The following is a 288358-nucleotide window of genomic DNA, read 5'->3' as shown; positions in this document are numbered from 1 at the left end:
TTATTATTAATTATGAAGGCTACTCCATTTCTTCTGTGGTCCTCTTGTCCACAGTAGTAGATCTGGTGGTCATCTGATATGAAGTGGCCCATTCCAGTCCTTTTCAGTTCACTGACACCCAGAATGTCTATATTTAATCTTGACATCTCCCCAGTAACCACATCCAATTTGCCCTGGCTCATAGATCTTACATTCCAGGTTCCTATGATGTGTTGATCTTTAGAACATCGGATTCATCGTTCACCACCAGCACCGTCAGCTGCTAGCCGTCCTTTCGGCTTTGAGCTAGCTGCGTCATCACATCTGGGGCTAGTTGAACTTATCCTCTGTTCCTCCCCAGTAGCATTTTGACCAACTTCCAACCTGGGAGTCCCATCTTCCGATGGTATACCGACATATCTGTGGTTGTACTGATCCATTAAGTTTTCATGGCAAGAATACTGGGATGGGTTGCCGTTACCTTCCCCAGGGATTGTATTTAGTCTGACCTCTCTGCCATGGCCTTCCCATCTTGGGTGTCCCTTCACGGTTTAGCTTATGGCGTCATTGAGGTGCTCAAGCTCCAGCACCACGACAAGGTAACAATTTCCTTTCCTGGAGGAGATTAGGGATAGTGATCTCCTAATGGCCACCTTAAACACCTTCTGATTAGGATCTGTAATCACCTGTGTGGCTTGACAGTTTTTACTTTTTGTTTTAGTCTTTGAGAAAAGGATAGTTTACACACGGCTAGCACAAAAACCACCAGACCTAACTGCTTGAAATTTAGCAGGTTCCATCAGCTCTGTGGGGGCTGTCAAGTTCCCAAATTCCATGTAATTATGTGGAAGAACAAAAAAAATATAGCTCTTTTCTTTGACACATTTTCTTGAAAAAAGTAAATTTTACCTGTGGCTAGCACTAAAGGCACTAGGCCTAACTGTCTGAAATTTGGCAGACTCAGTCAGCTCTATAGGGGCTTCGAGATCCACAAACTCTATGCAGTTATGTGGAAGCACAAAAAAATTACAGCTCTTTGCTTTGACAGATTTTCTTGAAAATAGCAAATTATACCTATAACTAGCACAAAAACCACTGGACCTAATTGTCTGAAATTGGGCACATTCAATCAGATCCATGGGGGCTACCAGGTCTCCAAATTTCATGTATTTGTCATGCAAACTAAAAAAGTTATGGCTGTTTCTGTTTTCCAATGCAAGTCAATGGGAAAATGTAAAAAAAATGGCAATTAGGACAGCTCAAAAGATCGGGGGCACAGCTCAAAAAAGACCCGGGGCCTGTGCCCAGGTGGCCTTTCCTAATGACACCCCTGGCCTCCAGCATTTCTGACCTGACTTAGGGGAGGAAAGCAATGGGCAGCCTCCCAGCCGCCATCTTCATTTCCCCAGAATGCCTCTGTGCTCCATATGGGCCCAGAGGCTTTTCAGAAAGGAGGATGGTGGCTGGAGGATGATGCTTTGCTTTGACGCGTGCCCTGACTGCATGTTAAAGCTAAAAGAAAGACAATTCCCTCATTCCAGACTGTAGCACAATTCAACGGTGTGTGACGTGAACTAGACAAATCACAATTAAGCAGGCTTCAGATCTCGTGAATTTCATTTCTAAGGGCCAGGGAAAGAAAAGAAAAGAAAGTTCTTGATTGGCAGAACATGGCTGTGAGGAACAAGTAACTGTGTGTGTGTGTTTCCTTTTTAAAGAACTTGGGATTTAATCCAAGAACCAGTGGGACTCTGCTTTTAACCTCTAGTGAGTAGAGGAGCAGGCACAGGCTAGTCTAGAACAATCAGAAAGCTAGACACAAAAAGGGAAAAGAGGCTATGGAAGGACAAGACTCTCCAGTGGTGGTGACCTGCAAGGTGTGTGCAATGTTTGTTTTCTTGCCTGAGAACAACATGGCCTACACCTGCAACAAGTGCAAGTTGATCACGCTGCTGGAAGAAAAAGTAAGAGGACCGGAGCGGCGACTGTCGATCCTCCGGGGAATAAGAGAACATGAAGAGTTCTTGGACAGAATGGTGGAGCTACAGCAGCAAAGTGAAGACCAGAAGCTTGAAGAGCAACAGCAAGCTGAGGCAGAAGTGGGAAATGCTGAGGTGAGGAAAAATGCAGTAGAGGATACTCCTTGGAAAAGGCTGACAGTTAGGAGAAGAAGAACTAGACGCCACTCTGCACCAGTGGAATCAGTGGAGCTGTGGAACCAATTCCAGGTACTTGAGGATGAGACTGGAGGACAGCCTGCAGAGGAAGAATTACAGGGGAACCTGCATGAGAGTGAGCAAGAGGCTGAAGGTCAGACAAGCAGAGGCGATGAAACCCAGACCTACAACAAGAAGAGAAGAGTAGTAGTAGTGGGAGACTCCTTGCTGCGTGGGATCAAGACCCAAGTATGTCGCGAAGACCCGTGGACTCGCCAGGTATGTTGTCTCCCGGGAGGATGGATTAGAGATGTGACTGAAAGGTTGCCTGCACTCATAAAGCCCACTAACAGGTATCCCTTTCTTCTCATCCATGTGGGAACAAATGATACCGCCAAGCGGAGCTACGAAGAAATCATATCAGACTTTGAAGCTTTGGGAAGGAAACTCAAGAACTTTGGGGCCCAGGTAGTTTTCTCATCCATCCTTCCAGTAGTTAGAAGAGGGATAGAAAGGGAACGAAAAATACTCCGGGTAAATGACTGGCTACGAATGTGGTGCCGGCACGAGAGATTTGGATTCTGGGACCATGGGCTATACTTCCTGGAAGATGGGCTGTTGGCAAGGGATGGGTTTCACCTCACAAAGGCTGGGAAGAATGTGTTTGGCCACAGCATGAAGAACTTCAACAGGAGGGCTTTAAACTGAATCCTGTTTATGAGGAAGGGAGATGTAAAGCTGGGGGTAATAATGGACGAAGGCTCATGCACCACAACGGAGAGAACAGCTCTAATAGCATCCAATAATAGTCTTCAGACACATGTAGGAAGAAAGCCAGACTATGAAGCACATGGTCTTCGATGTCTATATACTAATGCCCAGTGTATGGGAAACAAATAGAACGAACTTGAACTGTTAATACAGGAGGGAAATTATGACTTGATAGGTGTAACTGAGACTGATGTTGTTGTTGTTCAGTCGTGTCCGACTCTTCGTGACCCCATGGACCATAGCACACCAGGTCTTCCTGTCCTGCGCTCTCTCCCGGAGCGTGCTCTAGTCCATATTCATTGCATCGGTGATGCTATCTAGCCATCTCATCCTCTGCCGTCCCCTTCTCCTTTTGCCTCCAGTCTTTTCCAGCATCAGGGTCTTTTCCAGAGAGTTTTCTCTTCACATTAGGTGGCCAAAATATTTGAGCTTCAGCTTCAGTATCTGTCCTTCCAATGAGCACTCAGGGTTGATTTCCTTTAGGATGGACTGATATGACCTCCTTGCAGTCCAGGGGACTCGTAAGAGTCTTCTCCAGCACCACAGTTCGAAAGCATCAATTCTTCAGCGCTCAGCCTTCCTTATAGTCCAGCTCTCACAGCCATACGTTACTACTGGGAAAACCATAGCTTTGATTAGACGGACCTTTGTTGGCAAGGTGATGTCTCTGCTTCTTACTATGCTGTCTAGGTTTACCATAGCTTTCCTCCAAAGGAGCAAGCGTCTTTTGATTTCATGGCTACAGTCACCGTCTGCGGTGATCTTGGAGCCCAAGAAAGTAAAATCTGTCACTGCTTCCATTTCTTCCCCTTCCATATGCCAGGAAGTGATGGGGCCAGATGCCATGATCTTCATTTTTTTAATGTTGAGTTTCAAACCAGCTTTTGCACTCTCCTCTTTCACCCTCAACAAGAGGCTCTTTAGAACCTCTTCGCTTTCTGCCATTAGGGTGGTATCATCTGCGAATCTGAGGTTGTTGATAATTCTCCCAGCAATCTTAATTCCGACCTGTGATTCATCCAACCCAGCGTTTCTCATGATGTACTCTGCATATAAGTTAAATAAGCAGCGCGACAATATGCAGCCTTGTCGTACTCCTTTCCCAATTTTAAACCAATCAGTTGTTCCATGTCTGGTTCTTACCGTTGCTTCTTCTTGACCCTCGTACAGGTTTCTCAGGAGACAGGTAAGGTGGTCTGGTACCCCCATCTCTTTCAGAATTTGCCACAGTTTGTTGTGATCCACACAATCAAAGGCTTTAGTGTAGTCAATGAAGCAGAAATAGACGTTTTTCTGGAATTCTCTTGCTTTCTCCATGATCCAGCGAATGTTGGCGATTTGATCTCTAGTTCCTCTGCCTCTTCGAAACCCAGCTTGTACTTTCAGTAGTTCTCAGTTATGCTGCTGAAGCCTAGCTTGTAGGATTTTGAGCATAACCTTGCTGGCATGTGAAATGAGCGCAATTGTATGGTAGTTTGAACACTCTTTGGCGTTGCCCTTCTTTGGAATTGGAATGTAAACTGACCTTTTAAATTGTTTTAAATTGTTTTATGGTGTGTTGTACATCACCCAGAGTGGCTGGGTGACCGGCCAGATGGGCGATTAATAAATTTAATAAATAAATAAACTGAATGCAGAGTTCCAGAGAATAGCAAGGAGAGACAAGAAGGCCTTCTTAAATGAACAATGCAAAGAAATCGAGGAAAACAACAGAATGGGAAAGACTAGAGATCCCTTCAAGAAAATCGGAGATCTCAAGGGAACGTTTTGTGCAAAGACGGGCATGATAAAGGACAAAGAAGGCAGATGAGAAGCAGATGAGATTAAGAAGAGGTGGAAAGAATACACAGAAGAACTATACAGGAAAGATCTGAATGTCCCTGATAGCCATGATAGTGCGGTCATTATCACTGACCGCACTATCACTTGTGGCCACTGTTGAGTGTTCCAAATTTGTTGGCATATTGAGTGCAGCACTTTAACAGCATGATCTTTTAGGATTTTAAATAGCTCAGCTGGAATACTGTCATCTCCGCTAGCTTTGTTGTTAGTAATGCTTCCTAAGGCCCACTTGACTTCACTCTCTAGGAGGTCAGGCTCCAGTTCAGTGACCGCACTATCATGGCTATCAGGGACATTCAGATCTTTCCTGTATAGTTCTTCTGTGTATTCTTTCCACCTCTTCTTAATCTCATCTGCTTCTCATCTGCCTTCTTTGTCCTTTATCATGCCCGTCTTTGCACAAAACGTTCCCTTGAGATCTCCGATTTTCTTGAAGGGATCTCTAGTCTTTCCCATTCTGTTGTTTTCCTCGATTTCTTTGCATTGTTCATTTAAGAAGGCCTTCTTGTCTCTCCTTGCTATTCTCTGGAACTCTGCATTCAGTTTATTTATTTATTTATTTATTAAATTTATTAATCGCCCATCTGGCCGGTCACCCAGCCACTCTGGGTGATGTACAACACACCATAAAACAATTTAAAACAATAAAATTCTACCATAAATTTTTTTTTAAATACCCTAACCCACCCCAAATGCCTGCCTGAACAACCACGTTTTTAATGCACGACGGAAGCTAATTAAAGAGGGGGCATGACGGAGTTCCCTAGGGAGGGAGTTCCACAGAGTGGGGGCCACCACAGAAAAGGCCCTCTCCCTCGTCCCCACCAGTCTAGCTGTCCTGGCTGATGGGACAGAGAGAAGGCCATCCGAGGCTGATCTTGTTAAGCAGCCTGTCTGGTGTTGCTGGAGGCGCTCCTTAAGATAGGCTGGGCCGGAACCATATAGGGTTTTAAAGGTCAAACCCAACACCTTGAATTTGGCCCGGAAAACAACTGGTAACCAGTGCAACTCCTTCAGCACTGGAGTGATGTGATCTCGCCAGCGGCTGCCTTTAATCAGGCGAGCCGCCGCGTTCTGTACCAGCTGCAGCTTCCGAACCGTCTTCAAGGGTAACCCCACGTAGAGCGCATTACAGTAGTCTAAACGAGAGGAGACCAGGGCATGTACTACCGATGGGAGCAGATGGTCGGGAAGGAAGGGGCGCAGCCGCCGTATCAGATGGAGTTGATACAGCGCTGTCCGGCTCACAGCTGACACCTGAGCCTCCATGGACAGCTGGGAGTCCAAAATGACCCCCAGGCTGCGGACCTGGTCTTTCAAGGGTAGCCGTACCCCATTCAACACCAGGTCAACATCCCCCAGCCTCCTCTTGTCTCCCACCAAAAGTACCTCGGTCTTGTCAGGGTTCAGCTTCAGCGTATTCCTCCCCATCCAGCCACTCACCGTCTCCAGACATTTGGACAGGGATTCTACGGCCAACCCTGGTGAAGATTTGAATGAGAGGTAGAGCTGCGTGTCATCCGCATATTGATGACACTGCACCCCAAACCTCCTGATGATAGCCCCCAGAGGCTTCACATAGATATTAAATAGCATCGGGGAGAGGATGGAACCCTGTGGCACCCCACAAGTAAGTGGCCACGGGTCCGAAACCTCCTCTCCCAGTGCTACCCTCTGGTACCTGCCGGGAGGAAGGACCGGAACCACCGCAATACGGTATCTCCAATGCCCAACCCCTCCAGGCGGTCCAGGAGGATACCGTGGTCAATGGTATCAAAAGCCGCTGAGAGGTCGAGGAGAACAAGGAAGGAGCATTCACCCCTATCCAGAGCCCTCCTCATATCATCCACCAAGGCGACCAAGGCCGTTTCTGTCCCATGCCCAGGCCTGAAGCCCGACTGAAATGGGTCTAGATAATCAGTTTCTTCCAAGTGTGCCTTCAACTGCACCACCACCACCCACTCAATCACCTTGCCCAAAAATGGCAGATTTGAGACTGGGTGAAAGTTGTTCAGAACTTGAGGATCCAAGGAGGGCTTCTTTAAGAGCGGTCTTATCACTGCCTCCTTGAGGGCTGATGGCATCACTCCTCAAGGGAGGCGTTCACCACCGCCTTGATCCCCCCACCCAGTCTCTCTCTGCAGCTCATAATGAGCCAAGATGGGCAAGGATCAAGTAAGCAGGTGGTCGGCCTTACAGATGAAAGCACCTTGTCCACTTCATCAGGAGGAAGAAGCTGGAACCGATCCCACAATTGGATATATCTTCCCCTTTCTCCCTTGCTTTTCGCTTCCCTTCTTTCCTCAGCTACTTGTAAAGCCTCCTCAGACAGCCACTTGGCTTTCTTGCATTTCTTTTTCTTTGGGATGGATTGAGTTGCTGCCTCCTGAACAATGTTACGGACATCCGTCCATAGTTCCTCAAGCACTCTGTCTATCAGGTCTAATCCCTTAAATATATTCCTCACCTGCTCCACTGTATATTCATAAGGGATATGATTTAGGTCATACCTGAATGGTTTAGTGGTTCTCCCTACATTCTTCAATTTAAGCCGAAATTTTGCAAGAAGCAGCTCATGATCTGAGCCACAGTCAGCTCCAGGTCTTGTTTTTACTGACTGTATAGAGCTTCTCCATCTTTGGCTGCAAAGGACATAATTTCGATATTGACCATCTGGTGATGTCCATGTGTAGAGTCACCTCTTGTGCTGTTGGAAAAGAGTGTTTGCTATGATCAAGCGTGTTCTCTTGGCAAAACTCTATTAGCCTTTGTCCTGCTTCATTTTGTACACCAAGGCCATGCTTGCCTGTTATCCCGGTGTTATCCTTGACTTGATCCTAACCAACAAAGATGACTTAGTGGATAAAGTAGCAGTTACAGGAACTCTCGGGGAAAGCGACCATGTTATACTTGAGTTCTTGGTTCTAAGGGAAGCAAAAGCCGAGTGTAGTCAAACGCGTAACCTGGATTTGAGGAAAGCTGATTTTAATAAACTCAAAACAATGAGTTCTGTTCTGGGGAGAGGTAACGAGCAGGGTACCGCAGGGCTCAGTCCTGGGCCCAGTGCTCTTCAACATTTTTATTAATGACTTGGAGGAGGAGGTGCAGGGAATGCTGATTTGCAGATGACACAGAATTGGGCAGGATAGCTAATACTTTGGAAGACAGAAACATTGATAGACTGGAGCGCTTGGCAGAAAACAACAGAATGACATTTAATAGGGATAAATGCCAAGTTCTGCACCTAGGAAAAAGAAACCAAATGCACAGTTACAAGATGGGGGATACGTGGCTCAACAACACTCCCTTCTCCAGTGGACCACATTTTGTCAGAACTCTCTGCCATGACCTGTCCGTCTTGGGTGGCCCTGCACGGGATAGCTTATGGCTTCACTGAGTTACGCAAGCCCCTCCGCCACAACAAGGCAGTGATCCATGAAGGGGCCTTCCAACCCTACTATTCTATGAACCTATTCTAAGTATCCATGTTAGCAATAAAGAGAGTATCTGAGCATATGCAGAGTGCATTTCCTCCACATGGAGGAAGCACAACTGTACCCTACAACTTTTGGATGATAAGACAGGGCCGGATCCTCCTAGATAGCCCATTTTACTGCCTTGCCTGGCTAAGAAACCAATGCCTTTAGTCCAGATCTTGGTCTGTTCCCAGGAAACAGCTCGACTTGGGTAGGCCTCTGCCTCCCTTCCAGGGTCCCTTTAAAACATATGTCATACCAGCAGCTGCCAATGTTCATGGGGCACACCACGGGGTTGTGAGCGGGGGTGACTGCTCCACTCACTGCACTGATGCAGGGCTACCATGGCCTAGCCACCATGATGGTGGCATGCAAATAATTCTGTTCATGCACCAGACTCCAGGGGCATGAACTAGGCTAGGCCTCTTTATTCAAGAAGGTCTTTGGCCTGTAAGTGGGTCTGTTGTGTTGGTGTTTTGTTTTGTTTTTAAATTCTGTAATTATTATATTATTATTGTATTTTATTGTTTTAATTAGTTTTAATTATGCCTGTAAGCTGCCTTGGGTGCCATTTTTTTGGTAGAAGGCAGGGTACAAATCAAATAAATAAATAAAAATGGGGAGGATTAGGGGGATTTGCAGACATCACATTGGAGATCCTGAGCTATACTATAGGAAGGGCCATTTTCTTGTCTAGCAAGTTCCCCCAGTCCTGGTGATCATGTATCTACAGTTGTCAAGCTACTGGAGGACTTGTGCCAGAGTAGAGCTCCGGGAGAAGTTGCTGCCATTTGCCCTACAGAAAAGATAATTTCTACCTTGCAAGAAGCTGAAAGTGCTCAACTGACAAATCAACGTCAATACAACTTTTAGATCGGGATTTTCCAAAGTATTGATGGACCTTGTGCTGTTTATTTTTGAAGTCATTTGGCTTGTGTGTTATTGCAGTAGGGAAATACGGAATCTTTTTGAAGCTTAAAATCCGAGAGGATAGCTTTTGCTTTGAACACCAAGTGGCAACTTTTGTGTAATATTATACATCATTCCATGCATAAGAACGACTGTCCTCTCCTTCTAGAATCCTCAACTAGCATTTTCACTCAGTTGTTTGTTTCTAAGTATGTGAATGTGTTTAAATGCAATCAATTAACTCATCAATTCTCTCATCAATTAATCAATTAAAAAGCCATGTTGAATATCCATTTAAAAACATTAATTGGTCCATGGTGTCAATCCATGGCTCTGTAGTATCAATGTGTTTGCTAGTTTGACAACACCTTGGTTTGCTAGTAGTTCCAGTGAAACCAAATGGGCTACTCGAGCTGAAATACCCATTTTATGGATATCCATTCCCAGACCTGGGTCTTCCATCAAATGTGCAATTCTGACCTCAGAATAAAGAACTAGTTAAAGCAGCCTTCCCCAAACTGGAGCTCTCCAGATGTTTTGGACTAAAACTTCCAGCAGCCACAGACAGCATAGCCAATGGTCAGGGAAGATGGGAATTGTAGTTCAAAACATAAGGAGAGAAGCTTGGGAAAGGTGTTAAGGCTGGCCAAATGGTTCCCATCATCTTATGCTCGAGACATTAGCATGCATGGGTGGGTGGAACTGAAACCAGCCCTTCTAGAGCTTTCTAGGAAGTCCTGCTTATGGCCTGCACAGGACCCACACAGAAATTATCTGATGAGGAGTTGAGAGCAGCATCTCAGAAAAGGGCCACAATTCATGGGTGGTCCTTCCAAGGGAGGCACTGAAAGACTGTGTCCAGTTCTGGGCACTGTACTTCAAGAAGGATAGAGACAAAATGGAATTGATTCAAAGGAGAGCAACAAACATGGTCAGGGGTACAGAAAAGAAGTCCTTTGAAGAAAGGTGGAAGGAAGTAGGTATGTTTAGCCTGAAGAAGAGACAACCGAGGAGGGACATGATAACACAACTCAAATCCCTGAAGTACAGTCAAATAGGAGGGCGCACATACTTGTTCTCTGCTGCCCCAGGGGACAAGACTAGATCTAATGGACTTAAGTTAAAGGAGGGCTGATTTTGGTTAAACATTAGGAGAAACGTCTTGATGGTAAGAGCAGTTAGTCAATGGAATCTATTACCTAGAGGAGTGCTGGGCTCACCCTTGCTGGAGGACTTCAAGCAGCAGTTGGACAGCCATCTGTTGGGGATGTTCTATCTCTAGATTTCCTGGATCAAGCAGAGGGTTGGACTAGATGGCCTCCAAGATCCCCTGCAACTCTATGGGTTGGATCCAGATTTAGTCATCATGCTTATATTAGAACCAATGAAATCAATGGGACATGTCAGTCAAGCCTAAATTAAGTCCTTTTGATTTCAGTGGGTCTACTCTAAGCATGCACCATACAACCCCATGATCCTTTGAAGTAGTCCCAAGACAGTCCCTTGCTTGTTATTGAAAGCTGTGTCAACCCCACTACAGAAATAGAAGCTGGCATCATTACATGCCGAAGGCAGAGAGAAATCTCTGCAAAAGGTATGACACAAACAAACCACATCTATGGTTCACATGGGTTGGACTTTCCTTATAATCTGATGAAGTATGAAGGTGTTAAAGTCTTGTGAGGTAAGAGTAGTGGAGACAGCATGAAAGAGTTCTCCCTCTAGCTCAGCATGGAGTTGAAGCTTCAGAGAGGGAAGTATTCTCGGGCCTTTCATTATTAGTACAAACTGGTATGAAACAGAGCACAGACATCTTAAAAGAGAAACACCACCCCTCTGATTAGCCATTTGCTTCTTCTGTTACACCCTTTGACAGCATGAGAATGTACTGGATTATTTAATGCCCGTGTAGGCAATTGATGCAGTAGGTTGGAGCTGCTGCATTTGCTAGAAAGAGGAAGTAGACAAACTAACCCTTCACACACTGATTATGAAGAAGAGAAACAATTTTACAGACCCACATCAACGGGCAGCATGAAGATGCTTAAGGTTGTTCCTCTCATCTTTCTGCTGATTTATACTGCCACCACCATCACCGGATGGCCTGCACACACCATCTGCAAGAACAGTCGGTTGGAAATAAAGTACCGAAGCTGTGGTGAGATCTTATCATTCCATTTGACTTCTCCCTATTTTGGTGTTGTTCTTGTAACAGCAGAAAACAGGCACTTGCAGCGTAGTAGATTGCTTGCTGGGTTTGAATGCGGGAGGCCCATTTTAGATTCCATGTTCAGCTGGAAAACTTACTGGATGGCTTTGGGGGAGTCACACACCCCAATCCAAAGATCTGAGTCTGTGTGTGTGTGTGTGTGTGTGTCTGAACGTGTGTATTGGTCTTTTCTATGTGCAAGGGTCTCCATCCTTTTCAGTGGAGGCGCCCAATCTACATAAACAAATGGCTATGTATGTGGATTGCTTTCCTCCATTGAAATAAATGAAGAGACCATTCTGTACAGGGAATCTTCCTACATGCATCAAAATTCCTGTGCTCAGAACGTATCAATGGATTGGGGCATTTCTTTTTCAACATAACCAGCTTCCAATTGGCTAGGAAGTTGTAAATCAAGATAAACAGAAAATATTTAGTATGCTCTAAAGTTCTACAGACGTGATTAAATATAATGATAATAACAGGAAAGAGATAAAATAACAAAAATCCTCAGTTTATGCCTTTTCCCAATTTACCATGAGCTTGGGCTTTCAAGCATGGCCATTTTTAATAAAGATCAAGTAAACTGTAATGTGGTGAAAATCAACAAAGAAATGAGGACAGGGCGAATGCAAATTCATCTAACACTAATCATCAACTGCTCAAAATAATGATAGCTTGGAACAACAAGATTTTATAAAAGTAATTCTTTAAAAAAAAACTTTGATGACTCTAAACAAACAAAAACATCTTTCTTCCTGCAGCACATGTAATAAATAAGACAGGGAGAAATTTGATTCTCTTTTTCCCACCCAAGAACACATTTTGGCCATAGTAGTATAAATTCCGTATTTCTCCCCAGCTCCCTGTTACTCAACCTGACACGAGGTTTAATGTGCTACTCAGAAGGAACCACGTTGTCAAAAGCTGTCACTGTGCTCAGCCATGCATTGGACATGCACAGTGGCGGCATTTCCCATGGACTGTGGGCTTGTTTGTGCTTCCAATCTGCTGAAGAAGAAAAGGAACAAACAGGCCTGAAATGAATGAACAACGAATCCGCCCGGCAGTGCTTCCTTTTCAGCTCCACAGCTCTGCTGGCCTTGTGCCCCCACTGAGGCACTGATGCGCTTTACAACGGGGACAAAGGGAATTAGCTTCATAGACATCTCATTCATACGAGGCACGTGACATGAAAAGTGATGAATGGTAAACGAAAACCCGAGCGTTTGTTTTCCCAATCCATCCAAACACAAAGGCTGCACCCGTGGGACTTTATTTTTCCCCTCCCCTGAAGCTCAGCCATAGCTTTACACATCCATTGAAATAAAACCAGTGAAGGCCACAAGGAGTAAATAAATATTTGGAATGAAATCTTTTACCAGCCCATTCCTGGGAGACCAAGTCCGCTTTCAGATATTATAAGCAGATCCCCGGTATTAGGAAAATATAATTGAAGCTATGAGGATGGCTTGTTTTTTCTCCCTATGCTCAGGAGGAAAAACACACACAAAGCTGCCATTTTATGAGTCAGACTAGCCCACAGCAATCTACTCTGACCAGCGGTCTCTCTCCCAAGGCCTCAGGCAGAGGTCTTTCCCAGCCATGCAAACTGCAGTCCTTTTAGCTGGAGATACCAGGATTGGATGCAGACCTCCTACACCATCTTTCCCCAACCTAGCACTCTCCAGATGTGTTGGACTGCAACTCCCATCATTCTCAGCTGGCATGACCATTGGCTATGCTAGCTGGGAATGACTGGACTTGCAGTCCAACATATCTGGAGGGCACCAGATTGGGGAAGGCATGTGCTTCTCTACACTTAGCTATGGTCCCAACTCTAAACAAGACACTCCCCATCAGGGAATTGAGCCCTTATCTCCCACATGATGGGCAGTAATATTGGCTGCTATACCACTGAGTGTTCTAATACAGACTCCTCTAATAATAAACACAGTGTTAAGGAATGGCTGGAACAATTTATTTGAATATAAAGTACAATGGAGGCCTGGAGCCGCAAACTGCAGCCAGCCATCTTACAACAGCTATCTAATGACAACCAGAGTTCTTCTTCCCATACAGCCTCTGGGGGGTTAATGGGCCTCCCAGCACTATTAACACTTCATTCACCACATTCATGCACAGTACGACATCCTCACTGTCACCACACAGCAGATGCAATATGCTAAGCTCACACTTGGTGGAAGTCCACCGTCACCAGCATGAGATGCTTTTTACAACCCAGCCACTGTATCTGCTATACAACACACACACACACACACACACACACACACACAGAGACAGAGACAGAGACAGAGAGAGGCAGGCAGGCAGAACAACAACAACAACAAGGTCTCTATATACCACCAACGCTGTCCTTTGGTTGTTATGTCCTCTAATTCATGGTAAAAACAACAACTTTTGAAGACAACCCTAAGCCTATTTACTCTGAAGTAAGTCCCACTGAAACCCACTGGGTTTGCTTTTGGGTAAACGTGGTTAAGCTCAAGCTGCATGTTTTTTAAAAAGGGTTAACTAGCCCCACTTCCCTGGTTTGTTTTCATTAAAAACTGATGAATGATTCAATGACTCTAGCCTAGTTGGTTACCAACTGGAGACCTCTTGACCACATCTTTTGCCCCGAAGAAGTTCTGCATTGCCCCTTTGCCAATCTAGGTCTATTTTGTGGTGATGCCAAAAATAGTTTCTCAAATTGTCAGAGGTACGCACAGCTCGAAAAGGTTGCAGAAGGTGAAGTGCTGACCCATCATCACTACTCCCATTTCAAAATGGCCCGCCAGGAAAATTTGTTGCTGACCAGGCCTCTTGCCCTTTTATCTACAGATATGTAAGGAAATGTAAGCCCTGACTGTGACAGCCATATTTTCTGCCAAAATGTGGCTTCAGGGGAGTCCCATTTTAAGTAGAGAAGTGGCATGTAGGGGGTGGGGTACTTAAAAACTTCCCCCACCAGCAAAGTATTCTCCCCAGCTGTTTGTCTCCTTGTGTGGTTCCAAACACTTGCAGGTGGAATCCTGTGGGAGGAAAAGCAGTTTGGGGAGGCCAATTTGAAGCATAAAACTTGTCTGTGGGAAAAGGGTTAAATATTGACCAACACACACCATTCTACTAAAAATGGGACCCTCTTCCTGTGGTGCCTTCAGGGCAGGATTCCAGAGCCACACTCAGCAGAAGGGCCCCCAAACACAGCAGCAGTGCGACTCCAGGTTTTGGAGGGCCTTTGGGCAAGACATCCTCAATGGAGTGCCCCTTCCTTAGGGGGTCTACCTTCACACCACCATGGTGACCAGCTGCTCTTGCTTGTCCTCCTCTTTCTCATGATTGCTACCCTTTGGGGGCTCGTTGAACTTCCACAGCATGTCCAATTCGCCTTGCTTTTCCGGTGACTTTTAATGCATTTTTTGTTGTCTCTGCCACAGTTTGCGCAGATAAAAATTTGTACAGATTTTGGCAGTAAAGTATGCAAATTATGGCTGTAATTTGCACAAATTATGCAAATTTGCACAAATGCTTTTTATGCAAAACAAAATTATGGAAAGTACGCCAGCTGGCTTGTTGCAAACTGAGTTAGGCCAGCTGGTGGAAGATGGAATGGAGTTGGGGGGCCGAGCTGATGAAAGCTGGTTGAGCTCCACCCCCCAACCAGATTCCTCTGACATCCCTGTTGCTACCACTTGTTTGCTTAGCAGGCTGAGAGCCAGAGAGCCAGTCAGCAAGTAGGGAGGGCCATCTCTGTTCTCCTTCTCACTATTACCATTGCCTGGGCCAAAGCGCGAGGCAGGTGAACAAGCAGTTGCAACGGTGAAGGGGAGGAGCAAGTCTTGTCAGCAGGCCCCTGCTGGGGTGTGGGCCCTCAACACGTGGCCAACCATGCCTGCCTGTGACACTGGCCCTGCAGAGCTGGGCTGGCATACCACATGTTGAAGTAAACAAAGTAATACACATTATTATCTAAAATCATTGCCCACCCTCCATAAGACCATGAAGTCCAGACTCTAAAATTACCTAGCTCCTGAAGCTGGAGTTCTTCAGTAAACCTTGAGCAGGTTCCATCACCTTCAACAGTGATCAGTTCAAGATCACTGAGTGAGCTTCAGGGCTGAATAGGGGCTTGAGCTCACATCTCCCTAGCCCACATCCAGTTGCCACTGCACCACACTCTCATCAGTGGTCTCTAAAAATAGTTATAGAAACAGTTAATCATAAAGCTTGCAATTCAGAAGATTTGGGCTTTCTCTGCTTCCCTTATATCAAATTAGCAGGCAGAAGGACAAAGAGCTTTTCTTTTTAAGGAAGTTTATTCCTGGAGAGGGAAAATGGCACACACATACATATACTCTCTCTCTCTTTTCTCTCTACATAGAAAAAATGGGCTCCATCTCCCTTCCACCCACCATCTCTCTCAAGATCTCTGTGACAGATTAAATCTAGGCTCATCTACCATGGTGACACAGATCAAGAAAAAACAAACCCAGGAGCCAGTCCATTTCAGATTTGTCTTTCCCAGAGGTTGCAGGCTTAGATTAAACTCTGTCATTTAACATGAAGCATAACCCTGTCCTCTTTCCAGAAATCGACACCACAGCAGCAAGAAGAAAAATATCCATAAGCTTCAAGGTACAAAAATGGCTCCCCAATGCATGCTTAAGAAGAGTCAGCAATAAAGACAGATTAGGCGCCAGATGGTTTTACAGATCATGCGAGACACAAATCAGAGTGTGTCAATACAGGACAACTTAAAGCACTCAGATACCTGACACACAGGAGGGCAGGGGTTTAAGGTGTCTGTGTGTCCTACTTTACAGAGGACAGTCCTCTATTTGAAGGGACTTCAGAGGATAGATAAGTGGCCACCCTACATGGGTTGGGCCCGTCCAGAGCCTGGTCCCTGGGCAAACAAGTACTGCAATATTTATTTATTATTTCATTTATTTAGAATTCTTATACCCTGCCCTTCCTCCACAATGAGCACAGAGCAGCTTAGGATATTAATGAAGCAAGTACCAATAAAACAATCATAAAACCATATGATCACACAAAACAATTAAAATACATCCATAATAATCTAACTGAAAAACACCCAAAGCAACCAGTCAGGCGCTAACTCCTTGTTTAAATAAAAAGGACTTTCATTTACATTTAAAAATAGTCACGGTGCAGGCTAATCACATCTCTCCTGGGAGGGTGTTCACAAACTGGGGGCCGCCACTGACAAAGCCCTCTCTCAAGTTCCCACCCTCCTCACCTGATTTATAGAGGGGGAGGGACCGTGAGCAGGTCATCTGCAGGTCAGAGAGCCCTAGGGCAGCCTGCTTCCCTTTGGGGCCAAACGGAGGCCCTCCCCACTCACCCAAATGGCTCAAGTTCTACTGCTTTAAGTAAGCTCAAGGGAGCTATTGTGGATTTCGGCAGGTGGGACGGGGAGGAAAAATTATCATCCAGGACTTAAAGGCCCACTCTTGACTATGTTCAAGATTAAACTGGGAAAGGGGGGAAAGAAGGAAAAAGCAGCATGTATTAAAAGCATTTCTTGCAGTTACTTTTTGTGTACTTACAATGGTATCCATGCAGGTCAGCTTGTAGTAATTTCTTTCCTTTTTTATTTTAAGCAGAAGGATTTATGTGTTTGGCAGGCATATCTAGGCGTACATGGGTCCATTTAGCGGTTTGTCACTATTGTCACACTGGCCTGGTTGGTGTGGCTGTCATGAATGGGCTTGCAAGCCATGTGTTCCCCCCTCCTGCCACATGTGACATCCGAACCAAGAGTCAGTGTGTAGAATTAGAAAGAAAGGTGCTCCTAAACCTAATTTGGTTTGCTCTGTTGGGCAGCAGGTCTCCAAGGACCCAGGCAGAGCTCTCTGACATCACCTGCTACTGGATCCTTTTAACTGGAGCTGCCTGGCGCTGAACCTGGGACCTACTGCATGCAAAATCAGTGCTCTAACAAGTGCCCTTCCATCTCAGGCACATGGTTGCTGTTAGGGGGGGGGGGAATGCCCCATAGCCAAGTGCCTGATGTGGTGCAACCTCGTCCCATCCGAGGTGACCAGATGCAGGTGCTTCATTCCCCAACAGGAAATGGAGGAAGAGGAGGATCAGTAGTGCAGTCAGGAAATGTTCTACTCTGGACTTAATGGTCTTACGGGGAGGCCCTCTTTAGATGGTCATGTGTATTGTTTCACTTGCTTCAAAATATGGTAAGCCAGCCCTGCTGCATTTGGTGCCCAACTTTACAGAGGACAGTCTCCTATTTTGGAGAGGACAGTCCTCTGTTTGAAGGCATCCTCTGTTTGAAGGGCTGCCCTGTCCAAGTCTGGTTTAAAGTCAAAGAACCATAAGGAGAGAGAGCAGAAGTGGCCTTGAAGTTGCCCAACAACAGTTAGCACTGAGACAGCAGACGGAGCAGCCACACAGGTCACCTCATCAGTCTTCTCGACTATGGTGAGATGTATTGCATTTCTATTTAAGTTATAGTTATTATTTCTAAATTACACTTATAAATATAAAATCACATATATGCAAATGTCGTGCAAATTGATCTCCTCTGCTGGCGGGGGTTTTTTGGTAACGCAATTCCTCTTTTTTGACAATGCATAAGTGGGCACCCTACTCTTGCTCATTCTGCTGAGTGGGGCTCAGGACCTCTGCCCCAAAGTCCTACTTTGAGGCACCACTGAGGTCAATGCAATGGCGTGATCAGCCAGTGGCTGCAGGATAAACCAACATCCCATTTGCCAATACGTGCACATTAAAAAGAGCCCAAAATGCGTTCACAATGCTGTGAACCTCTTTTTAATGTATTTCTGTAACTATGCACCCTACTATAAATACTATAAGTACTGCAAATGTAAGACTCAAATGTGACTTCAGTTTTACATTTCCAAAGTGTGGTAGGGTGGCCACGTGTCCTCTTTTACAGAGGACAATCCTCTGGTTGAAGGTGTCTTTCTATTTGAAGGCCTGTGTAGGCCAAGGCCTGTTCAAAGCTATAGAATCATAAAAAGGGAGGGAACACAGGAGACATGACGCTGCCCATCAACAGTTGGAGCCTGGGCAGCAGATTGAACAGGCAGGCACACATGTCACCTGGTCATAGTCTTCTCCACTACGGTCAGATGTATTGTATTTCTATTCAAAGGCTCAATCCTATACATTGAGCAGGGGTTTGGACTCGATAGTCTTGTAGGCCCTTTCCAACCCTACTGTTCTATGATTCTATGCATGTTGAGACAGGAAAAATGGCTGTTGGGGGGATGCTGGGATTTGTAGGACCTTTTCTGTCTAAACATGTATAGGATTGTGCCCTAAATTGTAGTAATTATTGCTAAATCTGCATCTATACATAAAAACGAGCATGTGCAAATGTTATGCAATTCTATGTCCTCTTTTGGGGTGATGCGTAACTGACCACCCTAGAGGGAAGTGTGCTTTTGGCTGTCCAATGTTCTGTTTCAGGACAACATTTCCTATGCAGAAATGACAGTTATGAGAGCATGCTTTAACTGAGGAATTAAACATAATTCTGTAATCATTTCTTCACCAGAGCTGTTGTGAGGATTAATTAGAGGGTGTCTTATTAAGGGCTTTGGAGGTGGAAAGCACTAAGTAAGTGCTAAGAATGATTCCTTTGTGTTCATTTCCAGTTTCCTTTCTGCTCTGCTATTTTAGTGTGAAGCTGGGGGGAAAAATGAGCTCAAATAATTCACTGGCCTGCCATTGTCTGACTGCTCCCAGAAGTGTAATATGGAAAGGCCAAAGGTATCGATGTTTCTGTGGAGAAGTGGGATTTCTCCCCCACTCCCTCTAGACCTGCATGAACTCAGCCAGATCAACGCCTGGAAACCCATGCTATTAATCTGCTAGATTCTGTTTCCACAAAAAAATAATTTAAAGCCATCATCTGTTAGAAAACTATCAACTAGCTGTCTGGAATTATTGAACCAAAATGTGCATGGACATTAAGAAGGAACTGGGGGAGGGGAAATGGAACAGTTCTCATGCATCATGTTTTCATTAGTCATTCCAAAATGTCTGTGATAGGGTCAATCCCTATTGGAAACAAAATTTCACCCTCAGAAGATGGCCACCAATTTGCATGGCTTTAAAAGGGGATTAGACAAATTCAAGGAGGATAACACAAGTGGGAAGTGCTATTGCACTTGTGTCCTATTCATGGGTTTCCCACTGGCAGCTGGTTGGCCACTGTGTTAACAGAATGCTGGACCCAATGGACCCTTGGCATAATCTTGCATGGCTCTTATGATGCTTCCAGGCCCAGCACTGTTGTTAAAATTCAATCCAGTTTTGTCCCTCACTGCCCGATACACCGTCCATTTGTCATTTATTCATCTAATTTATCTCCTGCCTTTCAGATCTAAGGCTATCCCAAGGGAGCTCTTTCACTCTGTGGGGCATTCTCCATGTGGGAAAATCATGCTTATTCTTCACTCTATTGGCTGAAAGGGGATCAAGTATGACAAGTAAAATGTGAATTCTGCAAGAGAGAACAGATTGAAGACGGTGGGCGGAGAGAAGCCTGGGGAATCAACAGTGCTGTCTATGCTTGAATGTGGTGTGAAGTGAAAGGTTGAAGTATGGTGTCATTTTCTCTTGGGAAAGAAGGGTAAACATTTTGACTCTGTGAGAATTCAGGATGTGTACATTTACAGCCCGCAGATGAATGGGTGAATGGCTAGATATAACTCCATAAGGAAAGTACAATGAAGGCCAGGTCTCCAAACAGGAAGCTCCGGTTCTTTTTTAGTCTGTGCACTTTCCTGCACAGATTAATTTGGGCCAGGGCTGGCTGGAGTTAATCCTAGACTCTGCTTTCAAAAGCATTGCTCAGCATCAAAACTTGGGAGGTCATAAGGAAGAGAGTGCCTTAGGGCATACATAGAGCACCTTTATCAGTAGAATAACCACCAGCAGCTTGCCCACTATACAACTGGGGAAAACAGGAAGAAAACAGGCATACAAGTTAGACCACATGACATCAGGGATATCTCTGCTACAAGCCAATTTGGATGGCTTTAAAAGGGGATTAGACAAATTCATGGAGGAGAAGGCTATCAAAGTTTACTAGTCATAATGGCTTTACGCTACCTCCAGTATCAAAGGCAGTATGTCTAAGTATACCAGCAGCTGCTGGGGAACATGGGAGGGAGGGTGCTGTTGCACTCATGTCCTGCTGATGGGTTTATCATGGGCAGCTGGTTGGCCACTGTGTGAACAGAATGCTGGACTAGATGGACCCTTGGTCCAGTTCAGCAGGGCTCTTCTTATGTTCTTATCTAGAGCACCAACATCTATTATTTTAGAATGCCAACAAAATGCATGATGATGACAAAATGGTTGTGTGACTCAGCTGCCCCAAGCAAAACCCACCAGTATGCATACAAACAGTTTTCTCAAATGGTCCAAGGCACCCAAACCAACATCAATCTGTGCAGGGAAGAAAACAGCTGTTCAGAATGAAATAAGCCCAGTTCACCAGACTGTGCATTGCCTCTTCCCCAGCATGCCCAATTTTCATGATATTCGATACAAAGCACAAAATACCAGCTGCTGTACATCTGTACCCACTGCAGGTGGGAAACTATTCCACACTTGAAAGCACAAGGCACAGGTAGAACAAGCACAAGTGTTTGCAAGTCTGTGGCACATACAGCACACAAGTCACATTTGTAAAAGGAGAACATGTTCTGTTTCTGACCTTCCTCATGCAATGCATGAAAATAAAAGGAAGTGAAACATTCTCGTGCAGAAGTCGAAGAATTATCGTTATCCAGAGCAGGCTGGGGAGGAAAAGGGTGACACCGAAAAGAGAAGTCAAAATCAACGTGGTTCCTGTCAGTGGAGGAAAATGGTCTCACAGCCTATTTGCAATACTTTATGAAAATAGGATTACAAAATAACAGAATTGTTTAAGGAGCAAAACCATTCAATGAGTCTCTCTTGCTAAATGATGTGTTAAAAATTGCTCCCAAGACCCAAATAATAGAATCATAGGGTTGGAAGGGGCCTACAAGACAATCGAGTCCAACCCCCGCTCAGTGCAGGAAGCCTGATTCCCAGGCGGTCTCTCATCCAAGTACTAACCAGGGCTGACCCTGCTTAGTTTTCAAGATCAGACGAGATCAGGCGCATCCATCACACACTATAGGAAGACACAGGGGTGCTTCCAACCCCTGTCTCCTTGCGCATCTCAGTGGTAAGGCATCGTTGTGACAAGCCCTCACCATATTAGCATTCCTCCCACCCCAACCAAACAGCGGGCCATGAGGTGGAATGGGGGAAAACACTAAGACAGTGATGTCACATCACACATCTCTGATAGACAGACAGACAGACAGACAGACAGACAGTTTGCAGGGGTAGCTGTGTTAGGCTGCAATCCTAACCACAGTTACCTGGGAGTAAGGTCCATTTAACTCAATGAAGCTTACTTATGAGTTGAGATGTATGGGATTGCACTGGTAGCCCATAGTCACAAAAACAAGAAACAGCCTTGTGGCACCTTAAAGATTAACAAATAAGCTAATGTATTTGTTAGTCTTTAAGGCGCCACAAAATTCTTTGTTGTTTTACAAGAACAAAGGTTACTCTTGCTTGTTTCCAGCGCATCCCAGGGAAAAGGTTCTGAAGTCTAGCTGACTTTGACATGCATTCATTGCAAACACACATGCAAGAAATGGTGACAGACAAACGTAGGGCTCCAGTACCATGATATCTCATCCCATAAGGAAGGCCTGCTCTTTCGTACCATTGCTTCATATTGGAGAACAATGGAAAATGCAGTCTTTTATTTTTCTGTAGTATTGGCTCCTGGACTGTGGTCCAGGGACCACGAGTGGCCCTTGGCACTCTTTCTGACACTACAGTGAAAGTGAGGAAAATGCTTGAAGGTTGGCTATTTCTTCGAAGGACTCACCACATGCTGAAGAAACAAGCCACTTTCCGGTTTACATTTCAGCACTGGCATTGCAAAAGCACTGTAAGAGAAACCCACAGACAAAGCCTATCTCTGGACATGTGTCTCCCTGAAGAGCAGCTTTTCCCAACCTGGCACCTTCCAGATGTGTTGGACCTCAATGACCATCATCTCCATCCAATGGCCATGCTGGCTTGGGCTGAGGGGAATTGTGGTCCAACACATCTGGAGGGCACCAGGTTGGGGAAGGGTGCTTAAAAGTCTATGTTGCTTAGTCAGATCCTGGCCACACGAGGTCAAATGCAGTAGCTTTTGGAGCTTCCTTCCACATTGGGTCCATACAGTAAGGAAGGATGGTAGTTCACAGGGAACAAGCAAACCAGAATAGTAGCATTCAGTGCAACCAAGTTAAAGAACGGCTCTTCTATAGGATGTTCAGTCCATCCTATAGTTCTTTCTGGTTAAGTTCTACCTGACCTGCCATTGGGAGGGAGAAGGGTTTCCAGTTATTTCTAAACCAAGTCTCCTCTGCACTATAAACAGAAGTGCTCACCTATGGCTTGCAATATGCTTTTCTTCACAGATCCACTGCAAGACTTTGCTTTTAGCTTTGACAGTTGTTCCAGTACAGGGGCCCAAACAGTTAACATCAGACTAGCAACTGTTTTAAGTAAGTATAACATGTCATATTTCACTGCGCCAAACTATGAAGTTCCTTTAGAAAGGGGTGGGTGTTAAGCAATTAATAAAATACATGCATTCTAAATTAGGAATCTCCACTATGGATACTTGACATCAGCGAGCAAGCTTGTCTCTGGAAAGCCCTTAGACTGGAACTTGGCCCTAATTTTATATTATTTTTTTGTGCCAAATGTGCACTTCTAGTTAGCTTGTCTATGCTGGATGCTTATAACTGGTTCACTTATGATGTTCATCGCCTGCTGATTGAAGTATCAATAAAGGACTGGCAATCATCAGAGGAGGTCTAATATTAGGGACATTTCTGCTAGGGAGGTTCCTAGGAAAGTGCAATAAAAAGGAAGTGTGGAAAGCAGTTGTTAAAGGCAAAGCTGAAATTTGCACAGAGTATTGTGTAAACATTGCCTGTGGTGCCCCGTGGGCTACGGGTACGCCCACACCGATCTTGCAGTGACTTCGGTCTTCTAATAGCTGCCATGTTCCCTTGCTCCCCCCCCCACTTCCTCATGCACACACACAAGAAGAGAGGCTTCATTCTCACCCCTTTAACTCGCTATCAACAGGTTCATTACAGATGCAAATCCTCAAAGGCTCTCAGGCTACAAAGGAATAACAGCAGGGAATCCAAATGGGAGCTACGATGTTGCCAGCAGTTTGAACAGGGACTTGCTGGCTAGAATAATTTAGGGAGGGAAACCCCTCCCTTCCAGTGATGCTCCCCTACGTCGACCCTCACGCATGGCCAACCGGGTCGACCCTCTAACTTTTCCCACTTCGCTCTGCGCCGCAGTCTAGCATCCCTCAGGTCACGCCCCATGCTGTCCTTCTTCTCCTCCTCCTCTACCTCCTGGATTCTCACAGAAGAGGGATGGGGGGACTTTAGGCCCAGCCATCTGGGTGCTAGCTTCTTGAGAAGCACGCCTATCTATATCTGAACTCGCTGGGGAAGATGCCTCCCCCAGTTCTGGCTGTTCCCCTTCTAAATCTGAACTACTAACTATCTCCATACGCTCAAAATCAATCTTGACAATAACAAGGTTGAGAGAGAGGTGGGATCAAGCACAATCAGTGATGCAGTTAGGCCTGGACCCTGGGCTGAGGTTTAGGGCCCTGCAGCCCAAGGGCCCCCTTAAATGGCCAGCCAGGGAGTGGCAAGTGATGAGGGCAGCAGAAGCAAACTCCATTTCATTCCTGCAGTCATGATGATGCGATGATTGAAGCGAGTCTAACAGCACAATCCTATGCATGTTTAGACAGAGAAAAGTCCTACAACTCCCAGCATTCCCCAGCCAGCCTTGCACTCTAAATTGCAAAACTGAATGTGCTCAGAGGTAGTGGTCATTTTTTTAATCGGGATTGAAAAACTGTTTTGTTGTTGTTCAAACATATCAGGAATGTAGAAGCAGTTTCAAAGCATGGAATGGTGGTTGGGGAGGGAGGAGAAATGTGAGCCGTGCGCTTAGCAACCAAAGTCATACACGTGGCTATATAAAGGGGCCCCCTTATAAGACTCTTAAGTCCAGGGTCGAAAGACTCTTAAGGCCTCATAAGACTCTTAAGTCCCCTCATAAGTCCCCTCATAAGACATGGCCATCTAAAGGCGGCCCCTCATAAGACTCTTAAGTCCAGGATCTAAAATTACCTAGCTGCAACACTGAGTACATTTGCAACTTAAGTTGGGAAGAGGGGCCCAGTTGTAAGACCACATGTGAACATGGCATCCAGGCCACCCAACACTGTGCTGTGTAATGAACGGATGGCCACAGCTACCCCCATCTATTGAAATCTGAAATAAATCCCCATCCATTTTTACCCATCCCATCAGTTAAACCACATTTTGGAATGTAACCAGAACTTGTCCAGGACCCTAACCCACCCCACACCCTGTCAGTCAGAGGAGAACTCCAAGGATGGGGATGATGAGGTCCCAGAAGCTCCCAGGAGGCCATCTCCAAAGCAGTGTTGCCCAGTAGACACTTCTGCAGATGGGGACCCTAGCAGGTAGTGAGGCCTTCCAAACAAAGCCCTCACCCATCCTCAGGTAACTCCTTCTGTGAACTACCGGCAGCCAAGAACCTCCTCCTCCACAGCCCAGGGACTTCAGAGTATCTTTCATCCTCACCAGAATACAAACCTATGTAATTTCCAAGCAGGCTCCCTCCATGGAGGTGGGGCTTCACCCAGACTTCTCTCTGACAGACTATGTATAGCAGGAGTGCACAACCATTTTGGCCCCGAGGGCCACATGCAATACTGGCTTGGGGGTCAGAGGCTGCATGCACACACCCACATGCACACATCCTTACAATCCAGATCACTCTTTCTTCACTGCTAGCAGCAACGGGAGAAGAGAAGATCTATGTCAGGATCACTGCAGGGTGGAGAGAAGGCATGATGCCATCTGTGGGAAATCAGCATGGGGAAATTTAGAGATGGCAGGAGAGTTCAGGGCTGTCTTAAACTGGCTTGGGAGACCACATGTGGTCCCCACTATGCAGATTGTGTAGACCTGATGTAAAGCATCCATCAGCTCCAGATCACTGTTGGAACAATACTCCTTGAGTCTGGTCTGATCCTGAAGCTTGCTGTCCATGATTCTGACTCTCAGCTGTGCATGGTTTTGACTCACACCTGGTCACACCTGATCAGAATATCCCCTTGGTTGCCATCCTAGAACAGGAGAAGTTCCGTGAAGCCAAGAAAAAGGCTGGACAAAAAAAAACGTAATGATCTGGAACCCTGGAACCACCAGGTTTCCAACCAAACCTCTGCCTGAATCTGACAGGCGCCATCCATGACTCATCAGATTCAGCCCGAGCTCCTCTCTGGACTCACCAGATTTCAACGTTGCTCTGCCCTGGGGCTGCCTGTTTCTGCTCCTGGCCTGGCATGTATTTTTGAGATAAAAAATGAGCAGCCGCCTTACAGGTTTGCAGGAATCGGATTAATTTAATCAGCCAATCTGAGCCCTGCCGACAATCCCCTTGCCAAACACACAGCGCCAAATGGAGCAATCCTGCCCATGCTTACTCAGAATGAAAGTCCTCCTGTGTTCAGTGGGGCTCAGTCCTCAAGTAAGTGTGCATCAGACTGTAGCCTAAATTTGGGACCATCGCTTGTTCTTTGCATTCAGGAGGTAAAGCATGTTATGTAAACAAAAAACAGGGTTTTGCTTTCCCCCTCTCTCTCTTCCTCCCTCACTTTCTTTCTTTTAAAGAAAACTAGTATAATGGGAATGCCTTATTTTCCATGCTCATTAGATTCATATTATGTCTACTCTACAGGGTACAGCATCAATGAACTGACTGTGGATGTAAGTCTTGGCGTTAATGGGAGGAGTGTCCCAATTTACTCCAAGAAAATTTGTGAGCGAGATCACCCACAGTTTAGTTTCTGTGGAAAGAAGAGAGGAGGTAATTAATGTTTCATATATAATTTGCTAAAGATGCAGTGGCAAAAAGGGGTAACAAGCAGGGAAAACATGCCCTTCCAAATGAATGCACCAGGTTGGGCCTATCCTAACATTCTGTTTATTTTAGCCCAGACTTCTTTGCATTTCAGAGTCACTGTTTTTCACAAAGCATTGCACTAGCATTCCCTGGTAAGAGGATTCTCTGGGTAGAGGGGTGTCAAACCTCAGCCCCGTGGACCCAGTCTGCCCCACCTGGAGCTCCAGTCTGGTGCTCTTGGGTACCTGAGAGAGCCACACCCCTTTCCTCAGGGCCCATCACCTCTGCCCCAACTGCCAGTTGTCCAGTGGTTTCCCAGCTTTTCCATGGGCTTTTTCCCATTAGGAACATAGGAAGCTGCCTTCTACTGAGTCAGACCCTGGGTCCATCTAGCCCAGTACTGTCAACACTGACTGGCAGCGGCTCTGCAGGATTTTAGGTAGGAATCTTTCCAGCCCTACCTGGAGATGCCAGGGATCGAACCCGAGACCTTCGGCATGCAAAGCAGGTGCTCTGCCACTGAGCTATAGCTCCCTAGCTGTTCTGAAAGGTTGAAATCAGGCTTCATTACCAGCAGTGAGAGCTTTAATATGCTGGCAATTTAGGCCCTACTCCTTTTCCCTTTGGCCCAGCACTTTCTTGCCTGCAGCCCCACCTACCACCGGCATAAGGCCCCCAAGAACTTCTCCAAAATGGAATTTGGCCACTGGGCCAAAAGAGGCGCAACACCCCTGTTTTAATTAAATCTAAATTGATTGTACATATTTTGTTGGTTTGCTCATTTTATGGTTTTCATGGGTCTGTTTAATTTTACTGTTATATTATATTGATTTTATACTTATGTACACTGCCCTGGGATCGCCTTTGGTGATGAAGATATAGAAAATATTTAAATAAATACCTTCAAAATCAATAATCTAGCTATCAGTCTCTAGGACATGGTAAATCTCAAGTGGACACACATTGTGAAGAAATATTCACTAGGCAAAGATGATGGGTAAAATATCAACTATAGTGACTTTATGTCAAACATGAGCATGACCAGCGGTGTGGCTAAGTAATTTTAGACCCAGGACATATTGGCTTTGGTGCGGGGGGGGGGGCTTTAGATGCCCATAGGTATTATTTTAGCTGTGAAGCACAGAACTATCATTTCTCTTTCCCACCCCTCAACTGCCATTCTGTGTTGTGAAACTGTTTCTACAATCCTGTTACAGAATTCTCTACCACAACACGTAGTGATGGCCACCAATCTGGATGGCTTTAAAAGGGGATTAGATAAATTCCTGGAGGAGAAGGCTATCAACAGCTTCTAGTGCTGATGGCTATATGCTACCTCCAGTATTAGAGGCAGTGAGCCTATGTGCACAAGTTGCTGGGGAATATGGGTGGGAGGGTGCTGCTGCGCTCATTGTGGGTTCCCAGCCGACAGCTGGTTGGCCACTGTGCAAACAGAATGCTGGACTAGATGGACCCTTGGTCTGATCCAGCATGGCTCTTCTTATGTTGTTAAGTTCTTAACAAGGAGACTGTTTGCCAACCCTAATAAAAAGCAAACGAACTTTGAGCATGTGCAGTTTTGCATTTTAAAGGGTCCAATCCTATCCGTGTTCAGACAGAAAAAAGTGCTACAACTCCCAGCATTCCTCAGCCAGCCAGGACACTTCCCTGGCTAAACATGCATAAGATTGTGCCCAAACTCACTTAAACCGTAGCACCATCATGACCACAGGAATAAAATAGAGTTTGCTGCTACATCTGCTGCTCTCTGGGTGACCATTCTGGGGGCAGCGCAATTTTGGCTCCAAAGTCCAGCCCTAGCAGCACCACTGAGCGTGACAATGCAGTCTGGTATCTTAGTTTGGTCTTGGGCATACCTAGAGAAAGCGATAAATCCTGCTAAGAAAAAAGAGAAAAAAGCCATCCCATTTTATGATCCAGATGGATGTAACAAAAATGAGAGAAGACCATGGTGGCTGACCATCCTCTATGCCAGTCGCAAACCCATTCTCCAATGAAGCCAAAATGGCACCATCTACTCACAAGAAGGAAGGATCAGGGGGCTCAGGGGGCTTGCAAAAAAATCTTTAGGGGGGAAAAAACCCTGTAGTGGAGGGACCCCCAAAACAGCCCAATAAGGGTGAGGCATGCTCACTGGCCATGGAAGGCTGTCTGGCTGGAGGGGAAAACAATGAAAACTGGGGTGGGGGGAGGCACGGATTGGAGTATCCTGGAAAAGGGCATGACTGGCTTTTTGTTGCACCCCCTCCCCGCGTTATCTGTACTAGCAGTGGTAGCTCTTGTCCTCTTTAGCACCAACAGCATTCTCAGCCTTGTACAGGACACAGGTGTGAGTTCCCTTCCCCAGAGATGTCTTGCAGTCAAGATAGAAATGTGAAAAACAGAACAGCCCTTGAGAAAGGAGGTCGGGTGGATTAGGTGGGAGCAATTTGAGCATAAAGCTACAGCAGCCAAGGAAAGGCTTTGCAGAAGTAGCTTTTTAAGGGCTGACAATCAGGACACTCTGAACATGTTACTGCTCGGTGAAGCAGTCGATTGCTGTGCCATCATCTGCTATCGGTGCATCCTTCCTTTTCTCACACACATCGGCACACACAGCATGCATGCAACAAATGAGAAACAAACGTGCGCTGGTAGCACAATAAGCCAATCATGCACAGCTCTTTCCCTGCTGCAGTTGCAGTTGATGCATAATAAATACTAGGCTGTGAGTTTCATGACCATGCAACCATTCATCTACTAAGGTGGCCCCTGAGGAATTGCTCGCCCTTTTCTTTTCTTTCTTTTGTTAACATGGCACAGAGATATCTCACGAAATAAGAGGCCAATACTACATGAGCAAGCAATCATGCAAATTATGGAAACCAGACTGATGGGAAAATGTAATTCTGTGGCACTCACAGATCTCTTGGAAAGGCATCTCTTAATAAGAACCAGTAGAAAATGCATTAGAGAGAACTGAAGTCCATCGCAGGCAAAATGCATACTGCTGCTTACATATTAAATCAGAAAGCCCAGTCCTTCTGCAGGCTTGCAGGTCTTTAATCTTGGTAAGGCAGGAAAATTGTTTTCTCTAACTGAAGTATATTATGACATAAAGCCGTAGCTGATTGCATTAGATAATACCATATATCTTCATCTATAGACACTGCTTCCAAATGCCAATAAGCACTTATTGCAATGCCTTAAATAGCCGCCTTCCCTTTAGGGACATGGGATTTAGCCTAGGGCGTGAGGTTATAGAATGGTGTCTGAATGTTAATATTTCTGCTTATATGTTTATTAGCTGTGTCTGATGTTTTGTATTGATGTTTTGTATTGCTCCTGTGTTTGTTTATTCAGTATTTCTATCCCATCTTTTTACCAAGACAGCTAATGAGAAGGGTTATCATACCTAAAAAAGAAAACAACCTAGAATAATAAGCAGTAGTCTTTAAAATGTTATCTAAAATGGCAACAGAAAAAAAGGATGCTATAACAGCAGCAAGAAGTGGGCAAGCAGTAAGTATCATTCAAACAAAGAACGAGCAAAGAAATACTAGAGTTTTATATATATATATATATATATATATATATATGCGCAAAAGTCATGTTTCGAAAGGAAGGTCTTTGTGCAGCCATCGATGAGGGAATGAATCACACCTCCCTTGGAAGAGTATTCCACATCCTGGGGGCAGCCACTGAGAAGGTCCTCTCTCATTTCCCCACCAGACAATCTTCTGAAAGAGCTGGGATACACAAGAGAGCATCTCCAGAAACTCTTGGCATCTGGGCAGGCTCATATGGGAGCAGGTAGCCCCTCAGGTAGCCTTGGTTGCAACTATATTTATTTACGATGGGAATTTCCTTCAGTAAAGAGTGTCATTAATCAGGCTCTATCAGTTTGAGGCATCTATAGGAATGTGAAAATGTAATATAAATATTTATAAATCCATTTAAATCCATACTTAAAAATAGATATCAGTATTTTAAACGAATAATAAAATCTAAACAAAGAGCCATTTACATAGTCCATAGTCTAACAGGGGCCAACCACTGTCTGCGGGGCACTCACAAAGGACATAAAGAGGTTAGCTGTCTCCTCTTGCTTGCTCCCAGCTTCAGTATTCAGAAGTATAACTAGGACTTGCAACAAAATGGTGGAGTGCTCCTATTCAAGCATTGCAATCCCTCCTCCCATATGGGGTTTCCGGTTTTCTGTGGCTACTGGACTTGTTCAATCCTTCTTGGGCTGTTGAAGGGGTGGGGAGAGAAGTTTCAACACATTTTTGTATTTCTGCAATACTCAAGGTTTCCCAGAGCATGCTGGATAGCTCCCTCTTGTTTCTCAGTGGTCCTGTTTTGGCTGTAATCCTCTTGGCACTCACCATGTGAATTTGCCACGTAGAGGAAGCTATGCTGCCTGTGCTCTGTTGTTTGAGCTGACGCTAGATACCAAATGTCCTGGCCACTGAGATACATGCCTAGGTAACCTCTAGGCTGGATTATTGCAACACTCTCTAGGAGCCTTTCTACACAAGGCATTTATTGTGCGCTTGTGATTTCTCACTCACGGTAGTTTCCACGTGCTTTACATGACACTGTCATCCTCCAGGGCCTCTCCCATTCTTTGCAACCATTATAGTAATTTTTTTTCTAACAAGGAAAGCCTGGTATTTCCTTGAATGGCAGCATGAAACCCTGATGTATTTGAGCAAATCTGCTATACCTAGTGGTTATGTAATGGAACATATAGAAAGGCAGAGAAAGAAAAAACCCAGAAAAAAATGTGTAAAGAAGCCAAATTTAATCCCACAAAGAATCCAGAAGCAGAAGCCGCGATAAAGTAATGGGTTAAAAGCCTCATGTAGAAAAGCCCTACCTCAGAAAAAGCCCTACCTCAGCTTTCCCCAAGCTCCAGACATTTGGGGCTTTAATTCCCATCAGCCCAAGCCAGCATGACCAATGGTCTGGAATGATGGGAGTTGTAGTCCAAAACATCTGGAGGGCACCAAGCTGGGGAAGACTGTTCCATGTGGAGGCTGCCTTTCAAGACTGTCTGACACTGTCACTTATTCACCATGTGCATTTATTTATTAATATATTGAATGCCATGCATTGTGTTCAAACTGCAGCAGCTATTTGAATTCTGGAAGAGAGCTGAAGAAAACATGTTTGGCCTGTGCTGGAACAACAACAATTTGTTTCTGGTCAGGGATCTAAGTCTTGGGTTCTGTTCAGTATATCAGATGTGTCCATTTCAGCCCTGGGTGCTAGGCTGTTATCTAGATATAAAAAAGTTTCTGCCATGTCTGACTCTCTCACTCCCCACTGGATCTATTTGTGTTGCAGAACAAATCTACTATGAAGGGCCAGTTTCCGTGGGATCCCATGACCTTCCCCAGGTATGTTCTTTCTAGTTTGTTCTCTGAAATACAAGAAGGGTGGCCTGTGCCCTACTTTACAGAGGAGACCTCTATTTGAAGGACCATCAGAAGCCGGTCCTCTGTTTGGATGTGTCCTCTGTTTAAAGGGCTGTCCAGCTGAAGTTCAGTTTAAAGATAAAGAACAATTAGAAGGGAGAGCAGCAAGCCCTTGAAATTGCCCATCCACAGTTAGCACCTGGATTCCAGACTGAGCAGGCACTCAGATCACCTGGCCACAGTCTTCTCCACTATTGTGGGATGTATTATATTTCCATTTACATTCTAGTAATTATTTCCAAATCTGCATCTATACATATAAATTAGCTGGTGCAAATGTTATGCAATCTGTGCCCTATTTTCCCTCTTTACTGATGATGGAATTCCTCTCTTTTTGGAGATGTATTAGCAGTAGGGATGTACAGATTTTGTTAAATCTGTTCCGTCTGTGTTTCATGGATTGTCAGTCATTTTTCATTCTGTCATCCGCTCATTGATAGAACCCAGGCCTGTTTTTTTTTAGAGATGTCCAAGAATTGCATTCCACTTGCACAAACACACTCTTGTGCTAATGCAGATCAGCACTAGCTAATGCACATTAGCGCAAGTGTGAATTTGCACAAATCCCCCCAGTAAAAAAAAACAGTCAGCAAGTCCATGGAATCTGCACAACTTGGAATAAGCCAGTCTGCTTTAGAATCCCCAGGTTGGAGTCACAGAAATCCAAACTCATCTGAATCTATTGCAGATAACTCCGACATCCCTAGCAAGCAGCCACCCTAAACGCAAGTACTGCCTGAGTAGCAAAGCCATGAGCAGCAGTGGTGCCATTATAACTGAATGCACCCAAAATGCAGGGCACATCAAAGAGGGCTGGGGTTGTTGTAACATTATCTAGTAAAATGTACTACCGTAGACATAGTCATTGGTAATATCTGGTGCTTCTGAAGAAGGGGTGCTTCACCTTGTCACTGCCCGTGATGTAACCCACAGTTATATCCATGTCTGAAGTGGTAACTCTGGGTGGCACCAACAGGATTAAGGCCCGAACAGGAGCATCGAGCAACAAAGGGTTGGAGATTTTTTCCTAATGCCAATGGCCACATGAGCGGAGCATTAATTTTTACTGAGTTCAAGATGGGGAGGGAAGGTTTAAACCCTCCCTCCCTGTGATTCTGCTTATTATCCCCCACCCTGGTGTGCATCTGGTGTTTGATTTCTAAAAGGCAATGATATGGTTGCTAATCACATTGTTCGCATTGCCTGTAGTTAGGCCCTCAAATGATATGAGAGTTCTGGCTGTGGACAAGAAGTCCCACTGCATGAGCAGAAGTCCCATTAAGTGAGTGACATCTACGCAGGCAACTGTTGGATCTAACCCATTGGAAATTACCAGTGATGTTAGCACGTTATGGTATCACCACAGTCCAGAGATCCAGATGCAGATAGATCTGTTGTGCTAACAGGGATTTCCATTCATCTCAATGGGTGGTTCTGACCCACATGTGCTCCCTCCTTTGAAATTAATGTTGAAGCTGTTCTAGGCTAGTTTTCCAGCTAGTTTTCCATCTTCATAGTATTTTTTTTTTAATTCAGTTAACACTGAATTCTGTTCAATATGTGCAAAACTATACCCATCTAATTTAGAAAAGATCAGGGAGGAAAAGGATAATGTCAGTCAAAAGGATAACCATCTCATTCTAATTAAGCAGCTGCACTAAAAGTAATTGCTGCTCATGTAATTGAGATAATCAAAGGAACCAATCTACGTACCTTTTACTCCAGTGCTATCACTTGAAATCCATATTTCAGAGTAATTGGGTTGGAGCCAATAGATTTACTTCCATGCATACATGTGTAACAACCACTGCGGGTCCAAGGGGGCCTTTAACCAGAGGTGCAGTGCTCACGCTTCACCTTTATGCCAAATGCTCCTCCTAAAATGGGGAATCGCTACTTCTAAAAGGGGGAAATTCGTTCAAGCACTCATTCAAAGATCTAAGTAGTCTGGAGTGGTACACAGAGTGTCTTGCCTTGACTAAGCAACTGTACCATCCTGGGAAAGACAAGGGGGGAAGATTTTTCCCTTAACACTATCTGTCTGTTGAAATTCCCACGAAAGGCTATTGCCACCACAACTCAGCTTTACAGGCAAGTGTTACAGCAGCAACACTGCGCCATCCTGGATCCCACTCATGTCGCACCTCGTGTCTGCTTATGTTCAGCTCTCCCAAGGCCTTGCGCACAGCCACCATAGGGTTCTGTCCAATTGTGGTGTTGTGCTGGTACAGGGGTAGGCAACTTCTGCATTGCCTCCCCCAGACCTCCCTGTGTTGCCAAATTCAGCAGTGTAGCAGGGGCCAAAAATCCATGGTTTTTCTCAAAAACACAGCATTCAGGAAGCTCCCACCTTGTTTAGAAGCAAAAGCACACTCCAGGAAGGCTTCTGACAGCACAATTCTGCTTCCAGACAAAGTGAGTACTCCCCACATGCTGTGTTTTCAAGACAAATTGCTTCCTTTTTTGCCACCGCCACCACAGCAAATTTAGCAGCAGCAGTGAGGACTGCAAAAAAGGCCCCCCCGGGGGGGGCATGAGGCCCACAGGACAAATGATGCCTACTCCTGTGCTAGTGGGAAGTCCTTCGCTTGTGCAAGGCAGGGCATTTGATTTTTGCCAATACCCTCCTACCTACTGCATCCATCCATGTCATGTCCTATACTGTTTCAGTGGGTCCCTCAACCCTAAGGTGCTTGTTTTCAGACAGCATGAGGGGCTACAGGATTGTTTTTGACCATTACCATACATTTGGATTTTCTGAGTGGACAAAAGCAGAAGAATAACTGTCAGGGCAACATTCAATAGTGACTTGTAAAGGGAGAGAGCCAGTCATTGGACTGTTATTCTGATCTAATACTTTGCTCTTGGTTTGTTTTTTTACAGGGAGACTTTAATGTAACAGTGCAGCTATTCAATGAAGACCATAGCACTATTATTTGTTCGGATTTTACAATCAAGAACCAATGATAGGATGTTGGTGTTTTTAACACCGTCATTAAAAGATGCAGCTAAAAGCAGCATGAGCTAGAGAAAGTTAAAAACACACACACACACCATACAATCTGCAATCCAACAGGTGTGTTGCAGTGAAGTAATGGAAAATGGGTGTCGAGCTGAAAATGCCTCATGTTCTGTTCCTTTTAAGGAAGTTGCAAAATCCTGATGTGTCAGTTTATTCCACCGGATTCACTGCAGTATATTTAACTTTCCACCCCATCACACTCTGCTCCTTTTTATTAGACGCTGCCTGATGATGTGAATGAACTACTTATTAATAAAGTATATCAGTTGAAAACAACTACTGGACACACGAGAAGGGACCCTGCATTCAGGAAGTTCATTAACAGAGTTACAACAACCAAGATGTAAATGTAGCTAAGGTCAAATAAAACTTAAGCTAAATCCAGTGGAATGGTCAGAACAGTGAAAGGCTTTCATGTTTGCATGACAGAGCTATTCATCCTGAGACCATGTTTGCCAGTGGCAAGGGTCTCACTCCATTGCCCCATGAAAACTAAAATCTCCCTGCTAATTTCAAATCCTACGGAAAACACCAAACAAGGGTTTGGCTTGCAGACAGGACACACAACGCACACCCTAATCCATTATGCTGATGCTATTTCTCCATCAATATTGTGTTGTTTCTCAAATGGGCTGCAGCACAAGTGGGCAACCTGCAGGCTTTGGCACAATTTCATGCAGCCCTCGGCACAATTTCATGCAGCCCTCTGCATGTGATCACTTCAGAGCTCTCCTAAGAGTGATCTGCCCCTTCCCAACAGCCCACTGGGTGAAAAGAGAGAGACAGAGAAAGAAAGGCAGGTGGTAGAAAGAGTAAACGAGTGACACGTCAACATTTGGCCTTGGGCATGCCCAAGCTGGCTTCAGCCCCACCCACTGCCAACATGCGACACACACACCCCTCCCACAACAGATTATCCACAAGGGAATGTAGTCCTTGACAAAAAAAGACTTCCCCCTCACTCCTCACCCCTTTGGCTACAGTCTAGAGGCATAGCAGTGTCTGGATGGGGGACTGTCCTGTTTCCAGGGCGCAGATAGTCCCAGGAGCAACAGCAAGAGAGCAACCAGTTCAGGCCAAGGTAATACACTTGAGAAAACCATGTTGCACCACCTTTAGTTCTCTTGAAGCAAAATATAAATGTAATAGGTGGAAACTGGAAGTAAGCCCAGATAAGGGGAAATTAGGCTGGAGGAGGGGGGAGGAATATTTGCAGAGGGATATCAGCAGGCACAGGTGGGCTTAAGCCAAAGATAGGGAAACCTCTCCACATCTCACCTGCAAGCTCCTTAGGCTCCACCCCTCCTCCCTTCAGCCTGGAGATAAGAGCAGGGATTTCCCTGCTGAGCACAGAAGAGGCAGTTGTTCTTCAGCACAGGGCAGGGAAACCCCCTCTTATCTTCAATTACTCATCAGAGATGCAAGAGGATTTAAAGATGTTTACACTTTAAATACCCTGCTCTTTAAATACCTTTACATTTTAAGAACATACATAAGAACATTAGAAGACCTATGCTGGATCAGACCAAGGGTCCATCTAGTCCAGCATTGTGTTCACACGGTAGCCAACCAGCTGCCCACGGGAAACCCACAAGCAGGACGTGAGTGCAACAGCAGCCTCCCGCCCATGTTCCCCAGCAGCTGGTGCACATAGGCATATTGCCTCCAATACTGGAGGTAGCATATAGCCAACAGGACTAGTAGCCATTCATAGCCTTCTCTTCCAGGACCTTTAAAGGCCTTTTTAAGGAGCATTTTAAAGGCCTTTTTAAGGAGCATTTTAAAGGCCTGAAAGAGTCTTTAAAAACCATTTTAAAAGCCAGGACCATTTTAAAATACCTTTAAAATGTAATTTAAAAAGCAAGGTCTATCAATCGGTCCTGTAAGGATAAGGTGCAGGAATTGGAGGCCGGGGGGGGGGGGGCGGGTGTTAAAGTCTATTTCTGTGGCTTACCTCTGAGTAGACATGCATAGAACTGAGTTATGCATTGCATGCTTGAAAGCTGTTGCACCAGGCCTTACTCCTAAGTAGACATGGATAGAAATGAGTTGTGCCATTAAGCTCTCCTCACTTCTGCCAATTCTCCCCTAAAAATTCACCCCGCCCTTGCATTAGCATGATCTTGGCACACATGTGGGTGTGTGAGCCCACACTTGCCAAGGTAACACGGTGTTCCATCCTAATTTAGATCTCACTTAATAATGACTGCATCCGTTGGCCTAAAATAGCCTTGCAATACCAAACAAAGCTACGCTTAGCAACTTAACAGATCCTGAGTGTAAGAACACTCTCCAGTGACACACACCTCCCGAGGGGAGGGAAGACACCTTCGCATAAACGAAGGCCCATGATCCTTCCCCTCAGGCCTTCCCAAAAACTGAGAAATGGAGGCAGGAGAGGTGTTACTGATGGCTTGCATGCTTTGCTCAAAAGCTTTCTTGGAGGATTTGTGTGGGTTGGAAAGAACTTCTGAGTTTTTTTTTAAAGAGTAAGTTTGGCTGGGTTCAGAAGGAGCTGTGAAAGAAAGAAAGAAAGAAAGAAAGAAAGAAAGAAAGGCTTTTATTTTTAACACCCTTGTGTTGGAGTTATCACTGAATTTTGAAGCAGACTCTCTGAGGCCGCTGTGTTCCATTCCCTCAGTGGGGACACAGTAGCGGGGCAATTCCCAGTAAAGGCTTTAATCAGCAATGGCACCGCTTTTGCATAGTCAGTGCAATGGAAAATTCAAACAAAGGAAAATTATGCCTCCTTCATCAGAACAGCCCTGATGGATCAATTGTTCGGTTTCCAGCAGTGACCAATCAGAAACTCCTGGGAGGAGGAATCTCACATCCTACTTCTCCCCAGTATTCAGTGGAGAAGACTGGCACTTCCCTATTTGGATGGTTGCTATTCTGAAGAGACTAAACCATTGGTTGTCAGCAGTCACTCCGAAATTAGAAAAGTGACATCATGGAAGGCAATGAGGGACAACAGTATAATGCTGTTGGTGGGGGTGGGGGGAGATAAATGCACTCAAACCTTGCAATGAGGCATAACATGATTATGGCCGGTTCACATCGGCTAATGGCCCTACGGACAGCAATAGCTTTGAAGGAATTCTTGTGAACCGCCTAATTTTTGTGAACCACCCAGAGAGCTTTGGCTATCGGGCGGAATAGAAATGAAATGAAATGAAATGAATAAGGAACCCCCTCCACTATACCTGACAGCGGCAGGACGCAGTACTCCAAGCAACACAGCTTGGAGTGCTGGGCAACAGGACCCACCTGCCATTTTAATCTCCCATAATGCCCCTGACCTAGTGGGGTCATTGTGGGAGATTTAAATGGTGGCTAGACCAAGCGGCTGGTGCTACTGTTGACCCAGAAAAAGAGTTAAACAGAGCTGGGGTGCAGCAGCCATCCACAAAGGCCCTATCAGGTTAGTTGTGTCCCAGCAGCTGCACATCATATCAAACTAAGGTTCAGACATAGCATCACACTGTGTTTGGAACTACATGATCCAGCCCTGTGTTCATATGCTCTCCCTCCCCTCCCCCCTCAAGTGCTCTGATTTTCCTCTCTCACTTCCAATTTAGCAGCAAATCGTGCTCTGTTCCATCTGAACCAAGTAAACCGGCTCATGCAAACCACGAGCACTATTTGGGCATTCAAAGAACACATGGATGGGGGCCTGCAGGAACACATGTGGCAGCCCCACCCACAATGTCCCCACATAGCTGCTGCCTTTTACCAGCTTCGGCTGGTTCGCCAGCTACGCCTGGACAGGGATAGCTTGACCACGGTGGTACAGGCACTAGAAACCTCAAGGCTGGATTACTGCAATGCACTCTATGTCGGGCTGCCCTTGAGGCTGGTCCAGAAGCTGGAGCTAGTGCAGAATGCAGCAGCTCAGCTGTTGTCGGGAGCTGCCCCTTTTCAGCGTGCAACTCCTTTGCTGAGGGAACTGCACTGGCTGCCTATCTGCCACCGGGCCAGGTTTAAGGTATTAGTGCAAGTGTACAAAGCCTTAAACGACTTGGGACCAGGATACCTGAGAGCGCGCCTCCTTCTTTACCAACCTGCCTGGTCACTGAGGTCATCAGAGGGCATGCCCTTAGTGGTTCCACATGGACCTATGGCCCGGCTGGAGTCCACCAGGAAAAGAGCCTTCAGTGTGGGGGCCCCCTTCCTGTGGAACTCCCTGCCTTTGGAGGTCAGGCAGGCGCCAACATTGTGTTGCTTCTGGCACCTCCTGAAGACGTTGTTGTTTCGGGAAGCCTGCCTTGAGTGACCAGCTGCGGTTTATTAAGTTCAGTCTTATCAGAACTTGTTTCTTTTTAAAATGTTTTAATTGTTTTAACATGGTGTTTTATTCGTTTATCTTTGCTGTTCACCATTCCAAAATCTTTTGATGTGGAGCAGTATATAAATATTGTAAATAAAATAATAAATAAATATGCCAGACCTACCCCCAGTCATGGGGAGGATTCTAACTCTGTTCGGCCAAACATGCTTCAACTCCCCCTTCGGACCTTTCCGCTCAATGGCAGGTGGTCAAGGGTGGAGTGGGTGCTGCTGGGGGTGGCATGCACAGTCCCTGCATGCTTTATCTTGCCCACCATGTGTTCTTCAAATGCCTGAATAAGGCTGTAAGAGAAACCTGGATTTATGATATCTCTCTTTTTCTTCACATTTGTCCTGAACAGCTGGCGAAGAATACGCAATGCAGAAGAAACTGCGTTCCAATATTTTCAAGGATTAGTTGCTCCCGCTCAGCCTTCCCCAACCTGTATTTTCCATCTTCCCTAGCCACTAATCTATTGATGCTGGCTGGGGATGATGGGTGTTGCAGTCAAACACATCTGGAGGGCACCAGGTTGGGCAAGGCTGCGCTAGTTTAAAAGGCATCATCTCCAGGACTTCATGTTCCACGTTCACTTGTTCCTTTGCCCGAACAGCTATTCTTAAAACCACCCAGTAGGTGGCAGTGTTAACCTGCCAAAAGTCACATGGCCGGGAGGCGGCCATAACCTTTTGGCATGAAGCCAAGTTCTGTCTGGCTAGAAGTCAGTTGAAAGGGTGTACTTAAAATATTTTTCCCCTTCAGTGAACGAAACAGGAATTTTATAAACACAGAGCAGTATTATGGCACTAAAAACACACACACCATGAGAGTTTCTTAGTTGAGGCTACAAGGGCGGCAATCCTGAGCACTGTTCAGCTGCCTAAATCCTATTTCCGGAACGGGAACAAACAGAGGTGAGGACATTCGCCTCAGTTGCTACATTCCCGCAGCAAAGGGAATGAGCAAGTGAGGTACACCAGGTGGAAGCGGTGCATACCTGTTGCTGTTCATAGTGGTTACGGTGGCCACTGACGAATCTCCAGAAAAGAGGACATGCATCATCAAAAAAGGGGGCAAAGGAGGGTCACTGTTTGCATAAAATTTAGCAGTAATTATTCTAATTTAAATAAAAATACAGCATATATGACCACAGTGGAGAAGACTATGACCAGGTGACCTGTGTGCATACCTACTGTCCAGGTGCTAACTTCAACTTCATGGGCAACTTCAAGGCCCCTTCAAGGTTCTGATGTGCCTTCTCATGGCTCTTTAAGCCAGGAGTGAGCAACATGCGGCCTGGGCAGCCTCCTGCCACCGCCACTGAAATTGGCCACTGCAGCAAAACATTTTAAAAAATGAATTTATTTATCTATTATTGGTATATACAAGTGAGACCCCACAACACTATTGCAGTGTATACATGATGTGTGTGTGTCTTACCTGAGCTCAGGTAACACACACACACACCATGGATACACTGCAGCAGTTTGTTGTGGGGTCTCACTTGTACAGTCAGGGCCAGAAATATTGGAACAAGGATAACTGTTTTGGCACTTGGCCTCTGTACACCACCACAGTGAAGTTGAAAGGAAACACACCCAGATGGGAGCGAAGTCAGGACTTTCACCTGAATTCAAGGGGTTGGACAAAAGTGGGGCACTAACTATTCAGGAAGGACAGCCAGTGGCATACACACACACCCATCGTTGGGGGCTCATAAGTAATGGAACGAATGGCTGACAAGCAGCTGCATGGCCAGCTGTGGCCTGTTTCCTGGGTACCCCATGACCAGTCAAGCAGAGAAAAGGCCTGGAGGCGGTTCTGAGTGTGACATTTGCATTTGGTAGCTGTTCACTGGAACTCCCAGCATGAGGTCCAAAGAGGTGTCCATGACAGTGAAGGAGGCCATCATTAGGCTGAGGAAACAAAATGAACCCATCAGAGAAATAACAAAAACAGTGGGAGTGGCCAGTACAACAGTTTGGAACATCCTGAAAAAGAAGGAATTAATGGGCAAGCTCAGCAACAGCAAAAGGCCTGGCAAACCACGGAAGACAGCTAAAGTGGATGACCGCAGAATTCTGCTCATGGTGAAGAGGAACCCTTTCACAACATCTAGCCAGGTCAAGAATGTTCTTGAGGAGGTAGACATGTCATTATCAGCATCTACAGTCAAGAGACGGCTTTATGAATGTAAGTACAGAGGCTTCACAACAAGGTGCAAACCCCTGGTAACGCTCAAGAACCAAAAGGCCAGATTAGCCTTTGCCAGCAAACACCTAAAAATGCCTGCCCAGTTCTGGAATAAGATTTTTTTGGACTGATGAAACCAAGATTAACTTGTACCAGAATGATGGGAAGAGAAAAGTATGGAGAAGGAAAGGAACAGCTCATGATCCAAAGCGTACCACATCATCTGTCAAACATGGTGGAGGCAGTGTTATGGCATGGGCATGAATGGCTGCCAGTGGAGCCAGGTCACTGGTGTTTATTGATGACTTGACTGCTGATAAAAGCAGCAGGATGAATTCTGAAGTTTATGGGGCTATACTTTCTGCTCAGATTCAGCTGAATGCTGCCAAACTGATAGGATGCCGCTTCATATTGCAGATGGATAATGACTCAAAACATACAGCAAACGCTACCCAAGAGTTTCTCAAGGCAAAGAAGTGGGATGTTCTTCAATGGCCAAGTCAGTCACCTGATCTCAACCCAATACAGCATGCTTCTCACTTACTGAAGACAAGTCTGAAGGCAGAAAGACCCACAAAACAAGCAGCAGCTGAAGGCAGCTGCAGTAAAGGCCTGGCAAAGCATCTCGAGGGAGGAAACTGAGCATTTGGTCATGTCCATGGGTTCCAGACTTCAGGCAGTCATTGACTGCAAAGGATTTTCATCCAGGTATTAAAGGCGATCCTTAAGTCTGAAATGATGATGGTTTGTTCCATTACTTATGAGCCACCAATGATGGGTGTGTGTGTATGCCACTGGTTGTCCTTCCTGAATGGTTAGTGCCCAACTTTTGTCAGCCCCCTTGAATTACAGCTGAAAGTCCTGACTTCGCTCCCATCTGGGTGTGTTTCCTTTCAGCTTCAATGTGGTGGTGTACAGAGGCCAACTGCCAAAACAGTTATCCTTGTTCCAATATTCTGGCCCTGACTGTATATACTAATAATAAAATTCCCTGAATGTCAATGCTTATATAGCCAAAACTATGCCAGCTGTGCACAAGATGGAGGTATCAGCAGGCTTGGGGAAACCCTAACATTTCCAGAAGTACCACCACCACAAAAAAAAAAACAACCCTTTAGGGAAAAAGGCCTAAGGGCAGCCCAATGAATACTGAGCATGTTCTGTTGCCACAAAATGATGAATGTCTGTTGAGGGGGGCAAGGATGGAAAACTGAGGAGGAGGAAAGGAATGGAATATCCTAGAAAAGAGCATGGCTGTCTCAAACACTTAACAAGAGCTCTCCATGACTTCCAGCTGGGACCGATGTCGCTCTGGCAGCTTCCCACGGGTCTCTGTGGGAGCTTTCTCAAACAGCTTTTTAAAAGGTTGAGAAACCTGTTCATCTCCCCCCTGGAATTGAAGGGGGGGGCAAGGTAGTAGCCCTGGACAACATCTTGGAGAAAAGTAACCCCCACGAGATAGTGGGGGGGCTGGATTCCAGGATTATCTTTCCAGAGCTTTACCAACGCAAAAAGCTGTATTGAGACTCCTATTTTATAGGAGAAAACAGGGCTGACGTGTTCGATAATAATATATGCTTTAAGAAATATCAACAACCTCTGAGGGATGATTTAAGAAACGTTAACAATATTTGAGAACATCTGAGGACCTGTAAGATCTGTTTGAGAGAAACATGTCTGCGCCGAGGAGAAGAAAGGAGCTGGCATCTACTCCCCCGACATCCTCTGTGTCAAAAGTGTTGAAAACAGAAGATATAGGGGAATTATTTACGCTGATAAGGACTTTATCTTCGCAATTTATGGAACAAGTCAAAAGGCTGGATTTAATCCAAAATTCCATCACCACCCTGCAAGGAGCTGTAGATTTAATTAATGCGTCACGGCAAAAAATGGATACGAAAATTAATGAGCTTGAAGACTGAGTGGCAGGAAATGAAACTACGACACAAATTTGTTTTAAAAATGCCCCTGACAGAATTTCTCAACTGGAGGCCTTCACAAGGAGATCCAATGTACGTGTTATTGGGATTAAAAATCTGTCTAATGATGTAAAATTGCCTATTTTTGTGGATAAACTTTTGCATGAGATACTCCCTATTCCATCTGATTATTTACTTGATATTGAGCAGGCATTTCGTGTGCCACATACTAAAGGGACTGATTACACAATCATAGCTCAATTTGCAAAAGTCTCCACAAAGAATTATATCCTGCGTTTGGCAAGGGAGGCTGGAAGCCTTTCCTGGAAACAAGATAAAGTTATGTTATTTTCAGACTACATCAAAGAGGTGGCGAATACAAGAAGGCAATTTATCAAAGCAAAGAATATGGCAAAACAAATGAACTTACAATATTACTTAAAATATCCTGCTACACTTTGTATTGTGTCTGAAGGTCAGATGAAGAAGTTTCTAAATCATGAAATGGCAGAGGCATGGCTTAACGTAAAAATGCGTGAGAATTCTGTTACAACCCCATGAACTGAAATCTTTAAACAAGCTTTGTTAACTGTTTGTGTTTAGTCTACATGATCCAGGCTAATTCAAAAGATAAATGATTATATTTATATTGGTTTACTCTCTTTCATCTTTTATTTTTTCTTGTTTTTCTTTATATTTTTTACTTTAAAATAGATAATATATCTAGTATAAAATATATTACTGATGGTTGAAGGTTTATATTAAGTTTTATTATATTTATATATATATATATATAATTACTAATAATAATATAGGCTTTTGGGAATTAATTGTAGACCTGTTTCTTTGATATAAGATTGATATGATATAGAAATGTAAGTTTGTTTATTAAACTGTAAGATTGTTAAGGTTATAGATATAGTTTTTAAAATAGAATGGCATCGGAGGCTGGGGGGTGTTGGAGTTTAAACTCAATTCTTTAAGGGGGAGGGAGAGGGAGAGGGGGAGGGAAGGGATTTTTATTTTTTCTTCACTTCCTTTCCTCCTCCCTTTTCCCTTTTTTTTCTTTTTTTTCCTCTCTTTTTTCTTCTCTCTTTGTTATTGTGGTGTCCTCATCAGAATATTGTACTGTTGGGAAATTGACATATTGATTAGGTTGTTGGTAATTTTGGTATTGTTTATTTCATTTATAAAAATAAAATAAATAAAAATATATTCAAACCCCCCCCCCCCAAGAGCTCTCCACATTTTACTTGTCCTCTCTAATAGCATCCTCAACACCCTGTGCAGGAGAGATCAGCAGGTTTGGGTGAATCCCAGGGTACGCAGAAGTATAAGATAACTTTTAAAAAACATCAGAAGAAGGAAGCTACACACACACCAGCCAAAACAGGACAATGGATCCCACAGGCCATGAGATATTGAGTGTTCTAGGTGGGAAAAGGAAAGCCAGGGCGGGAGTGGGGGAGTGAATGGCCTCTGATCGCTGAGAGTGTCTTGGAGGAAACCATGGCTGACTGGCTGGAAACCTGAACTGGAACACTCCTGTGAGGTGCAGAGGACATACAACTTTTTGTTGCAGATCCCACTTGTCAACTTTGGGTTGTACCCAATGGTTTCATTCCACTAGCACAAAGCTTCTTCTGCTTGGAGAAACTCTTGTCTTTATCCTTGTACAAGGGTCAAACCCAGTGCTCTGATTCAATTTGCACAAGCTGTTAAGCCGTTGCACAGCTCGTTTTGACTTCATTAAGCTAAGTGTTGCTTCTGCTGGTTGCGCTAGCTGTTCCACCAACGCTTGCATGACTGTTATGGGAAGAATGCCACCTTTTGTATGTACTTTTCCCACTAGGCTAGTGTTGGATACAACCCATTATTTGCAGATTCTTAAGGAGAGATAGGGAACCTCCATCTGGCCCGCAGAGACTTGGGCTCCCATCCCAAGCCATACACCCCTCCACAAGACTCCAGCCCCTGGAAGCTGGGGGAAGAAGAGAGGAACCCCTGCGATTATCTCTGATGAGTGATCGGAGATAACAGCGGGAATTCCCCTTAGCGCACTGCTCCCCCTCCCAATGGGCCCGCTTAGTGGCACACTACTGCTTTACCCATTGCACATCCTCCCCAATGGGGGAAGGTGTGGGGCACATGAAGTACCTCAGATGGGGCAGCTTTGGAGCATGCTGACTTTCCCCATGCACACCGAAGCCGGGGCTGGATGATGTCAGGGGATGGGGAGAGGTAATCTGGACTCTGCTCTTGAAGAAGTTTGACACCCCTGTTCTAAAAGTTTTCTGTAGAGTCTCAGAACCAGTAATACCTGCTTGATTAGAGACTGCAGTGGGTCAAAAGAAACGGGTGCATACATCAGGGGAGCTGGAAGATGATGCCTGTATCAAACCACTTTTCATTCTCTTTAAATAAAAGTATGGTCGCTCTTCCCAGTGTTTGCAGTGACATGCAAAAAGCTGATTCCTAAGCCAGACTGCACAATCCATTTACCACACTGGGGTGGGGAGTGGCTTGTCCCCACAACAAGCATGCATTCACATGGTTGTGCGAGCAGGCCCTGTCCCCTCTGTGAGCAGGCATCAGGTTTTGACACCCCAGAAGGACAGCTGCTCCACCATTTGCCCTTTAACTCGAATGCCAAAATGCTCAAGATTTTGCCAGCGGTGGGCTTCAACTGGGAACCAAGCGTCAAGCAATCTGCAGTGAAACTGAACAAGTTTATAAGCCTGAGGAACCAAATCAGACCCTTGACCTTGGGGTCCCTCTATACCATTTGGGTAGAGGTGGGGGAAAAGTCACGCTCTCCCCAGTGGTGCAGTCAGATTTTGAAGTGGAGGTGCCATGCCCGCAAGGAGATGTATACTGTGTATAGTTCTGGTCACCACACCTGAAAAGGGATATTGTAGAGCTGGAAAAAGTGCAGAAAAGGGCAACTGAAATGATCGAGGGGTTAGAGGGGTTAGAGCACCTCCCCTATGAGAGAAGGTTACAACAGCTGGGATTGTTTAGCCTGGAAAAAAGGAGGGTAAGGGGAGACATGATAGAGGTCTACAAAATGATGCGCGGTGTGGAGAATGTGGATAGGGAGACATTTGTCTCCCTCTCTCAAAATATTAGAACCCGGGGTCATCCCATTAAGCTGACTGGTGGGAGATTCAGGACAGATAAAAGGAAGAGCTTCTTCACACAGCAGGTAGTTGAACAGTGGAATTTGCTACCATAGCATATCGTGATGGCCACTAATTTGGATGTCTTTAAAGTGGGGGTTGGACAAATTCCTGGAGGACAAGGCTATCAATGGCTACTAGTCTTGATGGCTATGTGCTACCTCCAGTACCAGAGGCAGTGAGCCTATGTACAGCTGTTGCTGGGGAACATGGGTGCGAGGGTGCTGTTGCACTCATGCCCTGCTTGTGGGTTCCTGGTTGACAGCTGGTTGGTCACTGTGTGAACAGTGGACTGGATCGACCCCTGGTCTGATCTAGTATGGCTCTTACATTCTTATGAGAGTCCCGAAATTCAGGCAGTATCTGAATATCTGCAAACCAGTTCTATCCACCAGAAGCAGGTCTTTTGTAAAGCGAATGGGTCTTAATTGTCCATTCAAGACCAAACCACCCTAAAATAATTTGCATCACAACAGGGAACAACATATCTTTGCTGGGAAAATTAATTTGTCCCCAGCTAATGTGAGGATTGCCGCTAAGGTTGGAGGGAATAAGGAAGTCTGAGGGGGTGGCAGATGCTGTCAGGGTTCCTGCTAATAAAAAGCTGATGGTGCTGCATCTCTGAGCTCCGTCACCACCACGCTGCTGGTTCTCCTGCATGGGCAACAAAACAGTTACATGGGAACTAAGCTGAGACGATAATGTGCTCACTACATCTGCACATCTCGTCTGAACATGGCAAAAATAGCCACTGAGCTCAGTCCAAGTTGTTCCTTTACTAAGGGTCTGCCAAGTTATTTGCTACTTCAGCTAATCTGAATTGCTGCTGGGCCTGAATGCTAAATAAGCACTTTCCTCTCTTAATTATAGTCTTTACAGCTGTGGTTTAGGCTGTGCTGGCCTTTGTTTGCCATGCCCGTGGAGCTCGCATAACAGCACGTAACACAATATGGCCAGAGGAGAGGAGGGGAGGGCTACACAAGCGTGTGCAGGGGCAAGCAGAAAACAGTTCATCTGGAAAGGAACAGCACAGCAGCACAGCAGCAAAGAAGCGGACTCAGCCACTCCTCCCTTGCCACTCAGGCAAGGCTGCCCAGGACAAGTGGCAGGAGGCCACTGGGTTCACCCCTGCGCACTGTTTGCATACAGCTAATTACTGCCACCAGTCTTCTTGGCAAGATAGGACAGCATTCCTTCTGGGTGCCTTGAGAGAAACAGGCCAATTATGTTCTGTGAGCTGTCCCGGATGTGTGCACTGTGTTGTGAGTGACTTCCCCCCCTCCTTTTTTTGCCCCTCCAAGAAGAGGGAGTGAGAATCCTTCCTTTGTCAGCAGTCTTCTGGGTGGTGGTTGTTATTTTTTAATTCACCAAGTGCCAAGTCTTGTCACAGCCCCCACAGACAAAACTCCTTCTGGTCTCAAATGAGAGATCCACTCGAATAAAAATGAACACGGGCTTAAGCACAGGGCCTGTCTCATAACCCTGTTGTGACCAGCAACGTAGGCATGGGCTCTGCACTCCTCAGCATTTTACAGGAAACTTTGAAGAGATTTTAAGGGATTTGAAAAAATAACATCTTCAAGTGAAGCGTGCAAGTCAGGGGTGGGCTGCATGCACCCCCCTGGCCTTTCTTATGGTCCCCACTGCCAGGCAGCAGCCCCCTTTTCTCCCAGCTACTGATAATTTGATGGTTTCCTGGCTTTTATGCAGTTTTTTTTCTCCAACATAAACGGTTGAAATGCCTCTCCTAAGTCCTAGCTGCTGGCAGTAAGAGCTAGAAGCTACAACATGCTGCCGTTTTTGATATTTTGCCCTGCCCCTTTTGCCTTTGCCCCGCCCACCACTGGAATGTAAACACCCCCCCATCCAAAAAAAGCATCTTTTACATGGAATTCGGCTTCAGGCTGAAAGAGGTTCTGCACCCCTGCTTTAAAATGAGGCACATGGGGAGTGTGCACCTTGCTGGGAAACAGAATCGCCCTCCCGGAAGCCTGCCAGGAGTGCTATTCTGCTATAAAACAAGGTGTGCGCTCCCCACGTGCCTCGTTTTAAAGCAAAATTGCTACTTTTTTGCTGCCGCCACAAACACAAAGATTTCAGCAACAAATGTGGTGATGGGAGGGGTCAGCCCCCAGTGGATTCTGGGGTGACAATGTGGTCTTCCAAGCCCTGGAAGCGATCCACCCCGATGTAAGCAGTGCGTGTGATAAACAATGCAGACTGAGCACATTATATATTAACTTTTGGACTATATGTGGAATAGCGAGTGGGGAGGCGGGGATGGGACTTAGAAGATACTGGTCTAGACTGCAGCCAAATAGGGAAAATGCTTTCACCAACTTACAGTGCAATCCTATGCATGTTCACCCAGAAGTCAGCTTTTGGTGCAGAGCTAGTATAGTGTAGAGGGCCTTCTCAACTGTGCCACCCCACTTATGGAAGGAACTCCCCAAAGAGGATTGCCTGGCAACTGCACTGTTATCTTTTCAGTGCCGGGCAAAGACCTTCCTTTTCTCCCAGGCATTTTAGAGACTTGATTCTATATTTCTATGGCTGTTTTATCGATTCCTGTGCTGCTGCTTGCTTTGCATTGTCTTGTATTTTATTCTTTTAAAGGTTTATATTGTATTTTATATTTTTAACTGTTCCATGGCATTTCAGTCTTTTAGCTGTTTGTGATCTGCCCAGAGAACATTAGTTATTGGGCGGATTAGAAATGAAATGAAATGAAAAAGAAAGAAAGAAAGAAAGAAAGATTGTGTTCGATGGGGCTTGCTCCCCAGGAGGCATATTGAGGTTTGCAACCTTCAGAAACCAAATCGGCAGGATTGACCCATGAGCTGATATAATTGAAAGTGGATTTACCTGATCTAGCCTTTCAGTCTTTACAACATCTAGAAAAAATGTATTAAAACCTGAGTAACTCTTTTGAAATGAATGGCTTTCAACCTTTGTAAAATTACATCAACATAATTTACTACAAAAATTTTAGGAGACTGTCTTTCCTCTGAACAGAAACAGGTAGGCTGAGAGATGGTAGCTTGCCCAAGGCTGCTCAGTAAGCTTCACAGCTGAGCACAGCAATGAACCCGGGCCATCCTGGTCCAAGTCAAATGCTCTCTGACAACCTTCTCCAACCTGGTGCCCTCTAGATGTTTTGGACTACAGCTCCCATCATCCCTGATCATTGACTAGGCTTACTTGGGCTGATGAGGGGTTGTAGTCCCAGAAATCTGAAGCGCACCAGGTTGAGGAGGCTGTTCTATGACCTACACCCCACCAGCCTTCTAGGAACACAGGAAGCTGCCTTGTACCGAGTCAGAGCATTGGTCCATCTAGTCCAGTATTGTCAATACTGATTGGCAGCAGCTTTCCAGGGTTTCAGGCAGGAGATTTTCCAGCCTTACCTGGATGCCAGGGATCGAATCTGGGACCTCCTGCATGCAAAGAATATGCTCTACCACTGAACCATGGCCCTATCCCTGTACCTGGAGATGCCGGGTATTTAACCTGGGACCTTTTGCAAGCAAAGCATACACTTTACCACTTAGCCACAACCCCACCCTCTAATCATGCCCTTCCTCCCTTTATAGTCATAATCTTTCCTCTTGCCATGAACTTTTGTCCTAAGCAATATACTGGGTTCCCTGCCAAAGATGACTGGTGATTGTTCTCTCCGTTTCATTAGTCATTAACCCAACACTGGTCTTTCTAGATTTTCTTCCCCCTCACTCTACATTGAGCCCTAAAATCACCTTGACATCATTAAAGTCTTCTCCACTTGCCAAGAAAAAAATGCTGAGGAGGGCACTCCCTTCCGCCACAAAACAGATGCTTCTCATTGTTGCACCGTGTACCTTACGCCAACAGCAGCGTATTCTTTCGCCTGCAATCCTGCTTGCACAAGTCAGATGGGGCACAGAAAGCTTACTGTGAACAGACCAGGAGTTGTAACAAGCCCGATTGTAAACTAAACAGAAGTTGGCTCATTCTGACTATAAAGTTAGTTGGTAAAGTAAACCACCTGTTAAATATTGTTCAAGTAGGAAACTACAGATCTGGAGGTTATTGTATTAACTCCAGACAACAAGAAATTCAAAATAGAAAACATACATTTTTATTGGGTACATAGTAGTGGGTAGCGTCAATTAATCTCACACAGATAAATGAATTAAGAGGATAGCGAGCCTGGCCTTAATCCTAACTAGAGTCCAGGACCTAATGCAAGATATGTTGTTAAACTGATTGGGAACTGACTGACCACAGTGCTATCAAATTTGTTTGACTGATTAATTGATTGACTGGCTGACTGTATTTGTATACTGCTTTCTGGGATCCACCATGGCAGTTTACAAAAAGTTCAAAATGTAAAAACCATAATGAAATAGAAACATAGGAAAACACTGAAAACAATATTAAAAACCATAGCAATGCTTTTAAAAGCCAAATTAAGAAGATGCGTCTTGACCCCCTTTCTGAACGTTGAGAGAGTGGGGACCAGTTGTAGCTCCGGAGGGAGGGCATTCCAAAGCTTGGGAGCAACACAGGGGAAGAAAGCCCTTTCCAGGGTGCCTGACACACACGCCTCTGCAAGTGCGGGTGTCTTTTAAAAAGGGCCTCTCTTGCTGATCTTAGTAACCAAGCAGGTTCATACTGAGATAGGCGACCTCAGTGGGGATGAACTTGGAAAAAAGCCACCACAGTGTATGCATCCATCATCCCAGAGGTGTAAGAAAAATGCCTTCTTATTCTTTTATGCATAGAGTAACTATGCACTGATGCTATCTTTCTGAGCGTAACAGTAAAGTGTGCCTCCTCTTTCAATCCAGAAAAAAAGTGCCACTGAAAATCATTTGGGATACGAATGGTGTATATTATGACAACATCAGGAAATGAGCCATTAGAGGGCAGCATGTACTTAATGTAGCTATATAACACATTGAAACTGTGTCTCCGTTTGCAATGCCCTTAGCTATAGAGCTGGGATGGGGAACATTCGGCCTGCCAGGCCGGCCCATCTGGCCTGCAGAGCCTCAGGTCAGGCCTCATCTCCTCCATAAAGCTCCACCCCCTGGCTATCGGGGGCTCGCGGAAGGAGACAGGAGAGGAATCCCCACCGTAATCTCCAATCTGTGATTGAAGATGAGGGTGGGGATTTGCTTTACTTAGCGCAACCCACATCTTCCCTAATGGGGGAAAGGACAGGGCAGGCAAGGCCCCAGGGAAATCCAGCATGCAGCAAAGCAGGCCAACTGCATTTCACTTATACTTTGCCTTCCCTGCATGGGGACGATGGAGAAGGCAAAGGACAAGCGAAACAGGCCTCCCGGCTGATGAACCAAGTGGAAGAGCTCCACCTGGCACTTTGGCCAGTGAGCCTGCGATGTCGGGGGGTGGGGGCCTGCCCCTGTTGTCACTGGCAGGGCCCCGCCCCCTGATGTCATCTGGCCCATGGGGGGGAGGTTCACAAAGACTATCTAGCCCCCAGACCCAATATAGTTCTCCATATTATCAGGAACAGGTGTAATTTTGGAACAGAAAAACAATAAGCTCCCAGAACCAAAAGCACCTGGTGCAGCTCCAGACAAAGGAGTGCTAAGGGTAAGACTCCAAAGGCACTGGGAAGCTATTCCATCTTTTTTGCCTTCACAGATTTAAAAGACAGAAGTAGTGGCGGAAAGCACAGGATGGTTACAGGCAGGAGATGCCACTGAGCATCTCTACACCAGCCTAAAACCCAGCATTTAAAACAGGGCTTTCTACTCCTGTTTTGAATGCAGGATCACAACGGACTCCTTTTAAATGTGCATCCTTTTCCCGCTCCCCTTTCCCCCTCTCTTCCCCCATTATCTGAGTCTTCCATAAGTTTCATTGGTTTCACTCCTCTTCTTGCGGATTTTCCTTTTTCACGGAGGGAACTCAAGTGAAACACAAGCAGGGTATTTGATACCTCATTATCTCTGATCTTTTACAAAATGGAATAAAGGTCATTTAGTGCAGGAAACGCCCTGGAGGTTAATGGCGTCATCTAAAGGGCCCACAGACTTCCTTGAATAAGCAATCTCAATAGCAGGATAAAAGCTCCATGTGAAGAAGCCCGTTGTCTAGATCGCCCTCCTCCCCTGTAAAAGTCTGTGAATGAGGCAGGGTAATGGCACAATAAAAGCCTCATACAGAAACACCCCTGGTCCCAGATAACAGGCATTGTTATTAGGCTGCCTTTAATAAGTTTAACTAATCTGTTGATCAGGCAACTACAGCTTTAGTTGATCTGTCAGTCAAGGACAGGCTTGTTTAATTTGGGGGCCATTTCTGTTCTAGTATCTCATTGTATGAGGGAATTGAAGGGAAAATAGGAAACGATGGTCTGTTTGTAACAACCAGTGATCACTTTATTTATTAAGCTGTAGGTTACTTCACTCGTCCTTCAAAACTCAAAAAGGTCTTTGCACTCAGGGTTTGGTAATACATACATTTATTAGCCAAAATTCATTAGTTAAAAGGCAGAGGATTAATCAGTAAACTTTCTTACAATGTAATCATTTGTGTGTCTACTCAGGAGTAAGTCTCACTGAGCTAAACAGGGCTTGCTGCCAAATAATGATTTAGGATTGAGGCCTTAATTAATTGGCAGCTCTGCTTTTCAGCCATCCTAACCCAGGAATCTTGTATTGGCTGTGAAGACTTGCCACACTCAATGCATGTATTGAGAAGGGAGAGAGATGGAGGACAAGAAAAGGAGGACCAGGTAGACAAGCAAGAGAAGGGGAAAGGAAAGTAGCCTCATAGAAGAATGTGTAGAAATGTTGACTAGGAGGGAGGAGCAGTGTTGTTCCACCAGGTCAGGAGTTTGGAGCCGATGTCCAGGGCCCCCACTCAGCAGAATGAGCAGAAGGATCCCCAGTGATCTGGTTCACACATAACAAACAGCCCACAATTAACAAACCATGGGTTGTTCAGGAGCACATGGGAGCAAGCAAGCAAGCTAGCTTCTGACTGCTCTTCTGCTTCCACTAACCCAGGGATGCCCTGTCTGTTGTCTGTGATGTGCAAACCCAGAACTATAGGTTGTTGAGGGAGAAACAACCCAGAGGTTTAACCCAAGAGCAAACCATAGGTTAAAACTCCAGATTGTATCTCCCTCAACATCCCAGAGTTCTGGTTTTGAACATCACAAACAGCAACCAAGGGACAGGGCATTCCTGGGTTGTTTAGCACAGGGGTGGGTAGAAAGTAATTCTCCAGATGTTTTCAACTTCATCTCCCAGAAGCCCCTGCTGGTATGGCCAATGATCAGGAATGCTGAGAACTGACGTTCAACACCTCTGGAGATCTACTTTCTGCCCACACTTGGTTTAGTGCACTGGAAGCAGACAACTGGACAGGAGCCAGCATGCTCTCGCTCACTGCCAAATAACCCATGGTTAACAAACTATGTGTTGTTTGTTGCATGTGAACCCATTCTGATAGGACCATTAAGTCCAGAGTCTAGCAGTACTTGTAGGAGAAAAGAGAGGAGTTGTGGGTTAAAGTTGTGTTGAGGATTGGGATCTGGGATTAAGAAGGAGGGGAAGGGTTGATAGAGGGTTGATCTAGTGAGAGAGAGATAAAGCAACAGTGACTGCATGTGTTTATTGTAGAATTGTATGTATAGGTAGTTATCAGACAAAACATTGGCTGCAGACCAATATGCGGTTATTTCTCTCTCCCCAACAATCAGCCCTGGAGAACATAAGATGGGTCTTTGGAAAGTATCCCGTTTTCACTGTTGATTGAATGGAGAGAAGGGATTGTCCTCCTGTAAAATTCCCCATTCCAAAACACCCCTGGGAAAGAAAAACAGAAACATCTCAATGTGCAGATGTTTTGTGGCCATGACATTATGCTGGCACGGAGGGAGCTATGAAACCCGATCTCACCACCTGGATGCAATCTTCAGTTCTGTGGGTGATCCGACTCTGAAAACGTTAGCTTGGCTGCTGCTGAAGATGTGCGTCACGCTTCAAGGAGTGTAACAACAAACTGCCAGGATGATAAGAAGTGGCATTCTCCCCCCGCCCCCCGGGAAACCAAAGCACAACACCCCTCCTGCTTGGAAGAGATAATTCATGTCAGGCTGCCTGTTCACTCTTCTTTCTCCTCACAGAAGGAGGAGTTTCTCCTATGATATAAAATCTAAGCACACAGAATGACTATAAAACGCTGGAGTATTATAGTCAGTGACTTGCATTGCCTACACAAGATGGCAATGTTTTACTGCAGATCAATTATCCTAGTATATCTACCTACTAAGCTTACATACAGGAACCACCCAATCCCATGCTTATGTTTATTAACATAGATTAGAAGCCTTAGGGCCAAAACAGACATTATTACTTTAAATCCATATCTAGCAGCCACATCTTCTTTCTTTCTTTCTTTCTTTCTTTCTTTGTACTCTAGAGTAGGTGCTGTGGGCCCCATCCAGATCTTAAAAGCCCCCAATCCAGAGCAAGGGGAGCCCTGTGCCTACTCTAGAGTAGAAATGAAAAAAAGGCATAGCTGGCAGATACTGATTTAAAGTAATGCCTGTTTTGCCCCTTACTCTGCTTGTACCCAAGCATTGAAAGCTCGGGGACAGACCCAGTATTTTGCTCTCCCTGACTGTGTGTATAAAGGGGTGGTTAATATGTATTAAAAGATAGATAATCCTCATTAAGAGATCTTAAATATAACTCTGTTAGTTCTACTGTTGTTCATCCACCCATGTTGTTCTCATTCTAAGTTGCAGCATAGGGTCTGAGACAACTTGTTGTTGTTAAAGGCACATTAACATGGCCAATATCAGCTAGACACACAGAAATCAAGCAGGTGAAGCTTTTTCCATTACTTTGTCCCCATGCCAGGAAAAGCTTCCCCTGATAAATTTCTGCATGTCAGATTTCTCTTAAAGGCACAGGAAAAGAAGGGCCAGGCGAAAAAAAGGTGGCAGTCCTAGAGAGATTTGCTGCAGAAAATAAGACCTGAATCATACCACTGAAAGCTATACCCTGATGGAACTTTTCATTCAAGGGTGCAATCAAGAGATTTATGAATGCTATGAGCCAGAAAAGCAATGTACAATCAAAGCCAGATCGACAAAGGGAGGCAGACACTTCTCATGTGATTCTTGGAGCCAAACTGGTTCTGATAAGTCTAGAAAGGACCATCAGTATTCTCCAACCTGGTGCCCTCCAGTTGTTTTGGACATCACTCCCATCTCCCAATGGTCAGGAATGCTGAGAGATGTAGTCCAAAACACTGGAGGGCATCAAGCTGGGGAAGGCTGGACTATGAGCTTTTCTACACAAGGCTGTTAATCCACTGTATCTGCTTCTGGTTTCATCGCAGAATTGAGATCCAATCACTACATGAGGAATGCTTCCTTTGCTGCTTTCCCACCACATAACCTCTAGGTGGCACTGTGGTGTAGCAGAATAGCACAAATACACAGGAGGAAATATAGCTTTCTTTTGCTTTCACAATTAAATACTGCATGTTCCCCGCTCTAAAAGAACTCGCCAAAAGTGCTGGCTAGACACAGAAGCGAAACTGGAGGGTCAGAACATTGTCTAAAGAACGTGTAAACAACCATGAGTAGAGAATGACAAGAGCACAATAAATGCCTCATGTAGAAAAGCCCTATATAGTCAAAGAGTTGAGAATATAAGAAGAACTCTGCTGGATTAGATTAAAGGGCAAAGGCCTACCTAGTCTAGCATGCTCTTTCCTACAGTGGCAAACCAGTAGCCTATGAGAATGCTGTTGTTCCCCCCGAATACTACTTGCTGGAGAACATGAGTGGGAAGGTGCTATTGCACTCAGGTCCTGCTTGTGGGCTTCCCATATGCATCTCACTCTGAGAATAAAATGTGGGACTAGAAAGGCCTTTGGTCTGATCCAGCACAGCTGCTCTTATGCTTCTCACTCTGACTGTATAGCCACTTTCCTCACTGTACCACTTCAGAATGTAGGTGGCGGATAGCATGTTTGAATGATCTTCCACATCAAAAATTCCCTCCCCAAGATAAAGTAGCATATCAGAGCAAATGAAAAGCTGACACATCAGGGACATGTGAGCTCACATTTGAATTCCAAACTGGTATAGTCTGGGGGGGCTGTACCACATAATATTTTTAAATGTGAAGCCAGGCTGTTAGTTATCCTAAGATAATAAGCCCTCAACTTGCTTTACACTCTGATTTGTATATAGAACAGGCTTGTCATTTCGCAATAATCTCTGAAACCTCTGTGTGTGAACACTAGTTTACATGGCCACTTTTCTCAACAGTCTTCAACTACATTTGGTGAGAAGACATTAAGAGCACAATCCTATGGATTTTTCAGTTCCCAGTAACCCAACTCCCTCCCCCCTCCCCCACCACCTCGTAGGCAGCGCAGCTTGGCCCTGGCTCCACGCTCGTAAGAGCAGTGTGGAATGGGAGAAAAGGGGGCATTCCTGGGGGCAGGGAGGGGAGGAGACTGTGGAAGCGCTGTTACGCTTCCTATGCGCCGTCCGGCCTCCCCCCCACACTCCGATGTGCCCTGGCTAGGCAGCTGAAATTGGCCGTCTAGCCGCAAATGCAGAGCAGCTAGAGTGCAGAGGAGGGGATCCCATCCGTGCTCCGCCCGCCCTGCATTGGATAGTCAGCCGCCTCTGAGTTCGAAGGTGGCCAACTATCCCCATAGGATTGCGCCCTAATACTATTTATCCAGTGTGGACCAGCTTGAGTATCATTCATGCTTTCTTATCCTCAAACTACATTACAGTAATATGATCCATGGGGCTTCCCTTGATGACTTCTTGGAAGCTGCAGATGGTGCTGAAGAAAGCAAGGATCATATATTGCACCAGGGGTGAGGAACAGTTTCAGAATGGGGGGGCCAAATGATCCGCCACCCAGCCTTTCATGTGCCCAATGATGTCAGGGGGCATGACAACACCAGTGGGCACTTTGCCCAGGGCCCAGCTTCACTGCACGTGGGCATTCCTTAGCTATGGAAAGCTCATGCACAGAGAATCTGCTCCATTCAAGGCAGCAGCTGGATGAACATCCCAGCTGCATATCAGAGCCGCTTTGCCCATGCCGGGTCTTACCCAATGGGGGAAGGCACAGCATGGACAAAGTTGCCCCAACCAAGGTGGCAGCTGGAACGCTCCAGCCACCACCTCAGCCAGGGAGGCTTCACTGCTTCACCCACTTCTTAACCACCCCAATGGGGAGGACATGGGTTGTGTGAAGCATTAGTGTGTCATTCCACCTTCCAACTGGGAGAACGAACAGTGTGCTAAGCAAGGGGATTCCCCATGTTATCTATGATTGACGACTGGAGATAACAAGGGAATGCCCTGCCCCTTCCCCAAGCCCCCAGTAGCCTGCACAGGGTGGTTAGGAGCAGATGGGGCCCACGGAGGGAGCCAAAGCCTCCATGGGCTGGATGGGGAACCACTGTGGGCAAGATTAGGCCATTGGGCTGGAGGATCCCCATCCATGTATCTTGCAGAGCTGTGTCTTGCCGAGCAAAAGTCAGCTAATTGTGCAGCCTGGCTCCAAAGACGAGTCCACGAAACCCATCATTATGGCTTTTCTTTTGAGCATTTTTCCGCTCTGATTTTTTACTCATTGTAAACAGGGTTTTGGAGAAGGGGTCCATAGTGTTCCCATTCAGTCTGACTTCTGTGCTATCTGACATTGATCTCCAATCCTACCCTCAGAAATGCCCTAACCAGAGAGGGAATGCAACAGTCGTTAACCACCACTTTAGAAGGGTGTTTGAACAAAATATCTTATGATTCTAGATTATCCCCATGTTTTGATTTACTGTAAAACAAATACTTCATTATTTGTTTTACTATTCTATTTTCTGTACAGTTTGAACAAAGTTTTTAGATTCTGTCCTCACGGGGGGGACTACCTGGTATTACACCAATGTTCCAGTACTTGCATAAGTGTCCATATTGGCATCCGGATACCAATTTTGAAAATGTCCCTCCCTCCAAGGGCAAGATCCTTTTATTTAAATCACTGGTAGGCAACCTGTGGCCTTCAGCCGACTTTCAAAAGCCCTCTGCATGCAATCAGTTCAGACCTCTGCAAGAGTCATCTGTCCCTTCCCTGCTGGCCCACTGCACGCGAAGGAAGAGGGAGAGAGAGGAAAGGGGGTGTCAGAAAGAGAGAAAACAGAGAGTGGCAGAAAGAGAAAAGGGGTGACCCACAACTTTCGGCCCTGGGCCTGCCCACAGCTGGCTTCAGCCCTGCTCACTGACAGCCTCCAACAAAATACCCAAAGGAATACCCAGCAGAGAAAAGTTGCCCACATCTGATTTAAACCAAGAGAAGCACAGAAGCTGCTAAACAATGCAATTAGGCCAAAAGATCCTTGATCCCTAATATTCCCAATTATTTCCCATTATCACATTCACGCTCCATCCCGAATCAAGTTAGCATAGCAGAAAATATGCTGGCAACAGATAGTAATTATTCATAACAAATAAAGGCAGAGTCGACCCAACTGTAATTTTGTGCAGCTTTCTGTGACCATCAGCAGTGTTGCCTTTTTCTTGCCATGGCCTCCTCTTCCATTCCAGTATAACTGTGATGCCAAGGCTTTCCCCCAGATTGGCCACCAAAGAGCTACTTTTGCCTGTATAATTCCACCCACCCGCCAAGGATGCAGCGTGCAGATGTAATCACAGAAAATGGTTGCGATTATCAGATTTTTATTTATTTTTTTGCCAACTCCTCCAACAGGTTTTCAAGCACTACCAATGATATCCCATTTTTTTCCAATATACAGTGCTGGTTCATTAGACACAACTTTGAATGTGCTGGGAAAAACAATAAAAGTAAATAATATTTACAAATGAATGATAATGCTCAGGGCCCACTTTTAATTGCCAACTGCAATATGGAAACAACTTTTATTTGGTTAATTGTATATTCCTGCTTCTCTCTTTCAGGTCATCAGATACAAAAGACAAGAGAGCTCCTGAACCTTGAATGGTTGCAGAGAGGGAATTTTCGTACATGCACCTTGTCATGCAGAGATGAGAAACACAATGCCAGCGGACACCCCCTCTTCTGGGAGGATGGCCATTCACACCTCGCCAGAAAAGAGGAAACGGGTCATCAAAACAGAGGATCAAGAGAGGGTACAGATTTACATAACATTTGCATAGGCTAATTTATATGTACAGATGCAAATTTGGAAATAATTACTGCAATTTGAATAGATATACAATGTGTCTCATGATAGTGGGGAAGACAGTGGCCAGGTAATCTGTTTGCCTGCTCAGGCTCATTGTCGCTGAGCATCTCCAGGGCCCCTAGATGGCTCTCTCTCCTTATGGTCCGTCATCTTTAAACTGGACTTGGACCGGACTCAGCCCTTCAAATAGAGGACTGCCCTTGTACGGTCGGACACATGTTCACCCTGTCTTCTGCACAACTATTAAAAGGTACAGGAGGCCTCCTTTAAATTTGGTCACACACACACACACACACACACACACAGCTCTTCCTGTCTGGTTCTTAAATAAAACCCTTCTTATTCAGGTGCCGTCTCCTATCGGAGGTTAGCTATCATTACAGCTATTTTTGTTTTTGACGCCGCTGCTCTGAATAGTTGTATAGAACTCCAGCTGAACCATTCCCTCAGATTCTTTAACTGTGATGTTTGTCTTCTTCCTAATGAACTTTTTCCTTCCATTTTCCCTTGTATAATGAGTTGGAGTATGGCATATTTTTCGCCTTGGATAATGTGACCAAGGTATTGTAACTTTGTTCTTTTGATGGTCTTTAAAAAATTAAAACCCTAAACAATAACAAAAAGATGGTGGGGATGCCACTGCTACAGTCCACCTTTGGCCAGGAGACAATCCATTTGTCAGCTGAAGACCAAGAAGTTCACCAGTACAAAGTACTTTACGGGACATGTGTGTGTGAACATGTGCATGCGTGAAAAAATTCTGATCCTCTGTACAATGGGTAGGATCTGGATTGGCCATTACATGAATAGAAGGGCTCCCTCCATTCACAGAAGGCACTGGGATCCAGCAGAGGCTTCCACTTGGATCCAGTGAGCCCTCTGCATCACATGCTGTTCTGGAGGATCCCCCCTTCTTCCAGAGGGAGCAGAATTCCATTAGGTGCTTCACTAAGTATAGAACCCATTGTCTCTTTCAATCCAATGCCCACTTACCTAGGAGTAAGTCCTGTTGATTTCACTAGGCCATACCATCTTGGGAGCATGCCAAGTAAGAAATAAGCATCAGATGCAATAACATACTTTTATACCCCTCGCACCAACACAACATTGTGTTAATTTAATTGAACTGAAACGCAATACGGTGATAAATTCAAGCTTGCATAATCTAATCCAATGGCACAAATTAAGATTAACAGACATCCTGATGTCCACCACAGCTGCACAAATGACCAGTTCAGCACAAAGGGGAGCGGTTTTCAAATCACTCTGCATAAAAGACCAGATGTTGGATGAATGCAGCCTACGATAATATATCATTTTTCCGTAAAAAGAAAAGAACACTGTACTCCCTCAATGTCCTTCCCACCACCATTTCATCACAAGTAATCAGGTGGCCACAGCAAAAGCTCTCATGTCCCAGTCTCTGCACTGTGACTTGCATATTTCCGAAGTGCAGAAGGGTTATACTGGGAAGCACAAAAGCAAAGAGGGGTGTTTAAAGATGCAACGACAACAATTGCAACAAACACAACAACAACAACAACAGAATATGCAATAGAAGTCCCGTTTTTGCTCAATAACAGCATATTTACATCGCCATTTAAATTGATTTAGGAACATAGGAAGCTGCCCTGCATTGAGTCAGACCATGGTTCCATCTAGCCTGGTATTGTCGACACTGACTGGCAGCAGCTCCCCAGGGTTTCAGGCAGGAGTTTCTCCGGCCCTACCTGGAGATGCTAGGGACTGAACCTGGGACATTCTGCATGCTACCATTTAAACTGCAGTTATTTCCCCAAGGAACCATGGGAATGCTAACGTAGTGAGGAAATTCTATTAGAAAGCTCTAGATCTATGACAGAACCAACTTGCCTGAAGGGAACGCACCGCAATTAAACCAGTTCATGCTTCTAGTGCACAAATGTCTTAAAGCAGCAATGAACCATTTTGGTCAGATTCTCCCCAAACAAGCTGCTCAAAAGGCTGAAGAGGCAACCAAGCACTGGCATCATAGTGAATCAAGGGAAGTCCAGCATTCAGGTTGAAGAGGCTGGCAGGCGCCATTACCAGCGTGAAATAAGAGCGCTCTGTGTCAGTGTAGACCAGGGGTGCTGAACCTCTTTCAGCCTGAGGGCCAAATTCAATAAGTGGGGTGGGGGCACTTTCCAGTGGTGGGCGGGGAACTGGCATTTCAACCATTTAGCATGGGAAAACCCTGTACAAAACCCAGGGAAGCAACCAAGGATCAGGATTTGTGGGGGAAGGGTGGGGTCAGGGGAAGGGGGCATGATCATTTGGGGAATCCCAGAGGGCCGGATTTGGCCCACAGACCTGAGGTTCGATACCCCTGTTGTAGAGGATGGCAGCCAGCCTCTCCGGAAATCTGGGCATTGCCACAATTCCAGGGCCCGGATTTCTAAGTTTCATCTTACAAAAGGAAGGAAGGAAGGAAGGAAGGAAGGAAGGAAGGAAGGAAGGAGAGAAGAAAGGAAGGATGTTTCTAGCCCTCCAATACAAAGAAGTAAAAGGAAATGTGTACTAGGAAGGATACCTGGCAGGTTACAAATGGCTCCTTTTTCACCTGTCACAGGGAGGGGCCAGACAGGCACTAGTTGGCCAACCTTGCCCCAAGAAACTGTTTTTAGGGTACTCCGGTTGGGAAAAAGCAGAGAGGGGAACTGGGAAAAATCACACTAATGGCCAAACTACATATGATATTAAACACATCACTTGGAGTGGTGTGAATCTTTTATAACTCTAAATGACAAGCACAGAGCTGCCTGATGAGCACCAGGACTATAGCATTCAGGGAGGCAGGATTTAACCTTTTTCTCCTTTGCCATTGCCCCAGTGAAAATTCCCTCCACCCCTGAAGCTGCTATTAGTCCTGACAGGGAAGCTCTCATAAAGTGCCACTTGAGTGTAGGGCAGGGGTGATGGGGGGGTGGACTGTGACATGTAAGGAAAGTGTTTTTAAAAAACCCATCCCCACACCATCATCCCAATGTAGATCAGCAGCACCCCTCATCCTTGCCTTTTATTTAGGGCCGAATACTCCTAAGGGCACACACCAGTTTCCTGATGAAAATCACACACACACACCCCGCGCCCCCTGGCTATTTGCCAGCAAAGGCGCACTTTGCAGAAAACACAGCTTTTGGAACAAAAAGCAACACCAGAGTTCACAACCCAACAACAAACCATGGGTTCTCCTCACGGGTTGTTTGCAGTTAACAAACCATGGATTGTTAACCCAGCTAGGTTCATACAACATAACAATCTACAGTTCAACAACCACCCCCCGGCTCAAAACAACCCACATTCAACTCATACGCAACCTTGAGTATGGGTTGTCATGTTGTGTGAAGCCAGAGAGAAAGAGATGAATCAACACAGCTGTCTGTATTTTTGGACTCTTTGTGGGCATGTAGACTATCATGATGAGCAGCTGCACTTCTGAATTTACCACTACGCCACTGATAACCACTCCAAACCATGGAGTGGACATCTTAACATAGCACTTCCCACATATTAGTGATCTGCTTCCCCTACCAACTATTCAGCAAGGGGAGAACCATATCCAGGGGTTTCCCTGTCTGAACCCCTTCTTTCCTCCACTTCCACACAGCCCAGTACTGCCCATGAACCCAAAACCCTTCTTTCCCATGTCTCTCAAAGAATGGAGACTGAGCAAGGTTTCCAACTGAACAGCCCAGGCTGTCATAGAATCACAGAATAGTCATAGAATAGTAGGGTTGGAAGGGGCCTACAAGGCCATCAAGTCCAACCCCCTGCCCAATGCAGGAATCCAAGTCAGAGCATCCCTGACAGATGGCTGTCCAGCCTCGCCTTGAACACCTCCAGTGTGGGAGAGCCCACCACCTCCCTAGGTAATTGGTTCCATTGTCGTATTGCTCTAACAGTCAGGACGTTTTTCCCGATGTTCAGCCGGAATCTGGCTTCCTGTAACTTGAGCCCATTATTCCGTGTCCTGCACTCTGGGATGATCAAGAAGAGATCCTGGCCTTCTTCTCTGTGACAACCTTTCAAGTACTTGAAGAGTGCTATCATATCTCCCCTCAGTCTTCTCTTCTCAAGGCTAAACATGCCCAGTTCTTTCAGTCTCTCTTCATAGGACTTTGTTTCCAGTCCTCTGATCATCTCTATTTCCCTCCTCTGAACCCTCTCCAGTTTGTCTGCATCCTTCTTAAAGTGTGGTGCCCAGAACTGGACACAGTACTCCAGATGAGGCCTAACCAGTGCTGAGTAGAGGGGAACTAGTACTTCCCGGGATTTGGAAGCTATGCTTCTATGAATGCAGCCCAAAATAGCATTTGCCTTTTTTGCAGCCACATCACATTGTTGGCTCATATTCAGCTTGTGATCGACAACAATTCCAAGATCTTTCTCATTTGTAGTGTTGTTGAGCCACGTATCCCCCATCTTGTAACTGTGCATTTGGTTGCTTTTTCCTAGGTGCAGAACTTGGCATTTATCCCTATTAAATGTCATTCTGTTGTTTTCTGCCCAGCGCTCTAGTCTATCCAGATCACTTTGAATTTTGTTTCTGTCTTCCAAAGTATTAGCTATTCTGCCCAATTTTGTGTCATCTGCAAATCAGCATTCCCTGCACCTCCTCCTCCAAGTCATTAATCAAAATGTTGAAGAGCACTGGGCCCAGGACTGAGCCCTGCAGTACCCCACTCGTTACCTCTCCCCAGTTTGAGAAGGTCCCATTGATAAGCACTCTTTGAGTCCGATTCTGTAGCCAACTGTGGATCCACCAGATCTTTGTTTCATCTAGCCCACTTTGAGCTAGTTTGCTCATCAGGAGATCATGGGGCACTTTGTTGAAAGCTTTGCTGAAGTCAAGGTATATGATGTCTACAGCATTCCCACGGTCTACAAGGGAGGTTATTTGATAAAAAAATGAGATCAGATTTGTCTGGCAGGACTTGTTTTTGACAAATCCATGTTGGCTTCGAGTAATCACGGCATTGTTTTCAAGGTACTTACAAATGGATTGCTTTATCATCTGCTCCAGAATTTTCCCTGAGGTTGATGTCAGACTGACTGGTCTGTAGTTCCCAGGTTCCTCCTTTTTACCCTTTTTGAAGATAGGGACAACATTAGCCCTCCTCCAGTCATCTGGCACTTCCCCCGTCCTCCATGATTTCTCAGAGAATAGACAGCGGTTCTGAGAGTTCTTCTGCCAGTTCCTTTATTACTCTAGGATGCAGTTCATCTGGCCCTGGAGATTTGAACTCATTCAAAGTATTTAGGTGTTCCTTGACCGTATGCCTATCGATCTCAAGCTGCAATCCTGCCCCTTCAGCCTGCACTTCACCTTTGCCAGGGGGGGGTCATAGACCCTCTTTTGGGAGAAGACTGAGCCAAAGTAGGAATTGAGCACCTCTGCCTTTTCTTTGTCATCTGTTATTGTTTTGCCATCCTTATTTAATAGCGGAACAACCATTTCTTTCCTCTGTCTTTTACTATGCACGTAGCTGAAGAAAGCCTTTTTGTTGTTTTTAGCATCCCTCGCTAACCTCAGCTCGTTCTCAGCTTTAGCCTTCCTGACGCCATCCCTGCAATTCTGTGCTACCTGCCTGTACTCTTCCTTTGTTACTTGACCTTCTTTCCACTTCCCATATGTGTCCTTTTTTGTTTTCAGGTCATCTCTAAGCTTTTTGTGAAGCCACACTGGCTTCTTCTGTTGTCTTCCACCTTTTCTTCTTGTTGGAATTATTTGTGATTGTGCCTTGAGGATTTCCTCTTTTAAAAGTTCCCACCCATCTTGGACTCCTTTTCTCGTTAGCGTCGCTTGCCATGGGATCTTACTGATCATTGTTCTGAGTTTATTAAAATCAGCTTTCCTCAAATCCAGGGTACGCATTTGACTACACTCAGCTTTTGCTTCCCTTAGAACCAAGAACTCAAGTACAACATGGTCGCTTTCCCGCAGAGTTCCAGTAACTGCTACTTTATCCACTAAGTCAACTCTGTTGGTTAGGATCAAGTCAAGGATAGCCAATCCTCTAGTTCCTTCCTCTACTTTCTGTAGGAGGAAGTTATCCGCCACACAAGTCAGGAATTTCCTGGAGGGGCCATGTTTTGCAGAATTTGTCTCCCAACAAATATCGGGGAAATTGAAGTCCCCCATTACTACATCATGCTTCCTTAAAACATTGGCTATTTGCTTTTCAAAAGTTTCATCCTCATCTTCTCCTTGGTTGGGTGGCCGGTAGTAGACTCCGACCACCAGGTTCCTTTTATTCTTTGCTCCATTTATTTTGATCCAGATGCTCTCGATGGGGCTACCAAGCTCATCCTCCTGTATTTCTGTGCAGAGATATGTATTTTTCACATACAGTGCAACCCCACCTCCCTTTCTGTTCCTCCTGTTCTTTTTGAACAAGTTATATCCTTCAATTGCTGTTTTCCAGTCATGAGAGTCATCAGTTATACCTATCAAGTCATAATTTCCCTCCTGTATTAAGAGTTCAAGTTCATTCTGTTTGTTTCCTGTACTCTGGGGCATTAGTATATAGACATCAAAGACCATGTGCTTCATAGTCTGGCTTTCTTCCTACATGTGTCTGAAGACTATTATTGGGCGCTATCAGAGCTGTTCTCTCCGTTGCAGTGCATGCGCCTACGTCCATTGTTACCCCCAACATTAAATCTCCCTTACCCGTAGGATTCAGTTTAAAGCCCTCCTGATGAAGTTCTTCATGCTATGGCCAAACACATTCTTCCCATCCTTTGTGAGGTGCAACCCATCCCTTGCCAACAGCCCATCTTCCAGGAAGTATAGCCTGTGGTCCCAGAATCCAAATCTCTCTCGTCGGCACCACCTTCGTAGCCAGTCATTCACCTGGAGTATTTTTCGTTCCCTTTCTATCCCTCTTCTAACTACTGGAAGGATGGATGAGAAAACTACCTGGGCCCCAAAGTTCTTGAGTTTCCTTCCCAGTGCTTCAAAGTCTGACATGATTTCTTTGTAGCTCCACTTGGCGGTATCATTTGTTCCAACATGGATGAGAAGAAAGGGATACCTGTCAGTGGGCTTTATGAGTGCAGGCAACCTTTCAGTCGCGTCTCTAATTCGTCCTCCCCTGAGACAACATACCTGGCGAGTCCATGGGTCTTCGCGACATACTTGGGTCTCGATCCCACACAGCAAGGAGTCTCCCACTAGTACTACTCTTCTCTTCTTGTTGTAGGCCTGGGTTTCATCGCCTCCGTTTGACTGACCTTCAGCCTCTTGCTCACTCTCATGTAGGTTCCCCTGTGATTCTTCCTCTGCAGGCTGTCCTCCAGTCTCATCCGCAAGTACCTGGAATCGGTTCCACAGCTCCACTGCTTCCACTGGTGCAGAGTGGCGTCTAGTTCTTCTTCTCCTAACTGTCAGCCTTTTCCAAGGAGTATCCTCTACTCCATTTTTCTTCACCCCAGCATTTCCCACTGCCTCATCTTGCTGTTGCTCTTCAAGCTTCTGGTCTGCCCTTTGCTGCTGTAGTTCCCCCATTCTGTCCAAGAACTCTTCGTGTTCTCTTATTCCCCGGAGGGTCGACAGTCGCCGCTCCAATCCACTTACTTTTTCCTCCAGCAGCGTGATCAACTTGCACTTGTTGTAGGTGTAGGCCATGTTGTTCTCAGGCAAGAAAATGTTGTCTGAAGCCGGATCCCTGGGCACTGCTATGGGGTTGTTGTTTTTTTTTTTTGGGGGGGGGGAGCTTAGCACTAAGCTATGGTCATTTTTAAATGGATACATTTTAAATTGCACAAATTGGCTCAAATGATGCAATGGACTTTACCTCCATGGGAGGATGTAGATGTAATACCCCCCCCCCCCGCTGGGCTGTTAAGACTGGATTGCATCCCTCTGTATTCTGACTATAAAAGCTTTAGAGCCACTCTCTTAATTCATCTCAACATGGAAATCCTCTTGGTGGTTTTACTTCTGTGTCTGTCCATATATCTGAGTCCTTTTCAGACCAAATCTCCAACTACACTAATCACCATCAATCCTGTTCATTGGCTGAATTCCCAAAGAAGTTATAGATTAAGTTGATCCCATTAAAATAATACAATATGTGGATTACCTTTAACATTCAAGGCCTTTTCTGCTCCAGTTTCCAAATAGATTACATGTATATATGACCATAACTGCGTACGCACGCACGCACACACACACACACACACCACATTATCAGAATGAAATTTAGCAGAATAAAAAGGGAATTTATAATGTTGGTTTTTACAGTGGCATTCTGAAGCTTGAAGATCAAGGGGTGTGACATTTTAATAGTCTCTTCCATCCCCTGCCCCCAGTCCCCAACATAACTATGAGGCAACTGTAAAGGAAAACATCTGATTTCACTTTAATTTTCTCCACCACTGTTCCCATCTGACAAAACTGTAATGCCTGCCAGTTTTTTCTAGCAAAATTAGCTGCTTGTGCCAATTCTCTTCCAGGGCCCACACACACACACACACTCTGTCTGTGGGCTTCTCCACATCTGGTTTTTTATCCCACAACTTTGCCAGGGCTTCTGCTTCTGGATTCTTTGTAGGATTAAGATGGGCTCCTTCACACACACACTTCCTGGTTTTGGTGGGGAGGATTGGCTTTATCTGCAGGTTTCAGATGTTTCATTATACGGCCACTAGATGGTGCTGTTATTATAGCACCACTTCCTCTTTACATGGCCAAATTCAAACTGCTTCTTTTTATTAACTCATTATTTCCATTCCAAAAAAGCTGTGGAAATGGTCAGAAAGCACAGGAGAGGTACTGGAGGTTGATGACATCATGTAAAGGACACGCAAGCTTCCATGAGTAACCAATCTCAATTGCAGAATAAAAGCCCCATGTGGAGAAGCCCTGTGTCATCATTGTGAGGTGAAAGGGCTCTCATTTTTGCTACAGTGATCTCAGGCTCCCATGTTTTGACCACTTGAGAAGCCACATTGGCAGCCTACCAGTAATCCGTGGGCTTAAGCTTTGTAATTTAAGCAAAATTACAAAACATACATCTCCCTCAGTCTTGATGCAGAGACACCCTTGGCTAGGGTCTTTCTCAGCACACAGTGGTCCTCTTTGAAGCCAAAACTGCCCTCCACGTTGTGGGCCAAAGCTGCCCTCCATGTTGTGGTTTCTAACAGCAAGACAGCCACATTCTACACCTCTAGAAGCCAGACTACTAGTTATGGTATTAGGAAAACAAGCAATTAAATTTAAATTTGGGCTGTAGAGTGCTGCCTTCACCTCAAGATTATTTTTGACAGTTCAGAATAGAGCCCCATCTCTCCTTCAGAGCACCTTTGATGAGGAAGCCAAATACCCAGGGAAACTTACTTCAGACCTCCCCTATTAAGAGGCCCTACAGTGACCTCCAGGCCCCATCCACGCCCATTTTGTATTATGAAGAAATGTCTCCTCAGTTAAACTTTGCTGCAGAAGAGGGGAAGAGGCAGCAGCTGCACTGGCACCTCTTCCCATAGGCAACCCACACTGTCAATCTATTCAAAAGATCTCTTTTAATTTGTATTGTGCAACCTGCTCCCCAGCTCATTCTTGCATTATATAGAACCTTGCATGGGGACAGGTTACAGGATTTTTAATTGGTTGAATGTATACAGGGGAAAATCTCCCCTAAGCAGGCACAACTTTTGGCTTAGCTTCCCCATCCCTGTTCCTTGAATAGGGAAAGGTTTTTTAAAAGTCTAAGTTTTCTGGATTGGATGTTAATCATTGATAAATGGACCTTTTTAAAATTTATCACCCAGTTTTCATGATCCGGAATGTCCATATTCTTCCTTGACAGCCTTCTGTGTGATAGTGTGCTGATAGTAATCCCTCTCCTCTACCACCACCACCCTGCCACTTTTTAATTTTAATTGCATCTTTCTCTTGGGTTGAAATTGTGGATCTCTCTATGTTGCTTGTTTCTTTTGCAAGTGGCAAAGGCGAAAGACATCATCTGATCCATTATTCTGCTACTTAATTCGTGTTTGGTTGCTTGTGACTGAGGGAGCTTTAGAGAAAGGTGCCAAAGAGAAGAGAAAGAAAGAATTTCTATTTAAAAGAGGGGAGAGATCCAAGACCGCTGAAGGTGTTTGTGAGGAGTGTGTAGGTGGTGTTTTTACTGATAAAACCTAAAAGGCACAGCAGCTGCTTCCCTCCTGCTTTTCTTCCCCACCTCCAAGATCAGTAGCACTCTTTGCAGGGTGACGACATCTACCAGCGTTTCCTTCAGCCTTCCCCCCACCCCTGCTCTCTGATGGCTTTAAAAAAAAAAATCAGCTCAAAATGGTTGAGCCCTGGCTGGGTCCTCTTGGAATTATACATTTCAGCAGTTTCCTTTAAGCTTGTGCGTGTCTATCCTTGCAGTTTCCTTTAAGCTTCTGCGTGTCTATCCTTGTTTGCCTCAGTTTCCCCTTTCTGTGCAATGGCTTGCTGGTGGAGCAGGAAAATGTATGTTCGAAGGAAAGCTTTGGTGTAGTTCTATGGGTCAGAGACAGACACACAGACACAGACACACACACGGGCTTCTCTACATGAGGCTTTTATTGCGCGCTCATGATTGCTCACTCATGGGAGTTTGTGGGTCCTCTACATGATGTCATCAATCTCCAGGGCCTCTTCCATGCTTTTTAACCTTTACCCCAGCTTTTTTAAGATCAAGGAAAATGCAGTAATAAATTTAAATCGTGCTCCAACGGCTGGTGAATTTCCAGAATCCTGCTATATCACAGCACCATCTAGTGGCTGGATAATGAAACATACAGAACTTGCAGACAAAGGAAACCCCAGGAAAAAAAGGGGGGGGGAAGTGTGTGTGTATAATGGAGTCTATCTTAATCCTGCAAAGAATCCGGAAGCAGAAGTCCCAGTAACTCCTGATATCAAAGTTAACTTGCTTGCCTCAGTTTTACCTTTCTGTGCAATGGCTTGCTGCTGTAAGAGACAAATGCAATTCAAGGGAGTGCTTTTCTGTTGTCAGAGGCTATCCCACCCACCCCTGCCACCGCCTTTGAATTCTGGATCCACCTACTGTGATCCCTTGGCTCTGCCTGCTGCTAGCTATCCTGCCCTCCACCCCACCAATTCCCATGGGGACCAGTCGCCACCAGAAAGGGCTATAGTTTAGTGGTAGAGCACATGCTTTGCATGCAGAAGGTCCCAGTTCAATTCCTGGCATCTCAAGATAGGGCAGGGGAAGATGCGCATCTGAAACCCAAGACAGCCACTGCCAGTTACCACTGATAGTAACAGAGCTGGCTAGACCAATGATCTGACTCCATATACGGCAACTTCTTCTGTCCTTCTGCCTGTAACCCACATACCAGCGGAGTTGGTGGCTCCGTTGTCAGTGGGGCGGTGCATCCGCTCCAGGTTTCAGTCAGAACTCTAACAGAGCTATCCAGCCTAGGAAGATGCCAAGAGTTCTGACTGAAACCTGGAGCGGATGCACCGCCCCACTGACAACGGAGCCACCAACTCCGCTGCCATGTACATATACAGCTCTGCCAAATAAAGAACACAGCTTATACATCTGACAATGTTGATGGTGCACTATGAAAACTTCAGCCATAGTGAATTTGTTAATTTTTAAGGCATCATCCTCTGGAATATGTAGCGATCCATTGTTGGGGGATGTTCTATTTTATTTTATTTTTAAATCTAACCAGCAAGACTACTTCCAGGTGAATCAGCCGTGCATCAGTTCTCCAGTCCGGTCAATGTAAATCCTCTGTTCCTTCAGGATCAGAGTAGGAAGGGAGAAGAAAGTGAACACCTTGTGCCATTTCTTCCTTGATTCTCTCCATCTTAACCAGAAACACAGAAAAGGAGCAAGGGGCAGAAGAGCAGAGAGACAAGAAGCATCTGCTTCTCTTCAATCTGTTCTACAAGCAACAGGGAGAGGGGATCAAAGAAAGCAGTGAATGTGAAAAGCGCCTAAATTAAACATGCCCTTAAAATGGTGGTTAAAAAACACACCCTGAATGTTTATTTCTGAAAATAGGACTGCCATGGAACCACCCACTTGGTTCTCCTGTGTCCACAGGCCTGCCAAGCAGCATCTTACAGCAACTCCATCCCAGATGCCTCTCCAGCTTTTTTTAACTGCCTCCAAGGATGGATATTTCATATACTCAAGGCACCTACATTCATCAAGGACAGCCGCTCCTTTTTGGTACCTGTAAATCACTGTTCCCAGATTGAAATTGGGGGGGGGGGATCCTTCTTAATTAAAAGTTAAGATAATGAGCACATGCTCATTAGGTTCAAGTCCCTTGATGGATCTCTGTGTGGGGCAGATGGATCTTGGCTCTGGTACCCATGTGTTTGAACACGAAAGCACTATCAACGCACCATCTTTTGGTATGGTGGCATATCAGACAAGCTTTTCACAGGCAGCTCATTCCAAAGCAGAATGATTCTTATTCATTGTGGAACTCCCCACCTCCCTCAGAGCCTTTCTACAGGAGGCTTTTATTATGCACTCCTGATTGCTCACTCATGGTAGTTTGCAGGTCCTTTATATGATGCCCCATTATCACTTTTTTTCCTAACCAGGAAAGTCTGCTATTATTTAGAAGACAAATTAAAAAGCCCTGTGTAATTGTGAAATTCTGCTAGACCACAGCACCATCTAATGGTTACATAATGAAACATATAGAAAGGCAGAGAAAGAAACCCCCTGGAAAAAACCATGTGTAAAGGAGCTGATCTTAATCCCGCAAAGAATCTGGAAGTAGAAGCCCCAGTAAAGGTGGGGATACAAGCCTCATGTAGAAATGCCCTCAATATTCAGTCTGTCAGTGGTGCAGCTAGGTAATTTTAAACCCTCAACTTGATGGTCTTACAGGAGGCAGAGGGGGTGCTTTAGATAGCTATGCTGTGTATTACATCAGTTGTGAAGTACACAACTAATATTTCTCTTCTCCCCACTCCTACCATTCCATGCTTGACAACTGCTTCTACATTCCTGATAAGTGATAGCAACAAACCAAGAAAAAGCAGTCTGCCAACCCTGTTTAAAACGTAAATACTCTGAGGACATGCAGCTTCACATTTTAAACTTACTTAAATCATAGCATCATCATGACTACAGGAATAAAATGGAGGCCACCGACTCACCCTCTGACTATAAAATGTTTTTAAAAACAAGGAAGAAAGGATGCTGTAGCAAGCAGCATCAGCCCCAGTGGGCCCCAAGGCACTGGCAACAGGCCTGATTCCTGCTGCCCCATCACCTGCCAATCTCTGGTGGTTACTTTGGGGGCCCTTGGGTTGCAGGGCCCTGGACTTGAGCCCTGAGGTCTGGCCCTAGATGAACCACTGCAACCTGCATCATCTTTCTGCTGTTTAAAACCCATTTGCTTCTTGCCCTTTCCTCTTTGGGAAGATGACCATTGGTCTACCTTTTCTCCCTGGAATACTTTTTATGTATTTGAAAACTGTCAAAAAAATTCCACCACCGCCACCGGAAACTCAGCTCCTGATCTGGGCAAGTTCTCTCCATATCAGGGACAAAGTAGATGCACCATGAAGTTCCACGCTACATTTCCCCAAAGGGTAAAAAGCAGTCGTGGAAGGTTAAGACTGAGAGAAAATGAGCTACACAGAGGGTCACTTCAATGTTTCCCCTCCTGCTACTTGTCTGCTAAAAATCCCCCTCCCCATGCTTTCCCTCCTTTGGAAGAAGGGCGTCCCTTGGATCAGATCCAGCTTTAATGGGAAGGGGGTGAGTCCACTTTTCTTTCTCATGGACATAGTTAGACCCTGGAAAAACACCTCTTCCCTCAGTGCTGTAGCGGTCAATCTAACTACACGAGTCTCCTCTTTCCTATAGAATGCATACCAGGACTTCTGGCCTATCTGGTGTGGCCATTTCTCATCCATGAACTGGACAATTCTGGCTCCAGAATTTGGGGCTTTAGAATTACAAGTGGGAGTTGTCATAATAGAGATATAAAGCAGGACCCGCCGGTATTCCTGAGCCGTTTGAGAAAAAGCAGTTCTGAGGAACACACTGGATTAACAAGAAATGTGTTATTATTACGCCAGAGTTGTGCAGAATTAAGAGTAAAATCTATTCGTTTTTATACTCTGTGTGCATTATCTTGATTGCAGTCACAAATGATACATGAGTGAAAGTGAGGAACAAGAGTATAGAGCTAGAGATAAAAAGTGATGCACAGAGGACTTTCTCCTTCACCACCCTGGTTTTAGAAGTGTGCATCCCATTTCTTACGTCCTCCTTCTCTCTTCATTCTTTTGCTGCATTGCTGACTAGGCATAGCGCAATCATTGGGTCAGACTAGGACTGAAGAGACCTGAGTTCAAATTCCAACTCAAACATGAACCTCCCTGAGTGACCTTGGGCCAGCCCTATCTCTCGGCCTAAATTCTTAGCTGTGTAGTTGAGTGGTTAAAGGAGGGGAAAGAACCATGAAGCCTGAGCTCAAGGCAGGAAAAAAGATGTAATAAGTAAACAAATAAATAACTAAATAAGGCAAGGCCAGATATATTGTGGATTGCAATATTAGGAAATGCTCTGAATGCAGCTATTTTGTCTGCATTAAACTTCAGAAGAACTCCTAAGTGGCCACTTATGAACTGCCAAAAAAGAGGAAATGCATCTCCAAGAAAGAGGACAAAGGAGGACACAGATTTGCAGAACATTTGCATATGCTGTTGTATACATACAGATGGAAATTTAGAAAGAGTTGCGATACTTTAAATAGAAATACAATACATGCCACACTGTGACCAAGTAGCCTGTGTGCCTTGTTCAGTCCAGGTGCTAACTGGTGATGGTTAACTTCAAGGACCCTGGGCTCCCTCCTGATGGTTCTCTATCTTTGAGCCACACTAGGACTGGACAGCCCTTTAATAAAGGATGACTTTAAATAGAAGACTGTCCTCTGATCGCCCTTCAAATAGAGGGCTGTCTTCTGTAAAGTAGGACACATGGCCACCATAATTCATAAGAACGTAAGAAGGGCCATGCTAGATCAGACCAAGGGTCCATCTAGTCCAGCATTCTGTTCACACAGTGGCCATCCAGCTGCCCACAGGAAACCCACAAGCAGGACATGAGTGCAACAGTACCCACTTGCCCATGTTCCCCAGCAACTGGTGTACATAGGTATACTACTTCTGATACCGGAGGTAGCATATAGCCATCACGACTAGTTGATAGCCTTCTCCTCCAGGAATTTGTCTAATCCCCTTTTAAAGCCATCCAAATTGGTGTCCATCGCTACATCCTGTGGTAGTGAATTCCGTAGTTTAACTATGTGTTGTATGAAGAAATACTTCCTTTTACCTGTCCTGAATCCCCCACCAATCACCTTCATGGGATGACCCCTAGTTCTAGTATTATGAGAGAGGGAGAAAAAAGCCTCCTTATCCACTTTCCCCACACCATGAATAATTTTGTAGACCTCTATCATGTCTCCCCTTACTTGGCTTTTTTTCCCCCAAGCTAAACAATCCCAGCTGTTGCAGGGGAGTTGCTCCAGCCCCTTGATAATTTTAGTTGCCCTTTTCTGCACTTTTTCCAATTCTACAATATCTTTTTTTAGGTGCGGTTACCAGAACTGTACACAGTATTCCAAGTGTGGTCACACCATAGATTTGTATAAGGGCGGTATGATACAAATCCATAGCAAGGCGTATTGATTCTGTTATCAAATCCTATGTGCCCTAATGAAACTGATCCCAACTGGTTCACTCAGGCTGGTTTTGCCAAACGACCAGAATGACAACTACTGTAGGCCTATCCTCTATTTTCTTAGCAAGCTATTGTTGTTTGGTCTTGGTTTTGCAGTTACAGGTTCTGTTAGCTATAAGGAAGAGCAAGATTTCCCGGTGCACCAAAGCTGGGATGTGCTGCCATTGCCCGCATTGCAAGGGTAGAAACTGGAACAGCCAAGTTGCCGCATGGAGTAAAATGGTTCTGAATTCCCTTTGTGCACTCTTGGCACTGAAACAGACTTGAATATAAAAGCCCAGCAGGGAGCCACAGATGTCAGAGTTGGTAATTTTCCTTTCTGCCTCAGCTCCTCAAAACTGCCTCAGCTGGCTATGTGCTCATGCACAGGCCTCCTTTTGGAAAGCTCGCCAAGCCTACGTTGCCCCAGGAGCTGCTTACTCCACTAGACGTACAAGCTTCAAATACACCTGTGAATATGCAGCCATCTGCATGAGCTACGCGGAACATGGACCCTGAACCTGTACTGGGAAATGCCAGCCAGGGCAGCAACACGTGGCAAAAATAGCCACAGCTGTTGAAATGCAAACTTGCCTGCAGCCTGACAGTTGGAGGGCTTAAGTACAGATGTTTCACCGGCTGTAGAGAAAGTTGCAGAGCAGCTAGGAGAAGAGGTTAAAAATGACAAAAGACTCCATGTAAGTTAGACTTTAGGGCATTTGAATATTTTCAGTAGGGGAATTATACAAGGTGGAGGGGTCCTGGAGGCCCTCTATTCCAACTCCCTGCTCAATGCAGGAAACCCAGAGCTGAAGCATCCCCAAGAGAAGACCTCCAAGGAGGGAGAGCCCACCACCCCTCTGGGCAATCATTTACTCAAGTGCGTATAATATGCACTGGCATCGCAACATCGTGGCTGGCTCCAGAGGGTGGCAAGATCGGGCATATGCTGGGTCCCTCCAAGAGGACCACTATTCTCACCATGGAACCAAGAAGTTTCAAGATGGCATGAGAGCTTTGGTCATTTGTGTACTCTTAATCTGCAAGAGGCAAAGGGTACCACTATGGGCATCTTGCCCACAGGCCCTCAGGGTCCTGGAACCCTCAAAATGTGGGCATTCCTAGCAGCAGATTAGCTATTGCATCTGATATAGACACTTGTTTCTTTTGTTCCACTATTGTCTCTGGTCAAACAGGTCTGTGGACAGATAATAGTTATGTTCAAGCTGGAGACACCTTTTTCTCCCCAAATGCAAATTGGGGGGGGGGGATTCAGTGGGGGGAAAGGGCTAAAGTGCCCTATGTCCCCACCCCCACAGTGTAGGGGAACCTTGGTCCCTTACACTGGTTATTTCTGAAAGAAAAATCTTGCACTCAAGGGCAAGCCATGTCACCTGTAGTCTGGCCCTGAAGAGGCACTGCTTCCAAATGGCAGACACACACAGGGGTTCATCACACGGAGCTTTTATCCTGCTATTGAGATGGCTCTCTCTCTCTCTCTCTCTCGGACGTTTGTGGGCTCTTTAGATGATGCCATTACCCTCCAGGGTGTCTCCCGCCTTTTCCTCCAGCCTATCCCATGTTTTCCCCAAACGCAAAAAATGTGGTATTTTTCCCAGCCCAGAGAACAGGAGCGCCATGACCTCCCTGTGAAATTCTCCAATAGCGGAAGAAACCGCTGTGGCTGCCTGCTGTGGGCATTTGTTTTCATTTGGGGGGGGTGCGGTCAGGATGAGATTTGACAGGAGCAAGGGCAAGAATCGCCTGCTGATTGCTTTGCGTCTCCTGCCTCTGCATTTCTCAGTTGGAGGGAGAAGAGGGTAAAATGCCTCCCTGCAATGAAGGGAGACACATCTGATCCCCCACCCCACTGAGCTCAGAAGCAACGTCCTCTGTTGATTCAGAGCACCCCATTAAGTTCAGTGGGGCTTATTCCCAAGTAAGTGTGCCGAGGGTTGCAGACTTACAGGGTGCTCTTATGTCTACTCAAAAGTAAGTCCCATTGAGTTCAGTGCAGCTTACTCCCACATAAGTGTGCCAAAGGTTGCAGACTTACAGCACAATCTTACATTTTGTCTGTTCAGAAGTAAGTCAGAGGTTTCCTGGGGGCTGCGAGAAAACAGTACAGCGGAAGTTAAGCTGCGAAAACCACACTTCCCCCACCCCGTCCTTTGCACACATGCCAGGAAGGGAGGGAGGCACTCCCTCAGTTCAAACCACATGGCTTCCATGTAAAGAAGCCCTTCCTAATCCCACAAAGAAACGAAAAGCAGGAAGCTCCAGAAAGGATGTGGGTTTTTGCAGGGTCTTTGCTTAATGCGGAAGCACCCATACGCATAGTTCATTTGTTCCAGTGTCGCCTGTGCTCAAACATGTTTTGCCAGTTTTAAAAAACGACTCAGAAACCTGCACATTCTATTTACTAGAGGCAAAAATTGGATGAGAGTACGCACCAAGAGCTGCCAACACCCGCTATCTGAATGCATAATGCTTGACTCCAGCAACCGCAGAGCGTTTTCCCAGCATTCAAAGACCTTCAGACCAAGATGGTTATCAGAGAGGCACGTACACTATGGGGGACAATGTTTCTGTCCTATCACTTCTAATTGAATGGGAAAAACACCCCTCCATCACAGAGCATCAGGCTAGCAAAATGGCGCAATATGCTTACCAGCCATATCTAGAGTTCTGCTGTGGCTGTGCACATTCATTGTACACAATGCTCACGTTCATAAACGTGATTCAGATTTCTCTCAGTTAAATGCACAAATCGGCTGCGATGGCTCTCTGTCTCATGATGTGTTTCCACATACTGTTCAGAGCTGAACCAGCTGTCAGTTTTCCAAGTCCTCTTATCTGCAGTCATCATCCCAGGTGTTCATGATGGCTGCTCCATTCCCTTGAAATTCCACAGATGCAACAACAAATCAGAACGATGCTTCTTCAGCTCTCTACTTACTCCACTTGCTTTGGATTATCTATAACTTAAGGCAGTTTACAGAAGAAACATTTCCTGTCCCCAGCAGCCACCAGCACCCCCCAAACCCCCTCTGGAAGCTTGGGGACCCTGCTGAGCAGCGTGGGATGGAGTGCAAGGGCAGGGGGAAATTGCCCCAAATTGGGCAGTCATCAACCCAATTAGGGGAGATTCTCTACTCCCCTGGCAACCCTCCCTCACCACATCCCACACGGTTTAGGAGAGACCTGACTCATTTTAGGGGATGCAGGTGGCTGAAGATAGGAGGAGGGGGTGGGAAACATTCCCTCCATGAACTTCCTTAACTGATCTTAGGATCTAAGCGCATGAGTATATCTGGCTTGAGTGAAATTTCTAAGCCCTTCACGCAAGTATCAGATCTGCAAGGCAGTTTACTCACGTGATATTAATTCCAGCACCAATGCTATCATCTTGTTATTAGTTTTACCAAACCAACCACATTAATGCACTAAAGCTAGCAATAGAGGCTCATATCTGGAACGAATTCTGAACACTGTTGTTAGCTTCTCTGTATAAAAGCCCACCGGGCCCGGTTTAAATGTTCAAGTTCAGTGGCATGGTTGCCAACCCAAACTGCTACTGGATCATCAGGCCCGCATGGCTCCAAGTCTCCCTTCTCAACATGGATCACATTCACCACATGGCAAGTACCTACAAGTAGAAGTGCCAAGCTGGCAGAGGTGGTTCTAGTCTGATCTGGCAGAAAAGGATGCAAATGTTTTTACAGCCATGTGGAACTCCAGCCGAGGGAGGTGGTTTGGGGGCAACCAATCCAAAACATTGATGAACCATTTGAACTGGACCTGAGTGGACTTCTCAGAGTGGCTTCACTTGGCCAAATCCATTTAAACAAGGGCAATTTTTCTATCATATGGAAGCAGATATGGGCATGCACCTCAGTCTTATACAGATCAAAGAGTTATATCCCACCTATCAAAATATATCCAAGATAATTTACATGAAAATATATTATTTATTTATTTATTTCATTTCTATACCGCCCAATAGCCGAAGCTCTCTGGGCGGCTCACAAAAATTAAAACCAAACAACACACAATAAAACAATTTAAAATATATAGAACATTAAAACCACAATATAACAATACAACCACAATAAAACCTAGCAGCAGTGCAAGAGTTTAAAATACAGATTTAAAACAGCAAAGATAAACATTTAGAAAGCTAAAATGCTAAAATGCCTGGGAAAATAAAAAGGTCTTCACCTGGCGCCGAAAGGAATACAATGTAGGCGCCAGGCGAACCTCACTAGGGAGCTCATTCCAGAGCCGGGGTGCCACAGCAGAAAAAGCCCTCCTCCTAGTAGCCACCTGCCTCACTTCCTTTGGCAGGGGCTCACGGAGAAGGGCCGCTGATGATGATCTTAAGGTCCGGGCAGGCACATATGGGAGGAGGCGATCCTTCAGGTAACCTGGCCCCAAGCTGTTAAGGGCTTTGAATGTTAACACCAGAACTTTTGAATCGGGCCCGGAAATGGACTGGCAGCCAGTGCAGCTGGAAAAGTACTGGCGTAATATGAGCTCGCAGGCCAGTCCCTGTTAACAATCTTGCTGCCCTATTTTGGACCAGCTGAAGTTTCCGGACCGTTTTCAAAGGCAGCCCCACGTATAACGCATTGCAGTAATCCAGACGAGAAGTTATCAGAGCATGGATCACTGTAGCTAGGCTATCTCTGTCCAGATAGGGGCGTAGTTGGTATACCAGCCTAAGCTGATAAAAAGTGCTCCGTGCCACTGAGTTCACCTGTGCCTCAAGTGACAGTTCTGGATCCAAGAGCACTCCCGAACTACGAACCTGATCCTTTAGGGGGAGTGCAACCCCCTCCAGAACAGGTTGAATATCACCTAGCCGGGCAGACGAACCACCCACTAACAGTACCTCCGTCTTGTCTGGAGTGAGTTTCAGTTTATTAGCCCTCATCCAGTCCATTACCGTGCCCAGGCACTGATTCAGAACAGCCACTGCCTCACCTGGTTTTGATGAGAAAGAGAGGTAGAGCTGGGTGTCATCTGCATATTGATGGCACCTTGGCCCACACCTCCAGATAACCTCCCCCAGCTGTTTCATGTAGATGTTAAACAGCATGGGGGATAAAATAGAGCCCTGTAGAACCCCATGGCACAATTGCCATGGCACAGAGCAATAATCCTCCAGCACCACCTTCTGGAATCGGCCATCCAAGTAGGAGCGGAACCACTGTAGTGCAGTGCCTCCAACTCCTAACCCAGACATCCTATCCAGAAGGATACCATGGTCGATGGTATCGAAAGCCTCTGAGAGGTCCAGGAGAATCAACAGGGTCACACTCCCCCTGTCCCTCTCCCGGGACAGGAGACAAAGCCAGATCAAAACCAGAAAGCAGACCAAAATCAGTGCCGGCTCCAGGCTTTTGAGAATCCATGGGCAAGGCTCCCTCAGTGGGCCCCCTCCTTCAGTCAGTCCACGTTTGCACTAGGGATGGGCAGATTCCCTACCTGCTGGTCTGGCTGGGAATCCGCCCTTGCGGGGAGGCGATCTCTTCCTCCTCCCGGAATCCTCTTCGGCCAGCTCCACTCTGCAGCGATTCCACGGAGCCGCTGGCCAGCTCCAAAGCGCCAGTGATACAGGTGCCATTGCCGTATCGCTGGCTGAGGGGGATTGACTGCGGACGCAAATGGCATCCAAGACACCATTTGCAGCCGTAATGGTCTTAGATTAAGCTAAATGCAGCTGTAAATTGCTGCATTTAGCTTAACCTAAGACCTTTACGGCTGCAAATGGCATCCTAGACGCCATTTGCATCCCTGCTTTTTTTTCACGCAATAGGCTACGCAAATATTTGCGTAGCCTATTGCGTGAAAAAAAAACAGGGCCGTAAATGGCATCCAGGACGCCATTTGTGTCCACAGTCAATCCCCCTCAGCCAGCGATACGGCATGGCAGCCGTATTACTGGTGCTCCAAAGCCAGAGGATCCGGCCGAAGAGTATCCGTGGGGAGGCAGAGGTAAGTGTTCCTTTCCACCACGGACTCCAGGGGGCTGGATTCTTTAGAATCTGGCCTCATTGGGGTCCATGGCAGAATTCTCCACCATCCCTACTTTGCAGCACCATTATCACCAGAAACTATTTTCCTCATTCACTTTCTTGCTGTTGCTACTATTTGCTTGCTTGACAGGCAGAGCGGCAGTGGCGTCTACTGCTCCTCTTTCTCACCAGCATTGTTGTCTGAGCCAGAGTGAGAGGCAAGTGAACAAGCAGGTTGCAATGGCGAAGATGAAGAGCAACTGCAGGAGGCTCTTGTAAGTGGGCCCCTGCTGGGATGTGGGCGCTTGGCAGGTGCCCGACCATGCCTACCTTTGATGCCAGCCCTGACGCAAAATAAATCTCAAATCAGAAAAAGCAGCAATATAAAAACATATCTATGTAAAGGACCCAAAGGCTCAAACAGATAAATCTGTTTTTGTCCTGATCTCTAAAGGATTCCCCCCCCCCATGAAATTTTATTTTATTTTGAAAGAAAGTTAAAAAATAAAGGCAACAAAAAAGAACATGCATAATACTGGAAGAAATCACTAAATAAAGAAACTCACTAATTATAGTTCTTACTGTATCATCAATATACTTCTAGAATAACTAGAGTGAAACAGCCTAAGTAGACGCTCACTATCTAATGAATGAATGAACATACAAGTTATACAGCATATATAAAGGGTGTGTGTGTGTGTGTGTGTGTGTGTGTGTGTATTAGTAAAAAAACATACAAGCAACATTGCCTGTACTAACATCTCTAAAGGATGTTCATGTCAGCATCACATGGATCTATCCACCTGGGGATTTGGAGGGGGGTACTCTTAATCAGGGTGCCATAATAGAGAAGGCCCTGCTTGGTAATCAATCACCTGCACAGCTTCCAAAGGATGAGGACATCTGGAGTAGGGCTAGCCCAACCATTAGGCAGGGGGCGGCATCTGCCTAAGATGGTGGCTACCACAGCCGGGACAGCAGCCGGGGGCACAGAGCAATAAGGTGTTGGAGGACAGAGCTGTGTCTACCATGTGGCCTGCCTTGCATCTGCTAAGCAAGCCTGCTGCCCTCAGATGTGATACAGGATGCAGTTGAACTTCTGGTCTGGTTGGGTTCTGTATGGAGAAGCGGGGGGGGGGGGGTGCCATCCTTTGCCTGAGGCACAACATCTCTTGGGCCAAGACGGCCTCAGCTGATAATCTCAACAAACAGGTGTGGTCCTTCTCTTTTATTCTAGCAGCTGGGAAATACAGTGGATAGAATCATGTGGTGCAGCCCTTGCTAGACTGCACTACTTCAGTGGGAAAGTGGGGACATCGCATGTTTGAATGCTCATCTATCTATACACATAGCCATGTGGCCACACAGAAAACAAAATTGCCTAGCTGAAGCATGCTTACCTGGCATTTTCTCTAGCCCAGCAGGGAGTAGGCCTATGCAAAACACCTGATAGCAAGGAGCACTGCAAGAATAAATCCTTAGCATTTACTTTGACTTTGTTTTTCTCACACACCCCAAAGAATCTGGAGGTGAGGAGAGGGGGTAGGGGAGATTCGACAAAGCAATACAGATCACTAATAAAATTGTCAGCAGTCTCAAGAGACAACAATCTGCAGGGGCGAGGGCTGATGGACAGTTACAAGCAATTCCACATTGGCTTGGATTTCTGCAGCACAGGCCTATTTGACCTTTGCAGGAGGCAGGAAGTTGGAAAGTACTTCAGGATCAGTACTGTATGGACATAACATCCTCTGTTACTGTCACATCTGGTGGACAGGTGCCCTACATTACAGAGGGCAGAACGCTTAAGGGCTGTCAGAAAACAGTCCTCTATTTGAAGGGCTCTCCAGCCCAAGTCCAGTATAAAAGATAAAGAACCCTCAGAAGGGAGAATAGCAAAGGCCTTGAGGCTGCCTGTCCACAGTTAGTATCTTGGCAGCAGACTGAACAGGAATGCACACAGGTCACCTGGTCACAGGCTTCCCCACTATGGTGAGCTATGTTGTTTTTCTATTTAAATCACAGTAATTATTTCAAAACTTGCATCTAGACAGCTAAATTAACATATGTAAATATTATGCAAAGCTGTCATCTTTTGTCCTACTTTTTTGGTTGATGCGTTTCCTTGTTTTTGGCCATGGGTAACTGGCCACTGTACTCTCACAGAAAGGAGGGTGGTTGATAAGGAATGGCTACATTCTAAGGTTATTTATTTAAAATATTTGTAGGCCGCCTTTTAGGACAGAACCCTCTCCAGGCAGCTCAGAAGACAAAAACAATACAACAATAACCATCAAATTAATAAAAGACAGTGACAATAATAAAACAAAAAACAAAGGCAGCTGTGTTGGCAATAAGAAAAAAATCCAAAATATGTATAGTATAGTATCTTCATTAGGCCAACTCAAGAGATCACCCCCCAAAAACTGCAAGCTTCGAGATCTCCAGATCTCTTCATCAGGCAATATGTTACAAAAAGCAGCTGTGGGCAGGGGGAAATAGGAGAAAAAGGCTGACCGGATGTTGTAGTCAGGATGTCTGCATAGTCAGACCCTTAAGATGATAGGTTGCAGGAAGGTTTGCGGACATTCAAGTTGTGCTGTCAGGTGATGAGATGGTTTCAGGTTTCAGTGCTCCCTAGGCCCACTGGGAACAAGAAAGTAGCAGACATTTGTTGATCCTCCATTTTTAAAAATATTTAATTTGTTGTGTGTATATTATATATATATCTATAATAAAACAGACATCCCTGCCAAAAAATACTAAAATTAAAAAATACTTCAGTCAAAACTGTCAGCAGTCCCATAAAAACACCGCTCAAGAGGAAAATAGATGAGTCTTGAGGACAATTTGAACTACATATCTCAGAGCTGGCTCTAAGTATTTCTGGTCTCCTGGGCAAGAGGACGATCAGTGGTACCTTTTAGTGGCTAGCATGTAGACCATACGAATAAAGAAGATAATGTCCTTCAGAATATAGACAATTATTTCCCTTGTTACTGACGTTAGAGGGAACGGTGAACACTTTGCTTCAAGGGGAAAGTGGGCCCCAGCATCTCTCCTTTCATATATTAAATGGCAACCCTATCAAATCCCAGCTTCAAAACAAAACACAGGGGCTCTGCAGAGGGTACCAAAGAGTCCTGGGGTGGATCTACATGGAGGGTTTACTGTGGTGCAACTGCACCTCGCACATGGGCATGACACATGACGTTGCCCCCAATCTGCATCAATCCTGGGCTTTCATGCCATAAAAAAGACATTTTTGCAGAGTGGTTTTGTGACGGATTCTCCCATTACTCCAGCTTCAATGTGGTTTGGGTGTCTGTGTGACCTCGTCTTGCGATACTGGCTTCAGCAGTAGCTGGGGGGAGCAGCGCTGTGAGGAGGAACGGAAAGTTATGTCAGCAAAGGGTGGACCCAAGGAGAGGAGCTGGCTTCACCTTCCACTGATCGCATTTTGTTTTTTCTCAGGTGAGCCTGCCTCCTGAGAAAGTCAGCATGCTGCTTTTGGGAGGACTTTTCTTTTTTAAAAAAATCTCCACTTCTGCACAGGAACGGATATTCACATAAGATTAATGGCCTCAAGGAACAACTAACTGAAAACAATCCCGATAAACATGTCTACTTAGAAGTAAATCACATTGTCTTCAGTTGCACTTACTCGGCAATTGGGTAAGGGAGGGGAGAGATGGGTGGGGGATTGGGGATTGCTTTGGGTTTTGTTTTAAATCTCCACTTATCCGCTGCAGCAGACCTGCGCATAAGTTTAATTACTTTAAAAAAGAAAGAAGGAAGCTTGTTGATGCCATCAGACTCCACCCACATATGGCTGAACTAATGCAGTTTCTTGTGCAATCTGCCACGCAAAAGTGATTTTTTCCCTCATGTATAAGCCGATTTAATTGTCTGCCTGTGCTATGGGAGGAGCAAATCCAAATGGATGAAAACACGGTTGTAAACTGAATCACGTTGGAAAGTGTCGCCATGTAGATTGCCCTCTGCTCCTGGTATAGACACATGGAAGGTAAAAGACACATGAGCCCACTAATAACAGTGCTGGTCACGTGACAAATGAGCAAAAAATGAATGTGTGTGTGCGCGGGGGAGTGTGAACATCTAAAGGGAGGGGAATGCCAGCCAGCATCGTGATAGCATGGATGCTCCCCACTTGCGTGCTTAATTAAGCCCTTTCAAGAACACCTAAATAGGCTAGTGGACTCCTCAGCCTTCTCTGGGCTCCAGCAACCGGCCTACTCCAGCCACTGTTGGTGCCAGTCATGACTGCTTTTCTACTCAAAGTGTGGCTGGGGAACCTATAACCCTCCAGCTGTTGTTGAACTGCAACCCTCATCGTCTCTAACCATTGGCTATGCTGACTGGGGTTGATAAGAGTTGTAGTTCAACAACACCTGGAGGGAGCACAGGTTCCCTGGTCCTAACTTCAAGCAACATTGCAGGTACTTGTTTTTTTTTATATATTTGGTAACACCAGAATGGTAGTACATGAACTTGAATGCTGATTTTATATGAAGATGCAGTAGAGGATTTTACCAGTACGCCATGAGCGAAATCAGTGCTGTGATTTCATTCCCATTCCTCACATGTTTTGCATGTAGAACAAAATGCTTTGCCATTCAGAGAGCCAGCCAGACCCAAAAGTTAACTGAACACATTTTTTCAAAGGAGCAGACATCAGAGAAAGCCACAGAAGGCCAAGAAAACAATCGATTTCACACTTGAGTGCTTCCCTAAGCAAATTAAAACGGAAGAAGCTGGTCCGGCAGGCCGGCCCAGATGGACCAGTAGGTCAGCGAGTTCACGGAATGTACCAGTGGACATGGTAGCTCAACTCCTTCATTAAATGTTGCTCTTCCAAGTTCTGTCTCAAAACGTTTTGCAATCCATTGCTTCCCTCACTGGTAACCAAATTTATCAGGCCCCCCGTAAGGCTTCCTGCATGTGTCTGGCTAACACCCAACTGTTCTTTGCTTCCTTAGAGTTCAGACTGCAGAAGAAGAGGGGAAGCTGTTGGGCTTGTAGAGTTCCAGAGACCTCTGCATAAGCAACTTTTCTGCCTACGTTCAAGTGGCTGGGGGCAGAGGTCTGTCAGTATCAGGAACTGGGAAGGCACTAGGGCGTTTACATGATTCATTAGCCTCCTCTCAGTTGCTGTAGAAACCAAAGCAGACAGCTTAGAGAGAGAAAGGAAGCTGGCATATGAAGAGTTCAGCTTTCAAACTCCTGCATCTACAAAAGAACAGGGACTGGAGAGGAAATGCTATGTTTGAAACAAACAAACAAACAAACAAAAAGACAAACAAATGCCCTTGTGCCAAATCACTCAGGTGCATGATTCCTCAAGCCTAGCAAGCCTGTTTTGTAAGAGCAGTTCCTACATCAGTGGCAAGGCAAATTCCACCTCTTCGGCAGAAAGAAAAGTCCTAACTTACCTCACCGGGTTGTTCCAAGGATGACACAGGAAAAACCCGTATACTTAAGAGCCAAACTCCACATTACATTGTAGCATGTTTATACATGCTGATCTCAGGACACATTACATCTTAATGGGAAAAAGTCACATGTGTGTGTGTGTGCACATGCGCACACAACAGAAAGGTTGCTACCTGGAACTGTAGTTCTTCAAGTGGTTGTGCATTCACACATATGGGCTCTGCACCTGCACAGAGCCTCAATTTGGGAAACTTCTATAGCTGAGTAGTTTTGGCGGTCCCCCATTGTTCCAGTGCGCATGTCCTTAGTGGGTTCCCACTTATTCCCTCAGTTCTCTTTCGACTGCCATTGTGGTAACCTCATCTGGGAACTTCTGTTGTGTTCAGTTCAGTCTGAAAGTGTTTTTTGAAGCTGAGGCTTTATTTGATCTTTCTTCTTACCTATCAAAGTATTTTTCTCTTTATCTTAGCATTATTTTTATTTTCTATTTAGTTTTTGTGATCTCGCAATTGCCCTCACAGGCATATGGCCCTTAAGACAGACATTTTGGAAAGGTGTCTATTGTGGAGCTAAATTGCCGTCATTTGACAGGCATTCTCTTTGCTCTTTTGCCTTTGTGATGCAAGAAGAAAATCCATATTTTGATGGCAGCATGTTGGAGGAAGAGGTTAACCAATTCTATGCAGATATTTATATCACTTCAAATATTACCAAAAAATCCCCCAGTTTAAATTTCTCCATGCCTTCTACATATGTGATAGATCAGGGGTGGAGATTGGGAATCTGTGTCTCTTCCAGATTTTGTTGGTCTGCAGTCCAATCAGTCCCAGCCAGCCTGTCCAATAGCTAGAGATGAGGGGAGTTGTAGTCCAACACCATCTGAAGGGACTACAGGTTCACTGCCCCTCCTCTTCACTCAATTTATTTTATTTAAAACACTTCTTGGCTGCCTTTCAGGGCAAAAGGCCTCCCAAGGTGGCTTACAGCAATAAAACACATAGAACCTTTAAGATATTAAAAGCGACAAAAACATAAACACAATAAAAACAGTAATAAAAACCAATAATAAATACAGCAACAGCAGCAACAGCTATATCAGGAGAAGGCCCACGTAAAATATTATGTTTTCAAGGCCTTAAAGCCTGCAATGGAGGAGCATGGCCAACCTCCATTGCAATTATTTATTACAGAATTTCTAACTGCTCCACATCAAGAGATATGAGAGTGGTGCATAATACATTAAAACAGAAAATACAAAAATAACAATGAAAGCAAAAGCAAATAATCAGTTGCTAGAAAAACTGAGGCAAGGATTGATGGCCGTATGTATTGCACAAGTAAAACTCCCTTGTAAATACTGTTACATTTACATCCTGCCCTTCCTCCCAGAGACTCAAAGGAGCAAACACACGATTACACCATTCCCTGAGCAGCAAATGGTTTTTAATTGGCATTATACTTTGACTTGATCCGGGTTTGAAGGACCAGCAACATTGTCTCTGCCAGCCCACTGAATCACTCCCAGACAAATCAAGACAACAGGGTTAACAAGCCTTACAAACCCACACAATGTAGGTAAGTCATTAGAAATTTGAGAGAATGACTAGGTGATTATATCAGACATAAACATCCTGGAGTGTGGGGGTTAGCAATGTGCTTCCTTCGTCACACATCTGCTCTGGTTATGGGACTTCTTCTTTATTTGTGTTTAAACGTTCTAGACTGCCTTCACCCACCAAAGTGGGCTCCAGAACAGTGTACAGTAGTAGCACATCAGCAATACAGTCCAATCAAACACCAGTTCAAAAATGAGGGAGAGGGATAAATAATGCATCAGCCTGTGAAAACCATGCCACCATGTAAAAAGCCAATTAAAATGCCCCTTTGTACCTTTCTGTGAACTTCACCTTCTGCTGGCTTACTCTTCACTCAGTCTACTTCTTCCCACTCAGACTTGGACCAATACAGCCTGCTCCAATTCCACTTCCACAAGCCAGGATTCCACAAGCTTATTGATTTCCCCACATTATCAAATCCTCTGATCATCATTTGACTCCAATACTGTTCTTCAGCAATATAAGTTAATTCCCCCACCCCGCCCTGGAAGAATCCTGCTCAGAGGAAGAGCTAGAGCTCCCAAAAAACTGAAAGCTTTTAACACCAGAGCCTGCTAAGCCCCACCCAGAGCCTAGCTGCAGTACATTAGAGCTCCCTGTTCAGAGCCCTACTCATGAGGCGTCACTTTCTCCCAAGGAGTCTTCCTTTGCAAATGAGCACTCCTTCTCATGGCAGCCCTACTGGCCTGTTGCTTAAGGCGGAGACACTCCTGGGGACCAGGGGGTTGCTCAGCCTCTGCCTTAGCGGCAGAGGCCCCTCCCCTTGATTGGAATGGACCTGTAGCCATCTCCCCTGAGGGTCCAGGCTCCTCCTGGTCTGGTGACAGTAACTGCTTTTGTTTTTTTTTAATGGTCCAGCTCTTCCTCTGAAGAGGATTCCTCCAGTGGGGGCATGACACCGAAGCAGTCCTGGACAGGGCAGGTGCCTTCTATTTATTTTGTTTAGAACATTTGTATCCCACCTTTCTTCTATGATGTTCTCAAGATGGTGTCCAAGGGGGGTTCCCCTGGTGGTCTCCCATATAGAAACTGACTGGATCAAACCTGCTTAGCTTCAGCAACGTGGCTGCATCCAAGTTCCAAGCATGGGGAAGGGTACCCTTTACTAGGGCCTGGAGATCCATCCAGGCTAAAAATCAATTACCATAAGGGGGGAAATTGAGGCTGAACTGTAGATCACATTTGAAGATGTTTATGAACTCTTATTTCCTTGTATCAATGTTCCTATTGTCCAATTCTTGTGAAATTTGCTGGAGCCAGTCAAAAGCAGTATTAGAGTAGAACAAGTAAGTTGCTGCTGGCCCATGGGCTTCTATAGAACAGAGTGTGCTTATGTGGTTAAACTAGCATTTGTAGTTTGAGAGCCAGAGATTTGTGTTTCCTCATGTGGCATGCTCTCTCAAAAACTACCAGTCCCAGAGGTCCTTGTGCATCAGCAGGAGAGAGGGATAAAACATCATAATGATCAGGGATATTGATCCTGGAGACAATGGGAACCGATACTGCTGGTAGGATATACAGATAAAAAATAAGAAATAAAAAAAATAGTTAATAAGCTTTTTAGAACTCTTCTTCAGGTTGGATATTATGTTAATTAAAATAGCACAACCGGGGGCAGTGGGGATGGTAGAAAAGCCCTAGTATGGGCCATGGTGTAATTTCAGCAATGTAGAACATGTAATTTCGTATTTAAAATAGAATCTTTTCTTTCATGACTCATGGGATTGTAGAGGATTGGATCGTGGAATGTGTATAGGAGGGGACCCCATCTTACAAGTTTGTTTTTTAGGGTTGAGGGGGCAAAAGTATGCTTGGGCCCTGCTGGCATCATACATGCTCAGACATGCCTTTCTAGTTGCTGCTTTAAGGAAAGCACTAGTCCCTGGCATTTACAGAACACAGAACACACTACTCGGCAGGTGAGAGAGGAATTGGTCATTAGCTAGCATGGCTCCCTCTGGTGACAGAATTTCAGCATAGCTTCTTTGGAGTCCACAGTGCATTGAAGTAGCACTTTCCAATAATTTTTCTTCTTCCACCACACTGAACCTGGTTTCCCACCACCACCTTTCCAATCTAATTGACAGATGGCTTTCTACTGCCAGCTGAGGTTTCATCAGTCACGTTCTCCCTGGGTTTCTGGTACGCTCCTTGCCTTTGTTTTTAGCACAGGATTCAGCAAACAGGATACTGAGTGGAGCATCTGTCCACAAACATATTACATCTGTGCTGAAAGAACTGCACTGGCTGCATATTGATATTAAGCCATGTTCAAGGTTTTGTTACTAACATATAAAGCCGCAAACAACTTGGGCCCATGTTACCTGAAGGACTGTCTTCCCTTGTATAGACCCATTAGAGCTTTAAAATCTCCAGGAAGGGACTTGTTGAGAGTGCTTCAATCTGTTTGTTTGTTTATTGCATTTCTATACTGCCCATTAGCTGAAGCTCTGTGGGCAGTTCACAAAAAAAATTTAAACCATAAAATACAATAACAATAAAATAAAAAATTTAAACCATAAAATACAAAAACATAACATAAATACCTAAAGTTTAAAACAGGATAAAACCAAAGTAAAAACCGAGATAACAGCCAGCGCCATTAAAAACGCATTAACACCATTTTTAAAACTAAAAAAGCTGGGGAAATAAAAAGCTCTTCACCTGGCATCGAAAAGACCACAATGTAGGTGCCCGGCAAGCCTGTCTGGGGAAGGCATTTCACAAGCAGGAATGCCACCAGTGAAAAGGACTTCTCCTTAGCAGCCAACTGCCTCACTTCATTTGGTAGGGGCACCTGGAGAAGGCCTTCCAAAGATGATCTTAGGGTCTGGGCAGGTATATATAGGAGATGATCCCTCAGGTAACCTGGTGCCAAGCCATTTAGGGCTTTATAGGGTCTGGGCAGGTTAATAGCAGCACTTTGAATTGGGCCCGGAAATGGAATGGCAGCCAGTGCAGATCATACAGCACTGGCATAATAAAAACTGGCCAGTCTCACTACCTTATTTTGGACCAACTGAAGTTTCCAGACTGTTTTCAAAGGCAGCCCCATGTATAACACATTGCAGTAATCTGGACACGAGTTTACCAGAGTGTGGATAACTTTAGTTAGGCTATCTCTGTCCAGATACGGTCATAGTTGATATATCAGCCTAAGATAATTTAAAAGAAAAAACCCTGTGGAGTGCCATTTGGCAGTAATGTTGAAACAGGCCTCTGTGGTGGCACCTAGTCTGTGGAGGCGCCAAGAGTAGCATGCTTCTGACAGTTATTAAAAACACACCTCATTGCACAGGCTTTCCCTGGCCATTAGCACCAATTCTGCAGTCCCATGTTTTGAGATACTTTTGATGTGTGCTGTTTTGATACTTCCCTCTCTGGGTATGGTTTTAATGTATGTTTTAATGTTGTGAACTGCTTCAAGATTTTCACCCCAGTAGTTAGCAGTATAAAGATGTTTCAAATAGTATAAAATAATAAAATATATCAACCATTGAAAGGCAGGGTGTTTAAACTTGTTTCCCTGTTAACTCAGTTTGCTCTTTTTAATACATGCTCAGTAAGCAGCATCAATGATTTGCAGTAGCATTTGACTATGTGCTGGTTTGGTCTAATCTGGCCCTACACTGTCCATGTGGAGATAAACCACCAAAATAGGGCCTACACATCAGTGCCAAAATTGTGTGGTTTTCTCTAGATCACCTGGAATGCTGGGGGATTCTGGGAATTGGCGTCCAACACATACGGACAGCCTTGGGGAAGAAGGCTGATCTAGATGAAATCTGAGTTGATGACACAGTTTTGAGCTACACATGTGGCCCTCACATGAAAAGCAGAGGCAAGCACATGGGCTCCACATGTTGGACCAGAGTAGACATCTGAAGTATTGTGTGAATGATTTCACTGACATTTTAGAATTTTAAACCCTGAATTTTAAACCCTAATATTAGAACACTTGTTGACCTAACTAGTGCCCCACACACACACACACAAGGACTCTTGGTTTCCCTCTCACGCGACACACCTACTCCCTTCCATTCCCACATGCAGGTTTTTGTGTTTCTTTACAGAGGCTGGAAACTGCAATAAAACAAAGCTTGCAGAAGAGAGGCAATGGACAGAGAGTTGTCTGAACATAGACTTAGCTCATTTGGGGTCTTGGGCAGCGGCAGTCTATTTCACTCTGAAATACAGTCATGGTGTTGTCGACCAAGAATATTTGTCTACTGCCTCACCATTTCTGGTGTTAGTGATGTTCCCAAAATATCTTTAGGGAATTAGGTATTGCCAGCTATACACATGCTTCATTTAATTCTCACTTCACAGTGTGACAATACTAATTCATGGCCAAAAAGAGTTAACAGGAAGCTCTTGCAAAGAGGGGAAAACCCTCTATATCCTGTGTTGTTGGGGCTTAAAAAAACATACTGAGTATTCATTCACAAATTAAACTTGCCCTGAAAGGCCAATTTCCTTGTGCAATTAGCTTTGTCAGGCCAGATTACTGGGTCTCCAATCTCCTTATTAATTATCAAACCATATTTGGAGGCCCTAGACATCTCAAAAACCTCACATTCTCTTCTTCCCTATTCACATCTAAATTTAAGTGTACATACATACTGGGATGGCCTATCCCATTTCTGCCCCCTCCTTTACCCCCAGATCTGCTTCATTATAGTTCATTTACAATACTTCTTTCCCGCCTTTGCTAAGCTCCAGGCAGCTCCCAATAATAGAAATTATTAAAGACACATACCATAATACAATGCTGCCGCCTGTTCTTATTTTTAAATTTCTCTGTCTATGGAAACTTGACCATTATTCCTCTATTGTGCATGTTCAACTTAATTGCTTTCAGGGGGTTTCAAGTGTACATGACCAGACATATCTTCTCACAGGTCCCTAAGATAAGTCTGATATTCTTCCGTGATTACTTGTTCTTATTATTGTGCTCGGGGGGGACGGGACAGTTATGTATAATGTGTGTTTGCATATGTGTATACAAATATTTGTATACGAGTGTAAAGCCCATGTCATCATGGACCTGGTAGTCTGAAGGCAAAACATACTGTTCCTTCACTCCCACTATGTCAGTCCCCCAGAAGCTGTATGGAGGTTTCTTTCCTTCAGCGCAACTGAGGACTTTTGGCCCTTGCTTCCTCACACGCGTTGCTGCTGAACTACATTCACTTCCTCCCCTCAGGCCTCAAGCCCACCTCCTTCCCTCTTCCCCCACATTTTAAAACCTGGCTTTTCCTAGGGCTGCTTCCTTTCCTCTTCCACCACTGCCTCAGAGCATTTGTTGCTGGCTCCACCACCATCCCTACAGCCAATATGGCTGCTCCAGGAGTGGGCCTGACTCGCAAAGCCCAAAGCCCTCCCTCCATCCCCGCCTTTGTGTTTTTCTCCTTGCATGGCATGGAGATCCACAGAAGCTGTAATTCTCCGACCACCTTAGGCTCCTGACCAGGGCATGGAAATGTACTGTTTGGCCAAAAACATGTGATGTAAGATATTTCTTTCTCTTCTGTATCTGGTGTTCTTTCTCCTCTCCTTCTCTTCCTCCTACTCTATCATGTACTGACTTTTCTTCAGCCCCATCCCCAACATTCTGTGCCTGTCCTTTCATTGGCCCAACACTCTAAGAGCTCACAGGAGTAAGCATTATTGCATGCGTATACATGTTACATTAGATGCAGCGTGGGGCATATGCATTAACCTCCCCTTTGCCTCATCCCTCTCCCTTTCCAAAGCTCGAGCTTTGAACTTTTTCAAAGGTTCAAAATTTACTGTGTGTCTACACTGCTCAAGCTTTTTAAAACAAAAACAAAATCAGTCTGGTAGATATCTAGTAATAAGCCTTACACTACTGTATTCTTATATAAGGTATGTGTATATGTTTGTATATATATGTGTGTGTATGTATGTATACACGTGACCCCATCTTCTGGCCTTCGTTTGCTGCTCTGCAATGCCAGGTCTGTTACCCAGAAAACCTCCCTCATCCATGACATGATCCTGGATGAGGGTGCAGACCTGGCATGTATTACGGAGACCTGGCTGGCCGAGGCTGCTGCTCCAACCCTTGCAGCCATGCGTCCAGCTGGATTTTCGTATGCACAGCAGCCGAGGGCTGGGGATCGGGGAGGGGGAGTGGCTGTTATCTACCGAGAGTCCTTGGTCTTCACCAGACCCCCTCTCCGGGAGACCAAGGTTGCTGAGTGCATGTACTGGAGGTTGGGCCCGAAGGGCAGTCTGGGGATTCTGCTCGTGTACCGTCCACCCCGCTGCACGACTGACTCCCTGGCCGAGGTGCTTGAGGTGGTCTCTGATGTGCGTGTACAGTCCCCTAACTTATTGGTGTTGGGGGACTTCAACGTACATTCGGAGGCCATCCTCACAGGAGCACCTCGGGACTTCATGGAGACCATGGCCTCCTGGGAGCTGCACCATATTCTAACTGGGCCCACCCATGTAGCCGGTCATGCACTAGACCTTGTCTTTGTTTCTGGAGAAGTGGGGAGTGATCTGGAAGTCGGGGGTATATCCATCACCCCCTTGTCATGGTCGGATCACTATCTGGTGACGTTGGACTTCTCGGTTCCACAACCCCTCCGCAGGGGTGGAGGACCCATTAAAATGGTCCGCCCCAGGCGTCTTATAGATCCAAACGGATTCCTGAATGCGCTTGGGGATTCTCTGGGGCACGCCAACGGCCACTCGGTCGAGACCCTGGTGGGTGGCTGGAATGCCGCAATCACTGCGGCATTAGATCAGGTGGCTCCGAAACGCCCTCTCCCCCTGAACAGGGCTCGGACTGCACCATGGTTCAATCCGCGGTTACGAGCTCTGAAACAGGAGGTGAGACGGCTAGAGCGCCGGTGGCGGAAGTCTCGCTCCAAAGACGATCAGACACGGGCTAGAGCTGTATCTTCAGCCTATCACGTGGCGGTGAAGGCAGCAAAAAAGGAATATTATGCTGCCTCCATCGCGTCTGCAGAGTGCTGTCTCAGGAGGCTGTTCCAAGTGGTCCGGAGCCTGGTCGGTCCTGTGGCTCCGGAACCACTGGAGCATTCTAAGGCCTCCTGTGAGGCCTTGGCAAGGCACTTTGCAGATAAAATTGATCAGATTAGGTGTGTTACTCTGCACGCTGTGGATACAGTTAGTGAGCAAGAGGCGGCCTGTGGCAAACCGGTTTTGTGGGATCGGTTCCAGCTTCTTCCTCCTGATGAAGTGGACAAGGTGCTTTCATCTGTAAGGCCGACCACCTGCTTACTTGATCCTTGTCCATCTTGGCTCATTATGAGCTGCAGAGAGAGACTGGGTGGGGGGATCAAGGCGGTGGTGAACACCTCCCTTGAGGAGTGATGCCATCAGCCCTCAAGGAGGCAGTGATAAGACCGCTCTTAAAGAAGCCCTCCTTGGATCCTCAAGTTTTGAACAACTTTCGCCCAGTCTCAAATCTGCCATTTTTGGGCAAGGTGATTGAGCGGGTGGTGGCGGTGCAGTTGAAGGCACACTTGGAAGAAACTGATTATCTAGACCCATTTCAGTCGGGCTTCAGGCCTGGGCATGGGACAGAAACGGCCTTGGTCGCCTTGGTAGATATGAGGAGGGCTCTGGATAGGGGTGAATGCTCCTTCCTTGTTCTCCTCGACCTCTCAGAGGCTTTCGATACTGTTGACCACGGTATCCTCCTGGACTGCCTGGAGGGGCTGGGCATTGGGGACACCGTATTGCGGTGGTTCCGGTTCTTCCTCTCTGGCAGGTACCAGAGGGTAGCATTGGGAGAGGAGGTTTCAGACCTGTGGCCACTTACTTGTGGGGTGCCACAGGGTTCCATCCTCTCCCCGATGCTATTTAACATCTATGTGAAGCCGCTGGGGGCTATCATCAGGAGGTGTGGGGTGCAGTGTCATCAATATGCGGATGACATGCAGCTCTACCTCTCGTTTAAATCTTCACCAAGGTTGGCCGTAGAATCCCTGTCCAAATGTCTGGAAACGGTGAGTGGCTGGATGGGGAGGAATAGGCTGAAGCTGAACCCTGACAAGACCGAGGTACTTTTGGTGGGAGACAAGAAGAGGGTGGGGGATGTTGACCTGGTGTTGAATGGGGTACGGCTACCCTTGAAAGACCAGGTCTGCAGCCTGGGGGTTATTTTGGACTCCCAGCTGTCCTTGGAGGCTCAGGTGTCAGCTGTGAGCCGGACAGCGCTGTATCAACTCCATCTGATACGGCGGCTGCGCCCCTTCCTTCCCGACCATCTGCTCCCATTGGTAGTACATGCCCTAGTCTCCTCTCGTTTAGACTACTGTAATGCGCTCTACGTGGGGTTACCCTTGAAGATGGTTCGGAAGCTGCAGCTGGTACAGAACGCAGCAGCTCGCCTGATTAAAGGCAGCCGCCGGCGAGATCACATCACTCCAGTGCTGAAGGAGTTGCACTGGTTACCAGTTGTTTTCCGAGCCAAATTCAAGGTGTTGTTTTTGACCTTTAAAACCCTATATGGTTCCGGCCCAGCGTATCTTAAGTGTCCAGCAACACTAGACAGGCTGCTTAACAAGATCAGCCTCTGATAGCCTTCTCTGTGTCCCATCAGCTAGGACAGCTAGGACTAGGGAGAGGGCCTTCTCTGTGGTGGCCCCCACTCTGTGGAACTCCCTCCCTAGGGAACTCCGTCATGCCCCCTCTTTAATGAGCTTCCGTCATGCATTAAAAACGTTGTTGTTCAGGCAGGCATTTGGGGTGGGTTAGGGTATTTTAGAAAATGTTTTTATTGTAGAGTTTTGTTTTAAACTGTTTTTATTGTATGTTGTACATCGCCCAGAGTGGCTGGGTGACCAGCCAGATGGGCGATTAATAAATTTAATAATAAATAAATACACACACACGTGCACACATTAAAGAGAAAACCAGCATGGCAGAGTGAAGATTGGATGATTCCCTTCCTTCCTGACACTCTAGATTTCCACCAGTAGGGCTGATGCTCAGACAATCCCCCATGCACAGTTTGAAGTTGTACAGTCCTAGAGGGCTGAACTACAGTCAGCCTTCCCAAACTTGGTGTCCTCCAGATGTTCTGGGATTACAGCTCCCATCATTCCTGACCATTGGCCATGCTGGCTGAGGATGACTGGAGTTGAAGCCCAGCACATCTATCTTCTGCTCACCCCTAATCCACAGGGCACCAACTTGGGGGGTGCTGCAGTTCTTCTGAATGCATAGTTTGACATTTGAACAAGTAACCACAGGAGATGTAAACCAATTCTTTCCAGCTTTCTTTGTATTTTTACCCTGAGAGAGTCTACTAAGACAAGATAAATATATGGGCATATGGACACACCTTGAAGAATTCTATAATTTCACCCCCAGTAGACTTTGGGCCCTATTTTGTAGCACATTTAGCCCAGCGGTTAGCCCATCCCTAAGCTCGGTCCATTTACAATCACAGTGGTTGAGCCATGGATATCCCCTTCTGTTTTTTCTTTAGAACACACACATGCATGCACTCACACACACACACACACACACACACCCCACCCCGAGAATGTCACACAAGTACTTCTGAAAGGTCTTAAAACATCTGGAAAATGGACCCATGTAACTTCTAGCAACGTGTTCAGTTATACAATTCAAGATGCACTGGCCAAGGTTAACAGCTTGCAGTAACTGATATTCTGAGCAAGAACAAGGAACAAGGGACACACAAGAAGAAACAGAAAACCAGCTGGGCCTCATCTCCAACTTCTTGCTATGTTGTGCCGGAGAAGGATCAAAAGAGGGATGTTCTTAGGTGTCAAGAGATTCAGCATCTATGTAAACCAGGGGTGGGCAACTTGTGCCTCTAGATGTCATGGTCTACAGCTTCTATCAGCACTCACCATTAGATATTAGATATACTGGCCAGAGTGGATAGGAATTGTAGGCCAAAACATCTGGAGAGCCCCAAGTTGCCTGCCCCTGGTGTAAGCCTACCAATATAATTTGCTGAGGTGACAAGATAGGGAACCCTGCTCAACTCTACTGTAAAAAAAAATTGGCCACAAGACTTCTCAGAGAGGATGTTTAAAGCGTCCTGTCATTTGTCAGCTTATTGTTCTCCGGCTGCCACATGGCTAGACTGTCCCTTTCTGTATTTTAGCCTTCTTGTCTCCTTAATGTGCTTGTTAGGGCTCTGATGCACACAGCTTTGAACATGGAGTTCAAGTTTCTGAAAGTTCACCATGTGCAACATTAATACCTTGCAACAAACCCGCTAGTGTTGTAAGCTCTCAAAAAAATATTAGTTCACCTGCCCACAGATACCAGTGTTGTCATTTTGTATCACTGTCGACAGCCTGAAAGGACAAATTGCTGCCAGTTTACAAAAGCTTCCCTGATCTACCTAGGATCAGTTGTTACTTGTGGCAGGTGATCAAGTGAACTGGCTATTCAGAAACCTCAATAACTGGACTATTAAATGCTGCAAGAGGCACACCCACTTACACCATCAGGTTAACTGTCAGTAAAAGCAAGGCCTTTTTGTTACGTGCCCCACAGGTAACTGCCTAAGGGGGGCTATTGGCTCTTTCAGACGGGGCAAAAATGGTTATTCAAGTACTTAGGGAGGAAATCAAAACCGAGGCTGCCTTTACATTAAAGAAAAAATCCGCAGTCCTACCGTTGTGGAGCTTTTTCACATTTACAGCTGGCTCCCAGATAGCAGCCATGTTATTACTGAGAGGGGAAGCTTTTAATTTTCAAGTTTCCATAGAACTCAATGAAACATTGCCTTCTAGTGGCTGTTTTAATAGCATAACAATCCGAGTTTTTTTGATACCTCATTTTTTCCGGATTTTTTAAACATGGAATAACCAGGGAATGCCTCTGGATGTGCTCTGGAGGTTGACGACACCATAAAATGGACCCACAAACTTCCATGAAGGAGCAATCTCAATAGCAGGATAAAAGCTCTGTGTGAAGGAGCCCTAAGCTGGCTTGGCGATTCTTTCTGCTTTTTAGTGTATTCATTATATGCATTTTTATTTTTTAATGGTTGCCTTTTGCATTTTTATTACGTGAGACACTTGGGGCGCCTTTTTGTGGGGAAAAATGGCAGTAGATAGATAATTAAAAGCAGTATTAATCTCTGAGTCCTGCTTCTGCAATACTTAATATACCTCATTATAAGTGTGTTTATGGATCAAGTCTTAACATCATGCTGTAACGCAGTTTAAAGATCACCATCTTGAATCCTTAAACACAAGAATGAAAATAATTTCTGCAGATGGGAATCTAAAAGGTTGGAAAGGGCATTCAAGGCCCCAGGGTTGACCTATAAAGCCTTGCGTGTCTAGGTCTAGGCATATCTGGCTGAAAAAAAAGGAAAATGCTATTTTGGGCTGCATTAATAGAAGTATAGCTTCCAAATCACGTGAAGTACCAGTTTCCCCTCTACTCAGTGCTAGTTAGGCCTCATCTTGAGTACTGTGTCTAGTTCTGGGCGCCACACTTTAAGAAGGATGGAGAAAAGCTGGAGAGGGTTCAGAGGAGGGCAACGAAGATGATCAGGGGACTGGAAACAAAGCCCTATGAGGAGAGACTGAAAGAACTGGGCATGTTTTGCCTTGAGAAGAGAAGACTGAGGGGAGATAGGATAGTGCTCTTCAAGTACTTGAAAGGTTGTCACAGAGAGGAAAGACAGGATCTTTTCTTGATCATCCCAGAATGCAGGACATGGAATAATGGGCTCAAGTTACAGGATGCCAGATTCCGGCTGAACATCAGGAAAAACTTCCTGACTGTTAGAGCAACATGACAATGGAACCAATGACCTAGGGAGGTGGTGGGCTCTCCCACACTGGAAGCATTCAAGATGAGGCTGGACAGCCATCTGTCGGGGATGCTCTGACTTGGATTCCTGCATTGAGCAGGGGGTTGGGCTCGATAGTCTTACAGGCCCCTTCCAACCCTACTATTCTATGATTCTATGATATCTTATCTTCAATAATGTCCTTCAGGATCACCCAGAGCATTCTCTCAACAACAAATCTATGCACAAGATCAGGTCCACAGGGTGAGAACGCAGGCATGCCTGGAAGCTACCCCTGAAATTCTCCTCCCCTGGAGACCCACCAAAACACAAACCTGAAGCAATGCAAGACTTTTTATTGAAGTTGCCTTTTGGTGGCCAAGGGACAGGGAGGAAAAGGGAAAGGGAAAAGTAATTAGCACATTATCCATTCCAAAACCTTGGATGGGGACCAAGCTGTATGTCCAAATAAATGAATTATTGATTTATTAAGGAAAATGGTAAGTAGAGAGGGACTGTAGCACAGTGGTAGAGCCCCTGCTTTGCATGCTGAAGGTCCCAGTTTTGATCCCCAGCATCTCTAGGTAGGGATAGGAAGGAATCCTCCCTGAAAACCTGGAGACCTGCTGCCGTTCAGTGTCATCAGTACTGGGCTAGATGGACCAATGATCTGACTCAGTATAAAGCAGCTTCCTGAGAATAAGCATGACTGCCTTTGAGTCACTAGTAGTACACACACACTCATATACACACACACACACACAGTATTTGGTCCGTGAACGACAAAGAGAAAATTTGCTTAATAGCATGTTTGCAACGTGAGAAGGGAATACAAAGTATACCAAGCTGGCATGACCTGCCCGTGATTTTCTGTTTCATTCAGAAAACACGTACTAAATACGGACTCCCAAACTGACAAGAAGATCAATGCCCGTTGTGCAACCTCCAGGTGTTTGTGTTTTTTTTAAATATAACATTTTATTGCGTAGATTGTTTGATACAGAACAGCATTATTTTCATCATTTTGAATTTGGAAGTTAACATACAACTGAATGAGAAGAGGAATAGAAGTACCCAAACAAAATGTGTGATTCTCTGTTCATGTGGCATAAACCAGTCTTGTACACAACTTGTAGCAGCAGTTTTTAAACGTTCCCTTTCGAAAAAAATAATAATTATATTTATATATATATATATATCTATGAATTCTAAACACTAATTGTTGTTTCCTTGAATGGGCTGAAAGTTTTAGGATTAAAAACTTCCTTCTTGAGTGGAGAAAGAGAGAGTGGTGAAAAGACATAGAGCCTTCCCTCCCACCCCAGCCCCTCAATTAGCAAAACCTGTATTACCAGCCCAGGGAGGGTGAGAGGAGACAACCTGCAATGGATACTTTGGCTCCTCAAAACCATTCTGGTGTTAGCTGGGGCTGAAAGGAATTGAGGCAAGAACTGATTACATCACGTAAGTGTGTATCACTTATTTCCTTTCCAGGAAATTGCTTTGGAAGGGCAAGAGGATCTAACGGTGTCCGCTCAAGTCCTCATTAACTTCATACCACAGTTCCAAAATCCAACCAAATATGGGTGGGGTGGGGGTAACAATACAGACTCATCACGGGACACAGAGGTACTCCAGCACCCACTATGGGATGATGGAAGAATTGAGGATCAGGGTAGTCGAAGAAAACAATAATCTAAATCATTTGGAAGCTGGAATTAAACCATCAACAGAGCTAGCTCCAGATCAGCTGTGTCATTATAGCTGCAAACATCACCTCTACTTTTAATCTGGTTTGCTATCTTTTTTATGCTTTCACAGTCAAGTGCTTGTTGTAGTGATTGAATTCTCACCGTTAGCTCCATTGCAAATCCAACAAGAGAATTTCAGGAAAATGTTGTTTTTAAAAAAGAAGCCCTGAGAGAAGAGGAAAAAAATGAAAAAACCAAAAAAATGTAGAGAAATGAATTAGCCGAACATGCAAAACTAAGCCTAAGATTCACCCATAGTTTAAACATATTATAAATTTCACAGTTTAATGGGGGGGGGGGGTTGCGAATGTGAGGAGGGAGGGAGGGCAACAAGAGAGGGGGGAAAAAACAGAACGGGGGTTTCTTCCTCCATCAAATGCATCTAATTAAAACATCAGTAAAATGTGGCAAGATTTTACAATCTACTAGGATATAGATAAAGGCTAAATAAAGCTTTAAATCAATAGTGATTATTGCTAGCAGATGTCCCGGCAGGGTGCTGGGAAATTATTTGCTACATTATTCCTGCAGCATAAAGTTTTGTTCAAGCCTGTCAAAACTCTGCCCCCAGCCCCAAGACAGAGGCTATATACTGTGGCGTGCTAGGGAGATAAGTATGTCTGCAGAGCGCCCCACCCAGTCTGAGAGGGGGACAGTTTTGACAGTCCTGGTTTAGTTAATGGCTTCTCCACCACAGTATCACACAGCTTAGTGTGGAGAGCTGCAAAAAAAAAATCAAAAATCAAAAATCCCAAGAACAAAAATACCCCCAAATAATAATAATTATAATAATTATAATAATATAATAGCAATTAAAAAATTAAGGGATGCGTAAGTTGGCTTTGATGAAAAGACTCATTAGCAGAAAGATTTTTTTTTAAGGAATCATTGGTACTTATTTTTACTAATCTGGAGGAATGGTTTCAAAACTGCTTCTTTTCAAATACATCCTCAACAAAATATCAGATCTATACCTCACCACTCCCCCGCTTCTTATTCTAAATGAAATATCGCTCCAGAATGATCTCCCCCCTCTTCCTGTGCATTCTGATTTGAACGTCTACGAAGTAGTCGATATAAAATAGATCAGTATAATACTCCATTCTTCCAATTTTGAAGGAGCACTCAGAATGTAGTACAGCCTGCCCTAGCCTGGTTTCCGTCACATGTTTTGCACTTCAGCTCCCATCCGCATACCTAATGGTCAGGAATTCTGGGAGTTGTAGTCCAAAGCGTCTGGAAGGCACCAGGCTGGGGAAGGCTGTTGTAGTATCTTACTCCTGTGCAAGTCCCATTGTTTTTCATGGTGCTTGTGCAGGAGCATCACTTGAGGTATTGAGCTTGAAGGCAGGAAAGGATAACAGTGTGAACAAAAGGGATTCAAAGGGAAGGAATAGCAGTGAGGCTCCGGAAATACTGCACCGTTGTTTGCCCTAAGGGACAACAACACACAATTATATATATGTAGTAAAGCATTCTGCAAAACCCACATCTACTGCAGTAGAACGGTCATGCCTGATCCACAAGTCAACCTGAATGAGAATGCTTTGGTGTAAACTGGCCTACAGCAGATTACGGCTATGATCCAGTGGAGCCCCATGCATGCATGTTTTCTTGTTACTCACAAGAAGGGGAAGGTGGACATGCCCAGCTGCACTGCCTACTTCCAAATGCTCCATTCTTACTGAGGAAAAAAGAAGTCACTCTGAGCATTGCGCTCACAACCAATGAAACTTGGGGATGATTCCAAGGTTACATGCCTCCAGATTAAAGATGAGGGTACAGAATCAGAAACAATCATCCAAAGATATGAATTTCCATCATGTTGGAAAGAGCAAATCTCACAGATCTAGTAGCACTCATGAAACATGCTTGCAAGGTCTGTGTCACAAGCCTAACAGCAGCAATGTGACCAAGACTTGTATCTTTGGCTGTTTTTAAAATCCTCTTCTGCACTTGCATCTTTAAATGTGGCTACAAGGAGGTAACAAAGATATCTTTAAAACACGTTTAAGTAGAAGGCAGTGCCAGTGAAATGCATCCATTTTTCTCACTCAGAATAAGTGGGCTTCTCTTCAGGGTGAAAAAAAGGCTTACGTCCCAGCACACCAGCTGGGTCTATGGATCACAGTCCTAATGCTGGTGACCTGGAAAGTCTCCTGTTGCCAGCAACAGGTGATGCAGTCCAATCCCATTTGCCAACATTGTTGAGCATTTAGGAAAACCTCCAGAAACCTTGGGAAGGAAGTTTATTTTGTCAACCTGTTAAGTTGTATTGCCAGTAGTATTTTCTTGCTTTAAAGCACATTAAGTTAGCAAGAACTTTTAAGGCTTTACATTTTTAATTTTTCTTTTCTACATTTCTTATGGAAGACTGAATCATCTTGCTCATTAATGTAAAAAAAAACATGCTACTATTGCAGTTTCAAACAATATCAACGACATAGTATTTGCCGTGCCTTCTACGTGCAATTGTGATGACCTTCTTCCCCTCACATTCCTCTTCATGCCAGCTTGCCATTAATTCACTCAGTCCTCCTTCTTCGTTTTATTAACTCACACTGAACCATCACCACTGAGCTGACGCCCTGTGAATTCCCAATAACTGCTAAGGCTCCATTGAGGCAACCAATCTGGAGAAACTGAACGTGCATGGGGGTGGGGGTGGGGGGGGGAGAACAGGAACACAGCATGCCTCGCTTCACTCTATGTTCAATTTGGCTGTGTGAACAAACCTTACATGTGTACAACTTGCATGCAGTTATCCATTCAATCAGGGACCCTGGCTTTTGCAGGATCCCTGATCATGCATACGGAGTCTTCATATGTACAGTTTATATGTGCGTAGGGGATCGGTGAGGCTTGTTGCTGAAATCCCACTCTCCCCTGCCGCCCCCCCCCCCCGCCCCCCGGTTGTTCAGTCTACCTGGATTGGTTGTGTGATCAGGGCTTTAGTTGGTCTCCATCTGATAATGTAGATAGAGGAAGAGGGTTCTATGTAATACAGTAGAAGAGTTGCAGACCCAACAGGGAAAGTTGGTGAGAGATTAGATCAGAAACATTTAAGCAGGCAATCCAAGCTGCGTTGTAGATCTCCGTGGGCAAATATTGCCCATTGGTTTCTGCTGAACGCAGAGATTAGCAAACTGACAAAATTTATAAAATATTATAATAACAATAATATATTGAAGCACAAATCAAACATATATATATAACAGTGGGTGCATAATTTCCATAGGTTTTTAAGTCGCTATGCAACTCTTTCTGTATACTCTAAGTCCACAATAGCCAGAAAGAGCATTTTACAATATGACAGTAGCTAGAACATCATCAATGCTAATGCAGGAGGGGAAAAAAGAAAAGTAGAAGCGAATGAGGTTGAAAATTTTGTTTTTCCTGGTTTTGGCTTGGACCAAGTTTGAAAACCTTAATCAACCATGTTAACACCTAGAACTGGTTCAACTCTCCCCCATGTGGCAAATACAAAAAAGTCTAGTAAGAAAGACCAAAAAAAAAAGAAACAAAAAACAAAATCATCACCTTATCTCTAGTTCCTCTGTTGGGGATTTCTTAATTTCTTTTTCCAGTTATTGGCTGCAGTTTCCAAGGGCTTCCTTGCCCCACTGACCCCTTGTTTCCAGCTCAGAGAACACACAAAAGCGGCTATCACAGATATACAAGAACAAGCTCACACACCCCAATACAAAAGGTAACATTAATGCTTAAATGAAAAAAGGTCCTCTCCAAATAATTTCATTAAAATATTTTTTTAAAAAATCATCTTTTTTGTTTTAAAAAAACTATGATACCAAAAGACCTAATAAAGTAGTAAGGCACTCAAAACTGTAGTCTCTTGCATTATATATACTGAAAGACGTATGGCACTGAATCCAAACTGCCATGTCCCCACTCCCACCCACCCCCACGCCCACTCCTGCGGCACAAAAGCAAGTCGACTTAGCATCTAAAAAAAGCTTGCACCGTCAACTGTATTCCATGTGTGCTGGATCAGTTTGCTGGGGAGTCGCCAATGCCAGAGCTGTCATTCAACTCCCAAGAGCTGAGGCGCGCTCTCTGCAGAGGCCAGAATGCGACTCATGGAAGATTTCTTGTTGTGAATCTCCAGCAAGTCCTGAATGAAGCCTGACGGGCTCCCACGATCACTCTTCCCTCGAGACTCCAGATCTTTCCCCGTTGGCTTCTGTGCATTCTTGCTGGATTCCGCAAGGCAAAGGCCAGCTGTTCTCGCAGTTGGCCTGTCCCCCTTGCAAAGGGCATCCTTTGCAGCATTGGCCAGGCTCTCTTTGCGGCTTCGGGTGACTGGCGAATGGCTTCCAAGCCCTGTGAGTGAGTCACACTCGTTTTCCGAGAGGGGGTTGGTGCTGCTGTGGAGAGACTCATTTTCACTATCCTCCTCCCCCCTCGAGCGGGTGTCCTCTCTGTCACTCTCCTTCTCGGGGTCCTTCGCACTCTTCACCTTCTGATGGATACGCTGATGGCGAACCAAGCTATGCTTCAGAGTAAAGGTCCGTTCACAGGTTTGACATTTGTAAGGTCGCTCCCCTGGGATAAAGTTAAGAAAAACAAACACACACACAGTAATAAAATCCCTCTTCTTCCTTTAAGGTCTTTCTTCTATACTTACACTCTCTTTCCCCTCCCACCCCCCACTTTTTTTTAAATGCACAATTATAGACTCTGTATTGGACAACACTATTTAGTGGAAGCTGACAGAACACACTGGGTATAATTGTGGCATATATCAACTGAAATTCGTGATGCTCGGAACATTTTTCCCAACATACACTTAAATGGCCTTTTTTTGGTTTGCAGTATCTCCACAGTGACATCAGGCTAACCTGTGTGCACATGTTCAGCTGTTAAGACCATGAAACATCAGCACTACCATAAGAATGGAAGAGCTCTGCTGGATCAGACCCAAAGGCCTATCTAGACCAGCATTCTGTTCTCACAGTGGCCAACCAGATGCCTATGGAAAGTCCACAAGTAGGACATGAGTGCAATAGCACCCTCCTGCTCATGTTCCCCAGCAACTGGTATCCCCCAGACACTATATACCACTGGAGCCATATAGCCATCAGGACTTGTAGCCATTTATAGCCTTCTCTGCCATGAATGGAGCAGATTTGTTTTCTACTATCATCTTTGCTTTCTACTATGAAAGAAGCTGTACTGCTGCCAGGATGAAAGCTCACACGCTGTCATTTCACTGAAGACTGACGTGCGCCTATTGACAGGTACAGCAAAACAGTACTTCATTCTAGGGATGGTGGAGAAATTAAAGACGGATTAAAATGAGCTCCGATTTCTAAAAATCTGACCTGCAGAATCCACTGCGGAGCGCCCCCCTCAGGCCCCGCGGAGTCCATGGACTTTTGGATGATTTTTTTACTTTCCTGAAATTTACGCATATAAATCCATAGAAAAATACATATGTTTCTACTGAGGAAACGTAGAATGGAATAGGGGACAATACACTAAATGTTACGTACTGGGGTAAATTATGTAAATACTTACGTAAATACTTATGTAAATATTTATGTAAATATTTATGTATTTTTCCACATGATGGAAAAAAAATATTCACATCTGTCTGTGGGCGGATGATGGAACGAAAGGCACCTGACAATCCGCAAAACACAAACGGTGCGGATTTTACACAGTCCATACATCCCTACTTCATTCCTATCATTTGGATTAAAAGTTAACACTTATACAGAGACGCCTTTGTGTGTGCATGGTGGGTGTTTATTTTTGTTGTTGTTTTTAAAGCCAACCATGTCAGAAATAAAAGTGCCCTTAGTGCCACTTGGGAAAGTGAATGCCTCTCAAAAAGGATATTGCAGAGCTGGAGAAGGTGCAGAAAAGGACAACTAAGATGATCAAGGGGCTGGAGGAACCCTCCTATGAGGCAAGGTTACAATAATGGGAGGTTTTTAGCTTAGAAGAAAAAGCAAGTAAAGTGGGGGCAGATGTAAGAAGTGTATAACATTGTGTACGGGGTTGAGAAAGGGGTTAGCGAGAAGTTGTTCTCCCTCTCTCATAATACTAGAACCCGGAGACCTGCAATGAAGCTGATCAGTGGGAAATGCAGGGCAGACAGAAGGAAGGACTTCTTTCACACAGCTCATAGTTCCAGCTATGGAATTTGCTTCTACAAGATGCAGTGATGGCCACCAACTTAGACAGCTTTTTAAAAAGGACTACACAAATTCATAGAGGATAAAGGCTATTGGTGGCGACTAGTCACGATGGCTATGTTCTGTCCCCAGGGTCAAAGGTGGCATGCTTCTTAGTAACAGTTGCTGGGGGACCTAAATGGGAGGATGCTATTGTGCTCGTGTCCTGCTTGTGGGCTTCCTAGAGGCACCTGGTAGACAACTGTCAAAACAGGATGTTGGACTAGAAAGACCTTTGGTCTGATCCAGCACAGCTCTTCTTTTGGGCAGCACTCAGGATGCTCAGAAGCAGAAAGTTTAGTTTGGTACCTGATATGCCCAAAGCCCTTTTGACAGAGTAAAATCTTGCCAGTATCAATCAAACATCTCTGGGCATATCATGTTCCACAATTAAAAACTTTGTTTTTGTGAAAGGACCCCTAGAAATCAAATGATCTAATGGCACTTGTTGCTCTTAAAAGTTGCATGCTGGGATTCAGGTCAGAGAGGACAGAAATTCTAAGAGCCAACATCCCAGGGGTAGGAATCTCCTCCAGCAATTTTGTCAAGGAACAAGCTTCCTGGGACTTTACAGTCACGATGATTTAAGTATAAGGGGAAACTTCTGTAACTTTGTGGATCTGTCTTTTTGTGTTTCACACATCCTGGGTTGGATTCAGATTTACGCTGGATCAACTGCACTGGCAGAAGTGGACTTTGCTGCCCCTTTCTTCCCACGGCAGCTGCTCTAGCCCCCTGAAAATGCTATGCAGAGAGTCAAGAGACCTTGCTGAATGGGGTGAGCTGTGGTGTGTGGGGGATGGGGGATCCCCAAAAGGGAAGAATCTTCTATAAGTGGAGCCCTTTCTCTTACAGAAGGCACATCCTGGATCCAAACCAGAGGGCCTCCCCTCTCTCACACACCCCATTCACATTATCACATTCAACACTCATATACACACAGACACACACAACTAACATACCACTATTGCACACTGGCTCCCAACGAACCAAGAGTTTTCAGAGCAAATAGCTACAGCCATTTCAAAGACTGCAGCCTTCCCCTTTGCTTCTTTACCCAGTTCTTGGGAGTAAGACTGGGCAAAAAGCAGTTATTTTTCTGCAAAACTCTGTTCTGTGCTTTAATTTAATGCCTCATCTGTCTCTCTACAACTGGAGTAAATGCCCTAAAGTGCCCACGGTATGCTGGCTTGACTCTATAGACAAATAGATGATAGACAGTCAGTCTTAAGAAGAATTATAATGATTTTGACATTCTGCTTGCAACATGAATAATTATGAGGCATGTTACTTCTTCACCTTTAAGCTTTCTGCAGAAAATGTAGCTAATTCTTGCGAAACTCAGCCAGCAACAATGACAAAGTAGTTTTCCATTGCAACCTCAACTAGCAAAAGAATATTTTTTTTTTAAGTGAAAATTATTTTCCAATTGGCACAGTACAGCCCTGGAAACATGAAGAACAGCCCAAGGGCTCATGAATCAGCATTTCCTTTTCCAACTTTCATTGAAGAACGAATGTATTTTGTGCACTGATAAAATGAACGGAACATTCTTTCCTATGAGTGCGCTCTGCTATAGCAGACCTGTTTCTTTTTTTTAATTGTTTTTTGCTTTTTAACAAAAAAAAAAAGGAGAAAAGAGGCCAAAGACAGAGGAGAAAGATGGTAGAAACTATGGGGAGAAATCAGAAGCAGGCCCCAAGCTGCAGCGAAAGGGGAATTCTAAGCATTAAACAGTTGAAGGCTGAACAGCTATACTTCCTTGAAAAAGATACATAAGGATGTCTTCAGCTATGTATTCTTAGAAGTCATCAATTCTAAAATGCTTACTGTACTAGAGAATAATCACAATTGTACCATTCTACTACATATAAATTCATTCCTAATTCATTCAGAATTATTATTGTATTTCAGGGTGTCTGTGATTACATTCTAGCCTTTGCTTGGAGTGCCTGAAGTTGCTTTAGATGCCTGTATATATAAACTGCCAGTACGCCCATCCTTTAGGGTCAGAAGGACTATAGTATCTTGTATCTGCAGGTTAGCTTTCAGAACAATAGTCATAGGTGTAAACCAGGGATGGGGAACCTTTGACCCATGGGCCGAACTTGGCAGAGCAGAGGTTGTCCATCTGGCCTGCAGAAGTTCAAGGTCCGATCCATCCCCAGGCCCCACGCCTCCTCCACAGGAAGAGGAACCCCTGCTATCATCTCCAAACATCGATCAGAGGTAAAAATGCGGATTTCCTATTGCACAGTGTTCCAACCACAAAGACCTGCAGCGTGTGAAGGAGGTGCCTGGCTTGGCTGTCAGCTGGAGGAAGAGCTCCTCCGGGAGCTGGCTGAGTGCTGCACACTGCCCCAATCACGATGGTGCACAGCATGCAAAGGAGGCACTGGCTGAGTAAACCTGCACGCTTCACCTTGATTGGGGCAGCGAGTAGAGCACAAAGGAGATGCCCGACTTAGACTTGCTCCTCCAAGTGCTAGCACAGTCCCTTGCTCAGTTTTGTAACTGGTTTTAATTCTTAGATATTAATGGTTATTATTGTCTTATTTTTGTTTTGAACTTATTATGAGCCACCTTGGGAAAACCTTTTATGTTGAAAAGTGGCCTAAAAGCCTCTGAAGTAAATACATTTCTGTTTGTCTGATGTTATGATGAGCTTGCAAGGATTCCTAAAGGCCATTTCAGCACAGATACCAAATAGCAGGTGTGGGGGGGAGTGCTCGGGCTGAATCTCCTAACCTCTGATAGCTTGCTGCCCTCAATTCCAGTTCAGCTCCACCCAATCCACCTGGAATCCCACACTGAGTGGAATTGTGCAGACATTACAAATTATAAGGAAAATAATCCCTTTGCCTTTCCTTGAAAGGAAGCATCGGACACTCCCCTGGAATAAAAATGCCATGTTGCTGGGCAAGGAGGTGATCAAAGAGCAAACGAACATGGACGTATTTCTCAGGTACTAAATGTACACAACGCTAATCACGGCATTGCTTTTCAAATCAATAAGAGGATGCCAGGAGCCTGAACCAATTGCCTTAAGAAGTGTGTTCAACTGGGCAAATTTCCACTAGGATAAAGGCAGTAGGATAAATTAATAATTCCCTTTCTTAGTTTTAAACCTTCCTGCCCTCCCATTTCGCATTGCTCTAAAGATTTCAAAATGCATAGGGCTGCAGAAACCTGGAGGCATCTGTCAACCTTTATATAACACACAAGGCAGAAGACACAAGGATGCTGCCTTTTGCAGGAGTTAAACCACGGGTCCCGTCTAGCCAAGCAGTATCTAAACTGGCAATGGCTCACCAAGGGTTTCCCAACTTTATCTGGAGATACCTTGGATTGAATCTGGGGTCTTTACATGCAAAGCATGTGCTCTACCACTAAGCTACCACCCTACCCTGCAGTTATGCCTCTGTGAATAATGCTTAGTAGTAGTGACACCCCCCCTTCACACACACACACACACACACACACACACACACTTACACTTACCTGTATGGGACCTCATGTGCCTTGTCAAGTCTTGAAGAGACCAAAATCGCTTGTTGCACACTATACAGACTTTTTTTCTCTTGTCTGCCTTGGATTCATTCTTAGCCCCACCAATCGCCTTTGGCTTCCTGTCATCATCACTTTTCTCAGAAGATTTTCTCTCTGTGCTCTCCCCCTCAGAGATGCTTTCACTCTCCTCATTCTCATGGGAATTCTCCCTTCCCATGGCCTCACCATCTGTGGGAGACTCTGTTGCTGCCTTGACATCCCTTCTGGGCTCTTCCTGCTCAAGAGAAGGATCCTCCTGGGCAACAGGTACTTGGGCTCCACCCTGAACACTTTTGCTCTCATCCTCACTGCTCTTTTCATCCTTCCTGTCTTCGCGCACATGAGCCTTTTTGTGCCGGCTAAGAGTGCCAGCGAACTTGAAGGATTTCCCACAAGTGTCACAGGTATGTTTCTTTTCAGTCTGAGCACTGCTGCCTGTGCTCTGGTCACTCTCAGCCAGCTTGAAGTCCATTAGCTTGCTAGCAAAATTGAGGTCAAGGCTTCTGTTGCTAACAGAGTCTTCTTCTGGCCCCTCTTCATCCTCGCTTAATTTCTCTTGTGCATCCTCCTCTCCCTGGGCCGAGTCCACCATCTCCTCCTCTTTGGGACTGCGCTCAGGCTCTTCTAGAAGGTCAGTTACCTCCTTTTGCTGGTCTCGCTCGCCAGAAGTCAAATCGAGCGCTTCGCTTCCTGCACTTGCATTCTCCAGATCCGACTGGCTGTCTGCAAGAGAAATCAGAGAAACATTAAACTCCTCAGTGAGAGTGCAGGACACATCATTTACATCACTCCTAGTAACTTCACCACCATCCAAACATGTATTTGTTCAGAGTCAGGGCCCAGTACATCCCTAGTCAAGGAGAATATTGGAATGCCAACAGGGAATGTTTGATATGCATTCTTCACTGATATACAACAGCTGTATTCTTGGCTCTCCAGTTCAATTAACAGTATTATAGTCAACCTTGATGCAAAGTATCTCCGGCCTAAACATCAGCATGGAATGGGACGAACCAACACAGTACTGCTTAGCATTTATTCCATGTATAGTAACTAGCCCATCAGTTCTGGCTATTTCATACTGCTGTTTCAAACATGGCTTTTCTTCAGTGACATGGTGAAAACTGTGAAGACCATGTGGCAAACTACTTCACTCATGGGACTAGCCTCCACACCATTCCACTTTCAAGAGGTCATGCTGCTGCTGTGGCACATGTGAATAACAAACAGAAGTGAATACAGAATTACAAGTACTGCATTGGGATTTCTGACCAAATGCACCTCCTTATTTATCAATATGACACAGGGACTTTCATTTGAACAAAATCAGCAGGAAAGACAGGAATGTTTACACAGAGTATTACACAGATTCATATGCAGTTTTTGTGCATACAACTAGAATTCATGAAACTTTTCCAAGCTAAGCAAGATGGTTTTTTAAAACTGCATGTATTTATTTTATAAATGAAATTTGAGGAGGTATAAATATAAACATTTTTAAAGGCGCAGAAAACTTGTCTAGACAGAGCGATGTCACCTAAAATATAAGAAATGCTACACAAGGAAATATAAAGTTCCTTACAAAAACCCACTTGCCCTAATCTAAAAGGAGGAAATGTGTATACAAAAAGCTGGTCTGTGTATATATGATTCTTCCAGCCCTGATCCAGGAGCAGTTATGCAATATCCCTGATTATTAAAGGCTTGTGGATCAGACTTTCACTCTGGTGAAACAAGGGTGTGCTTCCCTTTCGTGTGTGTATGTCCTCCTATTGGATTCGGACACTATCTTAGAACCAGTGCCCCTTTACATGACATATTTCCACCCCTTCTCTTTCTCACAATGAGCCATAGCGGCAGTAACACAATAACCACAATTGGGCAATACTTTCACTAGGACTGGCCAAAACATCACAAAATCTGATCTCATTTTTTGATCAAGTAACCTCCCAGGTGGACCATGGGAATGCTGTACACATAATGTACCTCGACTTCAGCAAAGCTTTCAACAAAGTGCCCCATGATATCCTGATGAGCAAACTAGCTCAAAGTGGGCTAGACGAAACAACGATCAGGTGGATCCACAGTTGGCTAAAGAATCGGACTCAAAGAGTGCTTATCAATGGGACCTTCTCAAACTGGGGAGAGATAATGAGCGGGGTACCGCAGGGCTCAGTCCTGGGCCCAGTGCTCTTCAACATTTTTATTAATGACTTGGAGGAGGAGGAGGTGTGCAGGGAATGCTGATCAAATCTGCAGATGACAAAAAATTGGGCAGGATAGCTAATACTTTGGAAGACAGAAACAAAACTCAAAGTGATCTGGATAGACTGGAGCGCTGGGCAGAAAACAACAGAATGACATTTAATAGGGATAAATGCCAAGTTCTGCACCTAGGAAAAAGAAACCAAATGCACAGTTACAAGATGGGGGATACGTGGCTCAACAACACTACAAGCGAGAAGGATCTTGGAATTGTTGTTGATCACAAGCTGAATATAAGCCAACAATGTGATGTGGCTGCAAAAAAGGCAAATGCTCTTTTGGGCTGCACTAATAGAAGCAAAGCTTCCAAATCCCGGGAAGTACTAGTTCCCCTCTACTCAGCACTGGTTAGGCCTCATCTGGAGTACTGTGTCCAGTTCTGGGCACCACACTTTAAGAAGGATGCAGACAAACTGGAGAGGGTTCAGAGGAGGGCAACAAAGATGATCAGAGGACTGAAAACAAAGCCCTATGAAGAGAGACTGAAAGAACTGGGCATGTTTAGCCTTGAGAAGAGAAGCCTGAGGGGAGATATGATAGCGCTCTTCAAGTACTTGAAAGGTTGTCACAGAGAGGAAGGGCAGGATCTCTTCTCGATCATCCCAGAGTGCAGGACACGGAATAATGGGCTCAAGTTACAGGAAGCCAGATTCCGGCTGAACATCAGGAAAAACTTCTTGAGTGTTAGAGCAATACGACAATGGAACCAATTACCTAGGGAGGTGGTGGGCTCTCCCACACTGGAGGAGTTCAAGACGAGGCTGGACAGCCATCTGTCAGGGATGCTCTGACTTGGATTCCTGCACTGAGCAGGGGGTTGGACTCGATGGCCTTCCAACCCTACTATTCTATGATTCTATGAAATAGTTTATTCTGGGTGATGTTAAGCAAAGTGAAGGAGGAGAAAGGGAAAAGTTGTTCTGGAGAACTGAAAAACTTGTCTGCACAAAAATTTGTGACATTTTGGTTGGTCCCGCTAATCAACATATTGCCTGACCATGGGTTTTAATTTTTTTTTCTTATGGAGCAACAGAGCTTTTAACTTTATCTATTGTTACAGCACAGTGGCTTGAGCAATCGCAATAACCTTTTATGGTTAGTATGCTTTTATGTTTTTGAGAAGGCCTTCTATACGTTATAGGAACTAAACAGCCAAAATACTACAAGCCTTGAACTTGTGAAAGCTCAATAACTGCTTAGTAACTATAGGGATTTAGAAACTCTGATAAAACAATGTTCAGGTTCTCTTTCATGCTGACACACATACAGCACATATTTGTGAATGAGAACCTCAAAGCTACCTAAGATAGAGAGATTTCTTAGAAGAGCAGATGGCCTTCAAAGACATGGCTGAGTCACACAGAAATCATTAAGCTCTAGATATTTTAAAACACATGAATGATAAAATGCTGGGATTTAAGAAACACTGAGGTTAGCTGAACCTGCACAGATGCATATGGGGAAAGCTGCACAAAAAACACAAAGAAGAACTTACAGGTTTGAGCAATTTGTTTAAGAAAAAAAAAGGTACGCTGATCACTTTTATGACACACCAACAACTCTGGTAAGTGTTAGAAATATTCGTTGTTTCTAGTTATACAGTACTCAGACAAAATGAAAGACAAAACTAATCCACAGGAATAAAATGGAAAAGCTGGTTACAAATATAACTATATTTGTCACTGTAGACTGACAATAGCTTTATCACAATATTCCATGTAATTCAGTGGCCAAGAACCCACAGTGAAGAATAAATAGAAGGCAGTGAAGTCCCCAAGAGGCTGTTCAGTGTGTAAACCAACAAACTCAACATGGATTGAATGAAGGTTTAAATGATTTTCAGTAGAAAAAAATACTTTACCCCATCTTTCCTTAAAAACACACATCATAACTGAGAATATTAAACAAAGACACTCGAAGAACAAAACAATCAGATCAAAGGTTCTGAGCATTTTAATGCTATCTTTGGTCTCAAAGAACCTGAAATCTCCAGAAGTATTTAAATTTTGCCTTGCTGGCATAATATTTCCTAGCATTTCTCTATTTGTATATAACCCACTGCAGTTTCCTAGTTCCCCTTATCAACTCCTCCCTTAATCAACACTGATCATCGCCTAGACAGCTAAGCAGCTTAAGCCCAACACACACAAAATACCAGCACATCTACCACTAAACCCCAAAAAACCTCCTTACAGGGCCAACCATGTTTTACCTGTTGTCGTAGGATACGAAAAATCCCAAGCATCTGTTTGCTCCGGTTCATAGAGCCAAAAGGATGAAGTATTAGAGTTTGGATGGGGGAAACCCAGGTTCAAATGGTGGCCTTGGGTAAATCATTCTCTCTAAAATGGCCTTCCCAATCTGGTAATCTCCAGATGACAACTCCCATCATCTCATGCTGGCTAGGGAGGATGGGAGTTGTAGTCCAATGACTCTGTACAGTGCCAGGTTGGGAAAGGCTGTTTTAGACTGCCAACTAGGCAGCTAGGACGTAAGAAACTACTTATACCACGCTCGCTGCTACCTCTTAGCAACTTTTAGCTAGCCACTCTTGGGCACATGGATTCTACTGCTTAAGGAAAGATAATTTCTCCCATCTGAAGGGCACTATGTTGGAAAAGGCTGCTCTAAGGCATAACCTACTCCACAAGATCGTTGCAAGGATAATAATGATGTTCTGAGCTAACTGAAGGAAGACTCAGATTTTAATATAAATTTTGGATCGTTGGGATGCAAGACATTTTTCTAGTCCTTGGGCATGTGTCAAGTTTATTGTCAGATTGCGATAGACAGCTGCCCACACAGACCTGCAGCCAGACTCCCTGGTACTCCCCTTATGCCATTCAGCACATTTTGCTGACTTTTAAAAAAAAAGAAAATATAGCCTATTTTAGCAAAAGCCCATCTTAATCTTTCAGGGCGACTTCATAAATACATGGCCACTGTGCTGGGGTCCCCACAAGCATATCATTTAGTAAGCACTGACAAGCACATAAAATGCTTTTACTTATTAAAAAAAAAAAGTTTAAAAAGTGCAAGTACTTCAGACTAGGAATCAAAGTTCAAGCTGCATTCTTGTCATGGCTAAAGGAGAAACTCTTCTAGGGTGGGACGGAGAAAGGAATTCACTTCTTAAAACCTTGAAGTCCAAGAGTCTAACTGCGTGGAGCCTCCCAAGTATAAGAAGCAGGCCTAACTGGAAGGCCTCCATATGAATGCATAAGAAAAAGGAATATGGCATTTGCATAACAGTTATATAATGCAAGCATACCAGCTTCAAAGGACGCAAGTTATCACCTGCTGTTCTTGGCCCCTAAAGGATTCCTTTTCATTCACCTGAAAGGTCACCCTGCTTACAAAATCTACCTACTACTACCAAGATCAAAGGGATAAGTGCTTCTGACCACACTTACTGGTTAAGGTATGCAAATAATGCACACTGTGTTCCCAACTTCTCCCAATCGATATCCAGAAAGAAAGAGACAATTTCCAAGGCTACTCTAGTGCTCCATTTTATTCTTGCCAGGCTCTTGACACAAGTTCTGCAAGTTCTGCCACACTACTGAAATACTGTCGATGACCATCGCTCCAGTTTCTAGCACACCTCGATAGTCACTTTTTATTTCTGTAGAATGGTAAGGGTTTGTGTGTGTGTTTTTGTTGCTCTGATCCCAAACAGCTTCCACTAGATGGAACACTTTAGTAAGTTTCCATTCTTACAAAAGGAAGGATTCACATCACTGCCAATCAGACTTGTCTCATTTAATTTTCTGTGATAATTAGACTTCTCTCATTTAATTTTCTGTGATAAAGTAGTCACCTAGACTACTTTAATGCGCTCTATGTGGGGTTACCTTGAAGACGGTTAGGAAGTTGCAGCTGGTGCAGAACGTGGCGGCCCGTCTGATTAAAGGCAGCTGTCAGTGAGATCACATCACTCCAGTGTTGAAGGAATTACACTGCTTAGCAGTTGTTTTCCAGGCCCAATGCAAGGTGTTGGTATTGACCTTTAAAACACTATACGGTTCCGGCCCGGTCTATCTTAAGGAGCGCCTCCAGCAACACCAAGGATGCCGCTCAAGGAGATCAGCCTCAGAAGGCCTTCTATCTGTCTCATCAGCCAGGACAGCTAGGCTGGTGAGGACTAGGGAGAGGGCCTTTTCTGTGATGGCCCCCCACTTTGTGGAATTCCCTCCCTAGTGACCTCCACCATGCCCCCTCTTTGATAAGCTTCTGCAGGACTTTGAAAACCTGGCTGTTCAGGTGGGGATTTGGGGTGGGTTAGGTTTTTTTTTTTAGAGCAATGTAGTTTTGTTGATTGTGTTGCATTTTGTGTTATTTGTATTGTACGCTGCCTAGAGTGGCTGGGTAGCCAAGCCAGATGGGCAGCTAATAAATCTAATAAACAAACATCTGGAGGACTTGACATGCTTTTCAGACAGAGGTTTTATTTTGTTTTTCATATAGGGTTCATGCTTGCTGCGTACTTTTCCCTAGGAAGAAATAAGCACATCGCACATATCTGTGCACTATAGATGCACCATAACTTTTGGATGCCATGTATCCACTTCCCTCATTCAAACACCACAAAGGAAGCATGAATAGTGGATGAACCGGTGACTTACAAAATAGTAATTGCAGAGAATGTGCAATATTTATTTTTATGCTATTTCTTGATTTTAATTCATTATTTACACTTCTATCCTGCCTTTCCCCCATGGCACTCAGGTGCTATACATGGTCCCCCACTTCTTCAATTTTATCCTCACAAGGATAAACCTACCTGAGAGGTAGGGTGGACTGAGAAAGAGAGACCGACCCAAGGTCACCCACTGGGCTCTCATGTCCAAAGCTGCCCAGAGTCTCAGCCAGGATTCCACAGGTGTGCATCTTCCATGTCATTTCACCATACAGTAAATTCATGTCACGTAAAACACAGCTGGTTAATGATGCTACGCTTCCTACCAACCAATGACAGTTTCAACTCTGAAAAGTTCTTCTCCATTAATCGCACAGCATCATCCATTAATAATACGTTACTAAAACTAACATGACTTACTAACGTCTGTGTAGACACAACTAAAATGCATCTCTACAGTGTCTAAAGAACTTCACAATCACAGCACCACACTAGCTCTTGGGATAGGTAAAGCAGAAAGTTTGATGGCCATTGGTGTGTTCATCACATCACTAGCAACATCTTCTAAATCTTCAGCTAGGTGTTGTTTTTTTTAATTTCAGGGAGGGAAAACTGACTGGAATGCATCATGCACATCAATGCAACTGGCTGTTGATAAAATGAGGGGTTTAGATAAATGAGAATTGCAATGCTGAAATGCATCCAACTTACAAAAAACATTCAACATTCCAATTTACTTTCAATTTTAAACTGCTGTGAAATTAGGAATAGATTTGCTAATTTGGGGAAAGTGGGTAACAAAACTTCCAAGGAGAATGGATAGGGAATGCTCCACTTGGACTTTTAAAAGCTGGGGGGAGAGGGGTTGCGATTTTTTATTTTGGAAGTGGGGAGCTTTTAAGGTTTGGCCATTAATTCAGGAGATCAAACCGCTACTTAATTTCATTCTGATTCTACCAATTGTTCAGCAATTCAACAAAATTGATCAAAACACTATCTCTTGGCAAACATCTATGTTTTTTAAGTGCGAACGTGCTTTAACAAACTTAAAACTTCATTGCAACTACAATTTGTTGAACTTTGTTAGAAGGCAAGTGTGCTGGCAAAGTTATCTTGCTGTAACCCAGCCTCCCCCAACCAGGTGCCCTCCAGACCTTTTGGACTTCAACTCCAGCCATCATGGCCAATGATTAGGGATTCTGGGAGTTGTAGTTCAAAATATCTGGAAGGCACCAGGCTGGGGATGCCTGCTGTAACTTGTCTCATTAAACCAGAAAGAAGGACAACCACAACTACCCTGGTCAATTTGTTCTTTGATGAATACACACCCATCTCAGGACCAACTTAAATGTTACAAGAACACAACGCTGCATATTACAATGCAAGTCTTGCTGATTTCCTGTAAGGGAGGAGCGAGCCCTTGAAATCTAGCTTGAGCAGGCAGGAATGCTGGATGCCTCCCCCCACCCCACTTCAAAACCACCTCTCTCCAGCCATTTTTCATCCTAGTGGGCATTCTTTCCTGTCTCAGAGACCCACCCGGAGAAAAATAACCACAGAGAAGCAATGGGTGGGTGGGGAATAAACAGGCAGGTTTCGGCACCCAACCCTCCTGCCTGTCCCCACTATGCTTTAAATCCCCGCCCCCCGTGCTTTATAGGAAAAGCACACATCCCAAACTGTAACACTCATGGGTTTGTGCTGCCATAATATCTAGTTTGGTCCTCGGTGCCTTGAAAAGCCAACTAACGTCTCATTCATTTATCTAGTGGCCCAAAGCAAAAAGGAACACGACTCATCTTTAAATTCTTGAACAACCTAAAAGAGCTACCTGTGCTATCATGGGCTTCAGCATCACTTTCTTTAGACTGAGGGATAAGCCCGTTTCTTCTCAGACAGTAGTTGGCAACTCCATGTTTGCGTAAGAGGTGGCGTTCACAGTTAGATTTGGTGGAAAAGAAGGCATCACATTTTTGACAGGGGAAGGGCTTCTGACCTGAATGGAGCAGGGAAAAAAAACATATTTATCTCTCTTTCTAATGCATCATAGGATCTCCTGTGTGCCTTCCTATCCCCTCTGCTTACTCGGTACTACTGTGGTTAAAGTTACAGCTCAATCCTGAACTTATTTACTCTAAAGAAAGTCCAACTGAGTTCGAAGAGGTTGACTTCCCAAGTAGCATGCTTAGGATTACAGCTGTAGCTGAAGTGTAACTCATAGGTAAATCATTCTTAGGAAGGTTGAATATCCATGCTGAAATTCAAGCCCCCTCAGAATTCTTCAGCGTGTTAGGCACAACCTCAAAGTTGAGATTGCTGCAATACACTCTATGTGGGGCTGCTCTTACTGCTGGTCCAGAAACTGCAGTTGGTACAGAATGCTGCAGCCAGGTGGGTAACGGGAGCAGCTTATTGCCAGCATATTACACCTGTGTTGCAGGAGCTGTGCTAGTTGCCCATATGCTGCTGGGTCAGGTTTAAGGCTTTGGCATTTGATTACAAATCCCTAAACAACTCAGGACCACGATACTTAAGATCCCCTACCGGCCTGCTCGGTTGCTGTGCTCATCAGGAGATGCCCTCCTGAAGGTGCCCAAGATTTCTGAGGTTCGGTCCATCATGGCTCAAAATAGGGCTGTTAGGGTTGGATCCAACACTGCCCTTGCACGGGTGGCCCAGGCACACTGGCGGCAGTGCACACACGGCCCCCACCACTGGCACCACAGTGCAGTGCTTTCAGGGGCAAGCGCCCAAACAAGCAGAAATGCTCATTTCGGGACTTGCCCCCAGAAGTGCTACATCGCAGCCACCAGTGGTACAGGCTGAGCGCGCACAGCCACTGCCATGCCTAGGCCGCCTGCACAAGGGCAGCATTGGATCCAACCCTCAGTACTGTAGTGCCCACTCTCTGGAGCTCCCTAGCACTACATATTAGGCAGGCACCAACAGTTCTGGGTTTTCAGCACCTGCTAAAAACATACTGTTTCCAACAGACATTCCCAGAAAGGTAATATTGTCCTCTGAAAATTGCATAGAAATTTCTTTCATATGTAAGCGATTCATAAAAATCTTTAAATAAACAAATACGTTTAAATTATTTGACTTAAAAACCGAGGAAGCATTTAAAGTAGAATGATTTTTAGAATCCCTGGGTAGTATCCTATTGTGCCCATGCACTCATGGGACCCACCGCTTGCGCAACAGGGCTTCGGCACTTCTAAAAATAACTCACAACGAGCGGAAAAGCTCATTTCTGGAATGAGCAGGCCAGCGGAGCTCAAAGAAGGGAACACTGCTGACCTGTTCTAATTCGGAAACAAGTGTTTCTGCTCATTTCTGGGCTTATTTTTAGGAGCACCAAAGCCCCGTTGTGCAAGTGGTGGGTGCCACAAGCACAATGGAACCAACAGAGCAGTAGTCTTGTTGGATACTGCCCACCATGACCTACTCTATTATGGAGTTGTGTGTACACAGCCTACATTTCAGAAGCCATGATCCCATGCTGCCAGACAACCCCAAAAGTAACTGCATATTCAGCTGGCTGCAAAGGATCATAATGTCTCTTGTTTTAGGACTGGTTTACACTGGAGTGGGAATCACTAACCCATGGGCTGGATGCGGCTGGTGGCACCCTTTGATTCAGCATGCAGCCCTCCCTCAGCAATTATGCTTACAAAAAAAGCTCCCACCCATATGAATGGGAGATTTTTTTCTAAGCCTAACTATTGAGAATGTGTGTATGGGTTGCCACTGGAAAGGGAAGGGTTAACCCTCTCCATGCACTGCAACTGTCCCTGAAAACTGCGCTCCCACACAGCAGTTAAGTTTAGAGGGGGAGGTCCCATTTGGTGAATGTACTTATCATAGAGATGTCTTTAATACAATGACTTGCCCCTTTTGGTGCCGAAACACATCCAGCTCCATCATTATATAAAGGTATCTTTACTGTATGTAAACCTGTATAGCAGCCTTCCCCAACTTGGTCCCCTCCAAATGTGTTGGACTGCAGCTCCCAGCATGCCCTTTGGGAGGCTGCTATGTAGAATGCATTTACCAACGCAACATGCTACGGCACCAACCTGGACGGATCATACTCAAATTTTTTGGCACGGTGAATACAATGCACAACCTGGGCACTGGGGCAAGAAGATGAATGGGATCCAAAGAAAAAATGCAGAAGCGGGTGGGAAAAGATATGGTGCCATAAAGGGCAGAACTTCGAGAGAGGGGCTTAGGATGGGAATGCATCTGAATGCCAAGTGGAGAGAGGCTGGAAAAGACTCCATGGGGCCAGTATTCTATATCACTTCTAGCCACCACCAGAAACACCTGGCAAAGACACAAAGACTCTCTGCAGGATATATGAAAACTACATGGCAAGCCATTTTGGAGGGACGGAACGTAGCTCAGTGGTACAGCACATGGTTTGCTATTGCATGCAAAGCATAACAGGTTCAGTTTCTGACATCTCCAGGTAGGGCTCGGAAAGACTCCCTTGAAACCCCTAGAGAGCTGCTGCTAGTCAGGGTATACTGAGGTAGAAGGACCAATCGTCTGACGTTCCAAATGCTACAGGGAACAGTTGTCCTGCAGAAGCTATTTTAGCCACCTGGGGTGCTTCCAGACAGAGGGCTCCTACTGCTAGCAATCGAAAGGCATTATGCCACTATTCCATCTTTTCTTCCTTCATGGATTTTTTCTGGTATGAAAAAGGCAGAAGAAGCAGCGGGAAAACACCAGAGGGCTCCAAATGGAAGATGACATCTTTTGAAACCCCCCCCCCCGCCCCAATTCTGTGAATGATGCAGTGTGATTGCACAATAAAAGCCTTGTCTGGAAGCACACTTAGTGTTAGGAACAAATTTACCACACTTCAGAACAAGTTGACATTTCAGCATAAATGTCATGATTCAGTAATGTTCAACACAACTTGGATTCTGATGAAAAATTATGAAACCGCACCATTAAAAAAGAGCCCAACTTGGAAATATCCCCGCTCAAGTTCTCCTCACGGTGTAAAACGTTTGTAGTCATCAGCTACTCAAAGGAAGGATTCTGCCATTTCACACATCTAGATAGCACTCAGAATCATCTCAATGGTGCTATGGGCCTGACCTAAACACACAATGATGTCAAAGGGTAAAGACACTCCCCATACACATACACACGCATGCGCGCGCGATCTCCCTGCAGGAATGAGTTCTGAACATACTGAATAAAAGGGACAAGAACAACAAGATTAAAAAGAGGAGAAAACTAGGAAGTGGAAATTAACATAAAAAGTTTAACTCATTTAGGGGGCAATCCAATGCACTAGCCAGAAAAAAAAAAATCCTACAACTCCCAGCATTCCCCAGCTAGCATGGCTGGCTGGGGAATGCTGGGAATTGTAGGACTTTGTTCTGTCTAAACATCCTTTGGATTGCACCCTAAAACAAGAACACACAAATGTAACACAACAGGACATATAAAAGACTCTGATGGGGGAAAGAATGGAGAACAGGGAAAGGAAGAATAAACTGCTGAAGGAAAGCCGAGGGTGGCACAATGCAGGCTTCATGGAGGTTTCCATCACATTAATCTTCCACCCCTAAGTTGGCTACTGCACTAATTAACATCTGAACCTGAATTAGGAAGGATCATGAGTTGGTTAAACAGCCCCAATCTCTTAAGTGTGGCAGTCATGCTGCTTTGACAGGGTGCTTTTATTTTCCACCCCAAATATCAAAAAAACAAAACACTTGGCCATTTCCACTGCAAGCAAAGACCTGGAAGCAGAACATGCATTCGCTAGCTAGCAAATTAAGGCTACAATTCTGCAGAGTTGCATGCGTCCTTCACATAGCTTTGTTTGTTTTATAAGGTATCTTTGATCCACTTAGCTTTGTTTAATGTACAAATGATTACTTTCTTTTGCCATGTTTCTATTTTGCCATGTCGCAATATTTCTATTTCAGGCAGTATGAAAAAGTAACTAATATAGACTGAAGAGACGAAGTTGATTACTAATGTAAACATAACAGAGAATAAATACATAAGGTGAAAATTTGCTAACTTTCCATTCTGCCTGAGGAAGGGTTTGGCCCAGCTTGGAACTCTGCACTCTTTTGTACTTAACTAAAATCAGTGCACGTTTTAAAAAACAACAACTATGTATCTGTTTTGCATTTCTTCTCCCTATTTTGCATTTCGTCTCCCTATTTTGCATTTCTGGTAGTCATACTGTGTTGAATTTGAGAGAGAGGTAGTAAGTTCCTCAAATCTATTGATATACTGAATAGAACTACTACAAAAAACATATTACTTAACTCGATGCACGTAAACAGAGCTGGATAACTGCATTTCAAAGCCTAGCTTTCAACAACAGGTCTGAGAAATTAGTTACACTGAGAAAACCTTTAAAAAGGTAGGTCTATAATTAAAAAAAATAAAAACAAAATCAGTACTCCAATGCTGGTAACTTTTTGCTTATTTTAAGAAATATGCTTATTTTTCACGGCTTAGAAGAAAGCTGTTCTTTTCTTTCTCTCTATTTGGACCGAGAACATGACTGTTCAAGATTGCTGTCTAGTCAATACTACCCCACATGTATAAGGAATATGGTTTTACTTGAGCTTAACTCACAAGCTCAAATAGATGGTAGCCATACAAAACTAGCATATAAGACTGCAGCCTACCTGGAGCCAACAAGCAGTATATGCTTGTGCATCTATGCACCACAAATGGCTGTTGTGCATGTCACTGTGAATCCACATCTAGGTGGCTTGTCAGTGGCCTGCAAAACTGCCCATAACCATGATTCACACAACCAGTTGGCCAGACGCAGGGACCAAGACATGTGCACTGACTCCCACACAATCTGTGAATTGTGTGCATTACCATGCGTTATGTGAAGAGTTACAACTGAAGCTGTGTAGCTGGCAAACAGAATTATCACACACTAATTAATAACAACAAAATTAGTATACCACAGTATTATTAAAAGCATTAAATTAAGGGTCAAATATGCTTTGATAGGAACAACACTAAAAGTGAGACAGCAGTTGGTTTGTTTTAAATTAGTGTGCTTCAGTTTGGGGATATGTTCCCATAGCATTGATGTCGGGGTGAACCTGTCCGTTTCTGGTCCCTTCCTCCAGCCCAGAGTTTGGCTACCTGCTTGCAGTATAACAAGCCTCATAAATTCTCAACAGCAGCCAGCAAAAGCTCTTTAAATACTAATTAGAACAAAGGTTTACAAACTTCCTACCTTCAGGGAATCCTTTCTTCATAAGCTCATCAGTCAAGGAACCCCTGCACCTTGCAAATGACTCTATGTACTGTTCTTGAACAAGGTGCCTTCCATTCATATGCGGACTGACCTGACTGAGCCTCACTGTTGCCCTGCTTGAACTGAGTACATAACATAAAACATCCAACATCCCCCAGTACAGAAAACCAGGTCCAAAGTGTTGTTGCATATGCTGGGGCAGATATAATTTGAGACAGGCCCACAGTTGCTACGGTGACGATGAAATCCTGAGTGGCACTAGAAAAGGGAGCTTCAGTGTGAATGTTAAATGCCCCCCAAGACTAAGCATTTTGGGGTCCTCAACACCACATTCAAGACTACCTCCACTAGCCCAGACAGGGAGACTATTATGCAACTGGGTGGTTGGTACACCAACAAATTCCCAATCCTGTCTATTCCCCAACACATGAAACTGGTCAACTCTTGAATGCGATAAACTGACCAGGGAGATGGAATCCTCATGGACTATAACCTCACTTCACTACCACTCCCCAGATGTGGAATGCACATCTGGGAGAAGTGTACACCTCCTCCTTCATCCAACCAGATCTGTGGATCCATTCACTGAGGAACTCACAATAAAAGCATTTGTCCCAGAATCTCAGAACACCATGTGAAAAACCAATAGGTTAGAGAAAGATTTACATACAGCTATAACGGATTAGAGGAAATTCTCTCTTGCAGTGTGACGAAGGAATAAAGTGCCATTTGTGAGACCAACATGGCTTCAAAAATCAAAAGCAGCCAACTATTTTATACAACTACAGCTATACTAACCATCCATAGAGATATACAGCAGCTGGTCATCACTGTCTAGTCCCACTATTTTGGGGACTATTTTGAGACCCAAAATGGAATAAAGGGCCAAGGGAGAAAAAAATCTGTGGAATATCCATGAAAGGTGACATATCAGAGATGGTGAAAGTACTTTGGTCAATGGTATCTGAGAATACAGCACTGAAACATTATAGTCTGTTTACAAATCTCTCAGGAGACTCTGTTCACTGCTCATGCATTGGGAATTTCCAAGTTGAATCAATGTCTGCCATTTTCTTAGACAGATCCACAACTTGGGAAAAATACATGGATACCACAAGTCATTTCACAAAATAAAGACTGCACTGAGACTCTCTCTCAAATAAATTATGATGATAATGATAGCGTAGCCACATGATGCAACAGATCCAGGTATATCTGCAAAAATAGTCCGTGTTAAGATAATGATGCCTTAGGCGCAACCTGGTGCCTTCCAGATGATTTGGACTTCAACTCCCATCAGCCCCAGCCAACATGGCCAAAGATGGGGAATACTGGGAGTTGTAACCCTAAACATCTGGAGGGTGCCAGGTTGAGGAAGCCTGTATTAGACAAAACCACCAAGAGTAATAACTTTCCCTTTCCCTTCTGATAGCTTGTTTTTTTTTAACACAAAAAGCAACTTGCTACTGTAATGGAGTAACTCTGGGGATCTTCCCATGACACAGTCAGGTTTCGGGAATGCAGCACAAGCTCGATTCTGTCATCCTCTTCCTCCACAATTTTGTTGCACAAGCAAATGAGTCATCAACACAGAAACACTGCTGGCTGCAACTGCAGTACAGGCAAGAGCAGACTTTTAAGGATGTTTTGAATGGCTTCACACGCTGATCTGACAGTATCGAGTTTTGGGGAGGGGGTCTTGTTCAAATCCTCCATTTATCATCTGACCAAAATTTCAAAAATGGTTGGGTGGATACGTATAGTGGCCCTGGAGATGAACAGACTGAAAGAAAATCAATTCTCTGTAGTTTGTTGGAATAATCTCAAAGCTTAGTTTGAGTGAGAGAGAACTGGGGCAATACTGAAGTTGCAATATGAAGTTGAAAATTTGATATATAAGGCTCACCTTTTCCCCTCAGAAAAGCCCGGGGGGCGGGGGGAGTCCTGTGAACCCACTGTTCTGGGGCACACTGAAGGCTATTTTGCGAGGTAGGGCTCACATTATTCCTCACCCATGCTACTTCAGAGCCATCCCTGGATGAATTAATTAAATAGGGACTACTTGTGTGTGCCTGGAATACCCAAATGTCCTGTATTTTGAGGGATATTCCTTGCTTCAGTGTATTGAAACCATATACAATGAAATAAATTGACCTCATTTCAGTTAATACAACTCTGGTGTCCTCCCCCTCCCGACCCATCACATGCCCCCACACACTGCTTGAAATTTAACTCAGCAACGCAACTGCAGGAGCCCACCAACGTGTATGTACCTGTGTGTCAAGGACGGCTTCAGCAATAGCTCTGGCAAGCCATTTACCCAAAAGGAATGACTGGATGCCTCAGGTGAGCAGAAAACTGTTCCTGTGCCCCCATCACAACCACTAGGTTGCCTGCACAGTGTGCTCCAGGCCTACAGAAAATTCAGCAGCTACCCCTTGCTCTTTAGAATGAGCATGGAAGTCTGGAGGATGCTTCATATGAAGAGAGAAAAGGACACAGCTATTTCTGGTTGGGAAGAACGGACGAAAGCAGTTACTTGGAATTGGAGTGCCATCAGTGGAGAGATTCCCCAGGGATGCTTCAGATCGTCCAGCAGCAATGAAATTTAAATGTTAAAGTTGACACTGCTCTACTATGAGTACAATGCAAACTCTACAGTGGCTGGAAGTGGCAGTTCGAGCAGCTAACCAGTGGAAAAAATCTGCTACTGGGAAAGCAGCTCAGGTTGACTTTGTCTTTTGCTCCACCTCTTTTTAGGAGAGAAGCTGTGGCTCCTCAACCCCACAAGTAAACACCAGAAGCCTAGATAGGAAAAGAAAAGGAACAACTGCGACTGCAGTTACCATTATAAGGAAGAAGTTAGGTCTGGTGCATTCTGGTGCACCTGGAAACTGGAAAAGGAGAGCCAGAACTGCCAGCAAACACACCATTCACAGAAGTCTTGACGTTTTAGCTTTTTTTACTTAGGCCCAAAGTACACGTTACATGCAAAAGCTTTTTAACAGTTCATTCAAGATGATGATAAGCCACTTCCAGTGGGGGCAATTGGGAAAGGAGAAGCAGCAGAAGCAGTGGGGGGCACATAACCATTTCCTCCCCAGCTGTCTTTCCATTCCAAAGCAATTTCCCTAACCCCAGGGTTTTAAAACACCATGGATGTGCATTTAAGACCTCACAAGTGAAAAAGCTGTTATATTGGCGGGGGGGGGGGGGGGAGCTTTGAAGCAAGAAAACAGTGGTTGTGGAAAAGGGTGAAGCACAGCTCCCTCCTGCTGTTTCTCCCCTCTTGGGTCAAGTCTATTAGGCTTCTCCTCATCTCAACAGACAGTGTATCATGTAGCTTGAGCCCAAGACTGACCTATGATCGACCTAACCTAGTGCTTTCTACCCCAGCCTTCCCCAACCCTCTAGATGTTTTGGGCTACAACTCCCATCATCCCTTACCACTGGCAATGCTGACTAGGGCTGATGGGAGCTGCAGGCCAAAAGACCAGGGGGGACCAAGGCTGGTCTATCCTGACTAGCAGGGGCTCTCCAGACTCTCGGTCAAAATTTTTTCCCAGCCCATCAATCCTTCTAACTAGTGTTGCTAGAGACTGAACCTGGGATGCAGCAAAGCCATTGCTCCAACAGTAAGCTAGTTCTTCCAGTGTTGTGCCACGGCAGAAGAAGTCCCTACACTCAGAACTGTGTTGAGATTCTATGACAGGCTTCCCCAACCTACTGCCCCACAGAAGCACTGGACCACAACTCCCATAATCCCCAGATTTATGGGAATTGTGGTCAAGCACACCTGTAGGGCACCAGGATGGAGAAGACTATGCTACTGAGTCAGTTCACATGCAACAAACCATGTTTTGGCACTACGAGAATGGTCCCTGTGCTTACGCGCTGCCTTCTACTCCCCAGGTGCTCTGCTCCATTGCTTCCTTCCTGGTTCCCAGCAAACCATGGTTTGCCTTCACAGCCACACCAGCAAACTGGCTTGCACCGGCCCCATAAACCAGGATTGTAAATCAGGATTGGATCATGCAAGTGCAGGGCTTGCTCAAGTATCATTACATGTCTAATGCTAGTCAACGCAAGTGACCAGTTCACAAATATAAAGTATAATCACAAGCTTCAAACTTAAATAGATCCTTCTCAAAGATGACGCAACAGATTGTTAATGTGACAATACCCTACCTAGCAAAATCCCCCTTTGCAGGGTCCACACACTAACGCTAGCAGTCTTTTTTGGCTCATCCTGGCAATTTTCTTTGGACCCGCTGAGGGGTTAGTATGCTTCCTGAGTACAGCCATATTCAGCCCCATCTCTCAACTGAAATACGTGCTCAGTGACAACTATCAGCTTGGATGTGCCCAAGGCCATTTCACAATGGAACTCTCTTACCTGTGTGAGTAAGCATGTGCCGTTGTAAGGAACTTGCCCAGGGGAAAACTCTAGGACAATGAGGACACTTGATTTTCTGAATGCAGTTTGAGTAGGCATTTCTCTTCCCTCTCAGGAGTTTGTCTTCCGCTGCATCCCTCTCTTCCTCGCTGGCTCCATTTCTGTCAGCCACTTCTTTGAAGTCCTCTGTAGATTGCAGAAACGTGCTAAACTTATTTGTGTCCGTGGTTGCCAGCATTTTCTCTATGCTGGCGAACTCCCCGCTCGACTCCAGGTCCACGCCACTGCTTGCCTTCGGCTTGTTTCTCGTTCCTTTCTTCCGGCCTCTTTTCTTCACAGATCCAGGAGTGGGAGACTTCTGGGGCCCATTGGGGCTGCATGCGCGCTGCGTCAGGTCACTGGGAATGCTGGGGTCAGCCTGGACAGAAGCCAAAATTGTCGCTTTCAGTTTGGAGCCCCCTGACTTCTCGGGCCCAACAGAGCTGACGGCTGCCTTGGGGACGGAGTCTGCGACTTCCGTTTTGAGCAAAGTGGGCGCAGAAGACACAGACGAAATAATCTGTGCAATGGAAGCAAGAGGCGGCAGCTCTTTAGTTACAGGAGGCTTTGGCAAGAGAGGGGGCGGCTTAGGCCTCAGGGGTCGCAGCAAGGCCGAGTTCCCCAGAACAGTCGGAGAAATGATTGGGACGGTCAAATGCAATGGACCCTTCAATGGCTGGGAATGTCTCAGAGCGCAATTTTCTAGGCTGCCATTAGCCGGAGGCGACTGCCGACAGTTGTGGAGTTTGTCTTCATGCCCCTCGAGGAGCTCTTGCTTTTTGTCCTCACTCAGGGTATCATCATTGTCCTTCTTTGGAGCTTTGGGGATTGACAAGTCTATGGGCTCCATGGAACAGTCATAAAGAGAAGAACCAAACGGGCTCTCCTGTTTTACCAGCACAGAGTTCAGGTTTTTGTTCTTTTGAGAGAAATCCAATGGCTCGTCAAAATCCATAGGGAAGCTATTCGCGGTTTCAAGTTTGATCGATGCATGGGAGGGCCCTCCCCTTAAAAAGCCATTTTGTGGTTCCAGGAAAGGTGTGACAGGCTTGCAGTCCATGTAAGTGCTGTCTTCCAGTAGCAGAGGGCCTGGCTGGCCCTCCACAGGGGTGCAGTCCACAGCCAGCACATAGTTCTCTATTTCCCTCTCTTGGATGTGCAAATGCTGCTTGAGGATATGATGGATGCAGTTCCGCTTGGCCGAGAAGGCCGTGCCGCACTCCTTGCATTCGAACGGCTTCTTCTTCTGGCAGCCACTGTGTGTCTTCATGTGGATGCGGAGGGCACGGTAATGCTTGAGGTCCTCCCCACAGAACTTGCACACCGTGTCTGGGGAGCAGAAGGCATCGACCATCTCCGCCGCATTGCTGGCGACATACTCTATGTTCTTCTCTATGTCCTTCCTGGTCGTCTTGAGGTGCTTCTTGCGCAGGTGCCTCTCACAGTTTGCTTTCACTGTGAAAGGGTAGTGGCAGATTTTGCAGATGTATGGCCTCTCCCCACTGTGCGTCCTCAGGTGCCGGATCAGCGCAGCCTTGTCAGCAGCGATGTAGTCACAGATGTTGCACTGATAAGGGGAGATGCCCAAGTGGGAGCGGATGTGAGCCCTCAAAACCCCGGAGAAAGGAAACACCTGGTCACAAAAGCGACATGGGTACAAGACTTTCCTCATGGCAGGAGTCTTCTTGTTTGCTGTCCCAGCGATGATGGCTTTGAAGTCTCGCTCAGTTACCTCTCGCTTGATTTTTGCCTCCATGGTAAGAGGCAGAAGAGCCTCTATGATGCTGTCTTGCTCCAGCTGCGTCTTCATCTCATGCTGACCCAAAGGCTCCTCCTTGGCCTGGGGAGAAGGGCTGGATTTGGTTCTCGGTTGACTGTGCGGAAGGTGAGCATCTGAAGTTGATTCTTCTGAGGTTTTGACCAGCTTGGGTGGCACCGGAGGAAGGCTTGGACTAATGCACCCAGGCGAGGCTTGTTGAGTGTTGACCAGTGGAGGAGGTGTTGACGTTGCTACAACAGTCCGAGGAGCTACCAAGGGTTTTGGCTTCAGCGGAGGCATATGCTTGAAGATGGACTGCACGGAGACATGAGGCGCCTTGGAAAGTGGCGGGAGGCTGATCTGCGGGGTCGCCGAAGAGGCCATCTTTAGGATCTGCTGGATATCTGCTAATTCGCCAGAAATGGGCTTGACAACAATGCTATTGTCAGGCTGAATAACGAAGCCTTTCTGGAACGGCTGCAGCGTGAGGAGCTTCATGTTTTCTTTTGTTGGGGGAAGGATCGGAAAAGGCCCTCCCACGGAAGCAGCCTCCAGAGGGGACACGTTCAACTGGTTAGCACTGCCAGGTTCCTGAGGTAGGTTACATTTCAGTGTTCTTAGCTGCATTTCTTGGACCTCATCCTCTGGCACAAGCTCCTCCTCCTTGACAGGCTCAACATCTTTGGTGTGCTGCAGCCCCAAGGATGCCATGTAAGCTTTCAGGTCTGCATCCTCTGACTGCAGTTTGTGCTTTTCTTTTCCCTGATCCGTTGCGTGGGTTTCCGCATGCAGCTTGAGAGCCGAGAGCATGGGGAAGGCCTTGTTGCACACCTCGCAGACATACCGATGATTCTCGCTGATGCATCTCCTCAGGTTTGTTTCACACCAGACCTAAGAGACACCGCAAGACAACACGTAACATTAAGAATCCCAAGAGAAGAAGAAAAATCAAACTCCGAGAGCAACTACTTAGTACACTCATGCACCAGCATTCAAGTTACATAAAACTCCTCCACCAGGAAAAAAAACCCAAGTGTAGCTGATTCTTAGAGAAAAAGAGAGAGAGAGTGCACAAAGAAAGTAGCAGTTTTTTTCGATCCTTGGTTGACAATTAGTTTGCTACAGAGGCACTTTGAGAAGAGTGCGGGGTGGTAGATCATGACTCCCTTTCAACCTTCCAAGTGGCTCAGCGGCAAATCCTATTGCCATGGACATTGCTCCTTCTATACCCCTCTTTCACCTCTGAGTAGGCAATGGGACAGTCCGTTAGCAACTCTCAAAGACCAAATTTGGCTGAGGGAAAGCCAAGTTGCTAACCCCAAACTTTACACAGACAGACTCGTTTACAGAACTTTTAGCACAGCAGGTAGCTGCTTGACTCAGCATCGGTGTCAGAGTTGAGCCCAGGCCCATTGAGAGTTCTGAGGACTCCGATTCTGAATCAGAGCTAGAACAGCTAGAACAGAGAATGCGGGAGGAACCTTCCCCAGTGCCTCCAGGCATTGGCAGAGAATCTTCCCAAGGTCTTGACAAACAGATGGGCAAGGCAGAGTCGCTGCCTTTCCCGCCGGTAGGAACTCACCTTTCTGAGGAGGAAGAGGGGCGTGACTTGAGAGATGCCAGGGTGCATCGCAAGTCAAAGTGGGCTGAGTTAGGGATGGGGCTAAGACCCTCTGCCAGGATAGCCACTCTTAGAAGCCAATATAAAAGGGAGCCACCCTAAGGGAGAGGCATCGCCATTAGGCAGGTTTGACTGCTGGTGTCCATGGGCAAACTGACGGCAACTTTAGTACCCTGCAGATTGTCTTCCCTGATAAAGATCTTAGAATAATCGTTTGGAGCCTAGGCCAGTTTGAGGGCTTCCTTGAATCTGCATTGTGGAAAGGCTTGCTTTTAGCATAATAAATCCGCAACAGCTTGAACTACTAGTCTCCGTTTTGTTGATTGCAAAAGGGGAGGATGATCAAACACGACAATCGGAGGCAATGGTGAAATAATGCTTTGAAATATACACCCATATCACAGGCAGAGGCAATTATGAAAGTCACCATCCTATAGAAAGCCACAAGAGAACTCAAGTATCTCAGAACATTAACTGACCTATCCTGGTGAATATACACCAACAAGACTCCAAGGTGCCATAGCACTTAGGATCTTGTTGCAACAGAGATGGCATTCTGGAATTCAAAGCACGTAACAAATTTGAAATTCTATTTATACATGCCCCATCTCAGAAGTTTTATTTTTCGGATTAAACTAAGTGCCAAACCCCATAGAAATGTGGCAAATATATTTGTACAGGCATTGGGTAGCATCAACTGTGCCCCAAGGCTAGAGCTAATGACGTTGCACTAGCGTATACCAAACCTTACGTAACATAACTAGTGCTTGCTAAGGCAATGGAAAAAAGAGGTGGCAAATCAAATTTTGGCAGCAAATCACTGTTGTTCCCCTTTTCCCTAGTAAGCACTATTTACATTGTGCAAGTGTTGGTTTGGGCTAGCACAACATCATTAATGCCGGTGCCAGGGCACTGTTGGATACTACCCACTTGCTGATCGGCTTTTACATACATACATATATAGGCAAGACTAAGAAGTATCCCCCTAAGCTTCTGCTTACAATTTAATTCTTCTCTATAGGATGCAAATATGGGCAGATTAAGCATGTCGATTTAGACCAAGCCACTTGATATTCCAAGAGTTCCCAATCATCATCTTTGAAATTAAACACAGCAAGAAACAATGGATAACATTCAGACAATCAGCCAAAAAAGGGCAGATACCTGAGAAATGCGGGGAAATTTCCTACAGGAGAAGTCTGTAAATCCCAAATCATGGAAGCCTGCTGGAATTGAAGGGTTGTTCTGAATAAAAGGCTTTCCCATTGGGTCTTTTGGAAGCTGTTTATGAATGACTGCGTTATGCCGCAACAAACCCCGGTGTGTGCGGAAGGTAATACAACAGACGTCACACCTGGAGGAGAGAGGAGACGAAAAAGAACGCATTAAGAATTTTAGTAAATCCGTAAAATGCTCTGCAGAGCAATTATTAAGGACCATACCCAGTGGTGCTTTGGGATCTTTTTCTTCCTGGTGTGTGTCTGGGGTTTGTTTTTTTTACACCAGACCATAACCACACCAACCACCACAATAAAAATAGAACACTATCTATTGCCTTGTACGTTGTTAGCCCCTTAACTTGTCAAACAGGACTAGTACAGAGATAACTCTATGGTAACAGAGGCTTGAAATTTACTGCTTGCCTAAGGCAAGTAGCCATTGCCTCCTGTTCTCTTACTCTTTCCATTTTCTAGCTTTAGAACAGCCTTCCCCAACCTGGTGCCTTCTAGGTGTTTTGGACTACAACTCCAATGATTCCTGTCCATGCTGTATGGGGCTGATGGGGGTTGAAGTCCAAAACATCTGGAGGGCTACAGGTTGGGGAAGGTTACCTTAGAAGATTAGCAGCCCTTTGAGGCTACAAGGAGGAGCAGCAAGTCAACCAGGCCCTTGGTTCAGAGCTACTTTACACTGGTCAGCACTGAGCTAAGTGTACCCAGGCACAGCACTGGGCAGAGCGGGTGGGGTGGGGGAATGACGACAGCCTAGGAAAGGAACACATGAGAGGCAATCACCCCCTAAGTTATTGTTTTCGGAGGTGTAACTAATAAACATTCAAACAGATGCATCAGGCCACACCAATGTTAAAATAAAGCAGGCCTACCCAGCTTGTAAACAAAGCTGAAGGCAGCCCACCAGCCTAATACAACAGCCCACCACAAACTCAATAAAACTCCTGGTTCTGCTACCTTCCTGACACTGCAACAGAGGTCAAATAGTTAGCCTTAAAAGCCAGAATGCATGACTGGTGAACTACTTTCAGCTTGGTAGGTCACATGCCCTACAGGCCTGTTCTTGGTCATAAGTATTTTGGCACCTCTAGTCCCTCTCCCCTTACTAGAGTTCCTTGGCCCAGCACTAACTCTGGCTCTTCTCCCCAACTGATATTACTGAGTCCTGATGGGGCTTCTTTAACCACATGCCACAATGGCAGCAAGCCAACTATCCCTCAGTGGTTTGGGTTTTCCTGTTGGGGTGTGTGTGTGTGTGTGTGTGTGTGCGTGCGTGCACATGCATGACCATGCGCACACGCACTCGTTTGTATATGTAAAACAAATTACAAAAAGCTTTAAGTCCTTCACCAATTCTCCATAACATGTAAAAAAAAGCGCAAATGTTACACTGAATTTTTTTTTTCAAACGTACAACATCCCATGTGTTGTAACAAGCAAATGGGCTTTAATTTTTGCATGTTGTGCACCACAAATCCAAATGCATGGAGAACAATTCGAACGGATGCTGGAAGCAGTTTTAGTGCATAAAATGTGGCAGAATTTAGTGGGAGAGAGCAAGCGCGCTGCCTCTGGGGTGCTTGTGTTTCCGATTCCACTGAACAACCTACGATCGCCATGTTTGCAGGTTGTAATTGTGACACCTGAACCCAAACACTCTGGGTTGTTTGGGGGTTAAACAACCCAGAGTTAACCCAACAACAAACCATGGGTTAACTCTGGGCCATTTAACCCCTAAACAACACAGAGCGTCCAGTTCCAGATGTCACGATAACAACCTACAAACAGGGTGATCGTAAGTTGTTCATTGAATGTGGAAGTGACAAGAGCACCAAAGTCAGCATGCTCAATCACTCCCGCTCCCCCCTACAAACCCATGGGTTGTCATGACATGCAAACCAACCCAGCATCTCCTGCAATAGCTTCACTTTATGTTAAATGTTCCAGACATGTTGGAGCTATCGCTTTTCTTAATAAAACTACTCCCTGCACCCACTGGAATCACTCTCTTTGCACCATCAGTTAAACAGACATTGCTGGCAACTAAGATGTGACAAACTTGGTAACAGCTAATGGCTAAACAATAAAAACTGAACTGATGTGACAAACCTCTCTCTGAATTCTGTCCCTGTACAGGCAGCTGTGTCCACCACTAACACCACCCGCCCAAAGCAGGCACTCCACATAAATGTTTCCCCAATGAATCATTTAAACCAAAAAGAGAGATTCCTTTAGCACAGCACTGTGGGATTCACCAGCCATTCTGTAATTTATATCGGTCTCAACTGCCACATTAGAGCATTTGATATGGAATTCTAACTGAACTAACCTGGTTTTTAAAATGTGATGAAACAGTATTCTGAACTGATGCATACACAGACAATGCGAATAGGTTTGTTCAAAGCACGATCTGCTACACAAAGTCTATGTCCACTGGTCCTGCTTTGGAAACTCAGCGCATACATCCCCTCCCATGCACAAGCTATTATTGCCTTGCATCTGTCACCGTTCTTGGTCTTTGAGGGCAGCCAACCCTTTTATGTGATGTGACTATGCCATAAAGCTGAATCATGTGGGTAGAAACTTTATGCATTCCTAGAACACGGACGCAATCACAAAGGTAGCAGGAACCACTTCACCCTAGGCCAGCCTTCCCCCTGAACTGGTGCCCTCCAGATGTTTTGGACTACAACCGACCACTAGCCATGCTGGCTGGGGATAATGGGAGTTGTAGTCCAACACGTCCGGAAGGCACCAAGTTGGGGAAGGCTGTTCTAGGTGGATATAAAGGGGACTTAGGGTGCAATCCTATGCATGTTTAGACAGAAAAAAGTCCTACAACTCCAAGCATGCCCCAGTCATGTAATACTTTTTTCTGTCTAAACAGGCATAGGATTGTGCCCTTTGGTGTTTGATAGTAACACTGGGAGAAGAACCATGTGGACAATCTTTGGTGAACGGATGGGTCTCCTCCACAGCAAGTGGAGGTGATGGTGGCAATGGTGACAACACCGAAAGCTTGTTCACTGGACAAGGATGAACCATCACTGCACTTGTGCTTGCCTCCCTTCCTTTCCAGTGATAAAAAGTTAAACAGTCGCAGTGCAAGGGTGGGGAACCTTTTGTAGCCCAAGGGCCAAACTGGCTCTGAGCAAACACATCAAGGGCTGCAGACATGGATGGGGCCATGTCCCAAAGTGGGTGGGGCCAGCCTACTGCTGGCTGACGTGATTGCCCAGACTCCATTCTCTCTTTTTGTCTGTCTGTCTGTCTGTCTGTCTGTCTCTCTCTCTCACACACACACACACACAGAGTAGTGATTCCAGTGCAATGTAGATAACTGCAAGGTTCAAAGCCACAGACAAAATGTACAGGCAGGAATCACACAGAAGGTATCTCAGAATTATGAAGCATAATGAAAATATGAAACACACCACAAGGCCAGAAAGTATTCTGAGTAACGCTCAACACCTGTTGTCACAACTGCAGATGGAAGCAAGAACCAGAGGAAGAAGTTGTCACCCAGAACCATTTGAAGCAGCCTCTATCAACCAGAGACACTTGATTTCAACACACCACTCCTCCCAAGAACTCCCAGCTACTCTCTGGCACCTTGTTTCTAAATCTCTCCACAAAGACGATGGGGGTCACTGTAAGTGCACTCCCGGGGCCCAAGAGATGGAGCTGTAGGTCTTTGGGCTCTTAAGGTCTCCTGGGTTTACAAACCTTGCTTGGGCTTGTCAAAAGTTTGCAATATGCACACCGTAATGAGTAAAGAGCTGTAAAACCATGGACCTAGCCTATGAAAGCTGGCAAGGGGTTGAGGAAATATTAACAAAATCTCATTTTTTAGCTACTGATTTCAATCACTGGTACTGCAGGGAGGGAGCACACCATCTCCCAATTAAAAAGAGCTCTCACATTCACAGCAATGCCCAGGCAACTCAAGGAGAAGTGAACACAAACTCACTGGTGGTAAATAAATCCACTATGTTACAAGTCCACAATGTTTTTTGTGTGTTTCTTTTAACTACAGCTCTTTACTCATTACAGTGTGCAGTGTTTTCCCCACATATGTCAATGTCAGTTATTTGTGGGGTAAAAGGGGGGATAAAATGGTAGCCACTGAAGAGGGTTGCTAAGCGAAACCCCCGGCAGCCAGAGGGGGGAGGGGACTTCCCGCCATTATCTTAAGTCACCTGAAGGCGGAGGTAGGGGTGCTGCAACTAGCACCTTACAAACACAGAGCCGCTGAGTGGAGAGTCACCCCGATGTCAGCACTGGGTGTGACCCTCCACAGCAACCATGCCCTTGCACAATGCTGGCTGCAGGGCTGGGGTGGGGGGAGATTTCGAAGGGGGGAATGGTAGAGGGGGAAGGTTTAATCCTCCCCTTCAGGTGCCAGTGGCCCTGATCCAGAGTAAAGAAATAAATAAAAGCATTATCCTTGGGGACATGCTATGCAATTAACGTAACGTGTACTTTGACCCTAACAGCCGGTGAAGTACTTTTGACTGGTGGAACTTCAGAGCGTGAGGACATTCAGCCTGTTAACATTCAGCACTAATACTGTCTTTTCTAGGGGGGGAAGATCAGCGAACTGCAGTCATGGCCAGCATAGCTGACCTAGGAGTTTGACATAGTTGGGCACCTGCTGAGGGCCCACACTCCAGCAGGAGGGCCACTGACAAGAGCCCCTGCAACCCGCTTGTTCACCTGCCCCTCACTCTGGTCCAGACAAGGGAGGTGGAGAGAAAGGGGAGCAGTAGATGACACTGCCTGCTTGCTCACTGGCTCTCTACCTGGCAAGCCAGCAGGTGGTAGCAATAATGAGGAAGAGGAACAGCTGGTGACAATGGTGGTGAACAGGTAGACTCACTGAGGGAGGGGGCCCACTGAGGGCATCCTGCCCCCCCCAAACCTGGACCCCGCATTGACTGTCGTCCTAGCTATAATAAAGGCTAAAAAAAAACAAACCTCCTTTTATTTATGGCAAGGCTCCCTTTAGCTTTTAGGTTTAAGTTCTCTTTGTCCTATTACTACTAGCAGTAATTGTGAAAAGTGCATAACAAAAGTGATTTAAGCACTGAAGAAAGTAGCTTCTTTTCTTTCTTTTTTTGAGGTATTTTTTTTGCTTTGGTTTGATGTCTTCTGAATGAGTATTATTTAAAGGAAAGAAGCCGGACATGTCAATTGAAAAAGCTTTTGGAACATATGGTAATACTTTGCGCATGACGAGGTTAAAGAAAAAGGAAAGAAAAAAGGAAAGAAAAGCTTGCAATCTAACAAGAATACCCCACACAGACTGTCAAGTCAAATACGGATGGGGTGGTTATATAAAGCAGAGATTGAAGCTGACAGAGAGATTTAAGCAGAATGGCTAACAGGAGTGGCAGCGATGATGTACTCATAAGGCAGTTTTCTAGCTGTTCCTGGGGGACAGTCTGATTTGGAGATGATACCTAACATTTGATAGCCTTCTATTATTTTATCAATACCAACACCAAGTTGTTTAAATCTTTGCAGATGGAAAGGCACAGCATCCTTTAGTTATGTGAGAGCACAACCTGCAGTTCTTCAGTAACAGTGTGTGTGAGAGAAAGGTGGGGTGGGGTGGAAATCAAGCTGTCCTACAACCTTCAAAATATGATCCATTCAGAATTGCACCATAATATGTTCATATCACAGCCAATGTGGTGTAGTGGGCTGAGACTCAGGATATCTACGTTCTAGTCTCCACTCGGCCATGAAGCTCACTGGGTGACTTTGCGCCAGTCTCTGATTCAGCTAACCTACTTCACAGAGTTGTTGTGAGGATAAAATGGAGAGGAGGACTATGTAAACGGCCTTGAGTTCCTTGCAAGAGGAAAAAAGGAGGGATATACACGTAATAAATAATAAACATGTGCACAAAAAGGATGAGCGTGCACCCGCGCACGTACGCACACACACCATTCCTTTGCACTATGTTTGAGGTGACATTTCGTAATCGTATATAGGGTTAGATTTGAGGGTGTATAACTACCTCAAATCTGTGGTATGTGTAACACCATCAAAGTGCTGGGTCAAGGGGTGTTTGTGCACTCCAGAACTTCTTATAGTTTTCCACTGGTGAAAGGAAGGCATTCTGTATATGCAGAAAGATACTTCTTTATAAAACAACAACAGGTCATAGAAGAGGCGTGACTACAAGTGCACAGGAGCAGTGCTAAATGGCTGTCATTAAAGGAGGGGTAGGGATACCAGACAGATTATTTTCCACTTTACATCACTCAGTCCAACCCAGATTAAGCACTTTTAGGTTATATTGATTTTTAATGGATGTGTTTATGCATATAGTTAGCTGTCTCACACTGAAACCAAAAGCAACATAGAAATGCTTATCTTTGACTGGGACACTGTGCATCCAATGTTAGTTAGCTCTAGCCTGCATATAGGACACCGGCATTAGGCCTAGGATATCTTTCTAAAAAAATAAATCACACAGGTGTTAGCTACTAGAAGAAAAGGCTCTTAAAAGGACTAATCGAAAATGAGGCTTAACCATTAACAGCAAAACAGAACTGAAGTAGGGGAACAGAGTGGTCATTACACAAATTATTTTCTTAACCTTAAAAAAAAAAGGGGAGCCCCTTTTCTTGCAAAAAAGAATGAAATTCACTTCAAGGAGGGGAAAGAGGCATGGCTGTTGGGGGTTTTTCATAGCTATACAGCAGCTTTGAAATAAGAAGCACTAGTTAGCACTTTAAAGCAAAAGACTTATTCCCTGTTGAAAGGATTTCATTGTTCACCCTTGTTAAAATGTGCACTGGTTTATGTCCCTGTTAACACCAGCCTGCTTGCCACATTGCTCTCGTCTTCGGACAAAACCCTCCTCTGTCTCCACACACACACACAGGGCTCTGAGAAATGGTCTGAAACAGCTGCACGAATCCCCAGAGTTACCAGGGAGCAAAGTGATGGAGCGGGGTATTATTACTTTTATATCCCACCTTGATATGGGATATCAAGGAGCTCAAGATGGCACACATGGTCCTTCCCCTTTGCGTAAGAGAACCCTGTGAGGTCGGTTAGGCTGAGAGAGAGCAACTGGCCCAAGGTCACCCAGTGAGTTTAATGATGGATGGGGGGGTTGAACCTGGCCCCACCACTATGCTACACTGGCTCTCTCAATACACCAGTCAATACTGCTGTGATGTCAGAGAAACAAGCCAAAGGAGAAAGTCTGGCCCATAGGTAACTGGACAAGGAGACAGTTATTCATCAGCTTAATTATGAGACTGAACCACCGCTAAACATTTATTTCCTACCAAATAATAAACACTTATTCCATACCACTTAGTCCTAGCACGAACCTACCTGTACACTAAGTTCATCATCTAAGGCCCTCCTCCAAATGCCTTCTCTGAGGGAGGCTCGGAAGGTGGCAAGAAGGGAAGGCCTTCTCGGTGGTGGCCCCTCAATTCTCCCTGATGAGGCCCACCTGTCACCAACATTGTTATTTTTTTGCCACTAGGTTAAGACCTTTCTCTTCTCTCAGGCATTTGGCAGCAGTCAGGTCTTGAATTTTTCTTATTGTTGATTGTTCACAATTGTTTTAGATATGTGTGTGTGTCTGTGTGTGCTGTCCATTTATATGTTTGTATGTAAATAGTTTTTACACTTTGTATAATGTATTTTTAATGGTTTTTAATCTCTGAAACACTAAGAGAGCTTCAGCTATTGGATGGTATAGAAATACAATCAATGAAATGAAAAGAACACTGTGTTGCTGTACAGAAGTGATGCAATTCCTCATCCTACCTAACACCCTCCTCTATTAAAGCGGGGGGAGGGGGGAATCCTGCAGAGTAGATTAGGCTGCAAAACAGCAAGCTCCAGTGACCTTCATGGCTGAGCAGAGATTTGAACATGAGATTCCCATATAGACTTTCAACTTTGTTTAAAGGGCAGTCTCAGGAGCAGTCTTCCCTAACCTGGTGCCCTCCAGATGTGTTGGACTGCAATGCCCATCATTCCCAGCTGGCATGGCCAAGCTAGTTGGGAATGATGAAAGTTGCAGTCCAACACATCTGGGGGGCACCAGGTTAGGGAAGACTGATCTCAAGAGGAAGGGTTGGATGATGGTCAAGAAGAAGCCTGATGAATAAAGCAAGAGACGCTGTCACAGGAGGAGACCAAGCAAGCTTTCGAATAAGTGGTCTTGTGCAGTACGGATGGAGCAAGAGGAAGTCTAAAAAGAGACAGGGAGGCAAGAGGTCAGTATTTGGTAATGTAGCAATGAACAGTAAGCACTGATAATGACGCGAACGAACATCAAGTCCCACTCCACAGAGTCATGTGTTCATAAAACATTTATGTACCAATTCAGACTACGCTAGCCAGAGTTTGTCCCTGCCTGTCCTTGTAGTCACACTCAATGAGTCCTTTGGCCCCTCTCACATTTGATAGTGAAACCAATCCTTGGCACCAAATTATTCTTCCAACACAAAACCTGAGGGAGGCAGGATGGGATGAGATGATCCCTCACCACACTTACTGCCAACCTCAACAGTGGAAGGATGTCTTGTCTGCACGCATAGCTTCACATTCCTTTTCTAGTCTCAAAACTCAACTAGACATTCAACACCACATGACATGCTATATGTGTGTGTGTTCTCTCATGCTCTACATACTATCCAGCTGCCCAATCCTACATCACAATGCCACAGCCATTGAGACACCATGACCGCTTACTTCAGAGTAAGGCCCACTGAACACTGCAGGACTTACTTCCAAGTAAACATACCTAGAACTATCCTGTAAGTCCCCTGTGATCAAGATTCTGAAGGTTCTTCTCTTCTACTCACTATTGGCAGAACTGGAGCAAATGATGGCTCAAAATCCAATTTTGTTCTCTGCAAAATAGCACAAGGAAGGCATTTTCATAAACCCTTCTAAAAACCTAGCCTACCATAAGGGTTCTACCCTTTTGTTTCCAGCAAGCAACTATCTTCCCCTGCTCAGCTAGGTAATCATCAGTCTCACCCAAGCAACCTCTATTACTATTTTTGCTCTGTAACACCTGAAGAGGTGTATGCATCTGAGAACACTGGTCACTTTACTTGCTCTGAATGCACTTCCAGTCAGCATTGCAATGAAGACCGCCTCCAAAACAGAAAGTACCCAATTAAAGAAATACGGGGGGGGGGGGGGGATTTGCAGTAGCAAGTTTTATTGTAGTGTAATTACTGCCTTGCCCTCCAGATGCGTTGGACTACATGTTCCATCATCCCATTCAGCATGGCCCTCCCATCGTCCCCAGCCAGCATGGCAGGAGTTATAGTTCAACTCACTGGAAGGAGACAGACTGGGGGAGGCTAGTTTAGGCACTGCAATGGTTCACTTCTAGAAGCAAATTTTGCTAGGGTATGTGGACTAGCAACATTAGAATGGGAAGAATTCAACGTTCTCCCCCAAACATATGGATTGTGGGGGAATCAGCACTCTGAATTAGTGTACTTGTCAAGACCATAGTGCTGCAACACATTCAACAAGGTTAACTTCTGAAAGCGACCTTACTCTCTTGGAAAACTGGAGCAGAAAACTACAGAAGACTAATGGGAAAAAAATCCATTAACATTTCCAAGTTTCTCACAGTTTGAGTAAGGACGTGCATGTAGTTCTCACTACAAAAACATCTTATCTTCCTTTTGGCAATGCTCAACATTTTCACTGAGGGCTCCAGCAATTGTTGAGCTTTTCATGCTCAGTGTACCAACATTAATTTTGAGGAGGATCGATGTTTAGCACTCCAACAAAGAAGATGCGGCATTATCTTCAATTTGTGACACATGATGCTCTTAAGGTCACCCGGTTTGCTGAACATGCTGCTAAAATTAGAAAAGATTTTGTAGATACCAACCTCTTAAACTGCAAGGGAGACAAGCTCAGTTCATATAACATGGGCCAGACTATTTGTAATGCTGCTTGGTTGATATACACTTTCATCTGATTGCATTTGCAGTATTGCATCGGCTTCAGCCATACAATAACAATCAACTGATTTTAAGTTCATGCCATGTCAACATGGTTTTATCCTCCAATGTACCTCAGTCCCTATATATAAAGCTCTTGAAATTCTTGAAGTCCACTCCAAACATCAGATTAAGTAGGATTTATTTTGTCTATAAAAACTCAACCAACTGCCACAGTACGAAAACTAACATTTCAAGGGCCACGGAAGCTCACCGCTACCACTGAAAGCAAATTTCACACATCACACAGCAGAAAATTTGTACAGACTGGATAGAGTGCTGGACATAGATCAAGAAGACCCACATTCAACCCCCCCGCAACCCATGAGGCATACTAGAGGACCTTGGGCCAAACACTACTTCTCAGGCTAATCTACCTCAGAAGGTTGCTGTGAGGATACATGGTGTGTGTATGAGACAGAGACAGACAGACAGAGGAGAATCATGGTAGGTTGGGCCTTTGGAGAAAAAGCAGGATAAAAATGTAATGTAAACGTTAAATGTAACAACACTCTTCTCCTCAGAACACCCTTTCCTGAGAATCTGGCTGTACTGCTCCTGAAGCTGTCGAGTGCTTTGAGAAAGAACACAATATTTATTGGCTCAACAGGAACAGCAAGCCACATGGGGGTGGGGGCGAGGGAGCTTCCAGAGAAGAAATGCAGTTGGCTGTGTGGCATCTCCCAGCTCTGCTAGCTCTGCTAATTATATCGGCACTCCTATATAAAGGGCACCGAAATAGCTGGAGCCCCACTGGCTGGGGCTGGGCTGCAGGGAAAACTGCTGTCTTCAAAATAATCCAAGCAGGAGGGGAGCCAGCATGAAAAGGGCAGGGTTGCGCCACCTCCCAGAGATGATAGTGGTCTCAGAGAAGACACCAGCGATATGGCCTTGCTCTACCTAGCTAATGCAGCTAATTGGGGTGTGTTGCTGAGTTCAATAGGATGAGAGGCTAAACCTGAAGAGTTAATTCCATGGTAAGGGCCTCAGGGCTCCAGACAATTGTCAATGTAACAAAGGGGCCTATTATTCTGCCCCCTACAGGAGAGCTGTCCTTGCCATAATTATCAGACAAAGATGCATAATTTAAGCGCTTTACAGCATCAAAAGAGACTGCCCACAAAAACAAGGGAGTCTCTCACCTAATCGATGGATTAAGCATGTGTTTATTCTTCAGTGAGTAAACAGAGGAGGTGCCCAAGCCTCCAGATTTTGCATTTAAAAAGATAATACTGCTCTCACACCAAGGTAATACCAGACTTTCTTTTTCTTTTCTTTTTTACTGTGGCCTGAGATTTAAGTTGCTAAGTTGACAATAGCAGAACAGGGTAAGAGCCAAGTCTGTCATTTACAGCCTCTCTTTATACAGAGCCAAAGATAAGGAGACCAGCGGCTCACCAGGTCATATTGATTTACAGAACCATTTCTTATGTGCATGAAGACCAAGAGCGTGGGCTGGAAAATATTCTGCAAAACCTTACATATGCTAAAAGTAAATTACCATGTACTTGCTCAGGCCCAAAACCTTGGATTTAATAGAAGTAACTGCCTGCACAAATAGTTCCCTGATAAAAAAAGTATCCCAGAAACACAACTACATTTCAAGTTGGCAATCCATACAGAGAGGATCAATGGGTGCATCTCAATTTATAAATCTGCACTGAATCTCAGAACATATGCTCTTCAGGAAAAGATGTCCTCAGGCAGAAAGGAGACCTCTCATGCATCTTAAAAGTATTGTATAAGCTAAGCCATACGACCCCACAACTATGAGAAGGGACCCTATGGATTTTGCAAAGGAAGGGCATGTGCTACTCAGTCCCATTTATTTCAATCATGTAGAGGGCAGGGGGGACACTGAACTGAAGGTGGCTTACCTAAGGCCACTTAGGGCACAGTCCTATGCATGTTTAGACAGAAAAAAGTTCTACAACTACCCAGCCAGCCAACATGGCTGGTTGGGGCATGCTGGGAGTTGCAGGACTTTTTCCTTTCTAAACATGCACAGGATTGTGCCCTTTGTGAGTTTCACAGAGACTTCACAACTGAAAGATCATATAATACAAGCATCAGCAATATACCTGAAATAGGAAATTATGAGATCTAACGTACACGTACACACACACACACACACACACACACACACAAAATGTAACACAAATAAACCAAATTTACTCAAAAGCATGTCCCACTGAATTCAAATAGGACTTAAATCTGCTGTGCATAACGGGCTGCATCCAACACTAGTCTAACTTAAGTCCCATTCATTTCAATGGGTCTATTCTAAGTAGGATCAATGGGTCTATTCTAACTTTGGACATTATCCAACATCTCCAGCACTATTTCTTACCTCAGTGAGGTATCTGGGTGTGCCTCCATGTGGGTTTCCAGCCCATATTTGCAAGAAAATTCTTTGAAACACACTGGACAACGATAAACTTCCTCAGCTTTCTTCTCAGCTTCTCCAGTTTGCAGTTCCTCCACAACCTGTGTGGTGGTAGAAGGGAAAATTCTCACATGCAAGCGAAAATTCAAGCAACAGGCTCAGATAGATAGCAAATGTCACCCTGAAATTGTTTCAGTGGCTCATGACTTTCCTACAGACAACTAAACAGGGCTTGCACCACATCGATCAATAAGAATCAGTCCACATTAACCAGGCATGCCTTTGTAAGTATGGCTGCAGCATTCTCTTCCAAATAAAAAAAAACCTCACAGAACTAAGGAATGTGAAAGTTGCCTGAAACAAAACTACCCAATTTTAACTAAACTCTGTAGGCTTCTTTTGTACACTGACCTTTCCGTTCCCCTCTTTGCTCTATGTGGTACTCCCTATCACACAGAATATGAACATATGAATATGGCTGCTAGGTGATATTCCTTCATCAAAGCGGCAGTGCCAAAGCTTTTGGGCAAGGTTATCTGAGTAGGAGTCATTGCCAACCACTAAACCCCAAGGGATTCTGAGGGAAAGAATAATGGAAGTGTTCCAACTATCAACATATCTGTAGAGAACAAACAAAAATGCAGAATACAAAGAAGTTTCTCCCAAGTTGGTTTCTTGGTATGAAAGACCTTCCTCTTTCCCACTGTTTATTACAGGCCAGCCATTGCAGATTTGAGGGTATGCATGCGCTATGCAACTTGCACCTGCTGCATCTGTCTACACCAGCCTTCCCCAATCAGGTGCCCTACAGATGTGTTGGAAATGCAGCTGGCCATGCCGGCTGAGACTGGTGGGAGTTGCGATCTAACACATCTGGAGGTTGGGGGAGGCTGGTCTACACTGTACTACACATCTGCCAGAAATCATAGGAACATAGGAAGCTGCTTTATACCAAGTCAGACCATTTGTCCATCTAGGCCAATATTGTCAGCAATGAATGGCAGGTGTTCTCCAGGGTTTCAGGCAGGACTCCTTCCTAGCCCTACCTGGAGATGCTGGGGATTGAACCTGGAACCTTCTGCAAGCAAAGCATGTACTCTACCACTGAGCTATGGTCCCTTCCCAACGATTGGCTCAAGGTCACCTAGAGCACTTCAAGGCTAAGTGGGGATTTGAATTGGATCTCCCTGGATCTCCTTGGATCTCCATGGTCATAGGCCCGCACGTTAACCACTGCACTACACATCATTTGTACTGGCAACACATGGGAATCTGCACACGTACAGTGTAATCCAATGTCATGCTGCTGGAAACTGCACCATATTGAAGAGGAACAAAACCACCTTGCCTCCCTTTCCTGTGAATTCCTGAGTGGAAGTTGCCCATTACACAAGCCCTTTGTCCAACACACTGCAACTTCTTAAAGCAAATGTGTACATGCCTCCTCCCTGCGCCACTGTACACTCTGCAGCATGCCTCGTTTCTGGAACATCAACCTGGCAAACTGAATCCTATCATACTTATTCTCATGACCCCTCCCCCTTCTCTTCCCTTCCATTTCCATGTGATGAACTGCATTTCTAATATCTAATTTAAAGCCTAACTTTCTCCGAAATCACCCCAAGGTAATAAATAAAAAGATTAAAGGGAGAAGCATGCAGGGGGAGAGTGCAACCCCAAGGATTCTTTTGCTGAATGTTTCCTCAAGTACCTTTTTTGCTGGACTCTGCTCTTCCTTGTCTGCTTCGGTTTCTTGACTGAGTTTTCGTTTGGTGGACAACCGCCTGCGTTTCAGCGGGGAGGCAGGTGTTGTACTCGTAGTGCTGTTTGGATCCTTCTCATGGATTTTCATGTGTCTAAAGTCATGTGGAAAAGAGTGACGGGGAGGGAAAAAAGAGAGCAATCCATTCGTCATAGATTCTGAACTGAAAGGAAGTTTTAATGAAGGCTACAGCTGAAAACCCCTTCATGGATCACTGCCTTGTTGTGGCGAAGGGGCTTGCGTAACTCAGTGAAGCCATAAGCTATGCCGTGCAGGGCCATCCAAGATGGACAGGTCATGGCAGAGAGTTCTGACAAAATGTGGTCCACTGGAGAAGGAAATGGCAACCCACTCCAGTATTCTTGCCAAGAAAACCCCATGGAACGTATCACAACGCTAAAAGAGATGACACCGGAAGATGAGACCCTCAGGTTGGAAGGTGTCCAATATACTACTGGGGAAGAGCAGAAGGTATTTCCAAGTAGTGCCAGAAAGAGTGAAGTGGCTGGGCCAAAGCCGAAAGGACACTCAGCTGCGGATGTGTCTGGTGGTGAAAAGAAAATCCGATGCTGTAAAGAACAATATTGTTTCGGAACCTGGAATGTAAGATCAATGAATCAAGGTAAGCTGGAGGTGGTCAAACATGAGATGGCAAGATTGAACATCGACATCTTGGGAATCAGCGAACTAAAATGGACAGGTATGGGCGAATTCAGGTGACCATTATATCTACTACTGTGGGCAAGAATCCCTTAGAAGAAATGGAGTAGCACTCATAGTCAACAAAAGGGTGGGAAAAGCAGTACTGGGGTACAATCTTAAAAATGATAGAATGATCTCAGTACGAATCCAAGGCAAACCATTCAACATCACAGTAATTCAAGTCTATGCCCCAACCACTGATGCCGAAGAAGCTGAGGTTGATGGGTTCTGTGAAGACCTACAACACCTTCTAGAACTAACACCAAAAAAAGATGTCCTCTTCATCATAGGGGATTGGAATGCTAAAGTAGGAAGTCAAGAAATCACCGGGATAACAGGCAGGCATGGCCTTGGTGTACAAAATGAAGCAGGACAAAGGCTAATAGAGTTTTGCCAAGAGAACACGCTGATCATAGCAAACACTCTTTTCCAACAGCACAAGAGGCGACTCTACACATGGACATCACCAGATGGTCAATATCGAAATCAGATTGATTATGTCCTTTGCAGTCAAAGATGGAGAAGCTCTATACAGTCAGTAAAAACAGGACCTGGAGCTGACTGTGGCTCAGATCATGAGCTGCTTCTTGCAAAATTTCAGCTTAAATTGAAGAACGTCGGGAAAACCACTAAACCATTCAGGTATGTCCTAAATCATATCCCTTATGAATATACAGTGGAGGTGAGGAATAGATTTAAGGGATTAGACCTGATAGACAGAGTGCCTGAGGAACTATGGATGGAGGTCCACAACACTGTTCAGGGGGCAGCAACAAAATCCATGCCAAAGAAAAAGAAATGCAAGAAAGCAAAGTGGCTGTCTGATGAGGCTTTACAAGTAGCTCACGAAAGAAGGGAAGCGAAAAGCAAGGGAGAAAGGGGAAGATATATCCAACTGAATGCAGAGTTCCAGAGAATAGCAAGGAGAGACAAGAAGGCCTTCTTAAATGAACAATGCAAAGAAATAGAGGAAAACAACAGAATGGGAAAGACTAGAGATCTCTTCAAGAAAATCGGAGATCTCAATGGAATGTTTTGTGCAAAGACGGGCATGATAAAGGACAAAGAAGGCAGGGACCTAACAGAAGCAGATGAGATTAAGAAGAGGTGGAAAGAATACACAGAAGAACTATACAGGAAAGATCTGAATGTCCCTGATAGCCATGAGAGTGCGGTCACTGAACTTGAGCCGGACATCCTCGAGACTGAATTCAAGTGGGCCTTAGGAAGCATTAGTAACAACAAAGCTAGCGGAGATGACAGTATTCCAGCTGAGCTATTTAAAATCCTAAAAGATGATGCTGTTAAAGTGCTGCATTCAATATGCCAACAAATTCGGAACACTCAACAATGGCCGCAAGACTGGAAAAGGTCAGTTTACATTCCAATTCCAAAGAAGGGCAACACCAAAGAGTGTTCAAACTACCGCACAATTGCGCTCATTTCACATGCCAGCAAGGCGATGCTCAAAATCCTACAAGCTAGGCTTCAGCAGTATGTGAACCGAGAACTACCAGAAGTACAAGCTGGGTTTCAAAGAGGCAGAGGAACTAGAGATCAAATCACCAACATTCGCTGGATCATGGAGAAAGCAAGAGAATTCCAGAAAAACGTATATTTCTGCTTCATTGACTACGCTAAAGCCTTTGATCGTGTGGATCACAACAAATTGTGGCAAATTCTTAAAGTGATGGGAGTACCAGACCACCTTACCTGTCTCCTGAGAAACCTGTACGAGGGTCAAGAAGCAACAGTAAGAACCAGACATGGAACAACCGAGTGGTTCAAAATTGGGAAAGGAGTACGACAAGGCTGCATATTGTCACCCTGCTTATTTAACTTATATGCAGAGTACATCATGAGAAATGCCGGGTTGGATGAATCACAGGTCGGAATTAAGATTGCCGGGAGAATTATCAACAACCTCAGATACGCAGACGATACCACCCTAATGGCAGAAAGCGAAGAGGATCTCAAGAGCCTCTTGTTGAGGGTAAAAGAGGAGAGTGCAAAAGCTGGTTTGAAACTCAACATTAAAAAAACTAAGATCATGGCATCTGGCCCCATCACTTCCTGGCAGATAGAAGGGGAAGAAATGGAAGCAGTGACAGATTTTATTTTCTTGGGCTCCAAGATCACCGCAGACAGTGACTGCAGCCATGAAATTAAAAGACGCTTGCTCCTTGGGAGGAAAGCTATGGCAAACCTAGACAGCATAGTAAGAAGCAGAGACTTCACCTTGCCGACAAAGGTCCACATAATCAAAGCTATGGTTTTCCCAGTAGTAATGTATGGCTGTGAGAGCTGGACTATAAGGAAGGCTGAGCGCCGAAGAATTGATGCTTTCGAACTGTGGTGCTGGAGAAGACCCTTACGAGTCCCCTGGACTGCAAGGAGGTCAAATCAGTCCATCCTAAAGGAAATCAACCCTGACTGCTCATTGGAAGGACAGATACTGAAGCTGAAGCTCAAATATTTTGGCCACCTAATGCGAAGAGAAAACTCTCTGGAAAAGACCCTGATGCTGGGAAAGACTGAAGGCAAAAGGAGAAGGGGACGACAGAGGATGAGATGGCTAGATAGCATCACCAATGCAATGAATATGAACTTGAAGCACACTCCGGGAGACAGCGCAGGTCAGGAAGGCCTGGCGTGCTATGGTCCATGGGGTCACGAAGAGTCGGACATGACTGAACGACTGAACAACAACAACAACAGCTGAAAAGGTATGATAAAAAAGGAACACCAACAGATTTTGTAGCTAAATAAGAGACATACCCCCTATTTTAATTTGGTTGTTGAGAAGTCCTTTACCAATCAATTTAAGACATCAAACGTACACGGAAATGGTGCATAATCTGAAAAGAGAAGTGGTCTTTTTGGCTAGGTTTAGGCCAGCTTTTTCCATCAGCTGCCCCTGGAAAACTGGCACCCCTAATCCCTTCCAATCTAAAAGTTACTTAGAGCAAGGATGGACAGAAAGTAGATATTCAGATGTTTTGGACTTCAACTCCCAGCATTCCTGACTGTAGGCCATGCTGGCAGGGACTCCTGGGAGCTGGAGTCCAAAACATCTGGGGATCTACCTTATAAGCCCACCCCTGACTTAGAGGACATTTATCAGCCCTCATTTCAGAACATGAGAAGAAACAGTAGAGCAAGGTTCACTGGTTTTAGCTGACCCGCTAAGGCTCTCTCCCCCTGCTTAACTACCCCATGTTGCTACCATGCGTCAACTCAACTGCTTACTTGTTCTAGGAATTGGACCACTGTGGTGGGTTGAATGTTGTCTTCTACTGTCAAGACTATGAAGAGCTCCTTATTTCATTATGGCTCGGGGGGGGGGGGGGGGCTGGAAGCACTACTTCTTGGTTTTGACATTTTTGACCTTCACAGCCATACCAAGCAAACTAGGCAGCTGCCTGGGGCAGCAAAATTCAAGGGGTGCCAACTACACCAAGAGTAGTAACACACGTCAAGATCCTTGCTTAGCTTCTTGTGCAAGCGGAGTATGTGTGTCCCAGAATCATTTGTGATGATACTCCTCCATTTCCAGGGCATACTCTATTTGAAAGGGAATTTATTTATTATTTATTTGATTCGTAGCCCACCTTTCCACGAAGAAAATGGTACTCAAGAATACCTAAGCAATAAAGGCCTTGATCAAGCCCTGGACCCACAAAACCCTCTTGCGTATATCTTGCCCCCTGCAGCCAACTGCTTGCATTCATATGATCCATCTATAATGCTCCTGCAGCCCATAGGTGGATCCTAAATCCTGACCAAGTCCTGATCATTTGCAATCAAAGCACTCAAATGACCAACAGCAATAAACTTGTTCAGCCATACTGGAGATAATTTGATGGTGTATATGAATAATAAACATTCCGCATAAGAGCTATAGCAACCAGAGAAAAGACCTCAATTTCAATTTTAGATGATAAAAGGATGCTACCAGTATCACTGTCTTTGAAATTATATCTATGTAGGCCCAGTTTTCCTGTTCTCTAGAATGGATGCAGGAGGAAATTCAAGATAGAACTCATTTTAAGGAACCAATCAGACAGGAGTGAGAAGAATGGTCTGGTCAGGGTTTTACAGTTGGGGGCAGGGGGAAGACAAAAACAGGACGGTTGGGAAAAGGAAAGGAGTTGGGTGTTGCTTGGGGAATCCACCTGGACCTAATTATCTGATCCTGTGGAGAAAGACTACAGAAAAGAACATGTAGCCAGACAAAGCTGAAAAAGCCGATGGAAAAGGGGATAACAAGAGGGGAGGGGGAAGCCACCATTCCTCCTCCAACTTTCACTGAGAGCCCCACTGAACAGGTTCTCTGGTTTCCTGAGCCCATTTGGAACTTTGCCTTGATTTAATTTATAGGCCCCAACGATTCACTGAGTGACAGCTAACAGGACAAAAAAATACACACCCATGATTTATAGCTGGTGACACATGTCAGTATTGAATTTGCTTTATCTATTTATTCATATCTAATATCATATATAAGTGTGTTATTGAACTGTATTTTGTCTTTTAGTAAATTAGTAGCTTGTTGAACATTTCAGTATTTTTCAGTAATTGGGAGTTGATTCTGCTATGTCTGTGGGCTAGGAAGTTGTTTCCCTTCCCTTTTCCTTTGCAAGGATGTGTACTAGATCAGTGCTGGACCACTGCCTGGAGGCTACAATGGGCTGGGTGAGGGCCAATAAACTGAAGCTGAATCCTGACAAGATGGAAGCTCTATGGATTGGTGGTTCCCAAGTCCGGGAATTGGATGAGCGACCTGTCCTGGTTGGGGTTGCACTCCCCCTGAAGGAGCAGGTGCATAGCTCGGGAGTACTCCTAGATCCATCCCTGTCACTGGAGCCCCAGGTGGACTCCATGGCCTGGAATACTTGGGGCCAGCTTTGGCTGATCCGCCAGCTACGGCCTTTCCTGGACAGGGATAACCTAGCCACAGTAGCGCCAAGCACTGGTAACTTCAATGCACTTTATGTGGGGCTGCCCTTGAAGACGACTCGGAAGTTGCAGCTAGTGCAATATGCAGCAGATAAGACTGTTGCCTGTAACATACATACATACATACATTCATGCTGTCTGGGCAGTTCACAAAAATTAAAACCAAAAAGTACACAGTAAAACAGTACAAATATATAAAAGCATTGAAACCACAATATAACAATAAAACCGGAATAAAACCTAGCAGCAATGCAGAGATTTAAAATACAGATTTAAAATAGCAAAGCTAAAAGACTAGAAAGCTAAAATACTAAAATGCCTGGGAGAATAAAAAGGTCTTTACCTGGCACCAGAAGGAATACAACATAGGCGCCAGGCAAACCTCACTAGGGAGCTCATTCCACAGCCGGGATGCCACAGCAGAAAATACCTTCTTCCCAGTAGCCACCCACACTTCCTTTGGCAGGGGCTCACGGAGAAGGGCCGCTGAGGATGATCTTAAGGTCCGGGCAGGCACATATGGGAGGAGGCGATCCTTCAGGTAACCTGGCCCCAAGCCGTTAAGGGCTTTGAATGTTAATACCAGCACTTTGAATCGGGCTCGGAAATGGACTGGCAGCCAGTGCAGCTGGAAAAGTACCAGCGTAATATGAGCTTGTTGGCCAGTCCCTGTTAACAATCTTGCCGCCCTATTTTGGACCAACTGAAGTTTTCAGACCGTTTTCAAAGGCAGCCCCATGTATAACGCACTGCAGTAATCCAGACGAGAAGTTATCAGAGCGTGGATAACTGTAGCTAGGCTGTCTCTGTCCAGATAAGGGCGTAGTTGGTATACCAGCCTACACTGATGAAAAGTGCTCCATGCCACTGAGTTCACCTGTGCCTCAAGTGACAGTTCTGGGTCCAAGAGCACCCCCAACTACGAACCTGATCCTTTAGGGGGAGTGCAACCCCCTCCAGAACAGGTTGAATATCACGTAAAGATCACATAACACCAGTCTTAAAGGAATTGCACTGGCTGCCAATACGCTTCCGGTTGGAATTCAAGGTTTTGGTGATGACATTGAAAGCCCTAAGCGGCTTGGGACCTTGATATTTGAGGGAGCGCCTCCCCCTGTATATGCCTGCCTGAGGATTGAGATCTGTTGGAGGAGCACTCCTCTGCGTCCCACCAGTGCGACACATACTCTATGATGGGACATGGGAGAGAGCTTTTTCTGCTGTGACACCTCGGTTGTGGAATGCTCTCCCCTCAGAGGCCCAATTGGCACAGACACTGGTTTCATTTTGTCTCCAAGTTAAAACATCACTTTTTACCAAAGCCTTTGAGGGTTAGTTGGATTCCCTGAGTTTGTACACTGCTTTAACTGTTTCACTGTTTTAGATTTTAAATTGCTATTAGCTGGCTTAATGATTTAATATGTTTTTACCTACTTAAATTATTTATTGCTTTACGCTGTTTAAATTGATTTTATCTGTACACTGCCCTGAGATCCTAATGATATAGGGCGGGATACAAATGTTTTAAATAAATACAAATAAATAAATACTACATTTGCTGTTGAACATCTATGGGGGACGGGGGCAGCATCAATATCAGGTCCCAGAGAAGAAGGGTTTATATAAATAATTGTCTTGCTGTTCAGAACATTGAATTCATTTATTCTTTTGACAAGTTCAACAGGTTTCTCTCCCTCTTTAAGGTAAGAGATTAATGGACTAGCAATACCAGATACGTTAAAGCACAAAACAGCGGAAAATAAGGACACGTGTTCTACCCTACCACTTTGCAGCATAGGCACAGGAATATAGTATTGCCTTTCACTTTTGCAGACTTGACAGACAGCATACAAATGCACAGAGATGCAGCCGAGCATTTTAGCATGACGCAATAGTGAAATGGCAACAACAATATAGCTAGAAAGCCACCAAAGACATATCTTACTAGCGCAACTTTTTAAACACTGTGGTATCCAGTATCTGCAGTAATTGACATGAATGAAAAGTATTATGAAATTCAAGATGAAATTCTAGAATATACAACTTAAAGGGTATCAGCCTGAATTCTATACGCACCTACCTGGGATTAAGTCCCCTGGTATCCAATGGGGCTTACTTCTGAGTAGCCCTATTTTCCATATTCTCTCTTCTCTTTTTACAAGGGAAATCACATACAATAGTGAAATGTGCTTTTTCTTAAAGAAAGCAGCTTTTTATGAAAACAGAACCCAGTCCCAATCCCAGGGCCTGATCTCCACTGCACATAAATCAAATTTGCTTCATTTTAAGATGAGTGTGTTAACACAGCTAAGGATTATGCACACTTATTACTGGAATACATTACATTACATTGCAACCGTTGCATCTCCCATTGGATGGGCAGACCAGGGTCTTCCATATTGTCTGAATATGCATGCATACCCAGACAAACATGAGCTATGCATACATTTGGGAGACCATTTGTACTCCACAGAAACCGCATAAACAAAGGGGAAAAGTTCAAGAATGTTTGTGTTAGTTTTGCAAGATGTTTTAGGAACTAGAGGGAATCTAGCCGAGCTTTTCCCAAATCATCTGTGGAAGTTTGTCTCAATTCTTTGCTCACCTGCTATATGTTCCCCTGCTTGTCTCAATTACATGTTCAGTGGGAACAGTACCAGCATAAGTAGCCATAACTAAGAACAACCTTAAGCAAAGATGACTAGCTTCTGTATTCTCAGGGGTTGGACCCCTCAGTGGTTAGGCATAATGAAGTTGGTGCCCCATAGTAACAAGGGTTTCATAGTTATGGACCACATGCGCCATGGGCTAGAATTACATACAACTATGTATATAAAGCACACGCGTTACATACAAAATCAAAGACAGACAACCTTAAGAATGAGGAACAACTTGAAAACATTTTTTTTTTTTTACGCACCACAGTAATTGGAGGCAAATTTTACCATGCCTTGTTAAAATTTGAGGGAAATTTAGCTGGATCTTGTCCCACCACCTCCAGTAAATTGAAGGCCTAGTAGATTTGGGCAAGAGAACAAGTCACTTTGAACAAAACTAATTATTAGACAAATTTAATCCGATTTGGCAACCAGTTTGAGAATTTCATACACATTGAAATGCCTGACCATTTTTTGAGCCCTCATCCACTTTTGTGTTTAGTCTTCTATCCATCTCCATCCAAAATTGGAGAGAAGGAAAAATATAATATTATGGAATAGGTTTGGGGGGGGGGGTGGAGAGTACATTCTCTCTCTCTCCACATTCATAAGAACATAAAACGTGAGAAAACTGGTGCTGGATCGGACCGGCACAGTGTTATGTTCCCACAGCGGCCAACTGGATTCGTTTTTGAAGTCCACAAGCAGGACATAAGTGCAATAGCACCCTCCTGCGTTCCTCAGCAATTGTTATTGAGAGGCATCCTGCCTCTGATACTGGAGGTAATATATAACCATCATGCCTAGTAACCACTGATAGTCTGATGCTCCATGAATTCTTCGTTCATTTAACAAACATTTTAAAAATGGGCAGGTCCACCTGTGACCAGGTAAAATACTCTACGGGACCAGCTCTCGCCAGCTGACCATCCCCAAGGCAATTCATTACAGCATTTGAAGCAAAATATTGAAAACAAAAAGCGGACTTCCTAGTAATGAGGCATGCTATTTGATGGAAGCCTCATTGCCAGACAAGTAGATGAGACTTTCATACAGACTATGGGAAGACAACTGAGCTGACAGGAAAAGATCTTATCTCTATAAGCCCAAAACATGTAAGTGCTCTAAAACATTAATCTGTGGACATAAAAAAAAAGGTGCCATAGGGCTGAGGCCTGGGAGCAGGAGGCCAAATTTTTGTATAGTCAAGCCAAGCTAGATTTCATGATTCATCCTTTTAGCAAATGAAGCATTTTCCAACATCCTTTGGGCATCTTACCACACCCTAGAGACTAAAAGGCATCACCATAATCATCTGCCTCCAGGGCCTTCAGGTGAGACAAGAACGGATGATGATCAAACAGTGAGAAACCATTCAGACAAATATGTAATAGCACTAAAAAAAAAAACACAACCCAGCTGCATTCACATAGCTGCAAAAAGCTCCATCTTGAAAGAAACACAGATTTCTTCTTCACTGTTGTTAGTACAGCGATAAATAGGAACAAAAAATAAAATTAATATCCCAAATTAGGCCAAACTTTATATATCAATGGAAGAAATGCTAGCTGAGTGAATTAACCATGAACGCACCCTAATATGCTATCTTGTCCCACCATGGTCTCACCACTATAAGCTTTTAATGAAGCTAATAGGGAATAAATGACTGCACTCTTCAGCCTTGACCATTACTATACATTAAAAAGAATCTTAATGTTGGGATGGATCCAGATTTACACTGGATCAACTGATGGAAACACTAACGGAAGTGGACTTGCCCACTCCCTCTTCCCCATGGAAGCCCCTTGAAAAAGCTACACTGAGAGTAAGAAGACCAGGCTGAATGGGGTGAGCTGTGATGTGAAGGGGAGATCTCCAACAATGGGGTGGAGAGACCTTCCACAAGCCGAGCCTTTCGTCTCACGGAAGGAAGATCCTGGATCCCTCTTGTTGACTCATACTAATACTGAAAGAATTGGTGGAATCAAGCATCCCTCTTGCCTGTTCTGGCCAATAGCTGAAGAGAGTCTGCTACCTCTGGAGCGCAGTACAGAGATGGTGGTAAGTTTTATACCTCACATGCCACCGTTAATATGCCAAAGAGACCCTATTTTGTGACATAAGTAGAGCATGTTGAAAGGGCAAAATTTATCTTAGAAAGAAAAGGAAAACCCTGCAAAAAGAACAAGCAAGCAGTTTTACACGGAAGCAGGTTCCAAGTATAAAATTACATCAGAAAAAAAAAGTTGACAGTGAACAAAGGCACAGGACAGGGGAGTCAATAGTCACGTCTTTTATTCATCCAATTTGATAACATGATCTAGCAATTGGTGCAGTATCACTCACAATATTTTCCAGGTTCAAGGGTGAGTGCTGATGCTTATATAGCCAAAATACAACCACCCAAGCACAGGAGGGAGGTATTAGAAGACCTATGGGAACCCCAAGGTTTGCAAAGGTACATAAAAAATGAAAGAGGGCCCCAAACCCCCAAAACAGGGGGGAATGGGTTGCACATATGTGCACTTGCATGCAGAACAGCAGCATGGAGCAAAAGCTAAGCAAGGCCATTACCCAGTTTGTGCCTTGAAGTGCCCCCATCCTCAGGTGGAGAGGCTTTCCTGCTCTGGGTAGCCTTCCCGTCTGAGAAGGGGAAGCAATAACGGCACAGATCAAACGGGTGACTGCCAGCACCATTTGCATCTCCCAAGGCTTCAAGCCAAGAAATAGCCAATGAAGGAGAGGCCATGGGCAGAAACATCATGCGCATGCACATACATGGAGGGCCTGGCTTGCCCTGATAATCTCTCCTTTAGCAGTGAGTTCTTTGAAATCCAGTTTCTAGCCTTCATGGTTAAGTGTATTTGAAAATGCACAGCCAGTGTTTGCACATATCCCAACGTTCCATTGGTAATGACTTTGTGCCCTGAATTCTTTCTTAAAAGCTCCGCCCACTTCTCCATTAACCCAGGGACTATGAACTGTTTTTGGGTGGGAGACCAGATTATCCCCCCACTCAGTCTTCCATGGACAAAATTATGTCGGGGAGCGGGACCACATCTTCAGCCAATTCAAATTCTATTAAAAATGGGTCTCACATTTGGAAAAAGCCCGTGCAACAAAAATATCAATGTACCAAACAGCAACTGCATGGAGTATATATTAACTTGCACAATCCAAAGGAAAAAAAGGCTTTACCTAGTACAAATGACCATCAGGGTTTCTCTGGAACAGAGTTTTCCTTACTTCACTGCAACCTCCCATCTCAAACCATAAAACATGTCTATGAAATGCTTTTTCTTCTAAGAAATCATGCTCTGTGTAAACCCTCGTTTTTATGGTCTTCACATCCAAGGGCAACAATTTACTTCAGTCACTGTTAAAACTTTGTTCTATTAAGTGCTACTGTTCTGCAAAGAAAATGCAAACCAGACCACCCCCATTTCTTACACAGCAGTCATGCGGGAGCACGACAAAGCTAAGAACACTACCCCTTTATGGGGGTGCTTATACATCATATGGTCTGATGTATTTTTCATTGTTAGTCATTGGGAAAAAAGTAAATTATTGTGCATTACACTAAGCAGTTGCAGAGTAGTTATTTTTCTGCTTTTGTACATGGCAGCAGCTACTGTACATTTAGAAGGACTTGCTACCACTGAGAAAGTGATATCTGGATGCATTTATGTCCATTCAGGCATTTGCTTGTGCACCCAATAAAACCTTCTGAATGGTTGCTTTTCTGAGAATAGCATATTCTAATAGGGAACATTCTCTGAGCGCAGGTCATTGTATAGCCAAAGTCCTGTTTTGTGTACACATTTTATTTTTATTTATTTATTTATTAAATTTATTAGTCGCCCATCTGGCCGGTCACCCAGCCACTCTGGGCGATGTACAACCCACCATAAAACAATTTAAAACAATAAAATGCTACCATAATTTTTTTTTTTTAAATACCCTAACCCACCCCAAATGCCTGCCTGAACAACAACGTTTTTAATGCATGACGGAAGCTCATTAAAGAGGGGGCATGACGGAGTTCCCTAGGGAGGGAGTTCCACAGAGTGGGAGCCACCACAGAGAAGGCCCTCTCCCTCGTCCCCACCAGTCTAGCTGTCCTGGCTGATGGGACAGAGAGAAGGCCATCCGAGGCTGATCTTGTTAAGCGGCCTGTCTGGTGTTGCTGGAGGCGCTCCTTAAGACAGGCTGGGCCGGAACCATATAGGGTTTTAAAGGTCAAAACCAACACCTTGAATTTGGCCCGGAAAACAACTGGTAACCAGTGCAACTCCTTCAGCACTGGAGTGATGTGATCTCGCCGGCGACTGCCTTTAATCAGGCGAGCCGCCGCGTTCTGTACCAGCTGCAGCTTCCGAACCGTCTTCAAGGGTAACCCCACGTAGAGCACATTACAGTAGTCTAAACGAGAGGAGACCAGGGCATGTACTACCGATGGGAGCAGATGGTCGGGAAGGAAGGGGCGCAGCCGCCGTATCAGATGGAGTTGATACAGCGCTGTCCGGCTCACAGCTGACACCTGAGCCTCCATGGACAGCTGGGAGTCCAAAATGATCCCCAGGCTGCGGACCTGGTCTTTCAAGGGTAGACGTACCCCATTCAACACCAGGTCAACATCCCCCAGCCTCCTCTTGTCTCCCACCAAAAGTACCTCGGTCTTGTCAGGGTTCAGCTTCAGCGTATTCCTCCCCATCCAGCCACTCACCGTCTCCAGACATTTGGACAGGGATTCTACAGCCAACCTTGGTGAAGATTTGAATGAGAGGTAGAGCTGCGTGTCATCCGCATATTGATGACACTGCACCCCAAACCTCCTGATGATAGCCCCCAGTGGCTTCACATAGATGTTAAATAGCATCGGGGAGAGGATGGAACCCTGTGGCACCCCACAAGTAAGTGGCCACGGGTCCGAAACCTCCTCTCCCAGTGCTACCCTCTGGTACCTGCCAGAGAGGAAGGACCGGAACCACCGCAATACAGTGTCTCCAATGCCCAACCCCTCCAGGCGGTCCAGGAGGATACCGTGGTCAACGGTATCAAAAGCCTCTGAGAGGTCAAGGAGAACAAGGAAGGAGCATTCACCCCTATCCAGAGCCCTCCTCATATCATCCACCAAGGCGACCAAGGCCGTTTCTGTCCCATGCCCAGGCCTGAAGCCCGACTGAAATGGGTCTAGATAATCAGTTTCTTCCAAGTGTGCCTTCAACTGCACCGCCACCACCCGCTCAATCACCTTGCCCAAAAATGGCAGATTTGAGACTGGGCGAAAGTTGTTCAGAACTTGAGGATCCAAGGAGGGCTTCTTTAAGAGCGGTCTTATCACTGCCTCCTTGAGGGCTGATGGCATCACTCCCTCCTCAAGGGAGGCGTTCACCACCGCCTTGATCCCCTCACCCAGTCTCTCTCTGCAGCTCATAATGAGCCAAGATGGGCAAGGATCAAATAAGCAGGTGGTCGGCCTTACAGATGAAAGCACCTTGTCCACTTCATCAGGAGGAAGAAGCTGGAACCGATCCCACAAAACCGGTTTGCCACAGGCCGCCTCTTGCTCACTAACTGTATCCACAGTGTGCAGAGTAACACACCTAATCTGATCAATTTTATCTTCAAAGTGCCTTGCCAAAGCCTCACAGGAGGCCTTAGAATGCTCCAGTGGTTCCAGAGCCACAGGACCGACCAGGCTCCGGACCACTTGGAACAGCCTCCTGGGACAGCACTCTGCAGACGCGATGGAGGCAGCATAATATTCCTTTTTTGCTGCCTTCACCGCCACGTGATAGGCTGAAGATACAGCTCTAGCCCGTGTCTGATCGTCTTTGGAGCGAGACTTCCGCCACCGGCGCTCTAGCCGTCTCACCTCCTGTTTCAGAGCTCGTAACCGCGGATTGAACCATGGTGCAGTCCGAGCCCTGTTCAGGGGGAGAGGGCGTTTCGGAGCCACCCGATCTAATGCCCCAGTGACTGCGGCATTCCAGCCACCCACCAGGGTCTCGACCGAGTGGCCGTTGGCATGCCCCAGAGAATCCCCAAGCGCGTTCAGGAATCCATTTGGATCCATAAGACGCCTGGGGCGGACCATTTTAATGGGTCCTCCACCCCCGCAGAGGGGTTGTGGAACCGAGAAGTCCAACATCACCAGATAGTGATCCGACCATGACAAGGGGGGGGTGGATATACCCCCGACTTCCAGATCACTCCCCACTTCTCCAGAAACAAACACAAGGTCCAGTGCATGACCGGCTACATGGGTGGGCCCAGTTAGAATATGGTGCAGCTCCCAGGAAGCCATGGTCTCCATGAAGTCCTGAGGTGCTCCTGTGAGGATGGCCTCCGAATGTACGTTGAAGTCCCCCAACACCAATAAGTTAGGGGACTGTACACGCACATCAGAGACCACCTCAAGCACCTCGGCCAGGGAGTCAGTCGTGCAGCGGGGTGGACGGTACATGAGCAGAATCCCCAGACTGCCCTTCGGGCCCAACCTCCAGTACATGCACTCAGCAACCTTGGTCTCCCGGAGAGGGGGTCTGGTGAAGACCAAGGACTCTCGGTAGATAACAGCCACTCCCCCTCCCCGATCCCCAGCCCTCGGCTGCTGTGCATACGAAAATCCAGCTGGACGCATGGCTGCAAGGGTTGGAGCAGCAGCCTCGGCCAGCCAGGTCTCCGTAATACATGCCAGGTCTGCACCCTCATCCAGGATCATGTCATGGATGAGGGAGGTTTTCTGGGTAACAGACCTGGCATTGCAGAGCAGCAAACGAAGGCCAGAAGATGGGGTCACGCCTCCCCCAGCCATCCTTTGGCTCTGGACAGGCCCGGAGCAGGGGACAGATACTACACATCTCTCCCTTGTTCCCCTTACCTGGCATGGCCTGCCCCTAGCGCTCCGCCAGCGCCTGCCGCCCAGCCTCGGTATGTTCTGGCCCCCAACACTCCCCCCACTGCCTCCATCAGGTGGACACATGCCCCCTCGCTCCCGCCTATCAGGCAGGCTACCCACCCCAAAAAACACCACAAAATCCCCCCCAACAAAATAAAACAAACAAACAAAACAATTAAAATCCCCTTAAAAATGCCAGGCAGGAGTCCACAGGGAAGGCCTGGTGGCGGTGGCAGCGGCGGTGGCAGCAGGCCCAGCAGCAGCAAGCACGCCTCTTCCCCAGTGGTGGTGGTGGTGGCTTCTCCTGCAGGCCCTGGCTCTCCCAGGCCACCTCAGCCAGCCAGCTTATGTAGCCCCTCCAGGGAGGGGCAGGTGGAGCAGCACAGCTGGCTCGGTACCTGGGGGCCTGGTCCTGCAGGGACTGGCGGTCTGCCAGGCAGAAGTCCACAGGGAAGGCCTGGTGGTGGTGGCAGCGGCGGCAGCAGCAGGCCCAGCGGCGGCAGCAGCAGGCCCAGCGGCGGCAGCAGCAGGCCCAGCGGCGGCAGCAGCAGGCCCAGCGGCGGCAGCAGCAGGCCCAGCGGCGGCAAGCACGCCTCTTCCCCGGTGGTGATGGTGGTGGCTTCTCCTGCAGGCCCTGGCTCTCCCAGGCCACCTCAGCCAGCCAGCTTATGTAGCCCCTCCAGGGAGGGGCAGGTGGAACAGCACAGCTGGCTCGGTACCTGGGGGCCTGGTCCTGCAGGGACTGGCGGTCTGCCAGGCAGAAGTCCACAGGGAAGGCCTGGTGGTGGTGGCAGCGGCGGCAGCAGCAGGCCCAGCGGCGGCAGCAGCAGGCCCAGCGGCGGCAGCAGCAGGCCCAGCGGCGGCAAGCACGCCTCTTCCCCAGTGGTGGTGGTGGTGGCTTCTCCTGCAGGCCCTGGCTCTCCCAGGCCACCTCAGCCAGCCAGCTTATGTAGCCCCTCCAGGGAGGGGCAGGTGGAGCAGCACAGCTGGCTCGGTACCTGGGGGCCTGGTCCTGCAGGGACTGGCGGTCTGCCAGGCAGAAGTCCACAGGGAAGGCCTGGTGGTGGTGGCAGCGGCGGCAGCAGCAGGCCCAGCGGCGGCAGCAGCAGGCCCAGCGGCGGCAGCAGCAGGCCCAGCGGCGGCAGCAGCAGGCCCAGCGGCGGCAGCAGCAGGCCCAGCGGCGGCAAGCATGCCTCTTCCCCGGTGGTGGTGGTGGTGGCTTCTCCTGCAGGCCCTGGCTCTCCCAGGCCACCTCAGCCAGCCAGCTTATGTAGCCCCTCCAGGGAGGGGCAGGTGGAACAGCACAGCTGGCTCGGTACCTGGGGGCCTGGTCCTGCAGGGACTGGCGGTCTGCCAGGCAGAAGTCCACAGGGAAGGCCTGGTGGTGGTGGCAGCGGCGGCAGCAGCAGGCCCAGCGGCGGCAGCAGCAGGCCCAGCGGCGGCAGCAGCAGGCCCAGCGGCGGCAAGCACGCCTCTTCCCCAGTGGTGGTGGTGGTGGCTTCTCCTGCAGGCCCTGGCTCTCTATTAGTCCCTAACCATTGTTAGTATATGAAACTCCTCTGCCACCCAGTTACCATTAGTAAGCATTTGGGGTGTTTTGCTCTGTAAACAGGAGTCGATATCTGCAATGGACATAAATGGGACTTGCAAAAAACATTACAGAATAGAATGCTCTTGTTCGGGTTTCCAGCCAGCCATGACTTCTCTGAAGATACTCCATTCTGTTCCCACTCCCATGCTTGCCTGCCTCCCAGTTAGGTAACATTCTGTGCCCACTGAGCATGCTCAATCCTCAATGGGTTGCCTTCCTCCCACCTCAGGTTTTTTCCCCCTAAATATTATTTCTGTCCTTCTGCAAACCTCAGGGTTACCTAATAGCCTACTCCTAGTTCCCTCTTATGCATGGATGGTGCCATTTTGGCTACACAATGACCTGCGCTCAGAGAATGTTCCCTATTAGAATATGCTTTTCTCAGAAAAAAACAACCACTGAGAAGGCTTTATTGGGTGCACAAGCAAAAGGGCATAAACACAGTCCATTTTGAGTTAATCATCCTGAAGGACTGAGTTAGATTTCACAAGGAAGTATCAAAAATTACAAAGGATGAGGAAAAATCTACTTGGTATGTTTCTCTTAACCATGCTTTTGGTAGCCGCTGCCGTTCTAGCCTAACACGTGACTAGAATCAACTCCCACCCCCAACCCCAACTTGCCCAACCAGTTCTGCTTTGGCATGCAAGAATGAGCAAATATCAGAATGTACCTTTCTTGTCAGCTCTCTTTTAAGCAAGACCAAAAAACTGCCACTATTTTTTCCCCTCAAGAGAGGACTGGAGACAAAGAAATTCAGCATATGAGATGGGAAGTGAACTGCCTGTCCCCCACCTTCATTTTCTCATTGCATGCAACTTGTCTGCAGACTCTAATCCATGCAGAAGCACTTAATTTCCAGTGTTTGTGGGAATAAGGTAGAACAAAATGACGCTGACAGCATTCTGTGTTGCACACAATAGTAATGTGTGCAAGTGTTTAATGACAACCATTAAGAATAGGAAGTGAAGGGATCGTCAGCAGTAGTTGACAGAATACGACACGCATGTAAATCGCTCATTTGTTGCTCATAGAACTGCTACCTATACTAACATGGCATTAGTGACTTTATCCAACTCACACATTACGTGTTTTTTTTTTAAGTGTTCACCACACTTAAGATTTTTCAGTATGGCTAGTTTAAGGTATGAACAAGTACAGACAACATTGTGTTTGCAACCATACGTATTAAACACACACGCTCACCAAAGGTGCAAAGATTGGCTGTGGCTCCCTGTCAGACGAGCTGTAAACGTGTAAGGCAGCTCTATATGATTGCCTTATTGTCTTTGGTTAAAAAACAAGGGCATCAGGGTTTTGTGTATTTGATATAATGTGCCTGAAAGAGAAGCTACATTTCTGCCAGACATGAACACATTTTGAACTGAAATATATCTGCTAATGTTCTCTCCATATTATCTGGAAAGCTCCATGTTAAAAACTGACCATAAAAGATCTTCACACACTATTAAGTATAACATCACTCTGCCAGTAAATATATGGTGCCCAATGGTGTCATTCTGCTAAGCTAAGGTACGCAACCTTTTCTGGGCCATGGGTACATTTTGGCAATTTGAGGAACTGTGCAAGGCACCATCACAAAATGACTTCCATGAGAGCCGTGGCAAAGGACAATGCAGAATGAGTACAAAGCAGAAGTGGAGTCTGAGCCCAAAGACACTAAACAACTCCTTTGAACCCACAGTTTTCACAGCAAACCTATTTCACAGCAATCCCACCTGATGGTAAAAAATGTGCATGCGTGCGTTTTAAGTGGGAGGGGTAGCATACCTTGGCAGGAGCCAAGGAAGGTATCCAGGTGTGCATTAGTGCCTGTGGGCACCATGTTGCCTACTCCTGTGCTAGGGGAAAGCTTCTATTTCTTGCGGAAACCCCATTTGCATCCTTGTGCAAGAGCCAAATCCAATACTTTGATATCACTTGCCCAAGATGTTGCCCAACTCATTCCTGATTAGGCCAAGTGTTGCTTGCAGTAGTTGTTCCGCTAGTGGTTGCACAAGTACTAGCTGAGCACCATCTCTTGTACATTTTCTGTTACCGTAATGTTGGATACAGCCCATGGAGTCCTGCCTTTGAATTTTGAAACCTCATATTCACGTTTGAGTGAAGTGTTTCAGCTATTTAATGCAGAGGAATTCAGGGAATGCCTGTGTTGCTGCTTTCATAAGAACACAGTCAGCCATCCCCAACCTGCTGCCCTCCAGATGTGTTGGCAACAATGCCCACCACATCTGGTCATTGGCCATGCTGGCTGGGGCTGATAGTTGTAATCCAAAGCATCTGGAGTGCAGTAGGTGCAGGAAGGCCCTTCTCCATCATACCAAAGTCTATGTATTCCTGCATTTTGTTTCAAACAGCAGCCAGCAGCTTTTGGTCTCAGCTTCTTGCTGCAACTCACAACTATAAGCATCCTGGAACCAGGAGCTGCTTCCTCCTAGGACATTCCCTTGCTGGCAGTAAAAGAGCTGGGCCTAGAAGAAGGCACCAATTCTTCTAGGCCCAGAAGAAGGCACCAACAGAATTCTTCTGGGCCTAGAAGAAGGCACCAACAGAAGGCACCAATTCCCCAATCATCTATGCCAACATGAAAAAATGGAAAGGGACAAGAGAGGAATTATGCAACAGTACAGATGGACTTTGAGGATGACGTACGCTGCACCTGAACCCCAAAATAAGTAACGCTATGGACATGCCCTTAGAATATATCTAAGCATTTTAGCTTCCTAGTCTTTTAGCTTTGGTGTTTTAAATCTGTATTTTAAATCTCTGCATTGCTGCTAGGTTTTATTCTGGTTGTACTGTTATATTGTACTGTTATATTGTTATATTGTGGTTCGTATTTTATATTGTTTTATGTTAAGCTTTGTAGTTTTCATTTTTGTGAACTGCTCAGAGAGCTTTGGCTATCGGGCGGTATAGAAATGAAATACATTTTTTAAAAATCTGTTTGGACCATATGCTGTAGGGATGGACACTGCATATAGTACAATCTACTGTACTGTAATTATGGCAGGAGGGACAATGACTGGAGAAAGATCAGGTTTTGTACCTGCAAGATCAAGGACAGAACACAAGGTTCCTCAAGCATGTGCAGGCTCATAGATGCAAATGCATATGTCCACACCCAGTGTACGAACCTGGGTTTTCAAAGACTGAGGAGGAACATGTAAGTCACAGAAGAAAATTAACAGGCCTTGCTAATTGAGCAATGTGTATAGGGAAAAAAAGGAAGCAAAGTAGAAGATGCCACACAACAGAACACAATCTGAGAACCACTACCTTTACACAGAAAGGGGACTGCAATGTGGGACTGCTTAATAGGTTATGGGCAAACTGTTCCACAAAGGTCATTATGAGTGCAGTTAGTTTGCATATTTCCCACTGCGAATAATTGACATAAATCTGAAGAACAGTTATGTGAATGCTATGGATACTAACAGGCAGGCTGATGAACAATGTAATCTTATCCTTGAAATGTTAACCTTAAATATGAAGCAAGAAGTAGGAGCCGCAATTGAAAGTGAGCTTTAAAAACACATATACACCTAAACACTGCTTTGAGAGTCAACTGGCAAGTGAAGGATCCTGGCTTTGGGGCAGGAATCTGGACTAGATGGACTTTGTTTTCTATTAAAAAAAAAAAAATTAGAAAGGACCAACAGGCGCTTGGGCATCTTTATACTAGCATGCTGAGCTTTCATCAGGAATTGCCACCAGGCCTGTAAGCTTATCTCCACAACCTTGAGAGCTATAAAATGACATTCTTCAGATTCTGATGAGTGGTGCCTGACAGCAACACAAAACTGCCTTGGAGCTACTCACATACTATGTGTTTGGTTTAAAATGCACTAATTCAGAAACCAAACACATATTATTTTATACTTAATGCTTTGTCTTTTCCATGTCTGCTTTCTCTAAAACTACTTTGGGAGGCATGCAACAGAACACTCTTGCAGAGAGTCAAAATATAGATGTGAATTGAAGCAGACAGGGAGGGGGATGGAACAATTTTGAAAAGAAGGAGTTTATACAGCTGGGGCATCACTTAAGCTGTTATGAGGCAAGTAGAGATTTGTAGTGAGATGACCGAAGACCAATTTCTTGCACGCCATATAATCAAGTAGTATAGCACCCATCTCCCATTTTCTATGTGCAAGCAGTTTTTCTCCACCCTTCAGATCAAACAATGCATAGAAAGTTCCCTTCTCCCAGGTCAGGAAATATGTCTGTCAAGCCCAGTATGGCCTCTACACTGACAAGCAGGAGGTCCCCAGGGTCTCAGGTGGAGGTCCTTCCCATCACCTGCTCCTTACCCCTTTTAACTTGAGACACCAGAGACTGAACCCGGGACCTTCTGCATGTGGCTCTACCACTGAGCTATGATCCCACCCACCCCCACTGGACGACATGGATTTCTCTACATGAAAAAGTCAGTCCGTAAACAACATCCCATTGAGCAGGTACATCCATTTCAATTGGGCTTCAGGCCTGGGCATGGGACAGAAACGGCCTTGGTTGCCTTGGTGGATGATATGAGGAGGGCTCTGGATAGGGGTGAATGCTCCTTCCTTGTTCTCCTCGACCTCTCAGCAGCTTTTGATACCGTTGACCACGGTATCCTCCTGGACCGCCTGGAGGGGTTGGGCATTGGAGACACTGTATTGCGGTGGTTCCAGTCCTTCCTCTCTGGCAGGTACCAGAGGGTAGCACTGGGAGAGGAGGTTTCGGACCCGTGGCCACTTACTTGTGGGGTGCCACAGGGTTCCATCCTCTCCCCAATGCTATTTAACATCTATGTGAAGCCACTGGGGGCTATCATCAGGAGGTTTGGGGTGCAGTGTCATCGATATGCGGATGACACGCAGCTCTACCTCTCATTCAAATCTTCACCAAGGCTGGCTGTAGAATCCCTGTCCAAATGTCTGGAGACGGTGAGTGGCTGGATGGGGAGGAATAGGCTGAAGCTGAACCCTGACAAGACCGAGGTACTTTTGGTGGGAGACAAGAGGAGGCTGGGGGATGTTGACCTGGTGTTGAATGGGGTACGTCTACCCTTGAAAGACCAGGTCCGCAGCCTGGGGATCATTTTGGACTCCCAGCTGTCCATGGAGGCTCAGGTGTCAGCTGTGAGCCGGACAGCGCTGTATCAACTCCATCTGATACGGCGGCTGCGCCCCTTCCTTCCCGACCATCTGCTCCCATCGGTAGTACATGCCCTGGTCTCCTCTCGTTTAGACTACTGTAATGTGCTCTATGTGGGGTTACCCTTGAAGACGGTTCGGAAGCTGCAGCTGGTACAGAACGCGGCGGCTCGCCTGATTAAAGGCAGCCGCTGGCGAGATCACATCACTCCAGTGCTGAAGGAGTTGCACTGGTTACCAGTTGTTTTCCAGGCCAAATTCAAGGTGTTGGTTTTGACCTTTAAAACCCTATATGGTTCCGGCCCAGCCTATCTTAAGTGTCCAGCAACACTAGACAGGCTGCTTAACAAGATCAGCCTCTGATAGCCTTCTCTCTGTCCCATCAGCCAGGACAGCTAGGACTAGGGAGAGGGCCTTTTCTGTGGTGGCCCCCACTCTGTGGAACTCCCTCCCTAGGGAACTCTGCCATGCCCCCTCTTTAATGAGCTTCCACCAAGCATTAAAAACATGGTTGTTTAGGCAGGCATTTGGGGTAGGTTAGGTTATTTTTAGAAATATGTTTTGAAGTAGAATGTTACTGTTTTAAAATTGTATTGCTGTACATCGCCCAGAGTGGCCAGGTGACTGGCCAGATGGGCGATTAAGAAATTCAATCAATCAATCAATCAATCAATAATTAAATTAAATTAAAATACAGCTGAGGTATGAAAGTCTACTCCACATCATTTCATAGAAACTCTCATCATCCACACAACCTCTCACACACACCTCTAGTATACTTTGTTAGTCTATTATGAAAGTGGCTGTTTTTATTGTAGTGTATTTTGTCTAAATATTTTTGTCTCTATCTTTTTTTACACCACCCTGGAATCCAACTGGATGAAGGGCAGTTTAGATTTTTTTTAAGTAACAAAATACAATAAATAAAATATGTTGTCACAGCTTGTACCCACCCTTGGGAATAGGGCTGCTTCCCAAAGGCCTTCATATGTGGTGCTGGGGGCAAGGGGTATTTCTTCAGCTACATCACCTCCCTGCCTCCCAAACCTCTGGTTCAGAACTCCCACAATGCATAGGGCAGCCTTCCCCAACCTGGTGCCTTCCAGATGTTTTAGACTGCAACTCCTAACATTTCTGACCATTAGCTATGCTGGCTGGGGCTGCTGGAAGCCCAAAACAGCTGGAGAGCGTCAGGTTCTGGAAGGCTAGCATAGAGACTTTCCTTCAGTGCCAGTACAGCAGGGCCATTAGCTGCTGCTAAGGCCAGCTCTGTGCAGGATTAGGCTATTAAATCAGCAATGCTCCAAAGGATCAAATAAAAAAGCTTCCAGACAAACAAAGGCAATCAGGAGATCCAGGGACAGAGTGGAGCGAATCTGTGAAATTAAGGGAAAGAAGGCAAGATTCCTACTTCCTTTACTCCAAATACAAATCTTGGGGCCCATCCTTCAGGATGCAACCTGAAACAAATCTCTGGAATGAAATACCATACACCCAAAAGGCCAGTCGCTTAATACACCGTGAGAAAAAGGATGCACAAGCAGTGTGTGTGTGAAAACAAGTACCTAAAGGGAGGTCCGGAGAGCAAAACAGCTAAGCTGCAATGTGATGAAAGCGTCCACAGTCCAAAATTTTCAGGATGGTACAGTGAAGGACATTCTGTTCAAGCTCTGTTACATAGGAAAATTTAGACACGTGGGAAGCAACAGACAAGTCAGAGTCAAGGATGATGACAAAGAGGAAGAAGCAATGAGTAATTCAAAAGAAAACCAAGGACAGAATCTACAGGGAAGTCCTCTTACTGAAATGAATGGGAGCAGCACAACAGCACATGAATGTTCTTGCATCACTCACACCCATTAATTACGATGGAACTTCTGCACAAAAACTTCCTTGTGGACTGCGCTCCCAGCTGGTTTGTCATCAAGGCTGAGAAGATGGGCAGTCAATTCAGGGAGATAAGACCCTATCAGTGAGATCATGTCCAAACCTGTTTATCTACTATGAGGATTAGGCACAGATAAAAATAAAAAAGGGACTTCAGAAAATGTACAGTATATGAAAGACTGGTACTTTCCATCTCCTTAAAAAACTACCTTATGGCAGAATCTAATGCACTTAAAAAAAAAAAAACCTACCTCTTGAATGTGACATCACACGTACTGCTTGAGTCTGTAGACTCACAGAATCAGAGTTGGAAGGGAGGCTTGCAGGCCATGTAGTCCATCCCACTGCTCAGTGCCAGAAATCGAGAGCTGGAGCATCCCCAACAGATGGCTGTCTAGCCTCTGCTGGAAACCTCCCACTCTCACCCCAGGTAATTCGTTTACGTGAGGAGCATAAGAAATCCCACTCTTTCCCCACTTTGCACTTTGGTCATCTTTTTAAATGCTCTTATTTTGGAGAGTTTAAAAAATAAACGAAAACAGAAAACTATGCAGTACTGGAGGAAAAGGGACCAGCTGTACCCACTAGTTAGGCTCAAAGTAAAAATAATAATAATAATAATGCTGATGTGGTAGAATGATACATTTGGTGTTGCCAGAGGTACACAATGTCGTATGTTTCACAGCTAGCAATCCCTGGGAGGCCTCCACTTTGCAACCTGGATTGTTAATAGAATTCTAATGCCTTCTCTCTAGTGTCCTGCTAATATGCAAGCATGATTAAATTGATATTCAGGCTGTCGTGCTTGAAACACACTACTGCATTTCAGGACAATACCAGGAGATGCAACGAGGAGGATGCAATACGGGCAACCTGCCCTGAACAAAATTTGCACAGGGGTGCAAAATGGTCAAAGTTAATCGAATGCCCTGAGAGTTATCCTAATGTTAAAATTAGTTCATGTTTTCTTGCTGTGAGGCTTAATGAGACCACAGCAGTTTCTCATTGGCCCTTCTCCTCCAGCCTAACGCAGCAAAGCTCATTCAGCCACTGAGCACTGCTGGTGGTGGAGGTGAAGATCAGCAGCAGCCCATTTTCGTGGGTTTTTCACTCAACAGCTTCCAAGCAGAAGTAGTCTGTCTGAGCTGGAACGGTTTGACACTGCAGCAGCATCTAGTCCACAAGTAGTTCCTAATGTGGAGAAGTGTAGCCTTGAGAATAAACAGAGATAGCTAATGACACTACAGAAATGCTTCCCCTATTATTATTCCTTCGTTTTAGGGATGTGGCCAGAAACAAATCTTTATCGGTACATTCCACTTCTAAACAAAATGCCAGATCCTCAACAACGGGCAGTCTTTGACATAAAACCTAATTGTTCCACCCCGCCTCCCCACCACACCTCGAATCTTTTCAAAACTCAGTCACTGTTATCAACATGGCTCATGGCAGGATCATTTCACTGAGAACCCCAAAACATGAAGGGATTTAAAGAACAACAAAACTTTTAAGAGAGAATCAAGTAGCAAATGTAAGACTTTGCCCATTCTAACTGGCCAGGTGAGTTCTTCTGAAGATCAGAAGCGGAGCTCCCATTTGGATACGAAAACATAAACGGCTGGATTTGTTTGTTAATCTTAAATAGCAGATCTAATTATTCTGCTTATCGGAAAAAAGGAGACGTTAACCGTAACTATAAGGAAATGGCAGCTTGTGATAGACCCGAAAGATATGGGGTCTTGAAGCACCCAGTGTTATACAGCTCCATTGAAGCTTACGGGAGTCGGGACCTGATCAGGGAGACAAACGTAAGCTGCACTTAACTACATAAAGGAAGAATAAGACACAAATGCATATAATAGAAGCTTGGGCATGCTTCTTGATCCTACATTGTCCCTGGATCTTCAGGTAGCAGTGGTGGTAAGGCATGTGTTTGCACAATTACACTTGGTGCACCAGCTGCCACCCTTCCTGAATCGTTCTGACTTGGCAACCGTTATCCATGCCTTGGTTACATCACGTTTAGACTACTGCAATGTGCTCTGCATGGGGCTACCCCTGAAGAGAGTCCAGAAGCTTCAATTGGTGCAAAATGCGGTAGCTGGGCTGCTAACTGGTACACAGTATCAGGACCATACTACACCTGTGTTGAAAGACCTGCCAGTTGCTTTATGGGCTCAATTCATGGTTTTGGTTTTAACCTTTAAAGTCCTGAATGGCTTAGGATACGGCTACTTAAAGGACTCCCTGTCTCGCTATGAGACAGGTAATAAGCCCAGGTATTAAGATCTGCAGGAGAGGCACTTTAAAGGCTTGTTTGTCAGGCATGTGTGAAAGGGCTTTCTTCTCTGTTGCCCCAAACTATAAAATCTGCTCTCTCAAGAACTGATTGCCCACCCCCCACCTCGTCTCAGCCTTTAGAAAAGGTTTAAAGACACATATTTTCAAATTAGCCTTTTAAAATGTGAGGTTTTACTGTTTTTAATTGTCTTATTTTTATTGTTTTAAGGTTTCATTGTTTTAAATTGTTGCATACTACACCTTGATGGCTCTTTAGCAGATAAGATAGTATATAAACATCAATAAATACGTAAATAAATCCTAAAAAGACTTTCTTGCCTTCCCATCATTAGCAGCCAAAGCATCGTCAGCTTTGGTTCAGAAAAATCAGCCCCACCCTTGTGACTGCTTGAGACATGGTTTTTGGAGGATACCTCTACAATACGTATCTAAAAGAGTTCAAAGCTGGGATCTGAACTGCTGAACAAGGAGTGCAGTGAGGATGCTATGAAACCCCCTCTAAGGAAATGCAGTCCCAACAACTTCTTGGAAAGGAAGCCAAGGCATATTAACATGTGTGGCCCAAGTCTTGCCTTTACAGATATGACTCAAATGTGGTAGCTTAACGTTTCAGCCTGAAGAGCCCCACCTTTGCTTGATTCAGGATACAATGACTGTTTTCTCAAGGGAATGGGCTCCCTTCTGGCACTGGCTTTTGATCAGAGAAGGGAAAATGCAAATCTGCACGGAGGAGTTCCTATTTACTTTTGCCAACAGAGCGTGTGAGCTCCCCTAGTGCTGCATTCTGCACCTGATGAAAATTCTACAGGCCTTCCAAGTTTTAAAAGACAAGACAATCAGGAGATCCAGTCATGCATCTCCCACATCACATTTAGTTTGGCCCAGAGATGACGCAATCTTGAGCAGTCTCCATTCTCTTCACAGCCCTTGCCGATTCCCTTTTGTGCAGCCTGATCCTATACAAGTTCACTTGGAAGCTAAATCCTACCGTGTTCAATGGTACTGACTCCCAAGTAAGTGCACAAGAGTGAAGCCTCAAAACCCCCGCAATTCCTGAAGAAATGTTTGTAGGCCAACGCTTATGTTTTAATCAGTAACATATTTTAGGTACTGCAGAACAAATTATGTAAACAGATGCAAGCCACAAATCAGGCGCAAATTAGCAGTGTCTCCTGAGGGGCAATTTTTTGCTACATCGTACCAGTTGGTGGCCCAGCATGAAACACAGAAACAAAATAGGGTTAAAAGGTTTTTAAGATCTAGCTCATCTGTGTGAGCAAAACGATGCTTAAAGCAGGTTAAAGAACAAGATTGTTTTCTTTTTGTGCTACTATTAGCACTGCTACTCAAGGAATTAAGTACTCAGCGTATCAGGACGACTTCTTAAAAAGACAAGCATAGTAGTAACTGTATTCAGAGGTGTTTTAGATAATGTGGAACAACAAATACATAAAGCCATGCATATAAAATGACTATGCTTACATTTATGCTTATCTATAAATTTATATTTGTCTGAGGATGAAATGCTCTTGTAATATGTTCTTTTTCCTTCCACCTTCTCAAATTTGACAGTATTATCAGAAAAGTGTTACAACCTTCAAAGCAGAGCAGCAAATCAATTTAACCCATCATTGTGGATGGTGGGCTTAAAAAAGAAGAATTAACTTCTAATCCACATTCTCACTAACAGCAATTGTCAAATGGTAAAATGGGAAGCATCGTTTTGTCTTTGAGGTAGATTGCCAGGTTCTCTGCTAATGGATAAAGTTGTACAGAGGGTGGTTCTGTTTTAGACCCAGGGGTTATAAGCAACAGATAGGTCCTGAAGAACCAATAGGTGGCCTCCCCAATAAAATCCTTGTAAATTAATGGTATTAGCAAACTTGTTGGAGGGGAGGGCCCCAATCTATGACATCAAACAGAGCTCCATGTGGACAGTAGCGAACATCCAGAAAGCTGCTCCACCAAGGGGACCTACTAAAGCAACCTATCATGCATTGCAAGGAGCGGCTGTCAGGAGGCTGACTACATATGCCAAAAATGGACCCTGGATGGCAGCCCTGAAATGGAATAGTACACGCTGTAAACAGTCTCCCAAACACACACACATACATGCTTATCAACCTTTTTCCACACTGGCTCTCACCTGTGCATGTTTCCATTGGTGGTGAAGGACTGATCACATACCGAACATTTATAAGGCCTTTCACCAGAATGCACCAGCATGTGGCGATCGAGGGAGCTTGCGGAGCTCAAAGACTTTCCACAGATGCTGCAGGAATGGTCTGTCCCACCAGTGTCGGTGTTATGCTAAAGAAAGCAACAGATTTTTCATTTTGAGTTCTTCCTGTGCAGCATCAAGGACATGCCAGTCAAGTGCATGTCGTCATCATCATCATCATCATCTAAGATTTAAATTAGCATGGAATACCTGTGTTAAGTTACACAAACTCTTTTAGTTCTCCAGTTGGGGTTCAGCCTAATAATAAAGAATATTACAGGAAAGTTCAAGCAGAGGCAGATAAGCAAAAAGCCAAAGACTGTGGTGGTGGCCACACATCAAACACCTGAAAGGCCAGAAGGCTGAGAACAACTATTCTCACTTGCCTTAAGTGTAGCGTAACGAGTGTTAAATTTTGCGTGAAGTCATGAAGCCTTCAGGAAACGTTAAAACTGAGAGGACAGCAAAACAGAGCATGCTGTAACACGCCCTTTATTCTGAATGCGCATATCAGACCTCAAAAAAGAACCTTATGGAGCATCTACTACAGGGGTGGGCAACATGTGCCCATGGGCTGCATGCAGCCCCGACCTTTTTCGCAGCCCCCAGGAAGTGTCCTGGGAGCGCCATTTTGCTTAAAAACAAGGCACATGCTCCCCGCACTCCTTGTTTTAAAATCAAATCGCCTGTTTTGCTGCTGCCATGCCGCTGAATTTCAGCGGCACAACTGGCAGGGCAGCAGTGGAGGGCAGGGGTGTATCCCCCGACCACCACAAGTTGCCCACCCCTGTTTTAGTCCAACTACCCAAGGACGGTGGGACAACTCACACTGAGCCATGGGGCATCTGCACAAGAGCACAGGGTAGGCCACTGGCCTCGCAGCTGGGCAGTGCTCACTCAGGAGCACAGTTTGAGAGGTCTTTGGGAGGGGCCTCGTCTACACGGCCACCAAGACTTGCACCAGTTGCAGGTGCACCAAACAATTTTTTTTAAGGTCATCATGGTCACACAAGTTACATCAGATGCACGTGCAGCCTCCGTGCGCACCCACCAGTTTCCATTAACAGTGCCTCAGTGCGTGCGCCTCAGCAGAGGCCACCACACGCTCCTGAGGAGTGGCTACAGAGGTCACCAACTAAATAGGACTGCCTGAAGGCCTAAACCACAGAAGAAGAGGTTCTCACCTAGTCTTCCACTTTAAAAAACAACAACGGCCAGGCAATGCAATTCTGTAACTCTTCCAAGAAATCTATTCTCTTGTTCAACTGGTAGGAACACCTCCCCAGTAAGCCAAGTGAAATCTGCTTTCTTCCCATGCTTAAGCTATTATTTCTTATCCTTCACTCTGTCAAGTGAATGTTCATTTACCCTCTTCTTTCTGGGGGTGTTCAAGATAATTTGAAAAGAAAGGTCATGAAAGTTGCTATCAGGTCCCACCTCAAGCTTAATCCTCTTTCTTCCTAAACTAGGCATTTCTCAATTTCTACTTATGTCTCACACATTCCTGCAATTCCAAAACTTCATCTGTGTCTCACTATTCCTTCCTCTTCCTAGCCCTTTAAAAAGCTGCTCTGTTCAGAAGAGAGACACAGATAGCAGTGGCGGGATGACCTAAGAACACCTGTGTTCAACAACTTAAATTTGCATGGGACCTGAAGGGTTTGAAGTTGCCCCATGCCATAACTTTTACGAAAGCACTGTCCGTTGCAAAAGGTGGGGAGAACTTCGGGTACTTTGACTTTGGGGGCAGGGGAGGATTCTTATGAGTCCTTCCCTCTTTCTATTACCATTTTAAAAAGCCAAGCCATAGCCTGGCTGTGACCAGCTGCTGTGAACTTTGAAAATATAGCTGCAAATGCCCCTGGGAACAATGCAACATGACGAAGGGGCATTCCTGAGGGGGAAACATGGCTGACCCATCCCCACCCCACCCCACCCCACCCCAGCAATCCACGCTCTCCCAAACATCAGATAAATGTTTGCACATGCCCCAACTCTCCCATAAACAGTGAAACAAATTCTTGGCCTATCCCTAGATGAAACAGGAGCAGCTCTGACTATTTGACAACACTACAGAAAGGGTGGGAACTTAAACAGTGGCAGAAAACTGCAAGGACAGAGAATGTGAAAGAAAGCACCATCTGTGGTATCTATACAATTTGCGGGGGGGGGGGGGGGCTATAAGATGGTAGCCAATCATAATCTCTGGGTTTGCATGAGGATCCCAATATATTTTATTGGAACCATGATGATTGATCTCTAGAGAAGGAAGACACGCTCAATGTGAAGTTAAAAAATTAGCAGTTTACCTGACGAATATGCATAGTCAGCTGATGTTGAGTAGTGCAAATCTTTTCACACAGCGGACAGATATAGGAAGACTTGTCATCTTTTGTTTCCTGTTTTAAAAAAATAAATACATGTAAAAATGCATTTTAAACATTAAAATCCAAACAACGGTTCGCGGTGCACATTTTAAAAGGAAATCAAAATGTTCAAAGATGTATGATTTTGCCCCCTTGACATTCATGTAGAGAGCGTACACGTAGCATAACAGAAACTATTCCAAACAAGGCAAGTTCTACTCCAACAGCCTGTTTCCCACAATAGCCAACCAGATGCCCCAATGGGAAGCCAACAAGTAGGACATGAGTGCAATAGCACCTTCCACTCATATTCCCCAGCAATTGGTATACAGAGGTAAACTGCCTCTGATACTAGAGGTAATAGATAGCTATCATGATTAATAGACATGGATAGCCTTCTCCCCCATGAATTTGCCCAATCCCATTTTAAAGCTATCCAAGTTGGTGGCCACCACTACATCCTGTGGTAGCGAGTGCCATAGTTTAAATACGCACTGTGTGAAGAAGTACTTCCTTTTATTGTTCCTGAATCTCCCACCACTCAGCATCATTGGGTGACCCCTAGTTCTAGTGTGATGAGAGAGTGAAAAAACTTCTCCACATCATGCATAATGCCCTGTCTTAGGATTTTATTAGCTGGAACCTGATAATGTAACATACTGAACCTCAGTTTTCCCATCAATAAAAACAAGAACAGTAACAACCTAAATATGTCACAGATTGTAAGGATGAATGAGATACGGCAGTGGCTTTCATGTTTCATCTGTTCAAGGTACACACTGATTTTCACATTAATTTGTCCACTGAGGAACCCCAGTATATTGCAGAGGATTGTGCTAGGCCTTTCAGGACAGGAATTCGGCACATATGGGGTGTCACACACACTACACATATAGAGCGGGGCCTCAGAATGCACCCAACGGACCCTGCAACTGTGTACCGCAGGGGAAGGTCAGTAACGGGCGGCAAGCTCTCTCTCAGAGAAACTGCGAATCATTCCTGATCCTCCAAGAACCTTCTGAAGAACCCCAATTAAAAAACTACCCAGAGAAAGGAAATACTGTGCACTCTAAACATTAGGGACAGGGCAAACTATGAAACATGGGGTAGAAGGAAACTGCCAAAAGAAAAATATTACGACATAGTAGAAGGAAGAGAAAAATTCCCTTAGCTAGTTGAAAAGCTGGCCACTTTGCAATGTCCTCAATTGCAATTGCACCAGGATGTTTTGGGGAGCGAGGGGCGGGGAGAGGAGAAGGAAAGAGGTGGGGAAGATAATGACTGGTGCACAAGTGGTTTCAGTATTCAAGCAAACAAGCAGGCTGTAGGGATGACTGAAACTTTCCTTACAACTGCTGCAATCAGAAATCAGAAGAATGTATTTCCATCCCATGCAAGAGAAAAAGAGCATCGTGTGTGTGTGTGTGTGTGTGTGTGTGTGTGGTGTATAAACATGCCCTTGAGACACTGAGTCAGACCCCAGCTTTTCAGACCAAGGACAGCATGGAAGTTTAGGGTGGAAACAAGTTAAATCGTCCTCTCTTGTATCCACCATTCCATAGAAAGGGCCAGTTCTTTACTGCACCTTACCAGTACAGTTTAGATACTTTATATGAAATGATGCTGTGTGCACACCCCAAAATGGTTTGACATTCACTCTCACAATTCTATGTCAGGCTCTGTCCAAAACCTAAGCACCTTTCTTAAGTGTTACAAGACCGACCTGTTTGGGCTGGCCTCTGGGTCACAGGATGTACAGCCTGAATCTGTCCATATTTACTAAGAAACCTGACCCAGCAATTTCAATAGAATTTAATCCCAAATAGGTTGCAATCCTGTGCACATTTAAATCCACAAAGGGAAAGGGTAAGAAAATTCCCATGAATTTTAAGTCTGACAAAATACTATTCTGTTTTACGAAGAGTTATCTCCCCCAATCCCCACCTTTGGTTATTCCAAGCCTTCAGAATGGGACCATAAATCTAAATGCATACCACTACGAAGAAGATGTACCCTTTCCATTCTGAAGATTTGGAACTGAGGCAGAGAGAACTTAACCATCAGAGAAACCCTGGGCAAGAGCTGCTTCACACTTTATATAGCACCACAGGTATCCCAGTGCTTTAAGGCAGCAAACACAAGCATGCAGCCAACTGTGCCCCCCACCCTGGGCACATTGCCCCAAATGCTTGTGAATTGATGTCTCTTTAAAACTTCGCATGTTTTGCAGCATCTCTATGCCTAATAGAGTGGCTCTATTGCAGGGTGCAGAAGCTCAGGCCCAGGGGCCAAATCTGGCCGTCCTCCAGGGTTCCCCAGATGGCCACACCCCCTTCCCCGCAACCACCCTCAACCACCCCAAAGCCAAGGAACCCTAGTGGTTCCCGGGCTTTTGTTCAGGTTTTTTCCCTTTCCAAAAGGCTGACATGCCTCTCCTAAGGAGCTTTAAACTACAATAGGCTGGGGGGGAGTTGTTGTTGTTTTTTGGCCCTCCCCTGTTGCTGTTGGCCCTACCCACCACTGGAATGCAGCCCCCCCGCCGAACTTTTCTGAAATGGAATTTAGCCCTGAACCTAAAAGAGGTTCTGCACCCCTCCTCTATTAGGATTGTTACTCAGGCCCCAGTTCTCTCCTCTATCCGCTGGGCCTTGCTGCCTTGTTTCCTTCCTATGAGCTTCTGTAACAGTTTACTATACACATTCATAAAACTATTTCCTTTCATCTTTTTAGATCTGTTCCAAAGAAAATGAAGGGATAAACTTGGAATACCATTAATTAAGGATGAGGAGTTTAAACCAGGTCCATTTAGATCAATGAGAGGACTGACTATGCTCAGAGACTTCACAGGCTTTTAAGTGCTTGGTTCTTTTTGAACTCCCTTTCCCACACATTCAGTAAAAACTTCTCACAACAAGTAATAAATAAACCCACTGAAAATTGGGTTTCAACTCTCTAATGCTTAAGTATTTCTCAGAAAAAAATAACATCTCTTACACAGCAACAGGCTCACAACCATATATGTTTTGTGAACCGCCCAAAGAACTTTGGCTATGGGGCACTATAGAAACAGAATGAATGTCTCTCTCTCTCTCTCTGGGCAGAGTGCAGCTGTTTTGTCCCCTACTGACAGTATCCAGCAGATACGTCAGGGAAGTTCACAATAAGTATATGATTGAAATACTCATCCGCTGTCTAGTAATCAGAGACATACTATCTCTGAAAAAATGTTATGCATGCTTTTGGCTTCCTATAAGCCTTCCCCAACCTAGCATCCCCCAGATGTGATGGGCTACAACTCCCATCAACCCCAGCCAGCATGCCCAAAGAGCAACGCATGTGGAGGGTGCTAGGTCGAGGAAGGTTACAGCGGACCTGTCTTCGGTGTATTCCCTGAATCCATTTATACTGCCAGTGTTTGCAACTTCTTGTAGCAATGAGTTCCACAAATTAATGATTCATCGTATGAAGTGTTTTCTTCTGACTTGTCTTTAAAAACTGCTGGCCAATCATTTTCTGGATGTGAAATGGCAGATAATCTCTCCCCAACACACTCTTTCCCTTATTATTATGCATATTTTACATAACACACACCTGTGTGCACACACATATTCCCATGATGACATATGCTGTGCATGCTACACAGAGTTCTTCCCAAAGACCTCTCATATCTAGCTACTTTATAGAGTAACCTTCAGATCCAATTTTACTGCTGCCCCTGTTAAATGTTGTCTCAGAGCCGAACAAACATATTGGGAAGAATATCCTTGCAGCTGTGCTGACCATTTAGATGTTTAATCCCCAAGGGCTTTTCCTGTGAAATCAGACTACACTTCCCTTGCCGATGGAAGGCTATCTGTCACTCTGTGCAATGCCATTTATTGTTTGGGAGCCTTGCTTTCTAATGCTCACCCCTTTGAAATTAGCAAATTAACAAAGGATAATTACTCCTCACCTTGAAAACAAGGATCAAAATGCACAAGGCAGCTCAACCAGAGTTGATTAGCTCCAGCTTTTGGGTTTAACATTAGCCCAACACAACCCAATCCAACCTCTACGCCAAAAAACACACCTCTTGCTAGCATTCACTCCAAGTCTGGGTTGCATACTATAAAAGCAGCGAACCTAAACTGAGGGAAGCCAAGAGGGAGAATTTGTTTGACACAGTGTAAAGTGCAAAAGGCTGAGTGCAGCTTCTGTGAAAGCAGCTCATCAGCTATAGCTTGTCAAAGCATAGCACTCTGCTGCAGGGCGGGAGCTGTGCTGATGATGGAAGACTACTTCCCTGAGTTAAGAGACAAAATTAGCAGCTAATTTGATAACAACTCTGACTTTTACTAAAGTGTCCTGGCATTCCCAGACTGGTGGCAAAACTTCCTTGGGAGTTCTTTGTTAGGTTGGACTTCCCCTGTCATTGGAGAGCAAACTGAGCCCCCACTTTGTGGCAACAGATTAAGGGGAGGGGAGCAAGTGTTATAAAATTTTAACAGGACATAGTCTCTGGCTAGGATTAAAGTCCTTTGGCAACACACACACGTACCAAAAAAGACACACACGCGCGAGTGCCCTCTTAATAAAGAAATGAAACGTTACAATGGAACTTGAAAGTTTCTTTACAGGTAGATCAATGAGCTATGGGTTAAACATTCCACTGTCATACCGACTGTAAACTGCCTTGAAGGGCATCTGCCAGTTGGATGGTATATACATTTAATACATAATTAAATGTAATGAATAAATACAGTTAGAAGGATAAAGACACAGAAAGCCACCGAATAATCCAGAGACCTGCTGGACTGGATAAAAGAAAATCCATCTGGTCCAACATTCTGTTTCCAACGAATACTTCTACAAAGTTTACAAGCAGATGACGAAGGCACACTTGTTCACACTATGCATTTGGTATTCAAAGATATATTGCCTTTGAACATGGAGGCTTGGTTTTTTTTTTCTGTCATGGCTAATAGTACCACACAGTAAGACTGACTGGTACAGATCTATTCACAGCAATGAAATTAAACAAAACATTTCCTCCCTTGCTGTGCAATTTTTAAACCTCAAACCCAATCCTGAAACACCACTCTCTTGATGGATAGGTGACTGCTGTTGGTAATAACACTGTGTTCTCTTATATCAGTCTTGCAGGGAATACTACCAAAAAAAGAAAAAAGAATTATCTCTGGCTCACCTGCCTGCACCTACCCAGATATCACAGGGTGGCTTAAACAGCAGAACTGATTAGTAGCCAATTTCTATGCTGACCTACAGGGAAAGCGATTCTTGGCCTCCTTCCGTCCTTTATTTATTTATTTTTATAATGCAAGAATCTCTCTTAATCCTGTCACATTTACTCTCTTGATCCAGAGCCCAGTCAAACGGCTGGTGGAATTAAAAGGTCAGTGGCTCCCAGCAAAAGCTACAACCAACCAACCCTCTCACCCCCTCATGCTTTTCCGACAGAGAGCAGAGTAGGAGGCTTTCTCAGCCAGCCAGCCCTAAAGCTGAGCTGTAAAATTTGTCCTAACAAAGGCAAGCAAACCAAGAAGCTGCTGGGTAATTCATATATCCTAACACGGCATTCTACCAAAGTGAGCATACTGCAGAGTATACTATAATCTGATCCCTCCAGGGTCTAAAATTGCTTGTTATCCAACGTTAGCCATGCCCAGGCCTGGTGGGAAATACATGCCTTGCCAAGTCACACTCAGTTCCCAAGGAACTTTGGTTCTGTGGCAGAAAAAATGAACAACAAACTAGTAAGTTGCTGTTTCTGGTGCTTGTGGAAGAGATAAGCTTAAGAGAAGCACAGTGACAGATCTGAAAGCCTTGCAAAAGTAGGAAAAAAAGAAGAATGGTGGAACAGTTATATCTGAATATCTTGTTTATTCTTCGTTCATCCTCCGATTCTGAAAAGCCATCAGGACTTCTGAATAGCTGCATTTAGCAAAAGCAGGGCTGTTAGTGATCTCCAGCACTCACTGCTATGCATTCTTTAGCATGGCACGTTTGCCAGTGTATTGGTTGAAAGTGTTTTCTTGATAGCAAGGCTCTGAGAAGGCTGGATGGATAGGAAGGGTGCCAAGAGGCCCAGTAACTTGTCTGTTAACAGACTCCTCTTCCCTACCTTCAGGAGGAGGAATTTACACTTGCAGGTAGGGATGATGGACATGCCTGTAGGGAGCTTGCCAAGTCACCGCTGCCACCCGCCCCTGCTCACTGGGCCATGCAAGCCCTGGAGGACTTGGTGAGTGCCCCACTGCCACCCACTCTTTGATGCGAGCCACCATTTTTACGCTAGATGATGGCTCCGTAATTTCCATATTTTTAATGGGGCTCTTTATACCTCTAATGTTGTGGAGATGTCCCTGTACGACCACCATTTTGCAGAACATTAAAAATACGGAAATTACGGAGCCACCATCTTGTGTAAAAATGGCAGCTCGCATCAATGAGTGGGTGGCTGCGGGGCACTCCTGGATCGCTTGGCGAATGGACCTGCAAGTGCTCTGTGACTCGGTGAGTGGTGTCCAGGAGGCCAAGCAGGGGGGAGGGGGGAGTCTGTTGGATTCCACCCTCGTCTCAGGCGCTCGCAACAGCCCTACTCGCAGGCCGCAAGGCAGAAAGTTTAGAAGCGTTCTCTTCCTGCCCTGGAAAGCCCACAGAAGAGGAAGCAGTGGGGAGATGCAGGGCAGCATAGGGAGAGAAAGAGTGTAAAAAACATGAGTCCTAAGCAGATGCACTGACACAGCTTGTAAAACTTTTGCAAACAAGGAAAAAGGTCTTTCCAGCTACCATGACTATTATTTAATAAATAAAATGTTTTTGTATTTATTCTGATGTATTTTAATATCTTTTTTTGTAAACAGCTTAGGGCATTTTTTAAATATGGTAAGTGGTACATAAATCTAATAAAATTATTATTATAGAATGGTTGCATGCATCTACTTTCAGTTTGCACAATATCCTGCACAATCCCTTGAGTGTGTGCCCAAGGGCAGGCAGGGCAGGTCTGGGGTAAGTGACAGGGCCTGCATAAGCCGGCCCTTCATAAAATTAAAACATTCATATTACCTGTGATGTACCAATTTGTGTCACAGTTTATTGGGGGGGGGCACCCTCAAAATGCTTTCTGCAAAAACGGGACTCCTCTAAAAAGTGTTTAGTGCTTTACCTGGTTTCTCCTGCCAATCCGATTGGGAGCAAGAGGTTTTGATGGGGATTTGACGCTTTGCGATCCCGCAGTGCCATTTTCAGCAATCTTCGCCAAGTTCATGACGGTGGCCATCATTATGTCAACAAGAGGGCAAATCCACACTTTCAGAACAGTTACGGAAGCCTGATGTTGCTGCTGTAAGATTGCTTTAAGCTTCTGAGTTTATCCTCTGGAATTGTAAGCAGAAACAAACAAACAAAAAATCTGTGATGAATTACTGGAGATGGAGAGTCAGATGTGTCCAATAATGTGGCCATGGAAGCAATAACCCTATGTAACTCATCACACATTCATTAAGAGCCAGAAGATGCAGCCAATGAAGGGCCGAGGGAGATACATAGAGGGCATATGCATGCACTATTCCAGCCTTCCCCAACTTGATGTCAGAGGTGTTGGACTACAACTCCCATAATCTCCAGCCACCAGGACTGTTGGGGATGATGGGAGTTGGACTACAAAACCTCGGCGGGGTGCCAGGTTGGGAAAGGCTGTGCTATTCACATTTTATACTTGCATCCCATTCCAAATCAAGCATTACACAGCAGTGCAACTGCCACTGAAAACTGCTTCCACAATGTATAATCAGCCAGATCCACCTGGATCAGTCAGACTGCAGTATCTCCACGCCGTCATCAGTCACGCTGCCCTGGAAGCCAGTAGTATGGGGTCAGACCCCCATATGGCTAATCCAGATGGAAAGTCAGTTACACACATTACAACAACTGCAGGGAGCCCCAACCATGCAGGACCTGTCTTGAGTAGCAAACTGCTATGCCAACATCTGAACTAGACTACAGTAATCCCAGTGAAGAACATCTGTGGGTTATCTGCTTTTTAAACAACTGTTGTTAAAGACATATTCACCTGAAAACACACTTCCCGCCTAATCCCATGAATGTTTACTCTGAAGTGAGGTCCTAGTAATTGTGTTTAGAATTCCAGCCTTAACGTGTGAAGAAAAAAGGATCATCGCACATCACGATTTGTGTAAAAGGATTCTTAATTTTTGCCTGTTTGCATGACCAGCTATTAGTGATGGTGAGGGCACCAGGCTCTGTCCAGGAGTCTGATGGACTCCCCCCCATGTTTGCGCCTCTGGGTCACGCCCACCAAGCCTCTGCCCCCACTCATGCCCCTTCATGCTTGCCAAGCCACTCTCACCTACCCTGAGCCGTCCACGAGCGCTTGCTGTTCCCACAGTTGCCATTTTGCAGGGGGGAAATGGCAACTCGCAAACTTCCGTAAATTTAATATTGCACACATAGCAGCCATAAAGGCCCCATCTATGCAATATTACAGGCATCAATGGCCCCTTTATGGTTGCTGTGTGTGCAATATTAAATTTATGGAAGTTCCTGAATAGCCTTTTTTCCCCCTCAAAATGGCAACCACAGGAATGATGGGCGCTCATAATGGCGCAGGGTAGGTGTGGGTCGCTCAATGACTGCAGGGAGGCACGCGAATGAGGGCAATGGCTTGGCAGGCACCTGGAGGACCCGGATGGGGGGCGGGGGAGAGGACCCATCCATCACCACCAGCTATCCTTAATTGTGAACAAGGTAAGCAACAACCTAAATATGTACAGGAGAGCTTATTCTTAAACCAGGCATTCTAGTGAGCGAATTACCTTCATTTTCTTTCCTTGACACTGTTGAGCAAGGTTTCCCCTTCCTTCCTTGCTGCTTGCTTGTATTAGTACAATAAGCCTAGCACCATCTAGATCCAAAGCCTTTTCCTCAGCGGCAGCAGCACCTGTCAACACTGAATGAAGAGAAAAATTGGGGGGGGGGGTTAGGAGATTTTGGGGTGTGTGGCAGTAGTATTAAAAAGGAAGATTTTGTATATATTAAGTTACTAAAAATGGAAATGAAGGCTGCACAAAGACTAGGCACAAAAACGGCTCTTAAATAAAATGTTGAAGCTAGATAATTTTAAATTAATGGAAGGCTTCGTATAGCCTACATGCACATACACTTTTTGGAGAGTGCAGTCCATCACAACAAATTATCTCTGAGGAAACTTGAGAAGTAGAAATCATCAGGTAAAAGGCATTAACAATTTAGGAATTATAATTATTACTCCACTTTATCAGACCACTAACTGAAAATGTAAACGTCTCATCAGTGTATGGAAACTTCTCTCCCCACACAGTCCAGCAGTGAGCAGGGGCTGGACTAGATCAAAGGTGGGCAACATCAGGCCCAGGGGCAAATCTGGTGCTCCTGGGGTCCCAATCTGGCCCCCCAGGTTTCCCCAGATAGCTACGTTCTCTTCCCTGGCCCCAACCCTTTTCCAATTATCACCGATTGTTTAGGGGGTTCCCAGTTTTTGTACAGCTTTCCCCCCATTTTAAAAGGTTGAATGCCTGTCTTAAGGGCTGTTACTGGAAGTAACAGCTTTAAGCTACAGTATGCTGCTATTTTTCGTGTTTTGGCCCTGCCCCTTCGCCTGTGGTTCCACCCACCACTGGGAAGTGGCCCCCGAGTGCTTCTCTGAAACTGAATTTGGCTAAAAGAGATTTCCCATCCCTGCACTAGATGATCTCTGGAGTCCCTTCCAATTCTATTATTCCGTTTCATTCCATCACTTTTCAGACACACACGATCATCCTGATGTCAAAAATGCTTGAGTGTATGGTAATCCTGAGAACCAGAGGGAAAGAGTGCCTTGGAGCCATTTCTTTAAGGAAAGGGTATTATCCTCATAATTATTCTTAACAAATAGTGAGGACTGGCCCTATCATTAGGCAGAGTGAGGAAATTGCTTAAAGGCAGCAGATGCTGGCTGGCAGTAGTGGCAGTTTTGCGGCTATTGCTCCTGACCACCACCACCATCACCTCTGCCAAGCTGTTCCCCTCTGTTTGCAGATAAAAGCTGTGACTGCCATACAGCCTCTCCTGGGGCCCCTAAATTAGCCTGCTTCCCCAAGTGTGGTGGAGGACATTATCCAGTCACCAGTGTTGAAGTAAGAGTCAATTCCCAGTCCAGCTGGCTTCTGTACATGACACAGGGAGGGTGCGCTATCTTGTTCTTTGCCCCAGGCAGGAAAATATCATGAGCTGGCCCTGAACATAGCTTCAAAGGATGAAAACGGAGCACTGCTGGCCCACTGTCCTAGTAAAGAAAAAGCTTTAAGAAGGGAGAAAAAACATAGCTGCCACCCCTGGTAGGGGTCAGTGGGGTAGGGTGGAGTGGCCCAGAGGGCACCTTGGCTGGGTCCTCCTCAGACCTGGTGCCTGTCCTGGCATCGAAGCAAAAGGGAGGTACCACACGAAGTTGCCACCACACTACCATCCATGCACCTTCCCACACTGCAGCTGGCAGGAAGGAGTAAAAAAAGGCACAGAAGTGTTGCAGGATGGACAACAAATATGTTTGCAGGTTTTGCCTACCTGTTTTCATAAGCACAGTTTTATATAAAAACCCATTTTAAAACAAGTACAGAGCAAAAGCCTCATCTGGAATGATGGCATACAGAGAACACAAGCATAGAGTTCGGTGTCTTTTGGGGACCTTGGGCCATCTGTGGGGAGGCTTTCAGTTCAGCTGCTTGTAAGGTCCCTGCCTTCACACCTTCAGTGACAACTTCTGCCACGGAAAATGTCGACAGAAGGCTAACAGTGCAGTAGAAACGCCGGGGGGGGGGGGGGGAGAGTTACAGCCATTTTCTCATGAAATGCTTCCCTTAGGAAATTGACCTTTGCCCCCGAGGAGTGAGTTCCCAGGACATTCATGTACTTCTGATGAAAGCTACACAGAGAACAGCCAGTTGCCCTATGGAAAAATGGACTCGTTTAGATGAAGGGTAAAAGAGAAGCATTATCACAGGTTAAAGTTCACAGGAATGCCCTTCCATTTTGATCCTGGCACTTCAGGACAGCCATCTCCAACCTGGCGCCCTGCAGATGTTCTGGACTACAAATCCCATCAGCCCCAGCCAGCACAGCTGATGGGTCATTGCTGATGGGAGTTGTAGTGCAAAACATCCGGAGGGCGCCAAGTTGGGGAAGGCTGCTCTAAGGGAAAGGAAGACAAGAGCTACAGAATTAGAGATTGGCTGCAGACATAAACAGGCTATCAGAAGCTACAGGCAGCAAAAGGAATGGCTGGCTTTTGACAAAGGCCAGCCCTAAAGCAATACCACTGTAGTCAGCCAAAAGCCAAAAAACAGTAAAGATGAGACAGAGGAGTTTAAACAAAAACAATACCAAAAAAAAATGAAGCAAAGCCTTGTTGCTTCCCATTCAGTCTCAACAGGAAGACATTTGCTAAATCTATTTCCTCGTTTCAGATCTTTAAGAGCAGTACAATTACACTGCACTGTGAAAACCAGACTTTACACTTTACACTAACTGTGCAATCCTATACCTGTCTATTCAGACATAAGCCACACTGAGTTCAACAAGATTTACTCCCAGGTAAGTGTACATAGGATTGCAGCCTCAATCTTTTCTTTTAATTACATTGTAAACAGCTATTTTCCTTCCTAAATGATAAAAAAGAAAATGCCATGTTCTGTTTCCCTTCCCCTCTGCAGCTCAGGATGCTGCCAACTTTAAGAAACACTTGGAGAAAAAGCCCCACCCACCAGAGCTTCCCTAATATGTTTACACCTTGCACAGACATTTGTTCACCCACCCTATGCATAAGCTTTCCCTTTGGAACAGGTAGGAAGAAAAACACCACAGACTGCACAGGGGCAGAGCCAAGAACCACCTGAGGGTTACAGAACAAAGCAACTCATTGTTTTTCTTTTAACTCTCCTCCACCCCCTTGATCAAGCCATGGTGTTAAAAGCCACAGGCTAATTAGGCCAGGGGGGAAAAGATTTAACACTTTCAGCCTGTTTGTGGTTGGATCAACAACAAAAAGCAGTAGGACCTCATTTTTAAGGAGCAATTACTCCCAAGTAAGGGACATAAAAAACAACTAGACCCACACTGGTTCATGAGAGAGAGAAAAATCCACAGCTGGGCAATACCCATATTAGGACCAACCGAAATGCCACAAAAGATTGTGCAAGCTTTTGAGTTCTGCAGAACTGTTCATCCAGCTAGATGGTAAAAACCTTGTGGCACATCTCATGGCCGCAGGCAGCATCTGGCCTAATGTTTGGACTATTCTTTTCTTCCCCATCCTGTCATTTTTATTTCATTTTTTAGCACGTACACATACACTCACAGTTCAAGAGAATTTGTTCCAATAAAAAGTCAACTTCCTTTCTTGTGTCACTGAAGGATACCTGTGCCACTTCTTCCCACGTTTCTTAAAGATTAACATCACGGGAAAAAGCCAACCATTGAATGCTGTTTGCAGCCAACATAAAACTTGTGCAACACTAAATGTCTCATTCATTCAAAACAAAAAACATTGTTTTTGTAGAAGGCATTTCACAACCAAGCCTCATATGCAGCATCATCCGGAGAGCACTCAGCCATTAGGGCAGAAGTGCAGAACCCCAGACCTGGGGGCCATATTTGGCCATCTTGCCATCCCAATTTAGCCCTTCTGGGTTCCCCTTAGGGCCACACCTCTTTCTGCTGGCTCTTCCCTCCAATCACCCATCATGTGGTGGTTTCCTGGGGGTGAGGGAGGGACTGTTTCCTAACAGAACTGATATAGCCAACAAGAATACATATTGCATATTCCCTTCCCTTTGCTGGGGCTATGCATTTGGGCCTACAGTGTATAAGGGGAAAATCCAATCCTGCTTGCTCACCCTGCTTTTCAAGTCCATCTGTGGAAGTTACAAGCCCACGAAAGCCATTTTAGTCTACCCACCTCTGTTTGTCATTTGTGGCACCTTCGGTGGCCCCAAAGAAAAAGAAACTACACTGATCCCAACTGACCTTTAAAGTGGTGAATTTCCTCTTGCTTCTGAGATGCTGGTGCAAATACGGCCCTGACGATGGTGGGTGGTGGCCAGGGAAGTCACACCTGTGTCAGCACAGATGGAGGACCACTACAAAACTACCTAGAAGTGGAGAGAAGGAAAGCAAGAAGTTAAGGCTCTTCACTAGCTAAAGATAATAGCTTTAAAGTGTGTTAAATGTCTGGTGCCTTTCATTCACTGGGTGACTTTGGGCCTGTCCCACCTCTCAAGACTGACCTACCTCAAAGGGTTATTGAGAGGAATTAGGAGGAAAGCACACATGAGCTTCTTTGAGAAGGGACAGAATACAAATGTGTAAAATGAAATAATGAAAATTCAGACAGTTAGGTAAATTTGGCATGGATCCTGGATGAAAGATGACTCATTCTTATTCAACAGGCCCTTAAGAAATATACCATGAGCTGGATACTGAAAAGCTAATTTACATGCAGTTATCAGAATTTGCATTGCATTTCCATAAACAAAGTAAATACCAAGTAGTTAGTGGGCATGTACTTAATCTACAGTCCTTCATTTCAAACGTGAAATGCACAGAGCTAGAAATCATGTTAATGATTTATGTTTGGACCTCTGATTCCATTTGTTTTAGCACAGGGGTACACAACCCACGAACTGCAGCCCACAGGCTGCAGGCATCCCACTCCCAAGGCCTGAGAAACAACTCCCTCACAGATCTTTTCCACAGCCATCACATCCCACCCACTAGGGAATGCCTTTCCCAACCTCCAGAGATCCCACTTTCGAGATCCTGTTTTCCTGCCACTAATAGCAGAGGGATGGGAGAGGAAAAGTGTGTGTGTGTGTGTGTGTGTGTGTGTGTGCGCGCGCGCGCGCGTGTACGTACATGTGTGCATTTTTGGTCCCAACAGAGGGGCTAAAAACATTGTGGATCCCTGATTTAGCATAGAAGTCACTTTTTTCTTCAAACATAGCTATGAAGGCTAGAAACCTTTTCTCTTTTGAATGAAAGAGGGAAAAGGTCTTCCAATATAACCCTGCAGGATATACAAAGTTGGTGGCTACGTCCCACTCTGGTTCAATGGGCTCTGTATTAAAAGAAAAAGGGTTCGGCTATAAAGATTAGCACAAGGGCTGCAATCCTATATATGTTTACATGGAAGTAACTACCACTGAGCTGAATGGAGCTTACTTCTGAATATGCATGGACTGTATTGCATTGCAAATGTCTAGCAGCAACAGAAGAGCCCTCAGCCCTTTGGACATGATGATGAAAACAAAAAACCTTGACGACCTAAGCCAAAGGATTGAGAAATGTCAGTGCCTGGTACTTGGTATATCCATTTTGTATCAGCACAGTGCAAGCCTCTAATTCCCAAAATATTTTTCACTGACTTTATAACTTCACAACTGACTCGCTTCATGAGAGGCTAAAGAAATCAGCCACTGCACTGCACCTCTGGAATTCAGAGGTCACCAAAGCTCTGGAAGCCTCAGAGCCGAAGACAAAACTTCCCAGAAATTTCAATGCATGGGGAGGAAAACACAGGCAAAAAGTTAGCTATCTTCCGAAAAGCCTTACAGAGCATTGCATTCTCTGCTGACCCTGCTTTTAAAGCTAAACATTAATTGATGGAGTCATTTTTACCAGTTCCATCTTACCTCGATGCCAAAAGGGCTCTCATGGCAGCTTGGAAATAATTTCAAGCCAAACAGTAAAGTTATGATAATATAGCGTACACAGGGAATTATCAAATCCAAGTAAAATAAAGATTTACTATAAGCAAGCCAAGCAGCATCAGCAGTGCATTTTGGACATTTGCTACTACCCATCTGAATAAAACGTAACAATGACAAGCGTATTTCCTTGTGCTGGTCTACTTACAGCAGGACTCTGTCAAATCTGCTACATCCCCCTTAGAAAGGATTGTAAGCAAATATTAGTGCATGGGGTTGGGACAACACAGTTCTACGGTGGCCCAACACACCTGCCCATCTGAGAGAGAAAGTCAGCTCCATTTCCCCCCTCTGCCCAGATCTGTGCTGTTACTCAGCTTCCTACTACACTGCTTTGGTGGCCGAGCAAGGCAAAACGAACACACACTAGTAAATCACCATATTATAGATATCAAACTGGCGGTACCACCATCACTGCACTCTTTCCTAACCACTTAATTGCCAGTGCTGTGGCTTGAGCTGTTGGCACATAAAAACAGCTGTCACTGTATGCTAGCAAAATGCCAACAGTTGTGGCTTAATGCACGTGGAGGGAAGGCACAGAGACGTACTGAACACACACATCCTCATGGGGTTAATGTTAGGGTGATGCCCCCCCCCCACACACACAAATGCCCCAAATAAGAATGAGTTCACTCTTACTGGAATAACTGAAGTAGTAAAGGTGTTAAGCACACCAGGGCGGTGGGGATGCTAGCCCTTACCCAGACTGGCACTAAGGTCTAAGGAAGTTGTCAGGTTCTGTGGTCACCCCCCACAACACAACATACACATGCCCCAGCGTCCAAAATTACAGACCATTTACTTTGGTGGCCATTGAGTAAGCCCATATCTGATGCATAGCTCCACTCTGGCTTCCATGTCCCATCGTGAGGGACATCCACATGACAGAGCCCTGGGAAACGGTGTTTTAAAGTATTACGGTTTTCCCATTTGGGGCATCTGAGTAAAAGAAAGCAGAAACAGGTCAAAAAACCCTGGTGTGTCTCCCCCTCCCTCCCCCACCCCTGACAACTCCTGAGGTATCTTTTAAAGTGCTTCCTTTATTCAGGGTCAGGAACATGCCCATCTCTATAATCACAACGCATCTGGAGGGAACCAGGTTGGGGAAGGCTGGAGGTCTCCAAGATCACACTGGCAGAGGTCTATCTAGCCCTAAAACCCACGGTCTTTTAAACCAAAGAAATCAAGAACCTAACCTAGGAGCTTATCTATGCCAAGCCTGTCCTAAACTACGGAATTATGCCTGCCCCCCCCCCGAACCCACCACTTCCATGCACATGATACACAGAAGGCTGCTTTCACTCAACATGTTGCCTCACAGCCCCTTATTGTTCACTCAGCTGTCGAGCTTATCTTGTCTGCTAAGAGAATGCCAGAAAAGAAGGGTTTGGCCTGCTTCAGGAGGCTTTAAAGAACATGTCCAGGCAAACTGAAAAATCAAGATTTTTTTCCAAAGAGCTACAGAGTGCTGCTAGCAGCATCTTTGGCTACACAAGTCAGAACAACATTACAATGTCAAATGCACACACCACCACTCCAGGCAACAACTTGTGAAAGTCAACATTTCCCATTCAGCCCCTCACACCCAAGTCTACGGCAACCAGTGTAGCCATGTAAGGAGACTTGCTTTCCTCGCAGCCACTGGAAGTTACATATTCGATGCTCCTCTGGTATATCCTGATAACCTATTCCCAGCGTGCTCCTTAACAAAGGCACAAACCACTGCCTTTCCACTGAAAGCAAGAATTCCCTACACCCAACTTGCCAGCTACTGCTCTGCATGTGTTCCAAATTCCAAAAGCCTTCAGGAGCAAACTTTAAGGTGTCAACTTTGGTTTTCTAAAGTGGCAACTCACACACACTCCTGCTTCTCACTAAAAGATTGGCACAGGAGGCAATATTCCTTAGCTGGGAAATAGGGTCATCCTACCACCAATAGGGTGATACTGTGAAACCAGACTTTTTGCACAAGGTGGTACAGCCTCATTACTGTTGTAATTTTGCCGCTTAATAACTTTTAGCTAGTCACTCTTAGGGACACAGATTCTGCTGTTTAAGGAATGCTATTTCTCCCATTAACCAGGCCTAGAGTTTAAAGAGGAACAAGTGCTCACAAGGGTTCCCTGTTACGAAGGACATCCAGAACTGTGGCTAAGACAGAATGTTTAAATCCGCTGTTCTAGTCCTCAATACCATTACAGAGTCCATCATTCCCACTACAACATCCCCATCCACCTGGAGTCATCTAGAGTTGTGTGTAACTGCTCCTTGGGATCTGTGATGCCAAAAAAAAAACCTAGCGGAAAGGAAAGGCTTGCAGCTGTTTCCACCACTCAGCTCCAATGACTTGAGTGGTGAAGGCAGAGGGAGACAGGATTTGAAGCCAAAATCAGGGTTATAGGAAAATGGGGGGAAGATGCACAGCAAGAGGTGCCATGGGTCAAAGCTGTTTTGCTGGGCAACAAAAGGCTACTGTGTTTTAACAAGTTATTTTCCACTCTGAGCTCACAGAATATTTATGTGTGTGTGTGCACGCACGCACATGTGTATGTATTAAAGTCAAGACTAAGCATGTTCTGTACATTTGTAAGTACACTGCAGAGAGTCTGGTGAATAATATGGCTTCTGAAGAAACTCAATTGTTTTCTTTAAAAAACCCTACCACACTGAAGTTCTCAGGGATGTGGGAAAGGTTTGAGTGTGCATACAGTTAACTTCCTTGCCCTCTTGCCAAAATAATTCATTTTAAAAAAAAATATAAGCAGAGCTTATAATATATAAGCAGATGTTCTCATTTTTACTTTTGCATAACATATCCCAATTTCAAAAACTAGGGAAGATAAGTCATCTGCTGTGATACATTTGCTAGGCACTTCGAGGAGAAAGTCGCTCATATTCACTCAGAACTTTGATGCCACTCAGAACTTTGATGCCACCATGTGGTGGCTGGGCAGCTTCAGGTGTCCTTGGAGGACATTGATTACCTGGACTCATTTCAGTCTGGTTTCAGGCCAGGGTACGGCACTGGCTGCTCTGACTGACGACCTACTCCAGGTGAAAGACAGGGAGAATGCTACCCTGTCGATCTTCCTGGATCTCTCAGCGGCTTTCATGGTGTCTTACTGGATCGGCTCTGCAAGATACGAGTTGGGGGCACTGTGCTACAGTGGTTCTGCTCCTACCTGGGGGGCCAATCGCAGAGAGTGGTATTGGGGGATTTCTGTTCTACCCCATGGCTATTAAGCTGTGGGGTGCCACAGGGTTCTATTCTATCCCCCATGCTGTTCAACATCTATATGAAGCTGTGGGGAGAGGTCATTCGGAGTTTTGGGGTGGGGTGTCACCAGTATGCTGATGATACTCAGCTCTATTTCTCCTTGTCGTCGGAGTCAGCTGAGGTGGTGAAGGTGCTGGACCAGTGCCTGGAGGCTATAATGGGCTGGATGAGGGCCAATAAACTGAAGCTAAATCCTGACAAGATGGAAGCTCTGTGGACTGGTGTTCCTGAGTCCGGGAATTGGGTGAGCGACCTGTCCTGGATGGGGTTGCACTCCCCCTGAAGAAGCAGGTGCATAGCTCGGGAGTACTCCTAGATCCATCCCTGTCACTGGAGCCCCAGGGGGACTCTGTGGCCCGGAGTACTTGGGGCCAGCTTCGGCTGATCCGCCAGCTACAGCCTTTCCTGGACAGGGATAACCTAACCACAGTAGTACATGCGCTGGTAACTTCCCAATTAGACTATTGCAATGCACTTTACATGGGGCTGCCCTTGAAGACGACTCAGAAGTTGCAGCTAGTGCAAAATGCGGCAACTAGACTGCTGACCAGAACACCCCATAAAAACCATATAACACCAGTTTTAAAGGAATTGCACTGGCTGCCAATATGCTTTTAGTTGGAATTCAAGGTTTTGGTGATGACATTTAAAGCCCTAAGCGGCCTGGGGCCTCAATATTTGAGGGAGCGCCTCTCCCTATATATGCCTGCCCGAGAACTGAGATCTGTTGGAGGGGCCTTCCTCCGCGTCCCACCAGTACGAGACATACACTATGGTGGGACATGGGAGAGAGCCTTCTCTGCTGTGGCACCCTGGTTGTGGAATGCCCTCCCCTTGGAGGCCTGATTGTCACAGACGTTGGTCTCATTTCGGTGCCAAGTAAAAATGTGGCTTTTTACCAAAGCCTTTGAGGGATAAATGCATTCCCTAGCACATTGTTTTAACTGTTTTATATTTTAACTAGTTTTAGTTTGTTTAGTAGTTTAATATGTTTTTAGGTGTTTAAATTATTTATTGTTTTATGCTGTTTACATTTATTTTATCTGCATGCCGCCCTGAGAACTTAATGATATAGGGCTGGATATAAATGTTTTAAATAAAATAAAAAATAAAATAAAGAAGTGGAAGATTTTGAAACCCACAAAAGATCAGTGTCTTCTTAACCGAGATGGCTCGACAATACAAAGGAGAAACAATTCTGTATCCTGGACTGATGTGAGAGAGAAGGTTTGGAGGCTCAAAAATCTTCCTTCAGCAGGAAGTAGAAAGCAAGCAAGCAAGCAAGGTCTAATCATCTCTTCCATGTCTGTAAAACAACCTCTTATCTTGAAGGTCTCCATCTTGAATACATATCTTTAAAATGCAGGATGTAAGCTTTCAATGCTGGTTTACACAATTAAAGTAGTATTAATTCCTGAGGGAAAGTGGCCAACGTACACGACAAGAAAATATAGCAGCAGTAGGAAGCAGAAGCAAACGAGTAGTAGCACAGTGTTAGTTGCTGCAGCTGGCTCTTAAAAAACCCCAAAAAACCCAGCAACATGTTGAACCAAACTTGTGGACAGACAACCTGGGAATGCAGCAGGCAATATCATTATGAGGCCTGCTGCAATTATAGTTTTCAGATAGCAGTTTGCACACTAGAGAGTTTTGCGCCCCGTCAATTGGTCATGCAGATGCCTAGACATGCAACACGATGAACAGGCAAGGGACAATCAACCTGACTGTTCTTATTAAGGCACAGTGGAAACCAGAGAAGCCGTAATGCCGCGATGAAGGAAAAGCTACAATCCAGTGATGTCAGAACTCTCTGTGGGCATTTGCTCCTTGCACCTGTTAGTTGGGAGGGAAGGCAGGGAATCTCCCCTCACAGCCTGGGCTTATGGGCCTGGCAAGCAGGGTGGAAAAGCACATCAGCTCTTAAACCTTGTGAAGAACAAATTTACTGTTCCGCTTCAGGGCAAGATGTGTGTTCCTCCCCACTCTGAAAAGGAAATGGCTCAAAGCTAATCTGGTAGGTATAGTTTTATGCAGCCGTTTCTCTAACTTTGGGATATATATTTTTTCACCAACTGGCCATGTTCAGTTTGTTTGTTCAGTCAGCAGTGAGAGAGAAAGAGATTAGGGGATAGGAGAGGATTTAATCAGTATGGTCCAGCACAGGAAGCAGTGGAATGATGCTCTCCCTCCCAGGTTGCCCTGGTTATGACCTGCAACTATACCTCAGGGATTTTTCTGACTTTTCAGCAACAAATCCTTCCACCATTTTCCCACTGAAAATAATTCCAGTGGTAGGCACTCAAGAATAGATGCAAACTATCACAGAGCAGCAGTTTCCCCAAACCTTGACATCAAAAGCATCTTCACTTTTACTCACAATATAAGCCGCCCAAAATCTTCTCTCCTGCCCAATAGCTACGACCCAGGGCTAACCACAAAACTACTCATGTGGCAATGGTCTGATATTTGACTCAGTCAAGAGAAGCAAACACTGGGCTAACTGGAATGAAGGAAAAGTTCACCTTCCCCTAGAGCAACTCTTCACACCTCCTGGGAACATCTGACCTCATGCTTTGAAGACAATGGATTTTTAGTAATGGAATTCTAGCATGCCTCAGGAATTTTTCATTCCCCATTTTTTTTAATTTTGGAGTTAAGAACTTCTTTGCATCTTATCTTACATTTGAAATTCCTGCTTTGCTTCTACTGAGCCCCGCTCCCCATAATCTACAAGTTCACTGCAAGAAACAATACTGGTGTATCATGGAAACAACATCCCACAACACACCTCTTCTGTTGGGCCATGGCTAAGAGGCTGCTAAGAGGCAACACTTCAGGGGAGTGGGAATTGCAATGCAAGGAACAGGACCAATACTAGTTTACACTTAGCTGTTTCTTAAGTTTCACCTGTGTCTTAAAAGGGAGGGGGGAACAGTGTCAGCTCATTTTTTATGAATAAAATCTGCTCAGTATCTTATTCGTTTTTAGGATCAGAGATCAAATCTGATTAATACTGACTTTAAGAAAAAGGCACAATATAGAACGATAAACAACAACAACAACACACCAGCCACAAAAAAGCTTTGCCATCAACTCCAATACAATGTGGACTGTGCCTTCAGGTGGTGGTGATTTGTTCAATCTTTAATAAAGGAAAACAAGAAGTATTTTATTCTCCTAACTTTTAGAACACGCGCACACCCCCCCCAAGCCTGATTCTACCATGTAAATGTTGGTAGATCGTAAGAAATGTATTATTTTACAGACCTATGAATTTTGCTTTAAAGCAGCATTTGCAGTCCTGGCTGCTATTGCTGCTGACAGGATTAAGTCCTGCCAGACTCACAAAGCTGGGAGACAGCTGCCATATAGTCATTTATTACAGAATGCCACTCCTCTCAATTCAAGACAGAAACAGACCCTCTTATTTTCAGCTGTGTTATCAGCAGGGGTTTCTTTGCTCCAAGGCCTTTAGCAACTAGGCCTCTCCTAAACAAATACCTTCTCTTCCACCCCTCCCACCTCTCCTCCCTCTTATCACGCTCATCATCTTGTCTTCTGCTTCCAGTCAAAGACAGCAACTCTTCCCTTCTCCCTGACGTCAAGCATTCAACATTCACAGGGAAGCCTCCACCGTTAAAGAGGAGCTTCAGTACGGAACTATACTAAAAACACAAGCAATCATAATGCTAAAGTGTCCACATGTTTCGTTTATTTTTTGACTGTGCTCAAATGCTTGCCAAATTGCCTTTCAGTTCTAGAAGCAGTTTAGTACTTGTGTCTCGGTATCACTAAATGAACAAGGATGGAAACTCAGCTACATCTCGTTGGGTAGACACCACTAGTCCGATCTCCCTTGCCATCTGTGACATAAAGAGCCTCCCAACACTATTACTACATCACCAGTATTAACTGTTATGTCATGTGGCACCATCATTTCAGCTGTCGCCAGCCTGGCTACAAAAGACATTGCCCTGAAGCAGAATTAAGTCCCCCTGTGTTCAATGGGGATCACTCCCAGGATTACAGCCTCACTGTAGCTTTACTCCATGAACTTGGTGAGGTTTAGACATGCACAGGATTGGGTTATTTCAGCCTTCCCCAGCATGGTGCCTTCCAAATGGGTTGGAACCACAGCACCCATCATCCTCAGCCAGGGACAGGGATTGTGGGAATTGTAGTCAAACACATCTGGGAGGCGCCATGCTGGGGAAGGATGAGCTATTTGACCCCTGACCTTGTGCTGCGCCTCCATGCGAGGTCAGGGTACAGACCTGTTCAAGTGTGGAGCTGAAGAAGGGGGCTGGTAGGGTCTCCACCCTCAGAAAGCCTTGGAAGCCCAGCACAACTGCAGAAATGATTAACCCAGCTGCGTGAGAAGGGAGCTGGGGCTAATGTTGGTGCTGGGCGTCCACGTTACTTAGAGGACCTTGGCCACACGTTGCCCAAGGAGTGAGCTCCAGCCTTCCTTTCCAGCTTGAAGCTGGAGACACTGGCAGGGAACTTCCTGGCAGTTGGCCTCCAAAGCTCAGCACAACTGCAAGGGACAAACCCACCCCGACCCCTCCCCAAGTCCAAGCAGGAGGAGAAGGTGGAGTTCCTCTCAACACCATCGCCGGAGGACAATGGAACGCTCACCACGGTGAGCAGAATTATAGACTACTGCTTCGAAATAAGTGTAGGCAGAGTTAGCACTTCTATGATATACGCAGCTAGTATGGGCCACGCTAAACTTTGTGGGAGTGTGAAGTAATATTTTTGCTCCCTGACCATGCAATTCAGTACATCTGTTTCCACGATCTTAGTGTATATAGCTACATCTATTCCTTCTCCTCCAGGCAATTTTGGTTAACAGTGCATTGTTCTCTCAACTCCTTTTCCATTTTTTCCATGACAGCTCAAAGTGAAAAAAGTCCAACTCTGCAGCAGGTATAGGGCATTGAGCAGGGGGTTGGGCTCGACGGTCTTATAGGCGCCTTCTAACCCTACTGTTCTATGATTCTTTGTCCCACCTTTCTAATCTCTCTGTAATCTAGGCCTTGCAGCATATGAAAGGCTGAGGCCAAGAACATCCTCAGTTCATTCAAACACAAGTTTATAATATATTATTTAAATATGATTCACAGGAAAATTTGTTTTAGAACTGGCTTTTCCAGAGTCACTCACCTGAAGCAATCACCTCCAGATCACCAGGCAAGGGAGCTTTAGAAAAGTCGTGAATTAGTTTTGTTGTAGTTTTTCTTTCTCTTAAGTCACCAATGACTAAACACAAAGGATATGTGCAAGTGGGCAGGCTGGTAAAAATGTCTGGGGGTTAGTCAATTCTGTGGACTCCTTTGCGAGGCTGGCTTTACAAGGTGCTAAAATGAGAGAGATGTGGGAGAAGAAGAAGCCGTCATCCCCAAACAAAGTTATCTCAGTATGACATGGGAAAATGGTTAGCAAAATCTTAACGGCTGCGAACAGATGGCAGAACATACCTATCAAGAATTAAGCCCAGGCCGACAGGCTCACTTCATGGGATCAATGTCTAAATTAGGAAACAAGGAGCAACAAGGAAGAGCCCACTGCTTGTCAACCAACTACAGCAGAAGCCACAAAGAATTCTAGTATCATAGCTGCACTTCTGGTACAGATTCACTGTCTTCCCAGGAACCAAGCTCCCATTTTACCTACTAGGAATGAGGTGAGAGAAGCAGCTCAAGAAATGGCTCAAGGCCATTTGAAATGTAAATGGAGGCAAGGGAAACAGAGAGGAGAACATAAAAAAAATCTTTTGAACACCAGCCTATGCAGGACGAAAGAAATTTCTCAAATATTCTATCTATCATCTATCTATCTATGCATGCACCAACTACAGGCCATTGCAATTAAAATTCCCAAATACCTAGGTATCAGCATCAATTTTTAGACACCTAAGAAAACCGGGTAGCTGGGATTCTTGTGCAAGCCACAATATAACCCAGACGAGTCCAAGACTTCAATAATTAAAGAGTGGTAAACTGTTTTTTTCCATTTCTCTGTCATAGTCACTCCTAAATGCTGGCTTTTGTTTTAAAAGACTTTTCATGCCGGCACCTGTATACAATGTAACTGATGTCCCTTATGTCAGAACAGACACTGTTCTGCAGTGCCTCCTTATTTTGAGAACCTTGATCTGGCAACCCTATTCGTTAACTTCCTTTCCGAAGTAGCAAAGGGCTTTAAAATACCAGTGAGATGGCTCAAGAGAGCATGGCTTGATTCTGGGGATTACTGCACTTGGAGGCTGTCAAGAACCTGTATCCTAGCTATATTTCATACCTTCATGCACCCAAGGGAGTGATTAGTTCATGATAACCCCATTCCCTGGAGTACCTAATTGCTTAACTGGCTTACCAAAACAAAACGGCTATGCCAGCCAGAATTACACTAGATAAGGGGAGATGCCTCTTCCATTTTTTCCTTTAGAATCTTGCCCATTGACCAATTAAAAAACAACAACAACCCCCCCACACATACATAATGAAAACAAAAACACACACACCACTCGGGAGACCTACGTTTTGAGAATGTACTTGCTGCTTAATTGGTAACAAATGCTCTGAAGTTTCCCATCCTCCCTTTGCATGATGCTACAGCACTATGGATGAGAGAGGGCTGGTGGGGGAGAGAAAGGAAGGAAGGATGCAGTAAATAGAGATCAGATTACTTTCAAATAGTGGTTCCATTCAGTTGTTTAAACTTCCCTAATTATTAAGACAGCCTATAATCAACATAGAGCTTTAGATATAAAATAAGGTGTTGGTAGGATGGGCGCTAGGAAGTAGAGGGAGCGTATACCTAATGATATCTGGCGCCATTAAAAGAAAAAAACCTCCGGTCAATAATCTAGGGAAAGGAAAATGTTGCATGTGTTGCTGCCTGCATTTAGTGTCTATGCAAAGCAACCAATACCAACACATTAAAGAGACAGTGAAACACAACCCTACTGTTCCTGACCCCAGAGCACTACTGAGTCAGCATACATCCAACTTCTGCACAGCTTTTCTCTCTTGAATTTATAAGGAAAAGTACCCAGGACAACCCCTGTTCTTTGCCTAAATTTACATCCAACTTCTGCACATTTTCTTCTCTCTTGAATTTATAAGGAAAAGTACCCAGGACAATCCAGGACAAGCTCTGTTCTTTGCCTAAATTTGCCATCCAGCAACACAAGGGAGTCCCCCTGTGTGTTTTTATCTTTTGTTAAGCACTCAGTGGCAGCTGGATTTCCTGATACTTTCCTAAAAGGGGCTGGTTCATCTTATGTAAATATTGCTTGTATTGAGATCTTTGGAGTTTTGCCCAAGCAAGGTTACTGTACAGGCCTCACCACATATTATGCTCTGCCCCACTGAAGGAAGGACCCTGATGCTATTAGATCTTACATACTTTTTACATTTATTTATCTTTTTAAAGACTTAACCTCTTTCCACATGACAGTTTATTGCAAAGACAGAAGGCTGACCCTACACACACTTTAAATTCCTAGAGATAACCTTTAAAATCAACCTCTCCCCCCCTCCCACAGACACACCCGTCTTTCTCTTCTCAAAAATGTTCCATCAGGAAGAGCTACTGCCAAGGGAAAAAATAGGCAAGTGCCAATGTATTGTTCATAAAACAGATGTCAGTAGTCTGTGTACAGTTTTATTTATTTGAAATGTTTATACCCCACACTTATAATGTAATTACTGTTCATTATGTTGATCACAAGTGTCATCGGAATGCAGGTCATGCAAGTAATTCTAGTTACCAGAATTTGTGATTCTTCAACACAGTGCTTAAGCAGTTTCAGGCAGTTCTCCCAACCAGGTCATAAAATATGGGGAAAAAACCCCAGTGACTCACCAGAAAAAGTTGTGGACTTGAGTTCAAATCCCATTAAGCTGCGAAACATGACGGCCTTGGGCAAGTCAGTCTCAGCCCCAGTTGCCCAAGATATAACAGTGACCTTGATTGTAACGTTACAAGAATGGCAAGGATGTAGATGCTTACTACCAATAGCACCATGTGCAAGTTTGAAAGATTTTGCATGAAAAGCATGGGCTCGTATGTCTACAAGAACAATTGACGTCTGTAATATTGAAAAATGATCTCTGCCAAATGATCTGGCTCAGTGTCTTATACCTATTAAGAAGTTTGGATAACCTGTGGGCCTAAAATGCCAGCGCATGTAAAAATATGCCAACATTGGTTTAATTTTCAACTCTGTAGCCATGAGGGCAAGAAATGCACTATTACTGAATATATAAAAGTAGTAAGATCCCATGAAATTCAGATAGGACCCTTGGGGATCTAGTGGCTAACCTGATATATAACATTGTTTCAACTAGCCATACATCCATACAATGCTTATTTTAGCACTACACTTTGATGACTGCAGGCTCAATGTATCATCTGGGAACCTGCATCCAGCAGCCCTGTATGCAAATTGACACCAACTTGCCTACTGGGCCTCCTTAAAGGAAAAGTGCTCCAAGCCCATTCCTGCATCAGCATCAGAAGAAAGCACGGGCATTCTGCAAATCATCTATCTGAGCAAATGAAATCAGTACAGATAAGGAGACTTTTTCAAATGCTTTACTCTTAAAATAAAGTTTGTGTTCCTTTTATTTTTTAAAAATGTAATCTCTGCCATCCCCCTGCCCAAGACCAAGACAAAATTATTTTTTTACTATTCACTTCAAAACACTGCATTTCACCAACTGTTAAAACCACTGGTAGTTGCCTGGAACACAAACACAGCAGCAAGGTCAGTACAGAGGTGTCACCTGGGCTTGTAACTTCAATCCCCCAGTCCAAGAGGCTCAGAAATAGCAATGCCATTCAGCACTGCATTTAGCATGAGCATTCTCTGTATGGATGAAGGACAGATCTTTTAAAATCCATGTTAAATTTCTATACAGAGAACAATTTGGACAGCTTTGCACCAGTGCTGTTCAGGATTGTTATGTTTGAATATACCCCTTGCATGAACTCATATATTAAAACAGCAACAACCCACTAAAACAGGGGGTAGCCAACCTGGTGCCCTCCAGATGTTTTGGAGCACAAGTCCCATAATCTCTTACTATTGGCCATGTTGGATGGGAATTGTACTCCAAACCATCTGGAGTGCACCAGGTTGATCCCGAAAGATATGTACTTCTTTTTTCTTTTCTTACTAAACAAAATACAAGTTCCTAGCTCCCATAGTGCAGAAATAAAAGCTGAACCAGATGTTTTTTAAAAGCAGGGAGGAAGAGCTTGGAGTGGATTTGATTTCAGTAATGACAGGTGAAGACTTAGCACAATCAATCTCTCTTCCCATGCAGGTCTAGTTCCATTCTTTTTACTGGGCAGGCTTAAATGCTGCTCTTCCCCCTCCCTCAGTTTGTGCGGCTTCCAGCACTCCAGCACAGATCACTGTATTCCTCTATACTGCAGAAAAGGTACACACGTATGCACAATATTAAGAAATGTAATAGCATAGTCTGAGATGGCAGGAGCAACAGATATGCAGAAAAGCCTAGGGCCCTGGACAACAATTGTGGGTAGCTTGCTCAACCATTTAATTTAACAGCATTGACTAATACCTTTTCATGAATTTCAAACCTTCTTTTTCCAGGAACTCAACATACAAACAAGCTGAATTTCAAAGTCCGAAATTCAGAAATCCAGAAAAGCAGTGTGAACTATGAAATGATGCAAAGCAACTGGGTATGTACAAGATGTCCTCTGTTTGCAGAATATAATCCAACTACATGGCTTGGAACTTTGGGAGTTTGTAGGAGCGCATTGTTGTAGATCCTATCACTGTATTTTCAGAACATACACAAAAGCCTAAGGTATGTTCAAGTGTGATGCATCACCAATACAAGAGCACCTGATCAAATGGGACTATGGTGCCATGAGGGCTTTCCCATTACTTCATTATTACAATGAACACAGGCAAGTAGTCAGTGAACAGCAGTTTAGCAACACTGGTCTCCCAACTTAAATTAAGGGCTCCCTTTGCAGAAAACAAACTTGATCACTACAGGACTACACTTGCTAAATTCTGACAAACAGCCAACCAAGAGTGTAGCTTGAAATCTGCCAAATCTCAGTAACTGTTGAGAGGCACTCAAAAAGCAGCCAAATCTTTACAGGTTACCTGTAATTTTACCACCACCAGGGCTCCGCAGCTCCATTTTAATCCTAGCACATCCTGACAGCCTTCCCCAATCTTGTGCCCTCCAGATGTGTTGCACTGCAACTCCCATCATTCCCAACCATGGCCTTCTGGGATCATGGCAAGTGGGGATGGTGGGGGTTGTACACAAACACATTTGGAGGGCAGCAGGTTGGGGAAACCTGTACTAAGATATTAACCTTTATTATATTCCTCTATCAACAGTGGAGTAAGCTGGGGTGGGGAGAGGGAGGGAGCTGAGAAAATCCTATTTCCATACAACAAGCTTTGAAATCTACTCTGAGAAACAGCTCAAAGCTTCTAGGTGTGCCACATTCCGTTTTCTAAGCATTCCTGCTGTGTTGAAGGGAAGGCAAATATTGCTGCAGTGCACTCCACAAACACGGAGACAGCAGTTCCATAAAGATACAAACAGTCAAGCAAACAGGGGATAACTGCAATCCAAGAAACACATTCTGGAAGAGGACTTTGCAAGGCCAGCCATATGTATCAACTCATGCACAAATCCTTTTAGCTTGGGCCAGATCTACACACACAGCAGAAGATCAGCCTTCTGCAACCTGGTCCCTTCCAGATGTGTTGGGCTACAACTCCCAGCATCAACCCAGGCCAGTTTTTGCCCAACACATCTGGAGGACACCAGGTTGAGAAAAGCTGGTGTAGATGGACCACTTCAAACTTGGGGGACGGGGTGCAATACAGCTTTTGAATATTCCCCTGCATCAAGAACGCACTGCAACAAAGGGGGGAACCCACCACATCAGGGGGAAAGGGTTCTAGCCTCATCCTCTCCTTGAAAATAGAAAACTAGCTCAGCCGAGTTTTTCCATGCAGGGAAGCATTCAAAAATTGGATTCCTCACCTGAAATGGTACAAAGTCACTGCATACGTAGATCCAACCTTAGGGACCTCTTATATTATTTTCACCTTCTTCTCACACTGCTTGGGCAATGTCAGAAACCCCATGCCATGCCACGCCCGCATCACGACTCCTCCCCACACCAGAATAACCTGCCCCCAAATTGGGGCACTGCTGGCATGGAGATGATGCAGGATGGGTCCTCTCTCCCATGTGGCCCAGGAAGCTTCTCTAACATTATCCCGAGCAGCATTTGAAGAAGCCACATTGCAGCTCCCATGCCATGGGGGCAATTATCAGAAGGGGGGAAACGTATTCAGGAACAAATACGGATTTTACACAATGCTGTAAAAGCCTGTGCCTTGTCCCAAGCCTGCTGTGCCTTTAAAGCAGAGGTGGGCAACTTGTGGTCCTCCAGATGTTTTGGCCTACAGCTCCCATCATCCCTCAGCATTGGCTATGCTGGCTAGGAATGATGGGAGCTGTAGGCCAAAACATCTGGAAACCCATAAGTTTCCTACCCCTGCTTTAGAGCCACCCTCAACTACTTTCAGTGGCAAATTCCATCTACATTATGTTGCCATCATATTGTCCTGGCAGAGGCAAGCAGCCAAAGACTACATGCAAGCAGCCATGCGTTGGACTACAACTCTTAACATCCATTGACCTTGTTGGCTGGGAAGTGAAGAGAGTTGATTACAAAAGAGAGGGCCTTTTCAGTGGTGGCCCCACACTTCTGGAATTGGCTACCACCAGAGGTTCATCAGGCCGCTTCTTTGTAGGTTTCAGGAAGGCTCTGAAGACCCACCTATTTTTGCTGGCATTCTCTTAATCTGTAGGCTACAGATTTTATTGGTATAATCTGTTTTTATAGTGCTTCATATGTTATTATATATTTATTGCCTATTTTATTATATATTTATTGCCTATTTATATACTTCTGTATGGTTTTTTATCCTCTATACTGCCTTGAGACGGTTTTATCCTTAAAGGCGACATAAAAATGTTACATTATAAATAATAAATAAATAAATCTGGAGAGCACTAGGTTGGGGAAGGCTAAACATGTTTAGAATCAGGCTATTCCACTCTCAGTCACCCTTTCCTAAGTTCTTTTATATGGGGGGGGGGAACAGTGCAGCGTACATAACCCATCAGTCATGTAAACACTTAAACGTGGTTAATTTGCAAAAGGAATCAAAGTAAGTGTTGCTAGTGGTACACAGCTATTGTTACCGTCGGAAATGGGTGGAGTTGGGGGATGGTGGAGTACCTTAACCTCAAAAACCCCATGCATAAAGAAAACTTCCATTAGCGGAAATACACACATTTGCAGCGAAGCACCTGCTACAGGATTCTTATTTAGCAAACACAGAATGTGGGAAATGACTTTTACCTGTATTCTCCCTCTGAATCTTGAAAGGCAAGTTACAAGCTACATTTTCATTAAAATTTGAAGCAGATGGAGCGTTGAGGTTTAATACATAAACCAAAGAAACAAAATACCACCACCCAGCATTCTCAAATTACCCTGGGACAAACTCTGAAAGACATGTGTAAGTTTTACTTAGGGGTGTAGCATCTTTGCTTTCAAAAGATGCACGTTTTCTGGGTAAAAGGGGGGAAGCCACTTATCTTCTTTTTACAAATAATGAACAGAAAACAGGCCTGTAACTGAACTAGGCAGTTTGAAACACGTTTGATCTGTGGATTATATAACCCAATGAATACTGTGTTAGACTAGTGGTTGCCAAAACCCTATGGGGGAGGGGGAGACAGACTCCTGTGCCTTTAATGGCATGACAGAATAATTTGAAAGATATTACAGGAGAAGCAGCACTTTTCCTGCTGCACAACTATTAAAGACACTGTCATTCTATCCAGGGCCAAACCCTATTATAGGTCAAGTGAGGTGGTTAATTTTGGGCACTACTAAAATGGTAATATACTCATTATATATTTTGATTTTCTGAGCGGGGAGAGGAGAGAGCCTATTTGAATTTCCCACCTTAGCTGTACTGTTTTGTCAGGCCTCTGACAGTCTTCAATGAATGTTCATATTGTTTTTGCTCGTTATTCATAATGTTTTGTTTTTGCCTTTATTTTGCTGAGACTTTATTATATTGTTTTAAACTGAGGGCTCCAGAGGGCAGAAAAAAACATTTATAAATACAATCAATCAATTGTATTAAGCTGGCTCCATCGTTATTAGATGTCACCAAGCCAATGTGGTTAACACCTCAGAGAGGTAACAGAAGTAACGGAGGCACAGAACAACTCTCCCTTCCCCTCAATTTTTTTTTTTTAAAGAGGGTTTTTTTTAATCTCTCTGTATCTTTTTTTGAACAAGGGGGGGGGGGGAGTTATGCACACCTTTCCTAACCAAATTTGGGTTACATCATCCCTCTGTTTACAGATTGTTAGACATCTGTATTACCATAAGAGTTCATTATGTGTACTGAATTTCAATATACCCATTATTTGAGCTTGTTACACTACATTCTGTTGTAAACGAAATCCAGTTTTGAAATTTAGATATGGACATCAATATGACTTTTAATATGACTATGAATGAATAAAAGCAGTCAAGTTCCTATCAAAAAGGCCGAGACACTTTAAGGTACATTCAAATTCTGGATGTGTAAATCCAGATATCTCCCTCCAATTCAAAGTGACAGGGATAACTGTTGGCCCCTTTTATAGTTGCATGTTAATGAAAATGTCAAACAGCTAATGAAATAAAGTTTTAAAATAAAGCAAAAGAGACAAGTATTTATCAATACATCTGACTAACTAAACCATCTTCTGTGTTCTCAGGGCCCCCCTGTTTTGGCCCCCACAAACCAGTGTCTGGACAATAAACTAGATTCCTCAAGGATTACAACTGATTCTATAAAGTTGGCATCACCTAGTAGCGAGGGCTGGACAGATATGGAGACCATGACCTTGGATGGCACCTATTTTCAACTGAGGAGCTCAGAAAGAGGTAGCACGGGGGGAGCGGGGAGAGGCTGCCTTTTCAAAATGTGCCTGAGATTATAAAAATTGGGTGGTGGTTGTTTTACAAGACTGACAATCATACAATGGAGGAGGAGGGGAGGGGGGGAAGAGGAGTGGTCAAGGGGGAAGTGCACCCTCAATACACTTTTAATCAGTGTGGTTAAAAAGTACTTAAAGGGCTAAACTAATCCCCATAAAGTGATCTTGAGTGCAAACCCTTAGGCCTGAGCAGGATTTGCAAGGTTACAAGGGAATGTGAAGCGGTGACAGTCAGACAAACGTCTCTTTGCAACGACAAGAGAAGCATTCCAAAAAACAGCTGTGAGGATAGCCCTTCCATTTCTTCACACAGTCCCATACCCATTTCTGTAGGAGCATTCCCAGCAAAAGCTGTCCTCCTCCCTCCTCCAGCCAAAATGACAGGTTCACATTTGGCAGCAGCAAACGCTCATCTAGTCTTCTTTTAGACAGTGCTATCATAGACTCTCAAGTAAAACCCGACGTCAACAGCTACGTGCAACTTGAGTTTGTCACCACCACAGCAGCACACTGCCTCCGTTTCCTTCTCAGTAACTCCAAGGGGAAATCTAATGCTTTAAAAGTTGTTCTTCCCACTACACCCAGTTCTCTCTCAAAAGCACAGCCACTCCTTGCTTTTTCTAATTGCTGGGAAAGGTTAGAACTTCCCTCTCTCCTGGAAGTGGCATGCCCTTCAGTGAAGCCTATTAGTTGCTCCTCAACCGACACTGCCTTATATTGAGCAAGAATATTGGGCTGCCTAGCCCAGCTCAGTTCTACTCTGGCCAGCAACGTCTCTTCAAGGTCATAGGCAGGAGTCTCTCCCATCAGTTGCTACGCTGGGTGCTTCCAGACTAACTGCTGTTGGCGCGAAGAAATCATTGCTCTTCCTCTGTCAGCTACAAGCAGAATTGTGATGCGTTTTCCACACTACTGGGGATAGTGTGGCCATTTTCTGTGCATACATTCCATTAACACTAGTGACCTTTAGCACTACTGGTCCATCTTTTTAAGGATCATGGTTTTGTCGTGGGTGGTGACTTTTCATGCAGCTGAACCTATCATAATAGCTCAGCACACATTCACTATGCCCTTTGCAGTGGACACTATTTTTTTTAATCACCCATGTATTTTTAATCGAAAAGTGTTTCAGTCCCATTTAAAAGACTGATTAAAGAAACACATGGGTGATCAAAATAGCGCCCACTGCGAAGGATGTAATGAATGTCTGCTGAGCTGTGATAGGTTCGTCTACCAACAGGTCACTCCCCATGTCAAAACCACACCTCTTTTTTTTAAAGACAGAAGAATAGCGCTAAGGACATTAATACCTGTACAGATCATGTTACTTTTCTATCCTTCTCAAAGTTAGACTTGCTGCAGTAACAAATAATGATCAAAGTAACTTTGGCAAAACACAGGACGATTACAAATGGAGGGCAATGTTGTGTGGACCCTCAGTAAAATGTGAACGAACGACCCATGGTCATGCTTGTCTGGAAACAGCCAGACATCCTTTTCACTGGAAATACCAGATATAGAACCTGCGACCTTCTAAGTGCCCCCCCACAAAAAACATTGTCTAGCCCCTGGTGTGCCTTCCTGTATCAAGAAATAGAACAAGTGAAATGTTACATTAATATTAATGTAACCTACCTAAACATTAGACAGTAAGAAATAAAAGCCAGTATCCAATTGGGGCCTTTCACACTCAGCCAAGCCCACGGATTCCAGTCCATGTGTGGAAGGCCCCAATCCATTTTGGGGCCTTCCGCACATTTGGGGTGCGGAATACCCTAACCCACCCCAAAGGCATTTGGGGTGGGTTAGGGTATTTTTAGAAATATGGTGTTTTTATTGTAGAATTGTATTGTTTTAAACTGTTCTATCATATACTTCGTACATCGCCCAGAGTGACTGGGTGACCGGCCAGATGGGCGATTAATAAATTTAATTAATAAATAAATCCACACGCAGCCCCTACTGCTTGTGCGACGCAATATCTCATTTCCAGGGGCAAACCCTGAAACGAGTGGAAATGCTCATTTCTGGAAGGGGGGAGGTTGCTGGAGCCCTGCCCTTCCAGAAATGACCATTTCTGCTCTTTTCAGAGCTTGCACCCACAAGCACAATATCACGTCATGCAAGCAGTAGGAGGCGGGGCCTTCCGCATGCGGACTAGAACCGGCAGGGCTGGCCAAGACCAATAGGCCACAATTGTATACTGCCCAATTAATTTATTTAAACTAGGAAGATTCCATCCCCACGAAGGATGGCTAAGAGTCTAATCTGTGAACAAATGAACTCATTTTGTGAACCACCCAGAGAGCTTTGGCTATGGAGTGGTATAGAAATACAATAAAATGAATGAAATGAATTAAGAAGCCTTAGGCAAGCCACTGCTTGTCAGCCTCAGCACCCTATCTACACTATAAGGATAATAATATCCACCTACTTTACAAGTTGTTGTAAGAAATACTAAATCATATGAAATACTATTCATGCACTACGTGTACGTGCGCGCGCACGTGTGTGTGTGTTTGTGTGTAAAAATGTTATTATTATAGAACTCTTACTATTGCTTGTCTGTCAGTCCATAGACTATGAAGTTAAACCCTACCCAAACCTCTGGAGCAACTTAAATAAAAGATCAGTGCCTTATCTTGTCTTCTTAAACATACTATGACAGAAAACTCAGAGCACATGTAAAATAATCAATGCTTGACTATAAAGGTTACTACTCTACACATGGAGGACACTGAAATTCTACTGAATTCAAGGAGATTCAAGCAACCAAACCATATCCATATCCATATATATATATATATATATATATATACTCATACACACACACTCTCACACACACACACACACACACACACACAGAGAGAACAGTTCTAATAAAAATAATATGCAACATCTGTATAGCACTTTCAAGAGTTTAAAAGCAGCACTTCACATACATTACCTAGCTTTAATCCTTACAAGAACCCTGTAACGTAAAATTCCAACCAGGGACTTCCAGATTTGTAGCTCAGTCTTAGCCCCTTCAGTACATCAGCGATCTAATTATCATAGACACTGCAATGGTTTGCTTGGTTCTATACAGAAAGAAAAATGTCCAAGGGTTTTTGCCATGCAGGGGTTAGAACACGATTCTACAATGGGACATGACATGCACCAGGTAACTTTTAGAAAAGTATCTTTCCCTATGCAAAATGTGGGCAGATACCCCTTGTTGTACAATTTTGCTTATCTAGCTTAAGAATCACTGGAATTTCACATCATCACCAGCACTTTTAATGCTAAATGCAATTATCATCACCAGCACTTTTAATGCTAAATGCAATTAACGGCTGCTTAATCATTGTGAAGACACTGAAAGCAGGAAGAATTTTAAAAACTCTTGAACACAGCAAAGTTTATAATGAGTAAATGCAGCACAGAGCAACACTTAACAATGTTTAATAAATCTCATTTGCTGCACAGGTCATTTATTTATTTTCTTCATATTCTTGAATTCCTTCAGTCAAGGAATAAAATTATTCAATTTTCCTTTTGAGTGCTTCCCCCAAGTGCTTACAACTAGACATTGCTACAGGAAACACATCCAGACCTTTATTACACTGGATGTGTTCTAACCCCTCTGTACGTATACAGCATGCTGCACGTATACAGCATAAGAAGACCAAATTAATTTAGCCTCTCCAAATAATCTTTATTTTTTGAAGTACTACTATGGTTTTGTAGGTGTTTTCACTATTTGAGTAGAATGAATAGTTTCCATTTGGAAGAATTACCTTTCAACCTAAGCATGCGATTCAATGCAGGAACAGGGATGAGTGTGAAACCAATCTCTGCTAAAAACAGGGTCGTGAGCCAAGGGAACCCATTTTCCTAGACTAATGTAATCTCAATTCAGAATGTGTGTATTATAAAGGAAACTACACCGCTGTGATGACGTTTTGTGGAGGTCCTGAAATCAAGCGACTTGTATCTTCAGTGAATGCATTTATTGGATTTTAGCTCCCTCTCACCCACAAGCTTTACTGTTTTATTTGCAGTTCCTAGTTTCAATTTTCAATAATCCAACATACAGATTTCTGCAAGTACATACAGAAATCACACAGCCAATTTCATGAAAAACAGCTAAGTGTGCAAGGGCAGAGAGGAACAATTATTTGGGAAAATGAAGCTTATCTCCTCCCCCACACACACACACACACACTTGTACGTATATACTCCTTTGCATCCAATACATACACTTCATAACTAAGGGACTGGCACTCTACTGCCCTGAACATATTTACATTGAAAAAGAATTATGCAAATGCAGAAACTTGTTACACCCTTGTTAAATAGGCACAACTCAGCAAAGGAAACTCATAGGTTTCTGTGTTAAATCATTGGAAAGAGCTCTGCAAATTCAAATTACCCATCTCTAATAGATTAATAGGAAAGTGAGTGAATTTCAACCTCCAAGTCCATGGAATATATATTTACATAGATTATACACATGGACTCACAGTCCTGCAACATACCTCTACCCAAGAAGGTTTGCAGGGAGGACAGCCTGATTCTGTCAGTATGCGTATAGTATTTCACACTGCATAGCTATGGAAAAGATCGTCTGACCCACTCCCCAAAAAGATCAGAAATTTTCTATAATGGCTGCTGTAAGCTAGGCAAAATATAGCCTATGTGAGAGGGAGGAAATTAAGCTTAATAAAGCGGACTAGATCCAAAGGAACATAGGGCTGCTGCACCTTTAGGAGTCCATAAGAAGGGGGAATTTCAGGAGGTGCATCTTATCTGGCAGTACTGCAAAGGTAAGAAGCATTGTTCCTGCTGAAAGGTGTGTTTTTATTTAGAAAAGACATAACACTTAAAAGATACAGAAGCCTTGCCCTCCTTTGCACGTCAGCTTCTCTTATTATCATTCCCTTTCTCAGATTATATTTTGCCTTGTTTTCTTCAGCATCACTCAACTGATGATAGAGAATTTGGGCCCAAAACATAACCATTACACCCACCAATACCCATTTATGCACAGATCACCCTTAGGGGTAAAGGGTAAGAAACAAACTATCTAGTCTCAGAGCAGCTTCATGCTCCAGAGGAGTAGTAACATAAGCCTGAGCCTTCCCCAGCTGGGTGCCTTCCAGATATGCTAAAGACAACAACCCCCATCACCTCAGCCACCATGGCTGGGGTGATGGGAGTTGTAGTCCAACACATGTAGAAGGCACCAGATTCAGGAAGGCTAGGCTAGCAGGAAGCAGGCAACAGTATGGGATTCCCAGGTTGCTGCAACCATGAGGAGATTGTAGAAACCCTGTCCAAACAACGCTTTTACCTTTAATACTGATGCAGGAGTGGGAATTTCTGTAGATGCAGCTTTTCTCATCCCTCCATGACAAGCTGCAAAATTCCACTTCCACATCACTATTTTAAGAAGTACAGGAGTGCTGCCTGTCAGGGGCCAGGGTGGGGCTGTGGGTGGCTCTATCCAAATCTGGACCTGGAGCAGAGTCCTTGAGGTCAGTGGAATGAGGCCTGAATGGGAGAAGCTGGAACCTAGAATGCCTCAGGAGGCAGCAGCAAGAACAACAGAGTACTGCTGACCTGGCCAGGACAAGGCCAGGCTCCCAGTATTTATACATGGCCTGGCCAATCTGGAAGATTCACACCAGAGTACTACACACGGTCTACAAGGCCTGGCTCAGGCCCCATCCCTTGCACTGTTCTCCTTTACATCTGTAAAGAAATGCTGATTCCTTTGAAAGGAAGGCTTCCAAAAAGCTTGCTCATCTACTACTCATCCATAGTGCTATACAGGATCTCTCTCTCTCTCTCACACACACACACACACACACACACACACACAATTAACTGTGGAGATGGCTTGTCGAGATACATATCAGTTACACCTGATTGCTCCTTTACCTCATGTGTTTGATGACTGGACAGCTTGCTTTAAGAGAGTCTACAGAAGAAATCCTCAAAGGATGACTTGGAAGATCTTCTGGAAAGGGCAAGATGTTAGAGGATGTTGTGCGCACAAAGATGCAGCTATTAGAGAGACCACAGTGCCCTCATTTAGTACAGCAAATAGGAAAGTGGTTATTCTGTTCTGCTTGCAGCTTTAGTAACTTCTCAAACAAAGAAGCTTGATGAAGGCAGACAGAGAGGGACTTATCAGCTTAGGAAATGGGAAGGATGGTCCAATTAACTACCAAGCAGCCAGACGTAATTCACTCTGATGAAGCCAACGAGAGAAGACAAGATGGAGAAAATGTAAGGCCCTGATCACTCAGGTAACACTCAAACATTCCCCTGCAGGCGGCAAGGCACCCACTCTTTTCTACAACTTTTCCAAAATACGTCAAGAAGTCATAGGTATGTCGTAGTACCTTCCTTGGGGAAATAATTCACTTGAAAGATGCTGCTGTGGCAAACCCCTGCGACACAAATTTTTTCCCATTGCTTCAAATCTCTGCTAGGAAAAGCTTCAACAGCTACATTTCTGCATTTGAGGACAGCTATTGAAGGCAGTGGGACCTTACCTGCAAAAACACCTGACAAATCTAGTGGTCTGGGAGCCATGCCTGATTATTTCATTGTCCTAAGGCAGAGGTGGGGGAACAAATCCAATTTCAGAGAAGCTCTCAGAGCCGCATTCCAGTGGTGGGTGGGGCCAAAAATCCCAAAGGTATCAGCCTATTTTAGCTTAAAGGTCTTACTGCCGGTAACTAAACCTTAGCAAAGGCATTTCAACCTTTCAGAATGGGCAAAAAGCTGTGCCAAAACTGGGAAACCACTAAACAATAGGTGGTCAAGGGAAATGGGGTGGGGCCATCTGGGGAACCCCAAGCAGGCTGAACTTGGGCCACAGTACTGAGGTTTGCCACCCTTGCCTTGGGGCATTCAAATTTCTCCAGAGTACTGCTGGCAGCACAAGGCTATTGCAGAGAGCAGACATTTGTTGTGGAAAGGCAGTACTGACATACAATGTACCCATAATGCAACACTCTATGTATGGATTCAAATAACTTGTTTGGGTGCAACAAGTGACAGGGATAGCTGTCACAGTGGATAGCTGCATGACTGGTGGTTTGAATGTTTTGACCTGTCACAGATATATTAAGACTGGGCTCACCATGTCTTGGAAAAATTTATGAGATGTGGATTAAAATTGGAACATGGGCGCCCCAACATCATAATCTACGTAGTTTAATACCAGGTTTAAGGTATTACTACTAGTGTACAAAGCCCTAAACAACTGGGGACCAAGATACTTGGGAGAGTACCACCTTCTTCACCAACCTGCCTGGTCACTGAGGTCATTGGAGGGCTTGTTCCTGGTGGTTCCACATGGACCTCTGGCCTGGTTGGAGTCCATCAGGAAAAGAGCCTTCAGCATGGTAGCCCTGCTTTGGAGGTCAGGGAGGTGCCAACGTTGTGTTGCTTTTGGCGCCTCTTGAAGACATTGTTATTTCGAAAAGCCTTCCCTGAGTGACCAGCCGCAGTTTATTAAGTTCAGAATCTGTTCTTTTAAAATATTTTAATTGTTTTAGTTCTGGGTTTTTATTCTTTTATGTTGTTGTTCACTGCTCCAAAATCTTTGATGTGGGGCAGTATATAAATATTGTAAATAAATACATACATAAAATCTACAAAGGTAGATTTTGAATCAAAACATTCAGAAACAACAGGCATTGGTGCCTTGTGGCTACCACCACCTAAAATTAGTCGTCTGAATTGGATTTAAAATAATTGGGACTGGTCACAAGGGTATATCAACCTCAATATTGTTACTTCCCCTGTATAACTTTCACTCTCTTTCACTATGTCAGCAGTGGCCTGCTTAACATTATAGCTAGCATGAGGAACCCAGTTTAGAAATTACACCATGTGCCAGAATTACTACGCAATCATCTGTATGTGTGCAGTGGCTCACCGCAACGATCGGGCAGTTTCCCCCCCCACGCCACCTCAAACTGTCATAAAGTGAGACGTACAGCATCCTCCTCATGAGGAAAAACATTTCACAAAAATGGCTTACCAAGTGTTAACAGCCACCATGTGGCGCTAATTTAAAGTGGCCTGCCATGGCAGCTGTAATGTATAACCCCCATCCCAAGTTACTCATGGCCCAGGCTTAAGAATATTTCAAGACAGTTTTAACAACGGAGTATATAGCAGTAAATGCCAACCTTGAACCATTTAATTCTAACTCTGCACATATGGGGGAACATCCTCTTACTAAACCACTGACCTACCTCTTATTTCGTGTCCTATTTAGATGGCCCTATCCCCTACCACCGCTGACACCAAAGCCCCACAGAAAAAACAAACAAGGAAGCAATTACTAGAGGAATATATGCACTGTACCTCTAAATTAGTCCAATTTCTATTTCCCAGTATAGCCGAGCTGTAATCTTTTAGAATATGCACCACTTAAATGCAGTTATCTTTGTTCAGTTTTTTAAAAAATGGATTGAAGAGAGACTGAATACAAAAGGGAATGGGCCCAAAGAATTTCCACTGTGCCACTGCTATTCCTTTGAGGATACAATACCATTTTTTAAGTCGTAAGACAAATTTCTAATACTGAACTCTATTAGAAGAGCAAGTCCTTTTGTTCAAAAACAGAAGGTGGGGGGGAACAGATGAGAATTCAGTTCCCCATCATCCAATAAGGTAACTTCTTTTATACAGTCCTTTATTTTATTGTTTTTAGTAAACCGATTTATTTATTTCATTTTTATTTGTTACATTTATATCCTGCCTTCTCTTCCTCGAAGCCTAAGGTGGCACACATGATCCCTCCCGTCTCCATTTTATTCTCACAACAGCCCTATCAGGTAGGTTAGGCTGAGAGTCAGTGACTGGACCAAAGTCACCCAGCGGGCTTCATGACCAAGTGGGGAACTGACCCCAGGTCTCCCCAGTCCAACACTCTAACCACTATCCTACACTGGTTCTCAGTTGCAAGATACTCTGATGATAAACAATGCATTTCATACACCCTGAAGGCCAGCTCCAGGTTTTTGTGGGCAAGTAATACGGGGGGGAGGGGGGGCTATGAGCCTGGCCTGTTTGGAGAGCTGTTCCCCCAATTGCTGTGCCGTGCTCGGACTGGACAAGATCTGCCAAGACGGTCATAGAAGCCTGTCCTGGGGTCATGGTGGGTATGGAGGGCTTGGAGTTTAGGCTCATCCAACTTCCACAGCAACCTCCAAGCTGAATTACGCCAGAATGCTGGCCAGCTTCTCCGCATCAACAGAGCCACACACACAGCTCACCCTCCATAATATACCTCTTCCATTTCAGAAACCATGCTATGGAGCGGCTCTTCACTGCCCAGCAGCTTATTCAGCTGACATTCCACGTTCAAGCAGGTATCTATGGCACTGCACTCTTCAAAAACTATATTGCGACATCTTTACCTGCTAGAAAGCCAAGGAAAAGTGTGTGTATGACCCACGGTGCTTTTCTGTGTGCACATGCACAAGCATGCATTCCTGCAGAGGCTCCCTCACAGTGGGATGCGGCAAGCAAAAACCCAGGCTATATATGGTATGTTGACTGAATGATCTGGCATAAACAGGTTACAAATGGCAACACTACGCAGAACTCTCAGGTTAGATCCTAGACTTGCTGCTGAACTCTGCCTCCTATTAACTGGCCATTAATTCTTCTTCATCGATTGATTATTTTCAGAAAGGTGGTATAGAAATTCAATCAGTGTGGCTTATAAAAAGTTCAAAAAATAAAAAACATAATCAAAGCCATAGTAAAACATTAAAATCAACCTTAAAAACCATAACAATTTTAAAAACCAAGTTAAAAAGATGCATTCTGACCTCCTTCCTAAACCCAGACAGTGTGGGGACCAGTCACAGCTCCAGAGGGAGCATGTTCCAGAATTTGGGACCAACACAGTCCTTTCCCATGTGCCTGATAACTAGGCCTCTGCAAGCAACAATGTCTTCCACAGGGCCTCTCCTGCAGATTGTAATAACTGAGCAGGCTCTTACAGAGATATGCAGGCCTTTAGATAGCAAGGCCTTAAGCCATTTAAGAACTGTAAAGGTTAAAACCAACATCTTGAACTGAGCCTGGAAAAAAAATGCAAATAGTACAGATCTTTCAGTATCAGGGTGATGTGATTGCAATACCATGTACCAGTTAACGCAGGGGTGTTGAACCTCTTTCAGCCCAAGGGCAGAATTCAACTTCACAGAAGCTCTTGGCGGCTGCATTCCAGTGGTGTGCATGGCCAAAGGGAAAGAGGGTGGGGCCAACAATACAAAATGCCAAGCTATTGTACCTTAAGCAGCTAAGCCTTAGGAAAGGCATTTCAGCCTTTTAGAATGAGGGAAAAATTGCACAGACGGTGGGAACCACCAAATAATTGGTGGCTGGATGGAAGGGGGCGGAGGCAGAGGGAGGGAGCACAGCCATCTGGGGAATCCTGGAGGGCCAGACTGGGACCCCAGATAGGCTGGATTTGACCCACAGGCCTAAGGTTCCCCACCCCTGGACGTGCAGCTTAGTCACTGCATTTGCGCCAACTGAAGCTTCTGGACACCCTTTCAAAGGTAGCCCCCACACAGAGTGCATTGAAATAGTCTAACTATGATGTGATCAAGGCATGGATACCTGTTGCCAGACCAGAATGACTCAGGAACAGTCACACATGGTGCATCAGGCATAGCTATACAAGTGCACTCCACCTGAAGATCCGAGGACAGCATAGTATCCAGGAGCACTCCCAAGCTTCAAACTGGATTCTTTCTGGGGGAGCACAGCCCCACCACTACCAGGCTGAATCCCAGTCCCGTACTGACAAACAGCACCTCTATATTTTCTGGATTTCATCCCCGGGTGTTCACCCTTATCCAATCCTTTATTGAACTTAGGCAACATTCAAGGGTATCGACTGCTTCCTTGGAGTCAGGTAGTAAAGAGCAATACAGCCAAGTGTCATCAGCATATTTATGGCATCACACTCCAAAGCTCCAGATGACATCTCCCAGCGATTTCATGTAGATGTTAAAGAACATCAACGGGAGTGAGGGGGGGTTAGCTCAGTGGCAAAGCATATGCTTTACATACAGAACATCCCAAGTCATATCCCAACATCCTCGGCATCTCCAGGTAGGACTAGGAAGGAATCCTGCCTGAAACCCTGGAGAACTCCTGCCGGTCAGTGTCAACAATAATGGGCTAGATGAACCAATGGCCTGACTTCGTATAAGGCAGATTCCTATGTTCCTAGCATAGGGGACAGAACACAACCCTATGGGACACCATAAACCAACAGCCACAAGGCCGAACAGCAGTCCCCCAACACCACCTTTTGGATATGACGTGACAGGAAGGACTGGAACCACTGCATTACAGTGCCCCCAAGGATACTGCCAGGCAGTCTAGAAGGATAATATGGCTGATGGTATTGAAAGGTGCTGAGAGGTCCAGAAGAACTAGTAGGGCCACATTCCCTCCATTCATTTCAAGGCATATGTTATCCTCCAAGGCGACCAAAGCAGTCTCAGTCCCATATTCTGACTGAAAGCCCGCTTGAGATAGGTCCAGATAACCAGTATCATCCAGATGTCTCTGGAATTACAACACCACCACCTTTTTGATCACTCTGGCCAAGAATGGAATATTTGAGACTGGCTTATAACTTTCCAGACTTGTTCAGTCAAGGGAAAGGTAAAAAAATTTAAAGGTCTTATTACTGCCTCCTTCAAGCAAGAGAAAATACTCCCCTCCTGCAAAGAGGCATTAATCACTTCCCTTAGCCATGTGGCCAGTCCCATCCTGGCTGATTTACTTAGCCAGGATAGGAAAGGGTTGAGCAGACAAGCAGTAGCCCTCACTTTTCCAGACACCTTATCCACCTCCTCAAGATCAACTAGGAAGGAATCCTGCCTGAAACCCTGGGGAACCCTGCCTGAAAAGAATCCAAACCAACTGGACAGGCCATTGCCAAGGTTACATCCACCTGCCCTTCCCCAGCATTGGAGTCCAAGTCAAAGTGAACCCAAGTGACTTTATACGCAAAGAATGAGAAAACTATTCACAGCCTCCAACCACTCCAGGTCTCCTCCTCCAGCACGCTGGTGAAGAAGGCCTTGCAAAGTGTGGAAAAGCATCACCACACTTCCAGAAACGATGCAAATGCAGAAACAATGGTGGCAGCAATACAGGCTTTCTTAGCTGCCTTCACCACCACAGAGTAGATCTCCAAGAGGATTCTAGTCTATGTTCAATCAGATTCGTGCTGAGTTTTCCTCCCACAGCGCTCTAGCCTTTGTCCCTCCTGTTTTGTTGCCTTTAGTTGCCTGCCACACGAGGGAGCCTCCCTGGCTCCACCAGGGATGAGAGGGTGCTTACGAAATATAGTGCCAACTGTCCTGGCTGTTTCCATATTCCACAGATCAGCCAGGGATATGACAGTGTCACAGACAGATGAGGCAAGAATCTCCCCAAGCACATTCAGGAAACCATTTGGATCCATCAGGTGCCTCAGACAGACCATTTTAATCAACCCATCAGCCCTGCAGAAGTTTAAGCCAGCAGCTAATCTAAAATTAACCAGGAAGTGATCTGATCATGACAATGGAGTCATGTGTAGCTTCTCCACCTTCAGAGCACCAACTCTAAGCGAACAGAATACCACATCAAGTGTGTGGTCTGCTACATGGGACAGGATCATGGTTGTCATCATGGACATGAAATCCTGAACCACTCCTTACACGTACATAGGATTCTTGAAAAGCCTGGAAAGCAAGCAGCTTTGCTAAACTGTACCAAAGAATGAACAGCAATCTATGGAACTATCAGCACAGCTAGCTCCAGCCCAATACGCTGCTCCTTCTCATTCTCTTGGTCCGTTCACAAGGCAGCCCCAATAGAGGGCACGACAGTACAGCAAAGAATGCTGCCAGTTCCAAAGGTTGACGAGCGCGGACAAGTGCACCCTCGACTTTCTTAAGGAACAGCTGGGAGCAGCAAAGAGCACTGTAGCTCTCTGCCCACCCCACGTGCAAGCGGAGAGTGCCTTTGTAAGAGTATTTCATAACAGGAGCAAAAAGAAAGAGGGGGGAAGGTTGTCTAAAGGGGTGGAGAAAGGAAGGTTTACTGGAGATGCCTTAGAGCATGGAGAGCAGACTCATAACTGGATTTAGAGTCCTGCCTAACCTGTTTTGTGGTATGTACCATTTAACTGTGAGGTGTTTTTTCCCCCTCCCTTCTCCTTTCTTGGCAAGAAGATCACGGTCCCTTTCCTTCTCTCTTTCACATGTTAACACAACACAGGCCCGCCTGAAAGGTGACACTTACAAGGAAGCCCCTCTAAGGCCATCAGATTGGCAAAATATTTATCCAGACACAAAACATCTATACTTCATAGCAGTGGATCTTCCAAGCCATTCTACTTTCACAGTTGTTTCTGGGCACTCTTTGCTACCTCCCCTATTGCAAATACAAAACAAAGCCAGATATATAATTTTTAATAGAGCATCTTCTATTAAAATAAGGTCTAATCCAGCACACACATGGAAACTCATCTCATGTGGCAAAAGCAAACATACATTTACTTCAGCACTGCCAGGAAACATGTATACCTGCAATCACCAGGCAGCCTCAAAATCAGGTATTTGCCTGCTCAGCAGTAAAAAGTAGCAACCCTAAACATTCACAGAGATTGTGACAGAAAAGGAGGCATATCAATGGCAGAAAGAAAACTGATGGTTCAGTAGCCATTAAGCAGCTAACATTAGTAATGGCAGGGAAGCAGTTAACAAGAAGGGAGTACAGAAGAAAAAGAGGAAGGTAGAAAAGAAGCAACCTCACAAAGCCTAGTAACATTATGCTGTAATTTACTCTCAATGCGCTTCAAAGATGCTCAGTGAAAACTGACTTGGATTAAAAAGAATGGATATGACACTAGACACAGGAAGTTCTGAAACAAGCCTCTGTTCCATTCAAGAAGTATCAGGATGGGGCCCAGTGCCATGGGCATGCTTGGTTCCAAACCCCAGCATCATGCAGGAAATCTAGTTTGGCACAGTCACACTGTGGAGATAAGCTCTGCAAAGGCACATCTTGTCAAGGTGTGCATGACTTCTTCTGGGGAAATCTGTTGCTAATGGGGACGAATCTATTTTCCTCCATTTATAATTTCTGACCAAAAGCATGAATGGAGTCTCTTGGGATCTGGGATATTTAAGCCCTGCCTATATATGGACAGAGCTTTTTGCATGCATGAACAATAGCTGGAAAACTTTCAAGGGAGACCCAAGGTAAAGCTCATGACAGGCACACATCTGCTTTCAAACTGTACCAAAAAACAACTTCTGGTACTCCAGTTTGAACAAGCTTGAATATTTTGGAAAACTGGCCCATCTATCTATCTATCTATCTTCATTTCACAGAACAGTCTCTTTAAAAACATCTCTGTGGGGCCAGTTCCACATGGTGATTCAACACAGCCCTCCCTCACTTCTATCCAGAATCCCCTGAGGCTATACCAAGACCAGACCAATGGTAGACCTCACACTCATTCAGTTCAATGCAGATTGAACATGCCAGGTCAGCGATCTGCCTTTTAGCCTAGTCAAGGCAGAAACAAGGAAGGAGATCAGGAAGGATGACCCCCCCCCCAACAAAACATGTGTGTCTTTTTCAAGAGCTGTGTACCTTCTACTTGGTAACCCATAGTTTCTATGCAAATATGATGTGCTTGATGCACATCCCACAAGAGCAGGAAGCAGGCGCGGTCCTTTTTCTGGGCATGCAATGCTGCTTGGCAGCTTTCTCGTCCGTTACTAGACAGGAAAAAAATCCTTAGTCACAGTTGGTTCATGTAATTTTTCAGTTATTAAGTATACTGCAGCCATAAATTAGAGTTCTCTCTAATGAATAGCAGAAAGAGGAGAGAAAAAGTCTAAGAAATAAAAACATCAGCGAGGTGCATGTTGGATTCTCCTTTGCAGATGAGCATTTGATTTGGCAAACAAGCAGCATGCAGTTCTGTGACTAAGAGAAAAAAGTGCTTGAAACAAGACCCTAAGAAAGGTTCCCCAGGTACTATTTTTTTTAAGACTGGAGTGTGTAAAGTAGTAAAGCTAGTGTTTATTTTAAACAGTTCATCTGTAGTCTTTTTGCCATCTGAAGTGAAAAGGCTAAACCAGTTGCTTCGACCCTTCACCCATGTGCACTAGATTGAGCTTTTGCTCCAACGCTAGGAAATCAGCCGCAAGACAGTGTTGGGGGGCACACTGCATACAGACTCCCAGGAGCGACAGGCTCTAAGATCTAATCATCTTAGATAAGATGGCACCACTTGGAGAAATAAAATAGAATCACTCAGTCCTGGAAGCCAGAGCTTCTAATCTTAAGTAAACACTAGAGAGGGGAGCAGAGGGAAAAGACTAAGATGATAATGGGTATCAAAGATCATGCCATTGAGCATCAATGCTCCTGAATGCTAAATTGCTAACAATGTTCTAGAGAAGATCCTGCTAGTCTAAATTTGTGTACTCGTGCAATGGAAGCAAGAAAGTCTGATGCTGTTACTAGACAATTCCATGTATGCACGTGCTGCTTCTGGCTCAGAATGACGGAATTCAGAGAACTGCAATAACGCCAGGGTTTTCATGCAAACTGCAGCTTCTGGTATCATTCCAGTAAGGGAGAGAATGCTTGTAGACTTTGATATCACTGGGTCCATGCAGTACAGACAATTTACTAGCTGGCTGGCCACCGCCTGCCATTGCGTAACTTACCCCATGGTGATTAAAGGGAATATTCAATGATACTGTGCAAGCCGAAAGACAACACCCCGCCTAAACTGTGCATGCAGGTAAGGGGTCTATAAGTTCTGGTTGGTGTTGGTAGTTGGCCAAGATTTGTGCTTGCCCTGACTCTGCTTCCTCCTGCAGAGGGAAAAGCATAGTCTTGTTGGACATCACACCATGCTCAGGGCCCAATGCAACTGGGATGGAGCCCTTAACTCTGGTGTGGTGAACCTCAGGCCTGTGGACCAAATCCAGTCCTCCTGGGTTCACTAGATGGCTATATCTCCATCCCCTAGCTTCACCCCCTTTCCCCTGATTGCAGATTGGTGTGTGTGTCCCCCGCCCCCATTCTAAAAGGTTCAAATGCCTACGGATTAGTTATTGGTAGTAACAGCTTTCAGCTACAATATGCTGATATTTCCCCACTCCCCTTGCCTCTAGCCCCACCCACCACTGGAATCTGGCCCCCCGAGACCTTCTCCAAAATTCAATTCTGCCCTTGGGCTGAAAGTGTTTCAACACTGCTGCTTTACCCTCTTCCCCAGCAATGACCTGGGAGGTTGAGGGCCCACATTTGTTGCACTGAGTCTCAGACACAAATCTTACTGCTTTCCAAGTATCAGCACAGTCAGGGAGACTCCCAGTCCTTCTCCAGGCTCAGAAAAAGTACAGAAATTATCCTGGACACTGTCTTGTCAAGTTAAAAGATGCACTCCCTGATGGTGAGCGTGCGGTGGCTATGCTAGGAATGGGCAGGTAGCCAGGGGCAAAGGAGCACAAAGCACCTGTACAGTTGTGCAGGAGTGGGAATTCCTGTAGCGGCAGCTTCACTCACTCTTGCATGACAACCTGCACCTGCTGAATTCCCCTCCTCTACTCAACAATTAAAAAGGTAGAGGAACCCTGTCCTCCTTTGCACTGGGTCTTCACAGTTACAAGGTTGTGTTGAAAGACCTTTCTGGTCTATACAAATGTGCGCACGCGCACGCACACACGCACACACCATTAGGGCCAACAGCTTTTATTTTCACTTTCCCCACCCACCCGCTGCCTCTGCCCCACTTGAATGAATATCCAACCGGAAGAAGGTGGATTTTTTGCAACTGAAAAATCGAAGTCCAGGATCTGAAAGGCCTATTGGTCCAAATAACTGTATTGCCCCGCTCGTACTTTGCCTCCTGTTCTGTGAACCCCAGGTAGGCAAGTAAGATTTTGAAGCCCATCAAAGTGCTAAAATAATAATCCCGAAGTCTCTCTTGCAAATGTTCCAGTACCTACAGTTGACAGCCATGCCACGGAGTTTGAAATATAGTGAAGACAACCTTGCTGGTTAGGTCAGACAGCTCCTTCTCTGGTGCGAGGAAGGGCTTAGCAGGTGTTTCATATCAATCAATGTATCTTACAGAGTGACATCAACAGATCTGCCGGTGATCATTCCTGGGTGTTGATAAAATACTCCCAAATGCATAGAATACAACAAATTGCAGCCACTGCAGTCAGAGCACGTCTGGTAAATCACTGTTTTCATCTGTACAGTAGCATATTTTATTTTAGTTAAATTTGCATCTGAAAAAGATGTACAACTGTTTGTGGACTGGAGAGAAGGGGATAGCAGAGTCAACTGTTGAAGACAAAATGGTGCTGTTTAATACTAAAATCTGGTTTGTGCAAAGACCTTCTGCAGGCCAAACTGGTCCCATGCAGAGTGGGATGCAGCCAGTTAGATCGAACAGTTGTGCTCCCAGCAACAAACACGGCATTCATAAAGCCTGGAAGAGCCTCTGTTCTGGGGCTTTAATTCTGCAAATGAAACAATCCGTTGCTGATGCTTTTCTGAGGGAGTGTTAAAAAAATTTGGCAGGGTGTGTCGGGGCGGGGGGGGGGGGGAGATGCCTCAGCTGCAGAAAATGTTATATGCAAAAGAAATATCAATTAAAAAAACCCACACACCAGACGCTCAAAATGAATAAGAGCTACTGTTGAACACTGTCACCCATTACTGCCTTAGCTGGCAATGCAGGACATGTTGCCCAAAGGCAAAATACACAATATAATAGAAAATGCATGGAAAGTGGGGGCGGGGGGGAGGTAGTAGAAAGAGGGGACTGAATAAAGAGGAAAAGGGGCGTAGAAGAGTACACATTTTGTACTTTACAAGTAAAGTAAGAATACGCATTTTGAAAGAGACATCCTAAAATGCAGACTTCATACTTTGATCAGCCAAATAAAGACTACCTAATTTCATGTCTCCTGCATGCTGCATTATGAGTTACCTTGCTGCCTCCACACTTGAAACATCTGGTACTGACTAAATGTCATTGTAGACAATCCCTTATAAATGTTTTAATAGCTGGAGCTATTAAACTGGAGGCCATTTACACAAAATGGTATCCTTTCAATGGACCGTATTGATAAGGAACCTCAATCCATGCAGCCACCAGTAGACTATGCCCCCTAAATGATGGTGTGGTAACTCTGCAGATCCTGCATGATAAGCATATATGAAGGTATATGAATCTGAATATTTTCTAGCCATGCAATTGTACTGTATGATGCCACTGGAAAAAAACCTTAAAAGAAAACCAAGTTTAAAATATAGCAAGAGAGCAGAGGTAAAGAAGCTGGTGCCCTCTGGCTATCCTAGACTATAACCCCAATCAGCCCCAGCCAAGCATGGCAAATTTTCAGGCTGATGGGAGTTGTTATCCAACACATCTAGACAGACCCAGGCACAGTCTGATTCTTGTACAACCAGTAGCCCAACACCTACAACGTAAGGGCATTAATATAGCGCTGTGCATAGAACCCTGCTCAGATATCCTATGTTATCCTCCCACTCCCTAATTTACCTCTCAGGTGTTTCAGCTGTTTTATCCAACAATGTATGCTTCCCCTTCAATATATCATGGTGGCTTTCATGACGTACAAGATGAGTTGAGGTCAGGATGTTTTATCAATATGTGAAGCCACCAAGGAAGTTAATAGAAATCTGAATGGGCATGGGGAAAATACAAGGACTCTGAGCAATTTCTGCCTGCAAGTTCTATCACAGTTAGGACTCAGTGTTTTAGGGGGGATGAGTGACCTTCATAGCTGACAGAAGGATATTTCCAAGATGGTCCAGAAAAAATAATAACTCTTTTGCTCTGTCACCAATGCCAGTGTTTCCTCTCGCCTTTCAACATAAAAGAGAATATTCAGACAAGATTGCCTGACATCACTCAGCAAAGTAATCAAACCCATAGCATGAAGAACTTCCTCTTTCTGGCAATGAAGGAGAATGCAGAACTTTTTCCATTGAGTCCAGCTGTTCTGTTCTATAGGGCTGCTCTTTCAGAACATTTTGGCTCACAGGCCAATTTTATGGAGTAACAGGTGCACTTAATTAGAGGATGGTAAGAATACGGCCTGCTAACAGTAAGGAAAGCATAGGGAAGTCTTCCCCAAATATTTATATATTAAAAGAATGAGCAGAAATGGAGTGAAAGCTAAAGATGGAACCGGTCAGAGGTCAAGACAAGCTGCTCTTAAGTAGTTCACAAAGCTAACAATTGCGAAGTGTACAGTTCCTTACAACCTTATCTAAAGTACACCTTGAAGACAGCATATACAATGTTGTAACAGAAACAATACTTATACAGTGATTTTGCTAAACACTCTGTATGCATCATGCAATATTCTTAACACCAGCCCGGTCAGTTAGGCCAGTATTATTCTCCCCAAATTGGGAGGGGGCAGAGGATGAGAGACAGCGGCTTGCCAATGGCCTCTTTGTTAGTATGGCAGAGGCAAGATTTGAACCAAATACTTTATTTTTTAATAATTATTATTAAATTTATATTCCACCTTTCCCCCCTCTTACAAGGAACCAAAGGCAGCTTACATGCCCCCCTCCCCATTTTATCCTCACAACAACCCTGTTGAGCTGAGAGTCAGTGACTGGCCCAAAGTCACCCAGTGAGCTCCATGGCCAAGTGAGGACTAGAACCTAGATCTCCCCAGTCTGATTCCAACCACTACACCACATTGGCTCTCCTAGTCCACAGCTCATTCTCTTTTACAACTCTGTGCTGGCTTCCTGGGCAAGCCCCGTCCAAAGTCAATGCCTACAGAGTCCAAAGTGGACCCTCATCTGCACACAATCACCTCCTGTTCAAGGCACTGGCAGGTAGAAGCATCCATCAGTAGCAGTGCTATGCTAGGAGTAGTTTATTTTATTTTATTTGAATGATTTCTCTCCACTGCCCCTTCCACTGCATTTGCAGTGCTCAGAGCAGGTTACAACAATTTAACACAAGAAAGGTCTAGCAAAAAGTAAAGAAACAATCGGGCAATAATAAAGCAATAAAACGGAGACAGGAGCAGCAGATAAAATCTAAAAACCCAGGGGTTGGCCACAGAGATCCAGAACCTGGCAGGTCAAATGCCTGCCAGAATAAAAAGGTAGCAGAAAACAAGAAGGTAGGTAGCAGAAAACAAGTAGGGGCCAAACACACTTCTAGAGGCAGGGAATTCCACAATCTACGTGCAGCTGCAGAAAAGGTCCTCTCCTGCATCCCAGCCACTGTGTCTTGGCCACTGTCAGGACATGAAGCAGCCCTTAGAGAGCAGGCAAGCAGGCATGGGAGGAGATGATCCCTTAGGTATACTGGGGCCAAGCCATTTACAGTTTTTAAAGGCAACACCCAGTACTCTGAATTTTGTCCCGAAACAAACTGGTAACAAGTGCAATTGTTGTAAAATAAGTGAATCATGCTCCCATGGTCCAGCACCCAGGAACACCCTTACCATGAGATTCTGGACGAACTGCAGTTTTTCAAAACTCTTCAGCAGTAACCCCCACATAGAGCACTTCCAATCTGAACGCAATTAAAGCTTGTGTCATCATGGCCAGCTTGGATACAAGAACTGGCCTCTGCTGTCAAGACAGATGAGACATTCTGAGCTGGAGCTTGCTGGAAAGGCCTATGCCGAAAATCCACCAGCTGCATAAACAGACACACAGTTTTCCCACTGAGCACTGACACTGCTGGCCATTTTGCTGCTATACTGTCTCCTCCTTCCAACTGCTAACTGTGGAACTCCCTGCCAAGGGAAGCTAGGTTGGCTCCCTCTTTGCTGTCCTCCTGCAGAGAGGCAAAGACTTCTTGATTCAAGCAGACCTTTGGCATGTAACTGGGTCTACAGGGTTAGATGTTGTTTTTATTCTGTAATTGTTGTGTTTTTAACTGTGTTTCAGTGTATTTGTTTTATTATTGTTTTAATCAAGTTTTATTTGTCTATGATTGTAAGCTGCTTTGAGTGCCATTTTCTTGGTAGAAAAGCGGGGTACAAATTGAATCAGTCAATCAGTAGCTCAGATAGGCAGATGGAATTGTTTTGTCATCTTCAGGGCACTGGAGAGCAAAACTAGCAAACTTCAGGCTGACAGCTAGAGCATCACCAAGAGCAACCTTCAGCTCAAGGTCTGACACCAGCATCCAGCATGATGAGGCTATGCCAGGGCCCCACCACTACAGCTACAGCTAATACAACACAGCTGGGTAGCAACTACAACAAGCAGAACTCCAGGCGTGCATGAGGGGGCCAGTGCTGTCCTGTTAATGACATCGGGGCAGAGCTGGTGTCCTCAGCACAGGGGTGAAGTAAGCTACACACATATCTGCCCCGATGTCATTAACAGGACAGTACTGGCCCCCTCATGCACACCTGGAGTTCTGCTTGGTGCAGCTAGGCTTCCACCCCACAGTCTCTGCTGGGCAGCCAATGAGGACCGAGTTAGAAGTGGCACTGTGGCAAGTGGAGCTCCCAACCTCTGCATCTATATCAGCCGGAAGTTAGAAACATAGGAAGCTGCCTTATATGGAGTTAGACCATTGGTCCATCTAGCCCAGATTTGGGAAGTGGCTCCCCAGGGTTTCAGGCAGACGATTTTTCCAGCTCTACCTGGAGATGCCAGGGATTGAACCAGGGAACTTCTGCATACAAAGCCACTACTGAGCCACAGCCCCTCCCCTACACACAAAATATTTATAAAGAAAAACTTGCTGAGACTTGGTTACTGCCTGTATAGCTGGAAGTCAGCCATGGACTAACACGACTGAAGTGTAATATGGCCTTCCCTAACCATGGTCACCAGCCCTGTCCCTGGTGTATGCGCACAAAGAGCACGCCTAGCGCCATGAACAGGGCAGCACCAGCCGGTATATGTGTGCCAAGCAAGCTTGGGGCTCCGCTCACTGCCGCATCCTGCCCTCATTAACAAGTAAGGAGTTCCAGCGCAGTGCTGGAGGACCACCGCAAGCAACCTGATCGGACCTCCACCCCCCAAATCTGGAACCAGGCCTGTTCAGCCACAACACAACAGAAAAAAGGGAAACGGCTACATGCCAAATATTACTGCAGATAAACAACTCAAGCGGTGATGTTTTTAAAATATTTCACTGCCTCACCTGAGATGTACTGAAGTGAAATGCATACCACAATGTAACAAAGTCTCCCCACCCACCCTTTAAAAAAAAATAAATCATCATTTTGAACCTGTATATAGCTTCTGCTCACGTGGCTGAAGCTGCCAGGAAGAGTAAGGCAACTTTTTTTCTGGATGCTCCAAGGTGCTTGCCATGTTCTACAACACACATACACGGCCCTATGAGAAATGGGACAGGATCCTGCTGCTTGTATTTGAGGACTCACGTGTCTGCCTCAGGCCATTTGTAACCCGACCTTCCCCAACCTGCCCTAAGAGCACAGCCAATGGCCAGGGATGCTTCAAGTTGTAGTCCAAAATATCTGGAGGGCACCAGGTTGGGGAAGGCTGTGGTAACCCATTAGACTGGGGATTCACACATCATTAAATTTTGTTGGTTTGGTTTTCTTTAAATAAAATGTGGACGTTTCCCTTGTTTTTTACATGTGCTCCAAACTACCAGGTGCCGATTGTAAATAAATAATAGATTGAATTGAATATGAATCGCTTACACAAAGATCAAACCTGTAGTCAGTTCAGTGTGTCCTGAAACAAACGCTTGGAACACGTGAAGTTAGCAGTTCATGTATTTTTAAGCAATGGCACAGATGCTTCTTGCATCCACTGTGCCTACTAACAATGTATCATTTGGGTCAGTCCTGAAAATATTCTGACAAATCATTTGGGAGGGAGGGTTATGGAATTAACACTCAGTCAATGCTTAATGAAGTTTGATGACAAGTCAAACCATACTTAACGAGGCTACCTTTAACAAAATGCAAAATTTTGGCTTTTATTTTACAATTCCATTTTTTAAACCTAGATATAGGTAGGCTGACAAGTCAGCAAACACCAAGAAGGAACAAACAAAAATAAACTAACCCCACTGCAATCAGGAATCTACATACTAGAATACATGCCACAGTAATCACAATAATTTAATTCATTTTTTAAGAGCTTTGTTGTGAAGAGTACTCTTTGAATAAAAATATCATCACTGTGGCTGAAATCTTAAAGGCTCTGATACTGAGAAAAAGGTTCTTAAAACTTCTACGGCTCTCTATTTACTAGTTTCAAATTAATCTGTTAAATGACAATAGTATTTGAATATCCAAAACAAACGGTAGTTATATTTTTAGTTGCACCACGCATCTCTCCAAAGGCTGACGTTACAAGGCTGCCTTTAAGTGTAATCTCTCTCCACTCCCTCTCTCCCCCCTTCCAGAGCTACAGGCATGAAGATTCAGGCCAAAGTACAAGCAAGGAAGATTAGCCAACCGTAGCTGCAGAGGCTCACCTCCTCCTTTACCCCATGTGGCATATCTGGACCAATCATTATGTTCCACCCAGCTGTTCAGCTCTGCTCCCGCACCCAATGACTGACAGCAGTGCACTGTTACTGCAGAAGGTGTCATCCATCACTGGAGAAAGAGAGCGTTGCAGTGTACCAGAAACTTTAGACATGTTAAATCCATTGTAACATCTGCATTTTCTCCCTCCTCACCCCGCTCTTGCGGTGGGGGGTGGGGAGAAATGTACACACACACACACACACACACAGATACACACTTACATCACAAAAGCAAAAAAAAAACTTTCAAAACAATTCGTGGCCTTGTTACAACAGATGGTTTTTGGTCAATTAAACAACAACAACCACCCTGTGCATACTGACAACTTGTTTCAGCTAGGGTCCCAGAATGTCTTGCCACAAGCCTCTTTCCTGCAATATTTTACAGCACCAGGTGGAATATATAGAGAGAGGCAGACTTAAAAAGTGTGAAACTCTAGGACAGCCTTCCCCAACCTGAGCTGTAGCCCAACCTCCAGATGTGGTGGGCTACAGCTTCCATCATCCCCATGGCCATGCTGGCTGAGATGATGGGAGTTGTAGTCCACATCTGGAGGACACCAAGTTGGGGAAGGCTGCTCTAGGAACTACTGGTAGCATTTCTCCCAATTGATATCACTATAAACACAGAAAAGAAAGAATCCAGTAGAGTATAAAATATGCCCAGATGACAGAAGACTGGCTTGCTAAAGGCTCAGGGGCATGCAAGATGCTTATCAAGTGAGGCAGCTAGTATTTCTGATGTGGAGACTCCTCTAATTTCCCTGCACTGAGTATGACTGAACAAGCATGGTGTTACTCAGTATTTCACCAATTATATTTTACAGATACTTTGTGCTTTCAAAGTTTTAAAAACAAAAACACGCATTTCTGTTTTGCTTTCCTGTAGAATTTTACAAAAGGCACTTGGGTCTAGGAAAGGGTATCTTACCTCTACCTGACACAGGGCCGGCCTTACCATTAGGCAAAGTGAGGCAACCACTTCAGGCTGCAGATGCTGGGGGGCAGCAGCGACAGCTCCCTGCCATTCATCCCGAGTCCCCCAGTCGTTCCTCTCTGTTGGAGGACTGCGCTGTGTGTGCCACATGGCCTGTCCTGCACCCCCTAAACCAGCTTGCTGCCTTGAGGTGTGGTGGAGGAAACTAATCCCATTGCCAGTGTTGAAGTAAGATTCAGCAGTCAGTCCATTCAGCTTTGGTAGATGGAATGGGGGAGGGGAGAGGTCACCATCTTGTCCTTTGCCTCAGGCGGCAGAATGTCTTGGGCCAGCCCTGACCTGACATTTTCTACACTGCAAGGTAAACAGTGTGGCGAGATCATCCCATCATTCTTCCCATCACATCTACATTTCTATCCTTTCCTGTAACTCTTAGCTTATGAAGAGCAACTAATGGATTAATTACAGGGCAGGAAGGGGAAGCTGGGGATATGGCCAGAGGAGACACACACAGGTCTCTGAACAATTTAGAACTACCCAGCAGTTCCACAATCTCCCAAATGCAACTCATTTCTGTGCAGATCAGTTTCATTCCCAAGCAATCACATGATGCAAGAGAAGTAAGGCTACAGAGTGTGCTCACAGAGGAACAAAATGACCACCAAGCCTGTTTACTCTACCCTATATTTGTGCTTTGCTTTAAAATCAGAAAAAGTTCAACTCATGACAATTTTATTCCAAGATCATGGCAATCCAGAGAGATATGCTAAATTCAAGCCTTTCTGCAGACAGGACAGGATAAATAATTGGCATTTAAACCTAGTCAATGCAGCATGCATTGCAAAGAACACATTTTGGAACAGAGGCGGGCACAATTCAGGCTTGCCAGATCTACTTTGTTCCTGTACTAGAACTGGGAGATCCACCAACCACAGCCAGGTGCAAAAGACATACACTTGGAATTCAAGAATAGGGTGCCTCTCAGCACATTCTGAGCCTAGGAATTTGAGCTGAGTTCATAGTCCCTTTCATACAAAATTCCACTTCTGGTTACTCCAAACTTCCTTCAGTTCAGCAGGGGGGGGGGGGGGGCACACCATTTTGTTGCTGCTATCACTAAATGACTGGGAGTCAGAAATCTCTACCAATCTACTGCAAATCACACAGGGATCTACCAGTAGATCCCCATCTGCCCATCCCTGTTTTAGAAACACCTTTTTGATGTGGCACTGGGCAATTTCACTGCATTGATAAAGTCTCTCGAAAGCTGTTTGAGGTTCAACCTCTCTTTGACTTTTTAACAAGTTACAGCTTCACACTTTAGGTATGGTAGAAAATAAGAGTGAAAGGACTCACAAATTTGCTTTCTAATCCCTATATTCACTTATTTAAAACAAAAAATAAAGTCTTCCATCCTTTTGACCTTGGACTTGCACGTTTTGTCGGTGTCTTTCAGCACATTCTCTTTCCTAACCATTCAACAGACTGTGAGCCCTGATAAAAGTGGTTAATGTTTACTGAAACCTGTGCATGAACTGTACTAAACCTGATTGGGGGGGAGGTAAAGTTTTCCTTGCAGCATCTATGACCAATTTTTTTTAGAAGCTGCACATATTATGACTTTTTGGCAAACCATTTTCGCATAAATGCATGCATTAGTAGTGGCGGTGGGAGGGGGGGCAAACAGCACAAGACAGGCAAGTGGAAGCAAAGAGAACAGGAATGTCTTGTCTACCTGTAGAGCAATTGATCAAACACAAAGACTTGTACCAAATAGTTCTTTTATAAGCTATCTATTGTGTTTTCTTCCTACAAATGAAGGGAGTGATGGAAGGGAGGCAAGAAATTAAAGATCAGGTCACGTCTGTACAGGTTAATGAAAAATCGTTCTCAGAATATACATGTTGGCATCCTAGGGCTCCTACGCAGGACCTATGTGACATGCCATGCCATCCCATTAAAACATTTGGGATAGGGAGCACCTCTAGTTAAGCTGGTGCACATCACACAACAGACTGTTTCGGTGGTGCTGGCATAACGCAACATCACAAAGAGATAAGACAAATTCCAAGGTTCAGGGTGCCAGAATAACTGAATTCCTTCACTCACATCTCTTTCACTTGCCAAGCTTCCTTAGGCTTCTCTAGTCAAGCTTCCTTCTCAACTGCCAACAGCAGAGAGAAGGGTCTACCCCAATTTTCCATATGATACTTATGTCGGCTATAATTTTGTACAGATTGGATCGCAGTCACTTTGCACAATTGATTAAATTGGGTTTTCTACAGGAATGAACATGAAAGAAATAGACAAGTGCATTTTAAACTGTCACAATTTTGCACGACCAATTTTTCATTCTTTTTTTACACCATTGATTGAGGTAATACAAAGAAGACATACCCCTCAGCTCTATTGTTTTTAATTAGAAACCGTTAACATACCTCTGCTTGTACATAAGGATTAAAACTCAATCTGAACTTCCAGTGGTGGAAAAAACCCTGCTCTTCTCTCCCCCCCCCCGCTTTTTTTTTTGGTTAGAGCAAGATGCTCCCAGGTGTTTAAACCAACTTTTTTCCCCTTCCCTACACAGCAGCAATAGAACCGCAGTCACCTTGGAAACAAACATTGCCCTGTGTTTGCAGAACAAACAATGGTACCTTTTCAGCCAGTACGAAGCAGGCAGGGCAAGGGGCAGCCAAGCAATTCTGGGGCTTACAGGAGTGTTAACATATTGCATTCATTCAGTGAGTCAAAAAATAGTTCAGCACTAGAAGTGAGACTCTGTCAAAGAGTGAACCTTTGGCTGGAAACCACTGTCAGACGATCTAGTGAGAAGGTCAGCCCTGTCTCCCAACTAGGTGGCAAAACTTCACTGCGCAGTTAATCTAACAATTATTTTTAATTGCTTTATGCAAAGGGAAAACCATTTGGCTCATCTTTCCAAAGCAAACTTAAAGAGTGAATACATACACACACACACACACACACACACACACACTTACTTACACCCTTATACTAAAATGTATTTACTTGGGAGTTACTTGCCCTGAATTTACAAGTACTTCCCACCAGGTAACTTTGTTTGGAAATGCAGTCTATAGTTCAAGATGTACATTTCTTTTATACTGGATGTAAAAATATGCAAGGACATGCAGACATCTTGCCATGGACGAGGTGCCTGCTTCCGGAGATTCTGTATTCAATTGACAACATTGGTGATTTAGGAAAAGCCACAACCCCAACCTGAATATATGAACACAGCAGGAGATGCGAGACACAATGGTAATTAGAAAAGGTGGTGTGTGTGTTTTTAAAAGGAGAGTTCACCACATGATTATGTACAGAAGAAAACAAAACAAGCTTTTAAAAATGATAGCTCTTTAACCCTTCACAGAAAGGAAAGATGTTATATTTGTAGAGGTACAAATATAAAAGTTCTCCAAAAAAAAATTAAAACACATTACCACACCACCCTACTGTCAATTAACGCAGGATCAACTACTTTGCACAGTGGAATGAAAAGAAGCTAAGATAGGGATTATGCTTATGGAAGGATGTGAACAACTGTATGCTACAGCAGCAGGAAGCAACCTGGTGCTCTCCAGATGTTTTGGACTGCAACTCCCATCAGCCCCAACCAATATGGCCAATGGTCTGGTATTATGGGGATTGTAGTCCACAACATCTGGAGGGTACCAAGTTAGCTAGTTATGTGCCCTAGAATACCAGCCACATTCCTTAAAACTATTAGTTCTGGGAAACTCCTATTTATGTTAACTGCAGTACTCCAAGGGGAAAAAGCAGTTAAAAAAAAAAAAAGCTACTGCTTAGCTGGAAAGCCAGATCTATTTCCTCTTTTTCCCCCTTCACCCCAGCAAAGGCACAGAGGCTGAGAAGGAATTAAAGGTGGATAACACGTGATTCACAATTACCCATCGCTCACTTAATAGCAGTGGCACACAAAGGAAGAGCGCACATGACTGAAAGCAGAAATAACTTGCGGCTTCTGTGCCTATGAAACACCCTGCACCTTTTGAGGAACATTTGTCATCCTTTTTTTAAAAAAGGAACAGTCCTAACGTTATGAAGCTGAAACTCCCCCAACCTTATCATTTCCTGGCTCCGTTTCTTCCTATAGAAGGCTAAGGGGTAACTAAGAGGTAACAATTTGCTTTAAGTGGATCACTCTTTGGCAAAATATATTGCAGGTGCAGGGGGGGGTGTGTGATTTGGATTGCAACAGTAGGGGAAAGGGTCAAAGGTCCCCTGCCCCCCTGACACACACACACAGGGGTCCTGCTTGAGGTTGCGCTTTACTCTACAGTAAAAAAGAAAAATGTGCTTTGGGTCTTAGTCCGTTTCTTCCTCCTTCAGCAATGGAGTTTAAGTTTGATCCTCTTGTGCATGAAAGTGCGAAAGAAAGAGAAACAAGCAGAAGGCAGAGGTACGTACACACACACACACACCCACACACACACACACAGAAAGAGAGAGAGAGAGAGAGAGACCGCGAGCGAACAAACTAAGAGTGAAAGTTCTTTGGAACCTTGAAAAACCACACCCTCAGAAAAACTGCCTCTGAACTACAAACACAGACAAGCAGAAGCAACAGTTACAGTGAGGTGCTGAACAAATACTCTTCTGCCCCTCTCCCCACCCTATCACAAATCCTCAGGCTGCTGGCTGATAGAACTGTTTACTGGGCCTGGCTGGCAGTGGGGAGAGAAGAGGGGCAGCCGTTTGTTCCCCCCACCCCCACCACTCCTGAGTGCCTGTATTAGTCCCCAGTGCCCATCACAAATAACCAAGTAACATCTTTAGGGCCTTGTGGTCCCTCCCTGCTTCTGCAAAGCAATGATTATTAACTGTTCTGTGTGTAGCAATATCTAAACATCTGCAGCTTCCTTTTGTGTGTGTATCAAGCCTCCTTCCCCTCCTCAACGCATCCCACCCCACCTCCACTTCCTTCTTAAGCAAAGTGACCCAAAGTTCTCTTTGCAAAGGCCTCCTCCTACTTTTTGGAAGATCATGACAGGGAGGCCAATGTGTCCTAACCCTTCCTCAACTCCAAATTATCTCAGGCACCTTACAAACTGGTCATGTCTCATCATTTTTAATATTTCCCTCACAAGAATGTTCAGCATGAAAATATTTTTTTAAAAACACCCCAGTAGTGATGATGTAATGGTTGCTAGCTTCTTCATTTTTAAAAAAAAAATTGCCTTAAAACTTGATCTCCAGACATTAGCAAGAATTGGGCTGGATGTGCCTGATCTCGTCAGCTAAGCAAGGTCAGCCCTGGTTAGTACGTGGATGGGAAACCGTCTGGGAATCAGGCTTCCTGCACTGAGCAGGGGGTTGGACTTGATGGTCTTGTAGGCCCATTCCAACCCTATGATTCTATGAATTTATCGCTGTTCTGTCAAACCTACTAATTTCTACAGATTAAATTGTTGTTAGGCACAGGAACAGGCCAGGCTAGTATTTTCTGGTCAGTTGGCAACCTCAGATGTCAGATGTTCCCTTGACTCAGGGGTGGGCAATTTGTGGCCCTCCAAATGATTTGCCCTACAGTTCTCATCAGCCCTAGCTAGCACAGCCAATGGTGAGGCATGATGGGAGTCGTAGGCCAAAACCCCTGGAGGGCCACACATTGCCCATTCCTGCTTCACTGCTCTCTACGAAAACATGTGTGTTATGTTTTAGAAAATGAAGGAAACCCCAAATTGTCCTACACTACCACCCAACAGAGGAAACAATGCAACTTTCAACTCCATCCAAGTTTCACATCCACAACATACCTCGGCTGCTGACCATATCTGCTTCAAATTACACTTTTAAGGAGATGGTGGTGGGAGCAGGAGTTCTTCACTCTCCACCCCAGTTCAAACATGGCCTGATATTAAAAGTGACAAAATACTAGTAAGCAAAATATAAAACCTATTAGTGCAGTGCCAAGGCCAAAACAGACATTACTTTAAAGGTGTAGCTGCTAAAGCAAATGGATCACTATTTTGAAATAGAAACTGCAGGCGAGTAGTGGTGGTGGGGGGGAGATCTGGATCTGGCCCATAGCAGGGTAAAGGTTTAAAGCTCCCCTACCCCCCCACCACACTAGGGTCCCAATCCAGATGAGAGGCACTGCACCTACTCTAGAGTAAAAATCAAACGTAGCACCTATGTATTTAATGTAACGTTTATTTTGGCCCCTACAGTAGGTACAGTGGTGCTAACTTATTCTGCCCAGTGGATGTGGGGTTTCTAACTTTTCAACTGATTGCTGCACATTTAAACAGAGGTACACATTACCACATCTGTCTCCATGTTGCAAAAACCTTCACTTGCTGATTTCTGCACAGCAAGTTACCATTAAAAAGACACAAGAGCATGCCAGGCAAGGGCTGGTGGGGGGGGGGGGCGACAGTTGGCCATCCTAGAGTAAGAGGTGGATGGTCACCGCTCTCCATGGCAAACATTTACAACTTGTTCACCTGAATCCCAAACACATCCCTATTAACGTATGCCCTGCTGATTTTAGCAAAGTTTACTCTGACCCAAGCGTGCACAGAGTCAGTCTTTTTCCAACATAAGCAGCTGACTAAAGTATGATAGTACAAGCACATGATGTAAGTAAGAAGCACTTATTGACAATGAGGCTGCTTCAGACTAAAAAGGGTGCCACTGAACGTTTAGGAGTTCCTCATACATATCTCTTAATCATCCCTGCAACAACTTTGCACAGTAGGTCAGTATTATTCCCATATTCCAGAGGGCCACTGCTGACAAGAGAGTAGTTTGCTAAGGCCATCTCGTGAGTTCATGGCTGAGGCAGCTTATGTTTTTTACCATCAAGTCATTTACAATTAGTGAACAGCAAAATAATATGCAGTAGTTCTATCTAGTGTAAGCTAGAGGAAGTATAGCACCCCTAAGATCATTTTTAAAATATATATGGATTTTTCCCACTCTCAAAGGAAAACACACAAACAAACTACATGATGCTGAACACAGAGAACTGCAATAGCCAATTTAAGGGAGAAGGAGGGGGAAAAAACATAAGAACTGCATGGATTATTTAGATGTAGTGTAACTGATCTGTGACAAATTCTAGCAGACTTCTAATTAAACTGGGGATACTGTTGGGACTCCTGCAGAAACCAAGATGTTAGTAGAAAGATTCATTTCTAAATGTTCAAAGTTAGTGTTATTTTTGATTTGTTGAAGGCAGCAGCAAACCCAAAACAAATCTAAGTCTGCATTCAAAACACCAATGCAGTACAGTCCACTTATATTTAAGGGGTTTGTGCTGTATTTTTAAAAAATCCTGCATCTCTCAATATGTCAATTTACGATATTTACATTGCAAATCCAAAAGCCATAAAAAGCTTACTATTTACACACAGAAATATATTAATCACAACCCATTAAACAAAATATATTGAATCTAATAATTAAACAGATGAAATAGCTAGAAAAATCAACGTTCTCTTCTAGTGTCTAATTACAGCTGCATTAAACACCTTCCTGAAACCTAATCATATAAACCAACTTAATTAGATTTGCTGTATCCTTACAAGCGAAAGACATATTGAAGATACCCTGAGCTTGCTTCCAGTATTCAGCAGCCAATCTTTTTGCTACTGCCAAATTTAAGTGTTTTGCCATTTTATTTTCTGATTTGTCTAATGTAGATAAAAGAACCAGAAATGGATCTAACAAATGCTTATACTTGGACTTTTATTATGGATTATAGAGCACTTTTAACATGCAGAGGGCTTTATAACTTCAACCAAGTTTCTCTTTGTAATCACCTTGTGACTATTAACTCCATTTTGCAGAGGCTTAACATGAAGCTGAGAGGTAAGCAGTTTGCCCAAGGCCATCCAAGTGAATTCATAGATGATTAATCTCAGTGTCAGAAAAATCTACATGTAAAGTAGTTCTTAGTCAAGGAGTGGGCAGACTTTAGACTAGCAGAATCTACTTTAGTTTTTTCACTAGAATCCCAAGATCCATCACACCAGAGTCTGGTGCAAAAGGCATACACTTAAAATAAAAGAATTCTGGGCCCACATAAAAACCCACTCCTGGAGGCTTCCTTCATCTCAGCAATATAATGTATGGCATTCGGGGGTCATGTTATTGCTGCTATTCTTAAACAATTGGGAGTCAGAAATACTTGCTGTTCTACTGCAAGACTCCCAGAGGCCTACCAGTAGATCCAGATCAACCTTCTGCCAAATGCTGCCTTAGGCTACTGCTTATATCAGTGGTGGGCAACTTGTGGACCCCAGCACAATTTGAAAAACCTTCTGCATGTGATCTGGCAAGAGCGATCTGTTTCTCTTCTACCAGCCTGCTGTACAGGGAGAAAGAGAGGGAAGGGAGCGTCAGAAGGAGGGAAGGGTGGCCCTTCCCACTTTTGGCTCCGTCCCACCCACCTCTGGCATGTGGTCTCCAACAGAGAAAAAGTTCCCCATCTCCAGCTTATATCATCTCTCTATTTATAATGGTACTTTTCTGTAGGAGTGATAAGATACAAGCATCTCTATTCACCAATCTCCAGTAAAATATCTAGATCTACCATGTAAAAGGCTGGAATGGATAGGCAGAAGAATAATGCTCCTGAGAGCTTATTTCCACATGAATCATCCAACATCTGTTCATAAAATGGATTATCAAAAGATTTACTACCTTGAGGCGACTGAGAACGGAACAGAAACTTTCCACCTCTTTTGCATCTTCCTTGCACTTATCACTGGCACGTCACAAGGAGCAGAGACCCTGCCACCAAATCCCATCCCAGTTAGGGGGCAGGAATGCAGGGATCGTTGAAGGGATTGTCAAAAGGTGAACAGATCCATGCACTTGACCAGTGAGGAGGAAGGCTGCCCTGGTTAAGAAGTGATTGTGTGTTGAAGACACGTAAACAGGAGTGGGTAGCAAAGTCTCATAAGCACATAAGAATAATTCACATCATGTTGTCGATGTGCACAAAGTGAAAATCTAGAACCAATAGCTCTTGCTGTGTCTCTACACAGTGCTGGTTTTCAAACTGACCTTATACCCCGCATTAGAACAGAATAAGGGTTGGTGGCCCAAAAGCTTATGTTTCAAGAGGATCAGTACAAATCCTCCGCCAAATACTAAGCTTAACTTATTCACATGTTTTCATATGGTTTATTTGTTCCTTGTCCAGAGATCTGGTTCCCCTCTATATTGTTGGGTTATATGATTCAATGCCCATGAATGCCAAGAGAGCTCTTATACCTCTTGTTTATGACATGTGACACAGTGGAACAGCCATATGCCCTTCCATGATTCAAATTCCTCCACTTATTGAGGATCTCTACACCTCAAGTTTATTGCGCATTCATGGTTGCTCACTCACTGAATTGTGCGGGTCCACTACATGACATCGTTGTTGTCCTGTTGTCCCGTGTTTTCCTCAAATGGAAAAAATGGGTTATTTTTCCAGATATGTGCAAATGGAGCACCATGTCCTCCCCGTGTATTTCTCCCCTCGCGTGAATGAAGTGCTGGGTGTGGTTGCTGGGGGCGTGGTCATGATGTTGGTGGTGGTGACGAAGGTCTGATGGGCGTTCAGCCTTCCTGCGCCTGAGCCATTTTGGCTCCTCGCCATTTTCAGCCTGCCTGTTCAAAACAGAGCAGCAGAGCATGGTGGCGGCGGGGGGGGCGCAACAGAGCAGAGGAGCAGCAGAGGGGCTGAGCGGCAGGGACTGGCCAAAAGCATGGAAGAGGGAAGCGGGGCCTGGGGAGATCGGTGGGGGGGCTGTCCGCGTGTCAGTCCCCATCCACCAGTAATGTGCAAGGGGAGGGAAAGGGGCAGGAACCCAGGAGCAAGTATCGCTGAACTGGAGCGTGTGTAATGCCTCTTCATGGAAATATAACGCCATGGGAACGGCCATCTACAGAGAAGAAAGCGCGTGTAAAGGGAATAAGTTGTAAACCTGCATTTAAAATGGAAGCAGATAGTTTTAAATGCAGGATTTTAGGCTGGTGTAGAAATCCCCACAGTCCGCATTGTGTTTGACAAACAGGAAGGCTCAAGAATAATGCAGCTGAAGTAGCCACAGCAACACTAAACAGAGTATCTGTAAGCCCTTAATGCCACTGGAAAAAAGGTAAGTTCCAGGTTTGCTTCTGGGGAAAGCAAGTCCTATTAGCTCAAAGAGACACCATGAGAAGTTGCCATTTTATAAGACTGGCAACGGAGGACATGTCACTAATACAAAGGATTCTAACAAATACTAATGTAAACCCACGTTATGGTTTTAATCAATCTTCCCCAAACCGGTGTCCTCCAGTCACCATGGTCCTTGATATGGTTACACCCAAAGCAGAAGGTGATGGCCATGCTGGCTGGGGATGATGGGAGTTGTAGTCCAACCCATTTGGAGGGCATCAAGTTGGGGAAGGCTGGTCCTAATCTAATGTTTCTGTTTGACAGAGCCTTGGGATCCTGTTCTATTTCCAAGCAGTAAGGCTAGTATCAGAAGGAAATGCTTTGGGCAAGCACTTGCTCCTCCTGGGCATTGTCCCGGATAATGAGAGATTGTCACTCAACGTATGTCCTATTAGGGTGCAAACAGACTAACGTACTAAGTGTGGTGGAAATGATTTCAGCACACATCTGCTGCATTCCAGGTGATTCCCCCCCCCCCCCCGAATGTGCATTGAAACCACTTCCTCCAGTATCTTCAACCTTGATCTTCTTATCGGAGTTCTTCACTGTTCTTTGGGCAGTTTCAAGATGATGGTTTACTATTCCCTGTTTTCAAGGAAGGCTAAAAGTCCTATATTTAAAGATGAAATGAGACACTTTCTAGTTTATTATGAATGAGATTATGAAGGCAAAACACTTCAATGTAGGAGGCCATATATAGTGTGTGTGCGTGTGTACGTACATGTATATATGCACAACAAATACACTCACAAGATCCCAGAGATTTTGGAAGGAAACTGCAACTCTACAACAATAGCAGTTTAAAGTATCGGTGGTGAAAAATACCTTGTGCCTGAACATTTATTTTCGTAAGGATACACAATGCCAATCAGGATCATTTCAGTAGTCATTATAAGAGCTCTGCATGACAAGCTTGCAGTTTTCCATTCACCCAGGGCAACTGGCAATTGCTTCTGGGCAAGCGAACCCCTGGATGACAAATCCAAACTCTCCATGTAGCCAATGAAGGGCTACTGTTTGAAGATGAGCACCTCACTAACCCACCACCGTTTTAGAAGGCACGTATCTCTGTCTCTTTTGTTTTAAGGGCTAATTCGACATTAGAGTATGTAAGTTACCTTCCCAGGTGAAGAGTAAGCAATCCAGTTCTACCCTATCCCTCCCTGCTGGAGCTGTGGATTGAGGTGGGAAATTAGTGTCAGCTGCAGGAAAGGAGGAATATGGAGAGGAGACTGAACCACCTACCCCTGCTGTCTTACCCAAAGGACCAACATGATGAGGGGAACAAGAAAGAAGGAATGTAGGACAGGGGAGTTGGGCACCACCACACATTTGGGTGGCAGGTATCATCTTTCCTTCTAAGCTACCTTTGAGTACATCCACACATACATAAATCAATCACAGTAAATAGCTTACTTATAAAATAGTTTACAAGTATATCCTTGATGTGGTTACTCCCAAAACAGAAGGCAACTCCCAATATTTGGGGAAGGGAAGTTATTCATCCATTTCCATTCTTCAAGCAGTTGGGAGCTTCTTGAATGAAACCAGAGCAAGGAGGTTAGTCCAGAGCTCATTATTTATATATCTGCAGGCTACTTCCGCTCCTAAAACTTTGATCTAGACATTTTAACTTTTCTCTCAGCTTTGTGTAAGGCTGACACCTAACTGATGACACTTCAAATACTGACTTTGGCTCCCAACACAATGTGGTCTTGAGGCAGCAACCATCCACAAAGCAATGGGCACAGAAGATATATAACACACACACACATCTCCACAATCACCCCCAATTCAGGAGCTGCCTGTTTCCTCTTCCCCTAAGCTGCATGCATTGCAAAATCCACTGGAAATGGTAGCAAACGTCTATAATGTCGTCAGTCAATGGGAACTTAAGCAGAAATCACCTGTCTACTACTAATAATACAGACGAGTTCAGAAAGGTGGCTGAAGTGCTTTTAAGAGGCAACCAATTGACATTAAGTGTTCCAGAGTGTACATCCCAACTCAGTTTTAGCCCTGTACTATTATTGCTGTGGAGGAATGAATCTTACAGTGGAAGTTCATATCCAGTGGCAGCTACTGTAACCCATCTGCAGCCAATATTATTACTCGAAAAATCAGAGTCTCAACATAAAAAGATATAATCACCATACTACACAAGACTATCACCCAAAATAAATACTCCACCATTCTGTCACTGTAGGGCAAGCACTAGTAAATTTAGCAGAGTGGCACCACGATTTCCTGCTTGCTTTTTTTTTTTTACACAGTAATTTGAGTGGGTCAAAGCCAAGGGGTGACTAAATGGACGGCCAGTCTATGCCAAGCAAAGACATTTTTCAAACTTCTATCAACATGTGAAGGCCAACTGACATGGACACATGCTGAACTGTTCAGACAACATGTTCTCAACACAGGAATGGCACATATCAAAAAAGTTTACGCAAAACCAACTCGTAATCATGCAAGAAAATGGTTTTTCCAAGACCCTGAAAAACTGAACAGCAGCTACCTATCTACAAGTCACCAGCGAAAATTCACTTGAATTATGTATGTCAAACAATGCAAGTTCCATTCCTGCTCTCAGAGTGATACAGACAAGAAACATGTGCAAACTTGTTCACAGCAGTTCAATATAGCACGCATCCATTTCCTATTTGATGGAACATTCATCGATGATATACTTGCATCATTTTTTGAAGAGCCATTCAGAAAAAAACTATAGTTATTTCTTGGAAAAAAAATACCACTAGCCTATAAACCATAGTGAGCTCTGGCAGAACAGCTGGAATAAGGAAAACCATCTAAGATTGAGGCAAGTATACTTCAGAGTGAGACCTAGTCACATCAATGGAATTACTCTCCAAAAGCTTGTACACTGGTAATTCAGCTGCACGAATATGGAACTGTTCTTTTACAGATTGCAATAATCTACAGTGCCATTCCAAAATCCCACAGGTTCAAGAATGCAGATGTGATTTGGTCTCCGTATAATACTTAGGGATTTGTTTTATTTTGCATAATTATAATTAAGATTTAATCCCCTTTACAGACACATTTGGAGTAATATGCATTGCTTAAATAAGATTCCCAGCTTCAGAAAACGCTATGGTGCAAGGACCACTTGCAACATATCTGAAGACTCTAAATTATTTCAGCCACAGGATTTAATAACCTGGCACCCCACTTCTAAAAATACACATATCAGCAACAGCACACGGGTTAGCTTATTACCAAAATAGCATCCTATGCGAGGCAAGTTGGGCATGTCCTTCTTGCTATGCTGCATGTCAGTTCAACACCCTTTTATTGACAAGACGGCAAATAGATGAGTCAGTTCTATCTGTCAATTTTTGTACTGTGCTATGGCTTTACGTATGTTACTAAGCCACATATGCCACGGTGATCTTTGCAATACTGGGGCACCAACTCACTACATTTCACATGGACTGCAAAGTGGGTCTTCCCCCAGTGCAAACAATACATCCACAACATGCTGACGCAGCAATTCCACCATAAAAAACTTAAGTTACAATGAAAGGGCAAGTGTAAGAGTTCTCCTTTTAAAAGGCTGTCCTCTCCCTGCCCCCAATCTGCTCCACCCAGGCTTTAAAATTGCACAAAGGATTTGGCATGGATTTTTTTTTTTTTTTTTAAGGCAACTGGGGGGCAAGAGAGAGGAAAGCATCTCTCTTTAAAAGGTTCTTGCTCCAAATCTTCAGTGCTAGTTGAACTCGGAACAGCTAGATAAAGGGTTTTGTGGCGTAATGGCAGCTAGATAAAGGACTGGGAGTCATCTGGCCAGACGTCTTGCACTGTGATTTCATGATGATTTAACCAAGTCAGAAAGATCTAGTTATCATCATCATCTGGTAAATCAGAAAGATCTAGTTATCATCATCATCTGGTCATAGGGAACTGATGGCCTCACACATTTTGGTTTTTGAACTCAGGAAATTTTAAAAAGCAATTTGGGAATTCTGCGAGGGCAGTTTTGGATAAGAAATCCTTTTTTAAAAAATCCACAAACAAGCCCCCTTTGGACTGCAGTCATGCCATATCCAATATTACAGCCATTAAGCATTGTGCCTCATGGGATCTTCGATTAATATTAAACAGGGGCAGCCTGAATAATCTCTCAGTTCTACATACTGAATCAAGCCCCAGTTGTTAGTGTGCCTCACATAAGGGAAACAAAACAAAAACTGGTGGGCATTTCTTAGCATCACTTCTAATAGCTTTAAGACATGAATTTCAAATCAGTCCACAAACTCCATCCGTTCTTAAAATTGCCTTAAACTATAAGTTACTAGAATTATGGCCTAGAACAAGAACATGCCCGTGCCACCTAAGGAACCATAATAAGGTAGCCCCAAACATGACCTCAATGAAGACATAACCAGGTACTATTGGTGGAAAGGTTGATCACATAAATAGAAGGAGGAAGCGTTTCAAACTACACAAGAGTGCTTACACATCCCATAAGAAACTTCACTAGTGTTATCCTCAGCCACAGATTCCAGAGGGGTTGTCTGTTGCAACACAAACAACCTCAGTTGGGAAATAACTACACTGGAATTGCTAGGCCAGATACCACTGATAACACTAGATACCAGTCCCAGTTGGTGGTATAAATGCACATCAGCAGCACTACCTTCCTACCTGCAGCTGCGAGGTAACACACCACACTATATATGGCCAGCAGTGCTTAGTTGTGTTACTACCACTAAAACAGATAGATAGATTTACTTTACGTATGCATGTTCCAATGTGGTCTACTTAGACTTGGGAAATCATAATTTACATCTGTTCAGCCATATTTATTTAAAATATTTATATACCGCCTCTAAGGGCCATACAGTCCTCTCTCAATGCAAGTTTACACAGCAACATAATACCACCCTATAAATACATCATTATACAATATAAAATCTTTATAAAAACCACAAAAACATACAATCTAAAAAACAAACAGTAAAGCAAGCAACAGCAATTTAAAGATTATCACTTTAAAAACCTGGGTCACTTTCAAATTACTCAGCAAAAGAGCATATAAGCAGCCCGAGCCAGCCAACCAAATTTCCTATGGCAGAGAGTTACACAGTGATGGGGACTTTTCACTGTTAGCTCCATCTCGCGTGCCTGCCAACCTGACGAACCTCACTGGTGGGCCAGGGAACAGGGCCACTGTGGCCAATCTTAATGGCCAGGCAGTGTTGTATGAATGCTGGCGGTCCTTGCACTCAAATAACCTGGTCCCAAGCTATTTAGGGCTTTAAAGGTAAGTTTGAATTGGACCCAGAAATGCACTGGCAGCCAGTATGGCATTGGTGTTACGTACTCCAATCACCTGGCCTCCACAAGCAACCAGAAAGCTATGTTTTGTACCAGCTGAAGCTTCTGAACCATCTTCAGAGGCAGCCCCATGTAAAGCACATTACAGTAGTCCAGTCTGGATGTAGCTATTGCACAACTAATTGTGGCAAGGTCTGTTTTCTCCAGATAAGGGCACAGCTGTGTTATCAGCAGAAGACGATAAAAGGCACACCTGGTTGATGCCACTTCTCCGCACCCTATCAATAGCATCATGTCTAGGAGAACATCCAAATTCTGCACCTGACCCTTACGGCGGATTTTAACCCCATCCAATATCAGTTGAACCCCTCTATTCAACCATACTGGCAGATTTACCTACCCACAGCACCTCTATCCTATCTGGATTAAGCTGCAGCTTGTTACCCCTCATCCAACCCCAAACTGCCTCAAGACTTCCACAGCTTCCATAGCATTCATAGATGAAAATGCAAAGTGGACTGTGAGTCATGTCATCTGATGACAACTTAGTGACTACATTACTCTCAGTAACTCAGAAGAGGCATTTCAACCTTTTAGAATGGGGAAAAAATGCACAAAAGCTGAGAAACCACCAAAATGACACTTGGGGGACAAGGGAAGGGGGCATAATTGTCTGGCAAACCCCAGAGGACCAGACTGGGACCCCAGGTGGGCCAGATTTGGCCCGTGGGCTTGTTGTTCAAAACCCCTGCCTGAGCCCAAACCTCCAGAATTAATACCCCTAGAGCAGCCTTCCCCAACCTGGTGCCCTCCAAATGTTTTGGACTATAACTCGCAGCATTCTTGTCCATTGGTCATGCTGGCTGGGGCTGACAAGTTGAAGTCCAAAACATCTGAAAGTCACCAGGTTGGGGAAGGCTGCCCTAGAAACTTCAAGTAGATGTTTAAAAGCACAGGGGACAAGATGGAACCCTGAACCACCTCACAAGCCAAAGCCCTTTGATGGACCACCTCCAGGGTCTTCCCTGCCAGGAAGGACCAGAGCCACCATAACATCAAGCCTCTTAGTCCTACCCAGCCAGGCAACCCAGAACGATACCATGATCAATGGTATCAAAAGCCCCTGAGAGGTCCCAGAGAACTAACAGGGTTGAACTTCACCTGTCCCTCCCTGGCATAAGTCATCCACTCAGGTGACCATGGCAGTTTCTGTCCCAAAACCAGACCTGCCTAGGCATTCTTGAACTAATTTAACTTTATTATCTCATTGCCTCCTGGAAAAATGCAAATGATATCATCTATAATACACAGGCTAACTGCAGGAACAAACGAGACAAATAGTGGAGACACAATTAAATGAAGCAAATGTGATTGAATGAGTTCTTTCTAGCAAGAAACAAACAAAAGATGCAATCAGGATAATGGGCTTAGAAGTCCTGGGATTTGTTCACAATTGTGTTCTCCATATAGAACCAGCATGGACGGACGGACGGACAGACACAGGATTCCAAATTATTTGTGGTCCAAAGACTTCGTTCTGCTTTACTTTTTTTTGAAGCAGAGTTTTCAAATGAGCAGGAAACCATTAGGCAAGCCCCGATAGTACATGCAAGAGAGCAGTTTCATCCACATCAGAGGTTATGTCAGGAATCAGCCACTATCTAATCATTAGCTCATATGGAGCTACCTTGTTAAGAAAGCAAGGGTGGCCACTTCCTTCTGCCACTGGGACACCTTTCCTACACATAAGAACTGAATTGCTAGATCAGACCAAAGATCCACCTAGTCCAGTGGTTTTCAAAATTTTCTGCCTGCAGGGACCCTTCCCACCCCACCCCCCTAGCTTATATGCTGAGGAATCCCTGTATATTGAAGAGGATTCTGGGGCACAGAGAAGTCAAGCAGAGGCCCTCACACTGACCAAGCAGATCAGACTTCATCACCCCCAGGTCATCTCTTCTTTTTTGAGGAACCATAGCTCAGAGCACATGCTTTGCATGCAGAAGGTTAGGTTCAATCCCTGACATCTCCAGTTTAAAAGGATCTAGTAGCAAATGCAAAAAACCTTTGTGGGAGTCGACAATACCAGACTAGCTGGACAAATACTCTGACCTGGCTTGAGGCCGCTTCCTATGTAACCCCAGATTACTAGGCCAATGTTCTCTTTCCAGCAGTGGCCAGTCAGATGCCCCTGGAAGTTCACAAACATGAGTATGAAAGGGATGGCCATCTGCTAGCATTTATTCCAAGTATACCGTCAGGCGGGTGCTTCCTCAGTAACAGAGATTCCATGACTAGTAGCCATGACACTACCTTTCCCTGAATTGGCCTTTGTAAAAACCATCTATACTGGTGAACATCACTTTTTCTGGTGATGCATTCTGTGAGTGAAGATGCAACTTGCTGGGCAGCCTTGCCTGGAGTAGGCCAATACATCACAACATCTAGAGTTATTTGTCTAAACAGCCCAGCTTGTGGATGTTGCAAAATGCAATGCCACACAAAATAGGGTGGAGCAACAAACCTGAGAACCTTTGGTAAAGCGGAGCAGGCAAAAATAAGCAAGGTTTTGAACACGAGATGAGCCAAACAGTGTGGGAGTGTATGATACCACTGTATTCTAAAGAGACATACAGGATGATACTGCACTGCTTTAAGAACATAACAGCCATGGTAATCTAGCATTCTTTTCACACAGTGGCCAACAAGTTGTGGCTGAAAAGCCACAAGTAGGACATGAGTGTAATAGCCTCCGCTTGTGTTCCCTAGCAACTATATACACAGACATACTGGCAGTGGCATCTAACCATTGTGACTAGTAGCCACTGATAGCCTTATCCACCATGAATTTGCCTAACCCACTTTTAAAGCCATCCAAGTTGGTGTCCATCACTACATCTTGTGGTAGAGAATTCCATAGTTTAACTATGTGCTGTGTGAAGAAATACTTCCTTTTTGCTGTCCTGAACCTCCCACCATTCAGCTTCATGAGATGACCCCAGGTTCTAGTATTATGGTCCCTATTCACTTTCTCCACACAATGCATCATTTTGTACACCTCTATCATGTCTCCCTTTACTCGCCTTTGAAAACGACCATCTCTCAAAACTACCAGGGAACGCCTCTTCAAGTTAAGAACGGAACTATTTTAAGTCTCTTCAAATGGTCACTGCAATAGAGAAAACTGCCTGGCAATGCTAATTCTTCTGAGGCCCAAGGGCAGACAAATACAATAAAAAGGAACAAGGCCGCAAAAGCCTGCAGAAGTCTTAAGGCCCCAGAGGCATGTGCTCAGAGTAGCAAAGTGTTGTAATATAAGGTTATCCCACTAATCCTTCCAGAACAGTCCAATACCAGTGTGTCTACACACTTATCCCCTTTCCAATGACCAAGAAAAGGGTAAGTCAATACCCTGGTGTGATCCAGACAAGTACAAATTGGAACAGGTATTATCTGGAGTGGGACAGAAAGGGAGGACCCTGCACACATTGGCCTGGTTCACACGTAACAATGACCTGTCTGAGACCCGTGGGCATGCTGCCTGCAGTGCACCTGCTTCTTCCATTTTATTCCACAACCCATGATTGGCTCCTGTGTAGGTGGTGGAGCATGACATCCAAACCCGGGCTGCTGGGTTGTTTAAGGGCTAAACAACCCAGGTGTCAATCCATGGTTTTTTAAACCGATGGGTTGTTGTTATGTGTGAATAGCCTCAACACCTAGCAATCTACTGCAAGACTCAAGGATCCCTACTGCAGTTTTGTGAAACCTCATTTAAAACTTGCAAGACAACCAAAATCCAATTGTATGCAGAGAGTGTTTGTTGATGCAAAAGCACTGCATACAGACAAGTAAGTGATTTGCATAGAATTCTCCATATCGCATATAACATACTTTAAAAGGAAGCCCAGTAGCATTAAACTATAAACAATCATTAATAGAGTGGGAATTGCAAATTCAATAAGTTATCAGGTTTGTCTGTTATCCAGAAAGCCAGGATTATATTACATGAATTTCAAAAAAAATTATTAGGATCTTTTTTGCTTCCTTGATTTTTTTAAGCGACTCATGAAATGGCTGTTGCCCAAATTAGTTCATCTTCCAGTTCCATAGTACAAGAATGGGAGCCAACCCATTCTTAGGATACCACACTATCTGTTTTCAGCTTCAGCAACAAAGCCGAAATAAAGCACATACAAAGAAATAGTTAAAATAACCAGAGAAGAAAGGGAGAAGGGGAGCAAAGATACATTTAAGTAAATGCATAGGTAAAATTTAAGGCAAGATCTACATTTAAAAAATATAGAATAGTGCTTGGTACTATCCAGAGCCTTTGCAATGTTCTTGAAGTACTTCACATACATTTTCTCAGCAATTACAACAACACTACCACTATACAGGTGGACCAGTATTGTTACCCATGCTACAGATGTGGCACTGATGTCAAGAGCAACTAATTGGCCCAGTGAAGATGTTAATAGTGTCCAACCACCTAACCATGGTTTGGCAAATGGAAGCACCCCATGAGTTTGCATTCCTCCTTCTCTCCAGTCCGGGCACTGCCTCCTCCCCTTTTCAGTTTTGGAGATAGCTACAGTTGACCTTTCATGTACGCAAACCACTAACCATATCTTTTTCCAAATCTAAAAGGAGTAATGGGGGCGGGGAAGGCCTGGGTGAAAGGAGAAGAGAGAGGAGTGTCAAAGGCCGCACGATGCTCCCAACTGCTAAACCACAGTTAAACCAATCATGGGAGAGACCACAGCTCAATGGTAGTGCTCCTGCACTGCACACAGAAGGTCCTAAGTTCAATTCGTGGCATCTCCAGTTAAAAGGATCAGGTAGCAGGTGATGGAAAAGGCCTCTGCTTAAGACCCTGGAGTACTGCCTCCATTCAGAGTAGACAATATGTGGCGAGATGGACAATGATCTGGTGTAAGGCCACTTCCTATGTAACTGGGTAGCGTTAATGATCAGCACTAGGTCACTACACAAGTCTCATAGTTATACAGTGTTAACTTGTTGGGTATAACCAAGGAGTTAAGCAGGGCAAGCAAATTCTTAAAAATAACAAGGCCATTCATTTCTAAATAAAAAGGGAGTTTCCTGAGGAAAGGATAATTTAAATTCAAATAATCCCTTAGAAGTAGCAGTCAATGTGTAATCTTACATATGGAAAGAAAGGCTGCATAGATAATACAATACCAACATTATAGTTTTCTATTTAAAAAGCCTTGTAAACATTCAATTTGACAAGTGTCATAGCTACTGAGGACACACCAATTATCTGGTTGTCCCCTGTGTGTTCACTCACACTCACCCCAATGACACCCCCTCTCCTCTCTCCTTAGTTTGAGAAGCATCGCTTTAGCCTAGGAATCTACCAAACCAACAACCTAATCCTAAACATTAAAATGAGATATACCAAGAGCTATGCAAGCACAGAGTCCTGGGACTTGATGCTAGTGGAGAAATACTAGGATGCAGAAACCAAATTTCGTACATAAAACCCAAGTCTTTCTTTCCTTTAGGCATCAAAAAAGGCCCTACACTACATTAATTCCATACAGGTAGATACGTTATACTTCGTTGTAGCAAAAAGTCCTGTGGCAACTTAAAGGACTTTAAAAATGATAATCATGGCATGAGGTTTCGTAGTCAATAACCTTCTTCCTCAGCTGTATCTGGGGATGTAGGCTCTTGCACTGGAAAATTAGGCAATACATTTGGTACTTTTTAAGCATAGGATTCTTGTTTTTAAAGTAGAAAGCTACACATTTGGCACTCACTAATTTAAAAAAATATATATAATGCAGACACTTGTCTAATCCAAGAACAGAAAACAAAACAAAACAAAAATCAGTCCCTTCAAAGCAGTTAATAAACCCCCTTTTAGTACTTAGAACATAACAATGCCTGTGTAGGGGGTTTCAATTGCTTTTCTCCGCCCTGTTGGTACCACCCCTTGTACTTCTGCAGGTGAATCCTTCTTAAAACTATTCAGCTGCCCTGTCTCAGAGGCCTTCGAATTCCCTTAGCATTACTTACTTGAATCACATTGAATAAACAGTCCCCACCCATCACCTACTTCTTTTGTGTACTGCACCTATTCAGAGAGCTACCTTTATTGACTGCAAGGCAGGTTAGCATGAAAAACTGGAGAGGTAGTTAGAACAAGATGCACTAGAACGACTTAACATCCTGCTGGAGGCAACAAAATCCACAGGCTATTTTGCTACAACAAGGAGGTGCAGTTCCAGATTCATTCCCCTGGTCATAAGACATAACCAGATCTGCCTGGTCCAACTAACAAGCCTACCCTTTACAGGCTAGCTTATTTCCCACTGCTATAGAACTGAGAAAGTCAAGAGCCCTTCTCAAACTGCAAAATAAGCCTTTTTTTTTTTTTTTTGCATTTCACAGCAAAGCAATAATTGCGGGGCATAATCCTCCAGCTAAAAACGTCCCATCTTATGTAACGCATGCTCTGCCTTTAAGCCACTGCGCTATTTAACGCCAACAAGAGGGTGGAATGGGATTTAAGATGAGAAGTTTTCAAAGATTTGTATTAGAACAGGTGCTACCACCCCAATTTCTCCACTGAGTTTTCGAACAGATTACCTACCCCTTCTTTTCAATGTCCTTTATTCCAGGAGTGGGCAGAAGATAGGTCTCCAGATGCTTTGGACTTCGACTTCCAGATGCCCCTGTCAGCATGGCCAATGGTCAGGAATGCTGTCCTATTTATTTCCCCACCACACACAGAAACACAAGAGGCCCAAACCTTCCCAAATCCATCCAGTTCTTTAGTATCCTGCAGAACAGCACTCTCCCAACACAAGCAGAGGTGAGATTGAAGATTTAGAACTTCCCTTAAAACACCATAGTAAAACCTGGGAACACACCTTTCACCAAAGTATGGTAGCAGACTGATACAACATGGCTCCCTGCAGGACCCTGGTGACTCACCCTCCAAAAGCATCATGTCCCAACCAAACAGATCATTCACAGAATGCAATTGTTCAAGAAGCCCACAGGAAGTCAACAGGCCAGTTGTCAATAGCCAATGTGGTGCTGCAGGTAGAATGCTAGATTTGGATGTGGAAAATCCACATTCAAATACTTGCTAGCTATAATGCTAGTAGACCTCGGACACACTGCTAGCTCTCAGCCAAGCCGACTTCACAGGGTTGTTGTGAGGCTAACATTCTGCTTGTAGGAAGGGCAGGCTATGAAGGCAACAAATAATATAATAATTGAATGCATTTTTTTTTCTATTCAATCTAAGCCACACTTCATTGGCTAATAATTAGGAACGTAGGAAGCTGCCTTATACCGAGTCAGACCCTTGGTCCATCTAGCCCAGTGTTGTCAACACTGATTGGCAGCGGCTCTCCAAGGTTTCAGGCAGGAGTTTTTCCTGGCCTACGTGGAGATGCCGGGGATTGAACCTGGGACCTTCTGCATGTGAAACATGTGCTCTATCGCTGGGCTGTAGCCCCTCCCCTTCCACTTAAAGAAAAATAAAATAAAGAAAAATGGACAACAAGGGGTCTTTAAAAAGCTAAGATGCCAGTGTAGCTAACATTTTTGGCAAGGCTACATCTGAAATATCCCATAAGCCTAATTTATATACAGCTTTGCAAAGTCTTGATGACTTAAATTTTTTTGTTGACTGTTTTTCAATCTTTATTATTTGCTTCAAATCTGAATTTTCATGGCTCAGCTTCTTGCCCCCAGCCCTGAGGACTAGAAACCCCAGGATCTCAACAGGACCCTGCTAGCCACAAATAGCCCATAGAACACATGATGCCTGCCTTGATGTCAGTAAAAAGAAAGCTACTTTTAAAAATCACACTGGAGACTCCATTGTAGGCCACAGTTCTGAACCACTCTACACATCCTAGAATGCCAACCTTGACAGTTTTCCCCTATCAATTAATAAGTTATTGGCCATTGCCATAATTTCCTTAGGAGAAAATCTCTTCCATCATTCCACTTATTTGATTCCCAAAATACTTCTCAGCAAGGCTACAAGCAAATGTATTTTTAAAAGGCGGGGGGGGGGAGAGAACATAAAGCAATTCCTACCCCTTTCTAAGCTTCAGGTTGCTCTTCAGAAATGCATTTAATATCTGTAATAGGAAAAGAGAAAACGTAAAAATTACTCTAAGTGTAGTGTAAAACCTGTGCAAAAATAAAAGATGTGTATACAACAACTAAACATTATTCACCTAGTAGAGTACCACAGTTCATCCAAGGCAAAATAACTGACTTAAGTAACAATTTAGGGAAGCGGGGGGGACTCTGAGAATATAACTGAAGCTACACATCATGATTCCAACTGCACTGTAATAGTATTCGATTCCTACACAAATGCTACTACTGTCTGAGGGAGAAATATTACAAGTTCATATAATTACCAACTTGGAAGCAAATACATTCTTAGGCTTTTCCTAACAAGTTGTCACTGCCAATCCAAAAATATACTTACATGGAAGCACAATCCATTGATTTGACAAATGTTACCTGTATCTAAGGCTGTAATCCTATGCACAGTTTCCTGGGTATAAGTCTCATTAAACTCAGTGGGTCTTACTTTTCACTAGACATGCAAATGATTGCAGCCCAAGGGTGCTGACCTCATCACACTTACTAGGGACTAAAATCCACTCAACTCAATATGACTAACTTCCAAGAAAACATTACTAGGATCATGACGCCATGCGTTTAGTCCTCTCATATGTACAACTCCATAAAGCATTGATTAAAGCAACCTGTGTCATCATTTTGCAGATGCTTAGGTCCTGGAGTTTATTCACACTCAAAATCCCTTAAAGTATTTCCAATGTTGATCATCAAGCATTAGGTTTGTGTTTTGTTTGATTTTAAAGTCAGAGATGCCGAACATTTTAATTAAGAATAAATTTGATTTCGTTTTATTTACAAAAGGAAAAGAGCAAGAGAATGAATCCCTGATAGATGCACTTGGGTTAATTTTAGCATCCTTCTGTTTAGCTGCTTAGCAACACTTATCCTATGACCTTCCACGCACTACCTACTTTCGCAAGGGATAACACATATAACCTGGGAGATCTAGCAAGGATAGCCAGTTTTGACTAGCCATACAAGACTGCTGATGTAAAAATCAGCTTTTACTACTACAAGAAAAAAAAATCCAGACAAGTGTGTCTCTAATAAGCCACCTTCAGTACTGGAAAAAGAGATCTTAAAACATAAGATGCAATTAGAGTATAAGGTCATCTCAAGCAAGTGATGGAAACCCATAGAAGCCCTGGAAGAGGTAGGGGGATCTTTTCAAAAACACAATCTGCCCATACCCAAAACAAGTTTAACTAAAGCCACCAGTAATGGATGAAAGGCTTTCGGTTTTCACATCTCAGGTTTTACTTAAACAGACTCTTGACACTCAAAAGCTAAAACACCATGATATAGCAATGCAAGAATGGATGCACCACCTGTACTAGATGAAGAAGAAAGAAAAACTCATATGTAGTCAAGTTAGCTGTTAGATTGTTTAATTTTCATACAGAGGTTCCAAAAGTTTAACATCCAGGACTGTTCAGGTTCTGAAAACTTTGCCTTAAAATCAGATTATAAATGAGTTACAGTGAGAGTTTTTAAAAATGGACACATTAATGGAATACTAATTATTTAAAAGTTGATACAAATCACAACAGACTTTTCTTGTTTTATAAATTGCAGGTAACTGACACAGAGCACATTACCTTTCTAAGCAAAGAGGTCTGCAAAAGTATGATTGAATACCAGGTTAGGATATTACATTTGTACATGATTGGGACTGCGCTCTCTCTCTCTCTCTCTCTCTCTCTCACACACACACACACACACACACTAGTTTCTGGGCAATTGCACTGAAACAAGTAAAACCATTAGGTGTGTCTTAAGTGAAGGATGAAAAGAAGTGTTGTGGTAACTTGATTGATTGGATGATGGAGCCATGCTGTTTCTGAGTTTCTAACACACAAAAGGGTCTATTCTCCAAGGGATGTACATAACACCCGTTAATGCTAATGGGCATTATGCACACACATCAAGAGAAGACTATACCCCTAAGCCTTTAAAGGGAAAATAAAAACCTAAAACAAATATGGCTGGTGTGATCATGGAAAGGGAGTGCTGGTAACTTTTTAACCCTTCCCAAACTGCACCAGAATCTCCCATTCCTAATGGGTACCTACCACTATAAACTCTGAAGTTGGCAGGTCAACGACTATTATTAGCAGAACTAAAGTGTTACTGGAAAGGAAACCGCCTTAAGCAGCCCAGCAATCCAGAAGGGTTCCTGTGAAGAGCAGAATTCCCCGTTATTCCAATTCATGCAGATGCCATTTTTATCCACCAAGGGGTTGAAAAGAACTGCATGAACCATAACTGAACTTGTCCAGAAGATAAGGCATACGCAAAGCAGGGCAATATGAAAACTAAGATTTAAATGCTCCTCCAGAAATTAAACCAATTGCCTTCTGAGGATGAACTGCGCCAGTTTTGTATCCCTTACAGTAAACGTACCTGTTGCAGCTTCCCTCCCCACAGCACAAAAGCGCCTTTCTTTTCTCTATCTCAAAAAAATAGCGCAGAGAGTATAATTCAGCCAATTTGACAGGGAAGTGTTTTTTTAATAAAATATCACACACACAAACAATCAATCCCTGCAAGTGTGCAGTCGAGCAATGGTACTTCTGCTGGCTCTGAAGTTGTGTAGAATTTCGTAATGGAATGTGAACTGCTCTTCCGGATCTGGGCTCTCGTTCTATCTTCTATCTAAGCTAAGCAGTAAAGGAGCAAGGGAGGCCAAATCTGCTGAGCCAGGAGAAACGCTGGCCCTCCCCTTTTATAACCTATCAAGGATGCATTGCAGAGCACTCCGAGAAAGGGAGAGAGATAATGTAACTAAGAGGTAAGAGGGGGTGGGAAAGAGAGCAAGCGCAGAAGAGAGGGAGCCGGGGAAGGGTGGGGGGAGAGGGAGCCAGAGCAAACTTATCAACCGACATGACAAAGTTCAATCCACCTCCACCATCAACAGGCTGCAGCAGCAGCGGCGGCAACAGCAGCAACGGCGGCTCCTCCCTCCTCTACAAAGTTTTCAGCATCTCCAACTCGCCTCCTCTTGCCGCTCTACTCTGCCCGGCAACGAGATGCGTTCGTCTGTTTCACAACTGCTAGCAGGCTGGGAAGTGACTTTGGTCGAGGAGAACGGATGAGTGCAACCACGTTTTTCCACGGCTGCTCTCCCCCCCCCCCCCGCCACCCCTAGTTAAGTAAGGGGAGCAGCGAGACCAACGATGGAAAACTTTGGTCAAGTTCCAAAGCGCAGCAAGAATCTTTTACAGACTCACTCCATGTTGTTGCTTTACATTGAAGGGAGCGAGATGGGGGGTGAGGGGAGGAGAGACGGAAGATCGGGCTGTAAGCTCCCAAAGAAAGGAAGAACTTTATCCCTTTCTTACATTTAAGTGAGGGGGGGCAGAGAAATATGCCGATTGACAAGGGGCGGGGGAGAGAGAGAGAGAGAGGAAAACCTTTCCCCGCTTCTTAGCAACGATTAAGGTCGCAGTTTCCTAAGAGACGAGTCCCGACTAGCCTACATCAACACGTAGGGAAGAATAGAGGGGGGCGAGGAAGGGGAGTGTTTTACAAGAAGTTTTAGATGTAGCAATGGAGGGGAGCAGTTAACAGCATTGGGGGGGGGGATCCAAGGGAGGGGAAATGATTAAAAATGGTGTGAGAATGGAACTAACTAAAAAGATCTGGACCAATAAGATAATTCTCTACAACATACTGAGAGCGGGGTTTTTTGTTAAGAGCCCGCAGAAGTAGTAAGCATAACACGACACATTTTCCTAGTTTCGGATACTACTCGGGCCCTTTCCTGTACTCGTGACGATGCGTGTGCGCGTTTCCTCCTATAATCCATAACGCAGAGAGAGATGCCTTTGACACAGCACACAAGGGAAAAGGGGGTGGGGGAGCAGAGACTTTCCTCCACCCCAGTACCAGAAAAAAAAAAAAAAAAAAGCCCGTCCTAGGATATTCAGAAAAGAAGAAAAAGTTATCCGGATGACGCCTGCACCTTTACTGAAGGCCAAGGGAAAGGATAGAGAGCCAAAGAAAGAGAGGGGCAGGCATGATCTTGTAAAAACTCCCACCTCCCTCTCTCCCCGCCCGAGGGTGGAGGGGAGGAGAGTGCAAAGGGAACGAGAAGTACCAAAGTGCGAATTAAAAGAGAGATACGCACATATACAGATGCTTCCACCAACTGGCCTAAACAAGGCGGAAAAGTTAACAGATGCCCAAGGGAAAGAGACCAACCGGGGTTTCTCCGCTCCCCTCTACCTTGAGAAAGGCGATTCCACTTCAACCGAAAAGAGAAGGAAATAAACGCCGTCTCGCTCCCCATCATCATCATCAAGTCATAAAAATTTCACGGGAAAAAAAAAACTGGAGGAGGGGGAAGAGAAGAGCAGCAAGCAGGAGGATGTACTTGAGCAAGAGAGGAGGCCAATTGGGTGAAAAGATGCTTCTTCTCCTCGCAGGCCCATCCAAATCGTGGGTTAAAAATAAACTTTGCAGTAGGAGGGGAGGGAGGGAGATGATCTGGATGAATTCCTGAGCTCAGACGGTTTAATATGGATGAGCATCAGGGTCCTACAGGCAACAGGCTGCAACGGGTGTTGCTGGTTGGTACAGTTTGCAACACGGAAGAGAAGGGGGAGTGGAGGGGGGAGGCAGGGAGGAGCGGGGGTGGGGGTGGAAAGGAAGAGAGGCTGCACCAACTCATCAGCATCATCTACACCACTGCCAGCCAACTTTTTAGAAACTTTTCTCTCCCCCCCCGCCCCCGACTCTAAAACGATACATCGCAAAAAAAAAAAAAAAAACAACCCAAAAAGTCACGCTACGCACTAAACGAGTATTTCTACCTTTCGCTACACGACTTCTCCTGCCTAATCCCCACCCCTCGTCCCATCAGTCCGCATAAGAAAAAGTTCCTTGCCATGCCCTTTTAAGCCATCAAAGAGAGAGGCTCCTTCTGCGTGCTCCGCTTGCAAGTTCTCTCTCTCTCTCTCTCTCTCTGTCTCAAGCACAGGTAGAAGTTTGCTCTTGTGGGATCAGCCTCGCGTTACTTACGTTTGCCTTGCTCCGGGCTGGGTTGCTTGGGTCGAGCCATGATGGAAATCTGCTGGACTGATGATGGGCGATCGGGTTTCGTTTCTTTTCAAAATAATAATACTAATAATTCGAGGGCGGGGGTGGCGAGAAGAGAAAGATGGATAGAAGAAGAAAACGACGCAAAAAAGAAAAGAAAAGTTTGCTCCGGAGGGAGAAGAGGGGGGTGGTGGAAAAAAAAAAGGAATCAAATTCAAAATGGCGTTTCTATGGATGTGCAAAGTTCATCAACTCCACAATAAGTTCGCTTCCTCCTCTTCTCCCTGAAGGAAGAAGATGGCCAAAGTTATGGACCCCTCCAGGTCTGGAGCGGCGCTCCGGGTGTACCCCCCGCTCTCACTCACTCTCCCCCCTTCCCACTCATCAGCGGCTCTCCCCCTCTCACCCTAAGTAGACACATCACGTGTTGCTCCTGCTAGTCTCCAGGGGACGTGTTACTCAGCCAGGCTGCTGCTGCCTGTTGCAAGCAGTAGCATCCCTATCTCTCGCTCCTTCTCTTTGGCTGGGAGGGGCTCCTCCTCCTCTTCTAAGAAGAGAAGTGAGTAAAACTTTTCTTTTTCCTCCTCCTCCCCCCCCCCCCGTTGCACGGAGCCAGCTAACCTACTTCACTCTGCAACTTTGGCGAGACTTTACCTAACCATCAGGACGACAACAACAAAAATCCAAACTAAGCCGTCTTACTCTTCCAAAGATAAATCATGCTTATTTTTTTTTTAAAAAAATAGGCAATTACTTTTTTCCTGTCTTGCCTGATGGTGGGTATAGGAAAGAGAAAGAGGGAAGTTACCAGACTAAAAAGTCTCTTGGTGGTAATGTACCATCTGGCAGCGGCGGCGGCGGCTGTTACTCCCCTCCATTACAGACTTCCAGTTGTAAGGAGGAAGCGGCGCTGCTGCTGCGCAGTGAGAGGCAGTTGAGTGTTAGGGACTGATAAAGCGTCAGGGATGCAGACGGTGCAGTATCTTCTTTGAAGGGATCTCTCGCTCGCTCTCTCCCCCTGTCTCGAGCAGCTTAATCCATTGTCAGCCAGGTGCCACACATTCAGCTCTCTCTCTCCAATCTAATTAACAAGAAAGGCAGAAAAGCCCCATGTTGTGGCTGCACTCCAGCCTAGAGCCGATGGTGCAACAAGTCCCAGCAATTAGCAAGACACTTTGCAACCTTAGGTAGGAATGTCCTGGGTGGCTTATACATCCTTCTTAGTTGCACCATCCAGGCAAATGCACAGGGAGGCCTTCTTCTCTCCACTTCCTCCCCCCACCCCCAGTTTTCAGGCTTGATTTATGTAACACTTGTTTAAACACACAATTGCTGTTGTCAGAAAGGTCCTAGGCTCTCTGTGGTCCAGGCTCCTAGACGTTTTCAGTAGGATACCTTAAGGTTTTAATTTTTTTTAAGGTTTATTCTGTGCAGAGCCCATGTCTAGAAATCTGAAGCCAGTTTCCCCCAAATCCCCCAAAGTCAGAGTCGACAAATTTGAAATATTGCTTATTTCTGCAGGTGAGTGAATCTATCTAATTAATTTCTGGTACAAAAGAGGCCATCAGGGTTTATTTTGCTTTTTGGTGTGTGTTTCCTCTCATTTTTATAATTGAGATGTTAACTAGCTAATCTACAAGTATATAGTCTGAGATGTAGACTTGTACAGCACAATATCTTACACATATTTAAGTAGAAGTAGAGTTCAGTAGGATTTATTGAATAAATGTGCACAGGATTACAACCTTAACTTGGCTTTGGGTTTAACCATGAAAAATATGGTACCTCTTATTGCTCATAGGGTACCTCTACATTTCCCCTCCTTCCTATGCTTGACAAGTATAAAGGAATCCATCACTGCATGCTCATACAATAAGACTGCATGGTCTTGTAGATCAGAGTACTGCTGGACATGGACTTCCAATTCTATGTAATCACAGGCATAACCATAAAAAATGATATACAGTTGGAGTACATCCTGTAATCTTTGTCTGAAAGAGGGCTATATAGCAAATCAAGGATAGCAACAGTTTTTAACCTTTTTAAGTTAGAGCAGAGGGCAATTAACTTCTATTTCTATTGGAAATGTGGGGACTTGGGAAATTTCCCAAGTTCATGTGGGAAAGATATAAGTGCGCAAAAGGGAGAAAGAGAGAGATGGCAGAGGGCCATAAGGACTTCTAAATGTTCAGGGACATCAGTTAATGTTATCTTGTATACCTTTAAACATTCTGCAAGGACAGGACTTAAATGCCCTCCTTATGTTACTTTCTGCGGATCACTCTTTGGATGGCTTTGGGCAAGTCATTATCTGCGAGCATTAGCTCTCCATCTGTAAAATGGGAGCAATTGTGCAGACCTGTTGTGAGGCGATTAATAAGCAAAACTATTAATAATGTTTAGCATTTCATTTCAAACTTTGCTTCAAAGCCCTTCAAATACATTATATGATAGCTTGCACTGATGACACCTTGCATAGATAGACAACAATTTCTTTTTTATACCCAAATTTAGCACACTGTCCAATCCAAGTTAAGTATTTATGCAGCCTGATCCTATGGATGTTTACTCAGAAGTAACTCCCACTGATTTCAGCAGGACTTGCTCCCAAGTAAGCATGTTTAAATTATAGCCGTAAGTACATGCTTTATTCCCCCATTGTAGTCAGTGGCATTTAAAAGTGCTTAACTTCAGCTGGCTCATGTCTATTCTGGTTGGACCAGGAAGCAAAGATGGCAACCTCTGCTAAATTCCTTCCAGTCAGTAGAATACAGGAACCATAATATCCTTTGTTAGGCGCTGGCAGCCCATAGGCTATCTCTGTCCCCTTAAGGTGGCCTCTTACACATTGCTCCCAAAGATGAAATGCATCATCAAAAAAGAGGATTTGCCTAAAATGTGCATAAGTTAATCTTTATGTATAGATGCAAATTTAGAAATTTATTTATTTATTTACAACATTTGTGTACCGCTCCACATCTAAACAGATTCCAGAGCTGTGAACAACATGAGATAAAATGAACAAAAGATAAAAAGAATAAAACATGATATTAAAATTATTATTTAAAAAAACCAGAGTGCCAGTAAAACCAAAGCTGGTTAACCAAGGAAGGTTTCCTGGAAAAGAGCTGTTTCAGGAGACACCGAAAATAACCCAGTGTTGGAGCCTGGCTGACCTTCAGAGGCAGGGAGTTCCATAGGATGGGAGCCACCACACTGAAAGCTCTTCTCCATTTTAAATTGAAATACGCTATATCTTACTATAGTGGGGAAAACTATGACCAGGTGTCCTGTGTGTTTTTCTCAGTCTACTGTCCAGGTACTAAATTGTTGTTCAGTCGTTAAATCGTGTCCGACTCTTCGTGACCCCATGGACCATGGCATGCCAGGCCTTCCTGTCCTGCGCTCTCTCCCGGAGTGTGCTCAAGTCCATATTCATTGCATCGGTGATGCTATCTAGCCATCTCATCCTCTGCTGTCCCCTTCTCCTTTTGCCTTTGATCTTTCCCAGCCAGGTACTAAATGCAATGGGTCAAATCAAGGCCTCTGCTCTTCCTTCTTAGGGGTCTTCATCTTTAGATCAGAGAGCCCTTCAAATAGAGGACTGTTCTCTGTAGTGTAGGCCACATGGATACCCTACCTCACCTGCCAACTTCCACTCAACCTCCCATTCGCTTCCCCTGAGCTTTTTGAAACAGCTCAAAGGGATAGAAAGATGAAGACCTGAGTGCTTCCAGTCTTTCCCTTCCTGCCTAGGTTCTTCCTGGAGAAGCCAAGAGGGAAAAGAATGCAGTTTCCAGGCTGTACCAGGGAGAGAGGAGGGGAGGAACCTTCCTCTCGCTGGCATGATTCAGTGTATCCCGCCCTCCACCCTTCTGAGGAAGAGAGGCCAAGATTGGATTATGCCAGGCAGAAAGCAGATCCTCCTATTGGGATGCCTTGGTCTTTCCCTTTCTCCTCCTCCCTCCTTCCGTCTTCCGTTTTCAGCACTTTCAAGCTGTACCAGGGAAGAACACAATTCCTTCTTTCGCATGGGTGGCCCATGCTGATCTTTCCCTTCTGATCCACCATTATTCCAAAGAAACTGAGCAGGAAAAGAGATTAAGACTGGGGTACTGAAGTGGGAAGAGGAAGGTTTCTCTCCTCTGTTTATCCATCAACTGTGACTTGTCCCAGGTGGTCCAAGGGGTCAGTTGGAGCTGGGATTGTTAGCAGGCCAGTTTGTGTGTTGCGGTGCAGCGTCTCTCTGCATCTGCTGTGCTGTGCACAAATCTTTTGTACATACCTGCAGAGAAACACAGGCAGGAAACCCAGAGCAGTTGTGTGTGGAAAACACAGAAGTGAGCAACTCATGTTGGCAGCCCCCACTTTAAATTGTCTTCTTGGATAGCACAGCAGGCAGAACAGGGACTGAGTGAGCAACTCCTGAATCTGCAAGGCTTGAAGTAGTATGTGACTTATTATTTAGGTATTTATAAGCCTTTTTCTCTCCCCCCCCCCCCCCCGTTTATTTAGGGCCAAGCTCTAATACTGCAACATAAACAGAATGAAACAATTGTCCATTAGACAGATCATGTAAGTGTACAGTAGATATAGCAAACAGGCATATGAGAAAACTGTTTTGGATCACACCGCCAGTGCACATCAGTAGTGCATTTACTTACTGATGCAAGTAAACGCATCAGTAAAAAGACAAATTTTTAAGGTCTCTTAAAGACTTGTACTGATGGGGCCAAGCAAATGTCAACTGGAAAGGAGATCCCTAACTGTGGGGCTATCACCAAGAAGGCCCCGTCTCTCATGCTCACCAATCTAATCAGTTTTATAAATGGGCATACAAGCAAGACCTCCAGTGCATATCTTATATGGGCAGGCTGATACAGGTGAAAGCCTATATAACTAGGTATGACTCAGTGAAACCTGACCTGTCATCTTGGGTCCATCGCTTGTTCCATACATGTGTGACTGAATATTCTCCCAGTATGAGAGACTCCCTGCAAGGCTGAATCATAACACTTAGCATTTACAGTGCACATTTCTGTGTTCCAGACACTTCACGTCCCTTATATTAAAAATCCTTCCGAACAACCCTGGTGCTCTCCAGATGTGTTGGACTACAAATCCCCTAATTCTCATAATTATGTGAGTTGCAGTCCAACACATCTAGTGGGCATCAGCTTGGGGAAGGATGGTATTCCAAATGGACTGCTGGTGTGATCCAACATGGTTCTATTTATTTCCAAGGCTGAACATCTTTTGGAAGCATTATAAAACGTACCTTTTGTGGCTGGACTTCAGGGCTCAGCTGGCAAAGGGAGAAAAATTTCAACCATATTTTTATTTGATTAACTTTTATTTCCTGAGGTGGGGGTGATTTTGTTACCTGGCCCAAGCCTGTGGATGGAGCCAGCTGGAAAAGACCCTGATGCTGGGAAAGACTGAAGGCAAAAGGAGAAGGGGGCGGCAGAGGATGAGATGGCTAGATAGCACCACCGATGCAATGAATATGGACTTGAGCACACTCCAGGAGAGAGCGGAGGACAGGAAGACCTGGTGTGCTATGGTCCATGGGGTCACGAATAGTCGGACACAACTGAATAACAACAACAATTGCAGCAAGATTTAATAGGTATAACTGGCAGATAAATTAGCAAAAGCTTTAGCTGATTAATTGATGGCCAGTCAGTCCATCAATTGGGGACACACATGTGTATAGTTTGAGGCGATTTAATTCTGGTGTTTAGGGCATTTTAAAACTGTAGTTTTACTTTCTAAAATTGAGCAATGGCTTCCATTTGTTTAGGCTGTATTCCGAAACACATTTGGTAGGGATCAAATCCCATTGGGATTTACTTCTGAGTAGACTGAACCTGGGCTCCATTTAGGGTGGCCACTTATGCATCACCAAATGACAAAAGAGGACACGGATTTGCCTAAAATTTGCATATGCTGTATGTGTGTATAGCTGCAAATTTAGAAATACTTACTATAATTTACATAGAAATACAACCCCTCTTACCATAGCGGGGAAGACTGACCAGATGACCTGTGCATGTGCTCCATCAGCTGCTCAGTTCCTACTTATTGACAGCCAACTTCAAGGCCCCTGCTCTCCCTTCTTATGGTTCTTTCTCTCTGCACCCAACCTGGCCTTTGAAATGTGGGATGCTTTCAAATAGAGGACTGTCCTCTGTAAAGTAGGACACACGGCTACCCTGGCTACCTTCTAGACTCACTGTACCATCGAAGCTCCCCAACCCACTGACTGCTACCTCTTTGGCATGTGGGCAGACAGAACTTTCTCATACAGCTGCATGTATGCTAGGGACAATAATCCAACACTGGCAGTAGCAGAGAACTAGGACAGGGCATCGCAGAGCCCCCTAAAACCAGCCTGCCAAGGACGGAGGCAAAAGGCAGGGAACCTGCTGCGGTCAGGAACTGCCATATATTCACGCGGCCTCTCGACTTTATGGTTACCGCAGCAGTTTCAGGGGCTGCAGGCAAGGTCTGTAGCTCAGTGGTACAGCACACACTTTGCGTGCGGAAAGTCCCAAGTTCAGTCCCTGGCATCTCCGGGTAGGGCTGGAAAAATTCCTGCCTGAAATCCTGGAGAGCCGCCGCCAGTCAAGTGTCGTCAGAACTGGGCTGGATGGAGCAATGGGCTGACTGAATGCAGGGCAGCTTCCTATGTTGCTGTGTTCCTGTTGCTGGGCAGGAAAGTGCTTCTAGGTCTATTGCTGCAGGACTGCCCTGCTCCCTAGAACTTTGCATGAACGTCAGGAGTCCGTGCATCTGTTGGGGGAGGGGATACCCTACCATTTGAAAACCATTGCATGAAGTTCTACATTATCTTGTATTTCCTTCAGTATTTTAAAAATGGACATTACTGTGACTATATAATTTTGTAAAGTGAGGCTGGTTAATTTATCAATTAGGGTGCAATCCTATGGCTGCTAGTCAGCAGCTAGACGGCCATAGGATTGGTCGGTTCCCGGGAACCGACTTCAGATCCTGCAATCCGAGGTTGGTTCTCGGAGAACCGCTCCCTTCCATGCCACCGCATAGGCAGCGTGGATCGGCCCCGCACTCTGCGCTGAGCAGGGAGAACTGGGCGTTCCCGGGGGCAGGGTGGTGGGAAGTGCCGTTATGACACTTCCCATGTGTCATCTGGCCACCCCTTCCCCCACTTCGAGGTCCCACAGCTAGACAGCTGAAATCGGCTGTCTAGCCACAACAGCAGGGCAGCAGGAGCAGGGAGGACATCCTTCTGCCCTGCACTGGATAGGCGGTTGCCCCCGAGCTTGGAGGCGACCATCGGTCCAGATAGGATTGCTCCCTCAGTTAAGCGACAGATGATGAATCAATTTTAAAAAATTCTTCCGTTGGTTGATACTTCCCTGGTTTATACTCTGATACATTTAATTCTGTAGTAAGTGCTACTGAGTAATTTTGCATTCAGTATTATTAGTACAATTCAGCCGGGCACAATTATGATGATGATAGTAATCTGGAACGTTCCTGGCAAAAGAAGACTTTTTTAAAAAAAGAAATAGGTAGGGTAGATTCAGATGACCATGTTAGTCACATGATTGTCACAGTTGTATGATACCTGGGCAGGTATCATTGCTGCATGAGATGGACAGGGTGGCAAACACCCTCCAATTCCAAGTGCAGGAGCCAACTGGACTGACTGTTGAATGCTACTTCAACACTGGTGATGGGACAGCATCTTCTGAGGGCACCTGAAAGCAGTAGACTAGCACAGGGGGCATAGAGCAGGCCATCTGCTACCCACAGCTCTGTCCTCCAAAACTTTGCTGCTTCTTGCTCACCACAAGGACACCACTATCTAGTGTCTGCCACCTGAGGCAGCTGCATCACTCCGTTTAAGGGTAGGGGCTGCCCTGAATTTACCAGATCATCTAAAGTTTTCGCAAGAAGGTAATCTGCGGTGTCAACTCATTTCCTAAGAACAATAGCTTACAATGTGGCAAAAGTTCCCTCGTGAGTAACCCCTAGTTATGTAGACCTTCACCTGTATCAGCCTGCCCAATTATCACCATGTGAATGGGCTATTGCTAGGTCATCCGAATCCACTACAGAGAACATGTGATGATGGGCACTAGCTAGACAGCATTTTAAAAGGTCTAGGGAGCAATCCTATTCTCCGTCTAAACATGCATAGGATTGTGCCCTTAGTTGTATTTGAACTCATCCAGGAGAGGTCTGTCAATGGCTAATGGGACCTCCATATTTAGAGGAAGTATGTTTTTTAATATATGTACTCATGCGGAAAATAAACTTCAGGAAATCCCCAGAGAGATAGCCATGTTTGCCTGTTTCAGCAAAAACAACAAGTCTAGTGGTATTCTAAAGATGAACACATTTATTCTGGCAGAAGTCTTTGTGGACTACAGTCCATTTCATCAGATGCATGGTATTGTCCTCATTTGGCAAGGGTGTGTGTACACACACACAGGTATAGAGAGGGGAAATGCAGAGAGTGGAGTCAGATGGTCATGAAATGTAAAAAGTCCAGTCTGTGACCATTCAATTCAAGCTTAAATATATGGGGGGGGGGGGGACACAGCCATCATTCACAACTGCAATAACTGATGATAACATAATTATCCTAGATTCGCATTGTTAATTAGAAAGCTGCCTTATCAAAGTCAGACCTTTGGTCCATATAGCCCAGGGTTGTTGACACTGATTGACAGCGGCTCTCTTCCAGCCCTACCTAGAGATGTCGGGGACCGAACTGGGCCCTCATGCATGCAAAACAGGTGTTCTACCCAGCTATGGTCCATCCCGTTAATGTAGTGGGATTAGGGATGTCAGAGAATTCCGCCACGGATCTTGGTGAGGCCGAATGCCAGTGCATTCAGCCCCCTGAACTCCGTGGCGGAACGGCCACCCCCCCGCAGATCCCCCCCAGGACGAGACTTACCTGGGGCGGATCCTCCGGGCGGCGGCGGCTCCGGTGGCAGCGGTGGCAGCGGCGGCTGGTCTTCCAACCGGCTGCCGCTGCCGCCATTTCCACTCTTGTAAAAAAAAAAAAAAAAGAAGACGTGATAGGCTATGTAAAGATTTACGTAGCCTATCATGGCTAGGTTAAAAAAAAAAAAATGACGTGATAGGCTACGTAAATCTTTACGTAGCCTATCATGGCTGGGTGGGTTAAAAAAAAAAACGTGTACGCAAATGGCGGTGGCTACAGCCGCCGCCATTTGCATTCCTTATTTTTGGCCGTCTTAGTCTATGTAAGTATTTATGTAGACTATGATGGCGAAAATAAAGGGGAACGCAAATAGCATAAATATTTACATAGGCTAAAACGGGGAATCAAAAAGGGACGCAAATAGTGCCCACTACGCTATTTGCATTCCCCTTTATTTTCGCCATCATAGTCTATGTAAATATTTACGTAGATTTGTTTGTTTTTACCCAGAGCCTTCCGCGGCCGGAAATCCGGCTGCGTACAGCTCTGGCCTGGCTGGGGCTGGCCGGCTGCTCCACGGAGCTGCCGCGGAGCACAGCCAGCCGCGGAGGATTCCGGGGGGGAGGAATGGAGCGCCTCCCCTCCCGGCGAGGATTCCGGGGGGAGGGACGGAACGCCTCCCCCCCCACCATCAACATAATCCACGAAAGGTAAGTGACTTTCGTACATCCCTAAGTGGGATAGGAATGAAGAACGACTATAATGTCCTTGTTTGTGGGCTTCCCAGAGGCTCACAAGCCAATCTGATCACTTTTGGAGACAGAGCACTTGGTTAGTTGGATCTGCGACTGAATCCAGCAAGGTAAATTCTTATGATATCTATCCATTTTCTGGCTGGAAAGAGTAGTATTAATTAATTAGATGCGTATAGTGCTCATCTGGCAAACGCCCTCGGGGCAGTTTACAATAATAAAACCAAGCAGCAGCAGCAACAATATAATAACAACAAAAATCCAACAACAGAAGCATCAAAATAATACAGTATTAAACATTAAAAAATATTTTTAAAGCATTGAAAACATTGAGGAACCAGCAGTAAGGCTGATAATCAAGCAACAGATTAAAGATTAAATGACTGCTTAAAGAGGAACTGTCTTAATCTGGTGTCTAAATGTATACAATGAAGACACCAGTAATTTAGGGACCTGCATGTAGTATGGTATTGGATGTCTGAAGTGCACCCACACTAATTTATTTTGCCCCACTATCATTTCTACTTAAGCAGGTCTGGCAGCTTTTGAAGCGTTATCAAATCTGGAAAGCCTGTATGACCAGCGTTTATGGTGGGATGGCTGTACAAGCACGGCTTTATCATTCACCCTTTGAAGGAAAAAAAATTACCATAATCAGCCTGTGTCACTTTTCCTAATCATGTTGTAAGGGAAGAAAGAATAAGAAGTTGCAAGGCTTGTGTCTTTAGGGCCTGGAGCACGTGAATCAGCAAGCAGGAAGAGAGTCCATATGTAAAGAGAGGGGCATTCTTAGGGGTGGACGAAAGTCACTTACCTGTCCTCGAAGCTTTTCGCGGTGGGGGGGAGGCGCTTCGCTGCTTCCCCCGCGAAGTTCAGGCCGGGGGGGGGGAGGCTTCCCGCCTCACCCGGCCGAAATTCAGGCCGGGGAGGAGGCGCCTCGCCTCGCCCAGCCGCGAACTCAAAAGTGTTTTTTTTAAAAAAAAAAACGCCCCCGTGATCGGCTACGTGACGATTAACGTAGCCTATCACGGCTAGATCTGCAAAGTCAGCCATGATAGGCTACGTAAATCGTCACGTAGCCTATCACGGGTGACTTTAAAAAAAAAAAACGCGTACGCAAATGGCGGCCCCCATAGGGAGCCGCCATTCGCGTTCCTTATTTGGTCGCTGTAGTCTACGTAAAGATTTATGTAGACTACGGCGAAAATAAGGGCAACGCAAATAGCGTTGCCCTTATTTTCGCCGTAGTCTACGTAAATCTTTACGTAGACTACAGTGACCAAATAAGGAACGCGAATGGTGGCTCCCTATGGGGGCCGCCATTATCCGTACATGTTTTTTTTTTTTTTAAAGTCACCCGTGATAGGCTACGTGACGATTTACGTAGCCTATCACGGCTGACTTTGCAAATCTAGCCGTGATAGGCTACGTTAATCATCACGTAGCCTATCACAGGGGCGTTTTTGTTTTTTTTTCTTTGATTGGAATGGCGGTAGCGGCAGCCGGTCAAAAGACCGGCTGCCGCTCCCGCCCCAGACGAACACCCACCGAACCGCCGGCTGGACCCGCCGCCGGGAGGGACATTCGCCAAAGGTAAGTCCCGTCGGGGGGGGGCGGAGAATTTCTCCCCGAAACTTGTTCGGGGGGCCGAACACGTTGGCGCTCGGCCCCCCGAAGTTTCGGGGAGAAATTCTCCGCCATCCCTAGGCATTCTATAGAGTAAAGGGGGAAGCAAAGCTGTAGCCTCTGGTAAGAACACAGATGTTAAAGTAAAAATTTGGCCTCCCTAAAGAGGCATAGGAGAACTGCTAGGAGACGAAGATGCGTGCAGAGTTAGGGTGCTTCCAGAAGAGGCCTTTATCACAGCCTCATTCCAGGAATTTTATGGAGAGTCCAGATGGTGACATCTTCCACCCGTAACCCTCCCATGTTTTCCCACTGCATCTTCTATCTCTTTTCTTACCACAGAAAATCCGTTAAAGAAAGAAAAGTGTCAGGGTTGGATAGGAGCCCAGAGAGCCCCAGAGCAGTTCTGATTCTGAGGAAGAGATAGAAACCGCGGGAGAGGAGCCCGTGCGCTGTTCAGAGGAGCAGCCAGGGGGAGAGCCCCTCCCGGTACACATTCCTGAGAGTGATAGTGACCCTGGCAGGGAGAGGGAGGCGCAAAAGCAGTTTCTGGACGCTAGGCGCCGGCGCAGTGTCAAGCGGGAGATGGCGGGCACCGAAAGGAGGCACTCCGCTTGGTGCAACAGCAACAGCGGTGCCCGGATGCCCCACAGGAAAGAGGTGGACTCTCTCCTCCTAGCTCATAAGTTCAGAGGTTTCCCGCCTTCCCCTCCAAACGGAGATCAACTGATTCCTAAGGTTAGAACCCCCGAGTAGGCAGCTCTCCTAAGTCTCACTCGTAAGATCAAGCAATTAGCATCTGTAGGCATCATTACGTTGAATGGAAATAAAGCCTTGGAAAAGAGCCCTATTGTCTGCACGTTGATTCTGGCTACCTGAAGATTTCAGAAGGCAGCAGGGGTGACCTCCCGACAAAAAGATGGAAAAGCTGCTTAATACATTCTGATTGGTAGTGCCAGGAGCCCTCCATCTGGAAGCACCCTTACTTCTGTTCTATTTAGGTTATTGTCCACGTTAGCCCAAGGTGGAGCTGAGAATTCCCTAAGAGTAGAATTCTATACATGTCTGCTCAGAAGTGAACCCCACTGAGTTCAATCGGCCTCACTCCCAAGAAATATGCAGAACAGGGGTAGGGAAACCTCCGGCCCACAGATGTTTCCCGTCTGGTTCACGGAGGCTTTGGCTACATCCGTGGGCCCTAGCTCTTTCCCAAGCCCGGTCCCCAGGAGCCTACTGAGCACTTGGCAAAGGGGAGGAATCCTCCTGTTATCTCCAATTATTGATCGGAGATAATAAGGGGATTCCCTGGCCCGTTCCCTCCTCAAGCCCCCTTGAGGGTACAGGGGAGGGATTGGGGAGAGGAATCCCCTTGTTATCTCTGACAATGATCAGAGGTAAGAGGGGGATTCTCCTTAGCGCACCACTTTCACTCTCATAAGTAGAATGCTAAGTGCTTTGCCCATACCATGCCTTCCCGTATCAGGGAGGATGCACCACGAGCAAGTAGCCCTGACAGGAAGAGCCAGCTAGACCTCTAGCCATCTTTTTCAGTGGAGGAACAATGTCATAATGGGGTGTGGCCTGTCCCATTATGTCATCTGGCCTGCATTCAGCCCCCCACCCCAACTCATTTCCCCTCCCCTACTCTAGAGGACTGCAGCCTGAAAATAGACATGACCTCTGAACGGTACGATATAATGAAGAATTGAGGCTAATAGCACAGTCCTATGCATTTCTACTCAGAAGTAAGACCCAGTGAATTCAATGAGACATATTCCTAGGTAAGTGTGCATAGGATTATAGTCTAAGATCACTAGGGATGTATGAATCCCTTACCTTGCTCCGCTGACGGGCATCCACAGTGGGGGGGAGGTGATCCGTCCCTCCCCCTGGAATCCTGCCCAGCCAGCTCCGCTCCGCGGCAAGGCCGTGGAGCTGCCAGCTGGGGCCAGCCGCAGCCGGACTTCCAGCCGCTGCTGGGCTGTGGCCGCAAATGGCAGCCGCTGCGCCGGCTGCCATTTGCATCCCTGCCAAGCCATGATAGGCTAAGGGAACAAGTACGAGTCCCCCAGTTCCTCCATCTGAAACCTACCCTCAAAGAAGGATTGGAGCCACCACAAAACATTCCCACCCCCGAGTCCCAGCCAGGCCACCTAGAGGGATACCATGATTGATGGTATTGAAAGCTGCTGAGATGTCTGTCAGAACCAACAGGGAAGTTCAACATATATGGTTTTCCCACCACCATGTCACTATCAGCCTGATCCTACACATGTTACTCAGAAGTAAGCTCCATTGCAGTCAGTGGGGCTTACTTCCAGGTAGAGTTGCCAAACCTCCAGGTTGGCCTGGAGTATCCAGGGATTGACTGCAGTCTCCAGGTATAAAGGTTTGAAGCCTACAGAAGCAAAGTGGGAAAAGGTCAGGCTTAGAGGCCTGGGGTTTTTGTTGGGAGGGCGTATCCCTGAGAGGAGTAGTTTCATTTCCCCAGTTAAGTTTCATTTCTTCGGGTTTGAAACAGTACTTTCGGTTTTGAGGCGGGACGGTATATAAAGAAAGCTAGAGAGCCAGTAAGAGCAGAGTCTGGGAGGTCAGAGTCTGAAGAGAGAGCAAGAAAAAGCAGCCTGGAGAAATCTAAGTACAGCTAGGGTAAAGGAACTTGCATTTTGCAACTTTTATTTTCTCATGATGCCTTTTGTATCAGTCTATTGTGTAAATACCTTTAGTTATGATTTGCTTGCTTTAATTTACCAGTAAACTGTTGTGGTTAAACCCTGTGTCTAGAGTGCCAGTCACCTCATGTCTACAGCCTAAACCCCGTGTTATGGAGAAGGTTTAAAAGAAGGAAGGTGGGACTCTTAGGGGAGCAAGAAATCCTTAAGGAGTTGCTCAGGGGATCCAGGTCATAAGAGGAACCCTGGCACCAGGAATCTCCTGAAGCCAATCCAGGAGATGTAAAAAGCCACCACTGCTGTCTCACACCAGCGACTGCTAGTCAGGCACATGTACACGGTGCTGCTGCCTCGCCATCACTAGATGGTTCCCGGGTAAGTGCATGTAGGATTGCAGCCTCAGATGAGAGATATGGCACCTTTTGGAGGCTCAGAACTCCTGATGGAAGGTGCATTTAGCCTAGTCTGGACCCTGGCAGTCTGGTAAGGTGGGAGACACTATAGGCTGTTGACCTAGATAAACCATCTTTAGAACAGTGGTTCTCAGGTTCCATAAGTCAGGAGCAGGGAACCTCAGGCCTCACCCACCACTGAGAGTCTTTCCAGAATCGAATTCAGCCATTGGGGTGAAAGAGGTTCCCCAGTCCTGCCATGTACAGCTTAATCTAATCTACCTGTACCCACGCAAGTGTACATAGCAGGACCCTCTCCCACAAACCACTATCTACACACTGTGGAGAGGAAAGTGGGAAAGGAGGGTGGGGTGGCTGAACACAGTTGTGTTTGTTTCCCCGCACAGTTCAAATTGCCGGTTATGACCTAAACGGCTGGCAACCAGGTTACCTGAAGGACCACTTTCCCCCCCATATGAACTAGCCAGGGTTTTGAGATCTTTCAGAGGACTCCTTTGAGTCCCACCAACATCTGAAGTGTGTTTCACAGGATCTCACAAGAGGGCCTGTTTGGTGGCTGCACCCAGGCTCTGGAACTCTCTTCCTCAGGAGTTTTGTTTAGCTTCTTCTGTGATACCCATCCTTTTTGTTTAGACAGGCCTTCAGCCTGTTGAGCAGAGTTGTTTTAAGCTGTTCCTACGTGGTTTTAATTGGTTTTAACTGTTATTTTATGCTATTGGACCCATTCACCCAAGTTAAAAACGACAAGAAAGACATCTATACTTCATACAGACTAAATAATCCAATAAATTCCCTGGATATTGAGCTCTTTTCCTATTGTATTGTTGTTCGATGGATTGTTATTCCTAAATCTTAATTTTAAAAAATGAACAGTTGTTTTATTTGATCTGTTTTTATCTGCTTTTGTTTTTATATATTGTGTATATGATGATTTGTAATTTGTATTTTATCATATGTTGTTGTTAGCCTCCTGGACACTTAATTCAGAAAGGGAGGGGTGTATAAAGTTAGATAAGCAAATAATCCTCACCACCTCTGTCGCACTTCCATCTCGGTTCAGATCTTAGCTCTGCATGGATTTACCTCTTCTCTACCTGCAGCTAAAGCTATTTAATTTGTATCCTTCTCTTCCTCAAAGAAGCTCAGGATGAAATTCATGGAATTATTCTGTTTTATCCTTGCAACAAGTCTGTGAGGTAGACTGAGCAGGAGCTGAACCCAACCCTTTCTGGTCCAAGTTCAGCACATTCTCCACTACAGTACACTGTCTCTTTCCCCGCCTTTCCTTTTTCTACTATATCTGTTTCCAGATGGGCCATTTAGGTAGGAGAGTCATAGAGCTGGGTGTTGCCTTGTCGACTACCTTGTCCAACACCTATTTAGAAGCGGGCAGGGTAGAATACATTCTCCCATTTTGCCTGTTTCACAGTGTAGCTGGAACAAGGAAAAAGGTTTAGGGTTAGGGCACAATGCTAGGCATGTTTAGACAGAGAGCATCTTTGGAAAGGAAAAGTTCCTCCTGTGCAAGCACCGGGTCATTACTGACCCCTAGAGGGACGCTGCTTGCGCTGGCGTTTTCATGGCAGACTATAGCGGGGTGGTTTGCCATTGCCTTCCCCAGTCGTGACTACCTTTCCCCCAGCAAGCTGGGTGCTCATTTTACCGATCTCGGAAGGATGGAGGGCTGAGTCGACCTGAGCCGGCTACCCGAGACCCCAGGTTGTGGGGAGAGTTTCAGCTGCAATACTGCTGCCTACCACTCTGCACCACACGAGGCTCAAGGAAAGGTTCCTCCTGTGCAAGCACTGGGTCATTACTGACCCCTAGAGGGACGCTGCTTGCGCTGGCGTTTTCATGGCAGACTATAGCGGGGTGGTTTGCCATTGCCTTCCCCAGTCATGACTACCTTTCCCCCAGCAAGCTAGGTACTCATTTTACCGACCTCGGAAGGATGGAGGGCTGAGTCGACCTGAGCCAGCTACCCAAGACCCGGCATCTGCTGGGATTGAACTCAGGTCGTGGGGAGAGTTTCGGTTGCAATACTGCCGCCTACCGCTCTGCGCCACACGAGGCATCTTTACACCAGCCTAAAATCCCACATTTAAAACAGGGCTTTCTGTTTCCATTTTAAATGCAGGATCATAACAGACTCCCTTTACAGGTATTTCCTTTCCCCCTCCCCCTTTCCCCCTTATCTGAGTCTTCCATATGTTTCATCCTGCGGCTTTTCCTTTTTCACAGAGGGAACTCAAGTGGAACACAAGCAGGGTAATTTGATACCTCATTATCTCTGATCTGTTTAAAAATGGAATAAAGGTCATTTAGTGCAGGAGACGCTCTGGAGGTTCACGACATCATCTAAAGGGCCCACAAACTTCCCTTCCATGAGTGAGTGAGCAATCTCAATAGCAGGATAAAAGCTCCGTGTGAAGAAGCCCAGAAAAAACGTCCTACAACTCCCAGCATTTGCTAGCTAGTATGTCTAAACGTGCACCGGATTGCACCCTTACATGCCCTTCAGATCCTTTGGGGCAAGAAATTTGCCCTCTTCCACTAACCACCTCCTGTGGGGAGGAAAGTACAAGAAGAGAGGGAGTGACTGAAATTAATGACTCCTCACAAGTACAACCTTGCCTTCAGCACCTGTCTTCTCATCTAAGGTGAGTAACAATGACTTCCAGGCAGGGAACTTGCCAATCCCACTGTTCAAGCCATCAGGTGACACATATGGATTGGTTAAGTAGTAATCAACTTCAAGGGCCCAGGGCCAGGAAGTTTTGTTTACTCCTCAACAAAGCTGGTCAAGTCATCCAAAGTGTTGGACCACCACAGTATAAATGGGCAAGGAAGAAAAATTGCAAGTCTCTGCAAGACTGCAAGAGAAATATAATTTGTAAATGAAGTTTGTTTGTCATGGGGATTCCCACCCCTGCCCTTAAAACAAATTCCCAGGGCAGCTTACAAACAATCAGAAATGCAATAAAAGCCATTTAAAACATTTTAAAAATATATTTATATTTAAAACACCAAATCTAAAGGTAGCAGTATAAAACAGAGATCCGTGTTATTTATTTGTGCAATTGTTAATATGCCGCCTTCAAGAATAACATTCTTCCAAAGCGACTCACTACAAAGTTAGATTAAACAGATTAGATTGAAAGGCCTGGGAAAATAAAAAGATTTTCACCTAGTGCCAAAATGAGGTGAATAGTTAATATATATGAACGATGGACAAGGAATATAAGCTTTACCTTTATTTACTTCAGGAAAGTACATTGTGTACTTGTTTAGCCTATCAAGGACTCCAAGCCTTGGTTTACAGAATGTTGATTCAGAACTGTTATCCTAAAGCAGCTTTCCCCAACTTGGTCCCCTCTGTAATGTGAGTAGGAACTAAAGTGATTTAGAAAACATTTCACCCTCCAGATGTGTTGGATTACAACTCCCATCATCCCCAGCCAACAGGGGGTTGTAGTCCAACACATCTGGAGGTTGGAGAAGGCTGTCCCAAAGCAACAAAGGAGGAGACAGTTTTAGCCAATATTCTCAGTGTGTTAGGTCATTTTCAGACAGGGATGTATGGATTTTGTTAAATCTGATCCATCTGTGTTTCGTGGAATGGCACGTATCTTTTGTTCCATCATCTCCTCATTGATGGAATTGAATTTTTGTATTAGAATCTGCAAAAGCACATTTGCGCAAATCTCCCCCCAAAGTAAAAAACTGTTCTGCAAGTCCACAGAACCTACACAACTCAGAAAAAGCCAGTCTGCAGGTCAGATTCATAACAATCTGAACTCATTTGAATCCCTTGAGGATTTCTCCAATATCCCTATTTTCAGATTACTTACTGTATACCTAATTCTGAATTCCACCTACCTGAGCAAATATCTTCTACAAAACTGTTATGTTTTGGCACCGGGGGTGCTACTTAATGATGATAAGAGGGATGTTCCCCTTCTCCCAGAATTTCAGTCACATGTGATTATTTTTCGGATTGGCACATCTTTCTTGCCTATTCACTGGTTCAACAAACGGCTGTTTGCTTGTTTTCTTAGTACATTCCTTTATATCCTGCCTTTAAGGATACAGATCCTTGCAAGAGAGTTCACAAGTAAAATCAGAATGCAATACTAAAAAGACAAATATTAAAAACTCAGCAGGATTCTTTCCACAGGGCAGTTAGTGATATATAGCCCCGTGGGGGGAGGAGATAGTCCAGCCAGAGCAAGCTCAGGCCTCTGGTGATATCTTCTTCTGGTTTATCTTGTTTTAAACAATGATATGGGCCTATGTACCAAGTATGCAACCAAAGGCAGAAATCCCTCTTTTTACAAAAGGGGGCAGGTTGATAGACTTGTGTTAGTCACATTGCTATAAGTATTATGAGATATAAAAAGTAACCCCAACAAATCCTTTTCAAATACACTGCATTTTTGCAATGCATTCTTACTATATCTAAAAGCAGACCTTTAAATTTGGCTGAGACTTTTGATCCCCCCATCTGAAATCACTTTGCCCACTTCCATTGGGAAAATCTGTAGTGGCACACCTCATGAGACAGCTATCTAAATTATTTGCTACTATTTAGTATTAAGTATTAGTATTAGCCTATGACTGCCATCTTTTCCAGTGTAGTTCATGCTCTCTGAATTTCTTCTATTCAGCATGTGCTGGCAGGTTATTAGAATCTAGCAGTTCTATTCTAATAGTTCTTTGCTTCAGAAGGTAATAATATATCAAGACAAGAGGAACGTAGGAAGCTGCCTTATACAGACCATTGGTCCATCTAGCCCAGTATTGTTGACACAGACTGGCAGTGGCTACCCAGGGTTTCAGGTAGGAATTTTTCCAGTCCTACCTGGAGATGCCAGGGATTGAACCTGGGACCTTCTGCATGCAAAGCAGGTGCTCTACCACTGAGCCACGGCCCTTCCCTGCAGCCCCTAAAACTGCTGTGCTAACCACAGAAGTTGTGCTCTACCACTGAGCTACAGCCCCTTCTCCAAATGTAGTGGCTCTGAATGTTACAGAACCACTACATTTAAAACAAGGGGCCGTGGTGGCTTAGTGGTTAAGATGCTGAACTGCAGACTGGAAGGTCGGCAGGTCAGCAGTTCGAGACCTGAGTGCTGCGTGACGGAGTGAGCTCCCGTCTTCAGTCCCAGCTTCTGCCAACCTAGCAGTTCGAAAGCAAGAAATTGCAAGTAGATAAATAGGTACCGCCTCGGCGGGAAAGGTAACAGCGTTTCGTGCACCTTGGTGTTCAGTCATGCCGGCCACATGACCACGGAAGCGCCTTCGGACAGCGCTGGCTCTTCGGCTTAGAAACGGGGATGAGCACCGCACCCTAGAGTCGGACACGACTGGTTGGGGACACCTTTACCTTTTTTACATTTAAAACACAATTGGTGTTTATGAATTAATTCATTTGATTAGATTTTTATCCCACCCCAAGGGGTCAGATAGAGTAGCTATGTTTTAAAATTTAAATCCAAACCATCAAACACCAATAAAGACTAAAATCTTCACATTCCAGTTTGATTTGGGGTCAGAGAATACATGAATGTTGCCATGGGGCTGCCACTGGGAAAATGGCTTCCCTCTGGAAAGTAATCTTCACCTTGGCCATGTTTGTAGGGGCTCACCAAATGACTTACTCCATCATGCGGTGAGTCTCCATGCCCCCACTCTACATCTCTGGCAGCCACTGCGGGGGCATGGGCACTTGCAATATGACGGGGTGAGTTATGTGTCATTTTTAGTGGCATCCCCTCAATGGACATAGCTTGCGCTCTGACCCAGAATAACAGAAAATTAATTGGGAGTGTGAGAACTGGAGCACACATAAACCCTGAAAATGGACCCCAAATAATGACTTGCAGGTTGCTGTGACTGGTTTTCTAGAATTCCACCCTGAATAACATGACCGATACTGGAACTGCAGGACATGATGGGATGGGTGGGGGAAAAAGAAGGAAACACAATTGGGTTCCAGCATTATATCGGTCTCACAAATGCCCACTAGGACAACATCCTGTGATCATGTTGCTTGCATATCTAGATTGACAATATCAAATGTTACAGAAAGATTTAATAGGATCAATCTCTATCATTATCTCTCCTGATATCTGTAGGAGAGGGTCAACAAATCAAGCTGCTGCCGTAGCCATGTCAAAAGCCTGGTTCCCCAGGATCCAGGAAGCCAGCAGTATTTTTTCTTCTGATGCTGAAGAGGAGCTACCTGTTCAACAGCCTTTCCCATAAAGGGGAAATAGGAAATGGAGCAGTAACTTGACTGGGATTAAATGTCGAGATTTAGATTCTCTGCACAGAGCAGAAGGACTGCACATTTCCAGCCAACTTCCATAATTCCTTTCCCAAAGGAGGCAGTAATTACTCTGGATGGTAAAGGGTCCAGTTTCTCTGCACTTGGTTTGCTCAGCCAAGATGGTGTGACTCCAGCTCCTGGAGCGTCACTCACAGGTATCCAGGTGATATCCCAGGATGCTGATTAAGAAGAAAAGGCCAAGTGTCTGATTCCTCAACCTGTTGTTGTATTTGAACTAGCGCCCCCCAAACTGATCTGAATGCAACCAGATTTGCAGTGGGGAATGGGTGGGGTGGGGGGAATAGACGGCAAACATCATAGCAGGGCAGAGATTGCCAGTCTGTTAGCAGCATGAACATGGATTCACCAGAGCATTTAACTGCACTTAAGGATGCCAACCAGCTGATATTTTACTGGTCAGTGTTATGTGAGGGAGCCAGTAGTGGTGTCTGAAAAGCCTCGTACTGTTCGGCCTGCACAAATTCTTGAAGCCTCAATCTCCTGGTGCTATCCCCTATCAACTTCTGGGATCTCCATCCCAGAAGGAACCATGTGAGTGCCCAGAAGGGGCCTGTGGAGCCCCCTCCCAAGATATCAACCCCCATCTTTTCATTTTCTGGGATCCCCACCTCAGAAGCCTCAGTCTCCTGGTACTATACATGGGCATCTCTACACCAGCCTAAAAACCTGCATTTAAAACAGGGCTTCCGTTTTAAATGCAGGATCACAATGACTCCCTTTTTCACCCGCTTCCTTCTCCCCCTCCCCTTCCCCCCTCCTTCTCCCCGTATCTGAGTCTTCCATTATCTTTCATTGATCTCGCTCCTCTTCTTGCCGCTTTTCCGCTTTTCACAGAGGGACGGAGGGAACTCAAGCGGAACACAAGGGGGGGCATGTAATTTGATAGCTCATTATCTGCGATCTATTTAAAAATGAACAAAGGGCATTTAGTGCAGGAGATGCCCTGGAGGGACATGGCATCATGTAAAGAGCCCGCAAACTTCCATGAAGGAGCAATCTCAAATTGCAGGATAAAAGCTCTACGTGAAGAAAGCCCATCAGTCTCCTCGGTCCCACACGAATTCTCAAGGTCTCATACTGGAGTCGAAAAAGCCAGTCAAAATTGAGCTTTTCCCAGGCCTCACCCAGATTCTACCAGGCCTCCAGCTGTAATGGACCTGGTTCTGACTGCTCTGGTTCATGACCCTGCCTATGTGGAGATAGTGCTATTTTTGAAATCAGATGTGGGAGACAGTAGGTTGGGAGAGGCTGATGTAGTAGTTAGAGTACCAGTCCAGGATCAGGGAGGCCCAGGTTCAAATCCCTACACAGCTGTGTAGCTCACTGGGTGATTTGGGCTAGTCATTCTCTCTCAGATTGACCTACCTCACAGGGTGGTTGTAAGGATAAAATGGGAGGCGGAGAACCACATACTAATCCTGAACACCTTGGAAGAAGGGCAGCATAAAAAATATAAATAAGTATTTGGCAGAGTTTGCTGCAGAGAAAAGGGGGGTTGTTATGTGTGTGTTTAACTGATTCCTCCATCATGGCTTAATCTGTATTCCATAGAGCATGCTGTCTGTGAAATAATCTCTCCTGCCAGTACTTTCTGTTTGGGAAGGACAAAACAAAAATAAAATGCTGATATTCAGGCATGTTCAGTTTCTATTCATTTTCTGATTTCTTCCCCTTTCTTCTGAATACGCTATGAACTGATAAGATCCTAATTATTAGGTTGTATTGTGTCATGTCTTCCTCGCATATGGACGAAGATTAACCTTAGAGCCCCCTTTTAATAACATTATTTTCTTGAACAAAATTAGCAATAAATGCCAAAAATGTACGTGCTGACTGGGAAGCCGCTCTTAAGACAGGCCGGCTGGGAAGGAGCTGTTAATGAAGCGGATGACCCAGAGGATTAGGAGTAGCATTTTACCTCCGGAAACCTGGATTGCAGACCTGATTAAGAACACAAATGAAAATAAATTTGATGAAGTCACCTGACGAACCTGATGTCTGTATGAGGTGGTGGCAGAAAACCTACCACCACCTGTTGAGGGATGCTGACAAGAATCTGGACCGAAAACGCCTTAATATTACGTACAGCTTGGAAAGAAATCTCTAGTAAGTCGGGGACTGG

The 288358-nt window shown here is 44.9% G+C and overlaps 2 protein-coding genes across 24 annotated transcripts; one reads left to right on the top strand and one right to left on the bottom strand.

Annotated features, from left to right (window-relative positions):
- Positions 1 to 11152: 11152 nt before the first annotated feature.
- LY86 (lymphocyte antigen 86) lies at positions 11153 to 35356 on the top strand. The gene is made up of 5 exons (XM_084850396.1): positions 11153 to 11291; positions 22883 to 22969; positions 26283 to 26411; positions 31800 to 31852; positions 34814 to 35356. The coding sequence occupies exons 1-5, from the start codon at positions 11168 to 11170 to the stop codon at positions 34895 to 34897; spliced, it is 477 nt and encodes a 158-aa protein (XP_084706522.1). The 5' UTR covers positions 11153 to 11167; the 3' UTR covers positions 34898 to 35356.
- Positions 35357 to 104404: 69048 nt separating this feature from the next.
- On the bottom strand, positions 104405 to 266396 carry RREB1 (ras responsive element binding protein 1). 23 transcript variants are annotated; one of them, XM_084850380.1, is made up of 16 exons: positions 265884 to 266278; positions 265460 to 265761; positions 260378 to 260421; positions 258912 to 258993; positions 193116 to 193240; positions 188894 to 189027; positions 187225 to 187435; positions 180000 to 180089; positions 177616 to 177779; positions 149256 to 149400; positions 147509 to 147645; positions 135075 to 135264; positions 130492 to 133180; positions 120657 to 120821; positions 111874 to 112644; positions 104405 to 106735 (listed from the first exon to the last, which is right to left on the bottom strand). In XM_084850380.1, exons 7-16 carry the CDS (start codon positions 187339 to 187341, stop codon positions 106215 to 106217), a joined length of 4989 nt encoding a protein of 1662 aa, XP_084706506.1. In that variant the 5' UTR covers positions 187342 to 187435; positions 188894 to 189027; positions 193116 to 193240; positions 258912 to 258993; positions 260378 to 260421; positions 265460 to 265761; positions 265884 to 266278; the 3' UTR covers positions 104405 to 106214. The 23 variants fall into 23 exon arrangements, with proteins under 23 accessions (XP_084706506.1, XP_084706500.1, XP_084706504.1 ...); XM_084850374.1 differs by lacking the exon at positions 265884 to 266278 and adding an exon at positions 266317 to 266396 and having other exon boundaries at positions 258912 to 260421; XM_084850378.1 differs by lacking the exon at positions 265884 to 266278 and adding an exon at positions 266286 to 266386 and having other exon boundaries at positions 258912 to 260421; positions 265460 to 265561.
- Between the last annotated feature and the right edge of the window lie 21962 nt (positions 266397 to 288358).

Source organism: Heloderma suspectum, chromosome 4, assembly GCF_057233095.1.
Source record: "Heloderma suspectum isolate Gila_16-S chromosome 4, 16-S_ref, whole genome shotgun sequence".
Taxonomy (NCBI): Eukaryota; Metazoa; Chordata; class Lepidosauria; order Squamata; family Helodermatidae; genus Heloderma; species Heloderma suspectum.
The sequence above is the reverse complement of the archived record's forward strand: the minus strand, read 5'-3'. Positions and strand labels throughout refer to the sequence as shown.

What these genes read in the sequence shown, in the direction of transcription:
- LY86 (XM_084850396.1), top strand. Translation starts at nt 11,168, where the DNA reads ATGAAGATGCTTAAGGTTGTTCCTCTCATCTTTCTGCTGATTTATACT. An exon ending in AATAAAGTACCGAAGCTGTG is followed by an intron (nt 11,292 to 22,882) that starts GTGAGATCTTAT and finishes TTTTCTTCACAG; the next exon opens with ATCCACTGCAAGACTTTGCT. An exon ending in GATCCCATGACCTTCCCCAG is followed by an intron (nt 31,853 to 34,813) that starts GTATGTTCTTTC and finishes GTTTTTTTACAG; the next exon opens with GGAGACTTTAATGTAACAGT.
- RREB1 (XM_084850374.1), bottom strand. Translation starts at nt 187,341, where the DNA reads ATGATGGCCACCGTCATGAACTTGGCGAAGATTGCTGAAAATGGCACT. An exon ending in GGATTGGCAGGAGAAACCAG is followed by an intron (nt 180,090 to 187,224) that starts GTAAAGCACTAA and finishes TTTTTAAAACAG; the next exon opens with GAAACAAAAGATGACAAGTC. An exon ending in TGACTATGCATATTCGTCAG is followed by an intron (nt 177,780 to 179,999) that starts GTAAACTGCTAA and finishes TGCTTTCTTTAG; the next exon opens with CATAACACCGACACTGGTGG.